At 44.0% G+C, this 288,358-nt stretch overlaps 3 protein-coding genes across 5 annotated transcripts in view; 1 reads left to right on the forward strand and 2 right to left on the reverse strand.

Annotated features, from left to right (window-relative positions):
* Positions 1 to 611: 611 nt before the first annotated feature.
* Positions 612 to 129,194, reverse strand: NTF4 (neurotrophin 4). Of its 3 annotated transcripts, none has more exons than XM_077259697.1 (2): positions 128,191 to 129,194; positions 612 to 2,089 (listed from the first exon to the last, which is right to left on the reverse strand). In XM_077259697.1, the coding sequence occupies exon 2, from the start codon at positions 2,066 to 2,068 to the stop codon at positions 1,361 to 1,363; it is 708 nt and encodes a 235-aa protein (XP_077115812.1). In that variant the 5' UTR covers positions 2,069 to 2,089; positions 128,191 to 129,194; the 3' UTR covers positions 612 to 1,360. The 3 variants fall into 3 exon arrangements, with proteins under 3 accessions (XP_077115812.1, XP_077115813.1, XP_077115814.1); XM_077259698.1 differs by lacking the exon at positions 128,191 to 129,194 and adding an exon at positions 116,546 to 116,752; XM_077259699.1 differs by lacking the exon at positions 128,191 to 129,194 and adding an exon at positions 98,621 to 98,739.
* A 108,714-nt stretch (positions 129,195 to 237,908) lies between these two features.
* On the forward strand, positions 237,909 to 245,887 carry LOC143770248 (uncharacterized). Its single transcript, XM_077259701.1, has 10 exons — positions 237,909 to 238,351; positions 243,493 to 243,546; positions 243,627 to 243,695; positions 243,772 to 243,903; positions 244,014 to 244,112; positions 244,187 to 244,273; positions 244,549 to 244,635; positions 245,195 to 245,281; positions 245,557 to 245,643; positions 245,745 to 245,887. The coding sequence occupies exons 1-10, from the start codon at positions 238,240 to 238,242 to the stop codon at positions 245,870 to 245,872; spliced, it is 942 nt and encodes a 313-aa protein (XP_077115816.1). The 5' UTR covers positions 237,909 to 238,239; the 3' UTR covers positions 245,873 to 245,887.
* An 11,761-nt stretch (positions 245,888 to 257,648) lies between these two features.
* KIF18B (kinesin family member 18B) overlaps positions 257,649 to 288,358 on the reverse strand; it is a 68,781-nt gene continuing 38,071 nt past the window's right edge. The window contains exons 10-16 of the mRNA XM_077259702.1: positions 280,908 to 281,034; positions 264,573 to 264,658; positions 263,686 to 263,918; positions 261,415 to 261,988; positions 260,992 to 261,087; positions 260,696 to 260,799; positions 257,649 to 259,792 (exon numbers count right to left, since the gene is read on the reverse strand). Of these exons, the coding sequence (XP_077115817.1) occupies positions 259,665 to 259,792; positions 260,696 to 260,799; positions 260,992 to 261,087; positions 261,415 to 261,988; positions 263,686 to 263,918; positions 264,573 to 264,658; positions 280,908 to 281,034 (1,348 nt within the window). The 3' untranslated portion in view covers positions 257,649 to 259,664. The remainder of the gene's footprint in view (positions 259,793 to 260,695; positions 260,800 to 260,991; positions 261,088 to 261,414; positions 261,989 to 263,685; positions 263,919 to 264,572; positions 264,659 to 280,907; positions 281,035 to 288,358) is intronic.

The following is a 288,358-nucleotide window of genomic DNA, read 5'->3' on the forward strand; positions in this document are numbered from 1 at the left end:
CCTAACAAACAGACAATCCCTGCGTGTGTTGAGGCTGTCGAACAGCGAGACATGCAGCCGCGGGGACTCGGACATAGTTTTCGAGCACGCAAAAGGCACTCAGTTAGGACCCGAGCATGGAGGATAACACCTTTTTCTGTCATCACTAGTAGACACCAAAAAAGACGCTTGAGGAGAAACATCTTCCTTTGCCTAAACTAAGCAGATACAGCGCCATCTATAAGAATCCACGTGCACATACCGTAAAGAAAATTTTTCAGGGCAAGGGTCCTACAACACTACCTTGTCTATGTCCAGGACATTCACCATTTAAGGTTTGAGAGGTGTGAAGGACCACCATACACAATAGACCAACATGGGCCAAACCCACCAATATCGATCGGTTCAGCCGACAGTCTTTGTATGGGACCTTGACAGATGATTGTCGAAGGAGATAAGGATACGGTGCTTCCAATTTCAGACAGCCGATCCTTCTGTTTTTTAAAGATAAGTAGCGATGTCTGGCAGTGGGAGAAAAGATATCAAAATGTATTAAATCATGTCACTAATACACTCGAGGCCCCTGGTAGTGGACACAACTAATTAGTGATAAGAAGAAATAAAAACAAGACTTCTATTGCGGAGGGAATGATATAATAGTGAGGAATAGGGTAATAAATATTGGGTAAAAAAAATCATGATGGAAAAAAAACAGAAAGACAAGGTTGTAACATGCAGTCCATAAAAAGGAAATGACAATAAGTTATATTTCTCAATATATATACACAAATATATATTTATAGATATATAAAATTTACAAATAGAATAACCAATTTATAATAGCTTACAATGTCACCCGCCGGGTAGCGGTGGACAAAAACAAAAATAAGTCAACACACATTCACCAGTTCTACAATATTATTCATCAAATCCAAATACATTTTTTTTGCATCATCTGTGTAATGTCTACTTAGTGTAGGCATCAAGGGAACGCATAGGGTGTCCACTGGTCATCTCCAAAAATTCAGTTTAGTTGTTTACTGTGCAAATTCGGGACGAAAAGGCACTAAATTTAGAAAGCACTAAGAGGTGACGGCTTTTTGTCTCACCCCACGTGGACTGAGATCCATATGGTGTCTCTTTGCATCCAGTTTTGGGCTCCTTCCCAACATGGTAAAGTTAAACCACTCCTAATGACAGCTGTTGGTTCACGACTCTTCCATCCCCCAAACGTAGAATGTTTGTGGCATGACTCCAGGAATGTGTGATGTCGGCCATTTATGCCATATTGTAAACAGCTTAAGGAAAACAACAGGAGCTCCATTCGCTTTCCCTAACCACAGTGAACCACAGAGAGGAGAACCCTCTGTCCTCTCCAATTTTACGTCCTTCCTCTTCTGCTCAACAGGGTGCAAACACATGCTGTATCAATCCGGATCCAGCGCCAACCCACAAGCTTTTCATCCATGGTCAACGCTCTTACATAGGACTGCTTTTGTTTGCATTCTGATAACCATTGTCTTTTATCCACTCCACGACACCCATTGGTGGTGCCTCCTTCAGCGTTACACTTGGTCTCAAAAAAGTATTGCTTTAGTGGTCCCGTGAGAGTCTGAATTTCCGATAGGATAGTGACCGTCTTGCCATGCATATCGATAGCCGAGAGCTTATTAGTCACCCATTCATGCTTGGAATCACACACAGAAAGTTCTCCTCTCCGAGAAGGACTGATTGCATCTGACCCCTGTGCCCGTTTCACCCGAGAAGTCCTGTTGGCCGGTTCTGAATGTGATACTAACTCTTCTGCCAAAAACAAAAGCGGAGGTCCGGAGGGTTCCTGTCTAGTGAGGGCCACTCTTGGGGAATAATGGTTCCACTCTTTGCCAGCCATGTCAGGATATGTAGTTGTCAAGTCCGGGTAGAAGTCATCGTGGAGTCCTTCAGTGAAATTAAAGAAGTTCTGCAGATGGTCCGTGGAGTTGGAGGAATTCTTAGGACCATAATCCCAGTCAGTAGTCTGGTTTCGGAAGGGGGCAGCTTCGATGGCACAAAGGTATGAGATCACCATGACATAAAGGCGGAGGAGCATTACTTAATCCACCTCAAACAACTGTAAAGAGAACAGAGAATACTGTTACATAAATGTCTTCATATACATATAATTATATCAATTTGGTTTAGAAATCTAAAACCTAGATCATCATTACTAGTACAGTATCACACAACTAATGAAACATCCAATGAATACTGGAGTATGTACCATGTTGTGTGTCTCAGACCCGAGTCTCCTGACCCGAGATCAAAAGAAACCTCAACGTATATGAGGCTGTCGAGCTTGGGTCAAGAGACACGTGGCCAGTATCCGTGAAAGCCTGATGTGCCTAACTTCTTTCATTGGTGGCTAACTGGCCCTGAGATTGGATAGTTTAGCCACCTAAAACGTTTACTACCATAGTAAGTGATGTCAAATTGTTAGGATATGTCATCACGTCCTTAGTGGTGGAAGTTTTACCTCCACTGATCATTGTAGGTATCATAAATGGTGGGAGGGTTCCTTAGTGTGAGACATGGGACCTCACTCTATACAGAAGGAGAGCTTCTGAGTACAGGTGGATTCTCTCCTGGACCGGGTGCATCTATTCATTTGAATGGCTGATTGTAAGGTTACTATTCCCTGCAACCAAAATCCAAGAATTTATTAAGGCCCTTAGGCAAGAAAAAAAAATTATGGTGGAACCCTATCTAACTCACTACTGCCAAAAGCCAACCTAAGTGGGTCCTCAAATCTCTCTAGGTTTGCCTGGTCCTTTGTTGTCAGTTTTAATTTTTAGATTTTATTTTCGGTCTAACTACTCCTATATTTTGAGATGAAGCAAGTACCTGTATATCCACTTCAACCATAGCAATGCCACAAATGTTTTCGTAAAAATTAATTGAAGGTTTCTTTGCAAAAAACATCCGAAGAATGCAACAAAGAAGTAACACAAGAAAAGTCAATGACTGTGTTTTATGGTATGAATTGGAGCCAAGGTATATCTCAAAGGACACGAAGAACCTCAATACCAGGAGGAAAAGAATTATTTATATGATGACCAACTGTACAAGCGTCTCTCTGGACCTGATGGTTAAAGGGGTCCTCCAGTTACTACAAGTTATCACCTATCCACATGTGATAACAAATATATCAGTAAAGTTCCTAATACTGAAATTCCACCAATCTCCATAAAGTTGGACTTGAATGGAGCGTCTGTATCACTTGTGTGCAGCCATTCCATTCAGTCTCCATAGGACTACCAGAGATTTACTTGGTGATCTCCAGCAGTTTTATAGAGATTGGAAAGGGTGGTAGCGCACATGCATGACCGCCACTCTACTTTCAAGAGTGGGACTCAAGTCCTACATTCTGGCAATCGGGGGGGCTGCAGCGGTCTACTAGCTTGATCTAGGCTGAGCGTTTGGGCATCAACATCTACCAACACAGTATCCCAAACTAATGCTTTCTTTTTCAAAGGTGGCTTTCTTGAACCATGTCTCCTGATATGTTGAGCCAAGAGGAAAAGTAAGAACGGCCATATTTGTAGGTATTCTGACCTAGAAGCCTTGCTTTCAGAGAAAAATATCTAAGCACACATCATCAAAGAAGTAGTGGTTACATGGTTTTCTGCATCCTCAACCAGGCACTGAGCTAGTATTTGGGGTCACGTCGAGTGATACAAGCTTAATGGGTAGAGTCTCGGAAGAGGTAAAATACTTGGCCATCGCTTTTATACTTGGGGGTCACAGTCTCGTTAACAGCACAACAGTTGCATTGTATTCCAAGGTGACTCTTTCCAGAACCCATGTGCTTGGGTCTTAGCTAGATGACTCTGTACCACAACATATTCCATAGAAACAATGAGTTAATGGGCAGCTTCAGCCACTTTTCCAAGGATGCCCTGGCACCTTTTGGACAGTCATCAGCTATCAGCTGCTATGCTACATGCATTCAGAAAATGTACCTGACCACTAGCGTGCATAATGTTCACAGTTGCAAAATGTACAGAGAGTGGTCCCTTGTTAACGCAGTCCAAGTCCACAATTTGCAACTGGGGATACCACCCATTTTAGAGTAATAATTTAAGTGTAGCCCAGCGCACACCACTTAATTTGTCATACTTTGGCATTCATGTGCTCTGGGTACTTTTTGCACCCTTTTATTTTGCAGCATCCTACATACGATAACCCATTAACCCTTACTAGACTCTCCCAGATGTAGGGCTTCTTGCACCACAATGTTCTCCATCAGTCACAAGGCACCAACACTGGCTCCTCTGTGTTATGACCCCAATGGCGAGGGTCTCAGAGGAACGTGGAAGTCTGCAGAATACAAAAATCCAGCTCATAGGGCAGTGGTAACTGGGTTGACCATATATCTACTCCTAACGCCAACACTAGAAGTAGCCGGGGATCATTCCTACGTTGATTCTAGATGACACGCGCCAGCCGGAGAATCTAGCTACCCCTAGTAGAGGAAAACAAAGACCTTTCTTGCCTCCAGAGAAGGGGACCCCAAAGCTGGATAGAAGCCCCCCACAAATAATGACGGTGAGGTAAGAGGAAATGACAAACACAGAAATGAACCAGGTTTAGCACAGAGAGGCCCGCTTACTGATAGCAGAATAAAGAAAGGTAACTTATATGGTCAACAAAAACCCTATCAAAATCCACACTGGAAATTCAAGAACCCCCGAACCGTCTAACGGTCCGGGGGGAGAACACCAGCCCCCTAGAGCTTCCAGCAAAGGTCAGGATATAGATTTGGAACAAGCTGGACAAAAATACAAAACCAAAACAAATAGCAAAAAGCAAAAGGCAGACTTAGCTGATATAACTGGAACCAGGATCAGTAGACAAGAGCACAGCAGACTAGCTCTGATAACTACGTTGCCAGGCATTGAACTGAAGGTCCAGGGAGCTTATATAGCAACACCCCTACCTAACGACCCAGGTGCGGATAAAAGGAAAGACAGAAAAACCAGAGTCAAAAAACTAGTAACCACTAGAGGGAGCAAAAAGCAAATTCACAACAGTACCCCCCCCTTAGTGAGGGGTCACCGAACCCTCACCACGACCACCAGGGCGATCAGGATGAGCGGCATGAAAGGCACGAACTAAATCGGCCGCATGAACATCAGAGGCGACCACCCAGGAATTATCCTCCTGACCATAGCCCTTCCACTTGACCAGGTACTGAAGCCTCCGCCTGGAGAGGCGAGAATCCAAGATCTTCTCCACCACGTACTCCAACTCGCCCTCAACCAACACCGGAGCAGGAGGCTCAGCAGAAGGAACTACAGGCACAATGTACCGCCGCAACAAGGACCTATGAAATACATTGTGAATAGCAAACGACACAGGAAGATCCAGACGAAAAGATACAGGATTAAGGATTTCCAATATCTTGTAAGGCCCAATAAAACGAGGTTTAAATTTGGGAGAGGAGACCTTCATAGGAACAAAGCGGGAAGAAAGCCACACCAAATCCCCAACGCGTAGTCGGGGACCCACACCGCGGCGGCGGTTGGCAAAGCGCTGAGCCTTCTCCTGTGACAACTTCAAGTTGTCCACCACATGATTCCAGATCTGCTGCAACCTATCCACCACAGAATCCACCCCAGGACAGTCAGAAGGCTCCACATGACCCGAAGAAAAGCGAGGATGGAAACCAGAGTTGCAGAAAAAAGGCGAAACCAAGGTGGCGGAACTAGCCCGATTATTAAGGGCAAACTCAGCCAACGGCAAGAATGTCACCCAATCGTCCTGATCAGCAGAGACAAAACACCTCAAATAAGCCTCCAAAGTCTGATTGGTTCGCTCCGTCTGTCCATTAGTCTGAGGATGGAAAGCAGACGAAAACGACAAATCAATGCCCATCCTACTACAAAAGGATCGCCAGAACCTGGAAACGAACTGGGATCCTCTGTCTGACACAATATTCTCAGGGATGCCGTGCAAACGAACCACGTTCTGGAAAAACACAGGAACCAGATCGGAAGAGGAAGGCAGCTTAGGCAAAGGAACCAAATGGACCATCTTGGAGAAGCGATCACATATCACCCAGATAACGGACATGCCCTGAGATAGCGGAAGATCAGAAATGAAATCCATGGAGATATGTGTCCAAGGTCTCTTCGGGACAGGCAAGGGCAAGAGCAAACCGCTGGCACGAGAACAGCAAGGCTTAGCTCGAGCACAAGTCCCACAGGACTGCACAAATGACCGCACATCTCTTGACAAGGAAGGCCACCAAAAGGACCTGGCCACCAGATCTCTGGTGCCAAAAATTCCCGGGTGACCTGCCAACACCGAGGAATGAACCTCGGAAATGACTCTGCTGGTCCACTTATCCGGAACAAACAGTCTGTCAGGTGGACAAGACTCAGGCCTATCAGCCTGAAATCTCTGCAACACACGTCGCAGATCCGGAGAAATAGCTGACAAGATAACTCCATCTTTAAGAATACCAACAGGATCAGCGACTCCAGGAGCATCAGGCACAAAGCTCCTAGAAAGAGCATCGGCCTTCACATTCTTTGAACCTGGTAAATACGAGACAACAAAATCAAAGCGGGAGAAAAACAATGACCAGCGGGCCTGTCTCGGATTAAGGCGTTTAGCAGACTCGAGATACATCAGATTTTTGTGATCAGTCAAGACCACCACACGATGCTTAGCACCCTCGAGCCAATGACGCCACTCCTCAAATGCCCATTTCATGGCCAACAACTCCCGATTGCCCACATCATAATTTCGCTCGGCAGGCGAAAACTTCCTAGAGAAAAAGGCACAAGGTTTCATAACAGAGCAACCAGGGCCTCCCTGCGACAAAACGGCCCCTGCCCCAATCTCCGAAGCATCCACCTCAACCTGAAAGGGAAGTGAGACGTCAGGCTGGCACAAAACAGGCGCCGAAGTAAACCGGCGTTTCAACTCCTGGAAAGCCTCCACGGCAGCAGGAGCCCAGTTAGCTACATCGGAGCCCTTCTTGGTCATATCCGTCAAAGGTTTCACAATGCTAGAAAAATTAGCGATAAAACGACGGTAGAAGTTAGCGAAGCCCAAGAACTTCTGAAGACTCTTAACTGACGAGGGCTGAGTCCAATCAAGAATAGCTCGGACCTTGACTGGGTCCATCTCCACAGCAGAAGGGGAAAAAATGAACCCCAAAAAGGGAACCTTCTGTACACCAAAGAGACACTTTGAGCCCTTGACAAACAAAGAATTTTCACGCAAAATTTTAAAGACCAACCTGACCTGCTCCACATGCGAATCCCAATTATCAGAAAAAACCAAAATATCATCCAGATAAACAATCAAAAATTTATCCAGATACTTCCGGAAAATGTCATGCATAAAGGACTGAAAAACTGAAGGCGCATTGGAGAGCCCAAAAGGCATCACCAAGTACTCAAAATGACCTTCGGGCGTATTGAATGCGGTTTTCCATTCATCACCTTGCTTAATGCGCACAAGGTTGTACGCACCACGAAGGTCTATCTTGGTGAACCACTTGGCACCCTTAATCCGGGCAAACAAGTCAGACAACAGCGGTAAAGGATACTGAAATTTGACAGTGATCTTATTTAAAAGCCGATAATCAATACAAGGTCTCAAAGATCCGTCCTTTTTTGCCACAAAAAAGAATCCCGCACCAAGAGGGGAAGAAGACGGACGAATATGTCCTTTTTCCAGAGACTCCTTGATATATGAACGCATAGCGGTATGTTCAGGTACCGACAGATTAAACAGTCTTCCCTTAGGAAATTTACTGCCTGGGATCAAATCTATAGCACAGTCACAGTCCCTATGAGGAGGCAGTGCACTGGACTCAGACTCACTGAAGACATCCTGATAATCAGACAAATACTCCGGAACTTCCGAAGGCGTAGAAGAAGCAATAGACACAGGCAGGGAATCCTCATGAATACCACGACAGCCCCAACTTGAGACTGACATAGCCTTCCAGTCCAGGACTGGATTATGGGTCTGTAACCATGGCAGCCCTAAAACGACCAAATCATGCATTTTATGTAAAACCAGGAAACGTATCACCTCGCGGTGTTCAGGAGTCATGCACATGGTAACCTGAGTCCAATACTGCGGTTTATTTGCTGCCAATGGTGTAGCATCAATACCCCTAAGAGGAATAGGATTTTCTAATGGTTCAAGAGTAAATCCACAGCGCTTAGCAAATGAGAGATCCATGAGACTCAGGGCAGCACCTGAATCTACAAACGCCATGACAGGATAAGATGACAGTGAGCAAATCAAAGTTACAGACAGAATAAATTTAGGTTGCAAATTACCAACGGTGACAGGACTAACAACCTTAGCTATACGTTTAGAGCATGCTGAGATAACATGTGTAGAATCACCACAGTAGTAGCACAAGCCATTCCGGCGTCTATGAATTTTCCGCTCATTTCTAGTCAGGATTCTATCACATTGCATTAAATCAGGTGTCTGTTCAGACAACACCATGAGGGAATTTGCGGTTTTGCGCTCCCGCAACCGCCGGTCAATTTGAATAGCCAGTGCCATAGTATCATTCAGACCTGTGGGAATGGGAAAACCCACCATAACATTCTTAATGGCTTCAGAAAGGCCATTTCTAAAATTAGCGGCCAGTGCACACTCGTTCCAATGTGTCAGCACGGACCATTTCCGAAATTTTTGGCAATACACTTCAGCCTCGTCCTGCCCCTGAGACATAGACAGCAAGGCCTTTTCTGCCTGAATCTCAAGATTGGGTTCCTCATAAAGTAAACCGAGCGCCAGAAAAAACGCATCAAGATCAGCCAATGCCGGATCTCCTGGCGCCAGCGAAAAAGCCCAATCCTGAGGGTCGCCCCGTAAGAACGAAATAACAATCTTTACTTGCTGAGCAGAATCTCCTGAAGAACAGGGTCTCAGGGACAAAAACAATTTACAATTATTCACGAAATTCCTAAACTTAAACCTGTCTCCGGAAAACAGTTCAGGAATCGGTATTTTAGGTTCTGACCTAGGATTTCTGATAACATAGTCTTGTATGCCCTGCACACGAGTAGCCAGCTGGTCCACACTTGTAATCAAGGTCTGGACATTCATGTCTGCAGCAAGCATAGCCACTCTGAGGTAAAGGGGAAGGAGAAAAAAAAAAACTCAGAATCTTCTTTCTTATAATCCCTCTTCTGCAATGCATTAAACATTTAATACTGGCCTGGCAAACTGTTATGACCCCAATGGCGAGGGTCTCAGAGGAACGTGGAAGTCTGCAGAATACAAAAATCCAGCTCATAGGGCAGTGGTAACTGGGTTGACCATATATCTACTCCTAACGCCAACACTAGAAGTAGCCGGGGATCATTCCTACGTTGATTCTAGATGACACGCGCCAGCCGGAGAATCTAGCTACCCCTAGTAGAGGAAAACAAAGACCTTTCTTGCCTCCAGAGAAGGGGACCCCAAAGCTGGATAGAAGCCCCCCACAAATAATGACGGTGAGGTAAGAGGAAATGACAAACACAGAAATGAACCAGGTTTAGCACAGAGAGGCCCGCTTACTGATAGCAGAATAAAGAAAGGTAACTTATATGGTCAACAAAAACCCTATCAAAATCCACACTGGAAATTCAAGAACCCCCGAACCGTCTAACGGTCCGGGGGGAGAACACCAGCCCCCTAGAGCTTCCAGCAAAGGTCAGGATATAGATTTGGAACAAGCTGGACAAAAATACAAAACCAAAACAAATAGCAAAAAGCAAAAGGCAGACTTAGCTGATATAACTGGAACCAGGATCAGTAGACAAGAGCACAGCAGACTAGCTCTGATAACTACGTTGCCAGGCATTGAACTGAAGGTCCAGGGAGCTTATATAGCAACACCCCTAACTAACGACCCAGGTGCGGATAAAAGGAATGACAGAAAAACCAGAGTCAAAAAACTAGTAACCACTAGAGGGAGCAAAAAGCAAATTCACAACACCTCTGACAACTCTTCTTCCGTGAGGTAGGCATCTAGGTGTCATCAGGAATGGCAACACCATTGGCACAACGATTCACCAGATCCTACTCTACTACCCTACTCCATCTGCGCACGCGCGGAATCCCGCGGCCATTTTCCTGAAGCCCCGGGCAGCAGAGCGCTCCATCTGCGCACGCGCGGCCACAGGAAAGATGGCCGCGCCCACCGGTAAACGGCGAATAGCGTAGACCGCGCTGTTTTGAATCTCCTGGGCAGTGGATCTTCTCTTTGGACATGCGCACACCACTACGCCACCAACGTAATGATGAGCCTGATCTGGGGGAGAAACAGCGCTGTGACCACGCCCATCCGACCTGACCAACTTGAGTGACAGGACAAAACGGCCACTTCACAAAGGTATTTCGGCAGCCTAACGGGGGTGTAAAAGCACCAAAAAGGCAGTAATGTAAAGCCCAGCTCTGCCCCTATTTCACACTATTTTTATCTAATTTTTAAAAAACGGGGTGATAGGTTCCCTTTAAGTTCAACTGTATCGGAGTCCTGAAGACACAGATATAGTTAATGTTGGGATGTGACGGTGTGGAGGATGGCATTGGACCTCACTGACAACTCCCAATTGTTCTATGTGTCTAAAATGCATTGTATTTTGCTGTTATCCCTTGTAAGCTGCAGTTCCTGAGAGGCATAGTCAGCAAGGTTTGGGCACACTGAGCAGGGTGACAGCCATATGTGCATCATTGCGTGTTTCCCGAAAAGAGGGCTGAAGGATACTGATCACCAGGAAAAAGCTCAGGTTAAAGTAACACTATTTATGAAAGGATGAATGTCTCCGATCTGTACTGATTGTGCCGCTGAATATGTTTACTGAAAACATGCCGCTGTATTGTAGCAAAGGAAAAGACAATTGCATCTCCTGCTGTCCTTTGTGTTCATGTCAAACTATAAGTAAAAATGATTTTGTTTTTATGAACTGGTGTGGTTTCCCTTCTGTGAGGACGATGGGAATTGGAGCCGTACAATGAGTGGTGGACCAGAGCTGGGAGGTGTACATTACGGTAACATATATACCCCAACACAAGACCCCGTTTTTCTCTAGCGTACTGGGGCGTGGAAGACGAGAACCTCGACCACACCTACTGCACCAACCAACGTTACAGGGACCTACCCTCCTTCCAGGATTAATGTCCAAATTCGAACCGGTCCTGCTGGATCTTGAAGTGTTTACATAGTAACATAGTAACATAGTTATTAAGGTTGAAGGAAGACTTTAAGTCCATCTAGTTCAACCCATAGCCTAACCTAACATGCCCTAACATGTTGATCCAGAGGAAGGCAAAAAAAAAACCCATGTGGCAAAGAGTAAGCTCCACATTGGGGAAAAAAATTCCTTCCCGACTCCACATACGGCAATCAGACTAGTTCCCTGGATCAACGCCCTATCAAGGAATCTAGTATATATAACCTGTAACATTATACTTTTCAAGAAAGGTATCCAGTCCCCTCTTAAATTTAAGTAATGAATCACTCATTACTACATCATACGGCAGAGAGTTCCATAGTCTCACTGCTCTTACAGTAAAGAATCCGCGTCTGTTATTATGCTTAAACCTTCTTTCCTCCAGACGTAGAGGATGCCCCCTTGTCCCTGTCTCAGGTCTATGATTAAAAAGATCATCAGAAAGGTCTTTGTACTGTCCCCTCATATATTTATACATTAAAATAAGATCACCCCTTAGTCTTCGTTTTTCCAAACTAAATAGCCCCAAGTGTAATAATCTATCTTGGTATTGCAGACCCCCCAGTCCTCTAATAACCTTGGTCGCTCTTCTCTGCACCCGCTCTAGTTCAGCTATGTCTTTCTTATACACCGGAGACCAGAACTGTGCACAGTATTCTAAGTGTGGTCGAACTAGTGACTTGTATAGAGGTAAAATTATGTTCTCCTCATGAGCATCTATGCCTCTTTTCATGCATCCCATTATTTTATTTGCCTTTGTAGCAGCTGCCTGACACTGGCCACTGAATATGAGTTTGTCATCCACCCATACACCCAGGTCTTTTTCATTGACGGTTTTGCCCTGAGTTTTAGAATTAAGCACATAGTTATACAGCTTATTACTTCTACCCAAGTGCATGACCTTACATTTATCCCCATTAAAGCTCATTTGCCATTTATCAGCCCAAGCTTCTAGTTTACATAAATCATCCTGTAATATAAAATTGTCCTCCCTGTATTGATTACCCTGCAGAGTTTAGTGTCATCTGCAAATATTGAAATTCTACTCTGTATGCCCCCTACAAGGTCATTAACAAATATGTTAAAAAGAAGAGGGCCCAATACTGACCCCTGTGGTACCCCCACTGCTAACCGCGACACAGTCCGAGTGTGCTCCATTAATAACCACCCTTTGTTTCCTATCCCTGAGCCAGCTCTCAACCCACTTACACATATTTTCCCCTATCCCCATTATTCTCATTTTATGTATCAACCTTTTGTGTGGCACCGTATCAAAAGCTTTTGAAAAGTCCATATACACTACGTCCACTGGGTCCACGTTCCTTAACTATTTAGGCTAGTTCCATTACAGGAACAGAAAAGTAGAACTTCTGTAAGTAATTTATATGTCTGGAATCTGACTATAATAAGGTCAATTTGGTTCCTCTTAAGGTGTCCACCAGGATGGAAGAATAAATGTTCTCTTCCATTGAATATGAGGGAACTTGCAACCGATGTGTGAACCTTGCCTTCTACATATATCATGAACATGTGGGCAGAAGTTCTTCTGGAATTTTTGGAATACAATTGAAACATTCTAGAATCAGTGATCAGTAAATTATGCTAAACTGTACCGCAAACAAGACATACAGTCCCGTTTTTAAGATTATTTACTAAAATCTCTTCCCAAAAAATAACATTAGAAGATTATAGGAATTTCCAGTCACATCCCTGCAATCTTCTCTGTTCTGTGGTCTAGTTATCCACCTGCGTCTCTTCTCGTAAGCAGTAAATTGTAAAACTTTAATAGTTACAATTTTCTAGCATTTTGGATATGAAAGCCGACATTTAGCAAGTTCCGTTGTCAAAATTCACAGGAGTTGAACTTCAGAGATGGAGGAGAAATGCTCCTCAGATTTCTTCTTGACATAGTTGGTTAATTTACAAGACAATTAAGTCAAATCCATACTTGACTGGAATTGCTGGGTCTTGACCTGCTATGTGGCGCTATAGTATATATCAGTAAGCCGGTTAATCCTGAGACACAGATGGAGAAATGTAGAGAAGTGGGAAGAGAGGATTTCTGAAAAACTCCCTTTATGGCCATATGCCAAGTAGTGGTAATAATATTTTGCTCCCACCATTTTTGATCTTATCCGTGCACCTAGTCATGGAGTGGCACATCCCGACCACCTTGCGGCTGCAATGGTTTGAAACCTCAGAACTTCTCTTTAGTTGTAAACTAACAAGGCAGAGATGCAACTCAAAGCTCCCGAGTTCCAATGCAAAATGTTTGAACACCTTCCAACTCAACAACCATGTGACATTTATATTATTCATGAAAGAAGGGCTTTTGTTCCCACTCAACCACTGGAGCTTCTGACCTGGCCCTATAGCATCACCCCTGTTTTTAAGTAAGCCATACACATGGGATCAGATTTTACAATTACTGAAGAGTGAAAAAAAGTGAACTGTCAAATTACTTTTTTTTGGCTGTCATTGTCTGAAACCACCATAGCCTCCACAGGTCTCTTATCTGCCTGCTGACTTCTCCCCTAGCTCAACAATGTCCCTGCTGACTCCGTCCTTAGCTCATCTGTATTCCAGAAAATTTGTTCTTCAGCTCACCTATATTCCAGACTGCTTTTTCCCTAACTTTTCTCTATGTCAGGTCAAAACACTGCTTCCCAGCATTGCACTGTGGCTACCCGCTCCTTCCTCACTTTCTCTTGTGCAGAATAAACTCTTTTACAAGCTCTCCATTCTTTGACTGCTCTTTTAATTCCACCTTCAGCTCATCTGTTTTCCTGCTCAGTCCTCCCCTGTTCATCTATGCACTTGCCCACTCCTTCCCCTGTTCATATACTGTATGTGCCTTCCTACTCCTTCTTTTGCTCATCTATGTGCCCACTCACTCCTTCCCCTGCTTATCTTTGCTCCTGTTTACACCTTCCCCTGCTCATCTATGTGCCCACTCACTCCTTCCCCTGCTTATCTTTGCACCTGCATACTCCTTCCCCGCTCATCTATGTGCCCACTCACTCCATCCCCTGCTTATCTTTCGCCTGCTTACTCCTTCCCCTGCTCATCTATGTGCCCACTCACTCCTTCCCCTGCTTATCTTTGCGCCTACTTACTCCTTTCCCTGCCAATCTATGTGTCTGCTCACTTCTTCCCCTGCTCATCTATGTGCCTGCTCACTTCTTCCCCTGCTTATCTTTGCGCCTGCTTACTCCTTCCCCTGCTCATCTATGTGCCCACTCACTCCTTCCCCTGCTTATCTTTGCGCCTGCTTACTCCTTCCCCTGCTCATCTATGTGCCCACTCACTCCTTCCCCTGCTTATCTTTGCGCCTGCTTACTCCTTCCCCTGCTCATCTATGTGCCCACTCACTCCTTCCCCTGCTTATCTTTGCGCCTGTTTACACCTTCCCCTGGTCATATATGTGCCCGCTCACTCCTTCCCCTGCCTAACTTTGTGCCTGCTTACTCCTTCCCCTGCTCATCTATGTGCCCACCTGCCCGCTCCTCCTCCTGCTCATCTATGTGCTCGCCCACTCCTTCCTTTGCTCATTTATGAAAAAGAGAATACGGCACTCCAAAAAACTTGATGTGAAGATAATACATTTTTATTGGGGAATATATCCACTATTTGATGTTTCGGCCTTTGTTGGCCTTCTTCAGAACATGACACTGCTCAGTGTGGACAAAAGGGTTTGTGAAAGCAGGAAGATATGTCTGCAGAAAAATGTAGCTTACAGAGTTATTATTTTCTACTTGCACGGATGTGCTTTTCCTTATCGCTATTACTCTGTATGCTACATTTTTCTGCTGACATATCTTCTTGCTTCCACAAACCCTTTTGTCCACACTGAGCAGTGTAATGTTCTGAAGAAGGCCAACAAAGGCCGAAACGTCAAATAGTTGATATATTACTCAATAAAAATGTATTATCTTCGCATCAACTTTTTTTGAGTGCCGTATTCTCTTTTTTATTATTATTGGAGTGGAACCCTATTCGTGCACCCTGAGAGGAGTGCCACGCAACCCCCTTTTTTTGCTCATTTATGTGCCAGCCTGCTCACTCTTTCCTCTGCTCATTTATGTGCCTGCTTCCCCATTCATCTATGTGCCCTTCCACTGGCTCCTTCCTGTACTCATCTATGTGCCCGCCCACACACTGCTTCCTCTTCTCAGCTATGTGCTCTCCCACTCCTTGTCCTCATCTATGTGCCCACTACTCCTTGTTCTGCTTATCTATGTGCTCACCCACTCCTTGTCCTGCTTATCTATGTGCTCACCCACTCCTTGTCCTGCTTATCTATATGCCTGCTCACTCCTTCCCCTGCTCATCTATGTGCTCGCTCACTCTTTCCCCTGCTAACCTATGTGCCTGCTTGCTCCTTCCTCTGCTCATCTATGTGTCCACCCTCTTGCTTCTTTCTCTACTCATCTATGTGCCCAACGCTCGCTCAGTCCCCTGCTCATCTTTGTGCTCACCCACTCCTTATCCTGCTTATCCCTCACCAGTACTTTCCCTTTTATTTGTTACACCTTTCCTTTTCCTGTTCCTCTATGTATGTGCTCAGTCCTTACCTACATCACCTATACTCCATCCTCAGCTCATCTCTGTGCCCCACCACATCTACATTCTCCAGCTTTTCTATGTGCCAGATTATACTTCCTCTAACTTTCCTTTTATAAGAACCTGATGTATGATAAACAATAGTAAATTGACAGATACAATTATTTAGGCTCAGAAAAGTGCCACCAGAACAGTAAAAGGTTGTTGTAGGTAAATACACAATTTAAAGGCATTTTCCTCTTTTCCATCAAAATTTTGTACCTAAAAACAATAAAATTAGCATAGCCACTGAGCCGAGATATTGTCTGCACACTCACTTGTGCTCTAGTCATGACGTCAATGCTGCAGACTGTCAACAAAGATGGGAAGCAGCGGTGGAGATAATATTAGATAGGCTTAATAGCAACTTATGCCCCTCTAAAATTACACATTTATGTCCTCAATAAAAATCATGACAAGTGTAAATGTAAAAAATGCTATGTAGGTTCATAATAGGTTAAACAAATTTCTGAGAAATTCAATACCACTCTCAAAGGAAATTATGGAAGGAAAAGCCAAGATAATATATTATTTTGGGGGTTTGTTTTTTGCCAAAGACAGACGTACAATATGATTATTACCATAACCCACACATCAACTTATATTAATATTCCAAGACGAGATTGAGCATATAGGAAAAAACTGAGGAGCAAAAAGCGCAATGGGGTCTTATTCGATGTTAAAGGGCAATAAGATGCAGGGAATTGCTCAGCCGGTAAATTTGTGTATCACACAATAAGGATCAAGCTTAAATTTGTCAGCTGTTGCAGTCCCATGGGTTAAAAAATCCTTGAAATTCCAGAAGAGAAACAATAGGTGGACCGTCTGTGCTGCTGATGGAGATCCCAAAGAATGTTCCAGGATACAAAGTAGTAATGATGCGGTTTTACTGTCAACAGGTTTCAAAGTCTTCAGACTTCTTCATCAGGTATGTGGTTATATCCTGTTGGAAAAGTCTGAAGACTTATAATAAAACCGCATCAAGTCTACTTTGCATCCTGGACCACTCTTTCGGATCTCCATCAGCAAGTGCAGATGACTCACGTATTTGTCTTCTGAGATTGAGCATATGCATCACAGCACCATTCATTGTCTACAGGACTGCCATAGATAACCAAGCAAAGCATTCTACAGAACAGAATCTTAGATTCGTAGTTGGTCCCACCGAACCTCGGTGTTCTTCAGAGCCCTTTTTTCCGGTGGTCAGACCTACAGTGAACAGAATGCTATTCCCTGTTCATTGGATAGGGGATAACTTAAAATCCTAAAACCCTTTAACTCTACAAAGATTGTGGATGGGTGGTCAGTTCACGTAGCTATCCTCTCTTCCTTGTACATCATAAAATAAAGAAGCACATTGTTCCTTTTGGTGTAACTCAAAAGGCGCAAGTTGAAGCTCCTTGGCCCAATGCAAATTTTGTAACAAGCCCACCAACCTTTTCATAATTTGTTGTACTCGTTTGTATTCATTAGACAGCAGAAATTTTCTGAACCAAGTACAACCAGAACTTGGGCACCTCCTATAGGTACACCCTTAGGTCAACCCATCTTCTTTGGATTATAAATTCTTATTTCCAGGGTCCCTTTTTATTGATTTAATCAACATCTGCCTTGTATTTGTGATATGTAAAATTGGCAGGAGTCATCTTCAAAGCCATGAAGTTGACCAGAACCTACTGGGCAAGGGTCTTCAACAAGCTGAAGGGTTTTGAGCCTGGCATGGTTCTGTCTATAGCCATAACATTTACCTGGTGGAGCACGATCCATGGAGCATTGCGGGAAGGCAGTGAAATATTTATAGTACATAAAAAAGAAGCACGTGTGGAGATGAAGGAAAGTTGCAAATATGCTTTTGATCTGGACATCTCTTGAGTCTAGAAGACTTGGTGAAAACAGTATGTATGTTTCAAATTATCTTCCCTCCAGCGATACGAAGAAACCGATATACACTTGCACATAGACAGAGACTCGGAAGGGATCACATTGCTTTCATCCACACCAGCTTGGTCCCTGGCCAAGAACCTGAGCACGCTCCTCCGGCACAGATCAAATACACTTCTGTAATTCCACCCCAGGCTCAGGTTAATCCTCACATAGGGACTGAAGAACAGATCGAAACCCGCCCGTCTCTATTCTAGCGCTGATATAACTGATAAGCACCATGCCACCCAGCTGCTGCCTTGTTGGCGTGCTGACATGGAGTGGCTGCCCCTGGGGACAGGTTCTTCTTGTAGCTTGGCCTCCAGCTGTTTTTACTGGCATGGTTGACTTAGTGTAAGTGAGCTGTCGTACCCATCATAGCTCAATCCGTCTAACTATGGCACTTTGTCATTCGTATGGCTCTTCTTGTGAATGTTAACTATTTGCTTACTCCTTACATTTTAACCTACAGCAAGCAGGATCCTGTCGCCTGTAGATATATTGGGTGCCCCTGAAATGCTGAAAGAGTCATCATTACTGATTCTCAAAACATGGGTTAATATGATGCGAGAATTGGTGCAAAATTATTAAAAGCTACCAGACAGAACCTGTATTTTAGGGCATCTTTAGTGGGGACACTTTGCGGAGGGTATTACCTACACAGAATGATAATGCATACATGTGATCCTTCTCCGAGCTTCATACTGGTTGACAGGGGGCATGTGAGGGCTCCTTGAACTCATTTAGGCCTGAAAAGCAGGTTCCCTTCTTTAGGTGCTCTTCAAATGGAGACTATGGTGCCCACCATAAGTTCCTTTTCTGTAACCGTGGTAAAGCTGCAGTAGCATCATACGCAGTGAAGAAGCAGTGACCCACAAATTCAAACACAAAAGTCTCTTTTAATGTGTTTCTTCACAGCATTAAAGTCCAATTCACATAAATGCATATAACTTCAGTGGATATTATCAGTGACCAGTTTACACCGGTTCAAAGCAATACATATCACATTGCTTTAGATTTGCGGTCCCTAAACAGGCCAGACTTCCCTTGTCCAGTTTCCCTGGGCGACCGCACGCCATCTCACAGTCTCTATACGTCTTCATACACACAGCCTCATATGTTGCAGACACTACACACACCAGCCCTCCTCTGACTAGTTCTCGTGGGTGTCCTGCATCGCTGTATCACAGTCTCTTACAGACTCTTTACTCACACAGTCGTACACAGTTCAGGATATCCTCTGGATAGCAGCCGGGCACCATATCCACCTGTTTGCAATCGTTGTACATGCTAGTCCTCTTTCGGGCACAGGACATCCACCTCCGGGCACAGGACTGTCCACATCCGAGACCAGTACCATGGACGACTTGCATCTCTGTGTACGCTGCGGGTGCCAGGCTATTCAGCTGCCCTGGGTGCTGGCTCTGCTGGCCTGTGCCTCCATGCACTCTGCAGACCAGCAAACACCAGTCTGACACTGACGTGCACCTCGCACACCTGGCCTGACCTGGCCAGACACCTGACATGGCATAACACGCCCATACCCCTTACTGCAGGATTTTTAAACACACAAACCTGTGGCCTTCAGCCACAAAAACCCAGACCGGAATTCCGTGACTCTCATGCACACATATGGACTTCATCCGTCTGCATGCACATTCTGGGGAGAACAAACAGCGCCCCCTAGCTGTATCAGAGGCCACAGCCTCACATCGTGGACAAATATTCTGCATCTCTATGTGATTTTAGAGATGATAGGATCATGAAAATCCAGAAATATTATGATTTTGAGAAATTTGAAGGGGTCGGTAAAGGCACCTATGTAGTTCTGTAGGGGCCTACTGTCCCTATAGGTTTCTGATTTCATATCATGGTATGCTCAATGCAGGATATCTCCGAAATATAGAGAAGTACAAATCACCATAAGTGTACGCATGGTCTATAGATCAAAATCCGCAGCAAATTTTGATTTCACTGAAGAAATGTCAGATTTCCCTGTACAGACTTCATATTAAACGCCGGGTGTCCCTGTACAGACCTCAAGCTCAGCAACGGGTGCCCCTGTACAGATTTTGTATTTAGCACCAGGTGCCCCTGTTCGGACTCCATATTCAGCCCCGGGTGCCCCTGTACAGACTCCATATGCAGCACCGGGTGCCCCTGTACGGACTCCATATTCAGCGCCGGGTGCCCCTGTACAGACTCCATATTCAGCACCGGGTGCCCCTGTTCAGACTCAATATTGAGCGCCGGGTGCCCCTGTACGGACTCCATATTCAGCGCCAGGTGCCCCTATACGGACTCCATATCCAGCGCCGGGTGCCCCTGTACATACTCCATATTCAGCAATGGGTGCCCCTGTACAGACTTTATATTCAGCACCAGGTGCCCCTGTAAAGACTCCATATTCAGCACCGAATGCCCCTGTACAGACTTCATATTCAGCGCCGGGTGCCCCTGTACAGACTCCATATTCAGCGCCGGGTGCCCCTGTACATACTCCATATTCAGCACCGGGTGCCCCTGTACGGACTTCATATTCAGCACCGGGTGCCCCTGTACAGACTCCATATTCAGCACCGGGTGCCCCTGTACAGACTCCATATTCAGCACCGGGTGCCCCTGTACAGACTTCATATTCAGCACCGGGTGCCCCTGTACGGACTTCATATTTAGCACTGGGTGCCCCTGTACAGACTCCATATTCAGCACCGGGTGCCCCTGTACAGACTCCATATTCAGCGCCGGGTGCCCCTGTACAGACTCCATATTCAGCACCAGGTGCCCCTGTACAGACTCCATATTCAGCACCGCGTGCCCCTGTACAGACTCCATATTCAGCGCTGGGTGCCCCTGTACAGACTCCATATTCAGCACCAGGTGCCCCTGTACAGACTCCATATTCAGCGCCGGGTGCCCCTGTACAGACTCCATATTCAGCGCCGGGTGCCCCTGTACGGACTTCATATTCAGCACCGGGTGCCCCTGTACAGACTTCATATTCAGCACCGGGTGCCCCTGTACGGACTTCATATTCAGCACCGGGTGCCCCTGTACGGACTTCATATTCAGCACCGGGTGCCCCTGTACAGACTTCATATTTAGCACTGGGTGCCCCTGTACAGACTCCATATTCAGCGCCGGGTGCCCCTGTACAGACTCCATATTCAGCACCAGGTGCCCCTGTACAGACTCCATATTCAGCACCGCGTGCCCCTGTACAGACTCCATATTCAGCACCGCGTGCCCCTGTACAGACTCCATATTCAGCACCGCGTGCCCCTGTACAGACTCCATATTCAGCACCGGGTGCCCCTGTACAGACTCCATATTCAGCACCGGGTGCCCCTGTACAGACTCCATATTCAGCACCGGGTGCCCCTGTACAGACTCCATATTCAGCACCGGGTGCCCCTGTACGGACTTCATATTCAGCACCGGGTGCCCCTGTACGGACTTCATATTCAGCACCGGGTGCCCCTGTACAGACTTCATATTTAGCACTGGGTGCCCCTGTACAGACTCCATATTCAGCGCCGGGTGCCCCTGTACAGACTCCATATTCAGCACCAGGTGCCCCTGTACAGACTCCATATTCAGCACCGCGTGCCCCTGTACAGACTCCATATTCAGCACCGCGTGCCCCTGTACAGACTCCATATTCAGCACCGCGTGCCCCTGTACAGACTCCATATTCAGCACCGGGTGCCCCTGTACAGACTCCATATTCAGCGCCGGGTGCCCCTGTACAGACTCCATATTCAGCACCAGGTGCCCCTGTACAGACTCCATATTCAGCACCGCGTGCCCCTGTACAGACTCTTCAGCGCCGGGTGCCCCTGTATGGACTCCATGTAAACCACTGTAACATGAACCTACGGCTTAAATGTTAATAATCCCTCTCCATAATCAGACCTAATGTCACGGCCCTGACTTTGCGGGCATCTCCATCACTGACCACGGTGACCCACGCTAGCCCGCACATTCATACGTCCCTTTATAAAGCTGAATGATAACAGTAATGTGCTGTATCTAATAAACAAGGCCCGAGGATACGTGAGGATACGGCACCATAGCAACCCATATTTAGCCCTAGTGATAGCGTACGGCTCCACGCTTCTGGGAATACATCTAAACAAGGCCTGTAGTTTGCAGAGTTGCCATTGTCAGACCCCAACACTTGGCAATGGAGCAGAGATTACAGCGGCAGCGAGTTTTTATGTGCGACAGTAATCATCCGGAGGGACTCGGTAAAGAAAGAAAACACATCAAATTACTGCCTTGATCTCTTATAAACAGCCTAAGCCTTGTAAAGCTCGAGTTGGCAGAAAACAGGTTAACTCGTGGTGGTAAGACGGCAGAACGCAGGAAGCCGGGGTCTTGATATAATTACGTTCTGTTATGGCTGCAGAGCTGGCGCGTTTCGCTCTTGTTTTTTAGTGTTTAATGTAAGACATCATTAATGTGAACCATGTGTTCTGCAGAAATCCGACAGGTTTATATTGTTTAAACAGTTTACCTTTGTCTATGCCTGGAAACATCGGATCACCAACGAAAAGGAAGGAGGCATTATTAATCACCTCACCAAAGCCAACTGGATTTTCTCAAGGTTATAGGAAAAGACCACGGAGGGGGCAAAACTGCAAGATCAATGAGGAGCTGGACTCGCAGTTTACCTCCTTTTCATAATTCACCTCTTTAGGCTTCATTCACACAATTAGTTTTTTATATATATAAATTACCTATTTTATTTATTTTTTTACTATAGAAAAACCTTTTGTAAAATGTCTAAAAAATGATTTTACAGGCCTGTCGCAGGTCCGGGCTCTGCTCCTTTCACCCCGGTCCGCTAAAGTCTCTTGTGTTTGACTTCGGGGTTTACAAGTAGCCTGGCGTGTCCCTACGTGATCATCACAATCCTGTGTCTTGGTATTAAGAATCTTAGTTTGCCTGTGCGCCATGACCTGTCTTGGTCTTCCAAGACCTCTGTTGCCTGTTTCCGATCTTTCAGGACCTTTGCTACCTGTTCCTGGAATTTCAGGACCTCTGCTACCTGTTCTGAGTTTTTTGGGACCTCTGCTACTTATTTCCAGTCTTTCAGGACCTCTGCTACCTATTCCTAGTGTTTCAGGACTTCTGCTACCTGTTTCCGGGATTCCAGGACCTCTGCTACCTGTTCCCGGGATTCCAGGACCTCTGCTACCTGTCTGTGGTTTCCAAGACCTCTGTTCCCAGTCTTTCAGGACCTCTGTTACCTGTTCCTGATGTTTCAGAACCTCTAGTACCTGTTCCTGGTCTTTCAGGACCTCTGCTACCTGTTCCTGGTCTTTCAGGACCTCTGCTACCTGTTCCCAGTCTTTCAGGACCTCTGCCACCTGTTCCCAGTCTTTCAGGACCTCTGCTACCTGTTCCCGGTCTTTCAGGACCTCTTCTACCTATTCCCAGTCTTTCAGGACCTCTGCCACCTGTTCCCGGTCCTTCAAGACCTCTGCCAACTGTTCCCAGTCATTCAGGACCGCTTTTACCTATTCCCAGTCTTTCAAGACCTCTGCCACCTGTTCCCAGTCTTTCAGGCCCTCTACCACCTGTTCCCGGTCTTTCAGGATCTATTCTACCAATTCCCAGTCTTTAAGGACCTCTGCCACCTGTTCCCGGTTTTTCAGGACCTCTGCCAACTGTTCCCGGTCTTTCAGGATCTCTTTTACCTATTCCCAGTTTTTCAGGACTTCTGCCACCTGTTCCCGGTCTTTCAGGATCTCTTCTACCTATTCCCAGTCTTTCAGGACCTCTGCTACCTGTTCCCAGTCTTTCAGGCCTTCTGCCACCTGTTCCTGGTCTTTCAGGATATCTTCTACCTATTCCCAGTCTTTCAAGACCTCTGCTACCTGTTCCCAGTCTTTCAGGACCTCTGCTACCTGTTCCCGGTCCTTCAGGACCTCTGCCAACTGTTCACGATCTTTCAGGACCTCTTTTACCTATTCCCAGTCTTTCAGGACCTCTGCTACCTGTTCCCAATCTTTCAGGACCTCTGCCACCTGCTCCCAGTCCTTCAGGACCTCTGCCAACTGTTCCCGGTCTTTCAGGACCTCTTCTACCTATTCCCAGTCTTTCAAGACCTCTGCTACCTGTTCCCAGTCTTTCAGGACCTCTGCCACTTGTTCCTGGTCCTTTAGGACCTCTGCCACCTGTTCCCGTTCCTTCAGGACCTCTGCCAACTGTTCACGATCTTTCAGGACCTCTTCTACCTATTCCCAGTCTTTCAGGACCTCTGCTACCTGTTCCCAGTCTTTCAGGACCTCTGCCACCTGTTCCCGCTCCTTCAGGACCTCTGCCAACTGTTCCCGGTCTTTCAGGACCTCTTCTACCTATTCCCAGTCTTTCAGGACCTCTGCTACCTGTTCCCAGTCTTTCAGGACCTCTGCCACCTGTTCCCGGTCCTTCAGGACCTCTGCCAACTGTTCCCGGTCTTTCAGGACCTCTTTTACCTATTCCCAGTCTTTCAGGACTTCTGCCACCTGTTCCCGGTCTTTCAGGATCTCTTCTACCTATTCCCAGTCTTTCAGGACTAGGAAGCAGGAGACACCTAGTCCTGTAGTGATAATCTCCTGCTGATAAAACACTGATTTTATTAAAACAGCAACACACAGCCAAGTTAGTGACACATCGCTGGAATCAGGGTCTCTGCCCCTACATCAGATTACAGAACAAAAACCTGCTGATAGATTCTCATTACGGCATATAATTGAACTTGGTATATTGGTATTATTTGGACACCCTATGGCACGGTTATGTGAGCTGGAATATTTGGGAACAATAATCAGTATGCTTCCACCCCGTTTGGTAATATTATACGCACTCTCATGTAGAGTTGACTTGGGTATATTATTTGGGCACAGTATTGGGATATGAATTGAGCACCGTATGGCACAGTTATATGTGCAGTATATAGAAGTATTATTTAGGTACGGTACTTTTTAGGCATTAAAAAAAATCCAAAACCTTAATTAGTCCACTTATGGAATTCTGTTTTCAGAACAGAAGAAAAAGAGAATCATGCAAAATTAAAAACGGACCCATAACGGAATCCAAATGGACCCAGTAATAAAGAGCGGCGCCCCCTGCTTTCAATCGCATAAGTTATGCAATGTATCCGCTTTGGACATTCTAAAACGGAATGAATGAATGGAATGCAAGAAAGCAGGTGTGAACATAGTCTACAGCCTGCTCTTTATACGAACATTTTATGTATTGATTTCAGCTTTATGTAATAGCCCAAAACCAGATTTTTCTTAATGTAAGAGCTCACCCGTACGTTAGTTTTTCTCGAACAATTTCTCTCTGTTTTTTGAATACATAAAATTGGAGTGAGTGCACGGACTGGCCGGCGGCTCTCCCCACCCTATTGGGCCAGCTTCATGTATATCTATGCAGCTTCCACGCTCGGGTGGGGAGAGATGCCGGCCAGTCCGTGCACTGACTTCCGATTTCTCTCCAATTTATATGGCCGTATGACTGCTCCCAATCTGGTGCCCATTACAGTCGATAGGGCCATTCAAATGTCCATGGTTTTTTTTTTTGAGGACCGAGAGAATGGTCTGCATCAAAATTAGATTTTGATCTGAGTCATGGATCAAATGCGCAAATGCAAATGTATGGAAAAAAAATCGAGATCCGTGTGCTGAAAAAAATAAATGCAACTTGACAGTTCATCCCGCCCTGTGGATGTAATATTCCCCTAAAAAACCCACAGGGAAAGGATTAAAATAAGAATTATAATTAGATGTTCCCTTAAGGGCTTATTCACACGTCCAATTTTCACGTACAAGTTCTAGCTGTGTTTTTCACAAATGACACTTGTACCTGTAGTAGTCTATGGGGCCGTTCACACGTCTGCGGAAACGTGTCCGACTTAGCCCAAAATCCACCAAGCAAGTCAATGGGTCCATGAAAATATTGGACGTCATCCGACGGCGGTCAGAATGGAGAAGATGGAGAAACTTTTTTTTTTTTTACTTCTTCACGTATGAGAAAAATTGATGACGCTTGGACCCCACTCTGGTCAAAGTCTGATCAGAACGTTTGTTCCGTTTTTCTCCTACGTGGAAAACCGGACGTGTGTATGAACCATCACAGATTATTTAGACCTAATAGGCCGCCATCTTTATGACCATATCACGTATATGTAAAGTTTTGTACTCCTCATCAGTGCTCGTTCCCGCGATGGTTGATAGTAGACTAATACTTTTCCGAGGAGAGGTGTATAACTCTCAGACACAACACTCTTCTGCTTCAGATAATCTGTAAGAAGCAGGTAATTGCCGGTGTCCAATCGCTTCATTCATTCTCCCTGCTCACTGAACAGTCACCTACTATACAAGGAAGACTCGACCTTTTGTAAATCTTTCAAGGGCTAAAGTTTTTTCAAATTCTTTCTCTTCGTGTCGGAGAACATTTTCCAAGTACAAATTATTTTGACCGTTTCATGGCAGATTTTTTTTGCATTCTTTCTGATCATGAGATCTTCATTGTGGGAAACTGTAATCCTACAATGTATTGATAGAACGTAATTATAAATCTATTTTTTCCAATTTTCAGATACCAAGTTGTGTCTTGTCAGTCCTTATTAAAGCATGAAAACCGTCGCTCGAGGGTTTTCTCGTGTTCTTTATTCGGGACTCGGAGAGCATCGCTCCCCAGCTTCTTACTTGTACGTTCTTAGGTTGGACCTTCGGCATGGTGACCTGACCTCTGTACTTAACCAAAGAGGCAGAGCGTAGAGGGACTGAAACTGTCTAGCAACAGCGATCCTGCCAGCTTCAGAGTAGCGCTCCCAACTCTAAAGCAAAGAGCATGCAAGTACACGCCCTTTACCTAGGAAACTAGCCACCACTGACACACCGTAGAGGGGGCCGGTATCGAAGGCAATGAGCAGTAAATTATAGAATTCAAAATTCCTCCATCATTGAGAACAGAGAACATTTTTATTAAATGGCTAAAATCCTAAAGTAAAAACAAGCAATTCACCTCTTGACAAGATGAGACAGCCCCTTTTAATGGTTGTTTTGGGGTGGCTTACATTGATGGCCTACCCACACATGGATGACATGACATGAACATGAGTGATATGTTCATGGTAAAGTCACATGTGAATGGGTGTCACTATATCAGCAACTTCCATGAAAAGGTTGTAGAATTTACGCACCACTTAGTCTACTGATTGTGGGGATCACAGGGGTCGGACCTCCACTGATCACACACAGATGGTTTATATTAAGGATAAGGTCACACGCCCATAATTTCTCCCATCAGAGAATATTGGGGCAATCATGCTACTAACACTGATTTTTTTCCCTGGGCAAACTCGGACATGTGCATTGTCCCATAGAATAACATTGGTCCGAATGTGATCCGATGTTTTGTCGGATTGCACTAGGACTAAAAAATACGGTAGTCTTCACGAGCCCTAAGAGATGTCAAGTTCTAATAATTCACCGATATGGTGTTAATATACAAACGGTTTCTTATAGAAATGGAAACGTAAGAATAAAAACCCTACCAAGATTGCCACCATTGGCCTAGCGGTCCATCCATAGACCCCGAAAGGCTTCGTGCACATGAGTGACCCCGAAGAAGCTCATAGTTTTCCAAAGCTGCAACATATATTTGAGGATTATTTTCTAATAAGGATGTAACATCCTGTATCAGAAGTTTTCCTTCTAGAGTAGACTATCCATGGATTACAAGTCAAGGTCGCCATCTATTCTTACATTTTGGTCAATCCGTTAAAATATGGAAAAAAAAATATTGTTTCCATAATTTTTGGGGGGACTGTAAGTCATAACATTTTACAGAGTGCTCATATCACTATAATGAACTATTGACATATTACTTAAAGGGCCATCATGATCCTGAGAACTTTGGGCACTTCATGTGAATGGAGTGGTGGTCGGTCATGCGCACCTCCATTCATTCATAACGGAAGTGCAGAAGATCAGTCGCACATAGCACTCAGTTATCTCCGATGGTCCCATAGAGAATGAATGGGGCTGACCACCACTCCATTCACATAGGGTCCTCCATGATCAGTGGGGTTCCAGCGATCAGGACATTATCACCAAAACAATACACAAGGAATTACTTCCATAATTCATTATGGTTTTCTCAATGTGTCCGTAAAAATGTTGTCTGTCTGTGACTTTTGGATGAGTTGTGGCACAAACAAGAAAAATAACTATTATAGTGCCTTACTGAAGAGCCATATGGCGGTACACAGAATGTTTTCGCACCTAATAAAACATAGCAGGAGCCCAGTGAGAACCTTAGCAAACTGCTGCACCCTACAGATAACAATACAAAAGTGCAACGTCACCCCAGTGTCTATAAAATTAGCCTTATGGTGACCACACACAAGTTTTCACACAATTCACTTATCAAATTACCACATTTATGGCTTGCTGCTTCACGCCTGTACTTGGCCAGATGGCAATTAGCTTATATTAAAAGCTAATGAATGGGCTACATAAGATCCTACAATATGCATCTGGTTTCTGATAATTCTTCGTCGAGTTTGACTTTACAAAACCTCCTGTTAAAACGCATTGACTTATGTCTATAGATGAAGAATATTCCCCAAAACTGGAGCAACGGAATAGTGATGCAATAGCTTATCAACAGCCAATCAAGTCGCTGCTTGCGTTCGTCAAAGGGCCTGATTGGTTGTTATAAGCAACTACTTTTGAGAACTTTCAATATCTTCTTTCTCACTTTTTATCTGGTAGTTTCTTCTTTTTTTTTTGCATATATAACTCCTTATAAGTGGTTGTAACTCTATGACAATTGCCGCTGACAATTTTATTTTTACACTTTAATTTTTTCCTTCTTTTTCCAACAGTCAACACTTTTTTTCTGGGCTGAGATATAGTTAATTTCATCATACAATGTAGTGAAAAATGGAAAAAAAATCCAACTGGGGTAAAATATTGAAACTATATTTTTAAAAACATTTTTCTTTATGTGGTACTTCATATCTAGTCCCATTAGGGGACTTGAACCTATGATTATTTGATTGCTTGCTTTATTCACTGCGATATTTGACATTATGCTTTAAATAAAACAAGTGTTAATTTTTTTTTTTTTATCAATTATCAAAATGCAAAGAGAATGAACAAATGAGAAATCTAAATCACATCAATATATAGAGTGACCGCCATTTGCCTTCAAAACACCATCAATTCTTCTCGGTACACTTACACAGTTTTGGAAGGAACTTGGCACGGACGTTGTTCCAAACATCTTGGAGAACAGACCACAGATCTTCTGTGGATGTCACTTGTGGAAATCCTTTTATCTCTTGATGTAATCCGAGACATACTCAGTGTTGAGATTGGGGCTCTGTGGGAGCCGGATCATCACTTCCAGGAATCCTTGTTCTTGTTTACACTGAAGATAGTTCTTAAAGACATTGGCTGGATGTTTGGGGTCATTGTCCGGCTGAAGAATAAATTTGGAGCATTTATTTGCCTATATTTCTCACCATTTATCCCGACCAAATCACCCATCTCCAATTGCTGAAATGCAGCCCCCAAACTTACAGGTCCCTCCACCATCTACACTATTCCTGCAGACCCTCATTATTGTGCTGCCCTCCGGGAACAAACTGCCTTCTATTAGAGCCAAATAGTTCCCATTTTGTTTTCATCAGCCCGAAACACCGGCTGCCATTTTTCTGCACCCCAGTTCCAATGTTTTCTTGCAAAGTTGAGTCAATTGTCCTTGTTTCTATGTAGATGTATGGTTTTTGGCTGCAATTTTTCCATAAAGACCAGTTCTGCCAAGACATCTTCAAAAAGTTGATGGGTGTAGTTAGGTCCCACTAGCTGCTGCTAGTTGTGAGTTGATGGCACTGCTTGACATCTTCTGATTTCAAAGCAAATAAACAATGATGTGTCTTTCATCTGCTGCACTAATTTTCCTTGGATGGCCATTGCATCTAAGGTCCTAAAGATTGGTGTCTTCAATGATGAGAAATACATGCAAATATTTATCCATCATGCAATTCTATCAGTGAGGCTTCGAAGCGGCTCCAAATTTATTCTATAGTGTGACAAGAACCCCAAACATACAGCCAATGTCATTAAGAAACAATCTTCAACATGAAGAAGAACATGGAGCCCTGGAAGTCATGATATGGCCTCTCAGAGCACTGATCTCAACATCTTCAAGTTTGTCAAGAAGTTTCGAGACCGAAGGATTTGCACAAGGGACATCCACAGAAGATCTGTGGCTAGCTCTTCAAGATGTTTGGAACAACTTCGCTGTCGCATTCCCTCAAAAACTGTGTGTAAGTGTACCGAGAAAAACTGATGCTGTTTTGAAGACATACGGCGGTCACCAAATGTTGGTTTGATTTACAGTTACCGTTTTTTTTCATTCACTTAGTTTCTTGTTTATCAATTAACAAAGTAAAATTATTAACTATTCCATATTTAGAGTATTTTTATTTTTTCTACCTGCCAAAAACTTTGCATAGTATTGTAGATTGGGTCTTTACAGTTCTGTGTGCAATATTGCAAAGGTAAAATACATTAGGTGTGCCATGTTGTACACACATGCCAGTCCGTTGCGTAAAAGCCATGTGTTGGAGAATGGGGGCAGTCTAGTCCATGAATGATCCTCCTTAACTCTGTTTACACACCTCTTGTTCACTTGTTATCGGGGGCAGCAAATCCCTCTAATAGTAAACTGAGCAAACAGGACTTCGCTTTCATCTCCGTTGCATTAAAAAGTCCCTTACAAACTCAGGACAAAATCTGTTGAAAGATCATAGCCAAGTGCAGACAATAGAAGATTTCTTTATTCTTTTCACTCATCCAGTGGCAGATGCTGTTTAACATTCACATAGACAAGAGTCTCCTCGCAGGTGCTTAGGTCTCATGAGTTTAGATTCGTACGGTTGGCCTCCTGGCACCACAAGGAGGAACATTTGGCTTTACATCGCCTAAAAGCATCGTGAACCTTGATAAAGACCTGAAATGATTCAGCCACCTGGTCACTTTGAATAAAAGTCAGTTGCAAATACTTGTCTGAATGAGGCTGTATTCACACAACTGTAGAGCCCTATATTTATTTTAGGATATTTTATCTATATTTTATGCATCTTTCTGATGCACCACATGTAGGATTTATTGGGTAACTTGAGGAATCCTGAATCTTTTTAGTGATTGATGGATCTCATGTGAGTCTTCCTCCCATGAAGTGAGCTGACATGAGTGTTCTTCCCAGGGGGTAAGCTCATGTGAATGCTCCTCCCAGGAAGTGAGCTCATGCGAGTGCTCCGCCAAGGATGTAAGCTCACGAGTGCTCCTCCAAGTGAGCTCACACGAAGTGCTCCACCAAGGAAGTGAGCTCATGCGAGTGCTTCTCCAAGGGAGTGAGCTCACGCGAGTGCTTCTCCAAGGGAGTGAGCTCACGCGAGTGCACCTCCAAGGGAGTTAGCTCACGTGAGTGCTCCTTCAAGAGAGTGAGCTCACACCAATGCTCCTCCAAGGGAGTGAGCTCATGCGAGTGCTCCTACCAGGGGGTGAGCTCACGTTAGTACTCCTCCAGGAGAGTGAGCTCACGCAAATGCTCCTCCAAAGACTTTAGCTCACGTGAGTGCTCCTCCAATGGAGTGAGCTCATGCGAGTGCTCCTCCAAGGATGTGCGCTCACGCAAATGCTCCTCCAAGGACGTGAGGTCAAGTGAGTGTTCCTCCAAGGGAATGAACTCACATGTCTGTACCTCCAAGGGAGTGAGCTCACGCAAGTGATCATCCAAGGGAGTGAGCTCATGCGAGTGTTCCTCCCAGGGAGTGAGCTCATGCGAGTGTTCCTCCCAGGGAGTGAGCTCATGCGAGTGTTCCTCCCAAGGAGTGAGCTCATGCGAGTCGTCCTCTAAGGAAGTGAGCTCATGCAAGTGGTCCTCCAAGGAAATGAGCTCACCTGAGTGCTCCTTCAAGGGAGTGAACTCACACGAGTGCTCATTCAAGTGAGTGAGCTCATGCGAGTGTTCGTCCCAGGGGGTGAGATCATGCGAGTCCTCCTCTAAGGAAGTGAACTCATGTGAGTGCTCTTCCCAAAGGGTGAGCTCACGTAAATGCTCCTCCAAGGAAGTGAGCTCACGTTAATGCTCCTTCAAGGAAGTGAGCTCACGTGAGTGCTCCTCCAAAGGAGTGAGCTCACACGAGTGTTCCTCCCAGGGGGAGAGCTCACACAAATTCTCCTCCCAGGGGGTAAGCTCACATATGGTCCTATGGACAGAGCACTTCCCTTTCTCTGGTGGCAGTGTGGATGTTATAAAAGTCAGAATTTTGCCAATTTTCATGTGAATAAATAATAATTATGGTGTAATTTAAAGTCTGGCAAAATTCTCATCACTTTTTCTGTTGACATACTCTTTGTTTTTTTAGCAGGTCAAGCTGTATACACTGATACCATATTGGGACACGTACAATCTTTTTATTGCCTTTTGGGGTGGAAAGTATCCCATGACTGAAAAATGTTCATTGTATCTTTTCCCCAAAAATGTTTTTTATTTCACGGTTTATTTATTTTAATCACTTATATAGCGCCATCATATTCCACAGAATTTTATAGAAATCATCATTACTCTCCCATTGGGACTCACAATTCATTGACTTTGGGAGGAAACTGAAGGAAACCCACACAGACACGGGGAGAACATAGAAACTCATTGCAGATGTTGTCCTTGTTGGGATTTGAACCCACGACCCCAGCGCTGCAGAGCAACAGTGCTAATCACTGAGCCACCGTGCTATTTATAGGTTAAAATTTACCGTATATATTTTATTAATTTGGGGAATTATGCACCAGGCAATACCAAATATGTTAATTTGGAATTGTTTAAACGTATAATATTTTTTAATTCTTTTTACCATTTTTGTAGTTTTTTTTTTTACATTTTTAATAATTTCAATTATTAATCTTGTGATTGCCTATATAATACACTGCAATACAGTAGTGTTACAGTGTGCTGTGAAATTGATGATCTCTAGGCGGAACTTCATAGGAGGTCTAACATAGAAGATACATGGCAACTAGTGTTGAGCATTCCGATACCGCAAGTATCGGGTATCGGCCGATACTTGCGGTATCGGAATTCCGATACCGAGATCCGGTATATCGGATACCGGAATCAGAAGTTCCCATAATTCAAACAGCACAAATTCAGCCAATGAGGAATGATTACAAGTGTGGGCGCATCCTGTTCAGCATGGTGGGCATGTAACTACTGGCAAGGCTGTGATTGGCTGCTGAAATGATGTCATGATGCACTATAAAAAACGCTGCCACCCTTTCTGGCTCACTCTGCTGTGAATTCAGTTAGGCATAGGACGCTGTGTTCTGACTGAGGGCCAGTTGAGATAGCGATTTGCTTCTTTGTGCTTTTCCCAGGCTAATTTAGCAACGGCTGTGTGTTCACCTTGCTTCTGCCTTGCAGCACTGTTTTCACAGCGATCTGCAAGGTCTCTGTGTGTGTGTGAGTGCAGCCCACTCTCTAGTCTGTGTGCAGCCATAGCCGGTTGTATTCAGCTCAGGGTGGTTCACTGTCTCATACTGTTCTATCCATTCCATTGTCCTTTTTTGCAAATAGTGCAGCCCGCTGCACATTTTTTCAAATCGTTCCTATTAGTGGCTTTCCACCAGTATCCAGCTAAATTGTGGAAAAACACTACATAGGATAACGTAGAGGAGGTTTTTTGGGCCTTGCAGCGCCGTTTACGGCTGTCTGCACGGTCTGCGTGTGAGTGCAGCTCGCCCTGTAGTCTGTGTGCAGCCACAGCCGGTTGTATCCAGCTCAGGGTGCGTCACTGCCTCATAGCGTAAAATACATTGTCCTTTTTTGCAAATAGTGCAGCCCGCTGCACATTTTTTCAAATAATTCCTATTAGTGGCTTTCCACCCGTATCCAGCTAAATTGTGGAAAAACACTACATAGGATAACGTAGAGGAGGTTTTTTGGGCCTTGCAGCGCCGTTTACGGCTGTCTACATGGTCTGCGTGTGAGTGCAGCTCGCCCTGTAGTCTGTGTGCAGCCACAGCCGGTTGTATCCAGCTCAGGGTGTGTCACTGCCTCATAGCGTAAAATACATTGTCCTTTTTTGCAAATAGTGCAGCCCGCTGCACATTTTTTCAAATAATTCCTATTAGTGGCTTTCCACGCGTATCCAGCTAAATTGTGGAAAAACACTACATAGGATAACGTAGAGGAGGTTTTTTGGGCCTTGCAGTGCCGTTTGCGGCTGTCTGCACGGTCTGCGTGTGAGTGCAGCTCGCCCTGTAGTCTGTGTGCAGCCACAGCCGGTTGTATCCAGCTCAGGGTGCGTCACTGCCTCATAGCGTAAAATACATTGTCCTTTTTTGCAAATAGTGCAGCCCGCTGCACATTTTTTCAAATAATTCCTATTAGTGGCTTTCCACCCGTATCCAGCTAAATTGTGGAAAAACACTACATAGGATAATGTAGAGGAGGTTTTTTGGGCCTTGCAGCGCCGTTTACAGCTGTCTGCATGGTCTGCGTGTGAGTGCAGCTCGCCCTGTAGTCTGCGTGCAGCCACAGCCGGTTGTATCCAGCTCAGGGTGCATCACTGCCTCATAGCGTAAAATACATTGTCCTTTTTTGCAAATAGTGCAGCTCTCTGCACATTTTTTCAAATAATTCCTATTAGTGGCTTTCCACCCGTATCCAGCTAAATTGTGGAAAAACACTACATAGGATAACGTAGAGGTTTTTTGGGCCTTGCAGCGCCGTTTGCGGCTGTCTGCGCAGTCTCTGTGTGAGTGCAGCTCGTCCTGTAGTCTGTGTGCAGCCACAGCCGGTTGTGTTGTGATCCGCTTTTTGGGCTCCCCTAGTGGTGGCTGGTGGTACTGGAGACTTGTGTGTTCTTTTCTGCCTCAGCTCACCTGCTTCCATCAGTTTTGGGAGTTCCCTATTTAGCCTTGCTCTCCAGTCACTTCCTTGCCGGTCATCATTGTAACCTGAGTCTTTCAGTTGCATGTTCCTGCTACCAGTCTGCTGATCAGCTAAGTGGACTCTTGTCCTTTTTGTTTTGTATTTTTTGTCCAGTTTACAGTTTGTCATTTCCTGTTACTGGAAGCTCTTGTGGACTGAAATTGCCACTCCTGTGTCATGAGTTGACACAGGAGTCTTAAAGTAATTTCAGGATGGGTTTTTGAAAGGGTTTTTCAGCTGACTGTGAAGTCCTCTTTTGTATCCTTCCTCTATCTAGTAAGTGGACCTCGCTTTGCTAAATCTACCTTCATACTGTGTATGTCTTTTCCTCTGAACTCACCGTTAATATATGTGGGGGCTACTATCATCTTTGGGGAATTTCACTAGAGGTAAGCCAGGTCTGTTCCTTCCTCTTCCAGGTGTAGTTAGTTCTCCGGCTGGCGCATGGCATCTAGGCAGCCGTAGGAATGCTTCCTGGCTACTGTTAGTTGTGTGGTAGATTTAGGTCACGGTCAGCTTGAGTTTCCATCACCCGAGGGCTAGTCTGTTATTTTGTGTTTCTGATGTTCCCATGCCATTGGGGAATCATGACACGGTTGTATCCAGGTCAGGGTGTGTCACTGCCTCATAGCGTAAAATACATTGTCCTTTTCTGCAAATAGTGCAGCCCGCTGCACATTTTTTCAAATAATTCCTATTAGTGGCTTTCCACCCGTATCCAGCTAAATTGTGGAAAAACACTACACAGGATAATGTAGAGGAGGTTATTTGGGCCTTGCAGCGCCGTTTACAGCTGTCTGCACGGTCTCCGTGTGAGTGCAGCTCGCCCTGTAGTCTGTGTGCAGCCACAGCCGGTTGTATCCAGCTCAGGGTGCGTCACTGCCTCATAGCGTAAAATACATTGTCCTTTTTTGCAAATAGTGCAGCCCGCTGCACATTTTTTCAAATAATTCCTATTAGTGGCTTTCCACCCGTATCCAGCTAAATTGTGGAAAAACACTACATAGGATAACGTAGAGGAGGTTTTTTGGGCCTTGCAGCGCCGTTTACGGCTGTCTGCACGGTCTCCGTGTGAGTGCAGCTCGCCCTGTAGTCTGTGTGCAGCCACAGCCGGTTGTATCCAGCTCAGGGTGCGTCACTGCCTCATAGCGTAAAATACATTGTCCTTTTTTGCAAATAGTGCAGCCCGCTGCACATTTTTTCAAATAATTCCTATTAGTGGCTTTCCACCCGTATCCAGCTAAATTGTGGAAAAACACTACACAGGATAACGTAGAGGAGGTTTTTGGGGCCTTGCAGCGCCGTTTACGGCTGTCTGCACGGTCTCCGTGTGAGTGCAGCTCGCCCTGTAGTCTGTGTGCAGCCACAGCCGGTTGTATCCAGCTCAGGGTGCGTCACTGCCTCATAGCGTAAAATACATTGTCCTTTTTTGCAAATAGTGCAGCCCGCTGCACATTTTTTCAAATAATTCCTATTAGTGGCTTTCCACCCATATCCAGCTAAATTGTGGAAAAACACTACATAGGATAACGTAGAGGAGGTTTTTTGGGCCTTGCAGCGCCGTTTACGGCTGTCTGCACGGTCTCCGTGTGAGTGCAGCTCGCACTGTAGTCAGTTCAGCCCCAAAAAAATAAATAACTAATAAAGTTCACCAAACACCACTTTACAGTTGTGTAGGCCACATTAGCTCATATTAAAGTCTAGTCCACACTTTAGAAAATTAGTGTTTCTTATACCTGTTAGGAGCTGTTCAGGAATAAGCACACTAAGCTGTTAGTACTTTTCTGCTTATCTTTATCAGTCAACCAAGATGAAGAAGGCAGGGAGTAAGGCACGTGGGCGTGGGCGCGGAGCAGGGAGAGGACGTGGGGATTCTGTGCCTGCTGCGGGCACCGGTGACTCATCATCACCCAGTTTCAGCAGGGAACAGTCCTTCATGCGCAGCTTTGTCGGAGAGCGCCGTACACCGCTGCTGCGTGAAGACCAAATTGAAGCCGTTGTCGGATGGATGGCAGCTAACGCATCGACTTCAATTAGTGCCACATCCTCTCAGGCACAGAGCACTGGAGAGCACCCATCTGTCTCTTCACCACCTGCCAAATTGCCCAGGCAGTCAGAGAGCCCAGGACAGGAGCCGTCTCTACTTCTGTTCTCTGAATCTCTTGGCTTGGAAACAGGGGGCCAGCCAAGCAGCATTGGAGAAATGGAAGAAGAGGCAGTGTGCAGTGATGCCCAACAGCTTTTTCTCTCTGAGTCTGAAGAGGCGGGTGGGCCAGTGCCTCTGGTCACCACACCGCAGTACGCATCCGCTGATGATGACACTCAGGTGCCACTTTCTGGTGCGTGCTGTGCTGCTGAGACTACCCAGGAGGAGCAGTTGGTGGCAGAGGGTAGTGTAGATGATGAGGTCCTTGACCCATCGTGGTGTGAGGGACAGGAAGGTGGTGGGAGCAGCTCTGAGGAAGAGATTCCCCAAACGGGCCAAAGAGGGAGAGGGAGGGGGAAGACTGCGGAGCCTGTAGCCTCCACTTCGGCACCCGTTCGGAGCATGCCTCTTCCAACAGCCAAAAAGGGCGCTCCCAAGACTTGCAGTGCCTGGGCCTTTTTTGACACAGTTGCAGATGACATTTGCTTTGTCAAATGCAAGGTGTGTCATCAGAAAATCAAAAGAGGGAGAAATGTCAGCAGCCTCAATACCTCAAATATGTGGAAACATGTGCGGACCAGGCACGCGGCGGAGTTACAAAAACACACTGAAGAGCTAGGCCAACCAACAGCGGCAGCTACCACCTCTTCAGCTCATGTTGCCTCTTCCTCCAGCTCACACACAGCTGGTTCGGCTTCCTCCCAGGATCGCCATGGAAGAACCTCTGGCACTGTTGTCCAGAGACCCACTGCAATTGCACCCGCAGCACCACGTTCCCAATCATCCTCACACTCCCAGGCCAGTCTACAGCCATCGGTAGTACAGGCATGGGAGAAAAGGCGGCCATTCTCGTCAAACCACCCACGAGCACAGGCTCTGAATGCAGTCATTGCCAAACTTCTGTCACTGGAAATGCTGTCATTCAGGCTGGTGGAGACTGACAGCTTCCGTGACTTGATGGCATTGGCAGTCCCACAGTACAATGTGCCCAGCCGCTTTTATTTCAGCAGGCAAGCCGTCCCTGCCCTGCACAAGCATGTGGAGGGACACATAAAACATGCCTTACTGAACACCGTCAGTAGCAAGGTCCACAGATGCGTGGACCAGTCACCATGGACAGGGGCGATACCTTTCCCTCACTGCCCATTGGGTTAATGTTGTTGAGCCGGGTACAGATCGTGCGAGTGGCGCAGGACGTGTCCTGCCCACTCCAAGGATTGCAGGAATCCAGTCTGTACGCATTTACTCCTCCTCATACACAAGTTCCTCAGAAACATCGCTGCAGGAGCCGTCACAGTCCAACTCCACATGGACCCGTGAACGTTTACCTGTTACGACCGACATGAGCACAGCCGTGGCCAAACGTCAACAGGCCGTCTTGAAATTAATTTCTTTGGGGAATCGAAGCCACACAGCGCAGGAGCTCTGGAATGCCATCAAGCAGGAGAGCGATGTGTGGTTTGTGCCAGCGAATCTCCAGCCAGGCATGGTAGTGTGTGACAATGGCCGAAATCTGGTGGCAGCTCTGGGCCTCGGCAACCTCACTCACATCCCATGTCTGGCACATGTGCTCAACTTGGTCGTGCAGAGTTTTTTGAGGGACTATCCGGATCTTGATGCACTGCTGCACAAGGTCCGCCTAGAGTGTGCTCACTTGCGGCGTTCCAGCACGGCAAGATCGCGCATTGCAGCTCTGCAGCGCCGATTCCGCCTTCCGGAACATCGCATCATATGTGACCTACCTACCAGGTGGAATTCCACGTTACATATGTTGGAGCGGTTGTGTGAGCAGCAGCAAGCAGTAATGGAGTACCAGCTGCATCAGGCGCAAAGAAGTCGCACTCCGCGCCGTTCAGACTTCACAACCACAGAGTGGGCCACTGTGAAGGACGTCTGCCTGGTTTTGCGTCCCTTCGATTATTCCACGCAGACGGCGAGTGCAGATGATGCACTAGTCAGCATGACTGTCCCCGTTATCAGCTTGCTTCAACAAACAATGCAAGCGCTAAGGGATGATGTTGTGGAAGAGGTGGAGGATGAGGACTCACCATTTCCATCAGCTTCTGGACAGTCAGCGCCACGTGGTTCCTCACAAATGCGTAGGCAGGGGACACTTTGTGAGGAGGATGAGGAGGAGTCAATGGAGGAGGAAGACATCCGTCCAGAGGAGGGAGTTACACAATTGTCCAGTAGTCAGTGTGTACAGCGAGGGTGGGGTGATGAAGAGCGGGCAGAGCTCACGCCTCAAGCAGGGGACAGCGTTTCTTGGCCAGTTGGCAGTCTGCAGCACATGGTTGATTACATGCTGCAGTGCCTGAGAAACGACCGGCGCATCGCCCACATTCTCAACATGGCTGATTATTGGGTGTACACCCTCCTCGATCCTCGCTACCGGGACAACGTACAAAGCCTCATCACACCATTGAACCGGGATCGTAAAATGCGGGAGTACAAAGACACACTGGTGAATTCCATCATCTTCTCCAGTCCAACTGAGAGAAGTGCTGCTAGTGCTTTACAAAGCAGCTCAGTGCGTCCTGGCAGTGGAGGAGACTCTGCACAAAGAGGGAGCAGAAGCAGTGCCTCTGCCCAAGGCAAGACCAGTATGGCCCAACTGTGGCACAGTTTTGTGTGCCCGCCACAAATGTCTACACCATCACAGGCGGCTCCAGTCAGCAGGAGGCAACGGTTCCATCAGATGGTGACAGACTACATGTCTTGCCCTCTTACTGTACTCCCAGACGGCTCTTCCCCTTTCAAGTTTTGGGTCTCTAAGCTGGATACATGGCCAGAGCTAAGCCAGTATGCATTGGAGATGCTGGCTTGCCCTGCAGCTAGTGTATTATCGGAACGCGTCTTTAGTGCTGCAGGTGGTGTACTAACAGACCGTCGCATGCGACTATCCTCCGATAACGTTGACCGGCTTATTTTCCTGAAAATGAACCAGGCCTGGATCTCGCAGGAATTTGCCACTCCTCTTCCTGATTAAATAATTGGGTGACTGTCTACAGTATCCAGGTCTCCTGTTGTGTTCATCTTTCTACCACCTGAACTGTAATTCCTGTGCTCCAACAACGCCAGTTGAGGCTCAGAAGTGCCGTCTGCACAGTCAAAACATACGACCCAGTGTTATTGGGTGTCAGTAACGTCAGCTGATCCCCAGCTGTGTAGTCGGCAATGTGTCCTGCGACCGCCACACTGACACAACAACTGAAATTTAAGGGAACCTGTCCCCCCCCCCAGGCGTTTGTTACTGAAAGAGCCACCTTGTGCAGCAGTAATGCTGCACAAGGAAAAGGTAGCTATTTTTGTTTAGCTCCTTGCACACGCAGAACTTAACACTTATAAAATGTGTCCACTGATACCGTAAAACCGTCCCGGAGGTGGGACTTCCCTTCGTAATGTGACGCAGCACAGCCGTCATTCCTACCCCCTTGGTGCCGTGCGCCGCCTCCTCAGCATTGTTTGATTCTGTCCCGGAGCCTGCGCTGTTATGTTATCCCCTGGCCAGGCACACTTAGCGCTGCCCGTCTTCTGACATAATTTGGTGTCAGGCTGACTGCGCCTGTGCGGCCGCGCTGGCCAAGATCCCGCCTCGCAGTGTCTTCTGATTTAATCACACTGCGGGCCTGGGATCCATGGCCATGCGCAGTGCATATCTTCACCTCAGGCTGTCACTCATCTCCCTCCACCTTCTTCAGACTGTGCGCCGTCAGCTGATCCCTAATAGCATGCCACGGCCGTGACGGCGCACAGTCTGAAGAAGCCGGAGGGAGGGGAGTGAGAGGCGAGGATAAGCACTGCGCATGGCCACGGATCCCAGGCCCGCAGTGGGATTACATTAGACGACACTGCGAGGCGGGATCTTGGCCAGCGCGGCCGCACAGGCGCAGCCAGCCTGACACCAAATGATGTCAGAAGACGGGCAGCGCTAAGTGCGCCTGGCCAAGGGATAACATAACAGCGCAGGCACCGGGACAGAATAAAACAACGCTGAGGAGGCGGAGCACGCCACCAAGGGGGTAGGAATGACGGCTGTGCTGCGTCCCATTACGAAGGAAAGTCCCACCTCCGGGACGGTCTCACGGTATCAGGGGACACATTTTATAAGTGTTTAGTTCTGTGTTTGCAAGGAGCATAATTAAAAGAGCCACCTTTTCCTTTTGCATCCTTTGTGCTGCACAAGCAGGCTCTTTCAGCTACAAACGCCTTGGGGGGGTTAAAGGTTCCCTTTCGACTTGCTCCAATCAGGCTTCGGCCTACACGGTGTTCCTCTGCTCCTCCTGCTGTCTCTGGGCTCTAACACCGCTAGTTGGTGCCTGGAAGTGCTGTCCGCACAGTCAACAGTCGCTCCTCTGTTATTGGGGTTCAGTAACGTCAGCTGTTCCCCAGCTGTGTGTGCGGCAATACCTCCAATCTGCTCCTCCTGCTGTCCCTGGGCTCTAACACCGCTAGTTGGTGCCTGGAAGTGCTGTCCGCACAGTCAACAGTCGCTCCTCTGTTATTGGGGTTCAGTAACGTCAGCTGTTCCCCAGCTGTGTGTGTGGCAATACCTCCAATCTGCTCCTCCTGCTGTCCCTGGGCTCTAACACCGCCAGTTGGTGCCTGGAAGTGCTGGCTGCACAGTTAACACTTGCTGCCGTGTTATTGGGGTTCAGTAATGTCAGCTGCTCCCCTGCTGTGTATCTGGCAATGCCTCCAATCTGCTCCTCCTGCTGTCCCTGGGCTCTAACACCGCCAGTTGGTGCCTGGAAGTGCTGGCTGCACAGTTAACACTTGCTGCCGTGTTATTGGGGTTCAGTAATGTCAGCTGCTTCCCTGCTGTGTATCTGGCAATACCTCCAATCTGCTCCTCCTGCTGTCCCTGAGCTCTAACACCGCTAGTTGGTGCCTGGAAGTGCTGTCCGCACAGTCAAAAGTCGCTCCTCTGTTATTGGGGTTCAGTAACGTCAGCTGCTCCCCAGCTGTGTGTGCGGCAACGTGTCATGCGACCACCACACTGGCACACTAACAGACATTTACATGCCTCCAGTGCAGGCTTCGGCCTACACTCTGCTCCTCCTGCTGTCCCTGGGCTCCAACACTGCTGGTTGTTGCCCGGAAGTGCTGTTTGCACAGAGCCAAACACCTCGCCAATGTGTTAGTAGGGTTCAGTAACGTCAGCTGTTCCCCTGCTGTGTATCCGCAACGTGTCATGCGACCGCCACGCTGGCACAACAAAAATTTAAGGGAACCTGTCCCCCCCTCCCCCCCAGGCGTTTGTTACTGAAAGAGCCACCTTATGCAGCAGTAATGCTGCACATGGAAAAGGTAGCTCTTTTAGTTTAGCTCCTTGCACACGCAGAACTTAACACTTGCCATCTTGTGCAGCACTAAGGATGCAAAAGGAAAAGGTGGCTCTTTTAATTATGCTCCTTGCAAACACAGAACTAAACACTTATAAAATATGTCCACTGATACCGTAAAACCGTCCCGGAGGTGGGACTTTCCTTCGTAATGTGACGCAGCACAGCCGTCATTCCTACCCCCTTGGTGCCGTGCGCCGCCTCCTCAGCGTTGTTTGATTCTGTCCCGGAGCCTGCGCTGTTATGTTGTCCCTTGGCCATGCACACCTAGCGCTGCCTGTCTTCTGACATCATTTGGTGTCAGGCTGACTGCGCCTGTGCGGCCGCGCTGACCGAGATCCCGCCTCGCAGTGTCTTCTGATTTAATCACACTGCAGGCCTGGGATCCATGGGCATGCGGAGTGCATATCTTCACCTCAGGCTCTCACTCATCTCCCTTCGCCTTCTTCAGACTCTGCACCGTCAGCTGATCCCTAATAGCATGCAACGGCCGTGACGCCGCACAGTCTGAAGAAGCCGGAGGGAGGGGAGTGAGAGGCGAGGATATGCACTGCGCATGCCCATGGATCCCAGGCCGGCAGTGGGATTACATTAGACAACATCTCGGGCAGCGTGGCCGCACAGGCGCTGCCAGCCTGACACCTGAATGATTATTAGTATTATTAAAATCCACCGCACTCCCTGTGTGGAATATCTTAGAAACAAAAGGATTTTTTGAAATTTGCTAATTTATTCAAGTGAAAACAGAAAATCAAATGTGACAGATCAAATAGTAGGCAGTATAAGCGACTGAGTGATTTGACGTTTCGACCCTCCCGGGTCTTACTCTAAAGTCGCACTTATTCCAGGATTTATGAGTGGCTCTTATGGTAATGAGGATGTTATCCCTGTAGTGTCAAGGGGCAGGTACAGTCTTTTTGATACCAAGTATGGCCTGATAGTAGATTTTTCTCTGAGTATGACCTTGCTGAGGAATAGCAGCGGTGTATCAGCGTCTTGCTGTTGTTTGCATATGTGACTCAAATAGAAAGTTGGTATGTCACTGGAGACAACCTTTTTTGCAGGTGCCAATGTATCAGCCTTAAATTGCTGGTAAGTTGTATGTGGTTTAATGGATTTGCCAGTTCTGGATACAGCCTTGTAGAGGGGTAACAGCGGCGCATCTGCGTCTTGCTGGTGGACATGTAGGCTTAGTACCCTTAGTGGATGGGGGATAGCGCTCCTGCGTCCTGTGGGAAGGCCTTCCCACAGGACGCAGGAGCGCTATCCCCCATCCACTAAGGGTACTAAGCCTACATGTCCACCAGCAAGACGCAGATGCGCCGCTGTTACCCCTCTACAAGGCTGTATCCTGAACTGGCAAATCCATTAAACCACATACAACTTACCAGCAATTTAAGGCTGATACATTGGCACCTGCAAAAAAGGTTGTCTCCAGTGACATACCAACTTTCTATTTGAGTCACATATGCAAACAACAGCAAGACGCTGATACACCGTTGCTATTCCTCAGCAAGGTCATACTCAGAGAAAAATCTACTATCAGGCCATACTTGGTATCAAAAAGACTGTACCTGCCCCTTGACACTACAGGGATAACATCCTCATTACCATAAGAGCCACTCATAAATCCTGGAATAAGTGCGACTTTAGAGTAAGACCCGGGAGGGTCGAAACGTCAAATCACTCAGTCGCTTATACTGCCTACTATTTGATCTGTCACATTTGATTTTCTGTTTTCACTTGAATAAATTAGCAAATTTCAAAAAATCCTTTTGTTTCTAAGATATTCCACACAGGGAGTGCGGTGGATTTTAATAATACTGATACTAGACCTTACGGTCTGTCTCACCAGCACCCCGATCTAAATTTAGAGTGCAGGCCAAATTATATTTACATTGACACCTGAATGATGTCAGAAGACGGGCAGCGCTAAGTGTGCCTGGCCAAGGGATAACATAACAGCGCAGGCTCCGGGACAGATTCAAACAACGCTGAGGAGGCGGCGCACGCCACCAAGGGGGTAGGAATGACGGCTGAGCTGCGTCCCATTACGAAGGAAAGTCCCACCTCCGGGACGGTCTCACGGTATCAGGGGACACATTTTATAAGTGTTTAGTTCTGTGTTTGCAAGGAGCATAATTAAAAGAGCCACCTTTTCCTTTTGCATCCTTAGTGCTGCACAAGATGGCAAGTGTTAAGTTCTGCGTGTGCAAGGAGCTAAACTAAAAGAGCTACCTTTTCCTTGTGCAGCATTACTGCTGCACAAGGTGGCTCTTTCAGTAACAAACGCCTGGGGGGGGGGGTTAAAGGTTCCCTTTCGACTTGCTACAATCAGGCTTTGGCCTACACTGTGTTCCTCTGCTCCTCCTGCTGTCCTTGGGCTCTAACACCGCCAGTTGGTGCCTGGAAGTGCTGGCTGCACAGTTAGCACTTGCTGCTGTGTTATTGGGTTTCAGTAACGTCAGCTGATTCCCAGCTGTGTATCTGGCAAAACAAATCTGCTCATCCTGCTGTCCCTGGGCTTCAACACCGCCAGTTGCTGCCCAGAAGTGCTGTCTGCACAGTCAACAGTCGCTCCTCTGTTATTGGGGTTCAGTAACGCCAGCTGCTCCCCTGCTGTGTTGTGGCAATACCTCCAGCCTGCTCCTCCTACTGACCCTGGGCTCTAACACCGCCAGTTGGTGCCTGGAAGTGCTGGCTGCACAGAGAAAAACACCCGCTAATGTGTCAGTGGGGTTCAGTAACGCCAGCTGTTCCCCTGCTGTGTAGCCGGCATCGTGTCCTGCAAACGCCACGCAGACACAAGAACTGAAATTGAAGGGAACCTGTCCCCCCCCCCAGGCGTTGGCATGTATAACAGCCACCTTGTACAGCAGTAATGCTGCATTTGTACAAGGTGGCTCATTCAGTTATTCTCCTTGCACACGCTGAACGCAACACGTTTAAAATGTGTCCCCTGATACCATTAAACCGTCCCTGAGGTGTGACATTCCTTTGTAATGACACGCTGCAACCCCCTTGGTAACGCTGCCCGTCTTCTGACATCATTGGTTGGCTGGCTGCGCCTCTGTGGCCGCCCTGCCCGACACAACGCCCCTCGGTGTCTTATTTATTTTGACTGCGAGGGTGTGATTGCTGGGCATGAGCAGTGCATATGTTCGCCTGTCACTCATCTCCTTCTGCCTTCTTCAGACTGTGCGGCTTCATGGCCATGGCATGCGATAGGGGATCAGCTGACGCCGCACAGTCTGAAGCAGGTGTAAGGACATGAGTGAGAGGCGAACATATTGACTGCGCAAGGCCATGAATCCCAGCCCCGCAGTGTGAATTAATGAAAAGACACTGCGGGGCTGGGATTCATGTGCATCGCGAACCGCACCGGCCGACATGAAATGATGTCAGAAGATGGGCAGCGCTAACAGCGCATGGCCAAGGGATAACACAACAGCGCAGACTCCTGTACAGCTAATAACGACACTCAGGAGGCTGCGCCCAGCACCAAGGTGGGATTTTTGACAGCTGTGCTGCGTCTCATTAAGAAGGGAACTCACGCCTCCAAGACAGTTTTGACTGTTTAAGGGGCTAAATTTTATACGTGTTTCATTCAGCGTGTGCAAGGAACAAAATTAAAAGAGCAACCTTTGACTTGTGCAGCATTACTGTTGCCCAAGGTGTGGCTCTTCTAGTTTGTAACACCTGAGGGGGGTTTAAAGGTTACCTTTAAAATTGGTTCAATTAGGCTTCGGCCTACACTCTGCTCCTCCTGCAGACTCAGGGCTCTAACACCGCCAGTTGGTGCCCGGAAGTGCTGGCTGCACAGAGAAAAACACCCGCCAATGTGTCAGTGGGGTTCAGCAACGCCAGCTGTTCCCCTGCTGTGTAGCCGGCAACGTGTCCTGCAAACGCCACGCAGACACAAAGCTGCCTCCAGTGCAGGCTTCGGCCTACACTCTGCTCCCTCTCCTCCTGCTGTCCCTGGGCTCTAACACCGCCAGTTGGTGCCCGGAAGTGCTGGCTGCACAGAGAAAAACACCCGCCAATGTGTCAGTGGGGTTCAGCAACGCCAGCTGTTCCCCTGCTGTGTAGCCGGCAACGTGTCCTGCAAACGCCACGCAGACACAACAGACCTAAAACTGCCGCCAGTGCAGGCTTCGGCCTACACTCTGCTCCCTCTGCTCCTCCTGCTGACCCTGGGCTCTAACACCGCCAGTTGGCGCCCAGAAGTGCTGGCTGCACAGAGAAAAACACCCACCAATGTGTCAGTGGGGTTCAGCAACGCCAGCTGTTCCCCTGCTGTGTAGCCGGCAACGTGTCCTGCAAACGCCACGCAGACACAAAGCTGCCTCCAGTGCAGGCTTCGGCCTACACTCTGCTCCCTCTCCTCCTGCTGTCCCTGGGCTCTAACACCGCCAGTTGGTGTCCGGAAGTGCTGGCTGCACAGAGAAAAACACCCGCCAATGCGTCAGTGGGGTTCAGTAACGCCAGCTGTTCCCCTGCTGTGTAGCCGGCATCGTGTCCTGCAAACGCCACGCAGACACAAGAACTGAAATTGAAGGGAACCTGTCCCCCCCCCAGGCGTTGGCATGTATAACAGCCACCTTGTACAGCAGTAATGCTGCATTTGTACAAGGTGGCTCATTAAGTTATTCTCCTTGCACACGCCGAACGCAACACGTTTAAAATGTGTCCCCTGATACCATTAAACCGTCCCTGAGGTGTGACTTTCCTTTGTAATGACACGCTGAAACCCCCTTGGTAGCGCTGCCCGTCTTCTGACATCATTGGTTGGCTGGCTGCGCCTCTGCGGCCGCCCTGCCCGACACAACGCCCCTCGGTGTCTTATTTATTTTGACTGCGAGGGTGTGATTGACGGGCATGAGCAGTGCATATCTTCGCCTGTCACTCATCTCCTTCCGCCTTTTTCAGACTGTACGGCTTCATGGCCGTGGCATGCGATAAGGGATCAGCTGACGCCGCACAGTCTGTAGAAGGTGTAAGGACACGAGTGAGAGGCGAACATATTGACTGCGCAAGGCCATGAATCCCAGCCCCGCAGTGTGAATTAATGAAAAGACACTGCGGGGCTGGGATTCATGTGCATCGCGAACCGCACCGGCCGACATGAAATGATGTCAGAAGACGGGCAGCGCTAACAGCGCATGGCCAAGGGATAACACAACAGCGCAGACTCCTGTACAGCTAATAACGACGCTCAGGAGGCTGCGCCCAGCACCAAGGTGGGATTTTTGACAGCTGTGCTGCGTCTCATTAAGATGGGAACTCACGCCTCCAAGGCAGTTTTGACTGTATAAGGGGCTAAATTTTATACGTGTTTCATTCAGCGGGTGCAAGGAACAAAATTAAAAGAGCAACCTTTGACTAGTGCAGCATTACTGTTGCCCAAGGTGTGGGTCTTCTAGTTTGCAACACCTGAGGGGGGTTAAAGGTTACCTTTAAAATTGGTTCAATTAGGCTTCGGCCTACACTCTGCTCCTCCTGCAGACCCTGGGCTCTAACACCGCCAGTTGGTGCCCGGAAGTGCTGGCTGCACAGAGAAAAACACCCGCCAATGTGTCAGTGGGGTTCAGCAACGCCAGCTGTTCCCCTGCTGTGTAGCCGGCAACGTGTCCTGCAAACGCCACGCAGACACAAAGCTGCCTCCAGTGCAGGCTTCGGCCTACGCTCTGCTCCCTCTCCTCCTGCTGTCCCTGGGCTCTAACACCGCCAGTTGGTGCCCGGAAGTGCTGGCTGCACAGAGAAAAACACCCGCCAATGTGTCAGTGGGGTTCAGCAACGCCAGCTGTTCCCCTGCTGTGTAGCCGGCAACGTGTCCTGCAAACGCCACGCAGACAAAACAGACCTAAAACTGCCGCCAGTGCAGGCTTCGACCTACACTCTGCTCCCTCTGCTCCTCCTGCTGACCCTGAGCTCTAACACCGCCAGTTGGCACCCGGAAGTGCTGGCTGCACAGAGAAAAACACCCGCCAATGTGTCAGTGGGGTTCAGCAACGCAGCTGTTCCCCTGCTGTGTAGCCGGGAACGTGTCCTGCAAACGCCACGCAGACACAAAGCTGCCTCCAGTGCAGGCTTCGGCCTACACTCTGCTCCCTCTCCTCCTGCTGTCCCTGGGCTCTAACACCGCCAGTTGGTGCCCGGAAGTGCTGGCTGCACAGAGAAAAACACCCGCCAATGTGTCAGTGGGGTTCAGTAACGCCAGCTGTTCCCCTGCTGTGTAGCCAGCATCGTGTCCTGCAAACGCCACGCAGACACAAGAACTGAAATTGAAGGGAACCTGTTCCCCCCCCAGGCATTGGCATGTATAACAGCCACCTTGTACAGCAGTAATGCTGCATTTGTACAAGGTGGCTCATTAAGTTATTCTCCTTGCACACGCCGAACGCAACATGTTTAAAATGTGTCCCCTGATACCATTAAACCATCCCTGAGGTGTGACTTTCCTTTGTAATGACACGCTGCAACCCCCTTGGTAGTGCTGCCCGTCTTCTGACATCATTGGTTGGCTGGCTGCGCCTCTGCGGCCGCCCTGCCTGATACAACACCCCTCTGTGTCTTATTTATTTTGACTGCGAGGGTGTGATTGACAGGCATGAACAGTGCATATCTTCGCCTGTCACTCATCTCCTTCTGCCTTCTTCAGACTGTACGGCTTCATGGCCGTGGCATGCGATAAGGGATCAGCTGACGCCGCACAGTCTGTAGCAGGTGTAAGGACACGAGTGAGAGGCGAACATATTGACTGCGCAAGGCCATGAATCCCAGCCCCGCAGTGTGAATTAATGAAAAGACACTGCGGGGCTGGGATTCATGTGCATCGCGAACCGCACCGGCCGACATGAAATGATGTCAGAAGACGGGCAGCGCTAACAGCGCATGGCCAAGGGATAACACAACAGCGCAGACTCCTGTACAGCTAATAACGACGCTCAGGAGGCTGCGCCCAGCACCAAGGTGGGATTTTTGACAGCTGTGCTGCGTCTCATTAAGATGGGAACTCACGCCTCCAAGGCAGTTTTGACTGTATAAGGGGCTAAATTTTATACGTGTTTCATTCAGCGGGTGCAAGGAACAAAATTAAAAGAGCAACCTTTGACTAGTGCAGCATTACTGTTGCCCAAGGTGTGGGTCTTCTAGTTTGCAACACCTGAGGGGGGTTAAAGGTTACCTTTAAAATTGGTTCAATTAGGCTTCGGCCTACACTCTGCTCCTCCTGCAGACCCTGGGCTCTAACACCGCCAGTTGGTGCCCGGAAGTGCTGGCTGCACAGAGAAAAACACCCGCCAATGTGTCAGTGGGGTTCAGCAACGCCAGCTGTTCCCCTGCTGTGTAGCCGGCAACGTGTCCTGCAAACGCCACGCAGACACAAAGCTGCCTCCAGTGCAGGCTTCGGCCTACGCTCTGCTCCCTCTCCTCCTGCTGTCCCTGGGCTCTAACACCGCCAGTTGGTGCCCGGAAGTGCTGGCTGCACAGAGAAAAACACCCGCCAATGTGTCAGTGGGGTTCAGCAACGCCAGCTGTTCCCCTGCTGTGTAGCCGGCAACGTGTCCTGCAAACGCCACGCAGACAAAACAGACCTAAAACTGCCGCCAGTGCAGGCTTCGACCTACACTCTGCTCCCTCTGCTCCTCCTGCTGACCCTGGGCTCTAACACCGCCAGTTGGCACCCGGAAGTGCTGGCTGCACAGAGAAAAACACCCGCCAATGTGTCAGTGGGGTTCAGCAACGCCAGCTGTTCCCCTGCTGTGTAGCCGGGAACGTGTCCTGCAAACGCCACGCAGACACAAAGCTGCCTCCAGTGCAGGCTTCGGCCTACACTCTGCTCCCTCTCCTCCTGCTGTCCCTGGGCTCTAACACCGCCAGTTGGTGCCCGGAAGTGCTGGCTGCACAGAGAAAAACACCCGCCAATGTGTCAGTGGGGTTCAGTAACGCCAGCTGTTCCCCTGCTGTGTAGCCAGCATCGTGTCCTGCAAACGCCACGCAGACACAAGAACTGAAATTGAAGGGAACCTGTTCCCCCCCCAGGCATTGGCATGTATAACAGCCACCTTGTACAGCAGTAATGCTGCATTTGTACAAGGTGGCTCATTAAGTTATTCTCCTTGCACACGCCGAACGCAACATGTTTAAAATGTGTCCCCTGATACCATTAAACCATCCCTGAGGTGTGACTTTCCTTTGTAATGACATGCTGCAACCCCCTTGGTAGTGCTGCCCGTCTTCTGACATCATTGGTTGGCTGGCTGCGCCTCTGCGGCCGCCCTGCCTGATACAACACCCCTCGGTGTCTTATTTATTTTGACTGCGAGGGTGTGATTGACAGGCATGAGCAGTGCATATCTTCGCCTGTCACTCATCTCCTTCTGCCTTCTTCAGACTGTACGGCTTCATGGCCGTGGCATGCGATAAGGGATCAGCTGACGCCGCACAGTCTGTAGCAGGTGTAAGGACACGATTGAGAGGCGAACATATTGACTGCGCAAGGCCATGAATCCCAGCCCCGCAGTGTGAATTAATGAAAAGACACTGCGGGGCTGGGATTCATTTACATCGCGAACCGCACCGGCCGACATGAAATGATGTCAGAAGACGGGCAGCGCTAACAGCGCATGGCCAAGGGATAACACAACAGCGCAGACTCCTGTACAGCTAATAACGACGCTCAGGAGGCTGCGCCCAGCACCAAGGTGGGATTTTTGACAGCTGTGCTGCGTCTCATTAAGAAGGGAACTCACGCCTCCAAGACAGTTTTGACTGTATAAGGGGCTAAATTTTATACGTGTTTCATTCAGCGTGTGCAAGGAACAAAATTAAAAGAGCAACCTTTGACTTGTGCAGCATTACTGTTGCCCAAGGTGTGGCTCTTCTAGTTTGTAACACCTGAGGGGGGGTTAAAGGTTACCTTTAAAATTGGTTCAATTAGGCTTCGGCCTACACTCTGCTCCTCCTGCAGACCCTGGGCTCTAACACCGCCAGTTGGTGCCCGGAAGTGCTGGCTGCACAGAGAAAAACACCCGCCAATGTGTCAGTGGGGTTCAGCAACGCCAGCTGTTCCCCTGCTGTGTAGCCGGCATCGTGTCCTGCAAACGCCACACAGACACAACAGACCTCCAAATGCCTCCAGTGCAGGCTTCGGCCTACACTCTGCTCCCCCTGCTGACCCTTTGCTCCAACATCACTAGTTGGGGCTCTAGGAAGACAAGCTTGCACAGGTCCCCATCCTGGTTCCAGCACCGTCAGCTGGTTCCGGGTAGAGCCTTTGGCTTAGGTGCCTCCTTCTGGGTATCCGAATTCCACCAACGTCAGGTGGTCCTTGGTAGTGCTTTCAGGCACGGGTACCTCCTGCTTAGTAATCAGGTTCCAGTAACGTCAGCTGGTCCTCGGTAGTTCCATTGGCTCTTGGACCTTCGGGTAGCCATCTGAGTTCCAGTTCCATCAGCTGTTTCTCGGCATTTTCTCAGCCTTCTTGTACCTTCTGCTACATTTCCAAGTTCAAGACCCTAAAGACGACGACCCGGAAGACCACCCCTAAGATGACGACGACACCAGAGACGACAACCACTGAGATGACGACGACCCTGGAGACGATGACCCTGAAGACCACCCCGATGACGACGACCCCGGAGACGACGACCCTGGAGACGACGACATGAGAGACCGAGAAGCAGAAGAACAAGAGGCTGCAGAACAAAGAGCAGAAGAACATTAAGCATAACACTAAATATCAGAGCAAAATATATTATCTAAATTATAAGCAGAAGAAGACTAAGCAGTGTATGGGGGTGAGTCCGTTCCTCCTCGTGGTGCCCCTGGATAAAGCCTGATGCTGCAGGCCAAACTGAACGTGGACAAATGTAACTCTTTTGTGACAGGCAGAACGGAAGGTGTAATCTTCAAACTTTTAGAGATAACAACTACGGGAATGCCTGTCACAAATAAGAATATGATGAAGAAGTTGAATATGAAGAAGAATAATAGTTAAATATAAAGAATATGAACAATGTAACAAAAAAAAAAATAGGTAGAAGATGAAGAAGAAGATGAATAAGGTGAAGAAGAAGTTGATGTCAAAGATGCTGATGATGATGAAGAAGAAAGTGTGGGAGAAGTAAAAAAGAGGGTGAAGGGCGTGGAAGTAGTGAAACATCAATATCTGACAAAAAAAAAAAAACTTAACATAGTCAATATCTTTGTAACTCCCAACGTATTAAAAAAAAAATTAAAATTCCTGCTATTCTATGTGATTGGGCTAAACCTCTATGCCTTTAATGTCTCCGCCACCTCCCCCAATACATCCTACATTATTCTTAGCTGTTTTCCTTCATGTAGAATGAACCTACAAGGAAAGAAAGGGTTTATTTTAATTCCGATATTTTCGTCCCATTGACTTGCATTGGTATCGGGTATCGGTATCGGCGAGATCCGATATTTTGCCGGTATCGGCCGATACTTTCCGATACCGATACTTTCCGATATCGGAAGGTATCGCTCAACACTAATGGCAACCCATCAGAACCTCGGGATCACGTTGTGCAGTGGCGGCAATGGTTGTCAGAATGGATGGCTGCCATATTGGAAGCGTTTTATATGCCTCTGTCACTAACAGTGCCAGCTATGTAACCCAGCTGGAACCCAAATCTTATGGAGCGGGCTCAGCTCCTGAGCCTGCGCTATACAAGCAGTGCGCAAGCTGGCGATACATAAAAAAATGGATGGTTGTTGTTATGGGGTTAATACATGCAAATTTGCTCCCGATGAAAACAGCCAAATCTGCATTTTGCTACCAATGCTTAGCTCCGGCCATAAAATAATATTGTTCAGGTACGTAGACCGCTCTTTGCCTTCTATCAGTCCAGAGTAACGGTTGGGTTTAGTGAGTAAAATGTGGGTGACAGATTTACGTTCACATCTCATTTCAGAATTCACAGCTGGGTGGAAACGTAAACTATGGGTGGAACAGACAAGAAGTACACGGCTCCTGACAAGGAAACATGTTTATACTGCAGGTAAGAAAAACAAACCTATGACAGCTATGATTTAAAGACAATTAAGTGATTTCTATACCATGGAAGTAATTTAACCAGAGGCTTAAAGCTACAAACAGATTGAATGAAACATGATCTCGATAATACGAGGACAGACGACGATCCGGGGAATCTGGGGACAGAAGCCGGATGAAGACAATTACCCAACACCCTCTAATTAGAAACACAGAGACATGTGATGACGACGATATCTTAGGGGGTATCCCCTGCCAGTTTCTTCCAGTTTTAGCTCTTGCTCGAACAGGTATTTTAGCCTAAACCTTGTAGAAGTTGGGTTGACCATGACCTAAGCACTTATTGTAAATGCAGAGCTAAAAATTGCAGGATTTTTGCAGTGGATTACAGTACCGACACTCAACACTATGCCAATACTCCTCAACACTGACATTGGAACACTAAGAAGGATAAGTCGTGGAGTAATGGAAATCACAGTATGGATAGACATGTTGGTGATGACAAAATGGAAATGTCATGAAGAGACCTTTATGAGGCCTACACCCGGGATTATGAAGTGGGGTGGCATAATGTACAGTAGCCGGATCCCTCTAGTCTTCTTTCAAGCTGCACTAGTGATTTGGTGGAACTAGTGGTACGCCCATTTCTCCAAAATGTCCCAGGAGCTGTTTTTCAACAAGACAACACCAGACAGGATGTTGCTCGTACTACTGTGAGTATCCTGTGTGGCCTGAACCTGCTCCCATGTCTTCAACATCTCTTGACTTGTCTCCCATCAAGCACATCTGGGAAATCATTGGTCAGTGATTACACAGGAGCTGCCAGCAGCAGATCTTGAAGATTTGCCCAAATGCAGTCAGCGGCAGAACCTTCCTCAGATGACCATTAATATCCTCACTGATAGCAGCCGAAGTGTAAGTGCCGGGATTTCTGCTCATACTCCAGACTGAATAAATCAAGAGGGTTTTAGAATTTCGTTTCCATTGTTTCATCATTTTCTCAGCATGAACATGTCTCCATCCTTCCACTTCTCAATAATATCACTCACAGGTGATGGAGGAAGGAGGGAATGTTTTTTCGAATGAGAAAAACTGATGAAACCCTCATGGAAGAAGCTGAAACATGGACCAAACTCTGAGGAAACTTGGACTGTTTTTTTCTTTGCGTATGAGAAAAATCTAGGACCTCTAAATGCAGGAAGGTGGCGATAACCAATGGACCACATTTATATGGACAAAACCAATGGCCTTTGTATCAATAATAATAATCGGAATTCTTTTTCCATAAAATTTAGGTTATGCCTCTACAAGCCTCATCTTCTGCTCTTCATAATATAAAGGACTGAACATCTTTAAAATATGTATGCCCAATAATCGAATTACATCGAAGTCCAGGGTGTCATGGAGTCTGGAAACAAGACATTCTGATTATTTATCTTAGACTAAAGGCCTTTGATCCTTAATACTTGACATTTACTTGGTCTTCACCGTACAGATGTATCGCAGACTTCTTGAAGAGTAGTTTCTGAAGTGATCTGCGACTGATCTGTCACCCCAGCTGCAAATATTTTCTGCAGTTAATTGGATAATCTCGTTAGAACAACATCCCTTCTATATATAATCAAAGAGAGGTTACCGGCGAGGATCAATAATCTCTTTGCACGTGATCATAATTGAAACATGAAACGTAGATAACTTATGGAAGATGTTGGCTTTGGACTCCGATTATCAAGTAATGGGGCCCTACAACGTTGCGGAGGCATGTGCTGCCGACCCGCTGCACCAGCTTACATGTTAATTCACATTGAGCCGCATTATACAGTGGCTTGGACAAATGGCCTATGTCAGAGATCCAAGATCTGGAACGGGATGACATCACCGTGTAGAAACTGTAATCATATTTGTCATAGTTCTTAACTCTGTTCTGGAATATTAGTACCAGCGGAAGGGCAGATGTTTGCCACGGATGCCCGATGACAGGAGAATGATTGATTAGCTATTTATGTTTTCAATCTGCTTAGCTAGATACAAAAACTACCAAAAGAAAAAAATAAAAAGACTTTATTCCTATTTCTATAACCTTTTGAAGCCGGTACTGAAGATTTACTGTAAGTCATCAATGGCTTCATGCCAAGTCCTCTTTTACAGCCAGGCTCCTCGTGGTGCCTCCAGTCATATACAACTTGTCCCTATGCAGCCGTTGACGTTTTGTTGAACTTGTAGTTCTCGTTGCATAATTTCTATATTTATTCAATATTTATTAAGAAAAGACAGAAGAAAAATCAAAATTTGGTGGTGGAGAAGGATGTTATCATTAGCATGGATGACAAGAAGAACAAATAAATCAAGTTTGGAACAAATCAAGCCTGACATGTCACTCAAAGGAAGGCTCGTCAAGCTACGAGTTACCTACCTTGAGCTCATCATACGAAGAGAGCAATCACTTAAGAAGGACATCATGATTGGAAGAATAGAATGAACAAGGCGAAGAGGAAGATCGGCAACTTCATGGCTTGATACAATCAAGACAATGGTGGAGAAGACCCTGGTGGACCTATGTAGGCTTGTACAAGATCAATCTTCATCTTTCATTCCATTAAGTCGCCACGTCTTGAGATCGAGCCGAAGGCCGTTAAATCAATAATGCTTATTTAACACCATCATATTCTGTTGTGCTTTACAGACATCATCATCACTGTCCCCATTAGGGCTCACAATCTGAATTCCCTATCAGTATGTCTTTGCAGTGTGGAAGCTAACAGAGAACCCAGAGGAAACCCACACAAACAGGGGAAGAACATAAAAACTCCTTGCAGATGTTGTCCTTGGTGGGATTTGAACCCAGAACCCCAAGTTATAGTGTTAACCGCTATATACACTACTATAAAGACTATTAGCAATCACCAAAGACTACTGTGACCATATACCGGTACAGGCATCATGTCATGTACATTTTCTGTAGAGGTCTCGGAATGCACCAGATTATTTCTCTACTGCTCCAGCACCAGTGCTCTGGTGGTCCTGCTGGTCTTTGTGAAGGTTCACCACCCCCTATATGTTGATGAAAAAAAAAGAATTTGATTGAGGCAAAATTCTTATGCCTTGGATACCTCTATTGAATTTCTTGGCAGTTTGATCAAGAATCGCTCCGAGCCAACACGGAAGTATTGGAGTGTTGTAGGGAAGTCACCTACTAAAGTGCTTGTGTGACATAATCAGCAGCCGCTAATGGGCAGCTTCATTTTCACTCTCTTTGAACGTAACTGACATCGAAAGGAGGTTGGAGAGCAGCAGCACTCACAGTTCTCACTTCTTCCCGATGTCAGTTTCGTCAGAATAAAGTTAGAGTGAAGGCACTGATTTGGCTGCAGGGCTCACGTGACATAACAATGTCATGAGAGCCCTGGGAAACCTGCTGGAATGGCGCCGGGACTCGAGTTGAGTGCAGGCTCTTTTCTTCGTGGTGGAATATTGTAATTGAGAAGGGGTTGACCGAGTAATAGACAACCCCTTTGATCTATTAATGTATGATCAGTGGAGGCCCAACCTCAAAGAGTCCCATTCACTTGAATGGGCAGTGTATGTCATACTTCCAAGCTTTTTAGACTTTCGAGGAGGTACCTGAGTTCAACCCCAAAAGCTCGCTACTAAAACAAACCCTCCAAACCGTATTCCATGCTGATTATGAACACAAAACCTTTCGAAAGTGCTGCTTTCAGGTAGGTTCAGGGGCTTTGACCTTCACTTGGGAGGATTGCCAACTCTTAACCCCTTTCTGCCAGCTGACGGAATAGTACGTCAGCTGGCAGAACCCCCGCTTTGAGGTGGGCTCCGGCGGCGAACCCACCTCAAAGCTGCGACATGTCAGCTGTTTTGTACAGCTAACATGTGCGCGCAATGAGCGCGAGCAGAATCGCGATCCGCCCGCGCCCATTAACTAGTTAAATGCCGCTGTCAAGTGCTGACAGCGGCATTTAACTAGCGCTCCCGGCCGCATGGCCGGAAGTACTGGCACCGCTGACCCCGTCACATGATCGGGGGTCATCGGTGCATTGCCATGACAACCAGAGGTCTCCTTGAGACCTCTATGGTTGTTGATGGCCGATTGCTTTGAGCGCAACCCTGTGGTCGGCGTTCAAAGCAACCATGCATTTCTGCAACATAGAGGTGATCTGTACTTCACCTCTATGTAGCAGAGGCGATCGTGTAGTGCATGCTTCTAGCCTCCTATGGAGGCTATTGAAGCATGCCAAAATTAAAAAAAAAAAACGTGTTTAAAAATATAAAAAATATATAAAAGTTCAAATCACCCCCTTTTCGCCCCAATCAAAATAAAACAATTAAAAAAAACAAACATACACATATTTGGTATCGCCGCGTTCAGAATCACCCGATCTATCAATAAAAACAAAGGATTAACCTGATCACTAAATGGCGTAGCGAGAAAAAAAATCAAAACGCCAAAATTAAATTTTTTTGGTCACCGCAACATTACATTAAAATGCAATAACGGGCGATCAAAAGAACGTACCTGCACCAAAATGGTATCACTAAAAACGCCAGCTTGGAACGCAAAAAAATAAGCCCTCACCCGACCCCAGATCACGAAAATTGGAGACGCTATGGGTATTGGAAAATGGCACAATTTTTTTTTTTTTAGCAAACTTTGGTGTTTTTTTTTTTACCACTTAGATAAAAGAGAACCTAGACATGTTTGGTGTCTATGAACTTGTAATGACCTGGAGAATCATAATGGCAGGTTAGTTTTAGCATTTGGTGAACCTAGCAAAAAAAGACAAACAAAAAACCAGTGTGAGATTGCACTTTTTTTGCAATTTCATCGCACTTGGAATTTTTTTCCCGTTTTCTGTTTCAAGACATGGTAAAACCAATGGTATCGTTCAAAAGTACATCTCGTCCCACAAAAAATAAGCCCTCACATGGCCAGATTGACGAAAAAATTAAAAAGTTATGGTTCTGGGAAGGAGGGGAGCGAAAAACAAAAACGAAAAAACGGAAAAAGCTCCGGGGGTGAAGGGGTTAAAGGAATCTTGGAGGTCTCCAATTTTTCCAGGAGATGCTGGCAAATGTAGTGTATACTGTGTGACGAAATAGTATTCTGTGTAGTCGTTACGTCACCGCTGCTGCCAGTCAACAGAGCCCGAAGCAACAGAGGAGGGGAGGTTTTGGAGCAAGGGAGGGTGTTATTTTCAATGAGTGCGAGTCAATCAACTTATTAAAAATCCATGGAAACCTCCTTTACAGACCTGTGATAGTCGAAGAGACCTTTTGAGAATACTTAATTGAGGCCAATGAGCTTCAAGTTCTGACCAAGAGTAGATTTTCTAAAAAAATGAAACTTATATAAAAAAAAGAATTCAGCAAAAAAGCGGTAAAACTAGCAGAACCACTGGGGCCCAATAGAAGTCAGAAAAGTGCACAATATTCTGATTGCTCTAACTGATCCCTAAACATGGAATAAATGAATATGTGAATGGTGTAAATAATGGCTGCAATAAAGGAAACCATGTGGATCTTGCTACAAATCTATCTTCTGCTTTTCCTCAACGCAACATATCATTGTATCAAAGAGAGATGAGAGTCTGCAATGCCGAAAAGCTGCATACATTACACTGATATACAGCCATGTGCTAAAAACGTACAATACTCTGGACAGCTGCCAATATATTTTTCAAGATATTTATTTTCTTTCTTTTAAAAAAAAAAAATAATTTTCACTATTAAAAACGTCTGTCTCACCAGATTTTCCAATGCAAGCTCTATACACTACTAAATAGATCTTAGGATGCTGTGATTACTTTAGAAAACAATTTCAGAACGGCTGCATAATCCTTACCGTAATCTCCTCTGATTGAAGGCTCCACAGAGTCCCACCTCTCTGCTGCTCTCTGAGGTCTCACACTGCTCAGTACAAGCTGCAGCAGAGATCTCACTCCTCAGTACAAGCTACAGCAGAGATTTCACGCTTCTCAGTACAAGCTGCAGCTGAGATCTCACACTGCTCAGTACAAGCTACAGCAGAGATTTCAAGCTGCTCAGTACAAGCTGCAGCAGAGATTTCACACTGCTCAGTACAAGCTGCTGCAGAGATCTCACACTGCTTAGTACAAGCTACAGCAGAGATCTCACAATGCTCAGTACAAGCTACAGCAGAGATTTTACGCTGCTCAGTACAAGCTGCAGCAGAGATCTCACTCTGCTCAGTACCAGCTGCAGCAGAGATCTCACACTGCTCAGTACAAGCTACAGCAGAGATTTCAAGCTGCTCAGTACAAGCTGCAGCAGAGATATCACACTGCTCAGTACAACCTGCAGCTGAGATCTCACACTGCTCAGTACAAGATGCTGCAGAGATCTCACACTGCTCAGTACCTGCTGTAGCTGAGATCTCACACTGCTCAGTACCAGCTGCACCTGAGATCACTCACTGCTCAGTACAAGCTGCAGCCGAGATGTCACACTGCTCAGTACCAGCTGCACCTGAGATCACTCACTGCTCAGTACAAGCTGCAGCCGAGATGTCACACTGCTCAGTACCAGCTGTAACTGAGATCTCACACTGCTCAGTACCAGCTGCACCTGAGATCACTTACTGCTCAGTACAAGCTGCAGCCGAGATCTCACACTGCTCAGTACAAGCTGCAGCTGAGATCTCACACTGCTCAGTACAATCTGCAGCTTGCAGTCAGGCTGGGTGGACGTAGACTGAATACACTTGGACTCATGAGCTCTCACACTCTAAATCTGGACTCATAGTATTTTAATATCAAGATGATACAACCTTTCTAGTTTAAATTTTCAATGCAAGTACAGCAGCCTCATCAAGTTCACGAGAGCTATTTAAAGGGAATCTGTCACCATAGTTTTGCTACCTCTTCTGAGAGCAGCATAAACAAGAGGCAAATACCCTGATTCCAGTGATGTGTCGCTTACTAGCCTGGGTGTTGTAGTTTTGATCAAATCAGAGTTTTATCAGCAGGAAATTATCACTAAAGGACTAGTTTGCATAACTCCACCACTATGATTGGCAGTTTTCTACCGATGCACAGTGTTAACAGCCAATCCAAAGATATACTGATAGGGAATTTAGATTGTGAGCCCCATAGGGGACAATGATGATAATGTGTGCAAACTGTAAAGCGCTGCGGAATATGTTAGCGCTATATAAAAATAAAGATTATTATTATTAATTAGTGATATGGGCGGAGATATACAGAGTTCAGCATTCAGAGAATTGGTAGATCAAAAGCAGTTTCTAATGAAAACTGTAGCAAGCAGCCCAGTAAGGGGCAATCACTAGAATCAGTGATCCGTGGAATCAATCTCTTTAAGAATCATTTTAAATGAGGCGATAATTGTGCATTTCTTGTTCACAATCATTGGCTCGTTAAAAAAAAAATGGCAGTAATTAGCCAAGAAGCATGGAGAGTCACTTAGACCTACTTATATCATTGTCATCTCCCTAAAAGATAACAGTGGTTTTATTTTTAATTTATTATTTTTTTTATTTTATTAATTTTATTTTTTTTATTTTTAAATGTTTTTAATTCGTTTTTTTCCATAAATCAAAAGTAAGCGTTAAAGTAAGAAGTAAGCGATGAACTGTTACGAGTCCGTGAATAAATCAGACCGCACTTGGATGCCATAGACAGGAGAAGGCGGAGAAACTTTTTTTTCTTCGTATCAGAGTAAACTGATGAAACTGTCTAAACTCTGATGAAAGTTAATGTATGACGTAACAGATTTATAAAATAGAAGCACATCCATAAAAGTGTCACAGTACATGTCAATAAAATAGTAACGCGTTAAAAATTTGGCAACGATTATGCCACTTTTGATAAATTTGGGTTACCCAAAGATTCAAACTTTGGGACTGTTCTTACAGAATTCTAATTATACCCCGATTTGTACTTATGTGTGATGTTTTGTTTGAAACATGTCAGCAATGTTTGCTTGAATACTTTTGTATTTTTTTTCTTGAAAAATTGTTTTTTATTAAATTTTCAAAAATCATAGAGAAAAAGATAAAGAAAAGAGTAGCAAGAACAAAATAACTATGTCATTATACAAAGCATTTCTTAGTCTTAAAGGTCACAAAATTAGTGGGATTTTCCAGCAGCCCAGTAAAAATTTGGTATTACTACTTTTGCATTTTTAATAAGTGGAAGGAGTGGGGGGGATTTATGAATCAGCCTAAAAGAAAAATGGAATTTGTAGACTAAAGTAAAATATTACGACGCCTCTCACATGGGCTCAATAATATTCAACTGGAACAGGAGTTTAGCCAGAATGAGGCATTGGGCTTAGTGGTTGCAATCCCAATGAGGGCACAATCTTGACAGTTACATTAGCATGGAGTCACATTGCCGTATGTTCTCTCATTTGAGAAAAAATGGCACGATTATGCTAATGACTGTCGGCTCAAACTTTAACCAGAGTTATCGAAGTGTGATCTGATTCTCTCACATGAGAATGGAAGCACAGGTGCGAGAAGATGGAGAACTTAATTTCTCCATTGTCTGAGTCGGCAAATATAAGACTGCGACTGGATGATATCCGAGTGCAGTCTGATGTATTTCACGCACCCATAGACTTGTATGAGTTCGAATGATCCAGTTATCATATACACTCCAGCATGCTGTGTTTTTTTTCTCATGTCGAATCTGTAGTCGGCAATCCCTTAGTATAACATTGGGCATAGTGCTATCCGATAAATCATTGGAGAGCATGTGGCTGTTTTATACGCTCATGTGAGCGAGCCCTTATACACAGTCCTGAGGCACAGACTTGGTGGTTACAGTACAGAATAAAGAGACAGTACTTGGCAATTACACATCACCATTGAGACATAGAACTTGGTGGTTACACATCACCATTGAGACACAGCACTTGGTGGTTACACATCACCATTGAGGCACAGAACTTGGCGGTTACACATCACCATTGAGACACAGAACTTGGTGGTTACACATCACCATTGAGACACAGCTCTTGGCAGTTACACCACCATTGAGACACAGAACTTGGTGCTCACACATCACCATTGAGACACAGAACTTGGTGGTTACACATCGCCATTGAGACAAAGAACTTGGTGGTTACCTATCATCATTGAGACACAGCACTTGGCTGTTACACGTCACCATTGAGACACAGAACTTGGTGGTTACACATCACCATTGAGACACAGCACTTGGCAGTTACACCACCATTGAGACACAGAACTTGGTGGTTACACATCACCATTGAGACACAGAACTTGGGGGTTACACATCACCCTTGAGACACAGAACTTGGTGGTTACACATCACCATTGAGACACAGAACTTGGTGGTTACACATCATCATTGAGACACAGCACTTGGCAGTTACACATCACCATTAACTATAGGAAATACAAAGGCTTTACAAACAAAGGCCACAGAGCATTAAGAAGGCCCCAAAAGGTCCTCTTGGCCAGCAGAAAAAAAAACAATACTAATAAAGGTCCATGATTGTTATTGCTTCTGTTGGAGATTTTGCATTAGGACTCGGGAGTTTCGACTTACACCACTGGCCCCACCTAAAAAGGGAGTCAATGCAATGAAAAGCTTCAGTTTCCTCACAAGTGACTTCTGACCCAGCCAACTTGCATGCCCACCACTACAAATTTTCCAATACCTTAAATGCACGATAGTAGAGGAGCAGTGTCTAGCATAAACTGACGTAAAACAACACATTTCCACTTCCATCACATGCCACGGTATCATGAGGATCATAGCAAGGCAAATGTCTCCAGAAACTTCACTGGTGGTCCTCAGGTTAAACAATATGTGTGAAGGAGCTGGCCTACTGCTCTGACTCTCGCAAAGCAATGCTCCTTCCATGGATTTGCCAGGAAGCGGTTAAGTAGATAACCATTTCTGTTTTTCCGTATTACATAATTGATTCCTAAAAAAAGTGCTGAATTCTGGTTTACAGATCTTTGTTATGACCCCAATGGCAGAGGGTCTCAGAAATAATTACTAAGTCTGCAAACACAAAAAACCAGCTCATAGGGCAGTGGTAACTGAGCTGACCATATATCTAATCCTAGCACCACAAATAGCAGCAGCCGGGGAACGTGCCTACGTTGGTTCTAGACGTCTCGCGCCAGCCGGAGAACTAACTAACCCTAGAAGGGAAAAGAAAGACCTTTCTTGCCTCCAGAGAAAAGACCCCAAAAGTTGGATACAAGCCCCCAACAAATAATAACGGTGAGGTAAGAGGAAAAGACAAACGTAAGAATGAGCTAGGTATTTAGCAAAGAGAGGCCCACTAGCTAAAAGCAGAATATAGTAAGATGACTTATATGGTCAGAAAAAACCCTATCAAAATATCCACGCTGGATATTCAAGAACCCCCGAACCGTCTAACGGCCCGGGGGGAGAACACCAGCCCCCTAGAGCTTCCAGCAAAGTCAGAAATCACATTTAGTACAAGCTGGACAAAAATAAGAGCAAAGCAAATAACCAAAAAACAAAGAAGCAGGACTTAGCTTAATTTTGCAAGATCCAAGACCAGCAGACAGGAGCAAACAGAAAGGATCTGATTACAACGATGCCAGGCACTGGACTAAGGATCCAGGAAGTTTATATAGCAACACCCCTGGACTAACGACCCAGGTGGGTGCCAAACTGAGGAAAGACAATCCCAGAGTCATATCACTAGTAACCACAAGAGGGAGCCAAAAAGTCTAATTCACAACAGTACCCCCCCCATAAGGAGGGGTCACCGAACCCTCACCAAGACCACCAGGGCGATCAGGATGAGCAGCGTGAAAGGCATGAACTAAATCGGCCGCATGCACATCAGAAGCAACCACCCAGGAATTATCCTCCTGACCATAGCCCTTCCACTTGACCAGATACTGAAGCCTCCGTCTGGAGAGACGAGAATCCAAGATCTTCTCCACCACGTACTCCAACTCGCCCTCAACCAACACCGGAGCAGGAGGCTCAACAGAAGGAACCACAGGTACAACGTACCGCCGCAACAAAGACCTATGGAACACGTTGTGAATGGCAAACGACACAGGAAGATCCAAGCGAAAGGACACAGGATTAAGGATTTCCAATATCTTGTAAGGACCGATGAAGCGAGGCTTAAATTTAGGAGAGGAGACCTTCATAGGAACAAATCGAGAAGACAGCCATACCAAATCCCCAACACGAAGTCGGGGACCCACACCGCGGCGGCGGTTGGCAAAACGCTGAGCCTTCTCCTGTGACAACTTTAAGTTGTCCACCACATGATTCCAGATCTGATGCAACCTATCCACCACAGAATCTACCCCAGGACAGTCAGAAGGCTCCACATGTCCCGAGGAAAAACGAGGATGGAAACCAGAGTTGCAGAAAAATGGCGAAACCAAAGTAGCGGAACTAGCCCGATTATTAAGGGCAAACTCAGCCAACGGCAAGAAGGTCACCCAATCATCCTGATCTGCCGAAACAAAACACCTCAAATAAGCCTCCAGAGTCTGATTAGTTCGCTCCGTTTGTCCATTAGTCTGAGGATGAAAGGCAGACGAAAACGACAAATCAATGCCCATCCTAGCACAAAAGGATCGCCAGAACCTGGAAACAAACTGGGATCCTCTGTCAGACACAATATTCTCAGGAATGCCGTGTAAACGAACCACATTCTGAAAGAACACAGGAACCAGATCGGAAGAGGAAGGCAGCTTAGGCAAAGGCACCAAATGGACAATTTTAGAAAAGCGATCACATACCACCCAGATGACAGACATGCCCTGAGACACCGGGAGATCTGAAATGAAATCCATGGAAATGTGTGTCCAAGGCCTCTTCGGGACAGGCAAGGGCAAGAGCAACCCGCTGGCACGAGAACAGCAAGGCTTAGCTCGAGCACAAGTCCCACAGGACTGCACAAATGACCGCACATCCCGTGACAAGGAAGGCCACCAAAAGGACCTAGCCACCAGATCTCTTGTGCCAAAAATTCCCGGATGCCCTGCCAACGCCGAGGAATGAACCTCGGAAATGACTCTGCTGGTCCACTTATCAGGAACAAACAGTCTGTCAGGTGGACAAGAGTCAGGTCTACCAGCCTGAAATCTCTGCAACACACGTCGCAAATCAGGAGAAATGGCCGACAAGATAACTCCCTCTTTAAGAATACCAACTGGTTCTGCGACTCCAGGAGAGTCAGGCACAAAGCTCCTTGAAAGAGCATCAGCCTTCACATTCTTTGAACCTGGTAAATACGAGACCACAAAGTCAAAACGGGAGAAAAACAATGACCAGCGGGCCTGTCTAGGATTCAGGCGTTTAGCAGACTCGAGATACATCAAATTTTTGTGATCAGTCAAGACCACCACACGATGCTTAGCACCCTCGAGCCAATGACGCCACTCCTCAAATGCCCACTTCATGGCCAGCAACTCCCGATTGCCAACATTATAATTCCGCTCAGCAGGCGAAAACTTCCTAGAGAAGAAAGCACATGGTCTCATTACCGAGCAACCAGGGCCTCTCTGCGACAAAACGGCCCCTGCCCCAATCTCAGAAGCATCCACTTCGACATGAAAGGGAAGTGAGACATCAGGCTGGCACAAAACATGCGCCGAAGTAAACCGGCGCTTCAACTCTTGGAACGCCTCCACGGCTGCAGGAGCCCAGTTAGCAACATCAGAACCTTTCTTGGTCATATCCGTCAAAGGTTTAACAACGCTAGAAAAATTAGCGATAAAACGGCGGTAGAAGTTAGCAAAACCCAAGAACTTCTGAAGACTCTTAACTGACGTGGGTTGAGTCCAATCATGAATAGCTCGGACCTTGACTGGGTCCATCTCCACAGCAGAAGGGGAAAAAATAAACCCCAAAAAGGGAACCTTCTGTACTCCAAAGAGACACTTTGAGCCCTTAACAAACAAAGCATTCTCACGCAAAACCTGAAACACCATCCTGACCTGCTCCACATGTGAGTCCCAATCTTCAGAGAAAACCAGAATATCATCCAGATAAACAATCATAAATTTATCCAGATACTTCCGGAAAATATCATGCATAAAGGACTGAAACACTGAGGGAGCATTAGAGAGCCCAAAAGGCATCACCAAGTACTCAAAATGACCTTCGGGCGTATTAAATGCTGTCTTCCATTCATCTCCTTGCTTAATGCGCACAAGGTTGTACGCACCACGAAGATCTATCTTGGTGAACCACTTGGCACCTTTAATCCGGGCAAACAAGTCCGACAACAGAGGCAAAGGATACTGAAATTTAACAGTGATTTTATTCAGAAGCCGATAGTCAATACAAGGTCTCAAAGATCCGTCCTTCTTGGCCACAAAAAAGAATCCCGCACCAAGAGGGGAAGAGGATGGACGGATATGCCCCTTCTCCAGAGACTCCTTGATATACGAACGCATTGCGGCATGCTCAGGTACAGACAGATTAAATAGTCTTCCCTTAGGAAATTTACTACCTGGAATCAAATCTATGGCGCAGTCACAGTCCCTATGAGGAGGCAGAGCACTGGACCTGGACTCGCTGAATACATCCTGATAATCAGACAAATACTCAGGAACTTCCGAAGGAGTAGAGGAAGCAATAGACACCGGCGGGGAATCAGCATGAATTCCCTGATAGCCCCAACTTGACACAGACATTGCCTTCCAATCCAAGACTGGATTGTGGGTCTGTAACCATGGCAGACCCAAAACGACCAAATCATGCATTTTATGCAGAACAAGAAAACGAATCACCTCCCGATGTTCAGGAGTCATGCACATGGTTACCTGCGTCCAAAACTGCGGTTTATTTTCCGCCAATGGCGTAGCATCAATACCTCTAAGAGGAATAGGATTTACCAACGGTTCAAGAACAAAACCACAGCGCTTGGCAAATGACAGATCCATAAGACTCAGGGCAGCACCTGAATCCACAAACGCCATAACAGGGTAAGAAGACAATGAGCAAATTAAAGTCACGGACAAAATAAATTTAGGTTTCAAATTACCAATGGTGACAGGACTAACAACCCTTGTTAGGCGTTTAGAGCATGCTGATATAACATGTGTAGAATCACCACAGTAAAAACACAACCCATTCTGACGTCTATGATTTTTCCGCTCATTTCTAGTCTGAATTCTATCACATTGCATTAAATCAGGTGTTTGTTCAGACAACACCACCAGAGGATTAGCGGTTTTGCGCTCCCGCAAACGCCGGTCAATTTGAATAGCCAGCGCCATGGAATCATTCAGACTTGTAGGAATGGGGAAACCCACCATCACATTCTTAATGGCTTCAGAAAGGCCATTTCTGAAATTTGCGGCCAGAGCACACTCATTCCACTGAGTAAGCACGGACCATTTCCGAAATTTTTGGCAATACACTTCAGCTTCATCCTGGCCCTGAGAAATAGCCAGCAAGGCTTTTTCTGCCTGAACTTCAAGATTGGGTTCCTCGTAAAGCAATCCGAGCGCCAGAAAAAACGCATCAATATTTGCCAATGCCGGATCTCCTGGCGCTAGCGAGAAAACCCAATCCTGAGGGTCGCCCCGTAAAAAAGAGATAACAATTTTAACTTGCTGAGCTGAATCTCCAGATGAACGGGGTCTCAGAGATAGAAACAATTTACAATTATTCCTGAAATTCCTAAACTTAAATCGGTCTCCAGAAAACAGTTCAGGAATAGGTATTTTAGGTTCAGACATTGGACTACTGGTAACAAAATCTTGTATGCCCTGCACACGAGCAGCAAGCTGGTCTACACTTGTAATCAAGGTCTGGACATTCATGTCTGCAGCAAGCACAAGCCACTCAGAGGTAAAGGGGAGGAAGAGAGGAAAAAAAAAAAAAAAAAACCTCAGAATTTCCTTTCTTATTATCCCACTTCTGCAATGCATTAAACATTCAATGTTGGCCTGGCATACTGTTATGACCCCAATGGCAGAGGGTCTCAGAAATAATTACTAAGTCTGCAAACACAAAAAAACAGCTCATAGGGCAGTGGTAACTGAGCTGACCATATATCTAATCCTAGCACCACAAATAGCAGCAGCCGGGGAACGTGCCTACGTTGGTTCTAGATGTCTCGCGCCAGCCGGAGAACTAACTAACCCTAGAAGGGAAAAGAAAGACCTTTCTTGCCTCCAGAGAAAAGACCCCAAAAGTTGGATACAAGCCCCCAACAAATAATAACGGTGAGGTAAGAGGAAAAGACAAACGTAAGAATGAGCTAGGTATTTAGCAAAGAGAGGCCCACTAGCTAAAAGCAGAATATAGTAAGATGACTTATATGGTCAGAAAAAACCCTATCAAAATATCCACGCTGGATATTCAAGAACCCCCGAACCGTCTAACGGCCCGGGGGGAGAACACCAGCCCCCTAGAGCTTCCAGCAAAGTCAGAAATCACATTTAGTACAAGCTGGACAAAAATAAGAGCAAAGCAAATAACCAAAAAACAAAGAAGCAGGACTTAGCTTAATTTTGCAAGATCCAAGACCAGCAGACAGGAGCAAACAGAAAGGATCTGATTACAACGATGCCAGGCACTGGACTAAGGATCCAGGAAGTTTATATAGCAACACCCCTGGACTAACGACCCAGGTGGGTGCCAAACTGAGGAAAGACAATCCCAGAGTCATATCACTAGTAACCACAAGAGGGAGCCAAAAAGTCTAATTCACAACAGATCTTACTGAGAAGCACTTACAGATCTTACTGAGAAGCACTTACAGATCTTAATGAGCTACTGGACTTTGTAAGACGCCAAGAAGAGAGTTGTCAAGTAATTTAACAAAAGGAATTTAAATCTTCATAATGGAAATCCAACATGGAGTGTGACAAAAGATGTCGCTTATCCACCATCAGCTGTGTGCATTAGTATAAGTAAAATGAGAAGGTTCTAAAAATAAAATATTTGGGTAGACCAAGGAAAATGCCATGCCATGGATAAGAAAAAAATCAAAGCAATGTGTCATAAAAATAAAAAATAAACAAGAAAGCAAAAAAAGTAAAAGGTTGGAAACTTGATTTAAAACATACAGGTGGAAAGCAAGATGGATTCAATGAAGTATCAGGAAATCCTAGGAGAAATTATCATGTGAGGATGATGGAGCTTGAGCATCATTGGACCTTCCAACATGACAATAGCACAGTCTAAAAATCCAGCAAGACTTGGTTTCAAAAGTCCAGGAAAAGATTCTTAAGTGGCGGTCACCTGACTTGAAACCCATTGAAAAACTTTATAGGGATTTGAAAAAGGTGGTTGCTGCATGTAAATTAAAGAATATTAGTGAAATGAAGGCAATTGACCATGAGAAAGGGGATAAGATTCCCTAAGAACACTACCAGAAGCTGGTGTCTGGCCTATGTATCAAGTTTACAGCAGGTCATAACAGTCAGAGGTGGTCTACTAAGTACTAAAGATGTCTGTCATGAAGAAGTTGAATTCTGAGACTGTGGTAGTCAGTAAAAATGGCATTTGTATTGGATTTGGAGAAACCACTTTAACTATTTAAAGGGTGAGTTCTTGAACCTCTGTCTTTTTCCATCTCTATCTGCCCTTTTGTGCATCTTGCTTCACACAGCCGAAAGGTTTGTAGTATTCTTATCTGCTACAACTTTCTCAACATCACTTTGCTTCTCCTCAGTGCTGCAGACCCCTCTCTCCCCTCCTGTGTTCTCCTGACTAGTCCCGTCTCCCTGAGTGATCATCAAGCTAATCTAAGTGTAGAATAATTCACCTTATGTTTTGTGCACTCTCTGATTCCGTATAAAACCCTGCCTGGCTGATTTTATCTTCTGCCTTCTACATTAGTATAGCTGAAATATAATTTTCCTTCAGTGCTTGCTGGTCTAGCAGAGCTGAACTCTTCTGCAATCCTCCACAACAGCAGTGCTGAGCTGTGTTTGCTGCATGTTGCTGACAGATCAGTGATGTGAAACTGTAAGTGCTGCTCTGTTGATGTATATAGCAAAAGATAATCCTTTGTCATATGCATCAGGTTTAGATTTTTAAAATAATTAGAAAACCATGTATCATCTCCTTTACACTTCACAAATACTTGCTACTTTGTGTTGGTATATCACTTTAATAATTAATGCGAAAACATTTGGAAGAGTTAATAGGGTATGAATACTCCATGAACGCCATATATTGTGAAAGATTGCAGGAAAGTTCAGCTCTGCTAGAAACAGCTAATGGTGATGTAAAATCACACTACAGCTATTTTGATGCAGAAGGCAGGAGATAAAAATCATCTAGTCAGGATACTTTATAGAAACAGAAAGTGCACACAAGCACAACGTCGGAGCTTTAACAATATTTATTTGCTTTCCTCTTCTATGGCAATGTGTTGCTAGCATAGTAAAATGTCAAAGAGATGGAAGACTCTCCCAAAAAGATGGGGTAACAGAGGAAGTGTGGGAATTCCCAACCAGTGCAGGAAGATTTAAAAGGGTTATCCACAGTTACAAAACAGTGGCATCGCTGTTCAGTGTCCACGGTGTGTGTTACTGCAGATCAGCACCATTCATATCAATACAACCCAACTTATAGAAAGAAATGGAACTATCCCTGGGAGAAAGCAGTTATGTTTTTCTAATTTTGGACAACCCTTTGAAATCCCATTTGCTCTGGAAACTCATGGATTGGTCAATTGAAATACCTAATTTTATCACATGATGATCCTTTACACGACCCATTGGATTCCCTACCCCAATCTAGAAAAATCCATCTTCCAGTCTTATCTCTTGAGAAATAAGTCCGCAACTCAGTTTGTCTGGACAGCTATAAAGGTATCCAACCCCCCAAAACATTTCAACTTTTAACAAGTTTTTAAAAATTGCTCTTCGACTTGTTAAAAGAGCAACCTAAACTTTTTTCTTAGCAGGTCCATGGTTGACTTTTAATCATATTACGAGATCCTTTTGAATAATCCTCTTTCACATAGGAGTGAAAATCTATTCCTGCAGGGACCAATACTCCGTGCCAAGAACCCTTGCCAGACTACTTGACATGGGCCAATAGTCTGTTTGAGACCCAGACAGACAAACAAAGTTAATGGGAAAGTCTATTATACCCCACGAGGAAATCAGGCTATAATATCAAACTGTTTAACGTTTCCTTTTTCCCAAATGATAGTATACTTCAAAAAGGGATAATTACTATTAGAAAGAGTTGATGAAATGTCAGGGAACAATTATCCACAAAGCGCACTCTCTCCGATGGTATTTTGGTTTCGGGATATTTTGCAGGAGGAATCAGACACCCTGCAGTTGATGGGTAATACAATAACAGCTCTTGACAGGTTGTATAATCATTGACAATACCTCCTGGTGTAAGGGGGCCATAAAGCATCTTGTCACTAACTGCACTGTTTTTAATACCCCGTGAAATTAGAGGGCACCCTTGAAGCAGGTTGGTAGTACAAAGTCCTCTTTCACGTCTAATGGTGACAGCTGGAATTTCTATCAAGTCCTCGAGGGAAAGAAAATAAGAAATATCATGAGCAATACTTAGAAAGGTCACTTTTCAGAATTTCTGTTGACATAGTTTAGTGTGAGAACACATAGACAACAAGACACATTAATAGTTTTTACCTTTAAAAGGTTCTCCAGTGTCATATTTTTTCCGATGTGTCACTTAGATATGACAATTATGATACCAGTTTGGTGACTAAACGAGGGGGTGTCAGGTATTAGCACAAAACAGATTCCTTATTCTTTGTCCTAATTGGCTATTTCAAAGTTTAGATTCTTGTGCCTGGTAATTCCAACTGTGAACCATTGCCTAAAGAGTAACTAAACTGAGCTTTCATTTTTTTCATATAATTTAGTCCAGCATAAAAAGTTATTCAACTTTGCAAATTACTTTATTAGTACAGATTATGGTAGTGAAAGGATGACCAGCCTGCTAATATAGAAGGCTTAGGAGAGTTGATCCCACTGACAGATTCCCTTTAATAAAGTATCTGGGGTGCCAGCTTCTGGAACCAAAAGATAGTCTAGATAGCCATTTCCGTGTCTTAGAGGTGTTAAGGCCCCGTCACACATAGCGATTTACCAACGATCATGACCAGCGATACGACCTGGCCGTGATCGTTGGTAAGTCGCTGTGTGGTCGCTGGGGAGCTGTCACACAGACAGCTCTCTCCAGCGACCAACGATCAGGGGAACGACTTCGGCATCGTTGAAACTGTCTTCAACGATGCCGAAGTCCCCCTGCAGCACCCGGGTAACTAGGGTAAACATCGGGTTACTAAGCGCAGGGCCGCGCTTAGTAACCCGATGTATACCCTGGTTACCAAAAAAAACAAACAGTACATACTCACCATCTGATGTCCGTCAGGTCCCTTGCCGTCTGCTTCCTGCTCTGACTGAGATCCGGCCGTACAGTGAGAGCAGAGCGCAGCGGTGACGTCACCGCTGTGCTGTACTTTCACTTTCACTTTGCGGCGCTCAGTCAGTGTGGGAAGCAGACGGCAAGGGACCTGACGGACATCAGATGGTGAGTATGTACTGTTTTTTTTTTTTTTTACATTTACGCTGGTAACCAGGGTAAACATCGGGTTACTAAGCGCGGCCCTGCGCTTAGTAACCCGATGTTTACCCTGGTTACCAGTGAAGACATCGCTGGATCAGTGTCACACACACCGATTCAGCGATGTCAGCGGGACCTCAACGACCAAAAAATGGCCCAGGCCATTCCAACACGACCAGCGATCTCACAGCAGGGGCCGGGTCGCTGGTACGTGTCACACATAGCGAGATCGCTACTGAGGTCGCTGTTGCGTCACAAAACTTGTGACTCAGCAGCGATCTCGCTAGCGATCTCGCTATGTGAGACGGGGCCTTAAGAGTGAATTAAGGGCTTTCAGGTAGGACCTCAGGGTTGTGTGTGATGATATTGACAAATTAACAACGGTGCTGTACAAAAAGCCACCCATTGGTTGTAAATAAAATTGCTCCCATCAGGGTTGTCCAAAAGATGTTCGATTAGTGATGATTTAGCACTGAAAGCCACTAAACGGGTTGTCACATTGCAACCACTGCAGCAATTAATTGATCGCTATCAATCCAGCTTCTAGGGATCATAGCAAACAGATGATTCTGCCAAGGAAAGTCTTCAGTGGCCAAATATTTCTTCTGTCCTGGCAGAAACGGGAAAAATATGACATTGAGGACGTTCTATGTAATACATTGCACAGCTCAAATCCGTGCTGGGAAGTTTCCAAATGAGGGGCCACCCTCTAAGACAACCATATGTCCTTATGTGCAGCACGGTGGTTAGCACTGGTCACGGGTTCAAATCCCTCCCAGGACAACATCTGTAAGGAATTTGTTCTCCACAATCTCTACGTGGGTTTCCTCCGGGTTCTCCGCTTTCCTCCCACACTCCAAAAACATACTGATAGGGAATTTAGATTGTGAGACCAAAGAGGACAATGATGATGAAGTTTGTAGATATTTGCAGCAGTAAAATAAATAAATATGGTCAAGGGTGGTCTTCATGAGAACCTTCCATCTTGAACCTTAGAAATCTTTTTTAAATAGTCTCTGTAAATAGGTGGTTATAACATACTATATATTTTATTGTTCATAACATGACCTATATAAAACAGTTCCTACAGTAATACATTATATTTTTTCCCTTAGAGTAGACCTTCAATATTAGAGCATTGAGGGTCTTATATTGGATACCCTCTAAAATCAGTGTTTGAAGGAGCTACATTCCCTTTCTTGTTTACCAATTACTTTGATGGGATGAAGCTGTAATGAATATATAATAGCACACACAGTTGCTACTAAAAGTATGGACCTGTCTACCAAACAAAGAAGGGTACATGGACCTTCAAAGTAGTGATCTGTGGGGATGTATAGAGTCAGATTCTCACTGTTCCTAAAAATCAAATAACCATATAACCTCTTTGATTCACATATGTTTATACGCTATGACATTACAATATTTTTGGACACACAAGTCATCAAAAGTTAATGTTTCAAGCCTAAAAACTTTGTCTACCCCTCAGTCTCCTTACCTACCAGACCCATGGTAAGAAAAAAAAAATAGGTTTAAAGTTGAAAGGTCCATTTCCCACCCAGGAAAAAAAATTAGAAAAGGTTCTTCAGTAGAGTTTCTATATTACAAATCCATTTTTTCACATCACCATTGTGCAATAAAGCTTATATAATAAAAGTTTCTGTATCGAATCCTGCTTACAAAAACGGGAAAACAGGAGTACAATGTGTCCAATTCCCATAGCGTAGCCATATGGTTCATTATTCAAGAACAACGCTGTCAGCTACAGCAGAAGACATGAATAGCGAGCGGTAGGCTACTATACATGCCTGTTACTCAGCCAACTTTAAGCTATATTAGTAGTTCAAATGAAACAGTATTACTAGAAAACCCAGTTTTGGAGAAATGTGATGACATCCTTATTCTGCCGTACTCTAGCCCGCATGGTCTCTAACTCTAAAACCTTATGAACTTTTAATATAAATTGGTGTGACTGCACCAATTAAAGTACTTCCCATTTTTAGTATATTTTTGGAAAGTGGTTCCCAAAACAAATGTAGTGATAATGAGATGTTAAGTTCTTCTTACCCAACATGATGATTTGGTGTCCAACCAACTGTCCATATCTGGTAAACACAAGGAACCTGCTGGCCAACTGGGCATCAAAGTATAAAGCTAAATTTACCATGAGCTACAGCTTTTCTTTAAAATCCCCAAAAATGTTTCTTTATTTCATTACAGTTAAAAATTCAATATAAAGACAAACATATTGGGAAGTAGGGATCAAAAAGCTACGCGATTCAAACTAAAGGTTCTTACTTTTGGCATGACCAAGACCATGACCAAGAAACGTTTTTGGATTTTAAAGAGCATGGTGAAGATCAAACTTTATGTTCCAAAAACATAGTTGGTATTAACAGTGTCAAATCTATAATATCCTTAAAACATGGGTCAAGTTGAATCTTAATGCATTGAATACAACAAATATTCTTATATAAAAATGATCTACAATCTTAGCTATTCCTAGTGGAATTCATTACATTTAGCCTTTCTGCATTTTCTATTGAACTGGTTGTGGGTTCTACACCAACAATTACTGGAGGTCTAGCTCTTGAGATGCTCACAACTGTCTACCATATCTTGTGTCCACCATACCTTGTGCCTTCAAACCTTCAGCAGAATTGTACCTGGTGTTCCATACTTGGCCAATTGAGCCTATCGAGGCTTTGAAACAATACTTAATTATGGAGAGCTATTTAGATTTTTTTTCAGCATATATGTGGAAAATATAGATGTATATGGGTCACCATTCGTGGTACATACAAATTTTGTAACCAGTACCTATGCGCGCTATAACGGTGGCCATTACTGGTCATCAACTTTGCACATCCATCAACTAGATAAGAGAGCAACTTGACTATAACATTAAAGGGATTGGCCAATACTTTTTTTCATGGATGGCCTATGTTTAGGATAGGCCATCAATGCCTGATCAATTGGGGTGCAATCCCGCCGATCAACTGTTACTGGCACTGGCCAGAAGTTCTCAGATGCTGCCGAAACATAGCAGATCCATCATCTCTCTAGTGACCGCGGTCAGGTACTGCAGATTTTCCCACGACTAAAATGAATAGGGGGTGGATTTATAGCATCCACTCACAGCCACTATTATTTTGATGGAGCTTTCGTGTTCTGACAGCATTCGAGACCTTCCATCTGGAGAGGAAGAGAGGAACGGTGGATCCAAGGTGCCGCCGAACGTATTCCGAACCATGAGGATGAAAAATCATAATGGTTACTTTACTACCATTCCATTGTTTTTAATTATTTTAGCTCAGTGATAATTGATAGCATGTTGTGAATACATCACCTCCAACCCCTATAAAGTGGAGGAGGAACTTCCATCCGGTGCCGGGAACAGGTGATCCCCGGAAGTGCCAGATATCAGACCCTCACCGATCAGATCTTGGTGACCTATCCATCAATAAAAATGTAGTGGCCAATCTCTTTAAACTATGTGACGTTGGCGCATTCTTGAATTTTTTGGTTATTTTTCAATTTTTTTTTCTAAGAAATGCTCTATCACGAGTCCATGTACGGAATGAAAAACGTGTGAATATTCCAATTTCCTTTCTTTCGTATATCCCATTAGTGGATGTGAAAGGAAACATGTTCTGGGTGCTTAGCAAATAGATTTCCTCACTAATAGTTTCTTGCAAACAAGATAAGTATATTCTACTGTCTGCAAAACCACCGCAGGGGATAACGACACCATACGCCAGAGAAAACTATGTACCTGGAAGGGATTTAAGTCTCGGGTTCATGACCTCTAAATTAGGACGATAGAGTTACAGAAACTACGACCTCTAAAATGAACCTAATATTAAATGTCATTGATTTCAAACAAGATTCTCATGAAATTGTCCTCCCTCTTGTTAAGAGGTCACTGTGGACATCATTTTTCATTCTTTCATTTCTACTTTTCATGTATTTTGTATGTTAAATAAGAAAAATATTAGTTTTTACAGGTTTTATAACTCCATGTTTGTGGGATATACAGTGCCTTGCGAAAGTATTCACCACCCTGGAACTTTGCAACCTTTTCCCACATATCATGCTTCAAGCCTAAAGATACCAAACGTAAATTTTTGGTGAAGAATCAACAACAAGTGGAACACAATTGTGAAGTTGAACGAAATTTATCGGTTATTTTACATTTTTGGGGAAATTCAAAAACTGAAAAGTGGGGCGTGCAATATTATTCGGCCCCTCTAACTTAATACTTTGTTGAGCCACCTTTTTCTGCGATTACAGCTGAAAGTTGCTTGGGGAATGTCTCTATCAGTTTTGTACATCGAAAGACTGAAATTCTTGCCCATTCTTTCTTGGCAAACAGCTCGAGCTCAGTGAGGTTTGATGGAGATCGTTTGTGAACCGGCAAAGTATCAGATCTAATCCGATACCGATACCCGATACCAATACAAGTCAATGGGATTCAAGTATCGGACGGTATCCCTGATGGTTCCCAGGGTCTGAAGGAGAGGAAACTCTCCTTCAGGCCCTGGGATCCATATTACTGTGTAAAATAAAGAATTAAAATAAAAAATATTGCTATACTCACCTCTCCGACGCAGCCTGGACCTTACCGAGGGAACCGGGAGCCTTCTTTGCTTAAAATGCGCGCGTTTACTGCCTTCCGTGACGTCACGGCTTCTGATTGGTCGCGTGCCGCCCATGTGACGGCGACGCGACCAATCACAACAAGCCGTGACGTAATTTCAGGTCCTGAATGCCTAATTCTAGGCATTCAGGATTTGAAAATTACGTCACGGCTTGTGATTGGTCGCGTGCCGCCCATGTGATGGCGACGCGACCAATCACAACAAGCCGTGACGTAATTTCAGGTCCTGAATGCCTAATTCTAGGCATTCAGGATTTGAAAATTACGTCACGGCTTGTGATTGGTCGCGTCGCGGTCACATGGGCGGCACGCGACCAATCACAAGCCGTGACGTAATTTTCAAATCCTGAATGCCTAGAATTAGGCATTCAGGACCTGAAATTACGTCACGGCTTGTTGTGATTGCTCGCGTCGCCGTCACATGGGCGGCACGCGACCAATCACAAGCCGTGACGTAATTTTCAAATCCTGAATGCCTAGAATTAGGCATTCAGGACCTGAAATTACGTCACGGCTTGTTGTGATTGGTCGCGTCGCCGTCACATGGGCGGCACGCGACCAATCAGAAGCCGTGACGTCACGGAAGGCAGTAAACGCGCGCATTTTAAGCAAAGAAGGCTCCCGGTTCCCTCGGTAAGGTGCAGGCTGCGTCGGAGAGGTGAGTATAGCAATATTTTTTATTTTAATTCTTTATTTTACACATTGACATTAATCCCGATACTGATTCCCGATATCACAAAAGTATCGGATCTCGGTATCGGAATTCCGATACCCGCAAGTATCGGCCGATAATTGCGGTATCGGAATGCTCAACACTAGTTTTCAGCTCTTTCCACAGATTCTTGATTGGATTGAGGTCTGGACTTTGACTTGGCCATTCTAACACCTGGATACGTTTATTTGTGAACCATTCCATTGTAGATTTTGCTTTATGTTTGGGATCTTTGTCTTGTTGGTAGACAAATCTCCGTCCCAGTCTCAGGTCTTTTGCAGACTCCAACAGGTTTTCTTCAAGAATGGTCAAGTATTTGGCTCCATCCATCTTCCCATCAATTTTAACCATCTTCCCTGCCCCTGCTAAAGAAAAGCAGGCCCAAACCATGATGCTGCCACCACTATGTTTGACAGTGGGGATGGTGTGTTCAGGGTGATGAGCTGTTTTGCCTTTATGCCAAACATATCGTTTGGCATTGTTGCCAAAAAGTTCAATTTTGGTTTCATCTGACCAGAGCACATTCTTCCACATGTTTGGTGTGTCTCCCAGGTGGCTTGTTGCAAACTTTATACAACACTTTTTATGGATATCTTTGAGAAATGGCTTTCTTCTTGCCACTCTTCCATAAAGGCCAGATGTGTGCAGTGTACGACTGATTGTTGTCCTATGGACAGACTGTCCCACCTCAGCTGTAGATCTCTGCAGTTCATCCAGAGTGATCATGGGCCTCTTGGCTGCATCTCTGATCAGTCTTCTCCTTTGAGATGAAAGTTTAGAGGGACGGTCGGGTTTTGGTAGATCTGCAGTGGTATGAAACTCCTTCCATTTCAATATGATCGCTTGCACAGTGCTCCTTGGGATGTTTAAAGTTTTGGAAATAATTTTGTATCCAAATCCGGCTTTAAACTTCTCCACAACAGTATCACGGACCTGCCTGTTGTGTTCCTTGGTCTTCATGGTGCTCTCTGTGCTTCAAACAGAACCCTGAGACTATCACAGAGCAGGTGAATTTATACGGAGACTTGATTACACACAGGTGGATTATATTTATCATCGTTAGGCATTTAGGACAACATTGGATCATTCAGAGATCCACAATGAACTTCTGGAGTGAGTTTGCTGCACTGAAAGTAAAGGGGACGAATAATATTGCACGCCCCACTTTTCAGTTTTTGAATTTCCACAGAAATTTAAAATAACCAATAAATTTAATTCAACTTCACAGTTGTGTTCCACTTGTTGATTCTTCACCAAAAATTTACATTTGGTATCTTTATGTTTAAAGCATGATATGTGGGAAAAGGTTGAAAAGTTCCAGGGGGCCAAATACTTTCGCAAGGCACTGTAGTTGTGCCACTGCTTTGCATTTATCAAGGATCTGGGAAGGCTCATTAAAAGCCCCCATTGGAGAAGTAATGGCAGCCACCTTCAACTAGCTTTCCCAGAAACTACTTACAACTGATTTTGTTGTAAATGCCAGTCTAATATGTCCAGGACCTGTAACAATTCTCCTGCCCTGAAACTTTCTATTCAATTTTTCTCAGTTTCTCTCTTCAGAATTCTACCTGCACTGTATGCACTGGAACTTCCTTTCCCTCACTTTACGTATTAGATTTTCCTGAGATGGCAGCCATGCACAAAGTGGACAGATGAGCTGAAAAAGACTTTCTCATACTTTCCCTCACTTCGTAGCATCGATTGCCACTGCCACTATCCAATAACTTGCCTGCCTTGAACTGAAAGCCCACCTCTCTGTTATGTCATTACGCACTTTAACAGACTGGAGAGCAAGAGCAGAGAGACAAATATCTTCTCCTAATCCCTGCAATGAATCTCAGCATCTCTGCTAGAGGTGGATAGCGCTTGACAACAGGCAGCACACTGCAAGTTTGACAGAAGGAAGACACCAAGTGGCTTTTACTTTCGAGTGATTTGATCAGATGACCTTTTTTGTGTTGAAATGACAGAGACCATTGAATACCTTGAACTATTTAAGAAAAAATGTCACCTTTTGAACAACTATCTCTTTTTGTGTGTGGTATACACATAATGGTATTTTCAGCAAGTTTTAAAACAGAGGCTATTTAAGCCGGGATCATATAGGAAGACATATTTTTATGTGTTACTGTAATATAACACAGCAACACCTCAAGGTGATGGTAACCTAACTCCAAGTGTCCTATCTGGCAGGCAAACAATTTTCATCTGGTCAGGTGTACAAAAATTTCTACACAACACCTTCGATTCACATTTCTGTTGCATAAAATAAACTTTACTGAGTAAAAACAGGGCTCCCCAACAAGGAACAAAGCAAAAGAACGAGTTTGGGAATGTGTCATAAACCACACAAGGTGATGAAATGGCAAATAAAAAAATCCTTCTGGATAAAATCAAACTACAGAAGAAGGGTCATTGTGTAAGAGGAGCTGTGCGTTGCCAAATCAGTGACCTAAAATGTGAAAGCAAAACATGAATTTATTTTAGGCTGCCTTATATGCTTTATTATATCTGTGTTGTTTAACATGATAAAACTATGGCTGATGTAAAAAATCTATTCCTGATTAATATTCTATTAACAGATCTTCATTTTATTATTAATTTTAGATATTAGATTAAGTTAATGCCATTTTACAGACAGGAGAGCAGGAGTAGAGACACAAATACCTGCCCGATCTCTCTGTAATCTGTCTCAGCAGCTCTGCCACTAGAGATGGATTACACTTAACAACAGGCAGTGGACTATTACATTCATTAAAGGGAATCTGTCAGCAAGTTTTTGGTACCCCGCCAGAGAGCAGGGTAATGAAGGCAAAGAGAAGCTGAATCCAACGATGTATCACTTAGTTTACTGAGTGCAGCAGTTCTAATACAATCAGAGATTTTAGATTTAGAATGAAGCTGAGCTGAGAAAGCTAACCCCGCCCACACCAAGCTATCCATATACAAAGTCCGTAGACAGTCAGGTGCTTATCACAGGGGACGTTGCCAGACTAATGGAGTCCAGAAATGTTACAAGTGACACATCCCTGAATTTTGTGTTTCAACCTCTATCTCCTGCTGTCTTAAGGTTACATAGCAAAAACCTGCTGACAGATTCCCTTTAGGTTATGTAACACATGTATGCCTGCCAGTATGTATTTTTACAAGAGGAGAGCAGAGAGACAAACACCTGCCCCATCTCCCTGTACTATGTCTCAGCATCTCTGCTGCCAGAGATGAATTACACTTAACAACAGGCAGTGGACAATTAAATTCATTAAATTATGTCACACCCATATGCCTGCCAGTATGCAGTTTTACAGACAGGAGAGTAGGAGCAGAGGGACAAACACCTGTTCCATCTCCCTGTAATATGTCTCAGCATCTCTGCAGATAGTGATGAATTAAACTTAACAACAGGCAGTGGACTATTAATTTCATTAAATTACGTCACACCTATATGCCTGCGAGTATGCAGTTTTACAGACAGATTGCAGGGAGATGGGGCATGTGTTTGTCTCTCTGCTCCTGCTCTCCTGTCTGTAAAACTGCATACTCGCAGGCATATAGGTGTGACGTAATTTAACCCTAGAACGCATACCCATAGAAATCTACACATTCACGCACCTGGGGTCTTTTAGGCCTGTTTACAATTATCATGGAATAACTCAAATAAAAATACTTTTCAAAGTTTATTGTAAAGTTAGGATGCATTCCCACTAGCGCAGGGGTCCGCCAGGACGGGATTCCGTAATGGATCTGACCTCCTGGTGACCCCAGCTAAGGCTGGCGGACGCATACCTGGGGCCTCGCAGGCCTGCCAGGATACTTGTTTTCTATTTTCTGTAAATATATATATATATATATATATATATATATATATATATATCTGTAAGGTATATAGTTGTTAGTAATTTCCAGTTGTTCATATATTTTTATGTTACAGACATTTCGGTATAATTATGTTTTGAAATATACACATCTTAGGCTGTGTTCCCAGTAGCGCTGGGGTTCGCCAGAAGGGGATCCATAATGGATCTGACCTCCTGGTGACCCCAGCTAAGGCTGGCAGAATCCCGCCATTCCGGCAGCCTTAGCTGGAGTTACCAGGAGGTCAGATCCATTATGGATCCCCTTCTGGCGAACCCCAGCGCTACTGGGAACACAGCCTAAGATGTGTATATTTCAAAACATAATTATGTGCATAGAACAACAAAAAAGTAAGTAAACGGGCACGCCAAATATAGGCATTCTATATGCAATTTTTTTATGAAAACATTTTGGTTGTAGCAAACTTGGGGCAGGAATATTTATTTGTAACTTTACATATTCCCCCGACAATTCTCGCATATTATTTTTTCGGCTGAATGTTCCTTGCATACATTTTGTCCGCAAGTAGAACAGAAACGCTCCGATTTTCTTTCCTTCTTTGCTGGACAAATATAGCAGCGCTTTCTTTTTTTTTCTCTTTGCTCTGGATGTTCCAGAAAGCGTATTCCACATCGGATCATTGCTTCCGTAATTTGCCTTGATAAGCATATCATGCTGCTTCTCTCCATCATATTTATACATATTAGTCCATATAAATTCAAAAAAGAACACATCCAAAGATTCAATGTACCCAAAAGACCCCCCAAGATATTATATAGGCCACAGGATGTTTAGTTCAAAAAATACAAACTTTATTTTTCATCAATAAAATTATTACATTTCTTTAATATCCATTTTATAAAGTGCAAGAGTACCTCCAATCCAAAAAACTGGTCATATGTGCTTAAAATTGATAATTATATCAATCTGACCACCTGTTACATATATTACATAAATATATATATATTTTTTTTTTGTCAGATCGATGTTTTTACTGTATCTTTAGGTAAATATACTTCAATTCCAAAAAGCATCGTTATACATAAATAAATAGCAATGCCCAAGAGGCTATGGTAGCCTAGTTAAGATGGTGCCTTAATTAACATCCATATATAGAAAAGTAAATAAAGTAGGGCTATATGCCAATTGGCGTTTTTCCCACAAGGGTGAAGCCTATGCCGAGTTTATCCCGTGCATTTTTAGAAGAGAAGGGAACAAATAGCCAAGTATGATATAAATTATCTAGACATATTTACCGTGCGGGCACATATGAACCAGGAACCCCAGGGGTAAATATATATGGATGTTAATTAAGGCACCATCTTAACTAGGCTACCATAGCCTCTTGGGCATTGCTATTTATTTATGTATAACGATGCTTTTTGGAATTGAAGTATATTTACCTAAAGATACAGTAAAAACATCGATCTGACAAAAAAAATATATTTATGTAATATATGTAACAGGTGGTCAGATTGATATAATTATCAATTTTAAGCACATATGACCAGTTTTTTGGATTGGAGGTACTCTTGCACTTTATAAAATGGATATTAAAGAAATGTAATAATTTTATTGATGAAAAATAAAGTTTGTATTTTTTGAACTAAACATCCTGTGGCCTATATAATATCTTGGGGGGTCTTTTGGGTACATTCTCTCCATCATAGTAGGCATCAAAAGTTCATAACAAAGTTCTGTCAAAAATAGACTTCTCTTGTCTTTCCTGTTGGCATGGAATTCTGGATTAGTTTGACAATAAACAATGTAGCTATTGAGGGCTGACACATCAAGGATATTGGAAAAAAGGGAATGCAGAATCCACACTCTTCCCAGCAATAGCAGCAATAGCAGAGTCATAAAAGTTCTTCCCCAGCAACAATACAGACAAAAAGACTGAGTATCACATGTAAACCTAGTACAGGCCTAAAAGGCCCCAGGTGCGTGAATATGGGGTAGTCCCAAAAAAAGCTTGTTATACCGAAATATCTGTAACATAAAAATATATGAATAACTGGAAATTACTTACAACTATATACCTGAGGATTACCTAAATTTTTCAAAAAAGTACTTTTACAGAAAATAGAAAACAAGTAACCTGGCAGGCCTGCGAGGCCCCAGGTATGCGTTCTAGGGTTAATGAAATTAATAGTCCACTGCCTGTTGTTAAGTGTAATTCATCACTATCTGCAGAGATGCTGAGACATATTACAGGGAGATGGAACAGGTGTTTGTCTCTCTGCTCCTGCTCTCCTGTCTGTAAAACTGCATACTGGTAGGCATATAGGTGTGACATAATTTCATGAATTTAATAGTCCACTGCCTGTTGTTACTGTAAGTGTAATCTCTAGCAGCAGAGATGCTGAGACAAATTACAGGGAGATGGGGCAAGTGTTTGTCTCTCTGCTCCTGCTCTCCTGTCTCAGCATTTCTGCAGCTAGAGATGAATTACACTTAACAACAGGCAGTGGACTATTAATGTCATTAAATTATGTCACACCTATATGCCTGCGAGTATGCAGTTTTACAGACATGAGAGCAGGAGCAAAGACACAAATACCTGCCCCATCTATCTGTCTCAACATATCTACCACTAAATTCATTAAGTTATGTAACACACTACAATTGCTTTTTTAATGTATGTAGCACATAGGTAGTTATTTTCTGTACAGGTTCACATGCTGCTCCTGGTAACTGCTAATTGGGATTGGGATCTAAAGATGCAGCCATGTTGTTGGAAGCTGAAGGCCTCCATGAAATACTCTGGAGTCTATAGCTCTGGAGTTGGGTGAATACTTTCACTCTAGCAGTAGTATGCACTCTTTCCCATTGGGTCACTAAAATAAAATGGTAACTTAACTACAGGATGTAACAGTTTCTTATATGTCAATGTGCCAATCACATGCCTTTGTTCCTGTTTTAAAAAAAAGTAACAAGGAATATAATCCAGATAATTCAAAGGAAGTAAAGTTACCTCTGATGAGAATTGATTATCCCATCAGATCAGAATGAGAAACTTCTGGGAAAGGCCAAGGGATGTTAAACTTGACCTCACAGAGTCAAGGTTGGGTACAAGGATAACTGTGGGGGAAGTATCAAAGGTCAGATACTAACAAAACATTTGGAAGACAGAGAAACTATTCCCAAACGAGCCTTTGGATGCTTTCCACTTGCCTACAAGTCAACGTAGATCCTACTCGTATCTGTCGAATGTGAACATGAAACACAACAAGAAAGTGAATTCATCCCACATGAAAAACTTATGACATTGTGCCATCAGAAAATTATCTTTTTTTAAATCAGTTTTTTTTAAGTTACAGGCTGATTCAATTTCAGTTGAAATGCCTCAAGACAAGGAAATGATGCTAAGTAGTGTGTGTGGCCTCCACGTGCCTGTATGACCTCCCTTCAACGCCTGGGCATGCTCCTGATGAGGCGGCGGATGGTCTCCTGAGGGATCTCCTCCCAGACCTGGACTAAAGCATCTGCCAACTCCTGGTCAGTCTGTGGCGCAATGTGACAGTGGATGGTGCAAGACATGATGTCCCAGATGTGTTCAATCGGATTCAGGTCTGGGGAACGGGCGGGCCAGTCCATAGCTTCAATGCCTTCATCTTGCAGAAACTGCTGACACACTCCAGCCACATGAGGTCTGGCATTGTCCTGCATTAGGAGGAACCCAGAGACAACTGCACCATCATATGTTCTCACAAGGGGTCTGAGGATCTCATCTCGGTACCTAATGGCAGTCAGGCTACCTCTGGATCGCACATGAAGGGCTGTGTGGCCCTCCAAAGAAATGCCACTCCACACCATTACTGACCCACTGCCAAACCGGTCATGCTGAAGGATGTTTCAGGCAGCAGATCGCTCTCCACTGCATCTCCAGACTCTGTCACGTCTGTCACATGTGCTCAGTGTGAACCTGCTTTCATCTGTGAAGAGCACAGGGCGCCAGTGGCAAATTTGCCAATCATGGTGTTCTGTGGCAAATGCCAAGGGTCCTGCACAGTGTTGGGTTGTGAGCACAACCCCCATCTGTGGACATCGGGCACTCAGACCATCCTCATGGAGTCGGTTTCTAACCGTTTGTGCAGACACATGCATATTTGTGGCCAGCTGGAGGTCATTTTGCAGGGCTCTGGCAGTGCTCCTCCTGTTCCTCCTTGCACAAACGCTGAGGTAGCGGTCCTGCTGCTGGGTTGTTGCCCTCCTACAACCCCCTCCACCTCTCCTGGTGTACTGGCCTGTCTCCTGGTAGCGCCTCCAGCCTCTGGACGCTACGCTGACAGACACAGCAAACCTTCCTGCCACAGTTTGCATTGATGTGTCATCTTGGATGAGCTGCACTACCTGAGCCACTTTTGTGGGTTGTAGAGTCCGTCTCATGCTACCACGAGTGTGAAAGCACAACCAACCTTCAAAAGTGACCAAAACATCAGCCAGAAAGCATTGGTACTGAGATGAGGTCTGTGGTCCCCACCTGCAGAACCACTCCTTTATTGAGGGTGTCTTAATAATTGCCAATAATTTCCATCTGTTGTCTATTCCATTTGCACAACAGCATGTGAAATTGATTGTCAATCAGTGTTGCTTCCTAAGTGGACAGATTGATTTCACAGAAGTTTGATTTACTTGGAGTTATATTCTGTCGTTTAAGTGTTCCCTTTATTTTTTCGAGAAGTGTATATATATTATATAGGTCATTTTTTACCCATATCATAATCTTTATTAAAAATTAAAATCTTGTAATTTTCACACTGACCACTAGGGCTTTTTTAGACTTTACCTTCCTATTTTTTCAGAAAATACACATGTACATTAGCCACAATGAACCTGTTTTTTATACTGAAGCAGCTAATGAGTGTGTGCAACCTTCATTTTGAAATTAGGGGCAGCTGGGACATCGCCTAATGTGATTGTTGGATAAAGTCATGTAGAGATGTTACCTGTCTTGTATTCCTGCCTCTGATGATAAGAAACCTGCTGAAAACTCTTTCTCAAATGACAGTAAGTTAGATTTTTAAAATGCCCTGGTGGCAATTGTGAAAATATTTTTTATTATTATCTTTTATTTTTTTTTAATAAAGATTGTGATATGAAAAAAAATGCCTTTTTTATAGAAACAACTAAAATATCATTTTAAAAAATAGGTCATTTTATGATGATATTTCTTTTAAGATGATTTAAGAAAGTGCTCATTCCATACTAGTTGATGAGAATGGTTGAACTTTCCGACCTCTATAATATCTAGACCTGTGTTAATCACCCAAGTGTTAAAAAAGTTTTGACAGGAGAAAATATTCTATGGTCCCAATAATGAACATTTGTTTAGATTATGTACGGCACTTTTAGATGGGCACTGCATGGTAGTATTATATGTATCATATATGATAGATTTTGTTTGTGACACTGTTAATAATCTTTATCTTCTCTCTTTCGTAAAAGAAGACTTGTAGACCTTGGCTCGGCTTTGACACCTTAGAACATTTTTTTTATATCTGGTTATATACATTTCGATATTGAAATGCAATATTTTCCACGTGACATACATATGTTGACATATGAACTTGGAATAAACAAAATTTGACCCTTGCTCTGATCTTACAAAATTGGGGAATTACCAGGCAGTGTTAAGTCAACATGGATTTCCTCACAGGGAAGATTAATGGAAATGTAGAAAATATTTCCCCCCCCTGATCTTGTGGAATGTGTTTTAATCAAACAGAGAGGAAGTTCTCTGTCCATCGTGTATGATTATCCTGCCAGAAGGTGTTTAGATCAATCAGACCTCCCTACCGGAGGACGTCAAGACCTCCACAGATGGACCACATAGAAAGGTACACGCGTATGTATCTACGCAAGACATTCACTCAAACTGTAGGGCGGCTCCGGATGCGGTGGCACCTTTTTCTCTGCTCAGATAATGTAGGACTCGTAGGGAAAATTAATGTGTCTACATTTTTTAAGACAAATATTTTTGGAATGTTCTCAATCATAGTAGGAGATTTAAGACATTCAGATGTAGGCTTGTATTTTGTTCTCTCTTGGGGCTCGTGATCACGGCCAATTTTCTAGGGCAAGTGCTTTCTGGGGTTTTCATGGATTTGAAATCTTTTCTTTAGATTAGCCTGCAGTCAGGGATTGACATTTCTTGAAAGGCAACAACCCCCTTAAGAAAAAAGGCAAATCACAGCCTTAGTCCCTGATCCATGGAGGCTGGTGTCTTGTACACCAGTCTTAAACAGTGCGCTAGATACGGAAACTCTCACTTTTCAAAAAGTTGTCGGGCCTGATGAAAAGTCACAATGAGTTGCACAAATTTCAAGCAACTTTATGGCAAAGCACTGGGATAAACTGGCAAATCGACCCCTTTGCTGTTGTTTTTTTCTGGGTCTATTAATCTCTGTAATTAAAAAAAATAATTAAAAAATGAGATACATTGTCTCAACTTGTCATATTACACATTTAAAGGCATTACGCAAGATGATAAATATTCCAATGATATGGATGTATTCGAGTACAGAATGCAGGTGTTTGACATGGTTTAAGCGACTGATACAACACGGCGGCATTATTTGCCAACAGAATCCCTAATAACTAGCTTCTATAATGATCAACTGCCAAGCTACAGTCAGATGTGTCTACACTTGATCATCAGGCGTCCTCGCTTTCTCACTTTAATCACTTTTTATTCTGCTATTTTACTCTATTACAAAATCCTTATAAAAGGAGCAATATGGTTAACCAATCTTTTTAAAAAGGACCTGTCACTTAGTCAAAAGATGAAGTTAAATACTGTGCAAAAATCCCTGAGCTCCCCCGATTCTGCAGCTCTTTTCCATTTTGTGCTGCCTCACTCCATTGCAGAGATATTCACATTTGTTGCTTTTGGGGGTGTAGTCTGTGAAATCTCTACCTGTAGTGCAACTGAGGGGTTTCTTCAGAGTTCACTGGGGGGCATGCACTTTTCACCACTATTAACAGTGCTATCTGTCTCAGATGTTGCAAGCTGTGATTTGCAGCATCTAGGAGGGAAGGGTGAAGTCACACGCCCCCAGAGAAGACTCTGAAGAAACCACCAGTTGCTCTACAAGCAGAGATTTCATAAACTGCACTCCAAAAGTAGAAAATGCAGATATCTCTGCAATGGAGCAACGTAGCACAAAACGGAAAGAAGAGTCAGAATCAGAAGAGCTAAGGGATTTTTACAAGGTATTTAACTCAATTTTTTTGGGCAACTGACAGATCCTCTTTAATGGATTTTTCCACAATGCAATTCCCTAATATTTTATTGTTTCCTAGATGAGGTATCACGTTAGTTTCATTATAATGTTCCCGGAGTAAAGGAATTCATTATGAAGTCATCATCAATACTCATCGTCAGTAAAGCTTTAAGATCTGTTCATTCATTAAGTTACTACTTACAAGACAGTACCTTGTTGCCTACCTCAGTTTTATAAAGAAAAAAAAGGGGTTTCTGACAAAATGACCCCATTGTTTGTCATAATTTATTTGTAATTAAGCCCAAATTATAATGCCAAAAAAAATTCCAAATAATATTTAGTATCACAATCGTAATGTCTGAACGAGTTTTTCAGGAGTTTACAAAAGTTTCTCAAGATAAGAGAATGTTATAAAATAAAGAAATGCCCATTACTTAAATACTGAATATCCCTTTTGCTGCTGCATGGGGACACCACTTTAAAGAACCAATGTAATACTGCCACATAGTACCCATATAATACTGCTGTACAACCACACACCTATAAATAATACTGCATGGCTTTAGCTTGAAGCTAGCGTTAGCATTTTTGGTGTTCCACAAGATGCTTTGCTAAAACAATTGTATAAGAGGTTTTTTTCAGACATGTTGGGTACATACTGTATTATATGCAACTTAAAAAACAGATGGCACCATTTTATTACCTGCCGTATATCAATATCAGCAAACCTCCCGCACACACCATACTAGCGGCGATGAGAATACGGCACACACAACAGGGTTTTTTTTTTAATGCTTCTGTTCTGCTCAACATTTGGCATATCAATTCCGACAAAACCTCAGCTCCTTTATTATTCCAGGTTACAGAGCTCAAAGTGACTGATGAATTATGCTATAATTATGGCTATTTATCATTAGCTCTCTAAGCTATCATTTCAGCGCAGACCTCCCCCTGGATCAGTCAGCTCAAATTACTTTTACAGAAACAAGTATTTTACACTAACTTACTAAGACAACTTCTGCGAGAAATCTCCACTGACTATCTAGTAGCCATAAAAGTTATCAAAATTGTTCATAAATGGACCCAATGCTACTATTATTAAGCAATATTTGGGAAAAACTACTATGAAAGCCAACGTCTTGTCCAAATGATGACTTATCTTTGTTATTTTCTTTAAGATGGATTTACCGTTAGGTCAAAGCAGGTAAAAATTTGTTGTGAAGCTGAGGATATCTAGGAGTCATAGAAGTTACCGAAAATGTTCATAAATGGACCCAATGCTACTATCATTAAGCAATATTCGGGAAAGACTACCAAGAAAGCCAACGTCTTAACAAAGATAAGTCATCATATGGACATTTTCTTTAAGATGGATTTATTGTTAGGGCAACCCAGAGATAAAATTTGTTGTGAATCTGAAGATATCCAGTAGCCATAGAAGTTACCAAAAATGTTCATAAATGGACCCAATGCTGCTATCATAAGCAATATTCGGGAAAGACTACCAAGAAAGCCAACGTCTTGTCCAAATGATGAGCTATTGTTGCTATTTTCTTTAAGATGGATTTACCATTAGGGCAAAACAGGTAAAAAATTTGTTGTGAAGCTGAGGATATCTAGTAGCCATAAAAGTTACCAAAAATGTTCATAAATGGACCCAATGCTACTATTATTAAGCAATATTTGGGAAAGACTACCAAGAGAGCAAACATCCGAAAAATGCGTTATCATTGCTATTTTCTTTAAGATGGATTTACCGTTACGGCAACCCAGAGAGAAAATCTGTTGTAAAGCTTAGGTAACTAATAAAAGCAAAACAAAAAAATGTAAGAAGTTTATGCTGTGGCAGAGACTAACCAAGCTCTTGTGGTGCCCAAAATGCACCATTGCTACAATCATTCAATCAAAAGTAACAGTTAATGGATATACCCAGTAACATGCATTGTATAGCTGTATGTAAAACATTGGTTCGTGTAACACCCATATATTGTGGCCCTCATCCCAATGGTCCTTTTGGTTACTCTGTTTGCCCCATGTCTCTGCATTTGAGTGATCCAGTTCTCATAAAAATGTACTCTATGTGTGTTCAATTGGACCTGTTGCCATTGCACAATGATGAGGCAAATGCTGGTCAAGGGAGCGTTAAGTGTACGCAACTATCGGAGATGGTTCCTTGATCAGAGATAGTTCCTTCAAGGGTTTTTAGCCTTTTTCTGGGTCGACTCTCAAAGATAATATGTTGAACTTAACTGGCTTGTCTCTTTTTGTCTATAGTTTTAGTATGTTACTATACAGGAAAACTTTTAAATATTGGAACCAATGTTTAGATCAAAATTATACTAAGCAAGCTACGACTTGTCTACTTTGGACACATCACACAAACAGAGCAATCACTGGAGAAGGACATGATGGTCAAAAGAATAAAAGGAACAAGGCAAAGCGGAAGACCAGTAACTCGATGGTTTGATACAATCAAGATAATAGCAGAGAAGACCCTAGGCTTCCACAAGCACAAGATCGATCTTCCTTTGGATGGTTCAGCCATCAAGTCTCCAAGGCTCAAGTTTAAGCCAAGGGCTCTGTTGAATTAAAAAAATAAAGACAACAAACCCAAGCAACAGGCCAAAGACAACACTTTCAAAACAATTCATCCATTGGCTAGAAGTCAACTCCTGTCATTAGACCACCGAAATTCTCAAAATATATTAGAAAACCTATAGTCTACCATGGCCAAAAAATGAATATGTACTGGATCAAAACCAATCAATTTCAAGCCAAAACGACCAATAGAAGTATATTGGGGGGCTGAGGATCTTTAATGTACATAGATGCTAAAATCTGGCCATATTACGTTTGTGTAAATCATTTGAAAAACTGTTTCATTTTAATGAGTCCTGCTTGAAGGACTACTAGAGGCTGACACATGTGGACCATTAAACATCAAAAATAACTCGGCACTCAATCGTGAAGAGATGCAAATTTAATTTGTCTTGCGTCCAGACATTGAACCAATTGTTTTGTTAAACGTTTTTGGTCCCAGAATTGGACCTTCCTCAGAACGGTTCAATGTTATCTAATGCAAAAGAATTTTACAAAAACAAAAATTATAAAAAAATATAAAAAGATCAGAAACATCAACAAAATTGGAAACAGAACATTGGAATCTCAATGCCTGTCTAATGCCGCATAGTAGCAAATGAACATGTGGACCATTGTTTACATGGAGGGTCTTTTCATGGAGGTGGCCTGCTAACCTCAGATTTAAGCTGCAGTGATCATGTGAGGCTCCATACATCTACCGGGATATGTCCTACAGATCCACACGTTGGTTTTACATTACACAAGGATATGTCTATGGCTTTGAGGAGAAACCTTACAAATGTCTCCAGTGTAGAATAGATGCCCATATTGTGCAATATTCGCAACATGGAACATATTCCTTTCTTTGTACTAGACAGCTTAATTGTAATAAAACCAGAAAAATGTAATTTTCTTTTAATTTTGGAAAAAAAAAACCCTCTAATGATGGGCATACTTTTAGTTTTTAATGTGCCCCTCGGGGTGAAGCTGTACGCAAGATGTAATTGTAGACACTGCCTCAATCTCTGGCCACAGAACCAAAGCATATAAGAAGTAATTAGACATTCCAAGAGCTTTGCTGTGAAAAACATTATTATAAATTCCAGACATGTCCTCCAATGAAGAGACCCACCTCCCAGAAAAAGAGCATCGCCAGAATGTGCAAAGCAGAAGATGACCCTAAATGAAGGTGGAGAAGTTTTTTGGCCGACTTCAGTGGTAATGCTTGGTAGTAACCAAGGTGGGGAAGAAGCTCGTAAATACCTGGTGACATTATCACTTTATAGTGATGTCACTACTACTTGGTTGCCTATTTGTGGAATCTCGGCTTTCTTGTGTAGCAGGCAAGTAATTACCATATTCCTTACATCATACCAGCCCACTGCAAATCTGCTCACTAAAATATTGGAGTCATGAAGCCACACTGGAGAAGAATGCCAATACTAGGGGTTGTCTACTTTTTTATTTGGAAACAAGTGAACCTTCAACGTTAGACCTCAGAATGTCTACTAATACGCCATCCCATCTCTCAGGTGTAATATGCACAGAAATCCCTCTTCAAGGGGTTGTCCACCTTTCACGACAATTTATTTACTTAACCCCTTATGACATGTGCTGTACATGTAAGGCGCATGTCGGGTCTCCCCCTTTGATGTGGGTTGCGGCGATGAGCCCGCATCTTTTCTGGCACATGTTAGGTGATTTCATCAGCTGACATGTGCGCATAACAGCCACAGGTGGAATCGCGATCCACCATCGCGATCCACCAGCGGCTGTTAACCTGTTAATCTCTGACATCGGCGTTTAACATGCACGCGCCCAAAGCACATCACAAATTACGCCCATCGGCGCCTGTGTCACATGACTGCGGGTCGCTGATGGGTTGGCGTGACAACCAGGGGTCTGCAGGAGACCCCTGTGGTTGTCATAGCCGAATAGCAATGAGCGCCACCCAGCGGTCGGCACTCATAGCAGGCGATCGATTACCCAAAACAGGGATGAAGCCCTGCTCTGTACAGCACAGGCAATTGGTGGACTGAGGCTTCTAGTCTCCGATAAAGACTATTGAAGCTAGAAAAAAAGTAAAAAAAAAAATCTTTGTAAAAATATTACAAAAATAAAGAAAAGTTTAAATCACCCCCATTTGCCTTATTCAAAATAAAACAATTTTTTTTTTTTATATACACATATTTGGTATTGTCACGTTCAGAATCGCCCGATTTATCAAAAGACAAAAAGAATTAATCTGATCAGTAAACGCTGTAACGAGAAAAAAAAATCAAAATGCCAGAATTACTTTTTTTGTCGCCGCAACATTGCATTAAAATGCAATAACAAGCGATCAAAACATCGCATCTGCACCAAAATGGTATCAATAAAAACATCAGCTCGACGTACAAACAATAGACCCTCACCCAGTCCCAAATCCCAAAACATGGATACGCCACGGGTCTCGGAATATGGCGCATTTTTTTAACAAGCTTTGGATTTTTGGTTTACGACTTCCCCTAGTAAAAGTGCAACATGACCCTATGGCATTGTTGTGCATATGCACAGTTCAAAGGTCCGTCTTACAGTGTGCGAACACATTGACTTTATTTCAGGATGGGAACATCCATGGGGTCCAGTCTTGCAAAGGTACAAGTTCTGAATAAAGAACAGATTTTTACTACAACACTATAAAAGGTAGATACAGTTTTCAGACCAGTCATTCTCAGCCAGTGAAAGAATAGGGTCTCTAACCCACATGTATTATTGTTTCCTCTCTTCCTCCCTTTCCCATAATTGAAGACTTAATATCCTGATAAAGTCATATAATTTGTTCCAGAAAATGAAGCATTTCTCCCTTAACATTGTTGTAAAGGAGTTATACACATGTTTATTTCCTTTGGGTGTATTGGAACCGCACAAAAAACAGAGAAAATAGGCAAATTGGATATAATTTCATACAAAACCCCCCAAATGGACCGGACAAAATTGTTGGCACCTTTCCAAAATTGTGGGTAAAGAACTTTGTTTCAAGTGTGTGATGCTTGTTCAAACTCACCTGTGGCAAGTAACAGGTATGGGCAATATGAAAATCACACTTAAAACCAGATAAAAAGAGAAGTTGACCCAATCTTTGCATTGTGTGTCTGTGTGTGCCACACTAAGCATGGAGAACAGAAAGAGGAGAAGAGAAATGTCTGAGGACTTGAGAACCAAAATTGTTTAAAAATATAAACGATCTCAAGGTTAAAAGTCCATCTCCAGAGATCTTGATGTTCTTTGCGCACAGTGTGCAACATAATCAAGAAGTTTACAACCCATAGCACTGTAGCTAACCTCCCTGGACATGGACGACAGAGAAAAATTCCTGAAAGGTTGCAACGCAGGATAAATTGGATGGAGGATAAGCAGCACCAATCAAGTTCCAAAGAAATTCAAGCTGTGCTGTAGGCTCAGGATGCATCAGTGTCAGGGTGAACTATCCATCAATATCTGAATGAAATGAAACACTATTGGAGGAGACCCAGGAGGACCTTACTGCTGACACAGAGACATAAAAAAACTAGACAGCAGTTTGCCAAAATATGTGTGAGTAAGCCAAAATCCTTCTGGGAAAGTGTTTTGTGGACAGAAGAGACCAAGATAGAGCTTTTTGGTAAAGCACATCATTCTACTGTTTACTGAAAACGGAATGAGGCCTACAAAGAAAAGAACACAGTACCTACAGTCAAATATGGTGGAGGTTCAAAGATGTTTTGGGGTTGTTTTGCTGCCTCTGGAATTGCATCATGAAGATCTGAAGATTACCAAAGGATTTTGAATCGCAATATAAAGGGCGTGCAACCAAACATTAAGTTGGGGATACCGGCCTATTTTTGGACTTGTGTGAAATTATGTCCAATTTTCCTTTTTATCACAGATTGTTTGTGTGGTTCCAATACACACATAGGGAATAAACACGTGTATAACAAAACATTTGCACCTGCAATAATTTCCTGGGAGAAATACTTCATTTTCTGGAACAATTTCAACAGTGCTAACACTTTCAGCTATATCTGTATATACTCCGTTTTGTTTGTTTTCACAGCCCAAATATATTCATATTTTCTTTTATACTGCATTGTTCTGCTTAAATTTAGTACATTTGTGCCTGTCTACTATTTATGCAGTTTTTTATATAGTATTTTATTTGGTTCTTACATTTGGGCACGAGCTGTTAGGTTGCATTACTAAATTTAACATAAAACCATTTGGGGAGTTGTTTTGACTTTATTACAGCGAGGACCACAAGTTTTAAATTTTGGTTCCGATTCACCATTTGCATTTTTTTAAAGTTACGTTACTTTTTTTTGTCTTTAACTTTTTTTGTGACTTTTTAGAACAAAAAGTTTTGCAAAAATTTGTGCAGGAATAATTGTTTTATGTGAAATCACTCCACGGGACAGCAATACATTTCCAAAAATTTTCCAACTTTTTGAAAAGTTGCAAATAATGAATCAGCCGGAAGCATGTCAAAAATATACTCAAAATGGTGAACTAAGAAAAAACAAAAAACAGGCGAACACATCTAATTTGCATTTTATTTCATATTTATTTTATATGTGTTCTCCTGTTTTTTTTCGCGTTTTTGATGTTTTTTTGCCAATTTTTCATTTGCGCCTTTTTTTAATCATTTGCACCCTACGTAAAGTTTATTTTGTAAAGAAAAATGAGGGCTCAACGAAAAATGGGCACCAAAAACTAGACAAAAAATGGAACAGGCAAAAATGTGATAGTGAATCAAGTCGTTTTATGTGTGGTTTCAATTGTTTTTAGGTGTCTTGTTTTATACGTGGTTTAATGATCTAATAAAACATGAACATGTTTTTTAATGTTTTCATAGGTGCCATCTGATTACTCGTATGTTCCATGTTTCTCATCGTACAGGGTTTTCGAGAGTGAAAGATGTTCTTTGCAGTTGCTTTTTTTTTCATGCAACACTTAATAAAAACCATTGACTGAACCTCATAAGTCGCTAATATTTGATTCAATGCACTGGAAAATCCAATAAAACCCTATAACCTGTTCCTGGCCAGTGATGTCACCAGTGCCATTGTTCTGAAATGCAATTGTGGTGTTAAATCTCTTTAATGTGAATAGTGTTCATCTTAGCAAGACCCTTTAATAGCTCTAAGGCATCAAGTAGAAGGGTGGGAGTCCTGGTGTTATAATATGGTATGTGCAGCTTAACTCCGGGACAGGCTCTGACCTGCATCCTCCACTGCAGGGCAGGTATCACCGCTTACAGGAAATTCCATGGACACCAGAACCTCCTATGTTCCCAATTATTAATGGTATTACATATCTGCAGAACTTCTTGGGTATTGCAGGAAGAAAAAATGCATCACAACACATAAAAGAATAAAATGCAATACTACTTGATAAAAAAAAAACAACAAAAAACAAAACAAATACATTATCAATTCATAAAAGAACAAAGTCAGGTAATATCAATTAATAAAAAGGAAAATACACAAAAGCATGTAATACCAATTGATAACAAAAACAAAATCAAACCAAAAAATAAAATACTAATTGGTAAAAAAAAAAGAAAAAGAATGCAATACCAATCGATATAAAAAAACAAACAAAAACAGGTAATACCAATTGCTAAAAAAAAATCAAAGAAAAAAATGCAATACCAATTGATATAAAAAAACAAACAAAAAAAAAACGGGTAATACCAATTGCTAAAAAAAATCTAAGAAAAAAATGTAATACCAATTGATATAAAAAAAAAAACAAACAAAAACGGGTAATACCAATTGATAAACAAACAAAATATGTAATACCAATTGCTAAGAAAGAATAAAAAAAATGAAATATCAATTGATAATAAAGCAAACAAACAAAAACATATACTATAAATTGATAACAAAAACAAAAGCAATACCAATTAATAAAAAAAAAACAAAAGAATGCAATACCAATTGAAAAAGAATCTAAGAAAAAAATGCAATACCAATTGATAAAAACAAACAAAATCAAAGAAAAAAATGCAAGACCAATTGATAAAAAAACAAATAGACTGCAATACCAATTTATAAAAAAATAAACAAAAACATGTAATACCAATTGATAAACAAACAAAAGATGTAATACCAATTGATAAAAAACAAAATAAAAAAAAAAAATGCAATACCCCCAGTTGATAAAAAACAAATAAATAAAAACATTCTACCAATTGCTGAACAAACAAAACAAAATCAAACAAAGAAAAAATTGCAATACCATTTGATAAAAAACACAAGCAAACAAAATCATGTAATACCAGTTCCTAAAAAAAACCTAAATCAAACAAACAAACATGCAATAACAATTGATACAAAAAAAACATTAAAAAAGAAATAATTATAAAGAATGCACAAAAGCAGAAAACATATAATAATATTAATAATAAGGCAAATTGCTGATGAAAATAGTCGGGCAATGGCAGCCAGATACAAATGGACAAATGGAAAGTATGATAAGGAACCATTTTTTGGCGCAGAACATCAGCGGTATGTGGGAAGTAGACAAGCCAAAGAGGTGAATAAGAGGAATCTAGACAAAAAGCAGAAGAAAAATGAAGTAAGAAAGACGACAATTCAAGCAGATGGCGAGTGATGGAATCGAGCCTGTGTTCAGCGCTTATGGCAAAGGATAACGGAGATGTATGAAATGTTCCCTACAGATAGTAAGGAAAATATAGCAGTTCCAGCTTTAGTCAAATACCCTTATCTAAGAAAGGTCCAATTTTTACCCCAAGAAGGTCTAATCGGGGAGTACATTCCAGAAGGACGTGCACATATTTCCGCTCCTTGTCTCCGTAATCAGAAATGAATCAGTAAAGGTTGTATCCATAATTGTGACAGCACGTCTGCCGTCCGAGCCAAGTGACTGCAGCCGATAGGAATGAGACGCAGCAAGGCTTCCTCCTCTACAGTACACTTGTCTGACATTATCCGGTGTTGTCTTGTACAAATTAATATCAAGTAGGGTCACTGATAGCAGAGACTCCATGCCATCATCATCATGAGCATGTGATGACCGCGGCTTCTAGGTAGGTTCACATGATTGCGATGATGCAAGGATTTAAGAAAATTGCTCAATTCCATAAAGGGTATGTAAAAAAATTTTGTATTGCTTTATTTTTCTAAAATGCCTTTATTTGAGGCTAAAAAGCATTTTCAGAACTGGGTTTTCAATAAAAATGTTGCAGATTTTGTCTGTTACAGGCTCTTTGTTTTTCCCTGAACATTCAACTGTGGTCATAAATCAGCTGGAGGAGATCAGTAAAAGACAAAGAGATCCAATCTCCCCTACAGATCTTAACAGCAGACTGGCTGAAGGATTCTCAGTTAACTCATTCTGCAGCCAGCAATAGCTCGTGCAACACAAAAGCTATAGAAGGGAAATAATGAAACCCAATTATGAAAATTATTTTTAGCCCTAATTACATGCTTTTAAGTAATAAAAACACATATTTCCCCCAAAGGTGAACAGCCTCTTTATGCAAATTTGTATTGTGTATACTACTCTTATGCAGATTAATGACTCTCCTTGATTGCAGGTTAACAATCAGTGCTCCCATATAAACAGAGAAAACCATGATCCTACAGATATGAATGGAAGGCGCTAAACATGGCGGGCTACCTCTCCCTTCCTGAGAGTAGATATTTGGACTCCATTCTGGAAATAGATGCAGGAGGTGGGATCGAAATATTTTAGGCACTAATTGCATATCCTATCAATATGACATAAATGAGAACAGACCTATAATCCTTTTCAATCACTCATAACTGTAAACCAGACTGCATCCGTGCTCTTAAAGGGAATCTTTCAGTAGGATCAACCCTCCTAAACCGTCTTTACGGACATGTAGGTCATAGAAAGCTGAATAAAACGACACCTTGATATCTGCGATCCGATGCCTTATTCCAGAGTAATCCGCATTTTTCTTAATATGCAAATGAACTGGGCCGGATATAAATCTCCCCGAAAATCTGCCTTTATTATAAATGAAAGGCAGCATTAAAGGTGTGAGACATGCAAGTCTGCGCTCCTGAACTGCAGAGCTCACATCTTTCCATGAGTAATAATCTCTGGAGCCAGATTCTCAGTCCGTCCCATAGATCTTAACAGCTCATTTACATAATAATAGAAATGCAAATATCTCTGGAATAAGACATCGGATCGCAGATATTAAGGTATCATTTTTTTCAGCTTCTTATGACCTACATGACTGTATAGACGGCTTAGGAGGGTTGATCCTACTGAGAGACTCCCTTTAAATGTACTCACATTGGTCAGTATAGGAACTGTATTCACAAGACGGTGGGCTATTTGCACTCTCACCGTATTATTTGTGTAATTCCCATAGATTCCCACTCACTGGTGGATTTCCAACATTTATCACCTTATTCTTCAGATAGGTCATAGAAAGATATTCCCTTAAGGAGTTACTACTTGAGCATCGCCCCAATATCTGCATGCGGCTTCATGAAAGGTGGGTTATTCATGAAGGATCACCATAGGTGTGCTACGCCTTGGGGGAAAAGGAGCTTCCATCAGTATCGCTTATCCAGCTCGAAAAGCAGGTAGCGTAGTAGAAAGCAGGTGTCAATCTTGTCAGCAATGACAGCCGTGACTCAGAGTGATGGCTCCAAGCCTTAGTCCTATAGCAATGTCCATACAAAAATTCCAAAATCTGACGACTGTATACTAAGCACAAAAATGTCAGCTTTAAACATTTTTTTTATTTTTTTTAAATGGGTGACATAAAAAGAGACTGTCGGGTCCCGGAAGGCAGTCATTGCTTGATTAAAGGGACATGCAACATTTTTCTGTCAGTGCATTTAATTTATGACTTGTCTCATATAATTTTGATATTCCTGATTCTGAGAAAAATTGAAATTACTTTTTTTGTAAACTATTTTTGCTATTTTTTACTGTTTCCTTCTTTCAGATATTAATCTCAAATGACTTCCCTGTAACTTTAAATCCTCAAGCTAGTTAGAAAACTATTTAATCTCTCTGCAGTGCCCCTACAGGAGAAATTCAGTATTACATTTGATCAATGCAAAATTTTTTGTCTGTACGTGTAATACACAGATGTGTGGGGGGTTCTCCAGAGTAAGAGGTGTTCCTGTGGCCACTCTTTACTTCGTTAGTGGGTTAAAGTCCTGGACAGGAGACCTCTGCTAATAAAAGGGAATCTGTCAGTAGCTTTTTGCTATGTAAACTGACAGCAGCATGATGTAGGGGCAGAGACCCAGATTCTAACGATATGTCACTTAGTTTACTATGTGCAGCAGTTGTGATAGAATCAGTTATTTCTACTGTGCAACCCCGCCCACATCACTGATTGGCTACTTTCTGTGTACACTGTAAAACTGCCAATCAGTGCTAGGGGCATGGTTAGACCAGGAGTCACGAGACACCTAGTCCTGTAGTGATAATCTCCTGCTGATAAAACGCTATTTTTATTGAAACAGCAAAACACAACCTAGCAAGTGATACATCGCTGGAATCAGGGTCTCTACCCCTACATTATACTGCTCTCAGATTACAAAGCTAAAACTTGCTGACATATTCCCTTTAAGAGTTCTCTCATAGGGTTTTCTAACAAATTCAAGGGTTTTTCCACTTTCAGGTAAGTGGCCTTAAAAGACTCTAAAATAAGGTCTACCCTGGGTCGAGCCGCTAAGCTTAGTGGTTGTGAGACCCGAGAAACAATGGGGAGCTGACGCCGAACCTGGGGAGTATCAAAACCTGCTCTATGTGTTATTTTAGAGCATTTGGGGGTCTTCTTTACTGAAAGTGGGAAACTCCTTTAATCCTCCGCTTTTTGCTGATCTTGAGCACTGATCCTCGGTGAACTTTTGCCAGACCGGCTCCTGAGTCATCTAAGTAATTTCTAAAGTCTACACGTAACATTTATTACAAAACGTAATTATTCCCCTTTAGCTGTCTTTACTTCTGTGTCATGAGAAAAGCATTCTTGTTTTACCAGGAAACCATCAGCAAGCTGGCGAATGATCATTGTTGTGTTTCTTTTCATTCTTACCGCTTCTGTTGTGAATATAAATATTTACATGTAACGATATGAATAAATTGATTAACACATGAATGGCTGTTACTTGCAGGGTTAAAGGGGTTGTGCAGTAATTAACAGAAAATAAAAATAATTAAAAAAAAAAGGCTACAGGTGCAAAACATGCAAATGTCACTGCACAGATTTGCTGTGAATGATGGACATGATATCATAGCTGCTAGAGGAGAGACAGGATTGCCGCAGGGGATCAAATACACGAGTAATGGTTAGTCCATAATGTTAACACTTTCCTGCCCTCAGCTCTTTTTTATAAACATCCATTTAAAAGGATTTTCCACTTTCCAAAAAAACTGGTCTGCAAATAATTGGACACTTGTAAAAAAAAAAAAAAAAACACACACACACACACACAAAGTACTCTCCCCATGTCCGGTGCCAGCTTCTCCAGTTTCTTTGTTTTGTCTGCAGCAATGACATCATGATCAAAGCACAAATCACCGCTGCAGCCAATCGGTGAGCTCAGCAGCTACATCTGCCTCTAAGCTCAGTGATTGGCTGCAGCGGTGATGTGCGCTGTAGTAGTGATGACCCTGATGTAGTCAAAAAAGAGAGATGAGAGCAGACGCAGGAACCGGCGCTAGATTGGGAGGGGTTACATGGGGACCATTTTTTTGACAGTGTTTAAGCCCTTTAATGCTTTTGCAGACAATTTGTCATTATAAAACACCACTGAAAAACCGATTGATGCCCTACTAGACTTTCACAAAATGTCTGGGAGGCTTTGAAAAAAAAAAAGAAGTAACTTCCTGGACTCCCAAAAAAGTTCATAAATCTGGGTGTGCACCAAACCCTCCTGAAACTTCTCGGAAGACATCACTTCCTGAAGGTTTCTCGTGGGTAATTGTTGGATGCTCGATCATCAGAAAGGAGACCCCACATGCAACTGACAGAGGGTGGGATATAGATTGTGGAGGAGGCGAGAGGACTGGCATTGTGGCGTGCAAAAATATTGTGATAAGGGAACAAAAATTTCTTGGAGAGCAAACTTTCAAGTTAGCAAGTATGAGTTACAGGGCGGGCAACAATATGTGTAGAGTTTAAGCAAGGAATGCAGCTTTTTTTTGGACCCCTTCAGAGAGCGGTCACAGCCCTGGTTTTCCCCATTTTAAGTCTATTCATACAAGTTATGAATAGGATGGTGGCTTTGGGACTTTCTGTTAAAGTGGTTCATTGGGTTAGTCATATTTTGGTGTCAAGAAGCTCCTTCAAGGGCAGTGATGTAGCAAGAGGGGCCACACTGGTAGTTGCCCAGTGCTCAAAATTCTTTTGGCTTGCAATATGTCAAAAGAAAAGCCATGTTTCTAGCACCAAAGATGAGAGGCAATGCAGATGCCCCAGACTTCTGGCTTGGTGACCTGGATCTACAAGTGAGGTCCACTCTGAGGGATATTAGTGATTCAAGACAATACAATTGGGTCCTGTGGTGGAGCATGCACATCTTCCATAAGTAATGATGTCACCATTGAGTGCCGAGTTTTCATATACACATCTTCCATAAGTATTAATGATGTCACCATTGAGTGCCGAGTTTTCATATACACATCTTCCATAAGTAAAAATGCCAATGTTGAGTGTGGAGTTTTCATATACACATCTTCCGTAAGTAATGATGCCACCATTGAGTGCCGAGTTTTCATATGCAGATCTTCCGTAAGTAATGATGTCACCATTGAGTGCCGAGTTTTCATATGCACATGTTCCATAAGTAATGATGCCATCGTTGAGTGCCAAGTTTTCATATACACATCTTCCGTAAGTAATGATGCCACCGTTGATTGCAGAGGTTTCATATACACATCTTTCATATGTAATGATGCCACCATTGAGTGCCGAGTTTTCATATACACATCTTCCATAAGTAAAAATGCCAATGTTGAGTGTGGAGTTTTCATATACACATCTTCCGTAAGTAATGATGCCACCATTGAGTGCCGAGTTTTCATATGCAGATCTTCCGTAAGTAATGATGTCACCATTGAGTGCCGAGTTTTCATATGCACATGTTCCATAAGTAATGATGCCATCGTTGAGTGCCAAGTTTTCATATACACATCTTCCGTAAGTAATGATGCCACCGTTGATTGCAGAGGTTTCATATACACATCTTTCATATGTAATGATGCCACCATTGAGTGCCGAGTTTTCATATACACATCTTCCATAAGTAATGATGCCACCGTTGATTGCGGAGGTTTCATATACACATCTTCCATAAGTAATGATGTCACCGTTGATTGCGGAGTTTTCATATACACATCTTTCATAAGTAATGATGCCAACGTTGAGTGCCGAGTTTTCATATACACATCTTTCATAAGTAATGATGCCACCGTTGAGTGCCGAGTTTACACATCTTCGGTAAGTAATGATGCCACCATTGAGTTCTGAGTTTTCATATACATATCTTCCATAAGTAATTATGCCACCGTTGATTGTGGAGTTTTCATATACACATCTTCCATAAGTAATGATGCCACCGTTGATTGCGGAGGTTTCATATACATATCTTCCATAAGTAATGATGCCACCGTTGATTGCAGAGGTTTCATATACACATCTTCCATAAGTAATGATGCCACCGTTGAGTGCCGAGTGTTCATATGCACATCTTCCTTATGTAATGATGTCACCGTTGATTGCGGAGTTTTCATATACACATCTTCCATACGTAATGATGCCACTGTTGAGTGACGATTTTTCATGTACACATCTTCCATAAGTAATGATGCCACCGTTGATTGTGGAGGTTTCATATACACATCTTCCATGAGCACTGATGCCACCGTTGATTGCGGAGGTTTCATATACATATCTTCCATGAGCACTGATGCCACCGTTGAGTGCCTAGTTTTCATATGCACATCTTCCATAAGTAATGATGCCACCGTTGAATGCCGAGTTTTCACATACACATCTTCCATAAGTAATGATGCCACCATTGATTGCGGAGTTTTCATATACACATCTTCCGTAAGTAATGATGCCACCATTGAGTGCCGAGTTTTCATACTGTATACACATCTTCTATAAGTAATGATGCCACCGTTGAGTGCCGAGTTTTCATATAGCATCTTCCATAAGTAATGATGCCACCATTGATTGCGGAGTTTTCATATACACATCTTCCATAAGTAATGATGCTACCGTTGAGTGCCAAGTTTACACATCTTCAGTAAGTAGTGATGCCACCGTTGAGTTCCGAGTTTTCATATACACATCTTCCATAAGTAATAATGCCACCGTTGAGTGCTGAGTTTTCACATACACATCTTCCATAAGTAATGATGCCACCGTTGAATGCCGAGTTTTCACATACACATCTTCCATAAGTAATGATGCCACCATTGATTGCGGAGTTTTCATATACACATCTTCCGTAAGTAATGATGCCACCATTGAGTGCCGAGTTTTCATACTGTATACACATCTTCCATAAGTAATGATGCCACCGTTGAGTGCCGAGTTTTCATATAGCATCTTCCATAAGTAATGATGCCACCATTGATTGCGGAGTTTTCATATACACATCTTCCATAAGTAATGATGCTACCGTTGAGTGCCAAGTTTACACATCTTCAGTAAGTAGTGATGCCACCGTTGAGTTCCGAGTTTTCATATACACATCTTCCATAAGTAATAATGCCACCGTTGAGTGCTGAGTTTTCACATACACATCTTCCATAAGTAATGATGCCACTGTTGAGTGACGATTTTTCATGTACACATCTTCCATAAGTAATGATGCCACCGTTGATTGTGGAGGTTTCATATACACATCTTCCATGAGCATTGATGCCACCGTTGATTGCGGAGGTTTCATATACATATCTTCCATAAGTTATGATGCCACCGTTGAGTGCCTAGTTTTCACATACACATCTTCCATAAGTAATGATGCCACCGTTGAATGCCGAGTTTTCACATACACATCTTCCATAAGTAATGATGCCACCGTTGATTGCGGAGGTTTCATAGACATATGTTCCATAAGTAATGATGCCACCGTTGAGTGCCGAGTTTTCATATACACATCTTCCGTAAGTAAAGATGCCAATGTTGAGTGCGGCGTTTTCATACACACATCTTCCATAAGTATTGATGTCATTGTTGAGTGTCGAGTTTTTACATGCACATCTTCCTTAAGTAATGATGCCACCGTTGATTGCGGAGGTTTCATATACACATCTTCCATAAGTAATGATGCCACCGTTGATGGTGGAGGTTTCATATACACATCTTCCATAAGTAATGATGCCATCGTTGATTGCGGAGGTTTCATATACACATCTTCCATAAGTAATGATGCCACCGTTGATTGCGGAGGTTTCATATACACATCTTCCATAAGTAATGATGCCACCGTTGAGTGCCGAGTGTTCATATGCACATCTTCCTTATGTAATGACGGCACCATTGATTGCGGAGGTTTCATATACACTTCTTCCATAAGTAATGATGCCACCGTTGAGTGCCGAGTGTTCATATACACATCTTCCGTAAGTAAAGATGCCAATGTTGAGTGCGGAGTTTTCATATACACATCTTCCATAAGCATGGATGCCACCGCTGAATGTCGAGTTTTCATACACACATCTTCCATAAGTATTGATGTCACTGTTGAGTGTCGAGTTTTCACATACACATCTTCCTTAAGTAATGATGCCACCGTTGAGTGCCGAGGTTTCATATAACATCTTCCATAAGTAATGATGCCACCGTTGAATGTCGAGTTTTCATATACACATCTTCCATAAGTATTGACGTAATTGTTGAATGTTGAGTTTTCATATGCACATCTTCCTTATGTAATGATGTCACCTTTGATTGCGGAGTTTTCATATACACATGTTCCATAAGTAATGATGCCACCATTGATTGCGGAGTTTTCATATGCACATCTTCCATAAGTAATGATGCCACCGTTGAATGCTGAGTTTTCATATATACATCTTCCGTAAGTAAAGATGCCAATGTTGAGTGCGGAGTTTTTATATACACATCTTCCATAAGCATGGATGCCACCGCTGAATGTCGAGTTTTCATACACACATCTTCCATAAGTAATGATGCCACTGTTGAATGTCGAGTTTTCATATACACATCTTCCATAAGTATTGACGTAATTGTTGAATGTCGAGTTTTCATATGCACATCTTCCATAAGTAATGATGCCACCGTTGCGTTACTCCCCACAAAACAACGAAAACCTAATTTGAGAAACTTAGTTCTTCATCCAAACTTCTGCACCCAGGGTGCAGAAGACGTCACTATGCTGCCTTGCCGGGTCTTCTGAGGTCTTGTAGGCTATAGTCCTACAGGATGGAGAATGGTGGTGCACCTCCTATGCATCCAGGGTTATTTATTACTTATTGAAGAGACAAATAATGGACTTCATTACTCTTTAAGGGCACATAAATACTTTCTCTAACCTTACAATGCAGCTGAAATCCCTTAGTGGTGGGCAGATTAGGAAGGGAATAAAAATTATAGTGTAATCTTCTCAGAAAACACAACTTTGTCTCACCAGTGTTACCTTCTAGGTTCGCTCTCTGTAATCGGGTTTTTGCATAGCATCAAAGAACAACCTGCCCCTGTCCATCCATGGCGGTAGACACCAGCTGCTGACCAGATGTTTTCTTCAGTGCTCTGAAAATGCAGCTGCCCAGCTTTGCTAGCAATCAGAAATGGGGAATTATATGGTAAATCACTGCTACAAAACTCGTAATAAATGCCTCCAAGGACTGTGCCGCCCCCTGCTGGGATGGAGATTGATGCTTTTTTCTGGAGGAACATGGAAGGCGAGGCAACCAAAGGAGTCTTAAAGTGTTTCCACTTTTACACCTCATTAGGCAAAGCAAATAGACATGACATATTATGGTTTTAGAGACAGGATCTCGCTGGTACAGATATACAGGGATGCTGAAAAAAAAGAAAAGAAAAAAAAATGGATCTCACCTCAGCAGATGGCTAACATAAACCCTCGTCATACACATGATGGAAAATCCTTTGGAAACCTGAACGGGAACATGAAAATTGAATGGACTAATGTCTGTCCTTGTAGCATTGCATGTCCTGTTTACACCATGTACAGATCGTGGCTTAACTTCTCCATTTCACATCCTATATCATAACACGACAAGGGTGGCGTCATCCCAGAATCCCTACCCCACCGGCACATAACCTCGACCTTTTCAAGTAAAAATAACGCGAGCGTCAACTAAGGTGAATAAACAGCTCCAGCACTTACTGAAAGAAAAAGTTGAACAGTTGCGAGACATGAAGCCGCGGGGACTCAAACCTATTTTTCGAGCACGCCGAATTCACTCGGTTAGCACCCGAGCCTTATCCAAGCTTGTTCACTCACCGTCACCACTAATAACTATGTTGGAACTGTAGCACACAGTTTTTTGCGGAGCAAAAATACTCACCGTGTGAACATTCAGACGCCCGTTTTTCACGTACATGTGTATTTTTCACGGATAGAACAAAAATTCATTTAAGCTAAGGGGTCATATTTTTTCACGGACTGAGCGGAGTGTTGGCAAACTAAAAATGCAGAAACATCCAAGTCATGGATCAAACTCGTCAATGCAAGCCAATGGGCAGCGGAAAAAAAAATAAAATGGATAGCACACAGATGCCACCCACTTTTCATCCACATGCTGTGTTTTTTTTACAGGGTGGGAGAAGAATGGAAATTTTTGCTGCATACGAGAAAAACCGGATACGATATTGATGGCAATAATGGACTCATGGACCAAAAATGATTGAAAAAATGGATACTAGACAACAATGAAAAATGCAAAAAATAAAAATTAGTGTTCTGAATAAGTCCTAAGTCTACATGGTAAGTCATTTGGAATGGAATAAAATCAGGAGTTTTGATTCAAAATCCACTGTAAATCTCAGTGTAAAACATGCAAATTTTGTAGCAGTTTTTGCTGTGGTTTTCACCCTTTTCCATTAAGAGAACCGTAAAACATGATGCAATTAGAGTGTTATTCGTTGGCCAAACAACCCTAGAATACAGCTGCCTAAATAACAATGCTATATAGTGTCGCCACCACCTTACAATAGGTACACCGCCACCCTATTTCATGTAATTTTTGAAGAATTTTTTTGCTTTAGTTTCATTGAAAACAGAAATTGACATCAGCAGATTTAAAATTCCACATAGACTTTGCATACATTTTTTTCTGGCACCTATTTAAAAAAAAATAAAAAATTGGCACTAATAGCTGCTGTTATAATACGATCGCGTATTAAGCCCAACCTTGTGGTTAACTCTTTAAGCGCATCGCTCGAGCATTAAGCCCAACCTCGCGGTTGACCTCTCGAGCGCCAGTATGCAAGCATTAAGCCTAGCCTCGCGGCTAACCCTGTAAGCTCCAGTGCTTGAGCATTAGGCCTAAACTCGCACTTAAACCCTAGAGCGCCAGTACTTGAACATTAAGTCCAACCTCGCGGTTAACCCTTCGAGCGCCAGCACTCAAACATTAAGGGTTAGGGTTAATGTGTCCGTTCCGTGCAATATCTACGTAGCATCGTGTCGCAGGACAACTATGCAAAATAAATAATATTGTACGGTGTTCAAATAATAGACACATTTAGTAATAAAATATTAAGTACTAGATGGTGGCCCGATTCTAACGCATCGGGTATTCTAGAATATGTATGCGTAGTGTATAGCACAGCTCACGTAGTATATTGCACAGCCACGCAGTACATTGCGCAGCCCACGCAGTACATTGCGCAGCCCACGCAGTACATTGCGCAGCCCACGCAGTACATTGCGCAGCTAACGTTGTATATTGCGCAGCCCACGTAGTATATTGCGCAGGCCACGTAGTATATTGCGCAGGCCACGTAGTATATTGCGCAGGCCACGTTGTATGTTGCGCAGCCCACTTAGTATATTGCGCAGCCCACGTAGTATATTGCGCAGTCCACGTAGTATATTGCGCAGTCCACGTAGTATATTGCGCAGCCCATGTTGTATATTGCGCAGCTCACGTTGTATATTGCGCAGCCCACGTAGTACATGCACAGCCCACAATGTATATTGCGCAGCCCACGCAGTACATTGCGCAGCCCACGTAGTACATTGCGCAGCCCACATTGTATATTGCGCAGCCCACGTAGTACATTGCGCAGCCCACGCAGTACATTGCGCAGCCCACGCAGTACATTGCGCAGCCCAAGGAGTACAATGCGCAGCCTACGTTGTATATTGCGCAGCCCACGTTGTATATTGCACAGCCCACATTGTATATTGCACAGCCCACGTTGTACATTACGCAGCCCACGTTGTATATTGCACAGCCCACAATGTATATTGCGCAGCCCACATAGTACATGTAGTATATTGCGCAGCCCACGTTGTATATTGCGCAGCCCGTTGTATATTGCGCAGCCTGTTGTATATTGCGCATCCCACTTAGTATATTGCGCAGCCCACTTAGTATATTGCACAGCCCGTTGTATATTGCGCAGCCCACGTTGTATATTGCCCAGCCCACGTTGTATATTGCGCAGCCCGTTGTATATTGCGCAGCCCACTTAGTATATTGCGCAGGCCACTTAGTATATTGCGCAGGCCACTTAGTATATTGCGCAGCCCATTGTATATTGCGCAGGCCACTTAGTATATTGCACAGCCCGTTGTATATTACACAGCCCACGTTGTATATTGCGCAGGCCACTTAGTATACTGCGCAGCCCGTTGTATATTGCGCATCCCACATTGTATATTGCGCAGGCCACTTAGTATATTGCGCAGCCCGTTGTATTTTGCGCAGCCCGTTTGTATTTTGCGCAGCCCACGTTGTATTTTGCGCAGCCCACGTAGTATATTGCGCAGCCCACGTAGTATATTGTGCAGCCCACGTTGTATATTGCGCAGCCCACGTTGTATATTGCGCAGGCCACGTTGTATATTGCGCAGCCCACGTAGTATATTGTGCAGCCCACGTTGTATATTGCGCAGCCCACGTTGTATATTGCGCAGCCCACGTTGTATATTGAGCAGCCCACGTACAGTATATAGCATTGTAGGCATGATATCCCTGTTAAAAAAAAAAAGAATTAAAATAAAAAATAGTTATATACTCACCTTCCGTTGGCGCCTGGATCCAGGAAGCTCTGCCGAGCTGCTTGCGCCGGAAGATGGCGGCCAGTGCTAGCGGCTCGGCGGACTACGGAGTGTGAGTATAGCAGGTTTTTTGTTTTTTTATTATTTTTAACATTACATTTTTTTACTATTGATGCTGCATAGGCAGCGTCAATATTAAAAAATTGGGGACACACAGGGTTAATAGCGGCGGTTAAGGAGTGCGTGACCCGCGCAATAACGCGGTCCGCTACCATCGGCATTAACCCTGTGTGAGCGGCGACCGGAGGGGAGTATGCGGGCGCCAGGCAGTGAGTGCGGGGAGTAAGGAGCAGCCATTTTCTTCCGGACTGTGCGCGTCGCTGATTGGTCGTGGCAATGGTCGTGGGCATTTTGCCACGACCAACCAGCGACTTGGATTCCATGACAGACAGAGGCCGCGACCAATGAATATCCGTGACAGACAGAAAGACAGACAGAAGGACAGACAGACAGAAGGACAGACAGACGGAAGTGACCCTTAGCCAATTATATAGTAGATAAACCTACAGTGATCAAAAATAACGAATCAAAAGAGCTATACAAAGGTTGTAACCAAGCAATTAATAGCATTACCCAAAAGTTGAAGCCCACAAGTGAATATCTACTTTAACCGCTTTACCACCTTGGGATTTTCTGTTTTTGCTTTTTCGCTCGCTCCACTTCTTCCCGGAGTCGTAACTTTTTCATTTTTCCATTAATATGGCCATGTGAGGGCTTGTTTTTTGTGGGACGTGAAACTTTTGAAAGACACCATTGCTTTTACCATATAGTGTACTGGAAAACGGGAAAAAAGTGGGTTAAATTGCAAAAAAAAGTGCAATTCCACAATAGTTTTTTACCATGTTCACTAAATGCTAAAACTGATCTTCCATTATGATTCTCCAGGTCACTGCGAGTTCGTAGATATCAAACATGTATAGGTTCCCTTTTATTTAAGTGGTGATCTGTGTAGCAGAAATGCTTGTCTGCTATGAACGCCGGCCACAGAGCGGCACTCATAGTAGACAGGCAATGACAACCAGAGGGGTCTCTTGCAGACCCTGGGTTGTCATGACAACCCATCGGTGCCCCGGAATCATTTGACATGGGCGGGTCTTATAACGCGCTTCCGGCGTGGCCATGTTAAATGCTGCTGTTAACATGATTCCACCTGCGGCTGTCAAGTGCACGTCAGCTAATCAAATCAACTGTCATGTGCAGGAAAAGATGCAGGCACAGCACCAGAGCCCGCAGCAAACAGGGGGAGGTGACCTATGATGTACCTGTACGTCATAGGTCGTAAAGGGGTTAAAGGAAATCTGTCACCAGATTTTTGCCAACTATTTTCAGAGCAGCATACTATATCGGAAGAGACCTTAATTCCAATGATGTATCACTTACTGAGCAGATTGCTGTAGTTTTGATGATCAACTCAGTTTTATTAGCAGGAGATTATCACTAGAGGACTAGCAAACCTGCTGTTATATTCAAGAGCTCTGTATAACCCCCGTCCCCTACCACTGATTGGCAGATTTCTGCCTATGCACAGTGTACACAGAAAGTCGCCAATCAGTGTTGTGGATGGGGTTATACAGAGCTCAGTACTCAGAGAACTAGTAGATCTTGAGCAGATGAAAGTGTGATTTTATCAAAACTGCAGGAAGCAGCCCAGAAAGTGAGACATCGTTGAAAGCAGGGTCTCTGATTCTACATTCAGATGGAGCAGCAAAAACCTGGTGACAGATTCTTGTAAAAGGTGGCAAAAATATGTCAATACATTTTAGATTAGTTTCTAGAAGCTAAAATATACAGTTATCTAGGACACTTGGTCATTGTGTCAAAAAACGCACATACCAAGAAGACTAACCATAGAAGAAGGTACTAAACATTCTTGTAAGATACAATCCAGGGTGACGGGTTGATCACTTAATCTCAATACCCTAGAAGAAGCCAGACTGGTCTATCATGTTGCCTAAACCCAGGGTAGCATGAAACAGGGATAGGCTAAAAAAAAAAAGTCTAGTTTTTGGAGAAAACTTAGCCTAAAAAAATGAGCTATGTGCGAGAAGATGAGTTGGCTGGGCATCTTCCTCCAGTTTCTTCCCGTCCTGCTCAGCTGATTGACAGGTCTCTCCTGCTTAATGTGGCACAAGACCTTTCTCCATATAGTGTAGGCAATGTATAGAAGTCTGCACGCTGAGACTAAGGCTAGGTTCACACCACATCTGGGCCTTTTTGCTAAGTGAATACTTCTAGCGTGCCAATAGGCTATCACTGGCCAATAATAGGTGCCCGTTCACTATTTGATAGAGGTTGTCTAACGTGGCCTTGTTGTCATCTACAGAGAACTTATTTAAAGGGGTTGTCCAAGCTTGGGGCACAAGTCTGCAGTCACTCTATGTGACTGCAGACTTGTGAATCCTCACAGTGTGCACAATACACGCTTTCAGGATTCTCCGATGGGGAGAAGCGCATGACCACAAGTATGTGATTTGCATACTTGTGATCACATGCCGACTAGACGTGAGCAGCATTGCTCAATACAAGTGAACAGAGTGAGACCGGACACGTCTAGTCGGAATGTGGCCAAAAGAATACAAACATCACGCGTGCACTGTGTCTACAGACTTGTACCCCAAGCCCCTTTAAGATAAATACTGCATTATCACCTTGTAACCTGAAATCTGTCACATATTAGGGTTTATTCTCTTTATGTCAAATGATAGTGTTTAATATCAGGAGCGTGGAAAAATACGCGACGTGGCGGATTCTTCGCGTTTATGTGTAAGCGAGAGGATTAGCATGTTTTAATCATGAGGATGTATTTGTTATGCCTTTGCGCGGACAGACTTTGTAATGCCACTTTTGTCTCAGATAAAATTCCTTACAGTTCAATTTGCACAGGGATCAAGCGTTCCTAAACGAAAAGACACGCTGATGAATTAATTGCTGTAACCCGGCCGCAATCAGTTATAGGGAGAAGATAACGAGGGCTTTGGACTGAACAAACTTGGCACCCGCAGCAAAGTTCCCCAGTGAATCAGGCGCCTGTGTTCAGAAGGCATCTCTGAGGCTTGGGAAAATGGGGACACCTAGTCCCAGAAATGCAATCCCCCCTTTGAGGAAGACTTTAGTGCTGTTCTTCTCTCATCTTCTTGCAGCTGCTTTTAATTTCACAAAAACTGAATGTTACCATCTGAGGAGGGGGGAATAAAACAAAGTGGAAGGTTTAGAAATAGGGCAGAGAACAAAAAAAGGACCATTATCAATTTTGAATTTGGGAAATGGGCACAAATATGTCTAAGGATTGGCACAAATGTTTCACAATTTTTCACAATGGATTAGAGATGCTAAAATCAAACATCACACGGATCAACGTTTAATATTGAAGGTTTAAGACCGGTACTCGGCAAAAACATTTTCTCCATATACTTGAATTGTGCTCAGCCAATGTACATAGACAGTCAAAAGATATATGCAGAAAAAAAAGAATGAAAATGCACCCACCGGTGCATAAAAATTCATCAAATTTTATTCCAAAAATCTAAAAGTATAACGAGGTAGCATGTGGAGTACTTCAATGTATGAGCAACAATCGTTTCGCTCCAGGCAAGCTTCTTCCTGGTCCCAAAAACGAGACCAATGTTATTGAATAGGGCGGTTCAGAAAAGAGTTTTTTTTAAGCTGGACTAAGGGTCCTTGCATGAACTAGTCTCCTGTGTGTTTTGGATGAGACTTGCCTATTTAAGTCTTCGGGTGCGAAAAGAAAAAATAAATCCTATATGGATCATCCATATTGCACCCTATTTTTAAAGAAACATTTCAATTATTAACATAAGAAACTGGATCTAATCTTCTCAATTTTTTAAATAATGTTGACGTATAAAAACGGATTCCAAACGAATGTAAAGACTGAATATACGGATGACACACGGATGGAATGCAGATGACAATATGGATGAAAATTCTGGATGAAAATTGGACAATTTTTCATACGCTTATCGAGGCCTCCAAAAATGGGGCATCAAGTTCTAAGAGGATCCTGAGCCGGAAACCCAAATATGCCATCCATATCCTTAAATATGATATTTGGCTATAGGTTTCACCTACGGCACAATTCATTTACAGCACATCATAGACTTTGGTTAAGGCTGAATATTGGGCAACTTTGTGAGCATCACCATCCTAGAACAGATCGCCAGTGTAGCCGAGATACAAGAGGGCAATGACAATTCTTTACATATTTGTTCTATCTCTTAGCAGTGACAAACTTGTTGCAAAATAAAAAATTCAAGTTGAAAATAAAGTAAACTTGAGGAAAAATGGTAAATCACAATTTTAAGAAAAATTTTTGAAAATTTTTTATAGCAAAATGTTCATTTACAGACACAAGTTAATCAAGTTCAACCTACAACCTAACATGTTGTTCCTAGCAGAAACCCTGTGAGGCAGATGCTAATTGCCCCATATCCTATGTGCACACGGAGACTTTTTGTGACGTTTTGGAACAGAAACTCCAAGTTTTTGAGATTTGGAGATTGAGTGGCTATGTGTACATGTAGTCTGTTTCAGCGAGGGTTTTTTTTTTTTTTTAGAGGAAACTGAGGAGAACCTCCCAAGGTTTTTGAGGGGTTTTTCATTTTTGAGGAGGACTTGAATAGTTTCCTCTTAGCTTCTGCTTAAAAAACTCCTTGTGCACCTAGCCAGTTTGTGCTCCAAAAACTTCTTCCCGACTGTACATTTGGCAATCAGACTAGTTCCCTTGATCAACAGCCCATCACTTTTACTTCCAAAAAATGCACCTACATTTTATTTCAATGAAAGAGAGTCTGTTACTAACTTGCGTGGTGTTCCACACAACCCTATGGATACACACTATGAAAATACCACCAAAGTTCTAGTAACGGTGCCTCACTTTAATAAATATGTGACTATCAATGTACCTTTCTATCAACACAGGGCAGATAGCCGGTGGCAAGTGCCCCAAAAGTGGCATAATCTGTTCATAAATTGTATACATGTGTGTACCTAAATTAAATTTTGGTGCAAGTGATGGATAATTGCAGAAGGTATGAATCTGTCTAAAACACCATGAATGAAAATGAATTGTAAAATAAACTTTAAAACCACACTCTATAGTCTACACTAACCCACTATTTAAATGTAAATGAGGCTTTTTGAACGAGGGAACAAGCAGATCTATGATCTGAACCTCAATGCATAGTCTCCATTGTGCCTAATGAAAAGAACAGGTGCACACCTAGAATAATCATGGACGTAGAACAAGACGAGTTAACATTTATAACCCCGTATGAATGCGCGCCCTAATGTTTGCAGTATGATAATGTCACCAATACCCACAAAAGAAGCACACGTTACACACCGGACAACTGCAAACACGCTATACACAATGATGGGGCTTTCAATCGCGATGACAATACCTTGAATCTCAACTATCTTGGAGTTTACGAGGGCTCTCTCGTCTCCCTGGTTCGAAGTTCTCCTTGTGGATGCATCCCACCAGATGTAACGAGACAAGTGGTGTGGTTGTCTCCTCTTTCTTTGTTAATGTAGTCTCTTAGGCTGGAGAAGATTTCAAAACATTTTGTAATGGCGTCAACGCATGTAGACTAGGTAACTTCAACCTATGATCTTGAGGCTTAGGGAGGACAGCAGAGGTCTCGTATAGCTTTGGAACCCAAGCCCTTCGAGCGCTATACCTGTAGGCTGCTTCACCGACATCAAACTAAGTTGTAGGATGAATAGAGATTTTTTTTTCCTCCTCTATCTCTTTCTCTCTCTCCTATTCTACTATCACCAAAGAGTAAAATAGAGGACGTTTCATCTTTCACATGAAAACTTAATAACGTTTTAACAGGAGGGAGATCGCCTTTCCTACTGCTATTCAAACACGAGGGGGGCGCGAGGGGAATAAAGACAGAAGTAAAATAGTTTACTATGTAGCAAGGCAGAAGGAGAAGGCACTTTACGTACTTTTTGTCCTTTGATGTCAAAGATTGTGAGATCTGCATTTGTGAAAAATCAGAGAAAAGCCGACAAAAAGAAGAAAAAAGTAAAAAAGAAAAAAAAATGATTGTAAGGCAGATCGGGTAACATAGCACCTCATCACAAGTCTTTCAGTAATACAATCTATAGATAAAGAACCTCTAGAGTTACTTGTGCATATAGACTTTAGCTCTGTTCTTTCTCGACAAGCCCGGGCTGTTTGTTTTATATAATCTAATAGCTTGGTTTACACTGTTTGAAGATGTAAAAAGATGGGAACGTCTTGATCATCTCTTGTAGGGGGGTGAGACGTATACAAAAGTGGCATATATTAGCTGGAAGTTTGGGTTACGGCATTCCAAATTGGTGTCCTCACTAAACTGACGCTTATGAAAGAACAACAAATTAAAGGACTCCCCCATACACATTAGATGAAGATGGCAGACGAACGATTGATCATCCATGGCCTTCATAACATCAAAAACAACATCGGCCACTTTTCGATCTTTTCGAGTGATGATTCAGGCAGTGCTGATCATCGGCCCAAAAAATCCAACGCTCCCAATTGGTGTTTTGAACAACCACATTTGTTAATCATCAATTGTTTGTCATCCATAAAATCAACCATTTTATTCAAGTTTTCTCTAATGAGCAGGTTCTCCCCAAAGACAAAGTCCAAGTCAATTTTGCATGAAATAGTCAATTATTGAAGAACTCCTTTATAAAACAAGCTCCTATAGTTTTTTCCTATATTATTTTTTGAACTTAACATCAGAACATTAAAATCTTTTTGTTTATGGCTCATGGCTTTATGGTTCATTTGACTCTTTTGTGCTGAATATCTTCTAATCCTTAAGACAAAAGATTTTCCTGCACCACTTCTGAGACTCGTCTTGGGGCATCTCTCCATCCAATCTCCAGTACTATCCAAAATAAGTAAAATCCAGGGCATCACTATTATTCTTATCTGTTTAAAATGACGTTTTGCCCACAAATGGCCTTCATCAAGGCATATTGTCTGTTTTTCAGATTTTGACGACAATAGACATTTGTGGCCAAAACATCTCTTTACACACTGTTTTCACTTGTCTGATTACAAAAGATTTTCGTGTGTTGGGAATAACCATTTTATGTCTTGGATTTTCCTCATTCTAAATATTTTCTAGGGTTAAAATTTGAGTACTCCATTTAATGATGGGTTGTATGATGAATGTCCATTTATGGTAATTTTAATCAAGTATGAAAATGAATAGAAAATATGAAGGAAAGTTAGGACATCCAGATGTGCATATAGTTTTAGGTCTGGTTTATAGCACTTTAAGTCCAATTTTTGTAATGTAGCCCATACATACTTCTATTCATTTCATATGTGCCCTCCACCCTGGATTATGTCATTTCATGGGGTGAGGAAATACTTATGTATTTGTGGAAAGGAATCGATATGGACAAAAGGAAGAAACACATCCCAAACACGCTAACATTTGTATTTCTCATGTGCTGGGATGAATTTTTTCATTGAATCCATGATGGATATCACATTGCAAGTTACACAAACTCATTTAGAGTTATAGGCTTAAGGCAGTGGCTTTGGTGGCCATGGATGGCTACTAAAGACTGGTCACTAGACTGTCAATACTGGCATCTAAACCACTACATAATCCTAAGCAATCACTAGAGATGGTTAAGAAGATTTACCACCAGGCATAGCGTAATAATTAAATCATTGAGAAAAGGTACCAAAGATTGTGTTTAGCTTCCAAAGGCATTTAAAGGAGACAATTTCAGAAACCATATTTCACATACTATAAAGCAGTGAACACTACATCGATGGCCAGAAATAGCCACATGTCACCATTGACTATACAAGAAGACATTCCACTTGGTTACCTCAAACTGGTCACAGTATAGGCCTCTAGATCGTGAGTCGTGACTACTCCTAAGGCAGGGATCCCAAACCTTTCTATCACAAAAGTCACATTTTATTTTGAGAGATGGTCACAAGTAGAGATCAGTGAACATCATCGGCTCCCTACTTATTCGGCAAGCTATAGCGCATAACGAAGAAGCTGCATCGCCAACCCGGATACCTGGAGCTCTCCCGATAATCAGGTGTCCGACGCCAAAGCTGCATGTGTCACGCTATGTGACAGTCAGTACACACAGGCTCTCCATCTTTCACAGTAAACGCTCCATGTGTACAATTTTATAGTGTTCACCAAACCTAAAGTTAGTGTTGATTAATATGACTAAACTGGAGATTAAAAAAATAGGGTTCTGCTCATGCTACATGCCTCCATTGATGGGAAAAGTTGGCACCAGGTAGTTGGATAAATAGAAGGAACAAGGTGAAGGGGAAGACCAGCAACTTGATGGCTTGATGCTATCAAGATATTGGCAGAGAAGACCCTGGTGGACCCATCTAGGCTTGGGCAAGATCGATCTTCCTACAGAGCGTTCATCCATCAAGTCGCCATGGCCCAAGATTGAGGTGAAGACTAATAATAATAATAATAATAATAATATTGCTATTTGGAATCAAAGTGATACATTCTTAAAAAACTATATTATAAGTCATTGGTCTCCGTTGGTCACCGATTAAATTACTTGTATCCGGCACTGAGTCATGGCTTCCATTAGAAACAGAAGCCATAATGCTAATGTGAAAAGACTGTAATTAATTTATTTTAAGGTCATGTGGAAATTTAACCGTAAGATATAAGAAAATAATATTAGTGATAAGTCAAGCCTTCTACATCGATAAATCAGCTCAGCCCATGTTTATCCTTGGAAAGACTAAGATCAATGGAAAGGAATGAGATTACGTGACGTCTCCATATTTCATTTGATAAATACATGGCTCAGGCAGCAAAAGGTCATTCACATCTTCAGCTTTTCACATTTTTCCTGCTTCGCTTTTCTTATGGACACTGTTCATAAGTTATGAAACGGGTAAAGCCCCAAGTCAAAATATGAAGACCAAAGTTTTTACCTAAACAATGGAAACTGGAATGCAATGGAAAACATTTCATGTGTCGGAAACATAAAATGACTTTAAGCGTACGTCCACATGGAGGAGTTATCCACTGAGGAATTTCCACAGCAAAATTCCATAACAAAATCGTTTTAAAGGGGTTGTTCGGCCTAGGGGTACAAATCTGCAGTCACTCCGAGCACTGAATATTCACCTCGAGCGGGCGGTAATGCGATTTGCATACTCCACATCACATTATGACTAGACGTATCCGACCTTGCTAAATTCACTTGTATTGAGTGAGGCCATGCACTTCTAGTCGGCATGTGACCGCATGTATGCAGATCGCATGCTTGCGGTCATTTGCCCGTCAGCAATCCTTCAGTGAGCACTGTGGGTGCTGTGAGGATTCACAAGTCTGCAGTCACATAGAGTGACTGTAGACTTGTACCCCAAGGCCAGACAACACCTTTAAGAAATACAACATGGCCAATCACTTTAACAAAACGGCATGTACACTTTCGATAATTTCTCCCCATATGCCATATTCATCTCTGAAGCCAATTAAGGGGTTCCTTGTATCAGGACAACAGCTTTATCTGTTTCAATTTTGAGCCTGGACTACACTTGAGTTGCCATAAAAGTCACAAAAATAAAAGATTTTACAGTCTTTTGCCGGTGACCACAGGTCAGTGCACAGTCCTAGCCTAACAGTAAGAATCTGTTTGGTTCCCATAGGCAATAAGGCTCCGATTTGCCATGTAGGCCTCATGTGTCACACTCTGCTTAACCATGGTGCCCATAGCAACCAATTAGAGTCTAGCTTTCATTTCAAAACTTCACAGGGAAAATGAAAGCTGAACTCTTATTGGTTGCTATGGGAATCAAGGCCGCATACATTTTTTATATATAACTCTCAAAATTGCCGATAGCGGCTCCTGGCAGGCTCCCAGCTATAAAAGCCTTTGTCATTCCACTAGTAATGAGCCCTTAAAACTCCAAGTGCTAGACAAATGTATGAGTGACCTAAGGAATCAAGGGAGGGCAAAAAACAAAAACAGATGGCTGGTTATAAAGGAGACACATAGCAAATTCCCTCTTGTCTTGGCTTCTAAATGAAGCCTTATAAACCTACTCTGAAAAAAAAGCAACTTTTATATAAAGTTAAGCAGCGTCTTATCCCCAAAGTAAAAATATGTCCCACATAATTTTTTTTTTCTTTACAGACTGAATAACAACGCAAATCCAAGATCATCTGGAAAAAATGTATTACTGAAAGAGGAGAGCTAAAATAGAAGGTGAGAAATGACATCGTACTGACCCAATGGAGGACCAGAGGATCCTCCGGTGGGACGAGGGCACCGTCACTTTCACCAACTGCTGCAGTTAGGGGTAAATTGTAATGAGGGCAATATGGGCTACTGCCTAGGGCCAGAAGCTTTATGGGGGGGCATGGCCAAGTTGCCCTTATTATAGCCTTTTCTGAGAAACCACTTTACAATATAGGACCCAATTCTCGTGTACACTGAAGGTCATAAAATTTGCTCAAGAATTTCAGGCAAAAGAATAAAATCAGAGTAAAGTGCCTTTTTGAAACAATGTGATGACTGACGGAATCATTCGAAATCCTCTGGAAACACCAAACCCGGCCCACAATGGCAAACATAGAAAACCACACATATAAAATAGACTCTAAAAAGGCGCAAATTCAAAGATGATTAAGACGTTAATGAAAATTAGTAAAAAAACACCAACTAGACTTAAAAAAGGCACAGATTAAAAGAAGATCTTGGCCCAAGTCAAAACCAGGCGAAATGTAACAAACACTGGACAAAAAAAGGCCCATAGGTGGAAAAAGAAACTTGGAAAACTTATCATGTAAACAACAAACTAGATTTTCCATTGAGTAGAATAGCGTTTTTGAAAGCATTTTTGGATTGGATCGGCTTGCTTATGGAATGGAAGGCATAGAAATTAACAGCAGAGACCCTACCCACTTGGGCAATGTTACTGATTTGCATTGGTGCTAAAGATCTTTTATTCATTCCTCTTTTCCATAGCATACTGTGGCATGTAAAAGTTTGGGCACCCCTGGTCAAAATTTCTGTTATTGTGGACAGTTAAGCAGGTTGAAGATGAAATGATCTCTAAAAGGCCTAAAGTTAGAGATGACACATTTCCTTTGTATTTTAGGCGAAAAAAAATATAAATTGTCATTTTTTACATTTTCAAAATTACAAAAAGGAAAACGGGCCAATGCAAAAGTTTGGGCATCCTTGGAGATTTACATGCTCAGATAACTTTGAAAAATTAAAAATGAAAGAAACTAGCTCACCTTCCCATCAGCTTCGATCAGTCCAGGAGTCCGTTATCAACGCTACTGCAGGCGTGCAAGCAAAACAGGAACGTGTCTGGTCGAAATGCGTCTGGAAATAGCAATTTGTTCCCCATGTTCCTCCATTTTCTACATATCATGGACTGCTGTTATATATGTCTCTGGTACTTATCTGGATACCCATCTGGTTTTAAATAATTTTGAATAAAGAACTATATATTTTATCAGGACTTGCCGCACTGGGAGCTGGATCATTCTGCCTTCCTGTCTCAGAAAACTTTGACCAAGGTTTCACACAGTAATTAGCCGGTTAGAGATATGGCTTGTTCACTATCATCATTAGGAAAGGCCAAGTGATGCAAATTTCCCAGCTTTATAAAAACCCAGCCTCCTCTAACCTTGTGCCAAAACACAGCAACCATGGGGTCTTCTAAGCAGCTGTCTAGCACTCTGAAAATGAAAATGATGGAGGTCCACAAAAGCAGGAGAAGGCTATAAGAAGATACAAAGCATTTTCAAGTTACCCTTTCCTCAGTTCGAAATATAATTTAGTAATGGCAGTTAACAGGAATAGTGGAGGTCAAGATAAGGACAGGAAGACCAAGCAAAATTTCAATGAGAGCTGCTTGTAGGATTCCTAGAGAGGCAAATCAGAATCCCCACTTGACTGCAAAAGACCTTCAGGAAAATTTAGCAGACTCTGGAGTTGTGGTACATTGTTCTACTGTTCAGAGACACCTGCACAAATATTGCCTTCATGGAGTCATCAGAAAAAAAAACTTTCATGTTTCCTCACCATAAAATTCGGCATCAGAAGTATGGAAAAGAACATCTACAGAAGTCTGATGCATTTTGGAAACAAGTCCTGTGAACCGATGAGGTTAAAATAGAACTCTTTGGCCACCATGATCAAAGGTATGTGTGGAGAAAAAAGACACGGAATTTTCAGGAAAAGAACATCTCACCTACCAGTAGTGTTGAGCGATACCGTCCGATACTTGAAAGTATCGGTATCGGATAGTATCGGCCGATACCCGAAAAGTATCGGATATCGCCGATACCGATACCCGATACCAATACAAGTCAATGGGACACCAAGTATCGGAAGGTATCCTGATGGTTCCCAGGGTCTGAAGGAGAGGAAACTCTCCTTCAGGCCCTGGGATCCATATTAATGTGTAAAATAAAGAATTAAAATAAAAAATATTGATATACTCACCTCTCCGGAGGCCCCTGCACCTCACCGCTGTTAACTAGGAATTTAGGACCTGAGAATGACGTCACGGCTTGTGATTGGTCGCCTGGCGGTCACATGAGCGGCACGCGACCAATCAGAAGCCGTGACGTCATGGAAGGTGCTGAACGCGCTCATTTTAAGCAAAGCAGGCTGCCGGTTACTACCAGGGCGCGTCAGAGGGTGAGTATATCCCTATTTTTTATTTTAATTCTTTATTTTTTACATGGATATGGATCCCAGGGCCTGAAGGAGAGTTTCCTCTCCTTCAGACCCTGGGAACCATACACTGGGAACTTCCGATTCCGATTCCCGATACCACAAAAGTATCGGATCTCGGTATCGGAATTCCGATACCGCAAGTATCGGCTGATACCCGATACTTGCGGTATCGGAATGCTCAACACTACCTACCAGTAAACGTGTGTGTGTGTGTGGGGGGGATCAATCATGTTTTGGGGTTGTGTTGTAGCCAATAGCATTGGGAACATTTCACGGGTAGAAGGAGGAATGGATTCAATGAAATTTCAACAAATTCTTGATGCAAACATAACACCATCTGTAAAAAAGTTGAAGTTGAAAAGAGGAAGAGGATGGCTTCTACAAATGGATAATGATCCTAAACACACATCAATATCCACAATAGACGACCTAAAAAGGCGCAAACTGAAGGTTTTACAATGGCCCTCACAGTCCCCTGATCTAAACAACATTGAAAATCTGTGGCCAGACCTTAAAATAGCAGAGGAAGCAAGACGACCCAGGAATCTCACAGAACTGGAGGAATTCTCCAAGGAAGAGTGGATGAAAATCATCAAACAAGTTGAAAGACTCTTGGCTGGCTACAAAAAGCATTTACCAGCTGTGATACTTGCAAAAGGGGGCGCTACTAGGTACTAACCATACACTGTGCACATTTTCCTTTTTGCAATTTTTAAAATGTAAAAGATGAAAAAATATATATATTGCCTAAAATACAAGAACATGTGTCATCTTTATTTAGTAATTTTGAACAGGGGTGCCCAAACTTGTCCATGCCACTGTATGTTTTAGCACAACTATGAAGAGGGTCGTGCAACCGTAACTTTTCAATCGACCATCGGTCTATAAGGGTACAAAACCCTTCGAATGGCATCCGGTTTGTTCTTCATCCTGTGGTTACAGGTCAGAGCCTCTGCACACCAGCCAACCTAATAAGTTGCAGGATCGCTCAGAACTATGCAAAATACAAAACAGCTGGCACGTAAAGTAGAAAGAAAGGGTTCGCTGCAGACTAATCGCACGTCCTTCTTGTCTGATTGTCGAGATGGTTTTATGAATGAAATAAAAAGCAAAGGGACAAAGCTGAAAGCAATTTCGGGTGACATTACACTACTCGTTATTCAGAGAACACCCAACTTTGTAATTTAATCCATGAATGGCAAACTCCATGTCCATCTGGTATGCTAATGTATAGCATCGCATTGTATCTGTGCACAGTCAATAGCTGCCTACAATGGCGTGGTCTTATTATATACCATCTACAAATGACTTCTATAAAAAGGGAGTGAAAGATAAAACCTATTAGTAGTAGTAGTAGAGGTGACCAAATCGATTCCAAAGACCCTGATCCAGCAGCCACATTGGTGCTCCGTTCCAGCTGCACTAGAGCCCTGCAAACTATTCTCGCTGCATTGTGGGACCGAACATTACGCATCAATGGAAAACCTCTTTAAATATAATATTAAAAAATGCATAAATAGAAATTTCCTCCAGTTGTAAATGATTATATAATGTTATCATATGAATCACATCCTGCAGGAATTTGTCAGCGAAACACCAGTGACATTTATTTTCCACTATTAAAGTCCAAAATACAATTTATTCCTCATCCTAAAAGCCTAGTTAATGCTCTAAACTATTCTATTGGTTAGTATACTTTAATTAAAAATTCACTATCCTTCTCTCACTAAATTAACGGTGATGTGCACAATGACAGTGCACTTTTTCGCCAGCTCAAATCAGTAGTAATGAGCCAGCAACAGAGTGCACTATCAATATATGTGCTAAGATGAACACTCGGCTTGCAGAGACCTGTGACGCCCCCGCAAGTGTTGTCACATCTTGTATTCTTACAATTTGCATTGACAGTGATTTGTTACTACTCATCTGAGCCAGTAAGAGAGCGCACTGTCATTGTGCACATCGCACAGTGACAGAGCAGGGACTAGTCCAGCCCCTGAAAAGAAGGTCACCCATGAAGCTTCATTTCGGGGAGGGGGCAGGGGCTGCAGCCTCTGCCCCTGATTGCACTTCATTTGCATATCATTGCATGCACTGGGATTCTCAAATAAAGCGTCATTAAAAAGAAAGCTATAAAAAAAAAAGAAATGCAGGTATTGTAGTTAGGGAAGAAAAAGGAATAAAAGAAAATAGATTAGATTATGGCATTAGGGATGAAAATTAGTTTGTATTTCAGATTGCACCTTTAAGATGATGATTAGAGAATTCTTAAAGGGGTATATTTATTTTTTTATTCAATCATGTGACTAATCTAATAAAATGATGTCTTACATTTTAACTATTAACTTTGCTCCTCTATTATACCCCCTTGAAATATCTGAACAAATTGACAACTGGGAGTTATCATTCGGGAGTTTTCATCCACAGTCTGGTATGATCGAACACTGATTGTGATTGGACAGTGTCAGACTGTGTAGAAAAGAAAAAGAAAGACAAGCACACACAGGGTAATAATGTATATTAAAAGTGAGATCGGGGGGCGAGAGGCTTGTTCACCTGAGTGGGTTGTGTATGTCACAACTCCAAAAATGCCTCAACTGGGAGCACTCAGTTTTTCGAGTTGTTATTTTATGAAGGCTTAGAACTGCCCAGTTACGGAGATGTACAGAATAGCTACATCGACAAAATGGTGACCGCGGCTGGGTACCGCACCCGACATCCACCCCTTATTGATATGAATAGGGGGTGTATGTACTGTATCTAGCCGCGGTACCATACTGTCAGCGGAGCTGTGCTCTGCAGCAAGTTACGGCAGCTGCCAACACCTGGAATGATTGATCGGTGGAGATTCCGGGTGTTGCACCCTCACAGATCAAAAACGAATGACCTATCCTAGACCATCGATGCTAAAATCCCGGACAACCCCTTTAATGGCCATTCTTGAGTTCATTCACAGTGTATAGAGCCATGCTGGTCTAGTACAACTCCGATACTCGGCACCCCCACCGATCCCATATTGATGACCCATTGCCACTATCGGCATGGACAACCCCATTAATTCTTCTTATTACAAGGTGCCGTTATGGATGAAGTAAACACCTATTGCCAAGTTTTGCACCATATTTGGGGGGGGGGGGGCAAAGCAGAATGATACCCTAATATCATATTTTTCAGGGCCCTTCTAACTAAAAAGGATTATCCAAGGCCTAGAACCCTTGGATACATCTCCTTATCGGGGACAAATTTTTAGAACCAAACTGTTTCAGCTCTCATCACTAGAAACATTAATAATAAGAGTTTAGTGTTTTTAGTGGATTTCCAAAATCAAGGTCCAGTGTTCTAAACGGAGAACAAGGCGGGCACCAAATGGGCAACAGCGGTGACCCAATATCGCAACCCGCCTGTGACATTGTAGAAATCACGATCCGATATGTTCAACTCCTGCCGCCATTCATTGTCAGCGTGTTGCCTTCCCGGGCTGCATCGCCTCACGTAACCTTTCTTACAACTGTATTTACATAACACAGTAACATCAAGTCATATAGGCAACAGTGCGGATTCGATCCGACACCAAGAGGCATTTGTCAAGGATTTCCAAGGAAAAAAAGAAATACAACACCAGCCAACTCAAAACCAATAAGTCTTTCATTTCTCCGCATTCTATTCCTTGATATAAAACAGGTTCCGAAACTAGAACCGATGTTGAACGTATTCGTTCCAAATACAAACGTGACTTTTTTTTTCACGGTCCCATCCAAGTTTCAAAATTTCTTCTGATATCACTAAAATGAATCGATTCCTTACCTTATGATAATCTAATTTCCAGATATTTTACCATATTTCTTGACCTATAGAGTACACCTGCTATCATACCGTAAGGGCCGTAAAGCAGCGGTAAACAATAAAGTTTAGGATTCTAATATGATAAATTATCAATCGGCAAAGGATTACGTTAAGGAGGTGATGGTAACATTCCAAATTATTTCATAAGTGCACAAAAGTCATCACATCCGATTGCCAAAGTGTTAGATCATTAGAAATGCAAAGTGTTCTAAAAGATTTGTAAAGTTTTGAAAGTGTATCACAAAAGTTTACTAATGGTCATCTAACAGTTCTTCCCAGGGCATGAAATAAACATTGTATCCTTTGGGGTGTGCTGCATTTTGCACCCATGACTGTAGCTGGCCAGTGACTGACCTACAGAGACACATGGAGATGAATTCAGCAGGCAGGAATTCATCTGATAAACACATTACATTAGATTCCATCCACCCTGGACAAGTCCTAGAGAAGATATATACACAGAATACAAGCTTACCTTCCTCCAGCAGTAAGTTCTTCAGTCTCCCAGGCACACATGTGATCAGGGACATACAAGCTGCAGCACTCTTATCTGTGTCTTCTGCCACTCCAAAAAAAATGAGACTGCAGAATAAAAAAGGGAGATGAAAGGGCACCCACTGCCCTGGTCCTGTGTGCACCCTGTTCCCTTTCAGGATACTTTAGTGCCAAAACTTTCAGAAAGAACTTGTATCCAAAGCAGGAAGAGAACAGTCATTCTTGCAGGCTGGAGGGGAGTGTTTCTTAGGTTCCTTGCACTGAAGTATATAAGGCTGGAAAGTAACAAGCACAGGCTGGATTACACCACCTCCCCAGCTCCCTGTGCAAGTCCAGTGTGCCCTGTGCCTAGCTCTGTGCAGATGTCCACAAAGAACTCTCTGACATCCACTATGCACCCTTCACAATTCCTTGTAGTATTCTATGTCCCCTTTCCAGATCCTTGTATTCCACTTTGCACCTTCTTTTGGTCTTATTCAGTCTCCAGATAAAGTCCTCTGAACACCTTCTTCAGTCTTCAGAAAAAGCCCTCTAAACACCTTCTTTAGTCTCCTTATAAAGTCCTCTGAACACCTTCTTCGGTCTCCAGATAAAGTCCTCTGAACACCTTCAGTCTCCAGAAAAAGTCCTCTGAACACCTTCTTCAGTCTCCAAAAAAAGTCCTCTGAAAACCTTCTTCAAACTCTTATAATAAGTTCCTTGAGGACCCCTCCCCAAGTCTTGTAGAAGTCTTCTAAGTACTATCCCTAAGTTCACCGAGTTCCCTCCTTAGTTCATTGCACAGACCTCCTTGAGAAGTTTCTTTAGCTCCTTGCACAAGTCCTCTGAGCACCTTTCTTGCTCCCATATATCACTTCTATGATCAGTCCCCGTGAGCTCCTCCTGCCCAGTTCTGGTCCTGTTTCTTATTTATATATAACTTGATCCCTGCGGCTTCCCTTCTTCCACATGTGAGTTGAAATTCCCAGCAGGAGGCGAGATATACTTTACTCATACTCAAATTCTCATTTTTTCATTCTTTACTAGTGATGACGTGTCTTTCCACTCCCCTTTTCTAGATAATTTCACCCTGATAATAACACCCAGGCCACTGGGCAAAATACCTGGGTGGATCTGCCTTACATTTGCACTGCAGTAATGACTTACACTCTACGCAGCATGTTCTTATAGTGCTGCCTGTTGTCAAGTATTGCCAAAATGATTATTCATATGACTATTAAAGTAATGCGTATTGTAACCTATAGAAATATAGTTTTCACTGTAATTTACATAGGCGTAACTATATAATCATATTATAATAATGATTGCCCTCATGCTGTAAGTTTTATGGGATCAATTTACTCTCCTAGTCCCGTATCTAGCCAAAGCTGATTGACTTGGTGGCACCAACTTGTAACTAAGCTCATGTTTTTTCATAACCACCTTCCCCATGCTACTATGCGCCAAGGATATGATGAGCATTTTAATGGGTACCATAATGGGAACTAAACAGACCCCATTTTTAAGGGATCCTTACGGTGCTTTTTGTATCTACCATATAACGGATCTGGCCTTGGCATCAATTCCAATTTTCCATTCCTAGAGAGGAACAAAGAAACAAGATTACCAAACACTAGTGTGAATGGAGCCTTAAAGAGGTGCTCCAGTTGGAAGGCGTTTTGACCCATCTACAGTATATGTAATACCTTCTAGATGGGTGGTAGTCTGGCCACTTAAACACCCAAGGATTGCCAGAATGAGGCATTTTTATCCCCATTAGAATTGTAGTGGCCGCTGCTCCATTCATTTTTTATGAGACTGTTGAATGCTGTACTCTGCTTTCTCCAGCAGCCCCATAAGGAACGAATAGAGCAACGGTACTCCATTCTAATGGGGATAAAAAAGTGCTCCTAGCAATCCTTGTGAGTTTCAGTGATTTGACTACCACCCATTTAGAAAGTACCACAAAGACAGTAGATAGGTGATAACATCTTCCAAATGGAGCTCACTTTTAGGATCCATTCACACTAGTGTTAGGCAATCCTGTTCCTTGTTCCTTTCTAGGAACACAAAATTGGAATTAATGAGCAGAACCACAACATGATGGAAACAAGCAACATCTAAAGGACCAAATGGGGTCTGTATGGTTCCCGTTGCTGTGCCCATCATTTTACAGAAAAAATAGTAAAATTCTGTGTTTGAGCATGAGCACTGCCTCTACTTTTCAACAGAGATAAAAGCGCCCAGTTCTGGTGATTGGTGAAGATCACAGCAGTCAGACCACAGACTTATTTAGAAGTATTAACTGTGAGGATTCACAAGGGAAAGAACGGAAAGTGGACCCACTGGACCGTGATGATGATCCCCTCATTGACGAGCTGACCAGGTGGACCGTCCACTATACAGGGAGAGTTAGGGGCAGGCCCGTGAGGGACTATCGCCTCGGAAGCTGGGGAAACAAGATGGAAAAGACCAAAGAAGACGTGGGACCAGGGGAAACATAAGAGGCACCAGACTGACGAGAGCGGGAGAGACACAGGACTGATGAGAGGACTGCAATGATACAGGACTGTAGAGACAGGGGCTGCAGATACACAGGAATGCAGGAACTAGGAACGGCGAGAGGACTGCAGGGACACAGGACTGCAAAGGAGCAGGACTGCGGAGATACAGGACTGGCGACACAGGGACTGTTGGAGCACTGGAATGCGGGGACCAGGACAGCAGAGACACAGGTATGGCGCTGGAAGAAGCAAAGAGAGAACCAGCATCAGGAAAACAAGGAGTACACAGCACAAGCGAGAGGCCAAGAGCACTTGCAAACACAAACGATCTTCAGGCACAGAGGGGTGGACGGAAGCAGTTTACATACTAGCGCGGCACAGCACTTCTGGGTGAAGGTCCTCCAAGACGATAGAGAGAACGGGAAGGAGCTCCAGCAGGAAGGTTAGAAGTGCACGCGCGCAGTGCTGAATCTGGCTTGCGCACACCCGACGAGCAGCAGAGGCCGGGGGCGAGCACAGAGAGGAAGACACCGCAGGAGAGGAGGCGCGCCGGAACGTCAAAGACAGGTGAGTATGACAGGGCGTGGAAGGTGGCAGCGGCATGACAGTACACCTGTCCTTACGTCCCTCCCCTCTCCTAAGGCTGGAAAGAAACCTAGCTAAAATACGAGGAACCTGAATGTTCTCTCGAGGCTCCCAGGACCTCTCCGCAGGACTGAAACCCTTCCAGTCTACAAAAAACAAAGTTCTACCCCTACGTCTTTTCATGGCCAAAATATCCTTTATATCAAAGACATTATCCACAGAAACAGGCGAAGGTGAAGACAAGGTCGAGGCATGAAACTGATTAAAACCTACAGGTTTGAGGAGAGAGACATGAAAGGAATTGGGAATACGAAGAGAGGCAGGTAACTTAAGCTTGTAAGAAACATTGTTAATACGTGCCAAAACCTCGAAAGGACCAATGTAGCGAGGACCCAGTTTGTGCGAAGGGATTTTAAGGCGAAAAAATTTAGACGAAAGCCAGACCTTATCCCCAGGATGGAATATAGGAGAATCGAGACGCCTTTTATCCGCATGTCTCTTCATCCTAAGCTGAGCTAGTTTGAGAGCAGACTTGGTCTCCTGCCAGACCCTGGAGAATTCCCTAGACAGAAGATCCGCCGCTGGCACAGAAGAGACAGGAGGAACTGGTAGAGGAAGTCCAGGGTGTTGTCCATAAACGACAAAAAATGGAGACTTGGTAGAGGCTTCGCTGGTATGATTATTATAAGGAAATTCGGCCCACTGTAGTTAGTCGGACCAATCATTCTGATGAGCGTTGGAGAAGTGCCGGAGATAAGTCACCAGGATTTGGTTAGTACGCTCCACTTGACCGTTGGACTGAGGATGATAGGCCGAAGAAAAGTCAAGCAAGATGTTCATCGACTTACAGAGAGACCTCCAGAATCGAGCGGTGAACTGGACTCCTCGATCAGAAACGATATGCTGTGGTAGACCAGGAATGTGAAAAATATGTTGAACAAAAATCTTCGCCAAGACAGGAGCCGAAGGTAAACCTGGATGAGGAATGAAATGAGCCATTTTAGAGAAACGGTCTAACGACTACGAGGATGACGGTGCAACCAGAAGAACGAGGCAGATCAGTAATAAAATCTACTGCAATATGTTGCCACGGAGTAGTAGGCACAGGAAGAGGGTGGAGAAGACCAGAAGGCAACAGCCTTGGAACCTTGTTCTTAGCACAGGAAGGACATGACACAACAAAACTTCAGACATCCTTCAAAAGAGTAGGCCACCAGTAGTAGCGGGATAAGAGATTGAAGGTTTTCGTGAAACCGACATGACCCACCAGCTTGGAGGCATGTCCCCAAAGTAAAACACGTTTCCTGTCCTTCTCAGAAACAAAGGTCTTACCCGGAGGTAAAGAGGTCAGAGAGACTGGAGCAACCGTGATGACTCTGGTTGGATCAATGATGTGCGTAGTCTCCTCCTCAGCATCCACCGGCGAGAAGGATCTGGATAGGGCGTCAGCCTTGAAGTTTTTCTCACCAGGCAGAAAGCGAAGTTCAAAGTTAAAACGGGCGAAGAATAAAGCCCACCTTGCTTGTCGAGGGTTCAGTCAGTGCGCAGAACGAATGTGCGCCAAATTTTTATGATCCGTATAAATTACAAAGGGATATAGAGCTCCCTCCAGCAGATACCTCCACTCCTCCAGTGCCAATTTGATGGCCAACAGTTCTCTCTCACCAATGGAATAATTTCTTTCAGAAGACGAGAAGATCTTGGAGAAGAAGCCACAAGGCACAAGGCGACCAGAAGGGGACCTCTGAGAAAGCACTGCTCCAGCTCCGATAGCAGAAGCGTCAACCTCCAGGAAGAAGGGTTTATTAGCTTCAGGGCGATGAAGTACAGAAGCCGAGGCGAAGGCTTCTTTGAGAGACAGGAAAGCCTCTTCGGCCTCTGCTGGCCAATGATGAGGGTTGGCACCTTTTTTAGTCAGAGAAGAGATGGGAGCCGACAAGGAGGAAAAGTGAGGAATAAATTGCCGATAATAATTCGGAAATCCTAGAAAACGCTGGATTGCCTTCACTCCGAGTGGATGTGGCCAATTGAGTACGACAGAAACTTTACCCGGATCCATACGCAGACCATAATCGGAGATGATGAAACCCAAGAACGGCAGTGACAACTGTTCAAAGGCACATTTTTCAAGTTTTGCATACAGACGATTCTCTCTCAGATGAAGAAGAACTTGACGGACATTTCTTCGATGAGAAAGTAGATCCAGTGAAAACACAAAGATATCGTCCAAATATACCACAACACATGTGTAAAGTAGGTCCCGAAAAATGTAATTCACAAACTCTTGAAAGACTGCAGGAGCATTACATAAGCCAAAGGGCATCACCAAATACTCATAATGGCTCTCATGGGTGTTAAACGCAGTCTTCTATTCGTCTCCCGAGCGAATTCGGATCAAATTATAAGCTCCTCTGAGATCCAGTTTAGTGAAGATGCACGCTCCCCATAGATGATCGAAGAGTTCCGGGATGAGAGGAAGTGGATGCTTATTTTTAATCGTGATGTTATGCAGGGTTGAAGGGAACCATCCTTCTTCTTAACAAAAAAAAACCAGCCCCTGCAGGTGAGAAAGACTTCCGAATAAAGCCTCTGGCCAAATTCTCCTGGACATATTCGGACATGGCTTGAGTCTCGGAGGGAGACAGAGGATATATACGACCTCTGGGAGGAGTAGAACCAGGAACAAGATCAATCGGACAATCGTAAGGACGATGCGGTGGTAGAACCTCTGCCTCTTTCTTGTTGAAGACATCCGAAAATGAAGAATAAACCGAGGGCAGATTCGCTAGTTCAGGAGCAGATGGAGAGGAACAAGTAGGTTTGATGGGAAGTAGGCATCTATTCAGACAAGACTGTCCCCAGCTTAAAACGCCTCCAGTTCACCAGTTTAGGGTAGGTTCATAATTTCTTAGCCAGGGAAGTCCGAAAAGAAACGGATGGGATAAAGACGGCAGAACATAAAAAGCCAACTTCTCATGATGAAGAGCTCCAATTTGAATCTCGACCTCCTCGGTGACTAAAGTAATGGACTCCCGCAAAGGCTGACCATCAACAGAAGCTATTTGCCTAAGAACCGCCAAGGATCTGACAGGAACCCCAAGTTTCTTAACAACCTCGAATTGGACAAAATTCTCAGCCGCACCTGAATCTAGGTAAGCCTCTAGAGAGAAGCGACTAGACCGCAAGTGTAAAATCACAGACAGAATCAGAGGTGGAGAGGAATCATAGCTACCTAGGGAGGCCTCTCTTACCTGTCCTAGGCAGAAGCGTTTCCCGGCTTCTGAGTGCAGGAACGTAGAAGATGAGAGGCACTGCCGCAATAGAAGCATAAACCCTGTGCAAGTCTCTCCTTACGGCGTTGTTCGGCGGACTTGAGGCAATCTTCCTGCAAGGGCTCAGGAGAAGAAGAGGATGTTACAGTAGTGATTTGAGGGAAAGAAGCACCCCAAGTAGCAGAAGACAAGCGAGGGGATCTCCTCTCTCTGACAACCTCACGAGAGTGCTCCTGGAATCGCAAATCAATGCGAGTCGCCAAGAAAATAAGATCATCCAAAGTAGTAGGAGTGTCACGCCCCGCCAGCTCATTCTTAATTCGGGAATACAGACCTCGCCAAAACGCTCCCACCAATGCTTCATTGTTCCACTCTAAATCAGAAGACAGTGTCCAGAAATGGATGGCGTACTGAGCCACAGAAAGGGTACCCTGGTGAAGGTTGAAAAGAGACTCTGTAGTAGAAACCAGATGACTGGGTTCATCAAATACCTTGCGAAAGGTATCTAAAAAAAGATTAAGTTGAGAAACCACCAGATCATCTCGCTCCCAGAGGGGGTTAACCCAGGCCAAAGCCTCGCCTTCCAAATGGGAAACCACAAAAGCTACTTTAGCTCGGTCCGTAGGCTATAGCAGCGGGGACAACTCAAAGTGTAATTGACACTGATTGAGAAACCCTCGACATAATTTAGGATCTCCACCATAGCGAGGAGGTCTGGCCAGACGAGGCGAGGGCTGCGGAGCGGAGGCCTGGATTGGAGCAGAGATGGCATCCTGAAGGGAGAGAAGTCGATTATCGACAGAGGCCATAAAATTCAAAATTTGAGACTGAGTGTCCCGTTGTTGGCTAAGCTCCTGCTAAAGAGCCGCCAGCTGTGAGGCGTTACTTGGGTCGGTAGACTGTAAGGCTGCGAGACGAGACTCCATGTTCTTAAGGAAGGACATGATTCTAGTCTGGTTCTCTCACAAAAAAGCAACTCTTTTTGAGTGGCTTAGAGACACCAGCGGGGTCCATGGCCTGAAGATACTGTGAGGATTCACAAGGGAAAGAACGTAAAGTGGACCCACTGGACCGTGACGACGATCCCCTCACGGACGAGCTGACCAGGTGGACCACCCCCTATACAGGGAGAGTCAGGGGCAGGCCCATGAGGGACTATCGCCTCGGAAGCTGGGGAAACAAGACAGAAAAGACCAAAGAAGACGTGGGACCAGGGGAAACAAAAGAGGCACCAGACTGACGAGAGGACTGCAATGATACAGGACTGTAGAGACAGGGGCTGCAGATACACAGGAATGCAGGAACTAGGAACGGCGAGAGGACTGCAGGGACACAGGACTGCAAAGGAGCAGGACTGCGGAGATACAGGACTGGCGAGACAGGGACTGCTGGAGCACTGGAATGCGGGGACCAGGACAGCAGAGACACAGGTATGGCGCTGGAAGAAGCAAAGAGAGAACCAGGATCAGGAAAACAAGGAGTACACAGCACAAGCGAGAGGCCAAGAGCACTTGCAAACACAAAGATCTTCAGGCACAGAGGGGCGGATGGAAGCAGTTTACATACCAGTGCGGCACAGCACTTCCGGGTGAAGGTCCTCCAAGACGATAGAGTGGACGGGAAGGAGCGTCAGCAGGAAGGTTAGAAGTGCACGCGCGCAGTGCTGAATCTGGCGTGCGTGCCCGACGAGCAGCAGAGGCCGGGGGCGAGCGCAGAGAGGAAGACACCTCAGGAGAGGAAGCGCGCCGGAACGCCGAAGACAGGTGAATATGACGGCGCGGAAGGCGGAAGCGGCAGCGGTATGACATTAACTATTCAGAAGAGAGGTCATAAATTCTACAAACCGGAATACCCCTTTTGATAAAATAGGTTTTCCATTTTATTATTTGCACAAGGAAATGTTCAACTGTGTTTTAATTACTGCTTTCAGTGAATGACAATGACAAGTCATCCTTTATTTTCCTGCAGCACACTTGCACTGTTACTAGATCAGTACCTGCTCATAAGGTGAATATTTCTATCATAATAATATATCAGGAAATTGCAGGATATTTCCATTATATTCTATACAATTAGCTGCTAATATATAAATGTAGGTTCACTGCTGACCTTTAAATGTAATTCCATCGAAATGTATTCTGCAAAATTGCCTATGGCTTTCAATGCCGTGTGGTATTCTGGGAAATGACATAGAAATGACCTATATACAGTATATACAGAGTAAATTGTTTCATAATCCCTTTGTTTTTTCTAAAAAATAACATCTCCGAAATAGGTCACATTGATAAAGACAGATGATGATGGGGCAGGCTTGAATGGTGTTGCTGATAGTGTTGAATTTGAAAAATCAGTGTTCATAGAGTTTGTATATGTGACAAAGCATGCTGAAAAGAGTATGGAAATATTTAAATGAAGCTCCGATTTTGTTCCAAAGCCCTACAGAACTCCCTAAAGGGGTTTTCCTGCCTTTCAAAGGTGGGGATTGAGGAAAAAGGGAATTTCTTGATTTCCATTCTGCCAAGCAAAATAGCCAGGGGCACTCCAGTCTATGGCAGATACTAGATCTCAAGCTTGTTTGTGCCACCTCTCTATTCAGTCTTTGGAGGAATACCGGCACTTTGTTGGGTGGAACAGTGGTTAAGTAGTTTCCATTTAAGATAGTGAGTTGTCAATCAAACAAAAGAAGGAGTGCGCTAAGCAGGGAATAGAGCCGGGAAGGCAGAAGCTTGGGACGTGCTCTCATCATGCCCAGAGCACTTTAGCCTTATTTGCATATTAATTAAAATGTAGACTTTTTTGGGTCATAGAGCAGCAATCATCTCCCCTATTTATGACATGATCGTGGGGAACCAATGGACGCCAAGTTGTGCTGCACTCAAGTGATCGCAGGCTCAAGTCCTTTAGGGTGACTAAAATATATATATATATATATATATATATATATATATATATATATACACTGCTCAAAAAAATAAAGTTAACACTTAAACAACAGAATATAACTCCAAGTAAATCAAACTTCTGTGAAATCAAACTGTCCACTTAGGAAGCAACACTGATTGACAATCAATTTCACATGCTGTTGTGCAAATGGAATAGACAACAGATGGAAATTATTGGCAATTATCAAGACACCCTCAATAAAGTAGTGGTTTTGCAGGTGGGGACCACAGACCACAACTCAGTACCAATGCTAATTGGCTGATGTTTTGGTCACTTTTAAATGTTGGTTGTACCTTCACACACAAGTGGCTCAAGTAGTGCAGCTCATCCAGGATGGCACATCAATGCGAGCTGTGGCAAGGTTTGCTGTATATGTCAGCGTAGTGTCCAGAGGTTGGAGGCGCTACCAGGAGACAGGCCAGTACACTAGGAGACGTGGAGGGGGCCATAGGAGGGCAACAACCCAGCAGCAGGTATATTAGGAAAAAAGGAGCGCACTCAGCTATCTTAAGTTGGTGCTGGCTGTACTCGGGAAAAACCCAACAATAAGTCCAATATAGAAAAATCAGCCGCACTCAGCAACCCAGCAGCAGGACCGCTACCTCAGCCTTTGTGCAAGGAGGAACAGGAGGAGCACTGTCAGAGCCCTGCAAAATGACCTCCAGCAGGCCACAAATGTGCATGTGTCTGCACAAACGGTTAGAAACCGACTCCATGAGGATGGTCTGAGTGCCTGACGTCCACAGATGGGGGTTGTGCTCAGAGCCCAACACTGTGCAGGATGCTTGGCATTTGCCACAGAACACCAGGATTGGCAAATTCGCCACTGGCGCCCAGTGCTCTTCACAGATGAAAGCAGGTTCACACTGAGCACATGTGACAGACGTGACAGAGTCTGGAGATGCTGTGGAGAGTGATCTGCTGTCTGTAACATCCTTCAGCATGACCGGTTTGGCAGTGGGTCAGTAATGGTGTGGGGTGGCATTTCTTTGGAGGGCCGCACAGCCCTCCATGTGCTCGCCAGAAGTAGCCTGACTGCCATTAGATACCGAGATGAGATCCTCAGACCCCTTGTGAGACCATATGCTGGTGCGGTTGGCCCTGGGTTCCTCCTAATGCAGGACAATGCCAGACCTCATGTGGCTGGAGTGTGTCAGCAGTTCCTGCAAGATGAAGGCATTGAAGCTATAGACAGGCCCGCCCGTTCCCCAGACCTGAATCCGATTGAACACATCTGGGACATCATGTCTTGCACCATCCACCAACATCATGTTGCTCCACAGACTGTCCAGGAGTTGGCGGATGCTTTAGTCCAGGTCTGGGAGGAGATCCCTCAGGAGACCATCCACCGCCTCATCAGGGGCATGCCCAGGCGTTGTAGGGAGATCATACAGGCACGTGGAGGCCACACACACTACTGAGCATCAATTCCTTGTCTTGAGGCATTTCCACTGAAGTTGGATCAGCCTGTAACTTCATTTTCCACTTTGATTTTGAGCATCATTCCAACTCCAGACCTCCATGGGATATTAGCTGTGATTTACGGTGATCATTTTTAGGTTTTATTGTTCTTAACACATTCCACTATGTATTGAATAAAGATTTACAACTTGAATATTTCATTCAGTGATATCTAGGATGTGGGATTTTAGTGTTCGCTTTATTTTTTTGAGCAGTGTGTATATATATATATATATATTTTAGTCACCCTACCGGACTATATATATATCTATATCTATATATATATATCTATATATATATATATATATATATATATATATATATACAGTGGGGCAAAAAAGTATTTAGTCATTCAGCAATAGTGCAAGTTCCACCACTTAAAAAGATGAGAGGCGTCTGTAATTTACATCATAGGTAGACCTCAACTATGGGAGACAAACTGAGAAAAATAAATCCAGAAAATCACATTGTCTGTTTTTTTATCATTTTATTTGCATATTATGGAGGAAAATAAGTATTTGGTCAGAAACAAACAATCAAGATTTCTGGCTCTCACAGACCTGTAACTTCTTCTTTAAGAGTCTCCTCTTTCCTCCACTCATTACCTGTAGTAATGGCACCTGTTTAAACTTGTTATCAGTATAAAAAGACACCTGTGCACACCCTCAAACAGTCTGACTCCAAACTCCACTATGGTGAAGACCAAAGAGCTGTCAAAGGACACCAGAAACAAAATTGTAGCCCTGCACCAGGCTGGGAAGACTGAATCTGCAATAGCCAACCAGCTTGGAGTGAAGAAATCAACAGTGGGAGCAATAATTAGAAAATGGAAGACATTCAAGACCACTGATAATCTCCCTCGATCTGGGGCTCCACGCAAAATCCCACCCCGTGGGGTCAGAATGATCACAAGAACGGTGAGCAAAAATCCCAGAACCATGCGGGGGGACCTAGTGAATGAACTGCAGAGAGCTGGGACCAATGTAACAAGGCCTACCATAAGTAACACACTACGCCACCATGGACTCAGATCCTGCAGTGCCAGACGTGTCCCACTGCTTAAGCCAGTACATGTCCGGGCCCGTCTGAAGTTTGCTAGAGAGCATTTGGATGATCCAGAGGAGTTTTGGGAGAATGTCCTATGGTCTGATGAAACCAAACTGGAACTGTTTGGTAGAAACACAACTTGTCGTGTTTGGAGGAAAAAGAATACTGAGTTGCATCCATCAAACACCATACCTACTGTAAAGCATGGTGTTGGAAACATCATGCTTTGGGGCTGTTTCTCTGCAAAGGGGCCAGGACGACTGATCCGGGTACATGAAAGAATGAATGGGGCCATGTATCGTGAGATTTTGAGTGCAAACCTCCTTCCATCAGCAAGGGCATTGAAGATGAAACGTGGCTGGGTCTTTCAACATGACAATGATCCAAAGCACACCGCCAGGGCAACAAAGGAGTGGCTTCGTAAGAAGCATTTCAAGGTCCTGGAGTGGCCTAGCCAGTCTCCAGATCTCAACCCTATAGAAAACCTTTGGAGGGAGTTGAAAGTCCATGTTGCCAAGCGAAAAGCCAAAAACATCACTGCTCTAGAGGAGATCTGCATGGAGGAATGGGCCAACATACCAACAACAGTGTGTGGCAACCTTGTGAAGACTTACAGAAAACGTTTGACCTCTGTTATTGCCAACAAAGGATATATTACAAAGTATTGAGATGAAATTTTGTTTCTGACCAAATACTTATTTTCCACCATAATATGCAAATAAAATTATAAAAAAACAGACTGTGATTTTCTGGATTTTTTTTTCTCAGTTTGTCTCCCATAGTTGAGGTCTACCTATGATGTAAATTACAGACGCCTCTCATCTTTTTAAGTGGTGGAACTTGCACTATTGCTGAATGACTAAATACTTTTTTGCCCCACTGTATATATATATATATATATATACACAGCTCTGGCAAAATTTAAGAGACCACAACTTCAAAACCCTGTCATGTGCAGCCCAATCTCCAGACTTGAACCCCATTGAAAACCTCTGGAATGTAATCAAGAGGATGATGGTAGTCGCAAGCCATCAAACAAAGAAGAACTGCTTACATTTTTGCCCCAGTAGCAGTGTGAAAGACTGGTGGAAAGCATGGCAAGACGCATGAAAGCGGTGATTAAAAATCATGGTTATTCCACACAATATTGATTTCTGAACTCTTCCTGAGTTAAAACTTTAGTATTGTTGTTTCTAGAGGATTATGAACTTGTTTTTTTGCATTTTTTGAGGTCTGAAAGCACTGTTTTGTTTTTGTTTTTTTTCATTTTGATCATTTCTCCCTTTCATTAAAAAAATACAAAATTTATTGCTTTGAAATTCGGAAATATGTTTATAGAATAAAATAACAATTTACATTTTACTCTTAAAGAGAAAAATCAGACAAACTGAACAATTTGCAGTGGTCTCTTAATTTTTGCCAGAGCTGTGTATGTATGTATATATATATATATATATATATATATATATATATATATATATATATATATATATATATATATATATATATATGTATATATATATATATGTATATATATATATATATATATGTATTCTGTTCATTTATATATTTAAAAAATAAGCAAAAAAATTATATATATATATAATTTTTTTGCTTATTTTTTAAATATATAAATAAACAGAAAATGTAAATAAGTTTAAAATAAATTTAAGAATTTAACATACTTGGTATTGCCGTGTCCAAGAAGGTCTGATCTATGAAAATATTCAATAATTTAAACCATATGTTAAACCCAAAAAGGAAAAAAAAATTGTAATGTCAGAATTGTAGTTTTTTCAATTGCTGCTCTTCACCCCAAAAAATTCTACAAGAAGCGATCAAAATGTCATATGTGTCCTGGATGTTATCGTTAACAATGTCAGTTCAGGGCACTCTCACACAGCTCCATTGGCAAAAAATAAAAAAGTTTTAAGTCTCAAAAATTAAATAGTTAGTCGCAACACAAAGAATTTTTTCGCAATTAAAATAATAATAAAAAAAAGAGACAAATTTGGTGACGCCGTAATCGCACTGACCTGGAGGATCATGTTACCAGGTCTTTTTCCTGCACAGTGAATAATATAAAAAAAGCTAAAAGATTAAGGACAGAATTGTGTTATTCTTTGGTAATTTCACCGCATTTGAAAATTCAAATCTTTACATTGTATGGTAATTATGCAAATTGTCTCTTCAGAGAGGAAGAGAACTAGAACTCTAGTGCCACCTATTGGAAGGTATCAATCCTACAAGTCAATGTTGACCCTTTAACGAGCCTTATCACATGACTTCGGATAATAGCCAAACCAGAATCTCAATTTGTAGACACTGTGTTTTGGGGTACTGCCCCTCGTCAGTGCAAAGTGGAGATCTGGTTTGGCTGTGTGAGAAGCGTCCGACCGATATCCAAGAAGTATCGTTTCTCCTTGCGGAGATTGACATGCTAAGCATGCCGAGATGAGGAGACTTAAAGCCGCAATGCTCCTCTGGGAAATATGCTAATTATGCAAATTGCCTCTTCAGAGAGGAAGAGAACTAGAACCCTAGTGCCACCTATTGAACGGTAGCAATCCTACAAGTCAATGTCAACCCTTTAAAGAGCCTTGTCACAGGACCTCGGATAATAGTGATACTTTTTGGATATCGGTAGGATGCCTCTCACGCAGCCAAATGGAATCTCCACTTTGCACTGATGAGGGGCAGTACCCTGAAACACAGTGTCTGCAAATTGAGATTCTGGTTTGGCTATTATCCAAGGTCATGTGACAAGGCTCGTAAAAGGGTCAACATTGACTTGTAGGATTGCTACCTTCCAATAGGTGGCACTAGAGTTCTAGTTCTCTTCCTCTCTGAAGAGATAATTTGCATAATTAGCATATTTCCCAGAGGAGCATTGCGGCTTTAAGTCTCCTCATCTCGGCATGCTTAGCATGTCATTCTCCACAAGGAGAAACAATACTTCTTGGATATCGGTAGGACGCCTCTCACACAGCCAAACCAGATCTCCACTTTGCACTGACGAGGAGCAGTACCCCGAAACACAATGTCTGCAAATTGAGATTCTGGTTTGGCTATTATTCGAAGTCATGTGACAAGGCTCGTTAAAGGGTCGACATTAACTTGTAGGATTGCTACCTTCCAATAGGTGGCACTAGAGTTCTAGTTCTCTTTCTCTCTGAAGAGACAATTTGAAGGTAGAGAAGCCTGAGTCTCTGACCTTACTGTGCTCCTGATGTCCCATGAGGCACGGGACAGAAATATAAGGTAAACAAGACACAATGACAAAACAGGGATAACAGAAAGCAGGAAACATACAAACACTCAAAGGTAAAGAGGCATATAGGGAAGGATAGAAATGTACCAACCAAATGAGAATATGACAATGAGGGAAGCATATACCCAAAACAGCCCACAACAATCTCCAGTAGCAACAACAAACTCCTATTCAGCAGAGTGTCTCCAAGGAGCTAGGAAGCAAAGCTTTCACTGGCAAGGCAGAGAAGGTCTGGCCAGGGTTTACAGGGAGAGGTAATGACCAGATCAGAAGCAGCCGAAATTGGAGTTGCACGTTTCTAACCAGCAAAGAAAGGATCGTTAACCTCTTCAGTGCAAAAGGAAATCAAATCCATTTATTATGGAGCACAAACACACAGGCTAAATGGAAGATCTGCGATTCATAATACGTAGTGATCTTCTAACCCCAGCTGTCCCAGGAGGATGTGACACACTCATGACAGGCACATTTATAAGATTATTCAGCACAGAAACTTTAATTTAAAAAAATACACTTGTGGAAATTATTATTATTCAAAGATTTATTGATTAAAATTAATTTATTTCATGGTAAAACCCCTTTAGGGGTTTAAAGAGGACATTTCACCCCTCCGGATTTCTCTGTTTTAGTAAATAATTGAATTCTTCAAGAATTAACAATGGTTGAGAAGCTTTTCGTATATTTCTACATGGTGCCATTCCCCCTGACATTTTATGCATATGTTCAGAACCGGATGTTACCATTCCCCTTCTCAAGGCGGTGTGTCCCTACGCAGTCAAACACTGGCAGCACTGATTTAGCTTAATAAGCCAAATTGGAATTAGTAAACCCCTTTAAAGGGGCGATCTCATCACTATAGTGCAAAGATGGGAAATTCAGGAGACTGAGTAAGCAGCTAAAAAAAGAATGGCAAGCAACATGACAGACAAGGATAATGTTTCAAGAAAAAAAAAAGAAATCCCATGGATTAGAGATCTGGACCCGATTACTACAATTCAGTATTTTACTCAGGACCAAGCAATTTATTTTTGCTGGTTGCTGATGAGCAGCAAGAGGCTGAGCTGTAAGAGGTCAAACAAAGCCGACGTGAAGCCTCTGTTCCTGGCCATGGTGCTTCATCACTGTCACTGGCGGCATATGGCTTAACCATCAGCCCTACATTACAAGATGCCAAAATCTCTCCCTTACATCCATATGGACTCAATCATCTCCCCTTCTAACTGTCTAATGCAATTATCTCTTAAGTAATCCACTTTGCTATAGAGGATAAAGCAGTTTGTCAGGTCCTTCTACTACTGACAACAGGGCACAGTGTCAGAGTAGGGTGCTAAGGATGCACCAGTGACGTTGATCCCAGGGCTCCACTCTTTACCTATGCCTGGCTACTATATAATTGTCTAAGGGGTACTTCCGTCTTTCTGTCTGTCCTTCTGTCTGTCTGTCTTTCTTTTTTTCTGTCACGGATATTCATTGGTCGCGGCCTCTGTCTGTCATGGAATCCAAGTCGCTGATTGGTCTCGCCAGCTGCCTGTCATGGCTGCCGCGACCAATCAGCGACGGCCACAGTCCGATTAGTCCCTCCCTACTTCCCTGGAGTCAGTGCCCGGCGCCCGCTCCATACTCCCCGCAGTCACGGCTCACACAGGGTTAATGCCAGCGGTAACGGACCGCGTTATGCCGCGGGTAACTCACTCCGTTACCGCCGCTATTAACCCTGTGTGATCAAGTTTTTACTATTGAGGCTGCCTATGCAGCCTCAATAGTAAAAACATCTAATGTTAAAAATAATAAAAAAAATAAAAAATCATTATATACTCACCTTCAGCCGCCTTTCCCGCTCCTTGCGACGCTCCGGTGACCGCTCCATGCAAGCGGCAGGTTCCGGTGTGAGCCATGTAGTATATTGCCCAGTTACGTAGTATATTGCCCAGTTACGTAGTATGTTGCCCAGTTACGTAGTATATTGCCCAGTGACGTAGTATATTGCCCAGTGACGTAGTATATTGCCCAGCCACGTAGTATATTGCCCAGTTACGTAGTATATTGCCCAGTGACATAGTATATTGCCCAGTTACGTAGTATACAGCACAGAGCCACGTAGTATATTGCACAGCGACATAGTATACAGCACAGAGCCATGTAGTATATTGCCCAGTTACGTAGTATATTGCCCAGTTACGTAGTATATTGCCCAGTGATGTAGTATATTGCCCAGTTACGTAGTATATTGCCCAGTGATGTAGTATATTGCCCAGTTACGTAGTATATTGCCCAGCCACGTAGTATATTGCCCAGTTACGTAGTATATTGCCCAGTGATGTAGTATATTGCCCAGTTACGTAGTATACAGCACAGAGCCACGTAGTATATTGCACAGCGACATAGTATACAGCACAGAGCCACGTAGTATATTGCCTAGCCACGTAGTATATTGGCCAGTCACGTAGTATATTGCCCAGCTACGTAGTATATTGCCCAGCCACGTATGTCACAGGTTAAAAAATAAAAAATAAACATATACTCACCTTCCGAGGGTACCCTTGTAGTTCTGTCACCTGTGTGCGGCAGCTTCCGGTCCCAGGGTGTGATGACGTCGCGGTCACATGACCGTGACGTCATGGCAGGTCCTTGTCGCATACCATCCTTAGCACCGGAACCTGCCGCTTGCATGGAGCGGTCACCGGAGCGTCGCGAGGAGCGGGAAAGGCGGCTGAAGGTGAGTATATAATGATTTTTTATTTTTTATTATTTTTAACATTAGATGTTTTTACTATTGAGGCTGCATAGGCAGCATCAATAGTAAAAACTTGGTCACACAGGGTTAATAGTGGCGGTAAGGGAGTGAGCTATCCGCGGCATAACGCGGTCCGTTACCGCTGGCATTAACCCTGTGTGAGCCGTGACTGCGGGGAGTATGGAGTGGGCGCCGGGCACTGACTGCAGGGGAGTAGGGAGGGACTAATCGGACTGTGGCCATCGCTGATTGGTCGCGGCAGCCATGACAGGCAGCTGGCGAGTCCAATCAGCGACTTGGATTCCATGACAGACAGAGGCCGCGACCAATGAATATCCGTGACAGAAAGAAAGACAGACAGACAGAAGGACAGACAGAAAGACGGAAGTACCCCTTAGACAATTATAAAGTAGATAATTTAATAATTGATTTAAGTGCACTAATTTATACATTTATTTAGAGGTAATAAAGTTTTCCAATTTCAGAGACTATATATAGCACACTTAAAATGTGCATTCTGTTTCTTTTATGCATGGACAGCAGGTACATAGAAGTATACTATCCTGAAAGTGACCTAAGGCTGTTTCGTGAGTATATAAGCTTTTTCAAGGAGTCCTTGAGAAAGCGTATTCACAGGCGAAACAATAGGTCGCTTTTGGAATAGTATACTTCCATGTACCTGCTATCCGTGAATAAAAGAAACAAGGACATTTGTTGAGTGCTGTGGATTATATTCTTTGAAATTGGATTATTCCATGGTTCTGTTTTTCATCCCTGAGCACCACTGAAAGTTCCAGTATGGAATTCCATTGCACCATTGATGAGTATGTGCAATTCGGGAGGACCTTCCACCACGTTCAAAAACAGCAGCAAATCCAGTCATAACTGTATTTTAGGCTTGAGACAGACCATTTGGCTGAAAAACTTTTTTTGTCTCTTCACTGTTGTGATGTTTTAAATATTTTGAAATAAAGATTGTTTTTTTATAGGGATCTCTCTGATGCCTCAGATATTTTTGGATTTGGATTTGGACAAATCAATATATTATTTTTATAAGGTTGAAAAACAAGTGCACACCCAGCTTTCCATTACCATTCAGGTACACTTCTAGCACTCTGGCATACAAAAAGTTCCACAGCTCAGCTATGCTTTCCCTCTTCTTGGTTGTGAGTACATTTAGAGCAACAATGAACAAACTCAAGGGTGTATATAGGGGAGGCGAGAGGGGCATTGGTCGAGGTCGGCGGGGGGCACTGTCATGCTGCTTGATGCGGCGGTCTGATATGACTCACTGGCGGCTGCATTTTGCCACCTCCTTGGTGGGATTCAGCTATTCTCTGAGCTGGCTGTCAAGATGATAGCCGGCTCAGAGAAAATGCTGCTCGTCAGCTCCCAGCAATCAATTGTATTTGCGTCTTTCAGACACAAGTACAATTGATGCCCTGACTGCCACCATTTCTGAGTCAGGGCGATGTCAGCAGAATGATCAGGTAAGCAGTAAAAAGGGGCCGAGCGGATTAGTGCTGCAGACACAACATGAGGAGTTGGGGGTGATTGGTGTGGACACAGAATGAGGAGCAAGGGGAATTTGTGAGGAAACAGTATGTCAATATGGTGAGTGAAGGGAAACTGTGAAGATACAGCATGGCAGTTTGGGGAGTGAGAGAGGTCTGTAAAGAAACAGTTTGTTAGTATGGATAGTGTTGAGAACTCTGTTTTCGGGCTCCCTCTTGTGGTCACTGGTGGTATGGTGTGACTTTTGCTTTGGGCTCCCCCTGGTGGCTTTGTTTGTTATCCTGCTGGTCTCTGGCTATCAGCTGGTTCGTTATCCTCTGGGAGGTTCCTATATAGCTCTGTCTTACTTCCACTTGTTGCCGGCTGTCGATGTAATCAGTGCTACTCAGATTCCTTCTGACTACCTTGCTCCCAGTCCATCCAGCATAAGCTAAGTTTTGTTTGCTCATTTTTTTGATCAGCAGTGTTTATCATGTTTTCTGTTCCAGCTTGCTAAAATGTAATTCCCTCGCTTGCTGGTTGCTCTAGTGGGCTGAGTTTCTCCCCACACACCGTTAGTTGGTGTGTGGGTTCTTGAAATCTCAGGATGGATATTTTGTAAGGGTTTTTTATTGATCGCATAGACCCCTGCTCTATTTTCTGCTTTCTAGTACTAGTGGGCCTCTTTTGCTGAATCTGATTTCATCCCTATGTATGTGCCTTCTTCTTACTTCACCGTTAATATTTGTTGGGGGCTTCTATATCTTTGGGGATTATTTCTCTGGAGGCAAGCGAGGTCTTTCTTTCTCTTTAGGGGTAGCTAGTTCCTCAGGCTGGCTCGAGACATCTAAGAATTTTTTAGGCACGTTCACCGGCTACCTCTAGTTGTTTTGGATAGGTTCAGATTTGCGATCAGTCCAGTTACCATCTCCCTAGAGCTCGTCCTTAGTTTAATCACTTGCTTATCTATTTGTGATCCTCCGCCACTTGGGATCATAACAGTACAGCCGGCCAGTAAAGTGTTAATTGCATGGCAGAAGCAGGAGAAAAGAAGCCTTGAGGAATTTTTTTTTTTTTTTTTGTTGCCGTGTGTCTAGCTGCTGTGGCTAGCTTCTCTCCTCCTCTTAATCTTGGTGTGGCTCTGAGTTCAGCTGCTGACATGGATGTCCAGAGCTTGGCTTCCAGTCTGGATCATCTTGCTGCTAGGGTTTAAAGTATTCAGGATTTTGTTGTTCACAGTCCTATGTCAGAGCCTAGAATACCTATTCCGGAGTTGTTTTCTGGAGATAGATCTAGGTTCCTGAATTTTAGGAACAATTGTAAGTTGTTTCTTTCTTTGAAACCTCGTTCCTCTGGTGATGCCGTTCAGCAAGTTAAGATTATCATTTCCTTTTTGCGTGGTGACCCCCAAGATTGGGCCTTTGCATTGGCGCCAGGGGATCCTGCATTGCTTAGTGTAGATGCGTTTTTTCTAGCCCTTGGATTGCTCTATGAGGAACCTAATCTTGAGAACCAGGCTGAAAAAACGTTATTGGCCCTCTCGCAGGGGCAAGATGAAGCAGAGGTGTACCGCCAGAAATTTCGGAAATGGTCGGTGCTTACTCAGTGGAATGAGTGTGCCCTGGCTGCAAATTTCAGAGAAGGTCTTTCTGAAGCCATTAAGAATGTCATGGTGGGGTTTCCTACGCCTGCAGGTCTGAATGAGTCAATGACTCTGGCCATTCAGATTGATCGGCGTTTGCGGGAGCGCAAACCTGTGCACCATTTGGTGGTGTCTTCTGAACAGACACCTGAATCTATGCAATGTGACAGAATTCTGACCAGAAGTGAACGGCAAAATTATAGACGGCAAAATGGGTTGTGCTTTTACTGTGGTGACTCAGCTCATGTTATCTCAGCATGCTCTAAGTGCAAAAAAAAGGTCGATAAATCTGTCACCATTGGTACTTTACAGCCTAAGTTCATTTTGTCTGTTACCCTGATTTGTTCCCTGTCATCTTACCTGGTTAATGCTTTTGTAGATTCAGGTGCCGCCCTGAGTCTTATGGATTGGTCATTTGCCAGGCGCTGTGGTTTTGATTTGGAGCCTTTAAAATTCCCTATTCCACTAAGGGGAATTGATTCTACACCATTGGCTACGAATAGACCTCAGTACTGGACACAAGTGACCATGTGCATGACTCCTGTTCATCGGGAGGTGATTCGCTTTCTTGTACTGCATAATTTGCATGATGTCGTCGTGTTGGGTCTACCATGGTTGCAGACTCATAATCCAGTCCTGGATTGGAAAGCTATGTCGGTGTCAAGTTGGGGTTGTCAGGGAATTCATGGTGACGCTCCTGTGGTGTCAATTGCTTCGTCCACTCCTTCTGAAGTCCCTACGTTTTTATCAGACTACCAGGATGTATTTGAGGAGCCCAAACTCAATTCTCTACCTCCTCATAGGGACTGTGATTGTGCTATAAATTTGATTCCTGGTAGTAAGTTTCCTAAGGGACGACTTTTCAATTTATCTGTGCCGGAGCATGCTGCCATGCGGAGTTATATAAAGGAGTCTTTAGAGAAGGGACATATTCGCCCGTCCTCATCCCCTCTTGGTGCAGGATTCTTTTTTGTGGCTAAAAAGGATGGTTCCCTGAGACCCTGTATTGATTATCGCCTTTTGAATAAAATCACGGTCAAATTTCAGTATCCTTTGCCATTGTTAACTGATTTGTTTGCTCGCATTAGGGGGTCTAGTTGGTTCACCAAGATAGATCTTCGTGGTGCGTATAACCTTGTGCGTATAAAACAGGGTGATGAATGGAAAACTGCATTTAATACGCCTGAAGGCCATTTTGAGTACTTGGTGATGCCTTTTGGACTTTCTAATGCTCCTTCAGTCTTTCAGTCCTTTATGCATGACATCTTCCGTGAATATCTGGATAAGTTTATGATTGTGTATCTGGATGATATTCTGTTTTTTTTCGGATGATTGGGAGTCTCATGTTAAGCAGGTCAGGATGGTCTTTCAGGTCCTACGTGACAATGCTTTATTTGTGAAGGGCTCAAAATGTCTTTTTGGAGTCCAGAAGATTTCTTTTTTGGGTTTAATTTTTTCTCCTTCTACTATTGAGATGGACCCAGTCAAGGTTCAGGCTATTCATGACTGGACGCAGCCTACATCTGTTAAGAGTCTTCAGAAGTTCTTGGGTTTTGCTAATTTTTACCGTCGCTTCATAGCAAATTTTTCTGGCGTTGTTAAGCCTTTGACGGATTTGACCAAGAAGGGTTCTGATGTGACTAATTGGTCTTCTGCGGCTGTGGAGGCCTTTCGGGAGCTGAAGTGTCGGTTTTCTTCGGCTCCGGTCTTATGTCAGCCAGATGTCTCACTTCCCTTCCAGGTGGAGGTTGATGCTTCCGAGATTGGAGCGGGGGCTGTTTTGTCGCAGAGAAGCCCCGATGGCTCTGTGATGAAGCCATGTGCTTTCTTTTCAAGAAAGTTTTCGCCTGCCGAGCGGAATTATGATGTCGGTAATCGGGAGCTGTTGGCTATGAAGTGGGCATTTGAGGAGTGGCGACATTGGCTCGAGGGAGCTAAACATCGTGTGGTGGTCTTGACTGACCACAAGAATTTGATTTATCTCGAGTCGGCCAAACGGCTGAATCCCAGACAGGCTCGTTGGTCGTTGTTTTTCTCTCGTTTTGATTTCATGGTCTCGTACCTGCCGGGTTCGAAGAATGTGAAAGCTGATGCTCTTTCTAGGAGTTTTGTGCCTGACTCTCCTGGAGATTCAGAGCCGGCTGGTATCCTTAGAGAAGGGGTGATTTTGTCTGCCATCTCCCCAGATTTGCGACGTGTGCTGCAAGAGTTTCAGGCGGATAGACCTGACCGCTGTCCACCGGAGAGACTGTTTGTCCCGGATAGATGGACCAACAGAGTCATCTCCGAGGTTCATTCTTCGGTGTTGGCGGGCCATCCTGGAATATTTGGTACCAGAGACTTGGTGGCCAGGTCTTTTTGGTGGCCTTCCTTGTCGCGGGATGTGCGTTCCTTTGTGCAGTCTTGTGGAATTTGTGCTCAGGCGAAGCCTTGCTGTTCTCGTGCCAGTGGTTTGCTGTTACCTTTGCCTGTCCCGAAGAGGCCTTGGACGCACATTTCCATGGATTTTATTTCAGATCTCCCTGTCTCTCAGAGAATGTCTGTCATCTGGGTGGTGTGTGATCGTTTTTCTAAGATGGTCCATTTGGTGCCCTTGCCTAAGTTGCCTTCCTCCTCCGAGTTGGTTCCACTGTTTTTTCAAAATGTGGTTCGTTTGCACGGGATTCCTGAGAACATTGTTTCTGACAGAGGATCCCAGTTTGTGTCTAGATTTTGGCGGACCTTTTGTGCTAAGTTGGGCATTGAATTGTCTTTTTCGTCGGCTTTCCATCCTCAGACGAATGGCCAAACCGAGCTAACTAATCAGACCTTGGAGACTTATTTAAGATGTTTTGTTTCTGCTGACCAGGACGACTGGGTTACTTTTTTACCGTTGGCCGAGTTTGCCCTTAATAATCGGGCTAGTTCTGCTACTTTGGTTTCTCCTTTTTTTTGTAATTCGGGGTTTCATCCTCGTTTTTCCTCGGGTCAGGTGGAGCCTTCTGACTGTCCTGGAGTGGATGTTGTGGTGGATAGTTTGCATCCGATTTGGAATCATGTGGTGGACAATTTGAAGTTGTCACAAGAGAAGGCTCAGCTCTTTGCCAACCGCCGTCGCTGTGTGGGTCCCCGACTTCGCGTTGGGGACTTTGTGTGGTTGTCTTCTCGCTTCGTTCCTATGAAGGTCTCCTCTCCTAAGTTCAAGCCTCGGTTTATCGGTCCTTATAAGATTCTGGAAGTCCTTGGCCCTGTGTCATTCCGTCTGGACCTCCCGGCATCATTTGCTATTCATAATGTGTTCCATCGCTCGTTGTTGCGGAGGTATGTGGTACCTGTGGTTCCTCCGGTTGAGCCTCCTGCCCCGGTGCTGGTTGAGGGAGAATTGGAATACGTGGTGGAGAAGATCTTGGATTCTCGTGTTTCTAGACGGAGGCTCCAGTATTTGGTCAAGTGGAAGGGCTATGGTCAGGAGGATAATTCTTGGGTTGTTGCCTCTGATGTTCATGCGGCCGATTTGGTTCGTGCCTTCCATGTGGCTCATCCTGATCGCCCTGGGGGTTTTCATGAGGGTTCGGTGACCCCTCCTTAAGGGGGGGGTACTGTTGTGAACTCTGTTTTCGGGCTCCCTCTTGTGGTCACTGGTGGTATGGTGTGACTTTTGCTTTGGGCTCCCCCTGGTGGCTTTGTTTGTTATCCTGCTGGTCTCTGGCTATCAGCTGGTTCGTTATCCTCTGGGAGGTTCCTATATAGAAAAAACACCATTGGAGGAAAAACCTCCACTATACTAAACCAAAAAACACCAGAACACAGGCAGAGATGCTTACCTGTTCAAGGCCTCCAACAATTGCACTAACCAGGGTGCACCAGGCCCAAGTAAAGATAGCAAAAACACAGGTGCAAATAATACCGATGCAGCCAACCTAAAATCAGGAATTGGCTGCTTGGAGCACCCGTGCACAAAAATAGTCTGTATGTGGCATGTTCACACAGGAATGCAAAGTATATGGTGCAAAGCCTATTAATGACGCCATATATGTAGCGGGCTAACCATGATGCATCCTGTGTGAACAGAGGCCACAGTGTACAGAGCCATCTAGGGCCCAGCCGCACCCTGGAAAAATGTACAGTGCACTAAAAACATAACAATGTATGCAAGGTATTGGTTGATATTATGGCCACAATATTGAAGCTGCCAACCCACGTCAAGGGTCCTTGTATCTTGGCAGTCCTAATCTAAAAAAAACACCATTGGAGGAAAAACCTCCACTATACTAAACAAAAAAACACCAGAACACAGGCAGAGATGCTTACCTGTTCAAGGCCTCCAACAATTGCACTAACCAGGGTGCACCAGGCCCAAGTAAAGATAGCAAGCTATCTTTACTTGGGCCTGGTGCACCCTGGTTAGTGCAATTGTTGGAGGCCTTGAACAGGTAAGCATCTCTGCCTGTGTTCTGAGGTTCCTATATAGCTCTGTTTTACTTCCACTTGTTGCCGGCTGTCGATGTAATCAGTGCTACTCAGATTCCTTCTGACTACCTTGCTCCCAGTCCATCCAGCATAAGCTAAGTTTTGTTTGCTCATTTTTTTGATCAGCAGTGTTTATCATGTTTTCTGTTCCAGCTTGCTAAAATGTAATCCCTCGCTTGCTGGTTGCTCTAGTGGGCTGAGTTTCTCCCCACACACCGTTAGTTGGTGTGTGGGTTCTTGAAATCTCAGGATGGATATTTTGTAAGGGTTTTTTATTGATCGCATAGACCCCTGCTCTATTTTCTGCTTTCTAGTACTAGTGGGCCTCTTTTGCTGAATCTGATTTCATCCCTATGTATGTGCCTTCTTCTTACTTCACCGTTAATATTTGTTGGGGGCTTCTATATCTTTGGGGATTATTTCTCTGGAGGCAAGCGAGGTCTTTCTTTCTCTTTAGGGGTAGCTAGTTCCTCAGGCTGGCTCGAGACGTCTAAGAATTTTTTAGGCACGTTCACCGGCTACCTCTAGTTGTTTTGGATAGGTTCAGATTTGCGATCAGTCCAGTTACCATCTCCCTAGAGCTCGTCCTTAGTTTAATCACTTGCTTATCTATTTGTGATCCTCCGCCACTTGGGATCATAACAGGATAGTGAGTGGGACCTGTGAGGAGACAGTATGTCAGTATGGGGAGTGAGGAAGACTTGTGGGAGACAGTATGTGGGAGCGAAGGGGCCTGTGAAGAGGCAGTATGACAGTATGGCCAGTGAGGGGGAACTGTTAGGGTACAGTATAACAGTTATGGGAGCATGGGGGATCTGTGAGGAGTCAATATGGGGAGTGTGGAATATGTGAGGAAACAGTATGAGGAGTGGGAGGGAATAGGTGCGGTGTTGTGAATTTACCTTTTGGCTCCCTCTAGTGGCTACTAGTGTTTTTACTCTGGGTATGTCTATCATTCCTTGTATGCTCACCTGGGTCGTTAGGTCAGGGGTGTTGCTATATAAGCTCCCTGGACCTTCAGTTCAATGCCTGGCAACGTTGATATCAGAGCTAATCTGTAGTGCTCTTGTCTACTGATCCTGTTTCCTGCTTGATTAAGCTAAGTCTGCTTTCTTGCTTTTTGCTATTGTTTTTGTTTGCATTTTTGTCCAGCTTGTACATAATCTGTATCCTATCCTTGCTGGAAGCTCTAGGGAGGCTGGAGTTCTCCCCCCGGGCCGTTAGACGGTTCGGGGGTTCTTGAATCTCCAGTGTGGATTTTTGTTAGGGTTTTTGTTGACCATATAAGTTATCTTACTACATTTTGCTATTAGTGAGTGGGCCTCTCTTTGCTAAACCTAGTTCATCTCTGTGTTTGTCATTTCCTCTTACCTCACCGTTATTATTTGTGGGGGGCTTGTATCCAACTTTTGGGGTCTATTCTCTGGAGGCAAGAGAGGTCTTTGTTTTCCTCTTCTAGGGGTAGTTAGTCCTCCGGCTGGCGCGAGACATCTAGCGACCAACGTAGGCATGTTCCCCGGCTACTTCTAGTGTTGGCGTTAGGATTAGATATATGGTCAACCCAGTTACCACTGCCCTATGAGCTGGATTTTTTTTTACTTCGCAGACTTGCTGATATCTCTGAGACCCTCGCCATTGGGGTCATAACAGTTTGCCAGGCCAGTATTAAATGTTAAATGCATTGCAGAAGCGGGATTATAAGAAAGAAAGTTCTGAGTTTGTTTTTTTTCTCTCTCTCATTTTTTTTTTCTTTTCCCCTTTACCTCTGAGTGGCTTGTGATTGCTGCAGACATGAATGTCCAGACCTTGATTACAAGTGTGGACCAGCTTGCTGCTCGTGTGCAGGGCATACAAGATTATGTTACCAGAAATCCTATGTCAGAACCTAAGATACCGATTCCTGAACTGTTTTCCGGAGACCGATTTAAGTTTAGAAATTTCAGGAATAATTGTAAATTGTTTTTGTCCCTGAGACCCTGTTCCTCTGGAGACTCCGCTCAGCAAGTGAAAATTGTTATTTCTTTTTTACGGGGCGACCCTCAGGATTGGGCTTTCTCGCTGGCGCCAGGAGATCCGGCATTGGCTGATATTGATGCGTTTTTTCTGGCGCTCGGTTTGCTTTATGAGGAACCCAATCTTGAGATTCAGGCAGAAAAAGCCTTGCTGGCTATGTCTCAGGGCCAGGACGAGGCTGAAGTGTATTGCCAAAAATTTCGGAAATGGTCCGTGCTGACCCAGTGGAACGAGTGTGCATTGGCTGCAAATTTTAGAAATGGTCTTTCTGAAGCCATTAAGAATGTGATGGTGGGTTTTCCCATTCCCACAGGTCTGAATGATTCTATGGCCCTGGCTATTCAAATCGACCGGCGGTTGCGGGAGCGCAAAACCGCAAATTCCCTCATGGTGTTGTCTGAACAGGCACCTGAATTAATGCAATGTGATAGAATCCTGACTAGAAATGAGCGGAAAATTCATAGACGCCAGAATGGCTTGTGTTACTACTGTAGTGATTCTACACATGTTATCTCAGCATGCTCTAAACGTCTTACTAAGGTTCTTAGTCCGGTCGTCATTGGTAATTTGCAACCTAAATTTATTCTATCTGTAACTTTGATTTGCTCACTGTCATCGTATCCTGTCATGGCGTTTGTGGACTCAGGTGCGGCCCTGAGCCTTATGGATCTGTCATTTGCCAAGCGCTGCGGATTTGTTCTTGAGCCATTCGAAAATCCTATCCCTCTTAGGGGTATTGATTCTACGCCATTGGCAAAAAATAAACCGCAGTTTTGGACACAGGTTACCATGTGCATGACTCCCGAACATCGGGAGGTAATACGTTTTCTTGTTCTGCATAAAATGCATGATTTGGTTGTTTTGGGTTTGCCATGGTTACAGACCCATAATCCAGTCTTGGACTGGAAGGCTATGTCAGTGTCAAGTTGGGGCTGCCATGGAATTCATGGAGATTCCCTGCCCTTGTCTATTGCTTCTTCTACGCCTTCGGAAGTTCCGGCGTATTTATCTGATTATCAGGATGTCTTCAGCGAGTCTAAGTCCAGTGCACTGCCTCCTCATAGGGAATGTGACTGTGCAATAGATTTGATCCCTGGCAGTAAGTTTCCTAAGGGGAGACTGTTTAATCTGTCGGTACCTGAACATACCGCGATGCGTTCATATATCAAGGAGTCTCTTGAGAAGGGGCATATCCGTCCTTCTTCTTCCCCTCTTGGTGCGGGATTCTTTTTTGTGGCCAAAAAGGACGGATCTTTGAGGCCTTGTATTGACTATCGGCTTTTAAATAAGATCACTGTCAAATTTCAGTATCCTTTGCCGTTGTTGTCAGATTTGTTGGCCCGGATTAAAGGTGCCAAGTGGTTCACCAAGATAGACCTTCGTGGTGCGTACAACCTTGTGCGCATTAGGCAGGGCGATGAATGGAAAACCGCATTCAATACGCCCGAAGGTCATTTTGAGTACTTGGTGATGCCATTTGGGCTCTCTAATGCACCTTCAGTTTTTCAGTCCTTCATGCATGACATTTTCCGGAAGTATCTGGATAAATTTTTGATTGTTTATCTGGATGATATTCTGGTTTTTTCTGATGATTGGGACTCGCATGTGGAGCAGGTCAGGATGGTTTTTGAGATTTTGCGTGAAAATTCTTTGTTTGTAAAAGGCTCAAAGTGTCTCTTTGGTGTACAGAAGGTTCCCTTTTTGGGGTTCATTTTTTCCCCTTCTGCTGTGGAGATGGATCCAGTCAAGGTCCGAGCTATTCATGATTGGACTCAACCCTCGTCAGTTAAGAGTCTTCAGAAGTTCTTGGGTTTTGCTAACTTCTACCGTCGTTTTATCGCAAATTTCTCTAGCGTTGTTAAACCGCTGACGGATATGACCAAGAAAGGCTCTGATGTAGCTAACTGGGCTCCTGCTGCCGTGGAGGCTTTCCAGGAGTTGAAACGCCGGTTTACTTCGGCGCCTGTTTTGTGCCAGCCTGACGTCTCACTTCCCTTTCAGGTTGAGGTGGATGCTTCGGAGATTGGGGCAGGGGCCGTTTTGTCGCAGAGAGGCCCTGGTTGCTCTACTATGAGACCTTGTGCCTTTTTCTCTAGGAAGTTTTCGCCGGCAGAGCGAAATTATGATGTGGGCAATCGGGAGTTATTGGCCATGAAGTGGGCATTTGAGGAGTGGCGTCATTGGCTCGAGGGTGCTAAGCATCGGGTGGTGGTCTTGACTGATCACAAAAATTTGATGTATCTCGAGTCTGCTAAACGCCTGAATCCTAGACAGGCCCGCTGGTCATTGTTTTTCTCCCGTTTTGACTTTGTGGTCTCGTATTTACCAAGTTCTAAGAATGTGAAGGCCGATGCTCTGTCTAGGAGCTTTGTGCCTGATGCTCCTGGAGTCGCTGAACCTGAGGGTATTCTTAAGGAAGGAGTTATCTTGTCAGCGATTTCTCCAGATCTGCGACGTGTGTTGCAGAGATTTCAGGCTGGTAGGCCTGACTCTTGTCCACCTGACAGATTGTTTGTGCCTGCTAAATGGACCAGCAGAGTCATTTCCGAGGTTCATTCCTCAGTGTTGGCAGGGCACCCGGGAATTTTTGGCACCAGAGATCTGGTGGCCAGGTCCTTTTGTTGGCCTTCCTTGTCAAGGGATGTGCGATCATTTGTGCAGTCCTGCGGTACTTGTGCTCGAGCTAAGCCTTGCTGTTCTCGTGCCAGCGGGTTGCTCTTGCCCTTGCCTGTCCCGAAGAGACCTTGGACACACATCTCTATGGATTTCATTTCGGATCTCCCGGTGTCTAAGGGCATGTCTGTCATCTGGGTGATATGTGATCGTTTCTCCAAGATGGTCCATCTGGTTCCTTTGCCTAAGCTGCCTTCCTCTGCTGATCTGGTTCCTGTGTTCTTCCAGAACGTGGTTCGTTTGCACGGCATTCCTGAGAATATTGTGTCGGACAGAGGATCCCAGTTTGTTTCCAGGTTCTGGCGATCCTTTTGTGGTAGGATGGGCATTGATTTGTCGTTTTCGTCCGCTTTTCATCCACAGACTAGCGGACAAACGGAACGAACTAATCAGACTCTGGAGGCGTATTTGAGGTGTTTTGTCTCTTCTGATCAGGATGATTGGGTGACCTTCTTGCCGTTGGCTGAATTTGCCCTTAATAATCGGGCTAGTTCTGCCACCTTGGTTTCGCCATTTTTCTGCAACTCCGGTTTCCATCCTCGTTTTTCCTCGGGACATGTGGAGCCTTCTGACTGTCCTGGAGTGGATTCTGTGGTGGATAGGTTGCAGCGGATCTGGAATCATGTGGTGGACAACTTGAAGTTGTCACAGGAGAAGGCTCAGCGTTTTGCCAATCGCCGCCGCGGTGTGGGTCCCCGACTTCGTGTTGGGGATTTGGTATGGCTGTCTTCTCGATTTGTTCCTATGAAGGTCTCCTCTCCCAAATTTAAGCCTCGATTCATTGGTCCTTACAAGATATTGGAGATCCTTAATCCTGTATCCTTTCGCCTGGATCTTCCGGTGTCGTTTGCCATTCACAACGTATTTCATAGGTCCTTGTTGCGGCGGTACGTTGTGCCTGTGGTTCCTTCTGCTGAGCCTCCTGCTCCGGTGTTGGTTGAGGGCGAGTTGGAGTACGTGGTTGAGAAGATCTTAGATTCTCGTCTCTCCAGGCGGAGGCTTCAGTACCTGGTCAAGTGGAAGGGCTATGGTCAGGAGGATAATTCCTGGGTGGTCGCCTCTGATGTGCATGCGGCCGATTTAGTTCGCGCCTTTCACGCCGCTCATCCTGATCGCCCTGGTGGTCTTGGTGAGGGTTCGGTGACCCCTCACTAAGGGGGGGGGTACTGTTGTGAATTTACCTTTTGGCTCCCTCTAGTGGCTACTAGTGTTTTTACTCTGGGTATGTCTATCATTCCTTGTATGCTCACCTGGGTCGTTAGGTCAGGGGTGTTGCTATATAAGCTCCCTGGACCTTCAGTTCAATGCCTGGCAACGTTGATATCAGAGCTAATCTGTAGTGCTCTTGTCTACTGATCCTGTTTCCTGCTTGATTAAGCTAAGTCTGCTTTCTTGCTTTTTGCTATTGTTTTTGTTTGCATTTTTGTCCAGCTTGTACATAATCTGTATCCTATCCTTGCTGGAAGCTCTAGGGAGGCTGGAGTTCTCCCCCCGGGCCGTTAGACGGTTCGGGGGTTCTTGAATCTCCAGTGTGGATTTTTGTTAGGGTTTTTGTTGACCATATAAGTTATCTTACTACATTCTGCTATTAGTGAGTGGGCCTCTCTTTGCTAAACCTAGTTCATCTCTGTGTTTGTCATTTCCTCTTACCTCACCGTTATTATTTGTGGGGGGCTTGTATCCAACTTTTGGGGTCTATTCTCTGGAGGCAAGAGAGGTCTTTGTTTTCCTCTTCTAGGGGTAGTTAGTCCTCCGGCTGGCGCGAGACATCTAGCGACCAACGTAGGCATGTTCCCCGGCTACTTCTAGTGTTGGCGTTAGGATTAGATATATGGTCAACCCAGTTACCACTGCCCTATGAGCTGGATTTTTTTTTACTTTGCAGACTTGCTGATATCTCTGAGACCCTCGCCATTGGGGTCATAACAGTGCGGAATCTGTATGGGGATGTATGAGGAGACAGTATGGAAAGCAAGGGGGGGAAGTAAGTGAGGAGACAATATGAGACAGAAGGGGGGAAAAGTTTGAGGAGACTGCTGAGGGAAATAGTGTGAGGAGACATTATTGGGGAGAAAAGTGTGAAAGGGCACAGGATAGAGACTGGGTAGTATGGGGGGCAATATAGAGAGGGGGCAGCATGCTGAGGACGGGGGAGTATGATGTGGGAGCACTGCAAAGAAACTGGATACTATTGGAAGGACACAGTTTGAGAAGGCAGTGTGAAGAAGGGGCCCAGTATAGAAAGGAGAAGACAACATAGAGGGCATGTACCACAAGAGGGACAGTGTGGCATCATATTTTGTGCAGGGAACACAATGAGAGGTCATTATTTCTCCAGGGGCATAGTGTAAGTTGGATATTCTTATTCAGAAGAATTATAAACATGCTGCTATTTTTAAGGTCACCAGTTCGAGATGTGCTGCAGAAGACCGGAGAAGATGGAAGTCAGCAGAGATGAGCTGTGGATGTGAAAAGTCATCATGTCATCTGAAGAAAAAAATAGAATGATTCCAATCAGACAAGATGCCATTTATAAGGTACCTGGATGTAAGTTTTTATTTGTGATACTGACTAACTTTAATCAGTACTGTGGTTCATAAGTTATAAGTTATAAGTTGTAAAGCGCTGCGGAATATGTTGGCGCTATATAAATAAAATTATTATTATTATTATTATTATTATTATTATATGTGATCTGATGACGATTGATTGCAGCAACTCCCAGTATCACCTTAGGTTTATATGATACAATTGTATCTAGGGCTGACCTGACATTACAATTGGTTGCTGTACTAAGCTTGGTGCTGTATTCATGTACTGATGGTGATTCTGGTGATATATTCATGTACTTATGTTGGTTCTGATGATGTTTTAATGTACTGATGGTGGTTCTGGTGATGTATTTCTGTACTAATGGTAGTTCTGGTGATGTATTTCTGTACTGATGAATGTATTACACATTGTCAGGATTCTTTGGTGCTGGTAGTGAGAGCAGGAGGTCATGCAACCTGTGATTTTCATACATGCAGTCAATTGCCAACTAGACATGTGTTGTCTCACTCAATACAAGTGAATTGAGCGAAGCTGGAAATGTCTATCTGGAATGTGGCCGGCAATATGCAAATCACATACTTACGATTACATAACTGTCTGCTCTTGCCTCCAGAATGGGAGAATCATGACAGCGTGCAATGCGGGCACTGTGAGAACTTAGAAATCTTCAGTCACCTACTATCTTTGTTGTGTCTGCCATGTTTCAGATTATTATTAGTATTTATTTATATAGCACCATTGATTCCATGGTGCTGTACATGAGAAGGGGTTACATACAAATTACAGATATCACTTACAGTAAGCAAACTAACAATGACAGACTGATACAGAGGGGCGAGGACCCTGCCCTTGCGGGCTTACATTTTACAGGATGGTGGGGAAGGAGACAGTAGGTTGAGGGTTGCAGGAGCTCCGGTGTTGGTGAGGCGGTAGCTCCAGTAGTGGTGAGGAGGCAGCGGGGTCAGTGCAGGCTGTAGGCTTTCCTGAAAAGATGGGTTTTCAGGTTCCGTCTGAAGGATCCAAATGTAGTTGATAGTCGGACGTGTTGGGGCAAAGAATTCCAGAGGATGGGGGATATTCAGGAGAAGTCTTGGAGGCGGTTGGGTGAGGAGCGAATAAGTGTGGAGGAGAGAAGGAGGTCTTGGGAGGGAAGATATAGGAAGACTAGTTCAGAGATATATGGAGGAGATAGGTTATGGATGGCTTTGTAGGTCAAGATTAGTAATTTGAACTGGATACACTGAGGGAATGGGAGCCAGTGAAGAGATTTGCAGAGGGGGGAAGCGGAGGAGTAGCGAGGAGAGAGATGAATTAGTCGGGCAGCAGAGCTAAAGACAGACTGGAGAGGTGCAAGGGTGTTAGCGGGGAGGCCACAAAAAAGGATGTTGCAGTAGTCGAGGCGGGAGATAATGAGGACATGCACAAGAATTTTAGTAGATTGACGGTCGAGGAAAGGACGGGTTCTGGAGATATTTTTGAGCTGGAGGCGACAGGAGGTGGAAAGAGTGTGGATGTGCGGTTTCAAGAACAGGGCAGAGTCAAGGGCTACTCCGAGGCAGCAGACTTACAGTCTGAGGGAAAGTGTGATGTCATTAATTGCGATAGATAGGTCAGGTAAGGAAGATCTATAAGATGGAGGAAAGATGATGAGTTCAGATTTGTCTACACTGAGTTTGAGGAAGCGAGAGGAGAAGAAGGAGGATATGGCTGATAGACACTCCGGGATTCTGGACAGCAGAGAGGTGACGTCTGGTCCAGAGAGGTAGATCTGAGTGGCATTAGCATAAAGGTCGTACTGGAATCCATGAGACTTTATGAGTTGTCCCAGGCCAAGTGTATAGATTGAGAAGAGTAGGGGTCCTAGAACAGAGCCTTGGGGGACTGCAACAGAGAGAGGGTGGGATGAGGATGCAGTGTGGGAGTGGGAGACGCTGAATGTGCGGTTGGAAAGGTATGAGGAGATCCAGGATAGGGCGAGGTCTTTGATGCCAAAAAGAGGAGAGGATCTGTAGTTGGAGGCAGTGGTCAACTGTGTCGAAAGCAGAGGACAGGTCTAAAAGGAGGAGTACAGAGTATTGTCCGTTAGCTTTGGCTGTAAGTAGGTCATTAGTAATTTTGGTCATTATGGCAAAGATTTGGCCTTAAGCAAATGCCTTGTGGAATAATATGATTCCTATATTTCTGAGGATATTTTTACCATTCTAGACACATTAAACATGATTATGATGTATCTATAATTCAGGGGGATATTACATTTCTGTGGTTTCGCAAGGCCGAAAATCTTGGTGCTCCTAGCTAATCTAATTAACTATACACCAAGGACGATGCTTCCAGGTGTACAGTAATATTGGATTTTTATTCACCTAATCCGTAACAGTAAGTGGCATAAATCCCCGATGGTATTACATGATGGATAAGTACTGTATATGCCAGTATTTGTCAGCATTGACGACACCATTAAAGGGGTTGTCTGGTCCAAATCGATAAGTCTGCAGCTACTCTGTGTGACTGCAGACTTACTTATTTTGCCACTTTCCAGCCCTTCAGAAAACAAACTTCCTTCTGTTACAACCAAACATTTCCTACTTTGACTCATCATCCAAGAGCACCTGTTGCTAATTTTCAGCACCACAGTTCCTATGTTTTTGTGCATAGTTGAGTCAATTGGCCTTGTTTTCATGTCGTAGATATGACTTTTGGCCAAAATTCTTTATTGAAGACCATTTCTGGCCAGACTTCTCAGAACAGTAGATGGGTATAGTTGGTTCCTACTGGTTGCTGCCAGTTCTGAGTTGATGGCACTGCTGGACATCTTCCAATTCAGAATGGAAGTAAGCATGTTGTGTCTGTCATCTGCTGCACTAAGTTTCCATGGCTAATCACTGCCTCCACTTCTTCAAGGTTGCCCATTTCTTGGCGTCTTCAATGCTGAGAAATACAAGCAGATACCGTATTTATCCATCATGCAATTCCATCAGAAAGGCATCTGATTGGCTTCAAATGTATTCTATAGTGTGTTAAGGACCCCATACAGCCAATGCCAATAAGAATAATCCTCACCTGGAAGTGATGATCCGGCCCTACAGAGCCCTGATCTCAACAATATCGATTCTGTCTGGGATTACACGAAGAGACAGAAGTATTTGCACAAGTGACATCCACGGAAGATCTGTGGTTAGATCTCCAAGATGTTTGGAACAACCTCTGTGACAACTCCCTACAAAATGGTGTGCAAGTGTGCCTAGAAAAATTGATGCTGTTTTGAAGGCAAAGAGTGGTCACACCACATGCAGCCGCGGGGATTCAAACATATTTTTCGAGCACGCCAAAATCACTTTGTTAGCACCCGAGCATGGAGGATAACACCTTATCCCAAAGTTCACTCATCATAAAAAAAAAAAACCTCCCTGGGGAAAAAAAAAGCCGAAAAGTTGTTTCTTCAACTTTTAAATTGACAGGTTGCGAATAAAACATGCGATGTCACATTGATGTCATGGGAATTCGGGGTCGGGGACAGCCGGGGAGAGATGATATCCTAGATTTATGGGTTACTGGTAAGGGTGACGTAATGGACAGCTGCCATTAGTTACCCGCTAGTGGTAGTGATCTATCTAATCAATACATAAATCAAGGAGAAAAATAATATAAAGAAGCAGCAAGTAAAAAAAATCAGCTTTGTGCCGCGGTGAAGCCGCCTGTTAGGTAATTACTAGATTAGGCTCTTTTAGACATTTTGATTTTACTTTCTGGAGATGATGTAACGTGTGAGAACGAGTCTCCTTATTAGGATACAATGTAGATTGTTCAGCTTCTTGATTCATGTCATCTTAAATAGACTTTAGTGCTGAAGAGAAACATGCGTATCAATAAAGGAGGCCGAGTGTCGAGCGCTAGGTTCTGGACCCAGACTGTGTCCTTAAAAGCAATGTTCTAAGTCATCCAGATGTACATTTTTATGTCAAATAATTCCTAATAAACAGCGTGCCAGACTGAAGGACAATTAAAACCAATGGTTTCGCCATAAACACGACAGAACTGGAGAAAAATCAGACCCATGATTATTTCGATCCAGGGCAAAATAACTATCTTGATATTTGTTTATAAGGGTCGGAATTCTGCTTTTATTTTTTAATACAAAAGTTCCAAATTCCCTGCGTTGATATTAATAGATTATATTTTGGATGCCTCCAGTGGTCAATATGGGGAGCTTGTGTGACGCTAGCCACTACTCATGGACAGAAGAATCAGACGTTCCAGGGTCAATGCCAAGAGAGTACGTAGATAGCCAAGGGAAAAGACGAAGGCGCAAGTAAGGTCACAGTCCAGGGTCATTAACAAGAGATAGAGGATCAAAAACAAAAGGACAAGACACAGGGATAGTCAGAACACTGTCCAAAGGGTCAGGCAGCAGATCAGAACGCAGAGCAACAGAATCAGGATACCACTCACCAAGAAGCATAAACTACATCTGGCAGGGATCAGGGGCAGACAGCTCAGTTAAGTAGCTGGGCAATTACCAGAACACTGAACACCTGGAGAAAGTCCCGCACCTCCAGTCACAGATTGGACAGCTGATCTGTCAATCAAGGCACCAACAGCTCAGCAAGTCCATCACAGGATTGGACAGCCAAGATGTCCATCAAGCCAGACAACTCAGCAAGACAGTTTCCATAGAACAGCATAGTGATCACTCACTGAGGTGAGGTCTCGTGACATCTTGTACATTGAATTATGCCCCTTTCTGCTCCATGATGCTCCCATGGTGCTGATATACAGCCAGCACCTACCTCTAACAGCAGCGACTTGAGCAAGCTCCTATCACAGCTGTTTAACCACTTTAAGGGCTTGACCACATTTTCTGTCCAAGATTGATCGAACAAGACATCGGATCGCACTCAGACCGATGTGATTCTATAGGTCCGTGCACATGTCAGATTTTTTTCCTCCGACAGAGTCTGTTCGAGGAAAGAAATCACAACATTCTTGAGTTGGATCCAATTGGACCACATTCGTCTATGCCAGTCAATGAGTCCATGGAAAACATTGGACTGCACTCGGGTGACATCTGAGTGCAGTCTGGTTTTCAAGGATTGACTAAATGGAAATATTTTTTTCCATCTTTTCCTCATCTGAGAAAATCGTATCACACTGACACTCCGATCAGACTTTGATTAACATAATTGATCCGATTCTCTTGGATGGGAGAAAATACACTCATGTAACACTAGCCTAATGCTGCTTTCAATCTCTGACAGTAGCAATTAAATGTGGCATCCAGGTGAGCCACAGATAGATTGCACCTGACGCCACCATCTTGGTGCTCTTGCGAAGCCCGGCCACAGGATGACCTTTACAGGAGACTAGTTATTTAACTGTACATTTCAATACTGAAGTATTGTAGTATATAGTACAAGCAATTCAATAATCGCAGGTTCAAGTGCCCAATGGGGACTTAAAAATACAGCAAAAAAAAAGAACAATTCAAATCCACCCTCTTTTCCCTTTCAATAAAAAAATAACAAGCATAAAAGTCTGATCTATAAAAATATAAAACAATTTAAATTCCAAAATGATCTTTTTTTCGGCCACTGCAACGTCCCAAAAAATGCCATAGCAAGTGATCAAAACGACGTATGTAACTCAAAATAATACCATTGAAAAAATAAAGTCATACACAGCCCCCTCTATGGAAAATAAAGGGTTTTTTTGCAAACAGAATTTTTTTAAGCCATTTAGATGATAAACAACATAAGTTTGGTATCACAAGATGAAAGTGCTGACGTGGAGGATCAGGGTGCCAGGTGATTTTTATCGTACAGTGCGTGGCATAAAATCGATCTGGTGATAATAAAACGTAGATAATGGGGTCGTGTGTAATGTAAATCTACAATGAAGTTTCACAACGCGAATGTGTGGCCGGGATCTGTCGCTGCTCATTTGTTCTGCGTGTCAGTGTTATTCCCCAGGTTATTGCTCCCCTGGTCGAGAGGCACATTAAATGCATAAATCTGAGGGTAATAAATAGTGAAATAGCACATGATTCTTTCAATAGTATATTGTATGTAGTATAGTGCACTGGCTTGTATCACCATACCGGTGGGATGGAGGCAGTGTCAGACTGGGGCGTCGAGGGCCCACCAGTAACATCAGCTTCATGCAGATATTACGTTACCCTCAGTCACAAATTTACCTCTGCTTCTATAAAAGTATAAGCTGGGCAGTCTAATGAATAAATGAGGAGATGGCGGTTTGGTTTGTACACAGTGAATCAGATCGTTTGTTCTAAAAACTGCTTAAATAATGGAGCGAGAGATTTACTCCTCCAGTGGGGCCCACCAGGGGATTGACCTACTCCCCTGCTGGCCAGTCCAAGCCTGAATGGATGGAGGGCACAAAGCATTGCATGCTCCCAGAAAAGGTCTGTGATTGCACAAGGTGGACATGAGCACTGTGTTTTCCTCCACTTCGAATGTGCCACTCAGCTACATGATGAACCAGACATTAAACCCCCATTAGAGATGAGCGTATCGATTTGCTGGACCCCAGTCCTGCAGCCACATCTATGGCCCAATGTATTGGAGTCCTACGAAAGGCCTCCTACCTGTCGCCAGCGCTGCGGATAATAACAGACACAGACTCAGCACTGGACATGGGGAGAGTGAATAGAGCATAGTTTTTTTCCCCAAACAAACTGCAGCCAGGACACAGGAGTTTTTGGAAACCAGAAAACCCCCTTTAATAGATAAGTTTATTTTTTGTATTTTAGGCTGGAGGGATACTTTGCTCCTTATACATGGCGCTCTGAATCTCTTGCTCCTCCATGGAATTCCAGGGGCTATTGTCTGCAGAAATAGAATTGTGCTGATTTCACTGAATTCAATTGTTCTATTTCCTCCATAACCATAACCATACAAACTCATTACTGCCAGATCACGCAGGTGACCGTAAGTACATGATGTACTGGGAGTAAGAAGAAGATGGAAAACTGCGGCTGCGTGCAACTATTGAGAAATGGCAGTTGTCTGGAAAATCTCTACCACAGGTTTTTAGATTGATGGTACACATACAGTAAGTACGGAAAGTATTCAGACTCCTTTAAGTTTTTCACTCTTGGTTACATTGCAGTCATTTGGTAAATTAAAAAAAGTTCATTTTTTTCTCATTAATGTACACTCTGCACACCATCTTGACTGAAAGAAAAAAAAACAGAAATGTAGAAATTTTTGCAAATTTATTTCACATGGTCATAAGTAGTGTTGAGCGATACCGTCCGATACTTGAAAGTATCGGTATCGGAAAGTATCGGCCGATACCGGCAAAGTATCGGATCTCGCCGATACCGATACCAATACAAGTCAATGGGACTCAAGTATTGGAAGGTATCCCTGATGTTTCCCAGGGTCTGAAGGAGAGGAAACTCTCCTTCAGGCCCTGGGATCCATATGAATGTGTAAAATAAAGAATTAAAATAAAAAATATTGATATACTCACCTCTCCGACGCAACCTGGACCTTACCGCTGTGAACCGGCAGCCTTCTTTGCTTAAAATGAGCGCGTTCAGTACCTTCCATGACTTCACGGCTTCTGATTGGTCGCGTGCCGCTCATGTGACCGCCACGCGACCAATCAGAAGCCGTGACGTCATCCCTCAGGTCCTAAATTCCTAGAAGGGAATTTAGGACCTGAGGGATGACGTCGCGGCTTGTGATTGGTCGCGTGGCGGTCACATGAGCGGCACGCGACCAATCAGAAGCCGTGACGTCATGGAAGGTGCTGAACGCGCTCATTTTAAGCAAAGCAGGCTGCCGGTTACTACCAGGGCGCGTCAGAGGGTGAGTATATCCCTATTTTTTATTTTAATTCTTTATTTTTTACATGGATATGGATCCCAGGGACTGAAGGAGAGTTTCCTCTCCTTCAGACCCTGGGAACCATACACTGGGAACTTCCGATTCCGATTCCCGATATCACAAAAGTATCGGATCTCGGTATCGGAATTCCGATACTGCAAGTATCGGCCGATACCCGATACTTGCGGTATCGGAATGCTCAACACTAGTCATAAGTCTTCAGACCCTTTGCTCAGTATTGAGTAGAAGCACCTTCTGAGCTTGTACAGCCATGAGTCTTCTTGGAAATGATGCAACCAAGTTTTTCACACCTGGATTTGGGGATCCTCTGCCATTCTTCCTTGCAGATCCTCTCCAGTTCCATCAGGTTAGATGGTGAACGTTGGTGGACAGCCATTTTCAGGTCTCTCCAGAGATGCTTTGGGTTTAGGTCAGGGCTCTGGCTGGGCCAGTCAAGAATGGTTACAGAGTTGTTCTGAAGCCACTCTTTTTTGTTATTTTAGCTGTGTGCTTAGGGTCATTGTCTTGTTGGAAGGTTAACCTTTGGCCAAGTCTGAGGTTCAGAGCACTCTGGAAGAGGTTTTCATCCAGGATATCTCTGTACTTGGCCGCATTCATGTTTCCTTCAATGGCAACCAGTCGTCCTGTCCCTGCAGCTGAAAAACACCCCCATAGCATGATGCTTCCACCACCATGTTTCACTGTTGGGATTGTATTTGGCAGGTGATGAGCAGTGCCTGGTTATCTCCACACATACCGCTTAGAATTATCACCAAAAAGGTCTATCTTCATCTCATTAGACCAGAGAATCTTATTTCTCATAGTCTGGGAGTCCTTCATGTGTTTTTAGCAAACTCTATGCGGGCTTTCATATGTCTTGCACTGAGGAGAGGCTTCCGTCGGGCCACTCTGCCATAAAGGCCCGACTGGTGGAGGGCTGCAGTGATAGTTAACTTTGTGGAAATTTCTCCCATGTCCCTATTACATCTCTGGAGCTCAGCCACAGTGATCTTGGGGTTTTTCTTTACCTCTCTCACCAAGGCTCTTCTCCCACGATTGCTCAGTTTGGCTGGACGGCCCGGTCTAGGAATACTTCTGGTGGTCCCAAACTTCTTCCATTTAAGGATTATGGAGGCCACTGTGCTCTTAGGAACCTTGAGTACTGCAGAAATTCTGTTGTAACCTTGGCCAGATCTGTGCCTTGCCACAATTCTGTCTCTGAGCTTCTTGGCCAGTTCCTTTGACATCATGATTCTCATTTGGTCTGACATGCACTGTGAGCTGTGAGGTCTTATCTAGACAGGTGTGCGCCTTTCCAAATCCTGTAACCTAACACATTGATCTAGAGAAAGGCAAAAACATCAAGAGATAGATGTGACTTGCCCAGTATTAGTGGGAAAATTCCTTCCTGACTCCACATATGGCAATCAGATTAGTTCCCTGGATCAATATCCCATCAGAGAATTTAGTACCCAGAACCTATAATATTATGGGACTCCATTAACTTTTTTAGTAAATCATCCATTACAACATCATGTGGCAGTTATATAATCTCACTGCTCTTACAGTAAAGAATCCATAGTCTCATTGCTTTTACAGTAATGAATGCATAGTCTCACTGCTCTTACAGTAAATAATCCATAGTCTTACTGCTTTTAGAGTAAAGAATCCTTAGTCTCCCTGCTCTTACAGTAATGAATGCATAGTCTCACTGTTCTTGCAGTAAATAATCCATAATCTCACTACTTTTAGAGTAAAGAATCCATAGTCTAACTGCTCTTATAGTGAAGAATCCATAGTCTCACTGCTCTTACAGTAATGAATGCATAGTCTCACCGCTCTTACATTAAATAATCCATAGCCTTACAATAAAGAATACATAGAATTACTGCTTTTACAATAAAAAAAATCCATAGTATCACTGTTCTTGCAGTAAATAATCCATAGTCTTACTGCTCTTAGAGTAAAAAGTCCATAGTCTTACTGCTCTTACCGTAAATACTCCATAGTCTCACTGCTCTTACAGTAAAGACTCCATAGTCTCACTGCTCTTACAGTAAGGAATCCATAGTCTCACTGCTCTTACAGTAAAGAATCCATAGACTCTGCTCTTACAGTAAAGAGTTCATAGTCTTACTGCTCTTACAGTAAAGAATCCATAGTCTTACTGCTCTTACAGTAAAGACTCCATAGTCTCACTGCTCTTATAGTAAAGAATCCATAGTCTCACTGCTCTTATAGTAGAGAATCCATAGTCTCACTGCTCTTACAGTAAAGAATCCATAGTCTCACTGCTCTTACCAGTAAAGAATCCATAGTCTCACTGCTCTTACAATAAAGAATCCATAGTCTCACTGCTCTTACAGTAAAGACTCCATAGTCTCACTGCTCTTACAGTAAGGAATCCATAGTCTCACTCCATAGTCTCACTGCTCTTACAGTAAGGAATCCATAGTCTCACTGCTCTTACAGTAAAGACTCCATAGTCTCACTGCTCTTACAGTAAAGAATCCATAGTCTCACTGCTCTTACAGTAAGGAATCCATAGTCTCACTGCTCTTACAGTAAGGAATCCATAGTCTCACTGCTCTTACAGTAAGGAATCCATAGTCTCACTGCTCTTACAGTAAAGAATCCATAGTCTCACTGCTCTTACAGTAAGGAATCCATAGTCTCACTGCTCTTACAGTAAAGAATCCATAGTCTCACTGCTCTTACAGTAAGGAATCCATAGTCTCACTGCTCTTACAGTAAGGAATCCATAGTCTCACTGCTCTTACAGTAAAGAATCCATAGTCTCACTGTTCTTACAGTAAGGAATCCATAGTCTCACTGCTCTTACCGTAAAGAATCCATAGTCTCACTGCTCTTACAGTAAGGAATCCATAGTCTCACTGCTCTTACAGTAAAGACTCCATAGTCTCACTGCTCTTACAGTAAGGAATCCATAGTCTCACTCCATAGTCTCACTGCTCTTACAGTAAGGAATCCATAGTCTCACTGCTCTTACAGTAAAGACTCCATAGTCTCACTGCTCTTACAGTAAAGAATCCATAGTCTCACTGCTCTTACAGTAAGGAATCCATAGTCTCACTGCTCTTACAGTAAGGAATCCATAGTCTCACTGCTCTTACAGTAAGGAATCCATAGTCTCACTGCTCTTACAGTAAAGAATCCATAGTCTCACTGCTCTTACAGTAAATAATCCATAGTCTCACTGCTCTTACAGTAAGGAATCCATAGTCTCACAGCTCTTACAGTAAAGAATCCATAGTCTCACTGCTCTTACAGTAAATAATCCATAGTCTCACTGCTCTTACAGTAAGGAATCCATAGTCTCACTGCTCTTACAGTAAGGAATCCATAGTCTCACTGCTCTTACAGTAAGGAATCCATAGTCTCACTTCTCTTACCGTAAAGAATCCATAGTCTCACTGCTCTTACAGTAAGGAATCCATAGTCTCACTGCTCTTACAGTAAAGAATCTGCATCTTTAATGATGATTGAACCTTCTTTTCTCTAGATGTGGAGAATACCTCCTTTTCCCCATTACAGTTCTAGGAGTAAAAAGATCTTTAGACAGATCTCTGTACTGTTTCTTCATATTTTTGAGCATTGTAATAAGATCGACTCTAAGCCTTAGTTTTTCCAAACTGTTTAATTCCGAGTTTGATGAACTGTCTGGGTTCTGCAGGTCACCTATTCCCTTAAAAACCTTGGTCGCTTTTCTCTGCGCCCGCTCTAGTTCTGCGTCCCTATGACTAAAAGTTGGCGGCTCCTAGGAGAAAATAACTTCATTTTCTCCAGGTAGACGTACTTTCAGTAAGGTAGCCTGGCAGCATTGCAACCCTATTTACCTGCAGATTAACATATATCTGCAGATTCATAGCATTGTCAAAGGTGATAAGTTCCCCTTAAAGGAGTCTCTTCACAGGCCTTAAAGAAGTTCCCTGATTTAAAGTTTCTAATTCTGTTAAAAAGAGTGAAAACCAGATGCCTCTGTACATTCATTTATCAATTTTAATGTGAATAGTGCAATTCTTCTTCTGGCCTGCAGAGGCACTGCAGTATAACCAAACACTTACTGAGGTCCCAGATTGCAGTTGAATACTGGGGTCTCAGTGAACAGATTACCACTGGGGATCCTTCATCAATCTGCTGATAAATTGGAGTCTTTCCGAATACAATGTCCCCTGCTGGTCTTCTCTCTTCCTCTTCTGGTGGGGGATGTTGTATGACTGCTGCAGAAAATCATAAACCACAGTGGAGATCCACTAGTCACTGTTGTAGCAGTACTGAGGATCATTGAGGGTCAGGTGGGTAAGTATAAGGTTTTTTAAAAATAATTTCAGAACACCATGTGTCCCTTTTTAAAATAAAATAGGGGTGGACAACCTCTTTAACAGAGGGACGTGTTCGGATTTTTTAGCTTCCCCAATTCATATTAAAATCTATCTTTTTGATAAGAAAAAAATTGTTAAAGGGAATCTGTCAGGAAGTTTTTGCTATGTGATCTGAGAGCAGCATAATCTAGGGGCTGAGACCCTGATTCCAGTAATGTGTCACTTACTAGGCTGTGTTTTACTGCTTCAATAAAATCAGTGTTTTATCAGCAGGAGATTATCTCTACAGGACTAGTTGTCTCGTGCTTCCTGGTACAACCCCGCCCCCAGCACTGATTCTGTTTACAGTGTGCACAAAAAGCTACCAATCAGTGGTGTGGGCGGGGTTATACACAGCTCAGCATTCCAAGCTATACTAGATCTGCAACAGAGAAAACTGTGATTCCATCACAACTGCTGCACCCAGTAAGCTAAATGATACGTCGCTGGAATCAGGGTCTCTCTCCCCACATCATGCTGCTGTTAGATTACATAGCAAAAACCTGCTGATAGATTCCCTTTAAGTAGAATAACCTAAGTAGAAGGATGCATCATTTATTGTTTGCTAGGTAAATCTTCTTCAGAATATTGGGGGTGTACTGACATTTTGCTTAAGTCTTTTTGAGGAATTATAGTAGAAGAATATACAGTACTTGAATAATGCTTCCAGTTTTGTCAACACTTTCTCCTCCTTTCTCATAAGCCACTTCACTGCCGCAGATTCATTAGGGAATTGATGGGGATTTAGCAGGATTAGTATTCCTTTCTAGTAGATGATTAAACCTGGAGATTGCTTTACACTCCGATTCCTTTCTCAACTACACGTTAATGTAAACAAAATTAAAGGATTGAAATATCTGAAGATTTTCCTAGACTTGCAACATGATAAAAATGCATTAAGGTGTGCCTGAATCCTGTGGCAACAATCAGATTATTTCACAACACTTATGCTAGGTGAAAATGATCATTGATTTTGGACACTTATCTAAAAGATACTTAAAGGGTATTTTCCCAAATCACAATAAGATCATAGAGAGATAAACTGCAGGATGGGGCTCAGTCTGTATTTTGAGGTGCAAAGAGGAGTTGAGCTGTGCTTGTTTCATGCTGCTGTGTGATCGGTGATGTGAAATTCCAAATGCTGCTCTGTTGACACATAAGACAGAAGATAATCCTTTGCCATATGCATCAGCAGAGCAGTATTTGCATCACTGCAAGAAAAGGCAGGCAACAAACACAGCTCAGCTCTGCACTTCCTAGTTATTAGAAGATCCATTATGGAGAAGTGCAGGAGAGTTGTGCTCTCCTAGAAACCAGCTAATAAAGTAGTAATAATATAGTAATAATAATATTAATAATTGTTATTTATATAGCGCCAGAATATTACGCAGCACTTTACAATTAAGCAGGGACATATACAGACAGTAAAAAAAATACAATGTAACACATTTTAACAGTTACAGGAGGATTGAGGGTCCTGCTGCTCACAAGCTTACAATCTATAAGGAAACAAAGGGGACACAATAGGTTGAACGTGCTGTTATGTACGGTCCAGCCTTCATTATAATAAATAAGGGTTTTCATATAAATCTGCATGATCCGGTCATCAGCCAGGATCTGTCCGAGTGCAGTTGCCTTGTGCTATTGGGTGCATGGAAGATGTGGAGACAGATGAAGATTATGAATAACATTTAGGAGGGAACAGGGGAGAGTTAGGTTAGTGAGTTGGGGTGATAGGCTTGTCTAAACAGATGTGTTTTTAAAGCATGCTTAAAAACATATGGGATAGATATCAGGATCGTTTGGGGTAGTGCATTCAAGAAACTGATGCAGCACGAGAGAAGTCTTGGAGACGGAGGTGCGAGGTTCGGATTATGAAGGATGTTAGTCTTAGATCAGTTGCAGAATGGAGAGCACGAGTAGGGCGATAGGCCAAGATGAGTGATGAGATATAGAGCGATGCAGAACCGTCGAGAAGTTTATGGGTGAAAGAGATAAGTTTGTATTGTATTCTGTAGCAGATGGGTAACCAGTGCAGTAACTGGCACAAACAATGACTGGTATTTTGTATTAAAGTGGAGATGATGTCAGGTGAAGAGGTATATAATTGGGTGTCATCAGCATAGGAATGATGCCGGAAACCAAATAGCTAATGGTTTGTCCAATAGAGTCAGTGTCGGGGTCGTAACGACAATATACCCTCATTCACCAGTCATTCCAAATTAAACTATAAGCATGTGGTACCGGGTAAGAATGAGTCAGACAGGTAGCTGGTTCAATCTCAGTGCATGCTCATGTGACTATATGTGTCCAGAGCAGTTGCAGCAACTACTTTATTTTTGAATACACAGTACTATTGTTTAGGAAAAAAAGGAATGCATTAGGCGGAGTTTAAGCAGCATACATCTAGTGCTCAGTCTCTCTCTCTGATTCGTCAGAACGTCTCCCGGTGGTTACTTCTTTCTTCACATTCCAGAGTTATCTTTTCAGGAGAAATGAAACTTAACCCTTCAGATTCTAAACTGAAGTGAAGAATGAACACTGGCAGTCATCTTTAGATACAATTACATTTGCATTTGCTAGCAGATAGGAAAAACTTATTGTTTCACAGTATTGTTGTGAATTTACCTTTTGGCTCCCTCTAGTGGCTACTAGTGATTTGACTCTGGGTATGTCTGTCATCCCTTGTATCCTCACCTGGGTCGTTAGGTCAGGGGTGTTGCTATATAAGCTCCCTGGACCTTCAGTTCTATGCCTGGCAACGTTGATATCAGAGCTAATCTGTAGTGCTCTTGTCTACTGATCCTGGTTCCTGCTTGATTAAGCTAAGTCTGCTTTCTTGCTTTTTGCTATTTGTTTTTGTTTGCATTTTTGTCCAGCTTGTATATAATCTGTATCCTGACCTTGCTGGAAGCTCTAGGGTGGCTGGTGTTCTCCCCCCGGGCCGTTAGACGGTTCGGGGGTTCTTGAATCTCCAGCGTGGATTTTTGATAGGGTTTTTGTTGACCATATAAGTTATCTTACTACATTCTGCTATTAGTAAGTGGGCCTCTCTTTGCTAAACCTAGTTCATCTCTGTGTTTGTCATTTCCTCTTACCTCACCGTTATTATTTGTGGGGGGCTTGTATCCTACTTTTGGGGTCTTTTCTCTGGAGGCAAGAGAGGTCTTTGTTTTCCTCTTCTAGGGGTAGTTAGCTCTCCGGCTGGCGCGAGACATCTAGCGACCAACGTAGGCATGTTCCCCGGCTACTTCTAGTGTTGGCGTTAGGAGTAGATATATGGTCAACCCAGTTACCACTGCCCTATGAGCTGGATTTTTGTACTTTGCAGACTTGCTGATATCTCTGAGACCCTCGCCATTGGGGTCATAACAGTTTGCCAGGCCTGTATTAAATGTTAAATGCATTGCAGAAGCGGGATTATAAGAAAGAAAGTTCTGAGTTTTTTTTTCTCTCTCTCATTTTTTTTTTCTTTTCCCCTTTACCTCTGAGTGGCTTGTGATTGCTGCAGACATGAATGTCCAGACCTTGATTACAAGTGTGGACCAGCTTGCTGCTCGTGTGCAGGGCATACAAGATTATGTTACCAGAAATCCTATGTCAGAACCTAAGATACCGATTCCTGAACTGTTTTCCGGAGACCGATTTAAGTTTAGAAATTTCAGGAATAATTGTAAATTGTTTTTGTCCCTGAGACCCTGTTCCTCTGGAGACTCCGCTCAGCAAGTGAAAATTGTTATTTCTTTTTTACGGGGCGACCCTCAGGATTGGGCTTTCTCGCTGGCGCCAGGAGATCCGGCATTGGCTGATATTGATGCGTTTTTTCTGGCGCTCGGTTTGCTTTATGAGGAACCCAATCTTGAGATTCAGGCAGAAAAAGCCTTGCTGGCTATGTCTCAGGGCCAGGACGAGGCTGAAGTGTATTGCCAAAAATTTCGGAAATGGTCCGTGCTGACCCAGTGGAACGAGTGTGCATTGGCTGCAAATTTTAGAACTGGCCTTTCTGAAGCCATTAAGAATGTGATGGTGGGTTTTCCCATTCCCACAGGTCTGAATGATTCCATGGCCCTGGCAATTCAAATTGACCGGCGGTTGCGGGAGCGCAAAACCGCAAATTCCCTCATGGTGTTATCTGAACAGGCACCTGATTTAATGCAATGTGATAGAATCCTGACTATAAATGAGCGGAAAATTCATAGACGCCAGAATGGCTTGTGTTACTACTGTGGTGATTCTACGCATGTTATCTCAGCATACTCTAAGCGTCTTACTAAGGTTGTTAGTCCTGTCGCCATTGGTAATTTGCAACCTAAGTTTATTCTATCTGTAACTTTGATTTGCTCACTGTCATCGTATCCTGTCATGGCGTTTGTGGATTCAGGTGCTGCCCTGAGTCTTATGGATCTGTCATTTGCCAAGCGCTGCGGTTTTGTTCTTGAGCCATTAGAAAATCCTATCCCTCTTAGGGGTATTGATGCTACGCCATTGGCAGAAAATAAACCGCAGTTTTGGACACAGGTTACCATGTGCATGACTCCTGAACATCGGGAGGTGATACGTTTTCTTGTTCTGCATAAGATGCATGATTTGGTTGTTTTGGGTTTGCCATGGTTACAGACCCATAATCCAGTCTTGGACTGGAAGGCAATGTCAGTGTCAAGTTGGGGCTGTCATGGAATTCATGGAGATTCCCTGCCCGTGTCTATTGCTACTTCTACGCCTTCGGAAGTTCCGGCGTATTTGTCTGATTATCAGGATGTCTTCAGCGAGTCTAGGTCAAGTGCATTGCCTCCTCATAGGGAATGTGACTGTGCAATAGATTTGATTCCAGGCAGTAAGTTTCCTAAGGGAAGACTGTTTAATCTGTCGGTACCTGAACATACCGCGATGCGTTCATATATCAAGGAGTCTCTGGAGAAGGGGCATATCCGTCCTTCTTCTTCCCCTCTTGGTGCGGGATTCTTTTTTGTGGCCAAAAAGGACGGATCTTTGAGGCCTTGTATTGACTATCGGCTTTTAAATAAGATCACTGTCAAATTTCAGTATCCTTTGCCGCTGTTGTCAGACTTGTTTGCCCGGATTAAAGGTGCCAAGTGGTTCACCAAGATAGACCTTCGTGGTGCGTACAACCTTGTGCGCATTAAGCAAGGAGATGAATGGAAAACCGCATTCAATACGCCCGAAGGTCATTTTGAGTACTTGGTGATGCCATTTGGGCTCTCTAATGCACCTTCAGTTTTTCAGTCCTTTATGCATGACATTTTCCGGAAGTATCTGGATAAATTTTTGATCGTTTATCTGGATGATATTCTGGTTTTTTCTGATGATTGGGACTCGCATGTGGAGCAGGTCAGGATGGTTTTCAAGATTTTGCGTGAAAATTCTTTGTTTGTTAAAGGCTCAAAGTGTCTCTTTGGTGTACAGAAGGTTCCCTTTTTAGGGTTCATTTTTTCCCCTTCTGCTGTGGAGATGGACCCAGTCAAGGTCCGAGCTATTCATGATTGGACTCAACGCTCGTCAGTTAAGAGTCTTCAGAAGTTCTTGGGTTTTGCTAACTTCTACCGTCGTTTTATCGCTAATTTTTCTAGCGTTGTTAAACCGTTGACGGATATGACCAAGAAAGGCTCTGATGTGGCTAACTGGGCTCCTGCTGCCGTGGAGGCTTTTCAGGAGTTGAAACGCCGGTTTACTTCGGCGCCTGTTTTGTGCCAGCCTGACATCTCACTTCCCTTTCAGGTTGAGGTTGATGCTTCGGAGATTGGGGCAGGGGCCGTTTTGTCGCAGAGAGGCCCTGGTTGCTCTACTATGAGACCTTGTGCCTTTTTCTCTAGGAAGTTTTCGCCGGCAGAGCGAAATTATGATGTGGGCAATCGGGAGTTGTTGGCCATGAAGTGGGCATTTGAGGAGTGGCGTCATTGGCTCGAGGGTGCTAAGCATCGTGTGGTGGTCTTCACTGATCACAAAAATCTGATGTACCTCGAGTCTGCTAAACGCCTGAATCCTAGACAGGCCCGCTGGTCATTGTTTTTCTCCCGTTTTGACTTTGTGGTCTCGTATTTACCAGGTTCTAAGAATGTGAAGGCCGATGCTCTGTCTAGGAGCTTTGTGCCTGATGCTCCTGGAGTCGCTGAACCTGAGGGTATTCTTAAGGAAGGAGTTATCTTGTCAGCTATTTCTCCAGATCTGCGACGTGTGTTGCAGAGATTTCAGGCTGGTAGGCCTGACTCTTGTCCACCTGACAGATTGTTTGTGCCTGCTAAATGGACCAGCAGAGTCATTTCCGAGGTTCATTCCTCAGTGTTGGCAGGGCACCCGGGAATTTTTGGCACCAGAGATCTGGTGGCCAGGTCCTTTTGGTGGCCTTCCTTGTCAAGGGATGTGTGGTCATTTGTGCAGTCCTGTGGTACTTGTGCTCGAGCTAAGCCTTGCTGTTCTCGTGCCAGCGGGTTGCTCTTGCCCTTGCCTGTCCCGAAGAGACCTTGGACACACATCTCTATGGATTTCATTTCGGATCTTCCGGTGTCTCAGGGCATGTCGGTCATCTGGGTGATATGTGATCGTTTCTCCAAGATGGTCCATCTGGTTCCTTTGCCTAAGCTGCCTTCCTCTTCTGATCTGGTTCCTGTGTTCTTCCAGAACGTGGTTCGTTTGCACGGCATTCCTGAGAATATTGTGTCGGACAGAGGATCCCAGTTTGTTTCCAGGTTCTGGCGATCCTTTTGTGGTAGGATGGGCATTGATTTGTCGTTTTCGTCCGCTTTTCATCCACAGACTAACGGACAAACGGAACGAACTAATCAGACTCTGGAGGCGTATTTGAGGTGTTTTGTCTCTTCTGATCAGGATGATTGGGTGACCTTCTTGCCGTTGGCTGAATTTGCCCTTAATAATCGGGCTAGTTCTGCCACCTTGGTTTCGCCATTTTTCTGCAACTCTGGTTTCCATCCTCGTTTTTCCTCGGGACATGTAGAGCCTTCTGACTGTCCTGGAGTGGATTCTGTGGTGGATAGGTTGCAGCGGATCTGGAATCATGTGGTGGACAACTTGAAGTTGTCACAGGAGAAGGCTCAGCGTTTTGCCAACCGCCGCCGCGGTGTGGGTCCCCGACTTCGTGTTGGGGATTTGGTATGGCTGTCTTCTCGATTTGTTCCTATGAAGGTCTCCTCTCCCAAATTTAAGCCTCGATTCATTGGTCCTTACAAGATATTGGAGATCCTTAATCCTGTATCCTTTCGCCTGGATCTTCCGGTGTCATTTGCCATTCACAACGTATTTCATAGGTCCTTGTTGCGGCGGTACGTTGTGCCTGTGGTTCCTTCTGCTGAGCCTCCTGCTCCGGTGTTGGTTGAGGGCGAGTTGGAGTACGTGGTGGAGAAGATCTTAGATTCTCGTCTCTCCAGGCGGAGGCTTCAGTACCTGGTCAAGTGGAAGGGCTATGGTCAGGAGGATAATTCCTGGGTGGTCGCCTCTGATGTGCATGCGGCCGATTTAGTTCGTGCCTTTCACGCCGCTCATCCTGATCGCCCTGGTGGTCTTGGTGAGGGTTCGGTGACCCCTCACTAAGGGGGGGGTACTGTTGTGAATTTACCTTTTGGCTCCCTCTAGTGGCTACTAGTGATTTGACTCTGGGTATGTCTGTCATCCCTTGTATCCTCACCTGGGTCGTTAGGTCAGGGGTGTTGCTATATAAGCTCCCTGGACCTTCAGTTCTATGCCTGGCAACGTTGATATCAGAGCTAATCTGTAGTGCTCTTGTCTACTGATCCTGGTTCCTGCTTGATTAAGCTAAGTCTGCTTTCTTGCTTTTTGCTATTTGTTTTTGTTTGCATTTTTGTCCAGCTTGTATATAATCTGTATCCTGACCTTGCTGGAAGCTCTAGGGTGGCTGGTGTTCTCCCCCCGGGCCGTTAGACGGTTCGGGGGTTCTTGAATCTCCAGCGTGGATTTTTGATAGGGTTTTTGTTGACCATATAAGTTATCTTACTACATTCTGCTATTAGTAAGTGGGCCTCTCTTTGCTAAACCTAGTTCATCTCTGTGTTTGTCATTTCCTCTTACCTCACCGTTATTATTTGTGGGGGGCTTGTATCCTACTTTTGGGGTCTTTTCTCTGGAGGCAAGAGAGGTCTTTGTTTTCCTCTTCTAGGGGTAGTTAGCTCTCCGGCTGGCGCGAGACATCTAGCGACCAACGTAGGCATGTTCCCCGGCTACTTCTAGTGTTGGCGTTAGGAGTAGATATATGGTCAACCCAGTTACCACTGCCCTATGAGCTGGATTTTTGTACTTCGCAGACTTGCTGATATCTCTGAGACCCTCGCCATTGGGGTCATAACACAGTATAAGATATATAAAAGTACAAAAGGTATATAAGAAAGTATATTTTCACCTTGACAATCCCCCCTAAACACTAAGTTTTTCCCTTAAAGAAGGATCCTTCGAGACTGTCCATGTGATGGGAAAAGGGGAGGTGGATTTCTTCATCCAGACGCCTCAGAAACTCCCCCCTAGCGAGAGGCCTCCAGGCAGCTGAACCCTTCACTAACCTCACATGGAGTTCTCCCACTGTCCCTAAACTAAATCTCTTAGCATCATCTGAGAATGGGAGGTTTTGTCTACTCTCTTGAGGGGGAATATACTTAGGGATCTCCCCTGGATCAGTACCATTGTACTCTGGTGGATATATTTCTTGATTGAGGAAGGCGCCAGTCGGAGTTGCTTTGGCAATAACCTTTTTATACAAGGGAATAACACAACAGAGGATTATCGATCCAACTATAAGGAGGGCAATCAGTACCAAACAAACTTATTGAAGGAATCCCTTGATCCCACCTAACCAACTGGAGAAGAAAGATATGTCTGCTCCAGCATACATGACACGTCGTCTTATTGTCCTAATTTGTTCAACTTCTTTAGAAACCTTCAGGTCTTTCAGATCTACATTTCGCCATTCAGGTCTGGCTGTCTATATTTCATCTCGTAAGTCTTTGGTCATACCGTCAATGAATGTATTCACCAATACTCTAACATCAAGTGGGTTTATGGGACTGTACTCCATGTCTTCCCATTTCAGCTGTAACCGTCCAAAGTATAGCTCTACACTCTCTCCTTTTGTCACATTTGTAGAAAATCTTAATTTGCGTCCTAGCACGTCACCCGCTTTTGTGCTCACCAACTCCCTAGGCCTGCCTAGGTGCACTTATACGTCCATCATATGGTAATTATTTGTCTGTAGAATGAGAAAGGTTGGTTCTCAGGGTCAGCCAATTGCTTTTGCGTAGTTAGCTAGTCAGAGGGCCTCCAGGGATAATACTCCTGTATCTGTCTTACCCTACCTGATGTGGTTGGTTCTCTGGTGGTGGGGAGTGACATGACATGCTGGTCTACAGCTCCTTCCCAAAAGGATTACTGTCAGCCTACTCCTAAAAGTTAATGTCCCCACTATCCGCCAACCACAATCCTGTGTCAGCTTCTTATGTCACTACATGTGATCTTGTCTGGACAGGATTCAGTGTAATTCTCTTAGGTCGGGTTGCAGCACTGGTCATACAAGTGTTAGGGCCCAAGTCCTCAACTATATCCTGAAAGGCATCACAGCTATAATTAACAAATCTTTGTTCTCTGTAATATATATATTATTGATCCATTCAACATTTGTATTAATCTGCACCTATGGGATTATAGAAACAATGCCGGCATAAATCTGCTTCTGGGCTTTAAACTGGTCAGGCACCCCCCTTGGCACTCCAATGGCATCAATATATATACTAGTGGATGTTCTTCATAACTCATGTGGAGGTGATCGAGACTTCTCCTCTTTCTGGTAGGTTCGTCAGGTACCTCTGGATCCCAAGGTAAAATCTTGAACTGCATGGCTAGTTTAACAAGGGTGCATTGGCCTAGCCAGGCATTAGGCAACCTAGGACGGAGCTTACCATCTCCACATAACCAATAAATGTCATACATACATTGTGTATGTTTGATTAGCAAGTCAATATCTAGAGAACTGTTCTCTTTGCAGAAACCTGTCTCAAAGATCCCTACTGGTGTACCTGTGGTGTCGTGGGAATTATAGCAGGTGTAATTGTCAGCTAATACGGTTACTTCTCCTGGGACCTTTAGTCTGGGTTCCTTATGAATTAGTGGGACATAATCTGGGCAATCAGTGGACTTCAGACCTTTCAACAGATTCATGACACAGGCAGTGGTGTTGTCATCAGGGAAAAGCAATGCATGTGTGTATAGGTGTGTATTCGCAGCAGCACAAGCAATACATCCTACAGAGATATTCTGGACTCTTACATTGTATCTCACCCATTCTAACCATAGGTTTTTCCTTGGAGCTGTTTGTGTTTCTATGGAGAAAACCTCTTGCCAACTGAGACCTGGAATGGGTATCACTTCATTAACTACATTTTGCAAACGCTCACCTGGGCCTGTTTTAGGTGTACTGGTAACAGGGGCCTTGGTTGGTCTGAAGCTAATATTCTGGAGCTGTACATGGCCTAAATACCCATAGGGTCCAGCACTAAATACAGAATTATAATGCCTTCCCAATACGAACGTCTGCAGATCAGCAGATTGGGGGTTTTCAAGATTCAGGAGGAGGGGGTGACAGCTTCTACCCCATTTACAGCCCCTAAGTGATTGCAGAAGGGCTGTTTGGTTTACCCAGAGAATAGTGGGACCAGAATTCTTATTTACATTAGGGGCCGAAAAGGTAGGGGCGAGGATGGCCCCCATTTCCAGGACCAAAAAAACAGCAACATTTCCCTTCAGTCACTACTGTGACTAAACACTGGTTCGGTCTCTTTTACAGTGTGAGGCGTGGATCCAGGTGCTCTTTCCTTCAAGTTTTACTGCAGTGGGGGTGACCAGGATCACCGTGTGGGGTCCTTCAAATCTTGGCTGGAGACAATCTCTGCGCACAAACTTTTTCACATACACCAGGTCTCCTGGCACAAAGGGATAGTGTCCAGGATCCTTGTCTGGGTCTGGAAGAGAACTGAAGACAGTTAAATGCACTTTGGCAAGGTGTCCATGTAAGGCCTGCACATAGCTAGTCAAGTCCTGGTACTTGGGTTGCAACTGTTGTGGAAAGAAACATTCAAGACTGGGGCTCCTGCCAAACAGAATGTCATACGGTGACAGTCCTGTCTTCCTGTTTGGGGTATATCTTACTGAAAACAAAGCTAGAGGAAGGCATTTTGTCCATGGTTTACCAGTCTCTGCCATTGCCTTCTGGATTTTAAGCTTAAGAGTTCCATTTAGTCTCTCCACTTTTCCACTGCTCTGTGGATGGTATGGAGTATGCAATGCTTGACTTACCCCCAGTGCTGCCATTACCTCTGACATGATCTCTCCAGTAAAATGGGAACTCCGATCACTTTCAATGACTTCAGGAACTCCATACCTGCATATGATCTCAGCCATCAGTTTCTTCGCCGTTGTCTTAGCTTTGGCAACTGGGTAGGCTTCTGGCCAACCTGAAAATAAATCAATGCAGACCAACACATACTCATACGTCCCTACCCTGGGTAACTGAATATAATCATTCTGCAGTCTCTGGAATGGGTTAAAGGGGCCGGGGAGTGTGCTTGGATGGGGTTTTCACTGTCCTACTCTGATTATGTGTGGCACATATCATGCAGCTCTGTACCTGCCCTTCTGCGCAGGTGGAAAACCCCGGGGGCAATCCATTGTTTCTGTAGGGTGTCACACATGGCCATCTTCGAGTGGTGCACATTCCCGTGCAGAACCTGTGCCATCATTGGGTACAGTACCTGTGGTAGGCAGACCTTTTCACCCCTCCCCCATAGTCCAGTGACGGTATCAGAGCAAGCCCCTATTTTTTGCCACCTATTTTTCTCCTCCTTACTTGCCTGTTCTTGTAACCGGGCTAAGAGGTCTTTCAACACAAGTGGAGATGGTGGGGTGTCTAGGTGATGTACTTGAGAGGCTACAGGAGTGCTTGCTGCTTTCTTGGCAGCCTGGTCTGCCAGTGCGTTACCCTTTGCCTGTCCATCAGTGCCTTTGGTATGTGCCTTTACCTTTATGATGCCTGCTTGGGTGGGAAACTGTAGTGCATTCATAAGTTGCTGGACTGCCTCAGCATATTTAAAGGGGTGGCCATTTGCTGTCAGGAAAGCCCTGGCTCTCCAGATAGGCCCATAACCGTGTGCAATGCCAAAAGCATACCTAGAATCAGTGTAGATATTTACAGTCTTACCTTCTGCTAGTTTGCACGCTTCTATGAGCGCCTTGAGCTCTGCTTCTTGTGCAGACATATGAGCTGGCATTGACTCTGCCTTGATTACCTCATGTTCTGAGACCACAGCATATCTGGTACAGAAGCGTCCTTGGTCATCTTGGTGACGGGATCCATCTACAAAAAGCTCAAAATCAGCATTAGAATAGGCACACTAGAGACCAGCCGTTTCCTGAGTCATCAATTCTAGACAATCATGTGGTTTGGAAACCTGATCCTGTTCCTCTGGATCCATTCTAGAGAGAAAAAGTGTCCTTGCTCATGTCACCTACTCCTCCCCCCTTTGGATCCAGGGGAACTAGGAGAAAAGTAGCGGGGTTCAGGACAGTGCACCTTTTCAAAATCACATTAGTAGGCATGAGAATAGCACACCAAAGTCGCAGCTGTCCAGCCATGGACATGTGGCTAGGTTGTACCTGGTTAAGGATACTATATACATCGTGTGGGATGTGGACCATCAGTGGATAATCCAAAACAATCTCTGAAGATTTGTGTAGCAACAGCTGGACAGACAACACAGCCCAAACACATAAGGGACTTCCTCTTGCCACCGTATCCAGGCGGCCACTGTAATAAGCAACAGGTCTCTGTTTGTCTCCATAAAACTGAATCAGCACACCTGTAGCATGCCCTGCAGGTGAGCTCTGTCTGCAAGGCAGTCTGCAATACTGTACAGCAGTGCTCGGGTGTCTTGTAATCATATACGGGGCCTGCAGTGTGTAACACTATATCACAGGGCAAATTCCCTCTTTGGGTGGACATAGCGTCTCCTGGATGCAAGGGGCCATAAGTGGCAAGGTAGGCCTGACACTCTTGGGCTATGACTGGGCTTCCCTTTTCTAGCTATCTGTTGGGCCAAACAACCTCTATGTGACAGGGTAGAGTTAGCTGGGTTCACTATGGCTCCTATCTGGTGGGTAATTATATCCCCATACCCTACTGAGAAAAGAACCTGGGATTCCTGAGGTGTGATGTAGTAGCGTGAATGACAGGGGAACCAAACTTCAGATTCCTGGAAAGTCTGGCCTTGTAAGTGTGAAGGTTTCATGGGAAGAGGAGATGTAGGGGCCTTTCCGGGCTGGGGGGTCTGCCATTTACACCGATTAAAACAAACTCTTAATCTGAAAATTGACATAACGAAGCTAGGGAGGGACCATATTATCCAACAGGGAGCCCCCCTGTTGATCTTCAATTTGCTATATATAAGCAGGTAAATCTTTTACCAATCTTTCAATTACTTACAAGTTTTCCTCTAAGACTAAGCACAGGTCTATTTCACTTCCAATTTCATACAGTACTTATTGCTTTAAACATAAATCTCTCAGCGTGTACTAAACCAAGGACAGAGAAAACTTAGAATGCAATACATGGCCCCCCTTCCCTCTAGCCCACAGCACCGAAGGGAGAAATTTCAAGCAGGTCGCGCAGGGGCTCACACGCCCCTCCCCTCTCCTACACAGCACTGATAAAAAGCTCCGTATCTTCTACAAAGTAACAAATTGCAGCAGTTTTCAGACTTAATTTCTACAAAACTTTCCTATGATCCTCCATGGTCTGGGCGGAGCCCCAAGGACGGCCCGTACACGCACACGCGGCAGGTCTCCACCCAGGTTGGATTCTGCACAACACAAACAGGACACACCTACGCTTCTGGAAAGCTCATTCCGCCGCCATTACAGGGCGGTGGCTGGGACTGCATTTTCATCATCAGTGGCACGGCGGCCATTTTACAATCTGTAAAATCACAGTTCAAAGGCATTTTATAACCAAACACGGGTTCTACATTGTCTGATCCTCCCTCTCCATCAACCTATTTTCATCCTTCATTCTTCAAGCTTTGCGCAACTCGCAGATGAGCTTGCGCTTGTTCTAACAATCCTTTATCTTTCAACATGCCCCTTTTATTTTCTATGAGATTGGGCCACATAGCCGGCTGCAATCTCTCTGACGAGGGCAATCCTACATACTTATACAATCTCTCAACATTCTTGACTGCCTTCTTTCCCTCCCGTGACTCTACTATTGCCTTGACTTCCACAGCATCCTCATCTAACTTGTGGGGCACAGACTTTTTCTGCTTTAAGAGACGTAGCATGACTCTTACAGAATACTATGGTTTTCTGCAGTAAACCACTGGCAGCAATCGTCAACACTGGTGTTCTATATATATATAGTACGGAGCCTCACGTTCGACGTACTAGGAAAAGAGCCTCACGCTCAATGTTTCCTGTCTGTCCCTAACCTGAACAACAGTGATTACAGACTATCCTGCCACGATATTCTAAACCGTTGGGAGGCAGCCTCCTAATGAGACCCCTCCACAAAAATATAGGTGGTCCTCTCTCGGAACGTCTTAAGTTACCTATCTGGACAGGTGGTCCCCTCTCGGAACGCCTTAGTTACCTGTCAGCACAGGTGGTCCCCTCTCGGAACGTCTTAGTTACCTGTCAGCACAGGTGGTCCCCTCTCGGAACGTCTTAGTTACCTATCTGGACAGGTGGTCCCCTCTCGGAAAGCCTTAGTTACCTGTCAGCACAATATCACAGAGGCTGCGTCTCCTATCCCTTTCTCTAAGCCGCCCCACACTCTACAACTAGCTCAATCTTTCACTCCACTTCACTACTAGACAATAGTCACGGGTAGGGTGGTTGAACGGAGTACAATGACCGGTGGAGGAGGTGTGTACATGAGGACGCGCCGGATGCGACGTCTCTCAGTTGCTGGTTCAGAGCGTGGCACAGGATCGCATTCGATCTCACCACTCGACCGTTCACTCCCCAGACCCAAGGAGACCACAGACAAACCAATAACGGCTGAGACACTAGCAAGTGTGACATATACAGTGTACATGATCGCCACTTACCGTGTGCGGAGGGTGATCAGTCCTCGAGGTCAGCCACTATGGGTATCATCCGCAGACATCCAGGCATGGGTCCAGAGGGTCTCGGATCGCTGTCCACGACCCCCGTTGGGCTCCAAATTGTCGGGGTCGTAACGACAATATACCCTCATTCACCAGTCATTCCAAATTAAACTATAAGCATGTGGTACCGGGTAAGAATGAGTCAGACAGGTAGCTGGTTCAATCTCAGTGCTCATGTGACTATATGTGTCCAGAGCAGTTGCAGCAACTACTTTATTTTTGAATACACAGTACTATTGTTTAGGAAAAAAAGGAATGCATTAGGCGGAGTTTAAGCAGCATACATCTAGTGCTCAGTCTCTCTCTCTGATTCGTCAGAACGTCTCCCGGTGGTTACTTCTTTCTTCACATTCCAGAGTTATCTTTTCAGGAGAAATGAAACTTAACCCTTCAGATTCTAAACTGAAGTGAAGAATGAACACTGGCAGCCATCTTTAGATACAATTACATTTGCTAGCAGATAGGAAAAACTTATTGTTTCACAGTATAAGATATATAAAAGTACAAAAGGTATATAAGAAAGTATATTTTCACCTTGACATCAGTATATAAGGAAAAGAGGAGGGGTCCAAGACTGAGCCTTGAGGAACCTCGATAGTAAGGGTAAGATTAGAGGAAGAAGACCAATGTCATGCTGCTGCAATACTGGTAGGTGCAGGCTTCACTAGATGGCAGTAGAGAGGAAGCAGGTCTACACCTAAACAGTGCTGACCTGCAGTGCAGCAGTGAGGCTAGCACAGGTGGCAGCAGAATAGTCAAACAAGCCGGGTCAAATCCTAGACTGTAGCGCAGTACCAAAGGAATAAGCAAACTCGTCAGAGACAAGCCAGGGGGTCTGTAACGGTCAGGAGCAGATATGCCAAAAGACAAAGGACAGAAACAGGTCAGGATACAAGCCAAGTCACAACCAGGGAGTCTGCACACTAAAGGTAAACACTGAGTCAAGACAGGAACAGGGGAACACAGAGGCACGGGTTCAGACAGCAAACGCAGCAGGACCAATCAGAGCAATCAGAGTCAGCTACAGCAGCACTAGGCAATAACTATAGCTGACATCGCCTGCAGGAAGCAGCGGCGATAAATAGCCAACCTGAATGCAGACAGAGGCTGAGAAAGGTTAACTTTTGACATGATCAGACCGGGAAAAAGGGAAAACAGGACTCAAAACCCGGTCTGGATCATGACAACCCAGCAAAAGATACCGTGAAGGAGTGGTCAGAGAGATTGCAGGAGAACCTGGAGAAAACAGCGTCCTTGAGGCCTATAGAGCAGTGTTGCCTCATCCAGGGTGCTGTGAAATGTATTGTTATAATGCAACAATGCTAAGTCTGGACAGAAGTGGGAGGTGATGGGAGCGTGCAACAAACTCCTCTACACTCAAGATTTCTTCCTTTCAAATTCCCTTAACCTTCTGGCTCTCACTGAAACCTGCACCCAGCAGTCTCACCCCACTGCTGCTGCTGATCTCTCTTTAGTTTGTGGCTTCTTTCAAGCAGAAAATGCTGGAAGAATGATCTAAACATTTCTGCATGTTTTGAAACCGGGAGTATTGAAAAGACGATCAAAAGACTGAATGTAGGTGCTGAGTTCTCCTTCAATAGAAGTCTTCAAACAGAGGTTGGACAGACATCTGTCTGAGATGGTTTAGTGACTCCTGCATTGAGCAGGGGGTTGAACATGATGAGTCTTGAGGTCCCTTCCAACTCAACTCTAACATTCTATGATTTTATGATAAGAGCAACGAGTTGTTTTGACATAGAAATTCATATGTTCAGTCTTTTGAGTGTTTTTTGTGCACTTTTTCCAGGAAAGTTGTCGTATGCATGTACCTTTAGGGTTTTGTATTTTTAACTATCTTAGCTTAGAGGGACCAGTTGAACTCATGAGAACATTGAAAATGAGAAGTAGAACATTGGAAATTGATTGATTACAGCTACTTAATAGCTACCTATAACATGTAAATATTTACATAATAGGACCATGAAACAATGATTGACTTTTTTTTATTTAGAACCTTGTCACATGACCCTAAAATTGTGCATTGAAAGACAGACAGGTGTTAAATTGTTAGGAAGCTTTTTTAAATTGGTTCCTTCTTAAAATCCCCCTTAAATTGATTGAAAAGTTTCAAAGTGTTTACATGTTATGTTCTTTCCCGAGGCTCCATGCGTGTGAATCCGCTAACGTTTATAAAGTATGTTAAGACCACAATTAATCTGGAAGCTTGAGCGTACCACACCCAGGATATATACCGCTAATATCTGCCTTTGGTGTAAACATTCAACCTATCATCAGTGTATAAAGCTAATATATGAGTTGAAGCTATGCCTTGTACAAGTGTCGTTCAGAGATTATAATTTATTTTTGGAAATTGATAGATCAAACGTTACTAGATATAAGAGCAAAAAAAAAAAAACACTCGGTACTTCTCCAAATCATCTATTCCTAAAATAAAAAAATACGTCTAAATATAATTTCAACTAGCGAATATAATATTCCAATATTATTGTCAGTTAATCCATTTGGAGCTGCTTAGTGACGACCACTAACGGCTGCCACTACAACGAGCGTAGAGCATTGGCACCAATCTCTCCATAGACCAAAGGATTGTTCAACTGGAATAATATTTCACAGTTTATATACAGACCTGTTGGATTTGGGAACCTGCTGAGTATTTTCCATCCCCGAATCCGCCTGTTACTCACCTGAGCGCCAGCTCTCCTGTTTTCTCATATTCAGCCAGTTTCTTCTGTTCCTTTGTGCATCTGATTAAAAAAGTAACATGCTGAACTTCTGTGGTACACCGCCTGAGTATTCGGGTAGTTGGTGTCCTCACCAGCACTAGGATTGTATGCTGGATTATTCTACTCTTCATCTCGTGACCAACTCTCCTTTGTTATATTACTGGACTCTGCTACATTAATACAGTGACTCTTCTCAACTACTTAACTCTGCTACATTACTGGGCTCTGCTACATTACTACAGTGACTCTTCTACTCTACTCTGCTACATTACTGGGCTCTGCTACATTACTACAGTGACTCTTCATCTACTCAACTCTGCTACATTACTGGTCTTTGCTACATTACTCAAGTGACTCTTCTCATCTACTCAACTCTGCTACATTACTGGGCTCTGCTACATTATTACAGTGACTCTTCTCTTCTACTCTACTCTACTACATTATTGGTCCCTGCTACATTTCTACAGTGACTCTTCTCATCTGCTCAACTCTGCTACATTACTGGGCTCTGCTACATTACTACAGTGACTTCTCTAATGTACTCAACTGTGCTATATTGGTGGCCTCTGCTACAATACTGGTCTCTGCTACATTACTGACCTGACTTTTCTTATCTACTCAACTCTTCTATATCGGTAGGCTCTGCTACATCACTACAATTAGTCTCCTTACCTACTCAACCCTGTTACATCACTACAGGGAGTCTTATTGCAACACCCTCTAGGGCCGTGGGATACTCGGAACTGGGTCCGATGGGTCTTAAAGGGGTGATCACGGCATCGGTGACCCGGTCCGTGGCCCTGGGTGCACAACAAAAATAAGAAAGGGTTGTTCCTTAGAACCAAAAAAAAGGCCCATGAAGTGTATATAAAACAATTGATAAAGTTTATTTCAAATACATATCCATAAAATCATGTAACTAGTATATAATGGATGCCTCAACAAAGCGACTAACAACCAACAGCAGAATGACACACTGATTCACATACAGGTATATACCATAATGAGTATTATAATCATATGGTAACCACCAAAACCATTATTCAAATCCAGTCTAATACAGCTAAAGGTGCCATTTATACAAATTAAATGGTACACCCTAATACCAATCAATCCATAGTAGTTACCATCAATAAATATAGTATGCTAAAGTGCATACTGGTTTTGTTGAGGCATCCATTATATACTAGTTACATGATTTTATGGATACTAGATTGTGGCCCGATTCTAATGCATCGGGTATTCTAGAATATGCATGTCCCCGTAGTATATGGACAATGATGATTCCAGAATTCGCGGCAGACTGTGCCCGTCGCTGATTGGTCGAGGCAACCTTTATGACATCATCGTCGCCATGGCAACCATTATGACATCTACGTCGATACTGTGCCCGTCGCTGATTTCCAGAGACGCGGGATTTCCATTATGACATCATCGTCCCCATGCTGTGCCCGTCGCTGATTGGTCGAGGCCTGGCGGCCTCGACCAATCAGAGACGCGGGATTTCCAGGACAGACAGAAAGACAGACAGAAAGACAGACAGACAGACAGACGGAAAAACCCTTAGACAATTATATATATATAGATGTATTTGAAATAAACTTTATCAATTGTTTTATATACACTTCATGGGCCTTTTTTTGGTTCTAAGGAAGAGCTGTTATGTACAGAGTGTGATCTATGGTGTTTAGGTTATTTGTTTGGACTAATATGTAAAAATAAGAAAGGGGATGTTCATAAGTAGTGTTGAGCGATACCGTCCGATACTTGAAAGTATCGGTATCGGAAAGTATCGGCCGATACCGGCAAAGTATCGGATCTGATCCGATACCGATACCCGATACCAATACAAGTCAATGGGACTCAAGTATCGGAAGGTATCCCTGATGGTTCCCAGGGTCTGAAGGAGAGGAAACTCTCCTTCAGGCCCTGGGATCCGTATTTATGTGTAAAATAAAGAATTAAAATAAAAAATATTGATATACTCACCTCTCCGGAGGCCCCTGGACATCACCGCTGGTAACCGGCAGCCTTCTTTGCTTAAAATGAGCGCGTTCAGCACCTTCCATGACGTCACGGCTTCTGATTGGTCGCGTGCCGCTCATGTGACCGCCACGCGACCAATCACAAGCCGTGACGTCATCCCTCAGGTCCTAAATTCCTGTACACCGGTTTAGACTAACGTGGAGCCTACACAATCTAATGGACTAGATATACTTCAAAGATGTAAACACATTTTGATGCCCTTGAAATATGAGTGGATTGATAGTGTTCACGCCAGAGACATTATTAAAGGGGAACTCGTTCTTAGGCCTCTTTCACACATCCTGGTGATTCCTGTACAGGAAAAAACAAGTACTGGTGAGATCTGTGGTCTGTCTGCCATCCGTGTTTGTTGTCCATGTGTCAGTGTGTCCATGTATTTCATCCGTGTGTCGTCTTTGTGCCATCCGTGTGACACGTTCCGGCGCCTGGGTAAAGCAGTACAGTTTGCGCTGATCCCAGGCACCGGCTGCTGAAGGTTGGTCTCATCATTTTCTCCTGCTCACGCTGAGGAAAGCACAACCAGGAGACAATGATGGGAGTTGTATTCAGCAGCAACTGTCTAACTGAGAATTAAATAAAAAAAACTGTGTGGGTTATTGCACAATTCTCATAACCAGCAGAGGGAAAGCCGACAGCTGGGGACTGATATTGATAATCTGGGACAATACCCCATAAAGTTGCCAGGCTATTAACAGCTCATAGCTGTTTGCTTAGCCTTTACTGGTGAATTTACGGAGGACCCCAGAAAAAAAATGACGCAGGGTCCCCCTATAAATTCAAACAGCAAAGGCTAAGTAGACAGCTGTGGGTTGATATATATAGAATGGGTAGGAGTCAGGGATATTGTGGAGAAGAGAAATAAACCAGCTCACCCGTAATGCATTAGTTGAACTTCGGGAGCACGGACTCGCTGTGTCCAAACGTGAAAAGTCCAAAAGAAGAAAAATGTTCAGCTCCACCGAATCCGTGAAGATAACATTTCTTTATTCACAAACTTGTAACATAGAGGGTACAAACTTCAGCACAAACCATGTGGGTGTGAATCTCAACGCATTTCTGGAGACTAAGCTCCCTTAATCATGATCAGAGATATTGTCCCCTCCCAGGCTATCAACATCAGCCTGTGATGCTGTAAGAATCAGGCTGCACTCAGATGTCATCCGAGTGCAGTCCCATTTGAGAGAGTGGATTCAAACAGGGACAACGGAGAGTGGACCCACTGGACCGTGACGACGAACCCCTCTCGGACGAGCTGACCAGGTGGACCGCCCCCTATACAGGGAGCGTTAGGGGCAGGCCCGTGAGGGACTATCGCCACGGAAGCTGGAGGGTTGACTGAGATAAGAAGGGTACACTGCAGGAACACAGGGACCGAAGGAAAACAGCGGAGGAAACAGAGGGAATGGCAAGGAACTACTGAGACGAGGGAGAAGATGGGAATACTACAGAGACACGGAGGCTGACGAGACCATATGGAGACACAGAGGCTGACGGGAGCAAGGAAATGGTAAAGGAGCCGGGCAGGTACCGCAGAGAAACAGGAACTGAAGGAACAAAGCAGGAACACAGGAAAATCAGGCAGGTACTGCAGAGGAAGGAGGAGTCCCAAGGTCAGAAAGCTAGGAACGCACAGAGACCACAGGTGACCAGAAGCACTTGTAAACACAAATGATCATCAGGCACAGAGGAGCAGCAGGAAGCAGCTTATATACCAGCGTGAGAGCTACTTCCGGGTTACAGTCCACCAGGATGACAGAGGACAGGAAGGAGTGCCAACAGAGGAATCAGATGTGCGCACGCGCAGAGCTGAATGCGCCGCGCGTGCGCACCCGGCGAGCTGCAGAAGCCGGGGGCGAGCGCTGCATGACAGTACCCCCGTCTTTACACCCCTCCTTTTTAAGACTTGAAAGAAACCGGGACAAAATGCGAGGGGCCTGAATGTTCTCACGAGGCTCCCAGGACCTCTCCTCAGGACCAAAACCTTTCCAGTCAACCAAAAACAAAGTTCTCCCTCTAAGTTTTTTCATGGCTAAAATGTCCCTAACTTCAAAGACATCATCCTCGGAAACAGGCGAAGGAGAACAAGGGTTAGAAGAATGAAACTGATTAAAAACTACGGGTTTAAGGAGAGACACATGAAAAGAATTAGAAATACGCAGAGAGGCAGGCAACTTAAGTTTGTAAGAAACGTCATTAATACAAGACAAAACTTCGAATGGACCGATATAGCGAGGACCCAGCTTATGTGAAGGAATTTTGAGACGGATAAATTTAGAAGAAACCCAAACCTTGTCCCCAGGATGGAATATAGGAGAATCGAGGCGTCTTTTGTCCGCATGTCTCTTCATCCTGACTTGAGCCAACTCAAGGGCAGACTTGGTCTCCTGCCAGACCCTGGAGAACTCTCTAGACAGAAGATCAGCCGCTGGTACAGTAGAGACAGGAGGAACCGGAAGAGGAAGACCAGGATGTTGACCGTAGACGATAAAAAATGGAGATTTGTTAGTAGCTTCGCTGGAATGGTTATTGTAAGAAAACTCAGCCCATGGCAGCAAGTCAGACCAATCATTCTGATGGGAATTGGAAAAATGACGGAGATAAGTTACCAAGGTCTGATTAGTACGTTCCACCTGGCCATTGGACTGCGGATGGTAGGCCGAAGAAAAGTCAAGCGAAATGTTCATAGATTTGCAGAGGGATTTCCAGAAGCGGGCGGTGAATTGAACACCTCGGTCAGAAACAATATGTAAAGGAAGACCATGAAGACGAAAAATATGGTGAACAAAAATCTTTGCCAATTCGGGAGCAGAAGGCAAACCAGGTAGTGCAATGAAATGAGCCATCTTGGAGAAACGATCCATGACCATGAAGATGACGGTACAACCAGATGAAGAAGGCAGGTCAGTGATGAAGTCCATCGATAAATGTTGCCACGGAGTGGAGGGTACCGGTAAAGGATGCAAAAGCCCGGAAGGTAGTTGCCTGGGAATTTTATTCTTGGCACAGGAGGGACAAGAGGCGACAAAACTTTGGACGTCCTTGGACAACGTAGGCCACCAGTAATAGCGAGAGATCAGACGGAGGGTTTTTTTGAGACCAACATGTCCAGCTAATTTGGAGGCATGACCCCAAAGTAAGACGCGTTCTCTGTTCTCTTCAGCAACTAAGGTCTTACCCGGAGGCAACGAGGAAAGAGAGAGAGGAGCAACTGTGATGACTCTTGCAGGATCGATGATGTGCGCAGGTTCTTCCTCCATATCCACCACCTGGAATGACCTAGACAGAGCGTCGGCTCTGGAGTTTTTATCTCCTGGCAGGAAACGAAGTTCGAAGTCAAACCTGGCGAAAAACAAGGCCCACCTGGCCTGCCGAGGATTTAGTCTTTGCGCAGAGCGGATATATGCCAGATTCTTGTGATCTGTGTAAATTACAAAACGATGTAAAGCCCCCTCCAAGAGGTACCGCCACTCCTCCAATGCCAACCTGATTGCCAAAAGTTCTTTATCACCGATAGAATAATTATTTTCAGAGGAGGAGAAGATCTTAGAGAAAAAACCACAGGGCACAAGACGACCAGAAGAGGATTTCTGCGAGAGCACAGCTCCAGCTCCAATTGCAGAAGCATCTACTTCAAGGATGAAGGGTTTATTGGCCACAGGACGATGAAGAATAGGAGCGGAGGCGAAGGCCTGCTTGATGGACCGGAAAGCCTCTTCGGCCTCAGACGACCATAGATGAGGATTGGCACCCTTCCGAATCATGGAGGAGATTGGAGCAGAAAGAGAGGAAAAGTGAGGGATAAACTGCCGATAGTAGTTAGCAAATCCAAGAAATCGCTGAATTGCTTTCACTCCAAGAGGACGTGGCCAGTTGAGCACGGCAGAAACTTTTCCTGGATCCATACACAAACCAGCGTCGGAAATGATGAAACCCAAGAAGGGAAGAGATGACTGTTCGAAGACACATTTTTCCAGTTTTGCGTACAGCCGATTCTCTCTCAAACGCTGAAGTACTTGCCGTACATCTCTTCTGTGAGTAGACAGATCTGGAGAGAACACAAGGATATCGTCCAAGTACACTACAACACAGGTGTAAAGTAGATCCCGAAAAACATCATTTACAAACTCCTGGAAGACTGCGGGTGCGTTGCATAAACCGAATGGCATAACCAAATATTCATAATGACCATCTCTGGTATTAAACGCAGTCTTCCACTCGTCACCGGAACGGATACGGACCAAATTATAAGCTCCTCTGAGATCCAATTTGGTAAAGATTCGTGCTCCACGTAGACGATCAAAGAGTTCTGGTATGAGAGGAAGTGGGTACTTGTTCTTGATCGTGATAGTGTTGAGACCCCGATAGTCTATACATGGGCGAAGAGAACCGTCCTTCTTCTTGACGAAGAAGAACCCAGCTCCTGCAGGTGAGGAGGACTTTCGAATGAAGCCTCTGGCCAGATTCTCTTGGATATATTCGGACATGGCTTGAGTTTCGGTAGGAGACAATGGGTAAATACGTCCTCGAGGTGGAGTAGAACCAGGAACAAGGTCTATCGGGCAGTCATAAGAGCGGTGCGGCGGCAAGATCTCCGCCTCCTTCTTGTCAAAGACATCCGAGAAGGCGCAATAGGCTGGAGGAATTCCCGTGGATTCCGAAGCAGACCGAAAGGAGGATGCAGGCTTGACAGGAAGCAGGCACCTGTTCAGACAAGACGGTCCCCACCGTAGAACATCTCCAGTGCGCCAGTCCAGAGTGGGTTCGTGATCTCTCAGCCAAGGAAGACCCAAAAGGAAAGAATGAGACAATGAAGGTAAAACATAAAAGGCCAGTTTCTCACGATGAAGAGCTCCAATCTGAAGTTCAACTTCCTCCGTAACTAAGTTGACGGTCTCCCGCAAAGGCTGACCATCGACGGAAGCTATTTGTCTAGGAGTCTCCAAGGGTCTAACAGGTATCCCAAGCCTGTTAACAACCTCGAGCTGAACAAAGTTCCCAGCCGCTCCTGAATCAACATAAGCCTCCAGAGAAAAGTGACGGGAACCTAAATGTAGAATAACAGACAAAACCAGAGGTGGAGAGGAGTCATAACCACCTAGGAAGGCCTCTCTTACCTGTCCTAGGCGGAGGCGTTTCCCGACCTCTGAGGACAGGCGCGTAAGAGATGAGAGGCACTACCGCAGTAAAAACAGAGACCTTGTGCGAGTCTCTCCTTGCGGTGCTGCTCGGAAGACTCAAAGCGATCGACCTGCATGGGTTCAGGAGAAGATGAAGAAACCACCGGGGCTGTTTGAGAAAAAGAAGTCCCTCGAGCAATAGTGGTCTGGCGAAGAGGTCTCTTTTCTCTGGCAAGCTCGCGAGTGCGCTCCTGAAAGCGCAGATCAATGCGTATGGCCAAGGAGATAAGATCATCCAAAGAGGTGGGAGTGTCCCGTCCTGCCAGCTCATCCTTAATCCGTGAAGACAAACCACGCCAAAACGCTCCAACCAAAGCCTCATTATTCCACCCAAGGTCTGAAGACAGAGTCCAGAAACGGATGGCGTACTGAGCTACAGAGAGAGTGGCCTGGCTAAGGTTAAAGAGGGACTCTGTGGTAGAGACCAGACGTCCAGTTTCATCAAAAACCTTGCGGAAGGTATCCAGGAATGGATTGAGTTGGGAGACCAAAGGATCATTACGCTCCCAGAGGGGATTAACCCACGCCAAAGCCTCACCCTCCAAATGGGATACTATAAAAACAACCTTAGCTCGATCGGTGGGATAAAGTAGCGGAGACAATTCAAAATGCAACTGGCATTGAATAAGAAAGCCGCGGCACGCTTTAGGATCCCCACCATACCGAGGAGGTCTAGCAAGTCGGGGCGAGGGTTGTGGCGCAGAGACAGGAGTGGAGACAGAGGCCACATTCTGGAGGGCGAGAAGCCGATCATTAATAGAGGCCAAAAAATTCGAAATATGGGACTGAGTGTCCCATTGTAGACCTAGCTCCAGCTGAAGGGCAACCAACTGCGGAGCAATACCAGGATCAGAAGGCTGTAAAGCCGCTAGGCGAGACTCCATATTTTTTAAAAACGACATGATCCTAGTCTGGTTTTCACGCAAAAAGAGTAAGTCTTTTTGAGTAGCGGAAGCTCCAGCGGGGTCCATGGCCTGATGATACTGTGATGCTGTAAGAATCAGGCTGCACTCAGATGTCATCCGAGTGCAGTCCCATTTGAGAGAGTGGATTCAAACAGGGACAATGGAGAGTGGACCCACTGGACCGTGACGACGAACCCCTCTCGGACGAGCTGACCAGGTGGACCGCCCCCTATACAGGGAGCGTTAGGGGCAGGCCCGTGAGGGACTATCGGAAGCTGGAGGGTCGACTGAGATAAGAAGGGTACACTGCAGGAACACAGGGACCGAAGGAAAACAGCGGAGGAAACAGAGGGAATGGCAAGGAACTACTGAGACGAGGGAGAAGATGGGAATACTACAGAGACACGGAGGCTGACGAGACCATATGGAGACACAGAGGCTGACGGGAGCAAGGAAATGGTAAAGGAGCCGGGCAGGTACCGCAGAGAAACAGGAACTGAAGGAACAAAGCAGGAACACAGGAAAATCAGGCAGGTACTGCAGAGGAAGGAGGAGTCCCAAGGTCAGAAAGCTAGGAACGCACAGAGACCACAGGTGACCAGAAGCACTTGTAAACACAAATGATCATCAGGCACAGAGGAGCAGCAGGAAGCAGCTTATATACCAGCGTGAGAGCTACTTCCGGGTTACAGTCCTCCAGGATGACAGAGAGGACAGGAAGGAGTGCCAACAGAGGAATCAGATGTGCGCACGCGCAGAGCTGAATGCGCCGCGCGTGCGCACCCGGCGAGCTGCAGAAGCCGGGGGCGAGTGCTGCATGACACAGCCCTTATCCACTCCAGAAACAGCGCAACCATAAAATGCGCCAAATCTGGTGCTTTGCCCAGCTCTTTCCATTTGCCCTGTGGCAGTGGCAAGTGGGGTAATATTTGTGAGGTTGATGTCACCTTTGTATTGTCAGGTGATTCTAACGGTACTCGAGGTGATCTCATTGAGGTCACCATAGTTCATTATTCCGGCTCACAGTGAAATGTGAGAAGGTAACTTCAATGACCGGCATTGACCTCTATTAACATCAGCACCCGGCTGTGGAACTCCCTCTGCTGGTTATGAAAATTGTGCAGGAGCACACGCCATTTTTATTATTTAATTCTTTATTTTACACAGGAGGGCCACAGCTGCTGCTGAAAAAAACTCCCATTGTTGTCTCCTAGTTATGCTGATCTCAGCGCAAGCAGGAGACAATGATGAGAGTGGCCTTCAGCCTCCAGCCGGCAACTAGGAATAGCGTGAACTGTACTACTTCTTCCCAGGCATTGATACTTGTCATTCTGATGACAATTCCCATCATTGACTCCTGGTTTGCGCTGAGCTCAGGAAGACAATGATAAGAGCTGCCTTCAGCAGCCGGCTGGCACCTAGGAACAGCAGAAACTGTACCGCTATGTTGTCCATGCTGTGCAAAAAAAACTGACATGTCTAAGGTTTTCACATGGACACATGGTTTGTGGGAAAAACTTGACATGTGCGCCCCACCATTAAATACAATGGGAGTGCGTATGTCCATATTTGCTGTTCTTAAAAAATGGACAGCATACGGACATGACAAACAGACGTTGGAAGGGGTCCTTGAATGAAAAATTCAGTGCCTTTCCCCTTTCTTCAAGACCTCTGTTTGCCATCAGTGAATGAAAACATTCTTGTTAATTCTCCCCCAGAAGGAAGAAAACTGTCCAGTGCTGCCTATCGGAGGCACCTACCCTTGTGTGTCAATGTATTACTCTTTAGAGGGTTATTCTAAACTGCTTAAATGGGAAAAGTATATAGTAGAGACTTGGAAACAGAAAAGTTCCATAGAGTCATATCCGAAGATAAAAAAAACAGTAGAGTGAAGGAGGTGCGGTTTTGTAATACATAACAATATTGTAAGGCGCTGCCCCCTGGAAGACTTGGAGTTAGACGGTCTCATCGGGTAATGAATCGCAGTTCTTTTTTTAGAGATGGTGTGATTCATGTCCTAATTTAAATGGATTTTCCTTTCCTTCAGTGCTGAGAGGGTTAAGGACTCTTTCCATGCTGGCTGAGGCCATACAGCCTGATTGTTCTCAGCTGCAACTGCTTACCCTTTACTCCCTCTATATATACAGGCTGTGAGGGCTTAATCCCTGCTGGTGAAAGTTTTATCTTCCTGAGCTGTGTGCGAAAGCTAAGTAGTTGAAGTTTGCAGTTGGAGTTGTGGTGTTCTGTAGGTTGCTGAAGTGCATGTGTGTGGTCCCTTTTCCCATTTGGTTTACTCCTCCCTGTCCCTATCCTTCTCCTTATTGTTGGTTAGTTCTTTTGAATGATAGAGATTTTCTGTTATCCATATTTTGTCTTTGAAATCTTGTTTACCTTTCATTTCTGTTCCATGCCTCATCGGTTGGGGGAGGGGACAGGTTAGGATTTTTATAGGAGTATACTAAGGTAGGAGACTTGGGCCTCTCTACTTTTAAGAGAACCCCTGGGACAGGGATAGTAATGGTTCCAGCTCCAGGGACAGTTTGAGGCCCTTCCCAGTCTCAGTCATCTCCATTCTTCCTGCTTGTTGTCTAGCTATCACAATCTATCAACTGTGGTCTAACATGAATAGTGCTTACAAACTTTTTCCAATAGAGCTTGTAAGCACTGCCCTGAAGCTGGCTGGATCATTGTAAAGCACTTTTAGATCCTGATCCAGACACCTTTAGTGCCCAAATGCTTCTCCAAGGAGGCAGATGCAAGGCTTCCTCTCCTTGCAGCATTGAAGAACACATAACTGAACTGTCAATCACGCAAGACTGCACTCAACATCCCACTCATTTCTGAACATGCAAGAACCATGAGTCTGGAGAGTGGTGAGCTTTTAAAAAACAAAGATGGCACTTAAAATATATTTTTCTTCCTTGTGGAGCAAAGCTATCTTCCATGCCTTTTTGCTAGGGAGCATTTCTTGGCTTGTAGGACTCAATGGGCCAGGTCTCTGCAAAGAGAAACCATAGAATTCGAGAGCTTCATAAAAGACCTCTCACGAAGCCAACCAAAACCCTGATACAACTGTCTGCAGATGGGCGTCTCTTCATTTTAAATGAAACCCTGGTTTGAAGGTAATTGACTTTATCTACATTCAAGACTGAATACTCGCAAAGACCCAACACTGTTTATGTGCGAGAGATTGTTTTAATTGTATCTAGTCTAGGCAATCATCTATGATCTAAATGAAACTCAAACCTGTCATGTCCTGAATGTTTGGTATTGTTAGGTATGATGTATCCACCCGAAGTCTTCAGCCACGGAATTAGCAAAACTCTTCATTATGTCATGATCAGGCTTCATTTAAACTCCCTTAAAATTATAGTCAAAGTGATAGCATGGAGGAGGATCTACGAGCTGGGATTTCAAAAATTCATGAAATAAATGTTTAGAATATATTTAGTGCACAGTGCTAACTAATTAGTGATTATTTGAATTAGGTGACATATTGACTGCAGTTTGAGCCTCTGACGCCCTCAATATTTAAGACATAGAGAAGCTTAGTCTAGTCTTTGGAATAATGCTCATTCCCTTGTTTCTCAATAGTAGGGTATTGAAAGTGTTTTGTGGCATTGTATCTTATCCAGTACTGAGTGATACATTATAATACAGTCAGCTAAACCCACCAATATCAGAAGAATCATCCGACAGTCGAATGTGCCAAACCTCCTCTGACAAGATGATGGCCAATCCTTTTGTTTGGCAGGGAGATAAGTCATTACCAAAAATGTCTGGAAGCCGGTCTATCATAAAGAACACTGGAGTATTCGGCTCAGCGTACTCAGGAGGGATACTTGTTGGTGAAACAGCCAACAGCTATCGTATGTTTATGGGGTCCTTTATTTATAGTCTTCAAAATAATGACCCTGTGCTTAACATTTTTTCTCAAAGCCCAACGTTTTAATGTGACACAAAGTGGTCCATTGATTTGTAAGCATCCTTGGTGGTTTAGTGATTTGGCATTGTATGACATTCTGTTGCAGTCACCTGGACCGAAGAATTGGATATCATTACTTCCTTGCCCGGCTTAGACAACCAAAGTGGAGGCATGAAGTTAGAGCCAATGAACTATACCTTCTAAATTATTATTTTCTAATATTTCCAATCTTTTAAAACAGTTTTTAGAAGTAGGACAACCCCTCTAAGTGGTAACCCTGTGATGGGTACCCAATATCACCTCTGCTGATACTTGAGGTTAGTATTCACCCCTCTTAATATAGCCGCGTAGTAGCTACTCCACTCAGGTCACTGAAATATAGTGACTAGTAGCGGACACTTTTCAGGACCTGGTTATCCCTGGTGACCTAGTGGTATGCTAGTTATCCTAGGTCACCCCGTGGCCATCCATTGGTTTAATAGTCATCCCTGGTGGCCTAGATGGCATTCCCTTTGACCTAGGTGTTCAGTGTCGGAATGGGGTGGCAAGGGCCCACTAGTAACATTGACTTTGGGGAGCTCACTTTTCACCAGCATACAAATATTACACTACTCTCATTTACAAATTTACCTATATCTCTATATAATAAACTGGGTAGTATGGTTAATGAATGATAAGACGTTGTTTATTTTCTGTACATGGTGAATCAAGTGAATTATGCCAAGTACTGCCCATACAGTGGGGATGGGGGCCAATATCTACACAGGGGCCCACCGGGGAATTGCCCTATTACTCTATGGGCCAGTCCGAGCCTGTAGGTGTTGTACATACAGGTTTGAGTCTGCAGAAGCAAATATCTTGTCAATGGGGTTAGATTTACATACCTAAAGCAACAACACAAAAATAAAATGAGTTATTTAGCTTTTCACCAATAGCTTAAAGTTACCAAACGTAACCTAAATTTCTTACGAAAAGTGTCATAAGATCTACACTAGAGGCACTTTACAGAATAAGTATTTTTTTGTGAATGACTAGAGAGTGTTATGAAACGGGAAGGAACAGAGGTTGGACGCTGAAAGAGATTTCAAATATTTGGAAGTGATGTTACTTTAGCGAATTCCCTTCTTTATGAATCACACTTAAGTCCAAAAATAAACAAAATATTTAAAGCATCGAAGGAATGGAAACATCTCAGGCCTTTGGAGGAAGAGTAAAGCCTTTCAAGTACGATAAGCTTTACCACGATAACAAGTGTCTCCCCCGTGACCCTTTACCGTTTTTATAGAGTTTTATTTTTCCTTTCTGCATAAAAGGTAAGAAATCGTCTACAGTTGTTTTTGCTCTTTAAAGAAAGAAAACCCTAAAATCCTTCTAATCTTCACTTATTCTCTTACCTTGCCCTAAGAATAAAATCACTAAATGAAAAAAAAAAGGAGAATAAAAGGAGCTTTCATCTATTGTTAACCTTTACCAACAGCCATTATTTGGAAACCTTGACCAGGTTGCCGGTTGTCTAGAACTCAAAGGAGTCATACAGGATTACGAAAACTTGGCTACCTTTATAAAAAGGAGGATCATACCCATCTAACAAGTAGCGTCTGGTACAACGCCTTTAAGTTTAAGAATATTAAAAAAGGAAAGTCAAGAGTAGGGAAATCATACTATTTAGCTCTAGGATGAAAGCCTTTGATTGGAGATGAGGCTCTAGTCCATGGGTTCGATCTTGATTGATATATTATCCTTAAAATGTTGTGCTACTATCCTTAAAGGGACACAGATTGCAAGTGCAAAATCTATTGAGATTCTCTTCTCTGAGGCTGGTTTCACACTTGCGTTTTTGTCCACTGCGTTTTAGCGCTAAAAAACGCATGCGTTTTTTTTCTATACTTAACATTAAAAAACGCATGCATTTTTTAGCGTGCGTTTTGACGCGTTTTCGGCAACGCATGCGTTTTTTGACGCATGCGTTCATTTGCAGAAATGCAACATGTAGTAATTTCTAGCGGCGTTTTTTTGCCGCAAAAAACGCATGCGTTTAGTCGCGGCAAAAAAATGCATTGCTGTCTATGTAAACGCATGCGTTTTTAAGCACATGTGTTTGCTTGCGTTAAAAACGCATGCGTTTTTATAGAAAAACACAAGAAAACACAAGAAAAAACAAGAAAACCCTAACCTTAACCCTAAACACAAGAAAAAACAAGAAAACCCTAACCCTACCCCTAACCCTAACCCTGACAAGCCACCCCCCACCATCAAGGTGATAAAGGGATCCAAACCCTAACCCTACCCCTAACCCTAACCCTATATGACAGTCAATACTCTACGAGTTTATATTTTTAGTACTCTATAGCAATACCGTATATCTTGGGGTGTCCACATTGAACAAAGCTTTTTATTAGAAGAATGTCCTGGTCACCAGGTCAACATAATAGCCAATTCCTATGGATCCCTAGGATCCCTAGGGTTAGGGGTAGGGTTAGGATGCCTTTATCACCTTGATGGTGGGGGGTGGCTTGTCAGGGTTAGGGTTAGGGGTAGGGTTTGGATGCCTTTATCACCTTGATGGTGGGGGGTGGCTTGTCAGGGTTAGGGTTAGGGGTAGGGTTAGGGTTTGGATGCCGTTATCACCTTGATGGTGGGGGGTGGCTTGTCAGGGTTAGGGGTAGGGTTAGGGTTAGGATCCCTAGGGTTACTAGGGATCCTAACCCTAACCCTAACCCTAGCTATTTCTGTTTATAGTGGGTTTTCTAGTTGATTTTGATGATTGGCAGCTGTCACACACTTCTCAGCATGCGTTTAAAAAACGCAAACGCTGGAAAAAACGCATGTAATCGCGGCAAAACGCCGTGTTTTTTTTTCTGCATGCAAAAACGCATGCGTCTAAAAAACGCGGCGTTTTCCCGCGTTTACATGCGTTTTTTCACCACATGCGTTTTTTTTAAAAACGCTGCAGATCAAAATGCAAGTGTGAAACCAGCCTGAGGGATACCACTTGTGTGTGGAAAATGCAATGTGAAAATCAAATTACCTGTTTTTTTCCTCATAAATTCTCCATGCAAGATTTCACTAATGCATCCAAATGAGTTGCAATTCACAAAAACACAAATCAGTTTTTTTCTTTCTGTGCATTTTGCCACCCAGATAAAGGAGGACAAAGCTGCTTCTAAAGGGTTATTATATAATAAGAGCTGCTTGTGAAAGGTTATGGAAGGGGGATATAGTTTCTTGTAAAGGGTTAATTTGAGTTTCTCACTACATACTGTACATATACAGACAACAATAGTGCACTGTGGAGAAGACTGTGACCGGATTTACCCTTGTTGTTGCATCTTCTAGCCTTCTTCTCCTTCCACTGCTATCCAATAACACACAGGAATCCATACATCTAGAATGTAGCAAGATAACATCACTCATCTCTATGTTCCTATGCTGCACACTCCCATTTTGTCCCCGAACAGTGATAACTTTCAGCTCATATGCAGGAAGTCTCACACAGCTGTCAAAATAGTGAGATAGTTGAAAGCCATTTCAGTTGCCCTTTTCCTAAAGGGCCAGAGCTTTCATCAATACATTTGAAAGGAACTTCTTAGGTATCCTAAGTATATTGGTTTCCTTTCACTTCAGTAGGTTTTCTAGTAGTGAAATGACTCTTTAACCTTAAAGAAGTAACCTGTCATGACAACTCTCTTGTCAGATATCCCAAAGCCAGGGTCTTCTTCCCTGTCCTTAGTGCTAGTGGTGCCCTAGCTATCCCTGCTCCCTGGATTACTTCTAATGGTGAAGATGTCGGAGACATGTTTCTTGCTGAGCTCCTGAATCTGCCCTTAATCTGTTCCCTCCCCCACCCAGAGAAGTGGGGAGTAATAGTGTGTGTGAAAATACACAAACCAGACTAACAAGGAATGACGTACAGGGATAAAGGAAAATCATAATAACACAAATATGCACTCACGAACAGCAGAGTGGAACAATGGAGAGTGAAGGAATGAAAAAAAAGAAATAGGAGAGAATGAGGAAATACACACAACCAAATAACCAAGCAACAGTCTTTAGATAAATACTCCAAACGCCTCCATAAACAATCAACTACTCCAGCTCCAGAGCCAGACAGTAGCAAACTAAAGAAAAAAAAAAAAATGAGACAAAACCAGCTCACCTACTAGGCATTTGTTGTGGGGAAGCCCGGATGACGTGCAGTCTTCACGTGAGGCAATAGAACAAATAGAGGAGAAAATCCAGCTTCCAAAAATATCAAAATTTATTAAAGATAAAATCCAAAGTCCAAAAACATGGTTCACAGGAGAAGAAATAGCAGCAAGCTACATGTTTCGAACAATAAGTTCTTTTTCAAAGCCTTGAAGCTCCTCTATTTGTTCAGTAGCAAACTAACCCCGGCATCCCTGATATCCAGATGCGAGTATGTATAGGAGAGGGGAGTTGTCATGAATCCCAATGGCTAGGGATAGCAAGGGACAAGCAAAGTAATACAAAATATCGGACGAGCTCTAGGGTGATGGAACCTGGGCTGACCGCTGCCCTACGCCTGACAAACGCAACTAGAGATAGCCAGGGAGCGTGCCTACGTTGGTTCTAGACGCCACGCACCAGCCTAAGAGCTAACTAGTACTGCAGAGAAAATAAGACCTCACTTGCCTCCAGAGGAATGAACCCCAAAAGGTATAGTTGCCCCCCACATGTATTGACGGTGAAATGAGAGGAAGGCACACACATAGAGATGATATATATAGGTTCAGCAAATTGAGGCCCGCTGTAAACTAGAAAGCAGAACGATACAAAAGGGGTCTGAGCGGTCAGCAAAAAACCCTAATCAAAAAACCATCCTGAGATTACAAGAACCCATGTGCCAACTCATGGCACATGGGGAGAACCTCAGTCCACTAGAGCTACCAGCTAGCATAGAGACATAATAAGCAAGCTGGACAAAAAACCAAACAACTGAAAATCAGCACTTAGCTTATCCTGAAAGATCTGGGAGCAGGTAGGCAGGAACCAAACAGAGCACATCTGAATACATTGATAGCCGGCAAGGGAATGACAGAAAGGCCAGGTAAAATAGGAAACACCCAGCCTCTGATGGACAGGTGGAAACCAAAGGCCGCAACCCACCAAAGTCACCCAGTACCAGCAGTAACCACCAGAGGGAGCCCACAAACAGAATCCACAACAGTACCCCCCCCTTGAGGAGGGGTCACCGAACCCTCACGAGAACCCCCAGGGCGATCAGGGTGAGCTCTATGGAAGGCGCGGACCAAATCAGTCGCATGAACATCGGAGGCGACCACCCAGGAATTATCCTCCTGACCATAACCCTTCCACTTAACCAAATACTGGAGTTTGCGTCTGGAAACACGAGAATCCAAGATCTTCTCAACAACATACTCCAATTCTCCCTCCACCAGCACCGGAGCAGGAGGCTCAACCGAAGGAACAACGGGCACCTCATACCTCCGCAACAACGACCGATGGAACACATTATGAATAGCAAACGATGCTGGGAGATCCAAACGAAAAGATACAGGGTTAAGAATCTCCGAGATCCTATAAGGACCGATGAACCGAGGCTTGAACTTAGGAGAACAGACCTTCATAGGGACAAAACGAGAAGACAACCACACCAAATCCCCAACAAGAAGTCGGGGACCCACGCGGCGACGGCGATTAGCAAACTGCTGAGTCTTCTCCTGAGATAACTTCAAATTGTCCACCACCTGATTCCAAATCTGATGTAGCCTGTCCACCACCACGTCCACTCCAGGACAATCCGAAGACTCCACCTGACCAGAGGAAAAACGAGGATGAAACCCCGAATTACAAAAAAAAGGAGAGACCAACGTGGCAGAACTAGCCCGATTATTAAGAGCAAATTCGGCCAGCGGCAAAAAAGCAACCCAGTCATCTTGATCAGCAGAAACAAAACACCTCAAATAAGTTTCCAAGGTCTGATTAGTTCGCTCCGTCTGGCCATTCGTCTGAGGATGGAATGCAGACGAGAAAGACAAATCAATGCCCATCTTGGCACAAAACGTCCGCCAAAATCTAGACACAAACTGGGATCCCCTGTCAGAAACGATATTCTCCGGAATCCCATGCAAACGAACCACGTTCTGAAAAAATAAAGGGACCAACTCAGAGGAGGAAGGCAACTTAGGCAAGGGCACCAAATGAACCATCTTAGAAAAGCGGTCACACACCACCCAGATAACGGACATTTTCTGTGAAACCGGGAGATCAGAAATAAAATCCATGGAAATGTGCGTCCAAGGCTTCTTCGGGATGGGCAAGGATAACAACAACCCACTGGCCCGAGAACAGCAAGGCTTAGCTCGAGCACACACTTCACAAGACTGCACAAAGGTACGCACATCCCTAGACAAGGAAGGCCACCAAAAAGACCTGGCCACCAAGTCTCTAGTACCAAATATTCCAGGATGACCAGCCAACACAGAAGAATGGACCTCGGAGATGACTCTACTGGTCCAATCATCCGGAACAAACAGTCTTTCTGGTGGACAACGATCCGGTTTATCCACCTGAAACTCCTGCAATGCACGTCGCAAGTCTGGGGATACGGCGGACAATATTACCCCATCCCTAAGGATACCAGTAGGCCCAGAGTCTCCAGGAGGGTCAGGCACAAAACTCCTGGAAAGAGCATCTGCCTTCACATTCTTTGAACCTGGCAGGTATGAAACCACGAAATTGAAACGAGAAAAAAACAACGACCAACGAGCCTGTCTAGGATTCAAACGCCTGGCAGACTCAAGGTAAATGAGATTCTTGTGATCAGTCAAGACCACCACACGATGTTTAGCACCCTCAAGCCAATGACGCCACTCCTCAAATGCCCACTTCATGGCCAAAAGCTCCCGATTACCCACATCATAATTGCGCTCGGCGGGCGAGAATTTTCTAGAGAAGAATGCACATGGCTTCATCACCGAGCCATTAGAACTTCTCTGTGACAAAACCGCCCCCGCTCCAATCTCGGAAGCATCAACCTCAACCTGAAAAGGAAGTGAAACATCTGGTTGACACAACACAGGAGCAGAAGAAAACCGGCGCTTAAGTTCCTGAAAGGCCTCCACGGCCGCAGGAGACCAATCAGCAACATCAGCACCCTTTTTAGTCAAATCAGTCAAAGGTTTAACAATACTGGAAAAATTAGCAATGAACCGACGATAAAAATTAGCAAACCCCAAGAACTTCTGAAGGCTCTTAACAGATGTAGGTTGTGTCCAGTCACAAATCGCCTGAACCTTGACGGGATCCATCTCAATAGTAGAAGGAGAAAAAATGTACCCCAAAAAAGAAATCTTCTGGACTCTGAAGAGACACTTTGAGCCCTTCACAAACAGAGAATTGGCCCGCAGAACCTGAAACACCTTCCTGACCTGTAAAACATGAGACTCCCAGTCATCAGAAAACACCAAAATATCATCCAAATACACAATCATAAACTTATCCAGATATTCACGGAAAATATTGTGCATAAAGGACTGAAAGACTGACGGAGCATTGGAGAGTCCAAAAGGCATTACCAAATACTCAAAATGGCCCTCAGGCGTATTAAATGCGGTTTTCCACTCGTCACCCTGTTTTATCCGCACCAGATTATACGCACTGCGAAGATCTATCTTAGTGAACCTCCTAGCCCCCTTAATGCGAGCAAACAAATCAGTCAATAATGGCAGTGGATACTGATATTTGACTGTAATCTTATTCAGAAGGCGATAATCTATACAAGGCCTCAGGGAACCATCTTTTTTTGCCACGAAAAAAAAACCTGCTCCCAGAGGGGACGAAGATGGACGAATATGTCCCTTTTCCAAGGACTCCTTAATATAATTCCGCATAGCAGTATGCTCTGGCAGTGACAGATTAAATAAACGACCCTTAGGGAACTTACTGCCAGGAATCAATTCTATAGCACAGTCACAATCTCTATGAGGAGGGAGCGAATTGAGCTTAGGCTCCTCAAAAACATCCCTATAGTCAGACAAAAACGCAGGGATCTCAGAAGGAGTAGATGAAGCGATTGAAATCGGAGGTGCATAATCATGAACCCCCTGACATCCCCAGCTTAACACAGACATTGTTTTCCAGTCCAGGACAGGATTATGAGTTTGTAACCATGGCAGACCAAGCACTAGTACATCATGTAAATTATACAGTACAAGGAAGCGAATCACCTCCTGATGAATGGGAGTCATGCGCATGGTCACTTGTGTCCAATACTGCGGCTTATTCATAGCCAATGGTGTAGAGTCAATTCCCTTCAGAGGGATAGGAACTTCCAGAGGCTCCAGACTAAAACCGCAGCGTTTAGCAAATGACCAATCCATAAGACTCAGGGCAGCGCCTGAATCCACATAGGCATCGACGGAAATGGAAGACAGTGAAAAAATCAGAGTCACAGACAAAATGAACTTAGGCTGCAGAGTACCAATGGCAAAAGATTTATCAACCCTTTTTGTGCGTTTAGAGCATGCTGATATAACATGAGCTGAATCACCACAATAAAAACACAATCCATTTTTCCGCCTATAATTTTGCCGTTCACTTCTGGACTGAATTCTATCACATTGCATAGTCTCAGGTGCCTGTTCAGAAGACACTGCCAACTGGTGCACGGGTTTGCGCTCCCGTAAACGCCGATCAATCTGAATGGCCATAGCCATCGACTCATTCAGACCTGTAGGCGTAGGGAACCCCACCATAATATCCTTAATGGCCTCGGAAAGACCATTTCTGAAGTTAGCAGCCAGGGCGCACTCGTTCCACTGAGTAAGCACCGACCATTTCCGAAATTTTTGACAATATATTTCCGCTTCATCATGCCCCTGAGAGAGGGCTAATAAAGCCTTTTCAGCCTGAATCTCCAGGTTGGGTTCCTCATAGAGCAATCCCAATGCCAGAAAAAACGCATCCACATTGAGCAATGCAGGATCCCCTGGTGCCAATGCAAATGCCCAATTCTGAGGGTCGCCCCGCAGGAAAGATATTACAATCTTGACCTGTTGAGCAGGGTCTCCAGAGGAGCGAGATTTTAAAGAAAGAAACAATTTACAATTGTTCCTGAAATTCAGGAAGGTAGATCTATCTCCAGAAAAGAACTCTGGAATAGGAATTCTAGGTTCAGACATGGGAGTGTGAACAACAAAATCCTGTATGTTTTGAACTTTTGCCGCGAGATTACTCAGGCTGGAAGCCAAACTCTGGACATCCATGTTAAACAGCTAATATCAGAGCCATTCAAGGGTTAAGAGGAGGTAAGAAGCAGCTAGACAGCAATTAAGGGCTAGGCAGCAAAACTCTGAAGGGAAAAAAAAAAAAAAAAATTCCCTTAAACACTTCTTTTTCTCCTGCTTCAGCCCAAACAATTAACACTTTGTGGGCCGGCTATACTGTCATGAATCCCAATGGCTAGGGATAGCAAGGGACAAGCAGAGTAATACAAAATATCGGACGAGCTCTAGGGTGATGGAACCTGGGCTGACCGCTGCCCTACGCCTGACAAACGCAACTAGAGATAGCCAGGGAGCGTGCCTACGTTGGTTCTAGACGCCACGCACCAGCCTAAGAGCTAACTAGTACTGCAGAGAAAATAAGACCTCACTTGCCTCCAGAGGAATGAACCCCAAAAGGTATAGTTGCCCCCCACATGTATTGACGGTGAAATGAGAGGAAGGCACACACATAGAGATGATATATATAGGTTCAGCAAATTGAGGCCCGCTGTAAACTAGAAAGCAGAACGATACAAAAGGGGTCTGAGCGGTCAGCAAAAAACCCTAATCAAAAAACCATCCTGAGATTACAAGAACCCATGTGCCAACTCATGGCACATGGGGAGAACCTCAGTCCACTAGAGCTACCAGCTAGCATAGAGACATAATAAGCAAGCTGGACAAAAAACCAAACAACTGAAAATCAGCACTTAGCTTATCCTGAAAGATCTGGGAGCAGGTAGGCAGGAACCAAACAGAGCACATCTGAATACATTGATAGCCGGCAAGGGAATGACAGAAAGGCCAGGTAAAATAGGAAACACCCAGCCTCTGATGGACAGGTGGAAACCAAAGGCCGCAACCCACCAAAGTCACCCAGTACCAGCAGTAACCACCAGAGGGAGCCCACAAACAGAATCCACAACAGGGAGTGGCCAACACTGAACAGAGAAGACCATCAATGCTGGAAAGCTCTAGAAGCTCTCAACTGAACAGTTTATCACCTGCACTGCTAGCAGAAACCTGCACCATTTAAGATAATGGTTAGGTACTTCTAATCAGTGCATGAGTGCGGGAAATCAGACGCTGCAGTCTTCTGGCACCTCTTTGTCGTGGCAAACCCGTGACATCATCTTAGGGTATGGTGCAAGTCAGAATAACCCTTCCTTTGGGAAAATTGGTAGATAATGGCACCCTAGAATTGTATTATCTTATTACATTTTAGTGATGGTCATTTCACTTTCTGTTGGTGAGCTGGATCACTTGGCTCGTCTCACCTAAAAGAGATGGCTCGCTTGGATTCAAAACATATTTATGGTAAAATTACCCCTATTTCAATGCAGACGAAACCCCATCCACCTAAAGCAGCATTTCTCAACTCCAGTCCTCAAGACCCCACGACAGGTCACATTTTCAGGATTTCCTTAGTATTGCACAGGTGATAATTTCATCACCTGCTCAAGCATTAATTCCATCGCCTATGCAATACTAAGGAAATCCTGAAAACATGAGCTGTTGTGGGGTCTTGAGGACTGGAGTTGAGAAACACTGACCTAAAGCGAGCTAATGTTAGAGCATTTTTCAGGCTGGGTGGCTTGGTTTTTGGCTTCGTTGGAAGCCGGACTATGTAATTTTACCGATAGTGAGAGACAATCAGAAAATGCAAGCGGCTCTGACTGGGGTGCCGGCTCCCATCAATCGGATAAAGGGTTTTGTACAGGATCGGTCACAAATGATACATCACTACAGCATTTAAATAAAATATGGAACAGATCTACACACTTACCAAACCCCTTTAAGAATTTATTTATCTCATTCCTAAGAAAGACAGGTATCAAAATCATCCCTCCCCCCCAAAAAAAAAAGTTATACTTGGTGCAAAGAGTCTTGACATTACTTATTTTGGTCCTCAGGGCAATTATGACTTGCACAAGTGATTTATTTGTTAAAATAACCTTAAAAGTTTTCCATGGTAACTGCTTATGTTCTGCAATTATAAACTAAGGAGGATAGCTTTAGGGAATGGGAACAGTGTCCATCCATCCACTTTATGGTAAATGTAGTGTGAAACCTGTCTGGTACCTGTCAAGTGCTTACGATGATCGGTAAAGGTCAGCAAAATTGTTGCAGTTTCAAGAATTAGATTTCTTGGTCCTTTCACATAAGAATTCTGAAAGCTGAAAAATAAACTTCAAATGCTGTCAATCAATCAGAAATGAAAACCTTCAGCCAGTAAATCAGACCATTGGGCAAAAGAATAAAAATAAAAAAATAAACATGACAGATTAAATTATCTGACTACAGTTTAAGTAATCCATTTTGGCTAAATACTCTGTATATTTATGAGCATTAAAGATTGCATACTGTTCCTGGCATCCAACTGAAAAGGATATAAGGGAGGAGTACTGGAACTCTTTCAGCCAATCAGCATGACTGTGAGTGTTTACAGTAAAGCTTATTGGCTAAGACCAGCTGACAGGGCTCAACCTACTTGTGTCCTTTTCAGGTGGATGCCGACACATTATCAATTTTTACGTACTAATGGGGTTTTAAAGAAGTAAATGTCAAAAATCTAGATAGTCCGATTTTTGAAGACCTTGTTTTGACAGATCTGCCTCCACTATTGAGAAATCGTTATTTTTTGTTTCCTTTGATATAGCTACATTCTTTACTTTTCTTTTCCAGTAACAAGGCTTCGGTAATAATAATCTGATTGTGGATTTATGTGTTACTGGTGCATAACATATGTAGATGTATTTTTTCTAACAGGTTTACAAATCCTATCTAATTACACTTGAGCTGTAACAATTTCGCCCCGTCTATAACTTGACAAACAAATATGATGTCACCACCGCGATTCTAAGATTTCCACTTAATCGTAATCTACGCAGACAAGAAATCAACATTTTGAAAAGCAGTCAGTCATAACAACCTCAGTAGCTTAAAATGAGGCCTAAGAATCCAAACACACAGGATTCAGAGACACAGCTCCCAGTAAACTCAACTAATCTAGCCTTTTATTGGGGTGTTACATTAACAGCACGCAATACGTGACGCTACATGCAAATGCCTTTGTTTCGCTGAAGGCAAGGGCAATAGTCAAAGATCATTTTTTCCTAGAAATTATCAAGTTTTTAAAATTTTACTTAAAGAGTAAGTAAACTTTTATTTTTTATATAATTTTGTCCACCATAGAAAGTTATGAAATTTTGCAAATCACTTTATTAGGGAATTTGTCTTTATTCATGTAAAATAAAATCCATATAAGTGGCTTCCGGATGATGTCTTTCCCCAATCTATTTCCATGTGTAGCGCCCACACTGTCGCAGGGCCGAGGGGTACCCGGTACCGGGCCACTGAGTCTCTGCTCTGGGGTTGTCACGGTGGCTAGACCCGGTCCGTGACCCTGCTGAGGGGCGCCCAATAATAGGTGTGGATGGTGGTGGTAGAGCGGTGCAGTACTGGTCACAGTAAATAACGAGGACACCAGGTTGCAGTCTCTTTACCTCTTTACTGAAGGTCTCGAGGTGTCCACTCCAGGGCACTGTTAACCGGGCTGTCTGAGACCGGCCGGTCTGAAGGCACATCAGGAGTCCCCTTAACAGGTGGGAATCAGCGTCTACCTTCTAGCGCCTGTGTGTTGTAGTCCTTCCCTGCTGAGCACCCCGGGATAGTCCTCACAACTGGTTCTGTCTGTCTCTGATGCTCGTTCTCTCCGTCCCCCAGATGATATGGCTAGGACACACCCATATGACGGGTAGGCCTGGAGTTCTTCCGGGACTCTAGAGTCGCCCCTCTCCCACAGTTGCCTCCGTTGTCTGCTTAGGTGTTTAAGTGAGGCAGCCAACCTATAATTGGCTGCCCTGCCGTGGTTTGTAGTAATACTTAAAGTCTCTTACTTTCTCGGTGTTCCGGCCACCGACTGTTGCGCCTCAGAAGGATGTTGCCTCGGTCTTACAGCACAACTCCTTCTGTTCCTATCGCCTCTTTGCTGTATTCCCGTTTTCTCACTCTTTGTCCTTCCTTAGGAGTCTGTCAGGATCCCATCCCTGACAGGTCCTCTCTCTAGCTCTTCCCAGTTACTTCTCCCTGTCTTCCTGTCCAACCCCCAGTTTTACCAGAGTGTGAGGAGTGGCCTACTAGATAGAACCACTCCCCCTGGTGGCCGGAGTGTGAAGTGTAGTGTGAGTGTTACCTGGTCAGGTGAACTCCTTTAGTGCAGTCAGACGTAACATCACTCGCCTTAGCGGCAGAGCAACATTACTGCAACGACCAGGACTCTGGGGCGCTGCACATGCATTTAGCATTATTTGGAGTACAGATGAAGGCAGTGATGGGTCAGCTCCTCACAAGAGGAGATAGGTGCTGACTAGTGATGAGCGAACGTTATCGGACCATGCTCGGTTGCTAATAGAGTGACTTCAGCGTGGTCGAAAAATATGTTCGAGTCCCAGCACCTGCATGTCTCGTGGCTGTTCAACAGACGCAACACATGTAGGGATTGCCTAAAAAACAGGCTATCACTGCATGTGTTGCGTCTGTTTGACAGCCGCGGGGACTCGAACATATTTTTCAAGCACACTGAAGACATCCATTTCAGGGGCTGGGCTAATGCCTGCTCTACTGAGCATGCATCGGTTGTCAATTCCAACATATGATCATATCGAGATCCCTTGTCACAGTACAATATTTTTTCAATGTACACTGACAGTGCACTCCCTCGCCAACTCTAATGAGAAGTTACAAGCCAGTGCACATTGTAAGGAGAAAACCCAGCATGTAGAGATAAGCCGTGTGTTTCGGGCACGGGACTTGTCCTTGCTCACACTGCTTGCTGCTTACTCTCCTTACAGTGTGTACTGACAGAGCGTTCTTCTCATCAGAGCCGGCGAGGGAGCGCACTGTCACTGTGCATTGAAAAAAATATTGTACTGTGACAAGGGATCTTGAAATGATCATATGTTGGAATTGACAACCGATGCATGCTCTGTAGAAAAGGCATTAGCCCAGCCCCTGAAATGGACGTCACTGATGACCCCTCATTTCAGGGTGGGACACTACAGCCTTTGTTTCCTGATGATGTCCTGTTTGAGTATCCCAGCATGCAACGGGGATTCTGAAATTAAACATCAAAATGGAAATAAGCAAAACAAATAAAGCAGTTTGATAGAGTAAAGAGGGCTGGTAGGGACTTTTTTTTAAAGTATATAAGAAAATATATTAGATTATTACATTAAATAGTTAGACATTTAGGACTAAAATCAACGTTTCGGATCACTTAACTTAAGTAAACGTTTTGGAAGAACAACCCAAGGTATATAAATACTCACTCACATGAGAAATGCAGTCCTGCCATACAATCTCTTGCCATTGCTGTTTTCTGCCTTCACCCTTCACCTATTAAAACAGACCCAGGGGGCATTCTGAATTGACACTGCTAATCTGATACCCTCATAAAGTTAGCATTTCCTTGGAATTCATAATGCTAAACAATGTGTGTACACTGTGATTCACCCTGTTCAAAAGTTGTTTTTTTTCCAATATGATATCTTCACCTCTCCTATCAGGGTTTTTTTTTATCCAAGGATTGGCATGATGGACAGGTTTTGCTGTTTTCACATTTATTAAGTTGCGAATAGTTGATGACAATGATCATTGGAGTACCTGGTTAATCTCTTACCATGAAACTAATAGATGGAGAGAGACGGTGGTGCAAGAAAAATGGAAAGAATTGTGCACATTATATAATCAGAATTGCCCAGGGGTTGGACTATATAGTGGTCCATGAATCACCAACAATAATGTTTCTGACAATTTCTGGTTTTTAAAATCTGCAACAGTGAAAAATAAGTACAAATAATTTTCTGATATAACATAGATGCCAGTAGAAGTCTAGCATGCATCTACTGGAATATACAACAGCTGCAGGCTTATGCTAGGACCATCATCATGAAAAAGCTGTGAGTGGCGCTCTGTTAAGTGTTACAGTTTGTTGATATGTGTGTAGTTGCTTTCTAGACTGTACTGTGTGACCTCTTTGACTTGTGACAATTCTGTCCTGCAACCCTCAATGTTGTGATGATACAAATAATGGTTGCTGCATGTCTTAAGTAAAACAGTCAATTCTTCTATAATGATTAAGTGCCTGCCCCAATATAAAATCTGTAAAAGGCCCACACACATATTGTAATATATATATATATATATATATATATATATATATATATATATATATATATATATATATCCCACAGATTATATATATATATATATGTCAAATTTTGTTTGAATGCAGATTGCACATTTTCTGTTAGTACAATAAACCTCATTTCAAGGCAGAAACATTACTGTGTCCAACAGTTATTAGATATATGAAACTGAAATAGCTGTTGCAAAAAAAACAATTTTTATAAAACATTAAGCTTAAGATTAATAGGGGTGCCCAAACTTTTTCATATAACTGTATAATTAGCAGCAGGGAGGCTATACTACATCACAGCAGAGAAACTGAACTCTCATCATGCAGGCCTGACCAAAACCCTGTATGCGAATTGTATGGAAACTTCTGGAACGGAATGTCAGTAAAAGGTACAAACAAATCATTGTCTAACGCTAATTATTCTCTGCTGTACCATTCCTGCTCCATCTCCCCTGGGAGCCAGCCCTAGTTCGGAAGGGCTTAATCGTCTGGCACTGTCCGTCACCACCTAACTCCCAGGGACCCTCATCAGTGCCCGGCCATACCAGGCTGAACATCCCAACTGGTGTCACGAACCTTTACCGTATTTTTCCGACCATAAGACGCACTTTTTTTCCTCCAAATTTGGGAGGAAAGTGTGGGTGCGTCTTATGGTACGGATGTAGCATGTGGGGAGGGGGGCAGCAGCGAGTGGGATCGCACTGTTATCCCACTTCAGGATGTCCCCGCTGCCCGGAATCAGCGCTGGGAAAACCATGTGGTCCCGATGATTAAGTGCAGTGAATATTCATTAGCGGCTCCCCGCCCATCGATCAGCTGAGCGGTGAGCCAGGAGCAGCAAATTAATACTGCACTTAAGCAGGGACAGGCATGGCTTCCTCAGCGCTGATTGCTGCAGCAGCTAGGGAGATCCGTGTGTCCTGGGGAGGAGGCAGCAGCAGCAGCAGGGGCCAGAGCGGAGAGGAGATCGCTGCGTACCTGCCTGCCATGCCTGGACGCTGAGTGTTGTGCACAAACAGGACCTGTGTGATGTCAGGAGTAGGTGGGCTGGAGCATCACATGGCAGCTCAGAGCCCTCCCTCTTCTTGACATCATCACAGGTCCTTCAGACTCCCCACTAGAATCTGCTGGCTTCCTCAAAACCTGTGCTGTGGAGAGGCAACAAGAGGGAGGGCTCTGTGTGTGCAGCCATGGGATACTTTTACCTCACCACAGGCTGGCTGCCACAATTAAGAGGTTAGTCTTTACAATACACAATAAAGCACTCTGCCACTCCTGTGGTGAACTATAACTCCCAGCATGTCATAGGATCTGCAGGACATGCTGGGAGTTATAGTTCTCCCATGGGATTTTAAAGCAGCACTCCAGTGTTATTTTGCAGTGCTGGAGTGGTGCTTTCAATATCAGCCCTGTGCCCCCATTCTTATACTCACCCTCCAGCATCTTCGTATAGTACTTCACAGACACCACACTGGTCCCGCAGCTTCCAACATAATAACGTACTATTATATATAATAACACCACATATAATAGTATGTTATTTATGTTATTAAATATTTTACCACATTTTTTTGCTTCAAATATTTTTTTCCCCTATTTTCCACCTCTAAAACCTGGGCGCGCCTTATAGTCCGGTGCGTCTTATAGTCCGAAAAATACGGTAATTATTTTAATTATTAGCCCCACAATTGACAAAGACTGGCGCTCCCCAACCAGCACTCGACAAGCATTCGGAACTGCAGTGACCCAGTGCCATTACTGCAGAGGCCCGGCTGGGGCGGCACAGTTCTTCAAAAGAGTTTGAACAGCACATCTTGAAACCCCAGTCAGCTTTGACACATTATCCTGGGAGAGACCTTCCTGATGCAGTATAACTACCTTGTGTCTTGCCATGGTGTTTGACCTATGATATGAAACCGTCTTCTACAATCTAACATTTATTTCCTGTATATATACAGTACAGACCAAAAGTTTGGACACACCTTCTCATTTAAAGATTTTTCTGTATTTTCATGACTATGAAAATTGTACATTCACACTGAAGGCATCAAAACTATGAAATAACACGTGGAATTATATACTTAACAAAAAAGTGTGAAACAACTGAAATTATGTCTTATATTCTAGGTTCTTCAAAGTAGCCACCTTTTGCTTTGATGACTGCTTTGCACACTTTTGGCATTCTCTTGATGAGCTTCAAGAGGTAGTCACTGGGAATGGTCTTCCAACAATCTTGAAGGAGTTCCCAGAGATGCTTAGCACTTGTTGGCCCTTTTGCCTTCACTCTGCGGTCCAGCTCACCCCAAACCATCTCGATTGGGTTCAGGTCTGGTGACGGTGGAGGCCAGGTCATCTGGCGTAGTACCCCATCACTCTCTTTCTTGGTCAAATAGCCCTTACACAGCCTGGAGGTGTGTTTGGGGTCATTGTCCTGTTGAAAAATAAATGATGGTTCAACTAAACGCTAAGGCTACTTTCACACATCAGATTTTCAGTGTCAGGCTAAATCCGGCAAATTTTCAAAAAAACGGCGAATGTTGCTGCCGGATCAGGTTTTTTTCCCATAGACTTGTATTAGTGCCGGATTGCACCGGATGACATTGCGTTTCGTCCGGTTTTCGCCGGATCCAGCAAATCTGCCGCTTCCGATTTCTTGAAAAAACATCCATTGCAACATTTTTTGTCTCCGGCGTTTTTTGTCTCAAAGCAAAAGGTGGCTACTTTGAAGAACATACACTCTTCCTTATGGGAAACACTCGCCTTATTAGCAGGAACAAAGCCTATGAAAGATCCAATAGATGTTGAACATTTTTTTAACAAGCTGATAATGAATTAACATAAACTATAACTTAGTTTGAAATTTTTAGACCTTGGATTATAAGATACTGATCAAGTCTGGAGTAAGCAGAAGGGAAGGGCGACACCGCTCCATAGTAATTTCTTAATATACTTTTATAGTGGCCACAGCTCAACTTTTACATCACAGAGATTCACTTTCCCTGTGCAGAAGGAGTTATACAGCATGCTGTCAGTCGCTCCTAGTGGTCTATTGTCTATTGGTCATGAGTGGCTGACACAAGGAATGTGACACTTGTAGCCCAGTGGGTGGTGGCTCTTGAAGCAATGACTCCAGCAGCAGACTACTCCTTGTGAGTCTCCCCCCAAATTTTTGAATGGACTTTTCTTAACAATCCTTTCAAGGCTGCGGTTATCCCGGATGCTTGTGCACCTTTTTCTACCACACTTTTTCCTTCCATTCAACTTTCCATTAATATGCTTGGACACAGCATTCTGAACAGCCGGCTTCTTTAGCAATGACCTTTTGTGGCTTACCCTCCTTGTGGAGGGTGTCAGTGACTGCCTTCTGGACATCTGTCAAGTCAGCAGTCTTCCCCATGATTGTGGAACCTACTGAAACAGACTAAGGGACCTTGTTAAATGCTTAGGAAGCCTTTGCAGGTGTTTTTTGTTAATTATTCTAATTTATTGAGATAATGACTTTTGTTTTTTTTGTATTAAAGAACTGAAATAAATTAACTTTTTGATGATATTTTAATTTTGTGAGAAGCACCTGTATTTGGTTTGTATAAAGGAGAAAAATCTGGTGGCACTCACCAACAATTGAAATCCATCTTTTTTATTTCCAGATTGTTTAAAAACAAACAAACAAAAACAACGTATACAGACGGTTAGGGGAACATGCAGGCTCAAGCAATCTTCACTAGGGGAGCATGCAAACTACATGCATGTTTCCATAGAATAATTTCTACTGTTAGTTTTCATGCGACGTGGAAATAAAAAAAGATGTATTTTAACTGCTGAGTGCCGCCAGCTTTTTTCTATATGCACACTGATCCGACTGTTTGTAAGCGACAGATCACCACCGCGCAGTGAACATAATGCATTTTCAGCGATAACCCCTATTGGAGGTCCAATGAATTGCCTGATAGTGCCAAGCTTTGTTCTTTAGGTTGAACATTATAAAAATTAAATAACGAAATTTCAATAAAGTTATACTGTACGATCAATAGGCACAAAATATTAAGTATCTAGATTAAAACTTCGCCAGACTGTAGGCACAACCTAATGGAGCCTAGGGGTTCCCAGTAATTTTTTTTTAGCTTTACAACTGAATAGGTACAAACCTATATGTGATTTTTTTTTTAAACCGTAGTGTTAAGAACCAAGGGCAAGTATTTGTTAAGTTATTTTCCCTTCAGATAAAGCACAGAAATAAAATATGGACAAGTGTGATAATATGCCGAAAGTTTACCATTATTATCCTAACACCTAGTTTTTGGTTTGCCGTTGATCCCTGTGTTTTGCTAGGTGTCCATATTTTGGTGTATTGTCTTTGAATAGATGGCCCCACAACACCTTTCACCAAGGTGAGGTGGGATCAGACAGATGGAGGTCGGGTTCATTTATCTTCACCGGTGTTAAATATCTGTCGGCCCAGGTATAATTTAACATATTACCTACTTTCATTGACGTATACCTGCATCTATTGGGTTACATCGACATAGGGCTAAGGTGACAGCGAAATAGCACGGCCAAGGGCAATTTGAAAAAAAAAAGCAGTGCTGGTAAAAATAAATTAATAATAATGATGATTTTCCATTGACCTAGAAAGGTAAGCCCTACAAGACCTCATGTGACCTGATGTAGAAGTAGCCTTGTTAAAGAATAGATCTTGTGTGCAACAAACCAAGACCAACTCATTAGGTAATGGAGCTATCCTTAATGAATCTGCGCCAGTGAGGAGTTGGGCCGTCAACACAGTGCCAAGTGTTCAAGGTTATACACTTAACCTGTATGGTACTGATTCCATGGATGGAATAAATCATGACCGCCAAACATTTTTCTTCCTTCCACAACCTATATGAAGTCTGATTGACTGTTGAATGTTTCTTGAAGAAACCTGGAAGACTTCTGTGCATATCCAAGGTCAATCTGGAACCTACAGTGGAGGTCAGAAATTAGACATCTTTTTTGAATCCTTATCCTTTCTAGGCCAATGATCGTCAGTAAGAATGTTCATGGCCCAAATAAACATGTCAGCAATAATAATAATAATAATAATTTTATTTATATAGCGCCAACATATTCCGCAGCGCTTTACAAATTATAGAGGGGACTTTTACAGACAATAGACATTACAGCATAACAGAAATCACAGTTCAAAATAGATACCAGGATCTGATCTGCGATCAGATGAGTAAAACAATCCTTTGTTGGCTTATCGACAACTCTTTTATACAGCCTTAAATGTCATAGATGGTTGGTAGCACATTTTACTAGCCTTTTGTTAAAAGGATATGATGTTGAGAATAATGCAAGCAGTATGGGAATCATATGTTAAGGCTCAGAAGGTGAGGTGGATTCACTAAGCCGCAGGTCAGAGTGAACACACGGACCAAAGGTGATGGCACAACGGGCAGGACTTGATGGTAAATGGAAAAACGAGGCTCAAGGCAACAGTTTAAGCTGAACGGCAGGCAGAGTAGGACAAAGCAGAAGACACAGAGAAAGGGGTGTAGACAAGCACAGAATCTGAAGAAGCGTAGTAAGTGAAGGAATTGCTACAGTGTAATGTGATATGAACAAGTCCAGAGGAATCCTTGCCAGGCTTACAGTAGACAAATGGTTAATTAGAAAACAGTTTGTAGCCGCTGCCAGCAGAAATCAGGAGGCAAACTTGTTCATATAGAAAACACACTCAAATGCATTAGCGTTTTTAGTGTGAGCAAGACCAGAGAGGAATTCATTATGCTTACAGCAGACGAAGGGTTAATCAGCAGGTCCAAGCCATGAAATTGATGCAGGTTATAGGAACCTTAGGAGTTTTTAGAGATGAACAGCTGGGAGAAATGATTAGGCTACCTTCGAAGCACAGCATAAAATCAATACTAACTTACTCAATACTCAGGCACACATTGATGAGAGAGTCACCCTTAAAGGGCATTCATTGATGATGTCACTGGCATTCACCAGGCAACCTTTGAAATCCAGTGTGGATCCCCGTAGAGAAAGATGACCAAAGGAGAAGAGAAAATGGGCCGACACAAAAAGTGGGTGAGGTGCGTACTTTCAAATAAAAAGACAAAGAACAACAAGCATAAAATATACTTATAGCCCTGCCTCTGAGGACTTGTATCTATAGATCTCTTATCTAAATAATAGCTGTTAAAAAGAGAACTAAATTTAAAAACGTATTTTAGGGGAGATAATAAAAAAGCACATAAAAAAAATTAAATACCGTAGTCACTTATTTTCCTTTTTTACTACTTTTCTGATTTTATAAAGAAGTAGAAAACGCAAATATCAAAAAAAATGGAAATATTATTTAAAAAACTGGATTTGAACAATGAAAAAATTATTATAGCTTTCAAATCTTCATGCGCTAAAGAAAGCAGAACTATGCCTGGTCATTAACGGGTCAAAATGGCCTAGATGTGAATAGGGTGAAGGATCATCAAACTCAAACTATGGAGAAGAATAAACGTTATAAAAAGTGTCTTGGAGAGGTGGATCCCTGAATCCCATATTCCAGAAGAGCAGTTGTGAAACAGCACATACTGGTGAAGTTGCTGCAGCAGAGAGATCCAGACGGTACAACGGAAGAGGTGGTGGCTAAGCGGCAACAGGAAGAGGAAACAGGAGTCATGGGATCTGATGAAGCAGAGTTGAAGTAACGATGACAGATGTAGCAGAGCTAAGTAGGAAGTAGGGTGGACTCAACAATGTAGTGGCACTGTGGTATAACATGGTTGACTCATCGGCAGTGCTGAGTAGTCACAGAGACCAGGCAGAAGTAGCACAGTGAATAGACTCAGCTGAGTTTGTCACAGAGTCAAGTGAAAATCTGACAGTGATTCAGCAGAGTCCCAGTGATGTAGCAGAAATGGATTTGTCCCAAGGTCTAAAGGCCCCGTCTCACATAGCGATTTACCAACGATCACGACCAGCAACATGACCTGGCCTTGATCGTTGGTAAGTCGTTGTGTGGTCGCTGGGGAGCTGTCACACAGACAGCTCTCTCCAGCGACCAACGATCAGGGGAACGACTTCGGCATCGTTGAAACTGTCTTCAACGATGCCGAAGTCCCCCTGCAGCACCCGGGTAACCAGGGTAAACATCGGGTTACTAAGTGCAGGGCCGCGCTTAGTAACCCGATGTTTACCCTGGTTACCAGCGTAAATGTAAAAAAAAACAAACAGTACATACTTGCCATCTGATGTCCGTCAGGTCCCTGGCCGTCCGCTTCCCGCTCTGACTGAGTGCCGCCGTACAGTGAGAGCGCAGCGGTGACGTCACTGCTGAGCTGCGCTCTCGCTGTACGGCCGGATCTCAGTCAGTGTGGGAAGCAGACGGCCAGGGACCTGACGGACATCAGATGGCAAGTATGTACTGTTTGTTTTTTTTTACATTTATGCTGGTAACCAGGGTAAACATCGGGTTACTAAGGCAAAGCTGATCAGTGGAATAGCAAAGTCCAGTGAAGTAGCTGAGCTTGGTTTGTCACTAGGTCCTTGAAGTTCAGAAAGGCAGTCTCCAGAAGCTGCCAGTATGGCAACTACCTGGATATTCAGGAGGAGATCCACTGCCTGAGCCAGCCTATAAGAATTCAAAAATCCAAGGCACCACATATTCTCTTCCTAAGGGATTTCTTCTTTAGTTTACAAACATGAAGGATAAAAGGTACATGAGCCAGCCTATGAGGCATGGTGAGAGAAGAGTGTGCCGGATTGGCAATGCAAGTGATGCACCGAAGATCAGAAATAGCCAATGGCAGGAGGAAAATGCAGGAATCGGCAATGGATCCAGGAGAGATGATGACATAAAATTATACCAAATTTTGGCATTCTGCCGTCGGCATCCTCCCAGTATAAGATAGCTTGTAACAGGGAACAATAGTCCACAAATGGATAGATGGGATTACTTCTTTCAGCCCTGCTGACAATTGGGATATCCTTAGAACTTTTACAAGCTATCACTAGTAGTTGTTTTACTCACATCAGCAATATTTAGTGCCCCAGAAAAGTCCTTTAATCTTAAACCAAACACTAAAGAAATCACTGAGCGTCTGTGGATACAAGTGTATGGGCAGCGGTATGAAGATCGAAAATGGTATGACCCATAAATCCGCTATCCTGTGCAGTAGAGGGATTGTGCTTTAATTACGATCACCCTGACCTTTTGATCAGTTCTTTTTCCAGTTTATTACGCTATAAATTACGGTATGGAGAGAATTAGTCTAGTGTAAGTGAAATCCCTTTCTGGTTTCAGTTAATAACTCCGTAAGTCATTGTAAAGTTGGGGATGATATATGTGGGTTAAACTCTGAGGTCAGGCTGTAGGTTCATGGTGTCAAGAGACCGGTGCAGAAAACACGAGTGCTGCCAACTCAGAAAAAATATATTATTTCGCAGATGTAAATTGTAACTGCATTTTTAGAAAACCTTTGACATGTAGTAAGAAATGTTATAAGTTTTGGTCTGTGGGTGTCCGGGTGCCGAAATTACCCGGTAATCGCTAATTTGAAGAACTCCGAAGAGCACTGCTCTACTCTAAGGTTGAAGGTGGCTTTAAAAACTTTCTACAAGTTGAGTGCTAAATGTATTGGCACTCAACTTGTAGAAAGTTTTTAAAGCCACCTTCAACCTCAGAGTAGAGCAGTGCTTTGTGAGGTTCTTCTACCCCTTTATATTACCGATTACCCGGGATTTCGGCACCCGGACATCAATCAATAAGGATCCAAATCCTGGGACCTCCATGATCTCAGGAACAAGGGTACCGTGTACCTCGTTTTATAAAAGCTGTGGTCACATATTTGTCCTACAGCTTCTCCATTCATTTTCTATGGTACAGACAGAGATAGTAAAATACAGTTCTAGGCTATTTCCACCAGTTCTATAGAAAATGAATGTAACAGTAAGGCACTTGCATGAACACTGTTCCATTCAAACAAGATATCATTGTGGTTTGGTCCTGATGAAGAGGTTTGGAAACCTTGAAACGCGTTGACACAATATACCGCATTCATGCTTCAACCTTATATGTGACTACAGCTTTCAACCTTAGACAGCGCAGACTCTGTACCTTCATATTCCTCTTTTTCTGCATCGTCTCAGACTTGGGAGCAACTAGAGGAATCCAGGTAAATCCATCTATGGTTTGGAGAAGTCTGGCAAAAAGTGGTCTTCATGGAAAAATTGCTGTCAAGATCTTCAACATGGAGACAAGGCCAAATTACGCAACTATGCAAGAAAACATAGGAACTGGGGTGGAGAAAAAAATTGAAGCAGGTGCTCTGGAGTGATGAATTAACATTTTAAATATTTGACTGTAACTGAAGGCAGTTCATTTGTGAAGGGCCGGAGAGCGGTATAACAGTGAGCGTCTGCAGGAAGCAGTGAAGCATGGTGGAAGGTCCTGACTCCTTGCAAGTTTGGGATGCATTTCAACAAATAGAGTTGGGGAAGAGTTCAAGATTAATGATGTCTTCAATACAGAGAAATACAGGCTGATGCTTATCCTTCATGCAATACCATCAGGAAAGTACCCGATTGGCTCCAAATTTATTCTGAAGGAGGTTTTAATCTCACCTGGTGAGGCAGATTTATGAAGCCGCATATCAGGGTGGACACACGGGCCAGTACGTTGGCACAGCTGACTATAAGGTAAGTGGAACAGTAAGGACTGGGACAACAGGCTGTGCTAGATGGCAGCGAAACAAGTGAGGCACACACTGAAAGCAACAGAATAAGAGGGATACATGACGAGGAAGACAGCAAGACTAAAGCAGCACACAAATGTATGTGGCAGAATCCCCAGCAGATAAAGGCTTAATGTGAACAGTCTCTATTAACAGTTCATGATGCTCACAGCAAACAATGGGTTTACCAGCAGGTTTGATGGTTTGTAATAATTATAGTAGATTTTGAAGATGAACACAGTATTATTATTATTTATTATTATAGCGCCATTTATTCCATAGTGCTTTGCATGTGAGAAGGGGTATAGATAATAAAAAAACAAGTACAATAATCTTAATTAATACAAGTCATGACTGGTACATGAGGAGAGAGGACCCTGCCCGTGAGGGCTCACAATCTACAAGGCATAGTGATTAGTCTCTAAATATCAGTACATAATGCTTATTGCAAACGATTGGTTAACCAATTCTTGAGGAGCAGTATATGCTAATCGTAGAAATCACAGAAGACTGAGGAAATGATAGCAAAAGGAGTTTACCATATCCCGTGTGGCAAACTCCAAACATCAACCGATCATATTACAGCCTCAATTCTTTGGCACTGGGGTGTGTCTTAAGAGGCCAATGGAGATGTTGTCACCTAGAAACGGCAAGAGCAACAACACGAAACAATCAGCCAATGTAATTAAAAACTATCTTCGGCATAAAGAACAAGGAGTCCTGAAAATGATGATCCGGCCCCACAGAGTTCTGATCTCTCATCATTCAGTCTATGTATGATCACATGAAGAGACAGAAGGATTTGCACAAACCTCATACACAGAAGATCTGTGGTCAGTTCTCCAAGGTGTTTGGAACAATCTCCCTGAGTAGTTCCTTCAAAAATTGTGTACAAGAGTACCTAGAGGAATTGATGTTGTTGTGAAGGCAAATTGATGCAATTTAGATTTCTCACTTTGTATTATGTTAATTGATAAAAAAAAATAAACTATTAACACTTTTATTTTTTAAAGCATTTTTAATTTGTAGCATTTTTTAAAATGTGTCTAAAACTGTTGATTGATAAAAAAAGTATAAATGCAAGATCTGACTACACAGTCTGTAGTCTGTAACCATGGAGACACATAGTTCTGCATAGGAGCTGGATATGTAAATAAAATATTTTGACCAAGACTGCAACTGAAATTTTTCTGCTATATTCTCTGGTAAGGAAAATGTTGGACCAGTCCAGAGAAGCACAAATCCTTTACCTTCTGGCTAAACATGGCAAATATCGGTGTATCTGGGCAGTCATAGGGTTACTAATTCATTACATGTCCAGACACCAAGTATAAGTATGTATGCATTCCACAGTCGTTCAATTTATTTATTAGGGAGTTAGGGGCCAGAAACGGGGGTTCATGAAAAAGCTGAGCTAAGTGCGCTCACAGGGTCACCAATAGGAGAAACGTGGGCAAGGTCTGGAACTAATTGTTGAAATTTTATTTAATGAATTTCAATATCTCAGTTGAAATAGTTCTTTGTCCGGTTATTATCCATTTATGATTGAAGACAGGTTAAATGTATTGTTCTTAAAGGGGAAAGTCATAAAAATCCCTGCCTACCTGATCACTATAATATCTTAGATACTCACAAGATGTTAAAAAGTAACCATTATGTTACACCTGAAGGTGGTGCACATGATTCATGGACCCACTGTGCCACAGACCGGACCTACCCTGAGGGGCGCAACTAAGCAGCTACCTTGGTATTCACTGGAACCTCTAGTGGTGAGGTCAGGCTTGTACGGCAGGTAGATGCCAGGTGCCACTTCATGGCGGCGTCCAGCAGTAGCAGCTGACCCCAAGGGTCTAAGCCGTGAATCCAGATTTCTAGACAGGGCAGGACGGCCACTTGGGACAGGTCCTGACTGTACAGACCGGACAACCACTTGGGACAGGTCCAGACCGGACAACCACTTGGGGAAGGTTCTGACTTTGCAGACAAGACAACCACTTGTGTTAGGTTGAGACTGTGCAGGCAGGACGGACACTTGGGGCCCCATGCATGGACGTACACCACGCTTTACCATCCATATACGGGAAAGAAGTATGAAATACGGAAACGATACACATGTAAGAGTAGTTTTGTTGTTTACGTCCTTAGCTGCCCATGTGGCCTCTTCTATGTGGGAGAGACCACGATGGAGGTTAAAGCAAGAATTAGTAAGCACAAAAGTACTATTAGAAAGAAATTAATTGAACTTCCGGTACCGAGACATTTTCATGAAATGGGTCATTCTGTCAATCAGTTAAGATACAGGGTTATAGACGATGTACCCATACTAAGGCGGGGTGGAGATCGTGTTTCACTTCTGAAGAAAAAAGAACTAAGATGGATATTTGAGTTGGATACTCTTTCCCCTAAGGGATTGAATATAGAATACTAACAGAGTTCTTTCCTCTAATGCTCTGTGATTCTATTGTGGTATCTTATCGGTATAGTGTTTTTAACTGTGTTATATATTCTTTTTTGCCTTGTTTTTGGAATGTATAGATTGTATGAGTAGTTTGGAGCACACTCCGATCAATTTTTTTGTATTTCTTTCCCCTATGTGTATTAACGCTATGGGTATCAATGTTGGTGGGATTGCTATATGGGTGGTCGTGTGTCTATGGCCGATTGGTATCCCACGAATTATTGATATGATTGCTCGTACTAACATCCGCCCTATGTACCATATAATAGAAAGGGGGTTTCCCTGACTAAAAGATATGGACAATATATTATGATGTCTGGTATTTTATATTCTCTTGTGAAGGGACAAATTAAGAAAGATTCTCCATTTTGTGCTTTTCGACTTCATTTTGCTGTTCTAAGATAAATTTTGTTAGTAGGCTAAAGTTTACAGCTGTTATGAGACCTTGATTGTTGCAATCTAAACAGAATATGAGACTGAGGGTGTATTGTTCTACGAGACTTTGACGCACAGACTGTTCCTGCATTCTTATAGGTTAAGAACTGTGAGCGTGTTCTTATGCTGATTGGTTGAAGTATAATTTCTATGACTATGAAAAGTCATACACAATAAACGGGGGCCCAGAGATCTGCTTGATCCCCCCCAAACAGAGACACACGTCTCCGTCTGGTCATTTTCAGTTGCCGGCAACGCCCTGTAGATTAATTTGGAAATCACTGAGTTAACCGTGAAGGATCACTTTAGATCCTCCCTCAACACTCTGCCTTTCTTTGTTTTGGTGGAGGATGTATTGTAGTTTCATCGTGGCCATATGTTCTCATTAATCTTGGCGATATGCCTTAGTAACAAAAAGGGACCCTTTTCTCTTTCTGATGTAATTTGATATGGTTCTGATTGTGTGTGGTGTCATGTTTTTTATATTTGTATTTAGAACCAAATGATCAACGTGCTATTATGGTCTTATTAGAGCGTTATATTACAGTATGTGAGTGTGGTCTTTTCATTTCTATATTGTGATATTTCTAACATTAAGTTATCGGGAGAGGTTTGTTTTCCGTTCTATGTATATGATATTCTGTTATAGGTCTCAGCATAATATTTGGAATATTGATGACATACATAAAGGAATAATATTGGAGGTGGTTACCAGAGATATATATGCTACCGTTCTACCGAATATAAGAAGGCTGAAGGAGATCTCTTGGACATGCACAATATCGCTCTATCTTCTTTGTGTGGATACGATTCCAGACATGCGCACAATCGCTTTGCTGTGTGCCGGTGTAGAATGCAAGAATGCCGAAGAAGATTTCCGGACATGCGCATTACTGATCTGCAGACACTGATTGGAACTATGGATATGCGCATTGATGTTCTCGGATTTATGGGCCTCACAGACATGCGTATTAGTGTGTTGGACTTTGACCTTTATGGGCGGAGTCCGGCTTGGGACATGCGCAGTTGAGAATATCATTTGGACTATGGACGTGTTAGCTGGACTTGCGCAGTGATGCGCTTTGCATGTTGGGGGCAATGCGGTCACATGATATATAGGCCGGCGATATGATTGGACTGTATCTTCTATGGGCACGTTTGTGGGAGTGTCTGGATACCATGACAACTGCTAATGCGTTGTTCCGATAGGTGGGACACGGTTTGTTTATACTTTATGTACCGGGAGTTTATCTCTGCTTTTTCGTGATAGGATGTGTATAAAAGAGCGATCGAGGTTAGTTGATCTATGTTAGAGGGGGCGTTGCAATGATTGCTACTCGTATGGAATTGTTTTTTTATGTATATATATGTGAATTGTGTTATGTGTTTTTTTTCTATTTTTTATATTGTATCCCTATTGGTAGATGGTTAATTAAAGGGGTGGGCTTATGGGTATATAATGGTGGTTGTAATGTTATGGACTGTGCTTGACAAAGGTCTTCTGACTGAAACGTTGCCGCAGGAGGCAGAATAAAATGTGAGCTGCTTTTTTCACTATCCGGTGTGGCGCTGTCCCTTTCTTCAGTTTGGATTTGGATGCTTTATCCGGGATGGACCCCCTGGTGAGGACGTGCGCCCTGATGTCCATAGAGACAATGTGATTATAGGGTGCGGCTTTACTGTTCTCTTTGAAGTGTACACCACGCTGGGGCGCCGGCCATAACGCTACACGTTGTTTCCACCATAATTCAATAGTAGACATAATATTAAGAAACTTTGTAATATATCTTATTGAAGAAATCCTCTTCTGTCTAAACCAGAACAGATCATTCATTTTCAAAATTCTCATTTCACAGGGAAAATTTTTCCTTCAGTGAATACTGTAGATTTTTGCATTACTGGGATAGGAGGGACCAGTTGGTGCTTCTAAAGTTCTATGGAGAACTGTAACTGTCGTTTCAGGAGAGCTTGCCACAGAATGACTGTCTCCGCCTCAAGCTCCTCCTTCCTCCATAGAATTTCAAAAGCACCAACTGTCATCTTCTATCTCAGTAATGGAAAAATGTATCTACAGTGTAAACAGATTTTACAGCTTTTACCCATGCATGCGAATTTGCAGACAGTGTGTGGCGCCCCTAAGGGTCAAGTCGCCACAGAAGTGCTGCACCTCACCCAGAGGTGTGGTAGTCCACTCTCGGGTAAGGAGGGGACACTACCCAGAACTCACACAGTTGCATCCAACACCAGAACTCTCAGGCGCAGGGAGGGACTAGGTAGAGGGCGTGGGTGGAAAAAGTAGAGTTGTCATGGAAACAAGAGGAAGGAGTTAGTTAGTGAGTTGAAGAGTTGGAGCTGGGGACTTGAGCAGTGAAGAGCTCATCCCAGCACCAGAGGACAAAGAGAGAGAACAAGGAAGATAGAGAGAAGCTCCTGACAGAAAGAAGAGAGAGAAGTGGTCCTAGGGGCACGGGTAGTGAGCAATCCACCCGTGGGGCCATATCCACGCCGACTGTAGTTGGGTGGAGGGACTAGGTCACAGTGGGGGAACCGGCCCCCAGGCTAGTGGAGAACTACAAGGCTCAGCTAGCCAGCCGGAGGCTGTGGTGGTATCTGTATGTGTCACAGCCACAACCACACACACTCGCTGAAAAGGCAGCCACATAGGGTCGAGGGGACCAAGAGGATGTCACCCGACAAGATCCAAGGCTGCTGGCTCGGGACACTATGTGTGAAGGTGCAGGGCAGGAAAGGTGGGAGTCAGCGCAGTGAGACAGCCATGAAAGGAACATAGAAAGTGGGTTCTGACACGGTGTTCCCCGAATTACCTGAGAGCTGACTGGACCACAGACCCGGAGGACACAGCACGCGGCTGGGGACTGCATAAAGAACTGTGAGTAAAGTGTGGAAACTGCACCCTGCTTTGTCCTCTGAATTATTGCTGCGCCACCTGCCCTGCACTACGACCACCACCATCACATTTAGCACCATCATCACATTTAGCACCATCACTGCCCTGGGGCCCAGCTCTACACGTGGAGAGCTGTAACAATTCTGGTGCATCACCATCAGCCCCAGCAGTCCTCTTAAGCAGCGTCGGCTACTCATTGCCGAACACCATGGGTGGCGTCACGAACAATCTCCCCATAAACTTTATTTCCCCCTTTAATTTCAATTGACTTTTATTGGATGCCCAGGGCCATGGACCATGTCACTGCTGCCGTGACCACCCCCTTAAGAACCGTCGGACCCCGCCCGAGTAGTAGTAGTAGTGGGCACACGCCGCCCATCGCCATTATCGCCACAGGGTCCGGGGTGTGCGCTCTGCTGTGTTGTAGTACATTACTTCAATAAAATGGCGCCAGATTAGGCTCGTGCATACCGTGATGTTCGCCGCCATTTTATTGAAGACACTGTATAAATTTACCAATAAAAATGCTTGCCACTTGAGTGTACATTGTGTTCAATAGCTAGCTAGATTATTTAGATATAGGGCTAGAGTAGTAAAGGGCCTGTATGCCAGGTGAAAAAATGCCTGGCCACCACTGTAGTTGAGCATTTCTCAATGTTGAAATCTTAAGGCCCCTATACACAATATATGGCTGTCAATGTGTACAGCTATCTTGGCCGTCTCTTCTATACACATGAGCACTCGTTCGGCCGAGCGCGCCTGTGTTCTCCATGGAGCCAGCGTTACACAACTCTGCTGGTGACTTGTCTTCAGGAGAACAAAGCGATCGACAGTCCAAAATTGACATGTCCAATCAACACCTCCCTCAAAAATCAGTTTACTGGCGCCCCATAGACATAAAGGTATTGCCAAACCTGTCGATATCAGTGGGTGAAGCTCGCATTAGTCTAAAGTGAATGGGGGCTTTAGTAGGAGCTCCAGTGTTGATGGAACTGATGAAGGTGTGGTTGGTAGAGCAAGGAGAAGATGTAGAGAAGAATGTCAAGATCATGATAGTACACATTCATACCTTCTTTGGCTGATATAGATCTAAGAGTAGGAAAGTTGAAGCTTTTGAGCTCCGACTGTCCCTTACCAGTGTGAGCCATAGGAAGGGCATTGCTCTGATGTGAATGCTGCACCACTGCACCACATTGCTGACATGGAGAGACGGAGAGGAGCTGATAAATGGAAATGTGTTTTACAGCAAATTGGAGAGAGTAACAGTCTGTCTAGAACACCCGTGATCAGCCTCTATTGAAGATAACGCTCAGATGGTCCATCAGTTGTTTACTGGCTTGTGTGGGAAAGTTGGAAGCCAGGACCGGTTGGCAAGAGAGGCTTCAGTTGGTCACTTGGTGTGCCTTCATGAAACTCATATGGTAGAACTATCATCATGAGATTATCAGAGAGTGTAGGTCAGTCTCTGGAGCAGATGGTGAGTTTCCATTTTAGAGTAGTATTCCGGTATGGTCTAGCAGTGGTAAGAGACACCTTACAAAGCTTAGTGCAGGCTTTTTCTGATGTCAGCTGAGTGTGTGAGAAAAATCAGCCCATGAGGCAGCCAATGTGGTTTGGATTGTGTAAAGAGGTGAACATTGAGCCTTCTGGAAACAGTGTGGGAACTCAGCAAGGGAGGGAATGGTGACCAGTATGTAGCAGGAGATCGGCTGACTTGAGGGCTGTGATGTAGCTCAAAAAGATCAGTTCTGTTATGTAATTAAATGAATTAGAGAGTAACATGAGGGGTTGGTTAAGTAATGGTTTTTAGGATTAGGAACATGTGGTCACTCCACTCTTGTCAAAAGTCTAGATAAGTAGGTTCTCTTGAGTTGACATTGTAAAGGCCCCAATTAGACTAATGATGGACGAACTTGCCAATATTGTTAGGATCATCTGTCTGTCTATTGTGTATGGGGTACTTACTCTTGTGTGAGAGAAGGATCTGACATGTCCCATTTCGGACTGCAGCCGGTCCACAGGTCCAAAGACCAAGTAGCAATATGGAGAAAGAAAAAAGTGGAAAATTCCACGCTGCTGGTAGATGGTAACAGATCCAGGTCCACGCTAGGATAATATGCGTTTATTTTATTTTGTCTATGCATTTCGAAGTACCATACTTCTTCCAAGACAAAGAAACCATAGGACAAATATTAGGTTACAGCCATATATATACTGGTGAGATTTCAAAAAAATTGGGAAGCCAAAAGACAGACACATGATGTGTCAAAGTTCATCTTGGGCATTTTGGTGTTGCAGAAATGATTTGAGAAGAAATAATGGTAATAAAGGGTTAAAAAATATATCACTGAGCATAAATCGTTGGAATAGAGTCACCAGTTGACAGCTCATGATCAAAGCAATTTTGCATAAATGCAGGAATGTTCAGTACTTCAGTACTTTCAACAGCAGAACATGTCATATGTCATGTCTCACATAAGGAACTGGTTGGGCTGGTGGCTTCCTTCTGCTTGTCTCTCAATAGCGAGGTGACTCCTCTCTACCTATTCGGTCATCGTCTGTGCTTCCCTCCAGCGTATACACACATTTCCAGTCACTTAGGTCTATTCTTCTTGAATGGGTACCTGGCACAATACCTCTTTTGCTACAAGCTGCATAGGTGCTCAAGCCAAACTATTTAGGAGTGTCTTCACCAACCCTCTTTTTTGGCCAATCCAGTAGTCTTCCTTTGCATCATTATCTCTGACCAGTTCATTCAATCATCAGGGAGCTTCTCTGGAACCATAAATCATGTGCCCAGCAAGCATTTAGCTTCAAGTAGAACATGTATATCCTCAATTTTGATGCCACCTGTGATAAGATCAAAGTTCAAACCAAAGTCAAAACTTGATCCAGTCGGAAGAAGTTTAAAGTTTAAGGGTTTGTGCACAACACCGGTGTATCCGCATCGTTTTTGAAGCAGAAGCTGCTTCAGGAAAATCCAGGCAAAGTCTTTTCTGAAGACTTTGTGGACATCTTTTGTGGTGCTTTTTTTTAATGAATTCCATATAATATGGTAGTGGCTTCTTTTAGCCACTTTATGGCTTTCAAAACCTTTTTTAAGAAAATGATAAAAGACGGAACATGTGCGCAAGTCGTTTTGACATTGCTACGCAAATGTTAATACTTTTGGCATTTTTTTTTTAGCGCTGTTCCATGGGGGGTTCCAGGTGGTGAAAAGACATAGCCTAACTTCTCCTTTTATTTTTCTTGTCATTCCTTTTATAACCACCTCTGACGTTTACTCCATAAACTACCCCCAAAAAAGTGCAGGTGTGATTTCCGCCCTACAGACCAGTAGAGTATTTTGCTGTAACTTCCTTGAAGGGAAACTCATCACTATGTGACCCATATTCCATCCCTTATAGGTGGATAAGAGTACAGGACAAAACCACTAACCACCTTCTTCATCAATTGCTGCACGATGGACTGCATGGTCTTAGATGGTTTGCATCTTCTTGCATCAGTATTGAAATGTAGACCCTCAACTCCAAAGCATAGATCCACATCAAGAATGGACACTACAGAGAAGGTTTTAGTAACGTGACTAAACACCACATCCGACCTCATGTAGACCGGGAAAAGCAAATTTTATTAGAAGCGAAAACGAAACATGCTATTAATTATAGAATGGCTTGACATTCCGGGCCAAGGAAGGTAGGAAACTTCTCCTTTTCTGGCAAGTCATACAAGGAAACCAGAGACCTCCTACCTGAGCACTGATGGCTATGAATAATACAACAGCTTTTTAAATAATGAATTCCCTGCCCTGCTCATTTACCAGTGTCTGACGGGAGGGGGCTCAAGAATGGAGCTATGAGAAGCAGGACCCTACAGCCAAATGAGGTCTAAGGGTACCTTCACACTGGTCGATTCTGCTACGATTACGACGCATTTGCGTCATATTCGACGTCGCAGTACGAGCTCGTAGCCAGCGGTCACACTTCATTTAGCGCTACGATTTTAACGCTTTTTCTGACGTAGTTGCGATGTGAACGTCACGCGTCGCAATCGTACGCTACCCTTCACACCGCCATAGTCCTACGACTCCGAGCTTCTTTTCGACTGTAAATGCGTGACGTATTACCAGCATGGGCGTGTTCTTCGGCAATCTGACTACGCCTATGGGCAATCATGTAATGCGCTCATTGGTCCAAAAAAAAGCTATTGTTCTCCACGCTTAAAAATGGGGGCCAGGTGCTTTCGTTCCTTTTCCTTTCCTGAAGCGGGCGGAAGTGGAAGCGAGCGGAAGCGGACAACGTTACATTCTTCATCGCAAAACTACAACCTAGTTCGAGGTATGTTTGGAAGTGTGTTTGGAGCTTTGGGAAATGTGGGGTGCCGCAGCGTTTTGCTACGGAGAGCAATAATGAATTGCGTTGCATAACGGAGCGCGGCGTCGTTGCATTACGGGGTTCCATAGCTAGTGCCTCCTCTGTCCTGAGACACTGCTCGGCTGGGCCGCATAGCGAAGCGTGGTAGCGTTACATTATAGAGCGCGGTAGCGTCGCATTACGGAGCGCCACAGCGGTGCATTTTTTGGGGTTCCATAGCTAGTGTCTCCTCAGTCCAGAGAGGAGACTGAGGAGCCTTGAGCCTTGTTGCTATTATTATAATACAATGTTTTGTATGTTGTTGTTTTTTTGCCTTTATTTACATACCCCTTTATTCTATTTTTGGATTTTTTTTTTCCCTGAAATAGCAACAAAACTAATTTTCTATTTGTGTTCATTTCAGTCGACATGTTGGATGACGGAGAGAGGGCTCTTATAGCTGCTGCCCTGATGCTTGAGGGTCAGCGGCTGAAAGAAGAAAGCCGTCCAAAGCGACAACGCCGCATGTGGGTCAGGAGCTGGCTGCTGAAGAGGTCAAGATTGTCGCACATGCGTCTGATAAGGGAGCTACGTGAAAACAACCCTCATGATTTTCGGAACTACCTGAGGATGTCGGAGGCGTCATTCAAAATTTTATTGGCAGCCATCACGCCACTGATCCGGAGGCAGGATACAGTGCTTCGGGCAGCAATCTCCGTGGAAGAACGGTTGGCAGTGACATTGCGGTTCCTTGCTACAGGCGGATCCCTACAAGATCTCCATTATTCTTCGGCTATCTCCCGGCCTTTACTGAGCGTTTTAATTCCGGAGACGTGCGAGGCCATTGTACACGGCTTACGCCATTATATGGAGGTGAGTGTGTGTGTGTGTGTGGTACTACTCGTTTGTACAGCTATATAATATATATGTTGCTTATCTGTGTGTAATCTTTGTTTTACATCTTGCAGTTCCCAAGGACACCGGATGAATGGAGGAAGATTGCTATCGGTTTCGAGCAGCAGTGGCAGTTTCCAAACTGCGGAGGCGCCTTGGATGGCAAACATGTGCGCATCACGCAGCCACCAAACACGGGATCCTTTTTCTTCAACTATAAAGGCTACTTCAGCGTCATCCTCATGGCCCTCGTCAACGCCAACTACGAGTTCATAAATGTTGATGTTGGCATGAATGGCCGAGTGTCCGATGGCGGCGTTTTGGATTACACTACATTTGGAGACCGGCTGAAGAGCAACCAACTGCAGTTGCCCGAAAATGAAGAAACAAGAGGAAACCTCAATTTTGTGTTTGTAGGAGACGAAGCCTTCCCTCTTCTTCCGAATCTGCTTAAGCCTTTTCCACAAAAAACTCTCACCGACGAAAGGAGAATCTTTAATTACCGCTTGTCCAGAGCACGTCGTGTTGTTGAGAATGCATTTGGCATAATGGCTAATCGGTTCAGAGTTTTTCACACTGCAATCAACTTGAAGCTTTCGTCGATTGACAACGTGGTTTTGGCCTGCTGTGTGCTCCATAATTTCCTTCGGCGCCGGGATGCCATTACGTACAGTCCACCGGAATTTACGGATTTTGTGGACCCAACGAGTGGAGATCTTGTGCCTGGGGAGTGGCGGGCTGAAGAACAAGGAATAGCAGGTCTACTACCTTTGGGATCCGGCAGGCACACAGATGATGCACGGGACTGTCGAGAGAAGTACTGCCAATACTTCAATGGTCCGGGAGCCGTGCCCTGGCAGCATGAAATCGGGTCGCATGCTTAGTTATCTCAAATGTTTCTGTGGGTACAATAAAATCTTTCCCCCCTCCTCTGCTGGCGTGGCTGTGGCGGGTTGATTCTGCCCCCAGCGCGGTGATGTCACCAAGCTGGCGGTAGATTCAACACGCTATGTTCGCGGTAGCAGAGGACGTAACTTTAATGACAAGGAAATGTTTTTGTGTGTGCAATAAACTTTTTTTCTTTGCAACCTTCCTTCTCTGCCTGATTCTGTGGTTTGATTCTGGCCCCTGCAAGTGTTCGTGCAATAAAATGTTTCATTGCAGGTACTGAATATGTCACCACGGAACAGACAGACCAACAGTTGAGGGGTTTAATAACAGGAATCAGGTTCTCCTCACAGGAAGGAAGCGATGGAAAATAACTAGCAATAAAACAGAGCAAAAATATGGGAGTGAAACAATGTAACCGAAGTAATCAAGATTTCTTGAGAAAAGAACACTTATCAGCCTGATGAGGACTTGCTTGAAGGGTCGTCTTCTCCAACGTAGGCGCCGAGAAACAGCGGCAATTGTCGTCCCTCTGTTGTCCGTGGGCTGAGTAGTCTCTAGGAGCCTGCTGCCTGTGGTTTCGGGAGTTAATGTGGTATGCACAGGCTATGAGTCTTTAGCTTTTACAGCACAGCCAGGAATCAGGGGCTCTGCACTGTTAAGTCTCTGTACCAGGAATCAGGGGCTCTGCACTGTTAAGTCTCTGTACCAGGAATCAGGGGCTCTGCACTGTTAAGTCACTGTACCAGGAATTACAGTCTCTGTACTGATACCGCGGGGACAAGGGGGTCGAAGTCTTTGCACGGGCCAATGTCTCTACACGGGTCTCAAAGCGCCCCTCTCAGTCACAGCAGAGTCCGCTTTCATGTACTCACAAGATGCAGTCTTTCTGGGCAGTCTCCTTCTATTTGTCCTCAGACTGGGCGCTCTCTCTCTCTCCCGGAGCGCAGCTGCACCCTGCTCTGACCACTGCTCACGCTGCTCTGTCCCCTGTGCGCGTGCCTTTCCCGCTCTCTGCCCGGCTTCCTTCCTGTCCCAGTCTCTAAGTCTGCCCCTTGGGGAACCTGCAGCACAGCTCAATGGTTCCAGGCACAGAGCCGAGAAGGTAACCGCCCCAGACTCTTCTTGTGTTTTACCTCCTTACAGCTGTGCTGAGAGAGGATGGAGTAGGGTGAACACAACAAACTTCTGGATTGTGAGTGAGGTGCAGGCGGAGATGTTATGGTGGATTTAGAAAGTTATGGTGTGCTCAGTGAAACAAAAACAGCAGGCATGTCCACTTCTGTAACAGCTGATGGGCTCTCACTTATCCCGACTGTAGGAGGTAAGCAAGTGGAGGTTCTGTATCTGGAGACCTGTGTGAGAAGACTTGGCATGGTGATGGAGGAGGAAGAAGCAGCTTATGTGGTTGATAGGAGAGCCTTTGGTTGGTAAGGCCCGCTAGTCCACATCTTTAACCAGTTAGATTCTCAGATTAACGCATGTTGATAGAGCATGTGCCAGTTCATGCATGTAGTAATTAAATTATTGCAATTTTTTCCTCTACTGATTAATTTTTTGCAAAGTTGGCAGATAGCATGAGTTGGGTCATCCTTGGCGTTCTCAAAAAACGCTCAGGCTAGGCAACCCGTGCCTCCCCTGCAATCTGCAGACTTGCGACCGCTGCTGGCCACTGTCCGTTGTGCATTCAGTGCTGCCATGTTTGCATCACTCTGTGTCTGTGCGGCAAGCAACAACATAACCTCTTTGTCTTTCTCCTCCTCTACTGAGTTACTCAGCTGCGTGCCTCTGGGTTCGCACCATGTGGGATGTACAACCTCATCATCATCCTCTCTCTTGTCCCGCTCCTCACCTTGAAACTAACACTCCTCCTCTTCCTGCGGGGCAGACAAGGTTAATTGGGGTGCCACCTCTGAGGATTGCACTGTGTGTGATGCTAAGATGGATGAAAAGGAGGAGAGGCTACTTGATGCAGTGCTTAGCATCCATTGGACCACATGCTCTTTCTGGCCCTCATCAACAAGGCCAGTCGCTGTACGGCTGCAAAAGAATGGCAGTCAAGTGGCCTGTCCAGTAACAGATGTTATCAGGTGTCTTTGGATAAGACGAGACGGTGTTTGCTCAGTAGAGCTTTCAGTAACATTACCACCTAACCAATGCACATGTCGAACACCAAGCCTATTCCCTCTTCTACCTTTTTCCCAAACATGTTGGATGTACCCTTCCCTTTAACCAGTTGTTTCACAACCATAGGCACAGACCTGTCAGTCTCCTCTAATTCAATTAACAATAAGTAATTATTTGCTGAGATAGTGTGCCTGCACAACAATATCAACCCGAATGTTTTTAAAATAGGAAACGTGGCTCCCTGCCTACACAACAATATTAGCCCAAACTATTTTTTATTAGGAAATGGGGCCTGGTGCCTGCACCCAGTATTAGCACAAATTATTTTGATTAGGACATGTGACTTCCTGACTGCAACACACTATTGCGTGGCATTTTACGACGCCATCAGCAGCGCCTCCGTTTGGAACGTTGTTGCGTCATATTTTTGCAACGCCGTATTCCTATAAGTGGGCTTCGGGCGCGGCGAACCTGTAACGTAACCGGCGCCGCGCTCGATGATGACGTTTAGTTAAACCACACCCCATGGGCACAGTGACCTCGCTCCGGCGTATCCCGCGCTGTAAAATTAAACACTATAGAACATCCTGCGTAGTGATTGCTTACAAGTTGCGGGATGATTCTCTTTTGCATGTGTTTTGGTACCGGCAAAACACGCGGCGCTGCGCGTGTGACGCGATTGCGTCATTTGTGCGCCGCCGGGGCGGGGGGTCAACAGTGCGTCACGTACGTTACGTCGGTCTTTCGGGAAAATGGCGGACAGAAACAGGACGCCTGCCCTGGGGAGCCGTGAGCTGCGGTACATGGTGAAAACCATGGACGCTCTCCGCTATGAGGGGGACCGGAACACCCTGCACCCGACGCTCCACAAGCGCGATGTGCTGCGCAAGGTGCGTCGGGGGCTGCGCAGGCGCTTTGGGGTGGTTCGGTCCCACGAGCAGCTGCAAAAGAAGTGGGCTGACCTAAAGTACAAGTGCCCGGGGCGCCTGGCGGACATTCGGGATGACATCAGGCACAGTGAGTATACTGAGCGCCCGCACTCGCCCAGACGTCTATGTAGCATGCGCGCACTCGCCCAAACGGCTATGTAGCGTACCCGCACTCGCCCAGACGTCTATGTAGCATGCGCGCACTCGCTCGAACGTCTCTGTAGCCTGCCCGCACTCGCTCGAACGTCTCTGTAGCCTGCAGCCCCTGACCAGAGTTTTTGATTGTAGGTCGCCGGCGACGTGCAAGCGCCAGCGCCTCAAACCCGGAGGTCAGCTCATCAGGTAGGTATTCGCCGAATTCAGCTTCCATGGTGCACTCTTGCCCCCTTTAAACGTACATGTGCGTTATTCTTTCTTTAAAGCTTTGCGGAGAGCGTCCATGAGCCGCAGCAGCACCACGGCTTCCCAAAGTGCATCCAGGGACGAGAGATGTAAGGAACAACACGGTTTTGTGTAATTAGTGATGATCCAATGGAATGGCTGCATTAATTTTCCCATTGCTTACAGCCCTAATGGCGCCATCACCCCCGGACCTGTCCGCCCCGGCCTCCTCTTCCCCGGCCTCCTCTGCCCCGGCCTCGTCACCACTGGCCGTGTTGCCCCCGGCCATGTCACCCCCTCGGGTTTTTGTGACACCAAGTAGGTTGGCGCTCTTCTGCTGTCCTCTCTACCTTTCTCTCTCTCCCTACCTGCCGCTCCTTTCTACCACCAGCTTCATCTCCATCCAAAGGTTTCTTTTCTTTTTGAAGCCCGCAGGCCACCCAGAGCCTTGCCTGCCGGCCCCGGGGGCAGCAGCAGTTCCGGGTCCTCGGACCGGCTCATTATCGTGACGGATGTCGAGTCCAGCCGTAAGTTATCTACACTCTGGTCATCTGAAATTGCTCACTCCCTGTCATCTAAAAAAAAAAATTTTGTTTTTCAGCGGAACTGCAGGCAGAGGAACAGCGGACCGGGGAAGAGGAACAGCCGACCGGAGAGGCGGAGGAGGATATGTTGGCGTCGGCCAGTGGTAAGTAGTTAATACATAGGGTCTAAAGTGAACTAAAGTCAAAAGATAAAGATCTAAAGATATCTATAGGCTGGCTAGCGATAGCCAGCTTATAGATAGCGATATCTATAGGCAGGCTATCAATAGCCTGCCTATACATATAGATACGTATAGCGGTAGCCTGCCAATAGTTCTAGATATCTCTATCGATAGCTTGCCTATAGATAAAAATGATTTTGGTGTGCAAGAAACAGCTGTATTAGCCCCTTCATTTAGAAAAACCTTTTGTTTTTCAGCGGAACTGCAGGCAGAGGAACAGCGGACCGGGGAAGAGGAACAGCCGACCGGAGAGGCGGAGGAGGATATGTTGGCGTCGGCCAGTGGTAAGTAGTTAATACATAGGGTCTAAAGTGAACTAAAGTCAAAAGATAAAGATCTAAAGATATCTATAGGCTGGCTAGCGATAGCCAGCTTATAGATAGCGATATCTATAGGCAGGCTATCAATAGCCTGCCTATACATATAGATATGTATAGCCATAGCCTGCCAATAGATACGCAGGCTATCGATAGAGATATCTCTATCGATATACATATCTGCAAGGATAGCCTCGCTATAGATATGTATATCGATAGAGAGATATATAGTCTGGCTATCGATAGCCTGCCTATAGATATCTCTATCTATAGGCAGGCTATTGATGGAGATATATATATATATATAGGCTGGCTATCAATATAGATAGCCAGCTTATAGATTGCTAGATAGAGATATCTATAGGCAGGCTATCGCTAGCCTGCCTATAGATAGATACGTATAGCGGTAGCCTGCCAATAGTTCTAGATATCTCTATCGATAGCTTGCCTATAGATAAAAATGATTTTGGTGTGCAAGAAACAGCTGTATTAGCCCCGTCTTTTAGAAAAACCTTTTGTTTTTCAGCGGAACTGCAGGCAGAGGAACAGCGGACCGGGGAAGAGGAACAGCCGGCCGGAGAGGCGGAGGAGGATATGTTGGCGTCGGCCAGTGGTAAGTAGTTAATACATAGGGTCTAAAGTGAACTAAAGTCAAAAGATAAAGATCTAAAGATATCTATAGGCTGGCTAGCGATAGCCAGCTTATAGATAGCGATATCTATAGGCAGGCTATCAATAGCCTGCCTATACATATAGATACGTATAGCGGTAGCCTGCCAATAGTTCTAGATATCTCTATCGATAGCTTGCCTATAGATAAAAATGATTTTGGTGTGCAAGAAACAGCTGTATTAGCCCCTTCATTTAGAAAAACCTTTTGTTTTTCAGCGGAACTGCAGGCAGAGGAACAGCGGACCGGGGAAGAGGAACAGCCGACCGGAGAGGCGGAGGAGGATATGTTGGCGTCGGCCAGTGGTAAGTAGTTAATACATAGGGTCTAAAGTGAACTAAAGTCTAAAGATAAAGATCTAAGGATATCTAATAATAATCAAATTTTTTTCCCTCTGAATCCGTAGATAACAGAACGCTGCTGCTGCTTGTGGCCTCTGGCCGGCAGCTGCAACAGTCAGCCAGGCAGCTGCTGGAGGCAATAAACCGCCATCAGAGCCTGCTGGAGGACATTGTAGCCGGGAAACCCGTGTAAATATGTTTTTTTAGTTGTAAGTAAAAATTTTTTCTATTTACCCCTTGTGTTCGGTTTGTCTTTGTTCCGCATCTAACCAGGCAGGGGTATGTACACCAACAAGACATGAGCGTACAGAGAGGCACACATAGCGCCACAACAACACAACCGTATAAAGTAAAAATTATTTGCTTTATCAAAAGGAACAGAATAGTTACAAAATATAAGGATACAAACATAAGTCCTGACACTGTGCATCTACATAGTAAATCACAAACATTATAAGTACTCATTATTGGTCATGACACTGTACATCTTGATTGAAGTTCTCACATTACAAGTCCAGAAAGCGTCCATCTTGATTGTAGTTCCGGTGTCGGGATGGTGAAGCCAAGTCAGGAGGAACATAGTTGTATGTCGGTTGGCTTTGTGGGGCAAAGCTGTAGCTAGGTCCATTTCTGCGAACAGGGGTACTGAAGTGAGGCTCCGGGGGTTGCGGCCACGAGTTCTGGTAGCTTTGCATGCGCAGGTCCGTGTTACGTTGCTCCACCCTTTCTACCACCACCTTTGCCGATGCATTCAGTTCTTTGGCTGCCGCTTTGCTCAAGGCTTCAAAAATCAGTCGCTCTGCATGATCCTTCTGCGACTCGTCCAGTTTGGATAACTTTTCCGCAACATAGTTTGCAAAGCCTGAGGTGCCGCTTGAAATTTCCCGACTCATTAGCCTTTTAGCCATGGAAAACATTTCGTCCGCGTCGTTGCTGGAGCTGGTGGCTTTGCGCTTCCTCGACGGTAGCCTTGAGCGAAGCGGGGCAGGAGGCGCTGCATCCTCAATCTGTATTTCAGTGCGGTCACTGTCTTCTGTCTCTGTCGATCCAGTCAGCACCTGCAAAAATAGAGAAAAAAAGGGTAAAGATCTTGCATTTGCGACATACACTACAAACACCTATATGGAAGAGGATCAATGACTATGACTATTTATATTACCAGGTCAAATAGATACTTAGAACAACTATACTTATCTTATAGGTTTAATTTGGCCCAAATATAAAGGTTAAAACATGCTGAAGTAGAATAGATTGCTGGTTATCGTATAGTTTAGGGAAAGGTTAGGCTATTACTACAGCATAGCAACTGAAAATACTTATCTGTGTTGCACATTATAACAGCGGTAATCTGCATGATCCAAAAAAACAAAGTGAGAAGTTACTATAGTGGATATAGCTCTTGCATGTAAGTAGTATTACAGAGTACATAAGAGGCACTTACGTTTTGTCCTTGGGCCTCCTCCGGTATTTCTTCTCTGACAGGAAGTAGTGTCATCATCGACGTCATGGGCCGTGGAATCTCTTGGTCCAGAATGAAGGAGAGCTGGTCATAGTACCACAACTTGGGAATATACACTTCTTCCGTGGAAGCGCCAGATTTAGAAGTGGCCTGCACCTTGTTGAGCTCCTTCTTCCACACTGTGCGCAGTCCCTGGATCTTCTTCTTGACAAAAGTTTCATCCACCTTCTCAGCTGGATTATGCTGCCGGCAAAGGGTGATGAGCTTTTCGTAAGCCGCCTTCCTCTTGTCGCGGTTACTGTAGTCTCCGGATTTGATCCTCCACAGGCAGGGCAAGGAGCGATACATCTCGATAAACTCTCTGGTAAATTCCTGCTTGGTCATTGGAGGCATCTGAAATGAACAAAAACTCGTTAAAAATGGCCACACATGGTAGAAAGTACATAGCAACATGTCACACAAAGGGTCGACTACGGAGAGCACAAGAGCCAAACTAACCGCCACTGATGAAAGCTGCTCTGCGGTGTCCATTTGCGTTGTGTGGGTCGCCGCTTCCGTTGAAGGGTGTCCGGACGTCCGTTGAGAGTCCAAGTTGGCTGAAAGACGAAGCGGGTAGATCTTTGTATCCAACTGCCGAGGAAAGGAAAAAAAATGTCAGCAATGAAGGCAGAAATTGCAGAGTTCCAACATGCTGCGGCGCTGCGCACGCTAAGGACTCCAGCACACAGCGCTTGAAGCACCTGCCCACGTGAGAGCGCACCAACAAATCCTCCAGCAGTAGCGTGCTGTAGCACAGCAACTCATCCACATCCCTACCACAGCTAGAAAAAAAACATACCCAGTGTTAGCATCTAGCTATGTATTTCCAGCTCTGGTCAGGTTGTGGATGGGGCGTTTTGTTTTTTAACGCTATTGCGGCGGGGAAGAGCGCGAATTCACACAGCGGCAGCGAAATGGTTTCACCCAATGTGTGAATTCCCGCTCCTCCCCGCCGCAATAGCGTTCCAAAACACAACGCCCCATCCACAACCGGAACACAGCTACAAATACATAGCTAGACGTAAAACACGACGCTAATGTTCTACAATGCAGAGCGCTCGGGAAGGGGCACAAAAGAGCGAAAATGTAACCCGCTCAGAACTCCAGCACGCGGCGCTAAAAACAAAATGGATGCCCACGCGAGAGTGAGCGTGCACCGCCATGTCCTCCGGCAATAGCGTTACAAAACACAGCGCCTCATCCACAAGACTACTACAGCTACAAATACATAGCTCGTTGTAAAACACGACGCAAATGTTCAACAAAACAGAGCGCACGGGAGCCGACCACAAGAGCGAACTCACTAGCGTTCCAAAACACAGCGCACGTAGAGAACAGAACACAAGCGCACATGAACTCAGCGTTGAGGATGAGCACTGTAGCGCGGCGTCGAGGGTCCGAGAGCGGGCTCAAGCGTCCGTGGAGGCGGTCCAAGCGGGATGAATCGTGGAGCGGGTTCACCTTCGTCTGCACCTGCTCAGAGGAGAGAAAAACAAAAGAGTGAGAAAACTCCGGCTCCGGCCGGGCTTTTTAAACCAGCGCCTTTCGCGCCACTCGGGGCGGAGATTCCAGCGCTCTTACGTGCTAAAACGTCACGCCCAATCAGGAGACAGGTGTATGCGGAAGCCCATCCCACGTAGTCGCATTACGAGCTCGTATGACCGCCGTCACATACTACGATTTCGACCGCCACAGCGGGACATTTATGACGAAAGAAAGTTCTGCTCTTTCTTTCACATCGTACGACGCTGGGCTGCGTCGCAAATCGTAACGCCATGTCACACTTTGCGACCTCGGAGCGAGGACGGATAAACGTCACAAATCGAACGCTCGTTCAGACTTTGATTGCACAGTGTGAAGGGGCCCTTAGGGTCATCGATCCTCAGGAAGTCCATCACAGCCCTGCCACTCAAGGATTATCAGATCAAGCGCAATTACAGCTTAGGAGCTTCTTAACTACTGAGGAAATGAAGAAAACAAATATTACATACAGGTGAACCTATTAACTGGTCAGCTTGTCTCTGCAGGTCTCTGGCCTCAAACATCTCCATATTAAATATTTGTATACTTAGCAGCTGTTCATCAATATACGAGGTGAAACAGGTCTACAACTTTAGCAAAAAAGGTGCACAACCTTGAGGCGAAAGGGGTCTTGAGACAATGTCAGACCGCTGATATTCTCATCTAATACTTAAAGGTGGACATGGAGCTGAAGTTTCCCACAGTCGTATAAATTATTTATTACATTATTCAATATAGATCAATCATCAATTTTCCAATTTAAATTTTTCCCTACTTAAGTTATCCGATTTATTAAACTCATTTTCGAAAATTATCTTAGGGTTCCTTCAGACATCCGCTAATAACGTACCTGTTATATTCTTGGTTTTCATGGATAGAACATGGATCCATGATATTCTGTTGGGCTGATCTCTTGTCCATGTTTTTTTGGGTTAAGAAAAAACCACCGAGACGTGTTTGGTTTTGGAGTCACAAATAAAAATTGCCCATAATTCTATGGGTCCGTTAAAATTGCATCAATGTGTAGTCCGCACGCTATCCGTGATAAAATGGAGCATGAGGTTGATGGGAAAGATATAATGGTGGCAATAAATACATGGTTGTGATTTCAGGTTCTCTAACAATGTAATAGGTAGGAAAAGGTTTGCAATTCATTTAATTGTTTTTTCATCAGTGAAGATTTTTGGGTCAGTTCTTGACCATTTTTTGGGCACAGGCTTTGTTTTCATCAACTTTTGCAATCCAAGGCTATCTTCATGCAAGAGTTTTGTTTTTTATCAAGGATTTTTCAACTAAAACTCATTTGATGTGGATTTTGAAGCCCATTGGGTTGAAAATCCATGCAGAAAAATTCTGTATTAACATAACCCAATGCAGGTGTAATTTCAGATTTTGATGAATTTTATGTGCACCCAGTTTTAGCTCAGAGGTGAGTCCGAAATGCTATGGTTATAGTGTTTTATTCACAATCATGTACAAAAAAAAAACATTATGGCGTAGATAAGGTATGATCTTTCCCACCACATGTAGAATTTTCCATAGAACAAAAAAAAAAATTTTAGTGGGAAAAAAAGCCATCATTCTTCTTCCGGTGTATGATAGATTTGGCTGTTGCAGGATGGTCGGACCATATTTACATTTACTGGAGCCATCATGGAGGTGGCTGTCCTTTGGACAAGATGAAAAGTTTCCCATGCCTTTTTTTTTCTCGCAAATATTCTATCGATCCCCCCCACTTCTCTCACATTGAAGTGATTTTATGTATCTCTGAATTTTTGGAACAAATTTAGCAAAATTTTAGCAGAACATTTTGCAAAAAAAAATTAAAGTTTGAAAAAATGTTAATGACTGAAAATAAAGAGCGTTTTTCATTTTGGGCAAAATTTCTGAACGTCTTGTGTCATTTTGAAAAATTTGGGGCTAAAAATACCTTAGCACACTACAGGACACGAAAAAGGAAAAGAGTACTAAAATAATGCAAATGTTGAATACTATAAGGTCTCAAAAAGGGAGTTTGGAAATGGTATAAGGAAAGAAGGATACCAAAACTGTCAGTAATAAGAGTGACAACTTTGCCGCTGAGTATCTGCGTCCTATGCCACCTCGAATAGTGTTTTTCACATTCAGTCCAGAAATAATATACTGTTTATCACACTTTCATGGGGATCCTGAGCCTTCCAGTAGTATCTAAGTTATATGCTACACGTTCAGTAAAAAAAAAAAATGTTCTAGGTGGTCGAAAGAATTTTGCCCCAGGACTGATGTCGATCATTATGACATGACGGGAAGTACATCACTGCACAGTGAATCAGAAGCTCAATTACATTGCAGGCATCCCTGATACTCACGCAGTAGTAATACCATCATGCAGGGGATACAAAATACTTAGTCTCCAGAATAAGATCACAAGGTTTCTCCACTCCTTCTAAGCTTTTTTTGGTGGATCTGCAGACAACAATGATGTCCAATGACCAACTGTAAATTTGAAACCTGATCAATTCTCCTGCAGCAACCCCGCAGGGCAAACAAAGCATTACACCCTTTTTTTTTTTAAATGAATGGGTTGTCCATGTGTAAGGTGCCCAAGCGAGGTAGTTGTGAGCAAGTAGCTGATCCCACTCGCTCTGGCACTCTACAGACAACATACGTCCCCGTCCCTATGTGCTGCTGTGTGTGGGATACATCACACTTACTTCTGGCATACATGCCTCCATTGACTCCAGGTTTTCCTCTCCTGGAACCTTGGCAGGAATCACCTCAAGGGACACAGGATTTGTAAAAACAATAAAACTTTTACTGGACAGTTCTCAGTCTTTACAAACAGGTGTAAAAGATAAGGCCCAACGGGTTGTCATCTTTCCCACAGGTACCGGACACAACTACAGCCCTGGTTCTCAGGATAGGTAGAGTGTCCCTCTTGCTATCTTCACTAGCACTAGGAAGTCTTCTCCACCACTAGCAGTGCACCCGGATTGCAACACCACCCGCCTCATAGAGTTTGAATCCATCTTTCCCTGTAGCTTCGCAGGCTGAGTGCACCCAAGGGTTCCAACGTCCATCTCGAGGTTCCTCCACGCCGGTAGACAGAATCACATGGAAGGGTATTTTTGGCAATCCACTTCCCCAAGCATTAGACCCACGTTGTCCCTAGCAGCTCAATGTGAGACTGCTACTGTCACTTCACACTACTGTCCTGCACTGAACTGTCACTTCCTGAACTTGCCACTAACTCTGTTTCCTCTCCCCAACTGGACCGACCTTTACTGTTAACCCTGCCTAGGCTGGACTGCAGCCCCAGTGGTGTTGGCTCTTACAATATGCATGATTAGAAACCAATCTTAACCCCTTAGAGTGTCAGGGAGCAGACCATGAGCTCCACCACTCCTACATTCCCCCACACTTTAATTATACGCCTGCACTTTTCCGGTAGTAGACCTCCAATGAATGGCTGAGTCGGCACATGACCTAAATGGGGCTTTGTGAATAACATGAACATGTGCTGAAAAACATCTACATTTTTTGCATTTTCGGTTGGGAAGATACCTCATTACTGGATCTGGATGGTTGTCAGATCACTCCTGGCTACATTCATTCCTCCCTCATTCTTACTTTGATTATTAACATTCCAGACTGGCACAAGGCCCAATGCTGTTCCCGTGTTATGTTCCTGGGGTGAAAAATTGAATATTGATGGGAAATATCATGTGAGTGGTGAGAGTTCTTCAATGCTTCCTTTTCTCCAACTTCCTGCATGCTGTGTACTTCGTGGTGGAGCATGGGAATGCATTGCTGTCTCCTTTACGTCAATGCAGCAGTGCTTCAATATCTTGCACTGCCATGGCTAAAAAGACAACACACAACTAGATGGAAAAATATTAAAAAGAAGATACCGCAGCATGCAGTAGTTCCCTTAAACAGTGGTGTGGTGGGTCTGCCAAGACTCAAACCTCATCCTCACCCCGATCTGACATTGGTAGTCGCTCAATGATACTGTAGGCTATGACTATTCTCAATCCAGACGGATGGGAGGGTGATATTAAAAAAAACAAACAAACTAATTTTTCCTTATTAATCAAGGAGAATGTAGAATACATCATAAGACAAGGGGCTAACTGCCCTAAAAGGGATAAGTCTTACCTAACTAAGCAGACTTACTTGAAACCATCAACTTTTTTTTCTAAAACTGGTTTCCTAAGATTATTTCAGAGATTAAAAGTTGTTGCTCTTATTTTAGTTCTGTTGCTCCCCTGAGTGTGCAGGGTTTTTTTTTTTTTTGGAAGTCCGCCATACGATACCAGAGATATGGGCCTTTGTGTTTAGTGTTCATTTTTATGATCTTTCCTAGGGGGAGTGAGTCACAGGATCCTCAGGGGCGTGTCTTTAGGTTGCTCTGCCTTATTACCCTTGTAAAGACCATAAAAAGCAAGCAGAACTAAATAAAAAGACCCATATCTCTAGAACCGTATGGTGTATTTAAACAACAAATATAAAAACTAAGGGGAGGAGTGGAAATAAAAGTAAAGCTTGGCAACTTTTTATTTGATGACAGGTCCTCTTTCAGAAACTTGTCATGATCAACAGTTTAACACTCCATGGTCATGATCTCCTAAATGTTAAGAAACCAAGACTGAAATGTTTCACCTCCTTAGGAGTAAAATATTTTTTTTTGTCAGCGTTTGCCAGTTAATGGACCATAAAGGGCTTATCGGTGGAGAGGAGGATGTCAAAATGATGAAGCAGAGACTGGACAGGGGACTATGGTGCAGTAATGTCAGTAAATTTAGAGACAATACGCCAAACTGATGACCAGAATTCAACTGATACCCCAAAAATGTGTAGGATGGTGCTTTGTTCTTTTTCGCATCTCCAAACTGTCGGGGAAAGAGGACGCCCAAATTATGATGAAGACGATGACATAAGTGCCTCCATAATTCCCCATCACATACGAATTAGTGTGAAAAGTAATTACGGCGCTCCGTGACTTTTCAGGGGAAGATGGAAAATCTACAAACACATTCCTGAGCAATCGTTTGCTGAAATAGGGGAAAAATAAAAAATAAAAAAATCTACCGGCAGCTAAGTAGTACTCTGTAAATAACACTTTGCAGGTAATCCCCTCGCTGCTGGAGGGGTTTATTACACATTGCTTAGCAAGTAGAAGCAAATTTGAGCTTAAGAGTGTGAGGTCTGCAGGGCAGTAATTTAATTCAATTACCGTAGTCCTCACCTTTCGAGAAAATCACACCCAGTATTCAGGAACTCCAACATGCAAGATGTCTACACCTTAGTGCTCAAGAATGAGATCAGGCGATGGCAGGAAAAGTCAAAATTTAGTCTTTGATGAAAGCATAATTTGCAACTTTTTGCGTAATTCTGACATTTTACACAAAGACTGTTTAAGCGAATGTTGGTCCTTTTGTGACATTTTCAAGTACATAAATGTACAATTGGCAAAAGGTCTCAATGCCCGGACCCTCACGTATCACCGTGACATATGAGAAGTGTTTTGAGGCTACTGTTCTACTTAAAAATTAAAAAAATACAAAAGCACCTCCAAAAGAATTTATCTTCCCCATCACCTGCTCAGCACATAAACCATGCCACTGGCTGAAATGCAGCCCGAAATCTGCAAAAACCTTCCACCATGCTTCACTGTTTCTGCAGACCCTCAATATCATGCTGCTTTCCAGACTTTTGACAATTAAACTGTCTTCTGTTACAGCCAAATATTTTACAATTTGGCTCATCAGTTCCAGACACATTGCAACTTTTCTACACCCCTATGTTTTTACGTATAGATAAATCGATTGGCCTTGTTACCATGTTGAAGGTCTGGCTTTTTGGCAGCAATCCTTCCATGAAGACCACTTCTGGCCAGGCTTCTTCAAACAGTAGATGGGTGTAGCTGGGACTGAACTGATGGCACTGCTGGACATCTTCTGATTTTAAAATAACATGATGCGTTTTTCATCTGCTGCACTAAGTTTCCATGGCCGACCAACTGTGTCTGCTGCGGCTCTTACTTCTGCCCATTTCTTGGGGTTTCTTCAAAAGAATTTGAACAGAAACCCTTGAAATCTCAGTCTTCTTTGACATATTTGCCTGAGAGAGACCTTGCTGATTCAGTATAACTGCCTTGAATTTTGTTACTGTGGTCAGTGTTGTCATGATGCATGACTGGTGATATCAAACCATCTTTTACAACCTCACCATAGTAGTAAACGAGCGTCATTGATAACGAGCGATGGGGTAGGGGCCGAGGCAGTGACCACAGCCTCTGCCCCTGATGACATGCCCTGGGATTCTCAAACGAAACATCATGAAAAAGGAAGTTGCAAAAAAAAAAAAAAAGCAGTTAGTATAGTTAGGGAAGGATAGGGAATATTTAATTAAAGGATATTAGAAAATAGATTATGGCATTAAATAGATAGGGATTTAGGATGAAAATTAAGTTGCAATTTGGACCACCCCTTTAAAAGGTATTTGGGCAGGGAAAAGTAAGCTCACCTATTCGATGTGCACGGAAATTGTGGCTTTTAATATTAGATAATAAAATATTTTTTTTTTTTTTTTTTTTAGATGAGGAACCTTAATGATGAACTCACATTTTTCTTTATTCTCTTTAAGGTGTCACATATGTTCAATATGTTGTGCACTAATGATTTGGTGCAAATTACGCCATTTTTTTTTTATGTTGACTTTTTCTGTCTCATTCTTCAAATCTTATCCTTGTAGGAAACCTATAAAAAAGAAAAAAAAACCTAGTCCAGAAATGAGTGATTAGAAAAAGTCTTAAACAAGGGCCGTATAATTCGGGTAACGCTAGATTCCGACTTTTGAATTTAGGCAGAACATTCAATAATAAAGGTAATAAGCGAGCGCCAGAGCCGACAAATAAGACCTGAAATACCTCGGAACAATTTGATTTTGTTTTAAAACATTTTATAACAAAAAAAAAAAAAAAATCATTCACATCTGTTTTGTGTAAGGAAGGAAGGGGCTAGATTTACAGAAAAAGTACAGCAACACGCGCCGCTGTTTAACAGCCCCACACACGCCAGGCCTTTTCAGCATGGCTTTGATAAAGCAGAAATCACACTTGGGTTATGAATGGGTGGAAGTTCACAAGGTAGAAATTTGGTAGTCTCGACGGCCCAGATGGTATGATTTTTATGAGCGTGGCCATCATCGCACCACTTGAGGCTGCAGAACCGAAGCACATGTGCGACTAATACGCTCCACCGCAGTCTGCTGATATCTGCAGTCAGAAAATTACATTTTTACAGCCAGAACATTAGCCTTAAATACAGGGAAATAAGTTCCATGTTCTCCCCCAACATCTAAAGGATTTCTACTCCATTCCCTTCAGATTAATATCAGCATGCCCCATAATTAGCATAATAATACAAAACGCAGGCAAATTGCGAGAGCATGAAAAATATGATAAAAATTATTCTTTTCTTTGTGCGCCAGGAGGCCTCATGTACCGAAACGTATTTACCGTACAAAATAATAACTGCAGGAAAAATATAAGGATGAATGCCAAATATGAGGATAAAAAAAAAAAAAAAACACGCATAAGCTTCACCCCCCTTGGATCTGTCACTTGCTCAAAATTGCTCTTATTTTATTCCCACTGTTCCTTTGAGTATTAATTTTTTTTTCTAAAATCATCTATACGGTTCCAGAGATATGGGTCTTTTTCTTTAGGCTAATTTTTATGGTCTTTACCAATGAGTGTGACTCGCAGGATCCTCGGGGGCGTGTCTTTATGATGCTTTCCATAATAACTGAGTCTTTTGTAACCACAAAAATTAGCATTAAATAAAAAGGCTCATATTTCTGGACTTAAAAAAAAAAAAATAGAATAATCAGGGGAACAGCGGGAATAAAATAGGAGGAACAGCGACAGTGCCTCTTTTTAAATTCTCTGACCACACCCCCATAAAAAAAATGGCTAGTTTAGAAAGATGGGGAATTTAATCCATGGTCTTCAAGACTCAAAATGGGTAATTTCTTCAGCAGCAGGAGTGTATGATTACGGTACTTTTTTTTTACTCAATTAATCAGAGGTTGTCTTTCAATTTTCTTAGTAAGTCTGAAGCAAATGAAACACGGACCTTCTGTGACTGCAGTAGGGAACAAAGCCAAATCTTCTGAGTCCACGAGCCAGTTTGTGGAAATTCATACAACGAATTGTGTGGGATACATGGCTATTCCCATCTCTGTCTTTAAAGTGGATCTATCAGCATGTTTTTACTATTTAATCTGAAAACAGCAGGATGTAGAGGCAGAGATGCTGATTCCAGCTATGTGTCGCTTGGTGCAGTTTTGATAGAATCCCTGTTTTTTCTGTTCTAGATGGAACAGTGGTCAGAAGGCTGAGGTAGTGCATAACCGCGCCCACACCCCTGATTGGTAGCTTCTTATGTACATAGTCAGCAAGCTACCAATCAGTAGAGGGGGCGTGGTTATACAGATAAGCCTGACTGGGCTGCATGTGAGACCTAGTCCTCAAGTGATCATCTCCTGCTGATAAATCACTGATGTATTGAAACTACAGCAAACAACCTAATAAGAGACACATCCTTGTAATCAGCGTCTAGTTTAAATAGCAAAAATCTGCTGACAGATTCCCTTTAAAGGGCCAAAATAGGACTTCTAGGTCCTGGCCAACAGGGAAGAAGTCCTTTAGACAGCCGCCCTATGATGGTTGAGTAGCTCTCGTAAAAATAAATTTGTGTTTCGTAAATAGTGTCACAAAGCGAGCTACGCTGTTGGCGTCACCACCATTAGTGTTTAGCAGGGTTTTTTGGCCAACCCCTTCAAAACTGCTTTAGCATCTTGGCTATTGGCAAATAAAGTTATAATACAGTTACAAATAGTTGGAGAAAAGTCCTAAGACGAGTGCATAAGTATTCATATTAATTATGTAAAAAAACTATCCAATGGGATTTTCTGGATTTTATTTTTAAAATTCTGTCTCTATAAAAAAATAAACACAAAAAACACAATAAATATTGTAAAATATGCATAAGATTTATCCAAGCAATTGCATGAACATATGCACAAAACACAACAGTCAGATATACATGGAAAGCGACAACATTTGTAAAAAAAAATAAAATAAAAACCAAAGCCATAATAGATCTACAGTTAAATATTTACAGAACGCAGGAAAAAATTTTTTTTTACAAAAATCAAAAGGATGGATTACAAAAAGCAAACACAGACCGAGGATGTCCGGCTGAGTGGTTAAGCATGTAAACCTTTAATTGTTTTGGTTGGGCCGTTAAAGAGATACTGTACTTTCATGACAGCTTATGAGACTCAAATTTAAGAATATTTATTTAAAAAAATGCAATCAGCTATATAAATCTGGAATTTCATTATGGTCACTTTGCCAATTTCTCAGTATTTAAAAAAAAAAAAAAACTTCTTGCACAGCAGTATAATGACACAAGTGTGGCCACCTGCAGCCATCACCAGGGGGAGCTCACTGTGTACAACCTATACATTGAACTCCATTATAAGACATACAGTGAGCTCCCTCTAGTGGTGGCTGCAGGCAGCCATAAACGTTATCACATGATTAACAGCTTTGTATAAAGAAAATTGAGAATTAAAAAGTTAATCTGCAAACAATGTTGGTCTTAAAAAAAAAAATCCTAAAAATAATATTAAATATAAATTATGTATTATGTAAATGGTTTCTTACTTATATAGGTTTAAAATGTAAAGGCATTAACAAAAAAAAACATGGAGAGTCTACTTTAATGTGCTGGGCAACAACAATAGCGGGAATATTAATAAACCTAGAAGCCCCCTTATGGATGTCGATAGTGGGAAAGCTCCTATGGGATATAAGAAAGTCACTAGCCCTCATGATAAATATCAATTTATTAGTAATAAAATATAACCTAAAGGTAATCTGACACTTGGATTACATCCTAATCTGAAGGCAGAGACCCCGATTCCAGAGATATGTCACTTACTGGGCTTTTTGTTGTAGTTTGGATAAAATCACCATTTTCTCTGCTGCAGATCTGCTAGTCCTCTCGGTTCTGTATAATCCTGTTGCAACACTGATGGACAGCTTCCTGCACTGTGCATAGACTGAAAAGTTGTCAAATCAGTGGTGAGAAATAGCAGGCGCTCATGAATATGGACGACTACATAGACTACATAGCATTGGCGGGTCAAGGAGAAGACTAGCAGAGCTGCAGCAGATAAAATAGCATTTTTCTTACAAGGGGTTGGACGAGTAGTGAAAAAACCCTTTAATTAAAAACCTACAGATATTAACTTTAATCATTGTGGACCTTTTTCGGATATGGATGATTTTGGAATGACTGCATAGGGCATCGTTTCCAATAGACATTATCATATGCCCAGCGCTGATCTATGACCCTATGGATGCATCCCATGACTAAGGGATGGGAATGGATCCCCGGCACTGCTTCCAAACAGCGGAGATCAGTGGCTGATATATCATAATGTCCAATCACTACACATCATGGTAAACGCCGGCCGAAAAAATGAGCACGTGCTTGGAAATCGGGTGATCGCGTCGACCACACATCTTCCCCTATAAGCAGTGATGCAACACTGCATAAAAAAAAAAGTGTTGGCTTTCACTAAACTGTGCAGTTTGTTGCAAAAAAAAAATTCTAAAAAAAAAAAGTTAAAAGATTTAATTTTTTCCAAAAATTAAGCTAAAAATGAACCTAGTCATGTATGACAGTAGGATTCAGGAATATATAGAGTGCTGCCGACAATCTAAAAAGTATGGCGACGGACAAAGTCTACCAAAAACATTTGTTGGCGGGGGATTTCACAAGAGGCAGCGCTCCGGCAAAACCTGTTTAAGTGTAAGAGTCGGTCTTGTAGAATAAAAGTAGGCAGAGATGAGAGGCGAGACATCTGAGGTATGGGGGCTGGCGAGTATTCGGACAGCACAAAGTCTTCATGTCCTGGTTGCCGTCAGCTGAATGAATCGAGTCATCGGGGCTCCTCCTAATGACCGGCCAAAGGCCACCATCCCTTTTCCTGTCTTCTTGGTATTTTGCCTCCTGGGGCTGCAGGATATTTTCTCTGTGATAAGAAGTTACAATTAGAAATATTGCAAAAATGACAAAAGGAAGCTACGAAATGCAAAAAAATGCATTAGTCTGACAGAACAGTAAAAGCTGCAGCCCATCAGCGCCTGTTGATAGTTTATGTTACATTAGTGCTGCAGCCCATCGGCGCCTGTTGATAGTTTATGTTACATTAGTGCTGCAGCCCATCGGCGCCTGTTGATAGTTTATGTTATGTTAGTGCTGCAGCCCATCGGCGCCTGTTAATAGTTTATGTTACGTTAGTGCTGCAGCTCATCGGCGCCTGTTGATTGTTAGTGTTACATTAGTGCTGCAGCCCATTGGCGCCTGTTGATTGTTTACGCTACATTAGTGCTGCAGCCCATCGGCGCCTGTTGATTGTTTATGTTACGTTTGTGCCGCAGCCTATCACCAACTTCCAATGGGCTGCAGCGTTCACGGTTCGGTCAGGAAGCTGCAGTGATCGTATTTTTTTTATTTAGGTATTGTTCAGTAGCGGCTACATTAATCTGAAGGCCGCTAGAGTAAGAAGTGCCTGTGTCTTGCTGCGCGCATGAAATAAAATCCAGCCCACGCAGTAAATTATAGTAAAAATTTTTTTAGACCTTGTATTAACTGTTTAGTAGAGTGAAATGAGCGACAGAAAAATTAAAAAAAAAATAAAAAAGTTGCCAACTATTGCACAAGTGCAACATAATCTCACGAGACGAAATGGAAGTGTTCTGCGCTTACTGGGGGGACGACATCCCCAATCGGAAGGTTTATTGTTGGCGCGTTTCAGAGTCACTCCTACTCCCTCTTCAGCGTACTATGTGGCAGAGCAATCACCAGATCTGCTGCGAGGATCATAGTAAGGAACAATACGGTAGGCTTCAAATCAGAAAACAAACCCGCTCACCTGCAATGGTCGGCGGCCGTTGCATCGGCTTTGTTGTGCTCAGCTGCAGCCTGGCAATACGACTTTGGCTGATCGTCCCGCTGCCCACGCGGGCGGAAGAGGCGCTGGAGGAAAACAGACATCTGTGAGGCCCGTGAAGAAGTGAACAACACAAGTTACTAAGATCGGAGAATATTTGTGGTCTGGATCATTACTGAATACACCGGATCAGGTAGATGGAGAAAGTTTTAGGGAAAACACCCAAATATATTACTGGCAGGCCCATGTAACGGGTTACTTACTCGCTGAGCACTCACCTCATAGATCGCCTCCTTCTCTGAGAGTACGACTTCATGCTTGAAGCACATGAAGAAGACGAGGGGCCCTTTGTGCTAAACACAGGAATCTCCAAGCTGTAAGTAAAAGGAGACTTTCGTTATTACCTCCCTTCTGTTCTCAAAAATGGAGGGATTTTTAAATGTTATTGTGTACTGCTTGTTCCGGCCACCTCTGCAGTATATCAGCATGGGCCAGTCTGCTGGGCAAGAAGCCAGCAATTATAAGCATTGGAGAGCCGCAGTTTGGGCTAGCAACATGACCATGCCACGATCTGAACTGTCAATCATCAGTAGCATCAAACATGACATCCAAAAGATCTTCCTTTATCCAGCATTTCCTTTGTCTGCGTATGGTATTAGCAACCTCAGCCCAATAAAATTAATTTCTGACCAATTACCAACCTTTTTATGAACGTGCAATCGATCTGTGATAATCCAACATTTTCCCAGCCGGGGAATTCAGAAGGTCCAGAAGTGACGGGTTTGCCCTTCTCAGACGTCATCCAGGCGTCTTCAGACAAGTCGAACGTGGTGTTCATGTCCCTGACATTCAGGGCTGCCGCAGGCAGTCTGGCGCTGTTCTGGAGGGCAGACGTTCCCAGCGGTACCCGGCCCTTTGTGAGTGGTTGAGAGAGCTGCTTTGGAGTGCTGAAGGACAGCTTAGACTGACCGGTGCCAGGGAGGTCAGGGGCTTTATTGGAAAGCAGGTGAGAGCTAGATCTGAGGTTTGGTCGGCTGGGGATGGAGGATTTTCTTAGTCTTTTGGCGTGAACCTCTGGGGTGCTGGGGAGGACTGGGCTGGATTTAGATGGGGTGTGGGTATCTTGTCTTCTCCTTTTCATTGGCACCACAGGGCTGCAGAGCGTGGGGCTGGTGTCTGGAAGAAGCGCCTGGCGGCTGCGTTTCGTTGGCTGCCTTTTCCTGGTGGTAGGTGCTTGGACAACTGGTTCCTCAGCCTTAATTTCTGGAAAAATGTCTAAAATACAACAAAAAACAAAGTATATATTAAAATTCAATTTAATGTGGGATCCATCTCCGCTCCTGAAGGGTCTATCTGTAACATCTGATGACGCGATCTTCTAGTCACCCGACTGCAGTCAATCAGTGGTCATGTGATTTCTGAATTGAGACACATCGCTTCCATAGCCGGCGCAGGATCCACTTGATTTGTCTTTTTTTTTTTTTTTTTTTATTAAAAGCATCCATGCCTAAAATACAAATTTTTGTCTTGCACAACCCCTATAGAATAAAGCAGCAGAATATGTATATACATAGAAGTTATCCCCATATTCTCACCAGATTCCCTCTGCTCCGACTTGTAGCATTTTAATCTGCGGTAATAATGATTCCACATGACCTCAATGTCTCGGCTCATGTAGACCTCAATGTCTCGGGTCATGTAGACCCGAACCTATACGGGCCAGAGAGTTTGGTTGTGCTCCATTGGGAAGGGATTGTTTTACGGCTTTGCAGCCATCATTGCAAATGGAGCACTAGAAATGAAAAGCAAATCCGAAAATAAAAGTTTCATCAGCAGCGTCCACTGCGAAGAGAGGCGACAACTACAAGAGCGAGCGCACGCAGAGCCGTGATCTATAGCTGCCGCGGGAACAGCTGCGGTAAATCTCCAGTATATATCCATCATCTGACGGCTCAGTGTACGGAGCACAATGTATCACTCACAAGAGCCCTGTGCACCACCATCTCTGGCTACCAGCTTTGCAGAACCCTGTGCACCGCCATCCCTGGCCACCAGCTTTGCAGATCCCTGTGCACCACCATCCCTGGTCACCAACTTTGCAGAACCTTGTGCACCACCATCCCTGGCCACCAGCTTTGCAGAACCCTATGCACCACCATCCCTGGCCACCAGCTTTGCAGAACCTTGTGCACCACCATCCCTGGCCACCAGCTTTGCAGAACCCTGTGCACCGCCATCCCTGGCCACCAGCTTTGCAGAACCCTGTGCACCGCCATCCCTGGCCACCAGCTGTGCAGAACCCTGTGCACCGCCATCCCTGGCCACCAGCTGTGCAAAACCCTGCGCACCGCCATCCCTGGCCACCAGCATTGCAGATCCCTGCGCACCGCCATCCCTGGCCACCAGCTGTACAGAACCCTATGCACCACCATCCCTGGCCACCAGCTTTACAGAACCCTATGCACCACCATCCCTGGCCACCAGCTTTACAGAACCCTGGGCACCGCCATCTCTGGCCACCAGCTTTGCAGATCCCTGCGCACCGCCATCCCTGGCCACCAGCTTTGCAGAACCCTGTGCACCGCCATCCCTGGCCACCAGCTTTGCAGAACCCTGTGCACCGCCATCCCTGGCCACCAGCTGTGCAGAACCCTGTGCACCGCCATCCCTGGCCACCAGCTGTGCAGAACCCTATGCACCACCATCCCAGGCCACCAGCTTTGCAGAACCCTGTGCACCGCCATCCCTGGCCACCAGCTTTGCAGATCCCTGCAGCCAGTCCCATTTCTTTGCACAGCAGAGCTCCGGGGCACATGGCTGCGCAGAGCCCATAAGGCTGTGCTGTAGTTCCCCTGTTCAGCAGGCGGACTAAGTGGCTGCAGCGCAGAATCAGAGGTCGCTTTCCCGTCGATTATCCCGTCACGTATGCATTTATTGCATCTCCCAGAATTCGCTACCAACGCTGAACTCACCCTTCATTGGTGGCATCCAGCTATCGCCTTCTTTGAGGCTTTTACCGCCGTCTTCTTCACACACGTCTGATTTTTGCTTTTTCTCCGTCGGCGTCGTATCCATGACCCCTCGCTCCCCCGCGATTAACAGTTCCAGCGCTTGCAGCTCGGCATCCATTTCCGGGGTCTGCAGGTTGGCTTGTTTCAGGATGGTATGCTGCCTGCGTGCAACATTCAGGAGGGCAGTGACCAGTCTGGGAACAGACAAGAACTTTAAGGTTGCGTTCACACCTTGCGGTAAACAAAATATATATTTATTAAAAAAATTTAAATCCGCCATACGGTTCCTGAGATATAGGCTTTTTTATTCTAATATTTATGTTCTTTGGGGGCGTGGCTCACATGTTAATTATGCATAACAGCCTAAAGACGCGTCGCCCCTGAGGATCCTGTGAACAACTCCCTCTTGTAAAAAGGCAGATATCTCAGGAACCGTATGGAGGATTTTCAAAAAAATAAAAAAAGAATACTCAAGTAAAAAAGGAGTAAAAGAAGAGGAAAATAATGGCCACTTTGACAGGTTCACTTCAAGTGATGGCATCTCTTAGTGATCGGTATAGGAATAGCCCTTTAGGAATAAGGAAAGCGTCACATATATTATAGCAGTAAGGGACGATCTATTCTTTGTGAACTCATAACTTTTTGCAATGTAAAGTGAGCACCGGATAAAAGTTCTGGACCATATATTGGAACCTTAGCTACACCAGAGAGTTTAAAGGAACACACCCACCGGTTCTGCCCTGGCTAACAAAATAAACCCAGTGGCTACCAATTTATCGCGAGTGACCGACTGCAGAAAATAATATTACTGCATGAAAAGAACATGGTGACTTTTCTAAGCCACTTACTTCTCTGTGTTATGATGGCGGGGACCCAGCAGGAGACTAAGATTTGTCTCTCCAGCTACACTTTCAAAGCTCTCAGATCCAGAATCCTAAAAAAAGACAAAATAAGGACAATTAGAAGGGATTTTCCAGAATTTTACAAAATCTGTCCCAGGTAAGAGAATGTTGTAAAATAAAGAAATAGCGAACCTTTAATCTCCAAATACCCTAGGGGTCTTTAGGGTGATAATGTCCCATTATCAGTCACCTGACCACTACAGCCAATCAAGGGCCTCCGCGTTGAATCTGTATGTATGGCACAAGACCACAGAGGCCAGCGATAGTCTGCAACAGTGACATTACTGACAGATGGGAAATAGTGGCAGAGCATAAACAAAAAAACAAACAAACAAAAAAAAACATGCAATTCATGCCTTGGTTATGGGGTCAGGCCTAAATTTTAGCACCCATGTTATGGTTTCAATGGCCAGACTCTACCTGTCCGAGCTTAACCCCTTCATGACCTTGGGATTTTTCGTTTTTCCGTGTTAGTTTTTCACTCCCCTCCTTCCCAGAGCCATAACTTTTTTATTTTTCCGTCAATTTGGCAATGTGAGGGCTTATTTTTTGCGGGACGAGTTGTACTTTTGAATGACGAATCATTGGTTTTAGCATGTCGTGTACTAGAAAACGGGAAAAAAATTCCAAGTGCGGTGAAATTGCAAAAAAAGTGCAATCCCACACTTGTTTTTTGTTTGGCTTTTTTGCTAGGTTCACTAAATGCTAAAACTGACCTGCCATTATGATTCTCCAGGTCATTACGAGTTCATAGACACCTAACAAGTCTTATTTTTTACCTAAATGGTGAAAAAAAAAATCCAAACTTTGCTTAAAAAAAAAAAAAAAAAAAAAATTGCGCCATTTTGCGATACTCGTAGCGTCTCCATTTTTCATGATCTGAGGTCGGTTGAGGGCTTATTTTTTGCGTGCCGAGCTGACGTTTTTAATGATAGCATTTTGGTGCAGATACATCCTTTTGATCGCCCGTTATTGCATTTTAATGCAATGTCGCGGTGACCAAAAAAAAGGAAATTCTGGGGTTTTGAATTTTTTCTCGCTACGACGTTTAGCGATCAGGTTAATGCTGTTTTTTTATTGATAGATCGGGCGATTCTGAACACGGCGATACCAAATATGTGTAGGTGTGATTTTTTTTTTTTTTATTTATTTTGATTGGGGCGAAAGGGGGGTGATTTAAACTTTTATATTTTTTTTATTTTTTTCACATCTTTTTTTAAACTTTTTTTTTTTTTACTTTTGCCATGCTTCAAAAGCCTCCATGGGAGGCTAGAAGCAGGCACAGCGCGATCGCCTCTGCTACATAGCAGCGATCTGCTGTTCGCTGCTATGTAGCAGAAAATCAGGTGTGCTGTGAGCGCCGACCACAGGGTGGCGCTCACAGCTGCCGGGGATCAGTAACCATAGAGGTCTCAAGGACATCTATGGTTACAATACTGAAGCATCACCGACCTCCGATCATGTGACGGGGTCGGCGATGCCATCATTTCCGGCCGCCCGGCCGGATGCGGTAGTTAAATGCCGCTGTCTGCGTTTGACAGCGGCATTTAACTAGTTAATAGGCGCGGGCAGATCGCGATTCTGCCCGCGCCTATTACAGGCACATGTCAGCTGCGCAAAACAGCTGACATGTCCCGGCTTTGATGCGGGCTCACCGCCGGAGCCCGCATCAAAGCGGGGCTTCTGACCTCGGTCGTACTATCCCGTCCGAGGTCAGAAAGGGGTTAAAGGGGTTGTCCACATCTGTTGACAATTTTTTATTTTCCACTTAAATGCATGTATTTGAGGCTAAGTGTCATTTTTGCAATTGGGTTTCATTAAAAATTCGGCACCGTTTGGCTTTTACAGGCTCTTTGGTTTCCTTTCACAGTCAACGTTAATATGGTCTGTGGTTATAAACCAGCTGAGAGCTGCACAAAAAAAGACAGATAAAAGTTACAAACTCCACGCCAGACCATGAGGGCGAGCTGAATGACAGATTCTCAGTTAACTCGATCTGCAGCCAGCAATAAACACTGCAACATTAAGGGCTTGTTCACACCATCCTTTTTTTCCTGCGGATTTTTCAGGTCCTGATTTGGAAATCCCGCAGTGCAAAACCGCGGTGGATTTCCGTGCTGTTTTTTGTGCGGTTTCTTCTGCGGATTCCACTGCGGTTTTCCAACTGCACTTTCCTATTGGTGCAGGTGGAAAACAGTTGCGGAATCCGCAGAAAGAAGTGACATGCTACTTCTTTTTTTCCGCAGAAAATCAGCGCGGATTTTCCAGCAGAAAAAAGGAAAGCGGGAACAGCAGATTTGGTTTTCCATAGGGTAACATTGTACTGTACCCTGCATGGAAAACGTCTGCGGATCCGCAGCAAAAACCGCAGCGTGTGAACATAGCCTAAGGCTGTAGAAGCCAAACGGAGCAAAAATTTTAATGAAACCCAATTGCAAAAATGATTTTAGCCCTATATGTATGCATTTTATAAAAAAAAAAAAAAAAAAAAAAAAAAAAAAAAGCAGCTTCCAATCTCTTTAAATCACCAAACCCTATAGACCAGGTTTGCGAGGGAGCTGCATACAAAAAAAAAACAAAAAACAGGATATTTCCAAAGCTATGTATGCTTGTAAAAGTGCGCAGTGCCTATAATTAGGACCATAAATGAACAGAATTAAATCCCCACCTATGTGGGATCCCTTTGCGTTATGTAGGGTTCACATACTAATAGAGTGATGTGTAACAAAATTGGTAAGAGTGTATATAGGAGCAGAAAAGGGATGATAAACATCTTCGGAGAACCGGAATAATAGGAAACACATTGGTAATGATGGTCGTCACTGGTACGCGGCATCATGTACCCAATTATTAGTCCCAGCTGCATCCCCGCACCCACCGGCGGCGACGTATGATTAACATGCAAATCTGTCAGAACAGCGGCCAATAATACATTTTATGGCGCATTAATTGCATTCTCGCTCATTTATGAAGAATTGACAGAAAGGTTTTAATAATAATTATAAATATTTCTGTTAATAAATAGCCAGCGTCTACTGTTAGACACGCAATATTTTGAAAGGTAGCGGGACAAGATGATATTGAGGGCAATGTAGCCACAAGGGGGCAAATTAGCCAGGTAAGGTAAGTAGATGCCTTTCTCCTCCCAACACCATCACAAGACTAGGGACAACCAGGGTCCGTACGACCTGTAAGAGCAGCTTGGGTGGTCCTGATGGGGGCGGTTGCAAAAGGACATATATGCAAGTTCAGCTAAGGTTATAATCCGTGACATTCCTTGTGATATTTGCCGATTGCCTGGAATTTATGGAATTTTCTGGTTTCGGCAAATCACCCCACCACCTTAAAAAAAAAAAAAAAAAAAAAAAAAGTAAAGTGTGTGCTTTTACTCACCCTCCCCAGCATGAGCTATTTTTATTTTTTAATATAACCTAACCCGGTTTTACTCTTCCCCACTTTATCCCTGACCTGTCTGGTGTGCTCCTTCGTTTATATGATGTGGTTTGATGCATGCTACTACTTAGCCTAATCAATTAAAAACCTGACCCATTTCCTCCTACATTTGACAACAAGCCTCCCGCCTAGATAAATATTAACCGAGCCTATCCATTTTGTGTCCACTGTTTTTTTTAATGCAAATACATGTATGTATTTAGGGGTTAAAAACAATTTTTGAACTCGAGATGTCATAAAAATTGTAATCAATTCGGCTTTATTTCCCTGTACATTTAGCTTTTATGTGATCTGTGGTAAAAAAGAAATCAGCTGCAAGGAGCTCAGAAAAAAAGCCAAAAGTTACAAAGTCTCCACCACCCCTAGGGTGGTCCTATGATCTCATATTGCTGATGGGAGTATTGATGCATGTCAAAGGAGAGGACTCATCCATATGGGTACAGATTCTTCTGCTGAAGGAGTTGAAAAGGAGAAAAAGGTCTTTCCCAGATTCCAGCACTTACAGAGGATCCAGGCAGGAGTAACCTTCACGAGTGACCTTGCTCAAACCACATGGTATAAAGAGGAGGCCGCTGGAAGCCAACTGCCTCGGAAAGCCAAAAACAACCAACAGATGCTTTAGAGATCAGGAGAACGTAGACAAGTGGCCAGGACATTATCTCTGAAGCCCCGGCCTGATGAATTACTTCTACGGCATGGACGCCTTCATCAAGAATGTCTCTCTCCAATCGTTTTTGCATCCACGACGTGATGTATGACGGTCATGCAGACATCTGCTGGGGCTGATGACTACACGTGAGGACTTCTTACTTGTAGAGGAGCAATATATACAAGTCTAGAGAAGATCGGAGGACGTTTTAACGTCTCTTCTTCATCCAAGTTTCATCCAAATCCGCCGATTTTGCCTTGATCCAAAGTGCACAATTGTCCCCCCAACACCTGCCATTGAGGGACACAAGTTTCTGCATCTCTTTTGATCCAACAGATGATCAGTGGTTTCCAGGTGGAAGCTCATTTCCGTTTGCCATATTGAAAATAAACATTCACACTCAGCCAATCAGTGCATGTTCATGATGAGTCGGGAGGGAAAAAACAAACAAACAAAAAAAATCACAATACTCTTCTCTCCTTTCCCCATCCGATCCCAAGCAGATGCTCCAGTGCTCCTTACGGAGCCAAGATGTGACCACTGCAGCCAGTCAGCCACATGCCATACTAGACCCAAAGTCTAGGGGAGCCCAAAAAGTCTCATTCGAGAAGACCAATACTATTAAAACACCCATGATACTTGGGTGCCATGTTGAAGATTTTGCATTGGATCCTGCTTCAAGTTACGCCACTGACTACTAGCTAGCTCCACCGCTCAGCGCTGCGTCGTCATGCCAATATTGCGGCAGGGATCATTGACTGGTTGCAGTGGTCACAAGGAACCTGAATCGCTTGCACTAAATTGCCAAGGGGAGGAGAAGAGGTAAGTTGTGTTTAGCCGAGTGCCCTCCGCACTTTTAGGTGTATAGACTCTTGAGATATCTGCCCGAGAGTGGCCAGTTTGGACGGAGGCCGTGCCATCTATCCTCCATAGCGACCCTATTGCAAAAATATATAATACCGCTATACTCATTTTCTATTTTTTTTTTTTATTAAAGAATAAGCACAAATTCTTTATCCCGTCTTACTGAAATATTTAAGCCCCGTTAGAAGCCAAGAAGAATTGAGTCCAACACAAGCCACATTTCTTTCAGCAGTAGATCTTCCAAGTGTCGACCCGTCCGTAGTGATTTGTAATTCTTCCCATCATATGAAAAACATTACCTCCTGTCTGGAGCGGTTGCCGTGCTTTAGACGGGTGATAAGTGGACTGGCACACGGAGAGAACAGAAGGGATTGCAGTGGCCAATAAATCAGCGGAGGATGTCAGTGCTCAGCAGGCCCACGACTCCCACACCCTCCATAAATGCATCCACACATTCAGGAGAAATTCCGACATGTCTGAAAGCGCTGGCTAAAGCCTAGATATACGAATAACATACAACCAGAGGAAACAAGGCCGCCAAGTCTTCTCACGTGTCAGCCATATTGTACCTGTACTTCCTGTCCAGCCCCGAGCCATAAATAACTGATGAATCGGGACCAGGAATATGGCTAAATCAGACAGACATCAGAAAGAGAGGGATTGCAAGGTTCAAAAAAGCAAAAAAAAAAACAACAAAAAACCAACCCTTGATTGTCTACTATTTTAACCCATTGTGGTTGGCGTTTTATTTTGCTGTAAAATATAAATTTTCTATAATAAGCACATAATTACTTACTGTTAAATCCCTCACCGCATCAGCACTGCCACTCTGGTGGTCCTGCAGGTGACTGATGGAGGAGTATAAATGGGTGAGCAATTGGTATTCTTTTACAGTCATGGCCGAAAGTGTTGGCACCCTTGAAATTGTTTCAGTATTTCTTCCCGAAAATTATTGCAATTACTCATGTTTTGTTATACATGTTTATTTCCTTTGTGTGTATTGAAACAACACAAAAAAGGAGAAAAAAAAGGCAAATTGGATATAATTTCACAAAAACCCACAAAAATGAGCCAGACAAAATTGTTGGCACCCTCAACTTAATATTTGGTTGCACACTCTTTGGAATAAATAACTGCAATCAATCGCTTCCTATAACCATCAACAAGCTTCTTACACCTCTCACCTGGAATTTTGGGCCGCTCTTCTTTTGTAAACTGCTCCAGGTGTCTCATATTTGAAGGTGCCTTCTCCCAACAGCAATGTGAAGATCTCTCCACAGGTGTTCAACAGGATTTCGACCAGAACCCATTGCTGCCACTGCATAACTCTCCAGGGCCTTTTCCATCTATTTCTGGGGGCTTCTTGAAGTATGTTTGGGGTCATTGTCCTGCTGGAAGACCCAGGACACAAATCCAGCTTTCTGATATTGGGCACTACATTTGTAACCCAAAATCCTTTGGTAATCTTCAGATTTCATGATGCCTTGCACACAGTCAAGGCATTCAGAACGGGAGGCAGCAAAACAACCCCAAAATATCTTTGAACCTCCACCATATTTGACTGTAGGTACTGTGTTCTTTTCTTTGTAGGCCTCATTCTATTCTATCTTGGTCTCATCTGACCACAAGATGGTTTCCCACAAGGATTTTGGATTACTCACGTACATTTTTGCAAACTGCTGTCTAGCTTTTTTGCGTCTGTGTCAGCAGTGGGGTCCTTCTGGGTCTCCTGTCAGAGTTTCATTTCATTCACATGTGGACGGATACTTTGAGCTGACACTGATGCACCCTGAGCCTGCAGGACAGCTGGAATTTCTTTGAAACTTGACTGGGGCTGCTTATCCACCATCCAGATTAGATACAGTGCCATGGGTTGTACATTTCTTGATTATGTTGCGCACTGTGGATAAAGGAACATCAAGATCTCTGGAGATGGACTTGTAACATTGAGATTGTTGATATTTTTCAACAATGTTGGTTCTCAGTCCTCAGACCGTTCTCTTCTCCTCTCTCTGTTTTCCATGCTTAGTGTGGCACACACACAGACACACAATGCAAAGATTGAGTCAACGTCTCCCCTTTTTATCTGGTTTCAGGTGAAATTTTCATATTAACCTGTTACTGGCCACAGGTGAGTTTGAACGAGCATCACATTGGTGAAACAAAGTTGTTTACCCACAATTTTGGAAAGGTGGCAATAATTTTGTCATGTCCATTTTGGGGATTTTGTGTGAAATGATGTCCGATTTGCCTTTTTTTTTTCTTCTCAGTTTAGAAATAAACATCTGTATAACAAAACATGTGTAATTGCTATAATTTTCATTTTCTGGAACAATTTCATGGGTGCCAACTAGGGTTGAGCGACTTTCATTTTTTTAAGATCGAGTCGGGTTTTGTGAAACCCGACTTTGTCCAGAGTCGAGTCGAGTGCAGTCGGCCGATTATCGCTAAAAGTCAGGGATCGACCGAAACACGAAACCCAATGCAAGTCAATGGGGAAGCATAGTCGGCAGTGAGTGGAGGCCAGGAAAACACCTACAGTGCCCATTTTAATGCCAAAAACGTCCATTCTTGTTTCTGAAGCTTGTCAATCTTAATTAACTTTATAATAATAGTTGGGCATAGGAAATTGGGGGTCATTTGGCAAAAGTTGTGGGGGGTAGGGCTGGTTCAAGCCTTTAGTGGGCTGAGGAAACGTGGACTACGTCACGGCGGTGGAGCAGGGAGAGGTAAGTATTTCAACGTTGCAAGTGCTGTGATCCTGAGCAAGCAGGGGGGGCCCATTCGTTCGCATTGGCACTGGCACAGGGCCCCTCAAAGTACGGCGGTGTGTTTGCATGGCGGGGGCGCCTCCCACCAGCAGCGACACTTTTGTGTACTCTGAGGGGCCCTGTGCCAGTGACGTCGCCAACGAGTATGCCCCCCCCCCACCTGATGAAGGAACCTGCACTTTCATCTGCACCTTCCTCTTTGTCCCTGTGTAAGGTGGTATAACATGCGGGAAGGGGAACCTTACTTTCAGCAGGGTCAGATTCTGGCTGTGTAGAGTGCAAGGGGAATGTAGTGGTCTAGGTCAATGTACCAGCAGACTCATCTAGCAGTGGCTGGGCAATGGGCAGGATGAGGAGGAAACAGATATAGAGCCAAAAAATAAAGTAGGCTATATGCAGTTCAAAATTGGTAACAGGACTAAACAGGCGGCATTGCTTTGTTCAGTGGAGTAGCAAACCCAAGAGCAGCAGACAGTGTTTCAAGGGCCCAACCACACTAGTAGGCCAAATGCAGTTTAATATCTGATACTATAGGCCGAAAGCCAGAAGGTAGAAGCTCAGCTGTATTCAGTTGAGGGCAAACACCAGGCAGGGGCAGACACTGTTAGTAGGCCCTAAACACCATTTTTTTATTTAAAACACAGCACTTAATGAGAGCCAGAAGGTAGAAGCTCAGCTTTATTCAGTTGAGGACAACACCAGGGAGGGGCAGACACCGTTAGTAGGCCGTAACCAAAGTTGAAGGCCAAATGCAGTTTAATATCTGATACTATAGGCCGAAAGCCAGAAGGTAGAAGCTCAGCTGTATTCAGTTGAGGGCAACACCAGGGAGGGGCAGACACCGTTAGTAGGCCCTAACCACCAATTTTTAAAAACACAGCACTTAATGAGAGCCAGAAGGTTGAAGCTCAGCTGTATTCAGTTGAGGGCAACACCAGGGAGGGGCAGACACAGTTAGTAGGCCCTAACCACCAATTTTTAAAAACACAGCACTTAATGAGAGCCAGAAGGTTGAAGCTCAGCTGTATTCAGTTGAGGACAAACACCAGGCATGGGCAGACACCGTTAGTAGGCCCTAAACACCATTTTTTTATTTAAAACACAGCACTTAATGAGAGCCAGAAGGTAGAAGCTCAGCTTTATTCAGTTGAGGACAAACACCAGGGAGCAGCAAACAGAGGTATTAGGCCCCATCCAGCAATTAAAAAAAAAAAAAAGCTTTATAAAAGAGCCAGAAGGTAGAAGCTCAGCTTTATGCAGTTGAGGACAACACCAGGGAGGGGCAGACACCGTTAGTAGGCCGTAACCAAATTTGAAGGCCAAATGCAGTTTAATATCTGATACTATAGGCCGAAAGCCAGAAGGTGGAAGCTCCGATTTAGACAGTGGAGGACAATTTGAATTAGGGACTGCAGACAGACTTAGTAGGCTGTCCCCTGTGGACCATGCATCCACCACATTAACCCATTGCGCCTTAATGGACACGTTATCTTCCGTGGCCATGCCTACAGGTCCATGCGTCTGTTGTCAGGTGCACCTTTGTACTCACCGATTGCCAGAGTGCATGGACAATGCGGTCTTTTACATGCTGGTGGAGGGTTGGGATGGCTTTTCTCGCAAAAGAAGTGTCGACTGGTTAGCTTGTAGCGTGGTACAGCGTAGTCCATCATGGCCTTATTAATAGTAAATAAAATATATAACTAGGCTCTATGAACTTTTAAATAGGTTCCAGGGGTACACGGGCAGCATTGGTGTGGTCAGTGGAGGAGTATTGCAAGTAGGGGCCGCAGACAGGCTATCAAAGGCCTAAAATAACTAACAATAGGCAGGCATGGCAGTTTAAAATCGGTTACATGGATACACAGGCAGGCAGTATTGTGGTCAGTGGAGGAGGATTGCAAGTAGGGGCCGCAGACAGGCTATCAAAGGCCTAAAATAACAAACAATAGGCTCATGGCAGTTTTACATCGGTTACATGGATACACGGGCAGGCAGTATTGTGGTCAGTGGAGGAGGATTGCAAGGAGTGTCTGACACAGTTAGTACTCCAAAAAAAAATAAAAAATTTAATGTCTCGCAAAACAACTATAAGTAAAAAAAGGGTGGCATGCTTAGGTACTGGGGTGGGCTCATCTGCAGAGTTTATGACAAAGTAATTTGGCAGTAAATTAGTATTTACTGGTGTCAATATAGGACACTGACCCAGACTACTTTAACTAGCATCATAGATGCAAACAAATTGGTATTGTCAGTGCCAGGCATTGAATGATGTCAGTGCATAGACTAAACATTGGTGGAGCTGTGCGAGATAATTTTGCACGTGGTACAGCACAGTTTGAGCTGGGGGGGGGGGGGGGGGGGGACTCTCTTGTGGTCGGCGGTACCGCCCCAGGGCCCCCCATGTTACAACGGTGTGTCCGACGTTGGGTGCGCACCACCACCGCCAGAGACACTACATTGTACTATGAGGGACCCAGTGGCAGTGCCGTCGACCAAAAGCGGCCACACCCACCTCTTCAGACAATCAGCACTGTAACGGGTGCTTGCGCCAAGTGGCGAGACAACGGCCCCGTGGGGGGAGTTTTCCCATTGAGGGAGGTGTAAACATGTCGTATGCTGGACAAACAGCTGCTGCAAATTAAGAGATTGGAACACTCAGTAAGACCAGTCCAGAAGCAAGACCTTTTTATAGGAAAGCTAGGTGTCAGCCGGGAAAGGTGGGGCAAAATAATTTGAAATCCAGGAGTGGTTCATTTTAATGAAGGTGAGATCATCCACATTTTGGGTAGCCAGACGAGTCCTTTTTTCGGTTAATATTGAACCAGCAGCACTGAATACTCTTTCTGAGAGCACACTAGCTGCTGGGCAAGCAAGCTCCTGCAACGCATATTCTGCCAATTCAGGCCAGGTGTCTAATTTGGATGCCCAGTAATCAAATGGGAATGACGGTTGAGGGAGAACATCGATAAGGGCTGAAAAATAGTTAGTAACCATACTGGACAAATGTTGTCTCCTGTCACTTTGAATAGATGCTGCAGTACCTGTCCTGTCTGCGGTCATTGCGAAATCACTCCACAACCTGGTCAGAAAACCCCTCTGTCCAACGCCACTTCTGATCTGTGCACCTCTAACACCTCTGCCCTGTAGCCCCCTGCAGCTTGTGTGAGAACCATCACCGGCGCTGTGTGCTGGGAATGCCTGAATCAAACGGTCTACAAGAGTAGCTTGTTTGGTTGCTAATATTTGTTCGAGGTTCTCATGTGGCATAATATTTTGCAATTTGCCTTTATAGCGAGGGTCAAGGATGTAGGCCAACCAGTAATCGTCATCGCTCATCATTTTAATAATGCGTGTGTCCCTTTTCAGGGTACGTAAGGCATAATCCGCCATGTGTGCCAAAGTTCCAGTTGTCAAATCTGCGGTTGTGCTGGTTGGAGGGGCTGTTACAGGCAAATCTACGTCACTTGTCTCCCTTAAAAAAAAACAGAACCCGGCCTTGCAACACCACTAATTTCTGTTGGCCCAGGAGAAGCTTCCTCATTCAAAAAGTACTCATCCCCATCATCCTCCTCTTCGCCCGCTACCGCGTCCTCTACACGGCCCTGACCAGACAATGGCTGACTGTCATCAAGGCTTTCCTCTTCCTCGGCTGCAGACGCCTGCTCCTTTATGTGCGTCAAACTTTGCATCAGCAGACGCATTAGGGGGATGCTCATGCTTATTATGGCGTTGTCTGCACTAACCAGCCTCGTGCATTCCTCAAAACACTGAAGGACTTGACACAGGTCTTGTAGCTTCGACCACTGCACACCTGACAACTCCATGTCTGCCATCCAACTGCCTGCCCGTGTATGTGTATCCTCCCACAAAAACATAACAGCACGCCTCTGTTCGCACAGTCTCTGAAGCATGTGCAGTGTGGAGTTCCCTTGTTGAAATGTCGATGATTAGGCGATGCTGGGGAAGGTTCAAAGACCGCTGATAGTTCTGCATACGGCTGGAGTGTACGGGCGAACGGCGGATATGCGAGCAAAGTCTGCGCACTTTGAGGAGCAGGTCGGGTAACCCCGGGTAACTTTTCAGGAAGCACTGCACCACCAGGTTTAAGGTGTGAGCCAGGCAAGGAATGTGTTTCAGTTGGGAAAGGGCTATGGCAGCCATGAAATTCTTTCCGTTATCACTCACAACCTTGCCTGCCTCAAGATGTACAGTGCCCATCCATGACTGAGTTTCATTCAGCAAGAACTCGGACAGAACTTCCGCGGTGTGTCTGTTGTCACCCAAACACTTCATTGCCAATACAGCCTGCTGACGCTTGCCACTAGCTATCCCATAATGGCACACCTGGTGTGCAACAGTGGCAGCTGCGGATGGAGTGGATGTGCGACTGCGGTCTGTGGACGAGCTCTCGCTTCTGCAGGAGGAGGAGGGGGGGCGAACGCCTACAGCCAACTCTTTCCTTGACCGTGGGCTAGGCAGAACTGTCCCAATATTGCTGTCCCCTGTGGAGCCTGCATCCACCACATTCACCCAGTGTGCCATGATGGACACGTAACGTCCCTGGCCATGCCTACTGGTCCATGCATCTGTTGTCAGGTGCACCTTTGTAGTCACAGACTGCCTGAGTGCATGGACGATGCGGTCTTTAACATGCTGTTGGAGGGCTGGGATGGCTTTTCTAGAAAAGAAGTGCCGACTGGGTAGCTCGTAGCGTGGTACAGCGTAGTCCATCAGCGCTTTGAAAGCTTCGCTTTCAACTAACCGGTAGGGCATCATCTCTAATGAGATTAGTCTAGCAATGTGGGCGTTCAAACCCTGTGTACGCGGATGCGAGGATGAGTACTTCCTTTTCCTAACAAGAGTCTCATGTAGGGTGAGCTGGACTGGAGAGCTGGAGATCGTGGAACTAGCGGTGGTGCCGGTGGACATGGCAGACAGAGAGGGTTGGAGATGGTATTCTTGCAGGTGCCCTACATGCAGTGTTACCTACTGCAAACCTGGTGATTCCCTGCCTGCTTTGGCCTGGCGACGAAAGCTGCACAGATACTGCCGGTGGTGCGGGAAATGGTGGGTTTACAGTGAGGGAAGGGATGTAGCGTTGCTGACTAGCTTCATTGGCCGAGGGTGCTGCAACCTTTAGGGACATTTGGTAGTTATTCCAGGCTTGCAAATGCATGGTGGATAAATGTCTATGCATGCAACTTGTATTTAGACTTTTAAGATTCTGACCTCTGCTTAAGGTAGTTGAACATTTTTGACAGATGACTTTGCGCTGATCATTTGGATGTTGTTTAAAAAAATGCCAGACTGCACTCTTTCTACTATCGGATAACTTTTCAGGCATTGCAGACTGAGCTTCTTTAACCGGATAGCCACGCTGTCCTCCAACAGGTTTTGGTTTTGCCACGCGTTTTTGGCCAGATACGGCCCGGTAGATGGAACCTGTTGTGATGTTGATGCCTGCTGCGGCTCCTCCTCCTCCGCTTCTGAACTACTGCCGCCTGCACCCTGTTCCCCCAATGGCTGCCAATCGGGGTCAACAACTGGGTCATCTATGACCTCCTCTTCTATGTCGTGTGCAACTTCGTCTGTGTCACCGTGTAAGCCGGTGGTATAGCGTTCGTGACGGGGCACCATAGTCTCCGCTGGGTTTGATTCTGCCTTAGTACACTGCGAGGGCAATGTTCTTGTCTGAGTCAAAGGAACAGCATAGTAATCTGGCTGTGGATCTGTGCACTCCATGTCCGATTCAACTTCTAATGGGCATGGCCTGTTAACTGTTTCACTGTCTAACCCAGGAACGGTATGTGTAAAGAGCTCCATGGAGTAACCTGTTGTGTCGACTGACGCATCCTTCACTGTTGTTCTGGGTGAAGGACACAAGGAAGCGACTTGTCCCTGACCGGGAGCATCCACTGACGATGCACTGCTCTGACATTTGGCACTTTCCGAGGAGGAGGCGAAAGAGCTAGAGGCAGAGTCAGCAATGAAAGCCAATACTTGTTCCTCCTGCTCCGGCTTCAAAAGTGGTTTTCCTACTCCCAGAAAAGAGAGCGTTCGAGGCCTTGTGTAGGCAGACGACGTTTTTGGCTCAACAACTCGAGACTTAGGTGCTGTACTGCTTTTACCACGACCACCTGATGCTCCACCACCACTACCATCATTACCAGCTGACAATGACCGCCCACGGCCACGACCTCTTCCACTAGACTTCCTCATTGTTTGCAAAACGTAACCAAAGTAACGCTATTTGTTACTGTAAAACAACTTATAAGGTGAACTCAAACTTCTGTAGAATTTATATATACCTTTATAGGTGCCTGACACTGAAAGGAAAATCAGGCCCAATGTTACACACTAGGTTTTCTGTGCCCCAATAATTTGAGACAGTTGGCACACACAGGAGCAGCACTCAAGCAGACTTGCCAATATTTATCTCCCACTAATTTTTTTTTTTTTTTTGAAAAGGGAGAATTTACCAAAAAAAAACAAAAAGGCCCAGTATTACACACACACTGCTTTTCGGTGGGACACAATGAGAGACAGATGCCACACACAGGACTGGCACGGAGGCAGACTTGCCAAGATTTATCTCCCACTAACTATTTTTTTTTTTTGAAAAGGGAGAATTTAACCAAAAAAAAAAAAAAGGACCAGTATTACACACTGCTTTTCGGTGGGACACAATGAGAGACAGATGCCACACACAGGACTGGCACGGAGGCAGACTTGCCAAGATTTATCTCCCACTAACTATTTTTTTTTTGAAAAGGGAGAATTTAACCAAAAAAAAAAAAAAATGGCCAAGTTTCACACAGTGGTTTTTTCGGTGCCACACAATGAGAGACAGATGCCACACACAGGACTGGCACGGAGGCAGACTTGCCAAGATTTATCTCCCACTAACTTTTTTTTTGGAAAAGGGAGAATTTAGACAAAAAAAAAAAAAATGGCCAAGTATCACAGTGTTTTTTTCGGTGCCACACAATGAGAGTGAGATACCACCCACAGCAATGGCACGGAGGCAGAGTTGCCAAGATTTATCTCCCACTAACTTTTTTTTTGGAAAAGGGAGAATTTAGACAAAAAAAAAAATGGCCAAGTATCACAGTGGTTTTTTCGGTGCCACACAATGAGAGTGAGATGCCACACACAGGACTGGCACGGAGGCAGACTTGCCAATATTTATCTCCCTGCAGTTATCTCAGAAAAGTATGGCAGGCAGCTAGAAAAAGGACTGCTGCACACAAAAGTGTGGACAAACACACAAGATAGCTGTGCAGAAAGGAAGGAAATACAGGATTTGTGCTTTGAAAAAAGCAGTTGGTTTGCACAGCGTCGTACACACACAGGCACAGCAACGCAGCTATCAGGGTCAGGGAGCCTTCTAGGGCAGCCCAATGAGCGACAGCGCTGAGGAAAAAAAATGTAGCTTCCACTATCCCTGCAATCAAAAGGTGGTGTTGGACAGTGGAAATCGCTACAGCACAAGCGGTTTGTAGCTTTATGTACCCTGCCTATCACTGTCCCTGCTTCTGAAGAAGCTGCAGCAACCTCTCCCTACACTCACATCAGCAGCAGTAAGATGGCGGTCGGCGGGAACGCCCCTTTATAGCCCCTGTGACGCCGCAGAAAGCAAGCCAATCACTGCAATGCCCTTCTCTAAGATGGTGGGGACTGAGATCTATGTCATCACGCTGCCCACACTCTGCGTCCACCTTCATTGGCTGAGAAATGGCGCTTTTAGCGTCATTGAAACGCAACTTTGGCGCGAAAGTTGCGTACCGCATGGCCGATGCAACGCTGGGATCGGCTCGGTTTCATGAGACGCCGACTTTGCCAAAAGTCGGCGACTTATGAAAATGAACGATCCGTTTCGCTCAACCCTAGTGCCAACACTTTCGGCCATGACTGTATACTTTATTTCCTTATTTGAGGCAGGTTTTATAAAATCCTGATAAAACCCCTTAAAGGGATTATTTGGGAAGATTATATGTATGTGCTGATCCTAGGACTATCGCGCAATCCGCTGTATTCAGCAGAAACTGGTCAATTTTCCTGCAGCGACCCACCACAGGGAAAAAAAATTACTCCTCAGTCCCCATGTTTCCCTCAAGTTAAATAATAACAGCTATACTCCCCTCCGTTGCTGGCACTGGCTTTCCTGGGGATTGTGTGATATAACATTGTTACGCAAACCCCGGGAATCGGGGCCTACACCACTGGATCTGCACCAGCGGTGAGCACAAGTGTAATTATTTTACTTGGGGGAAACATATTGACTGAGTATGGGGTTGTCTGAAAAGTGGACAACCCCTTTAAAGTAATTTTCTGGTCTCAGAAAACCCATGTCTATCTCAATACTCAACGCTGGACCTGGGGAGAATGAGTAATGCGCACATTTTTTTTTTTTTATTTATTTATTTTTTTTTTAAACTACAGCAGGGGAACAGGGGCTTTTCCAAAATCAGAAAATCCATTTAACAAGAAATCATCCGCTAGTGAACAACCCCCATAATATTTAGATATTTAATACCCCCTTACCCGATTTTCTTTCTTCTTTCTGTAATGTCGCTTGTAATGTAAGTGCTCGGAGGACAGATCGCTCAGGGACTGCAGTCGCTTCTTCCAACCTTGCTCTGGACTGGATGTATCTAAAGGCTCTTCCAAACTGTGGCAAAAAAAAGAAAATAGAGTTAATAAATAGGCAAAATAATCATCCAAAAAAGGCAGAAAATTAAGAAAAAAAAAAAAAAGCCACTACATAAAATAGGACACGAGTCCGACAGCTATACAGAAATAAACCAAAAGCATCTAACTGAATCTATTAGATAAAGCAAGTTTACAAAATAGGCTTGGTTTAACCCCTTACGGACAGAGCAATTTTTCAAATTTTGCACCTTCATTTCCCCACCGTAACTTTTTTTAAAAAATTTTTCCCACTGAAAGCCATGTGCAGGGTTTTGTCTTTTTTTTCGTGGGACAAATTGTACTTGTGAATGACACCATAAAAGGTTATTATAAAGTTTTACTGGAAAATGGGTAAAATAAAAATTCTACATTCAACCAGCTTCTATGAAGAGGTAAGTTCCGGACTGGACCAAGGGAACCCAGTGGACGTAGTATATATGGACTTTTCCAAAGCTTTTGATACGGTGCCACACAAAAGGTTGTTACATAAAATGAGAGTAATGGGGATAGGGGAAAATATGTGTAAGTGGGTTGAGAGCTGGCTCAGGGATAGGAAACAAAGGGTGGTTATTAATGGAGCACACTCGGACTGGGTCACGGTTAGCAGTGGGGTACCACAGGGGTCAGTATTGGGCCCTCTTCTTTTTAACATATTTATTAATGACCTTGTAGGGGGCATTCAGAGTAGAATTTCAATATTTGCAGATGACACTAAACTCTGCAGGGTAATCAATACAGGGGAGGACAATTTTATATTACAGGATGATTTATGTAAACTAGAAGCTTGGGCTGATAAATGGCAAATGAGCTTTAATGGGGATAAATGTAAGGTCATGCACTTGGGTAGAAGTAATAAGATGTATAACTATGTGCTTAATTCTAAAACTCTGGGCAAAACCGTCAATGAAAAAGACCTGGGTGTATGGGTGGATGACAAACTCATATTCAGTGGCCAGTGTCAGGCAGCTGCTACAAAGGCAAATAAAATAATGGGATGTATTAAAAGAGGCATAGATGCTCATGAGGAGAACATAATTTTACCTCTATACAAGTCACTAGTGCGACCACACTTAGAATACTGTGCACAGTTCTGGTCTCCGGTGTATAAGAAAGACATAGCTGAACTGGAGCGGGTGCAGAGAAGAGCGACCAAGGTTATTAGAGGACTGGGGGGTCTGCAATACCAAGATAGGTTATTACACTTGGGGCTATTTAGTTTGGAAAAACGAAGACTAAGGGGTGATCTTATGTTAATGTATAAATATATGAGGGGACAGTACAAAGACCTTTCTGATGATCTTTTTAATCATAGACCTGAGACAGGGACAAGGGGGCATCCTCTACGTCTGGAGGAAAGAAGGTTTAAGCATAATAACAGACGCGGATTCTTTACTGTAAGAGCAGTGAGACTATGGAACTCTCTGCCGTATGATGTTGTAATGAGTGATTCATTAATTAAATTTAAGAGGGGACTGGATACCTTTCTGGAAAAGTATAATGTTACAGGGTATATACACTAGATTCCTTGATAAGGCGTTGATCCAGGGAACTAGTCTGATTGCCGTATGTGGAGTCGGGAAGGAATTTTTTTCCCCATGGTGGAGTTAAGGCCCCGTCTCACATAGCGAGATCGCTAGCGAGATCGCTGCTGAGTCACAAGTTTTGTGACGCAACAGCGACCTCCATAGCGATCTCGCTATGTGTGACACGTACCAGCGATCAGGCCCCTGCTGCGAGATCGCTGGTCGTGTCGGAATGGCCTGGACCTTTTTTTGGTCGTTGAGGCCCCGCTGACATCGCTGAATCGGTGTGTGTGACACCGATCCAGCGATGTCTTCACTGGTAACCAGGGTAAACATCGGGTTACTAAGCGCAGGGCCGCGCTTAGTAACCCGATGTTTACCCTGGTTACCAAAAAAACCAAACAGTACATACTCGCCTTTCGGTGTCCAGGTCCCTTGCCGTCTGCTTCCTGCTCTCACTGACTGCCGTACAGTGAGAAGTGAGAGCACAGCGGTGACGTCACTGCTGCTCTCACTTCTCACTGTACGGCCGGATCTCAGTCAGAGCAGGAAGCAGACGGCAAGGGACCTGGACACCGAAAGGCGAGTATGTAGTGTTTGTTTTTTTTGGTAACCAGGGTAAACATCGGGTTACTAAGCGCGGCCCTGCGCTTAGTAACCCGATGTTTACCCTGGTTACCCGGGTGCTGCAGGGGGACTTCGGCATCGTTGAAGACAGTTTCAACGATGCCGAAGTCGTTCCCCTGATCGTTGGTCGCTGGAGAGAGCGGTCTGTGTGACAGCTCCCCAGCGACCACACAACGACTTACCAACGATCACGGCCAGGTCGTATCGCTGGTCGTGATCGTTGGTAAATCGCTTAGTGAGACGGGGCCTTTACTCTTTGCCACATGGGGTTTTTTTTGCCTTCCCCTGGATCAACATGTTAGGGCATGTTAGGTTAGGCTATGGGTTGAACTAGATGGACTTACAGTCTTCCTTCAACCTTAATAACTATGTAACTATGTAACCAAAAACCCGCAATTCTGTCTTTCAAATTATTTTCTTTTCCCCCTTTTACAAATTGGGTAAATTAATCTCATTTTCATAGATAGGACATATATATACATATATTTTACATTTTCTTTTATTGTTAACTGGGAAAAGGGGGATCGAATTTTTATAATTTTTTTTTCTTTATTTTCTTTTTTTTTTTACTTTATTAGTCCCCTTAGGGGTCTTAAACCTGCGATCGTCTGATCGCTTCCACTATAAACAGCAATACCAAAATATTGCTTCATATAACAAGAATCATCGACTTCTATGACGTCCAGCCTGTGGCAGTGATCCTGTGATAGGCATGGGGGGCGTTCAGCTGCCCTCCAGCTGTCGTGTCAAATTCCCTACAATCACAGGGAAGCCGATGGCCGCCCACCCGTCCGGATCGAGGAACTTAACTGCCACTATCAGCAATTAGCAGCAGCGATCAGCGAGAATGGAGATATAATAGAGCCGACATCTGCCATCTGTGGAGTGTCCACTACTTGGACAACCCCTGGACATCCCCTTGTCAACCCCTTTTAAAATAAGAACAAACCTACTCCCTCCGGTGCGGTTCCAGGGGTGTAAACTTGGTCGAGCGTTCATCTGTTTTCAACGGTGTAAGAGAAGGCTCACGGCTCTCCCGAAAGAAATTGGGCACTGAAATTCCAACGATGCTTCTCTCTTCAGACATCATCTTTAGAAGGAAATTCAGAAGACTTCCTATACACATCAGATGGTCGGCCATCTTTTATCTAATGTGTATGGGGGTCTTCAGGCGGAAGGAGGAGCATATGATGACCAAGAAGCAGCTTTTCTACTGCGCTCAAACTTATGGGCCAGGGAGAGCAACCAAGGAACTTGGGAATGGCTACCGGAAGCAAAGATCATAAAGGGGGCACCAGGTAAAGTAATGTATACGGAAATCCTGTATCTGGGGAAGGACGGTCACTTTAATCCCTTCCACAGATGTTTTTGACTAGTGAATAGATATATTACAAGTGGGGAAGACGGAGCAGACGTGCACCTGATAAAAATGTCAGATTCCAAAAGAAAAACATCCGGAGCTATGTGCATCATGTACCAAAACCTACAGCTGTGCATCAGAATATGACCATGGAGAGCACAAATTATATAGTGAATTGAAAAAAGTATTCATACCCTGTGAACTTTTACACCTTTTTTTTTTTTTTTTCTCATATAACACTACCAACCTTCATGTATTTTAATTTGGATTTTACACAAAATAGCAAGTATTTGTGAAGCGTACAGGAAATGAAACAGGCTTTTCTAATCTTAAAAATATAAATATAAAAATTGTGATGTGCATTTGTTTTCAGCCCCCTGTAGTCTGATACCCCTAAATAAAATCCTTAGTGACCAATTGTCTCCAGAAGTCACAATTAGTAAATCAAGTCCACCTGCGTGTAATTTCTTCCCAGTATAACTACAGCTGTTCTGTGAAGGCCTCAGAGGTTTGTTTGAAAACATTAAGGATCAAACAGCATCATGAAAACCAAGGAGCACACCAGACAGGTCAGGGATAAAGTTGTGGAGAAGAATAAAGCAGGGTTAGATTATAAAAAAGGGTTATAAAGCAGGGTTAGGTTATAAAAAAAATAGCCCAAGCTGTGAACATCTCATGGAGCACTTTTCAATCCATCATCCAAAAATGGAAGGAGTATGGGACTACTGCAAACCTACCAAGACATGGCCGTCCACCAACACAGACATCCCAAGCAAGGAGAGCACTAATTAGAGAAGCAGCCAAGAGGTCCATGGTCAATGGAGGAGCTGTAGAAATCCATAGTTCAGGTGTGAGAATCTGTCCACGGGATAATTATTAGTCATACTCAACAAATCTGGCCTTTATGAAAGACTCGCAAGAAGAAAGTCATTTTCGAAAGCAAGCCATAAGAAGTCCCATTTGCAGTTTGCAAAAAGCCAAGCAGGGGACACAGCGAGCATGTGGAAGAAGGTTCTCTGGTCAAATGAGAACTTTTTGTGCTAAATGCTATATATGGCAGAAAACTAACACTGCACACAGGGCCGTACTGAGACTAAAATTCAGCCCTGGCATTTGAAGTTACACAGGCCCACTTGTCACATGGTGACTGTACAATATCTTTGTACACTTGTAGGTTACAAAAAGTGAGGGGAGTGCAACACGACTATATAACATATAATCACAGCTGTATCCAGCATTACAGCTCAGTCCTATTTATTGCTTTCAGTTGCAGTACCAAGAAAAGCCGCTACTTTACCTACATAACTGGTTCTCGTAGATAATGAAGGGATGAGACGACCAAAACCTATGGAACCTCATTCTGATGCTCCATAAACTTTGCCTACAGCCACTTTTGGTTCCGCTGCGCAGCACGAGACCCGGTGACTCTGAAGAACGGTGACATCCGTAACGTCACCGCTCTTCAGATATTCCGGGCCTTGCGCTGGGCTCGACGACTGAAGAGCGGTATTGTTACTACCGTCACTGCTCTTCAGAGTTGCTGGGTCTCTCCAGCTCTGGGCTAGTAGTGGGGATGTCTGATACACAACTGACATCAACCCTAAAAATCATTACACATACCAGAATTAAATGCTCTGGCAGCTGGGAAAAGCAGTAGCGTTAGCGCTATTCCCAGGCGCCGGGTGCTAACTACAACCGTCATCATCCTTGCCTGGTCTCCCTGCGAAGCATTTCTGCTGTATTTACATACGCTGATCTCAGGCCACTAAACGAGTGTGATCGACAATACTGAAGTCGTTCGCTTGTTTCCCGACCTCTTTACACCAACTGAGAAAGAATGAAGGAACAGAACAATCACAATTAGATCAATCTGTCCCCATACAGTATCATGTTGTCAGCAGCACAACTACAGTTTACACCGGCGATGTGCTGCTGAGAACAAGGATTTCTGTTCCCACATAAACAATCCAATCACTCGATGAATAGGCAGAATTTTGCTTGTTTAGTATAATACACCCCATAGTCCTCCATATATTATAATGTGCACCTCAGTCCTCCATATAGTATAATACTCTCCTCAGTCCTCCATATAGTATAATACACTCCTCAGTCCTCCATATAGTATAATACACTCCTCATAGTCCTCCATATAGTATAATACACTCCTCATAGTCCTTCATATATTAAAATGCACTGCAATTCCTCCATATAGTATAATACACTTCTCAGTCCTCCAAATAGTATAATGTACTGCCACAGTCCTCCATATAGTATAATACATTCCTCATAGTGCTCCATATAGTATATTGCCCCGCCATTGTCATCCATGTAGTACAATTCACTTCCCATAGTATAATGCGCCCCATAGTTCTTCATATAGTATAATGTATTTCCCATAGTCCTCAATACAGTATAATGCAGCCCACATATAGTATAATGATGCCACCCCAGAGAATATATGGTAGCCCCCTCATAGAGCATAATGTAGCCCTTCCATAGAATATAATACAGCACAGCCCCCATAGAATGTAATACAGCCGCCCCCACATAGCCCCACAATCCAGTTATCACTCAGTGAATCCTCCTCCTCCTCCTCCGTCATACAACACGCGACTTTGCCGCCAAGATCGCGTACCGCATGGCCGACCCCCATAGGGATCGGGGTCGGGTTTCATGAGACGCCGACTTTGCCAAAAGTCGGCGACTTATGAAAATGCACGACCCGTTTCGCTCAACCCTACCCAGCGCTGCTTCTGGCTCTGGTCTCAGCAGCTGCAGCCTGCACGGTCACACAGCAGGTGCGCGATGAAATGTCATCATCGCGCACCCGCAGGCAGTGTCAGTGCCAGGCAGAGCGGGGAATGATGGGAGAGTCAGTGCTGGCGAGCGGCCCACGACTGCCACCGGCCCTTCTGGCATTTGCCAGAACTGCCCAATGACCAGTCCGGCCCTGACTGCACATCACCCTGAAAACACCATCCCCACCATCACCCGTTGTGGTGGCATCATGCTGTGGGGAAGCTTTTCTTCAGCAGGAATAGGGAAGCTGCTCAGAGCTGATGGGATGATGGATGGTGCTAAATACAGGGCACTTTATATAGACAATAATTTAACCTAGACCAAACGCTGCTTCGTCAATCATTACGGTAGAAATAAGTACAAAGAAATATGGTGGCTGTGGGTAGTGGGGGCGAAGTTGTGTAGTAATAGGCTGATCGTATTACAATATTAGGTAATTTTTCAATAACAGCACCACCGTGATTATGAAAGCAGCTTCAAAAATGTTACCCTCGACCACAAGCAGCGAAATGTCATATTACCCAGCTGGAACTCCACTTTCCACGAAATATTAAAAAATAAAAGAAAAGCCAATCTAAAATGATTTCCTTTTTCCTAAAAGAACAAAGCATAATTTTCCAGCGTCCCCTGCATACCCGGGATTTTCATTTCATACATTTTTTCGCTTTTATTTTGTTGTTTTACTTGTTCCAGATTCGATGCTAATGGCCAGAAATAAAAAAAAAAAAAATTGGGAGAGAACAGAACTTAAAGGAGAAATGTTTCCGAAGCCCTGCAGCTGATGCATATGTAACACATTTTCTGCTAAATAATCCCAGATCCCCTGGGTGGAGGAACGTTCCTGTCGTAAAGAATAACAGTGGATGGGAGAGAGGAGCTTTGCGTAGAGTACAAACATGTGAGTGGCAGACAAGATAAATGAGAACGTTAACTACCGCGGACAGGAGGACATATAGGAACGGGCCCGGGTGATGTATGGGATGCATCGGATTACT

Source organism: Ranitomeya variabilis, chromosome 4, assembly GCF_051348905.1.
Source record: "Ranitomeya variabilis isolate aRanVar5 chromosome 4, aRanVar5.hap1, whole genome shotgun sequence".
NCBI lineage: Eukaryota > Metazoa > Chordata > Amphibia > Anura > Dendrobatidae > Ranitomeya > Ranitomeya variabilis.

What these genes read in the sequence shown, in the direction of transcription:
- LOC143770248 (XM_077259701.1), top strand. Translation starts at nt 238,240, where the DNA reads ATGGGGGCCAGGTGCTTTCGTTCCTTTTCCTTTCCTGAAGCGGGCGGA. An exon ending in AAACTACAACCTAGTTCGAG is followed by an intron (nt 238,352 to 243,492) that starts GTATGTTTGGAA and finishes TTTTGATTGTAG; the next exon opens with GTCGCCGGCGACGTGCAAGC. An exon ending in TATGTTGGCGTCGGCCAGTG is followed by an intron (nt 244,636 to 245,194) that starts GTAAGTAGTTAA and finishes TTTGTTTTTCAG; the next exon opens with CGGAACTGCAGGCAGAGGAA.
- NTF4 (XM_077259697.1), bottom strand. Translation starts at nt 2,068, where the DNA reads ATGCTCCTCCGCCTTTATGTCATGGTGATCTCATACCTTTGTGCCATC.